Source organism: Mustela putorius, unplaced genomic scaffold (genome assembly GCF_011764305.1).
Source record: "Mustela putorius furo isolate JIRA1106 unplaced genomic scaffold, ASM1176430v1.1 tig00000107_pilon_pilon_pilon, whole genome shotgun sequence".
NCBI classification, from domain to species: domain Eukaryota; kingdom Metazoa; phylum Chordata; class Mammalia; order Carnivora; family Mustelidae; genus Mustela; species Mustela putorius.
Genome location: NW_025421284.1, coordinates 4,770,357 through 5,014,922, shown reverse-complemented (window position 1 = coordinate 5,014,922; position 244,566 = coordinate 4,770,357). Strand labels below are relative to the sequence as shown.

Genomic DNA, 244,566 nt, shown 5'->3' with positions numbered 1-244,566 from the left:
ACATGAGCTGCCACGTCTCCTGGAGCCTTTCCTCAGACTCGTCCCTGCTGTCGCGTGGGTCCGGAGACCCTGTGACCTTACCTGCGTCGTCCTCTTCCGGGGGAGTCTCTCCTCTGTCTCCTGAGGGCCGCTGCCGCTCCGCTCGGGCCTTCCTGTCCCCTCAGAGGCAGCTGGTGACCGAACAGCCTTCTCTCCCGTCACCACCGATGACTGAACGCTCCCTCACCAGCTTACTGAATGCTCCTTTCGGGAAACTTTTTCCCCTGTTTTCCAGAGTTGTCGTTTTTGGCTGACCATGTCCCCTCGGGATTGCTGGGTCAGAGTCCATGACTGGCTCCTTTCTGTCTGTACCCCGACTTATCCCTGGGGTCAGACGCCCTCCTTCCTCCGTGATTTCTCATTCGTGCCCGGGAGCCTTCCTTCTCTGTCACCTCCATGAGGCCAGGTCACTTGGTCACGCTGCAGAGTCCCCTGGTTCCCGGAGCACGGACTCAGTCTGCCCGCGACCCTAAAGGAAAGGAGGCTCTCTCGGCCCCTCGGGTCGGGGTTCGCCAGTGGCCTGGCACAGCTGGTGTTTTGTTTTCTTTCGAGATTTTCGGAGACTCGGGCCATTTCCTGGTTGTTGTCAGTTTGCCGGGTGGCGGAGCCCACAGCTGGCTCCGGCCACTCCAGCTGGCCTGGGTCCTGGCACGTGTGAGCCCCGCGCTCTCCCAGGGGCGGGGGGACAGGAGCCCAGCCTCACGTGCGCCCCGTTGCCAGGCTGCCTGCTCCCAGAGAGGCTGGTCGGGCCTCGTAGGGACAGAGACTCGCGATCGTGACCCCACGGACCCCTGGGGCTGGCCTCACTGCTCCCAGTCGCCCAGAGCAGCAGAGCCGCCCTGAGAATGGCCAACCAGTCTGCGTCGCCAGGCACCCTCTTGGCGGGCGTGACTTGAGAGCGCAGCCAGGACTCCGCGGCCCTCCCTGCCCTCAGGGCAAGGGAAGGGGAGGCTCTCTGCCTCTGTCCCGGCACCCCCATCACGGAGGCAGGAGCCCTCCCCAGGCCTCGGCCTTCCTGTAACCCTGGGTGTCCGGTCCCGAGTCTGCTTCTTGGACTTGGCCTCTTGCAGGAGCTCGGGGACAGGGGAGGCTGGTGCGGCTCTCTTTACCTTGTCCTGCCCTCACCCTGACTCTCCAGAAGGACCCCCTGAGGCCGCGTCTCATCCTTCCTTCCCTGTCCTCCGGGACCTGGGCCGCCTGGCCTCCTGCTGGCACTGCCCCACCGTCCGGCTCCACAGAGAAGCTCCTCTCCACACGCTCTGGTCTGCAGCCTGCAGTCTCCCTTGAAGGCCCCCAGCCCCCACCTGCTCCCAGCCCTCCACCTGCCCGGTCCCCACCTGCTCCCCCCGCCGACCTGCTCTTCCCTCCCCCGCTGGACAGACAGCCTCGGTACCGCAGTGCCTGGGGTGGGCCGGCCCAGGTGTCGTGAGAAAGTTTCAGGTAGCACTGACCTCTCTTCCAGACCAACAAGACGCTGCCCATAGGCTTACACTTGGCACATTCTAGCACATACTTGGTCTCCTCCAGGTGAGGTCAGGGTTTCATGCTCAGTGTCGGGGAGCAGGGTCACGACCACAGGTCCATCCTGGGCACCTAGCCTGTCTGACCAGCACCCTGTCCCCAGTCCCCATCCTCTCCTTGTGAACTCCTCTGGCCCCCTCAGTAGCCACACCAGACTCAGTGTCAGCCTCACACGACCAGGAGCGTCTTTCCAGCGGCCTTCTGGTCTTACCCACCACAGTCACGCAGGACGAAGCTCCTGAGCTGTCTCCTCGAGCCTGTGCCTGCACCCCGTTTGCCCAGGACAGCACTCTGGCCTCCCTGCCGTCGCCGATCGCTCAGCAGCCCCGCCGGCCCCCGGACCATCCGAGGAGGAGAACCTCTCGTCCCTCGTCCTTGGCCAAGCCATGCCTGTTGCCGCAGGTGCCCGCTTCTCGCTGGGCCTCTGCCCCTTGGCTGCCCGCATGGCCAGGAGAGTGTCTCCCTCCATCGGGAACCGCCATGCCGCCGCAGGAGTCCAGGGGTCGCCATCGACGCCCACAACTGGCCTCCCTTGTCCCTGCTGTCTCTCTCTGTGGGTTTCAGCTGTGGCTTCTGGCCCAGCCGTGCCCGTGGGTGTCAGCTGTCAAGGGGGCCCCAGGCTGCCGCCCAGACGGTCTCCCCCGTCTGTTTCAAACCCGTGCCCTGCCACCCACTCATGTCACCCATCTTCCCAACACCCAACTGGCTGCCTGCCCACCCCCGCCCAGCCAGAGCAGGAGGTCTGAGGTTCCGTGGCTCCGCGTCGCTCCCTGGTCTTCACCCCCGGCCGGCTCTGTGCTCACCAGGAGCCCCTCCTGGAGAGACGGGATCCCCCACCACTTATCCCGGGCCTCCTCAGACCTCCTTCTCTGCTCTTGGCCACAAGTCCCTGCGGGCAGGCTGGACGGCAGAACCTTCCAGGCCCCGCCCACTGCAGAGCCTTGCCCGGTGGAAGCACACCAGCACGGAGTGACCCTCTCTGCCCTGGGGGGGGACTTCAGGCTGGCCCTCCTTTGCACAGGAATCCTGGAGCCTGGTTTTCCAGAAATGGAATAGGGTTTTCAGAAACATCTTGATACAGCTGTGCTTGTTTTGAGAAACTTCCCGGAAAGTAAACTGTTTCCAGGTAGCCAACCCCCAGCCAGCCGAAGCCTTCCTGTGTGAGGTCTGGCAGGGTGTCGTGACCTCCTGTCCCCCCACACCCCCGTCCCTGCTCCGTGTCAGGGGGCGGGTGAAAGCCATCTCTCCACGAGGCAGGACCTTGACCGCCCAGGTTGCGCCCCAGCCAGCCTGTGTCCCTCCAGCGTGTCATCCACGCGCTTCCCGTGAGCGGCAGGACCCCCCTGGAGGGCAGTGTCCAGCTGGCGACCGCAAGCCCCCCACCGGCCTCGTCCTGCCGTGGGGCCGCCGAGGGCCGGGAGCATCGTTCTCTCTCTGTCATGTGGGGACGCGGCTGTGACGGGGACCATGGCAGGCCTCTGTTCCACGTCCCCCGAAGGCGGCGTGCATGGCCCACGTGAGGTTTCCGGGCGTTTCGGTAGCTGTACGTACGTCAGCAGAGCTGGCTCTTTGGCAATCTTGTGTGTTGTTCGCAGGCGAAACCTCTTTCCTCCGTGGGGCAGCCCGTGAGGCGGTCCGGCCTGCAGCACAGCATCCGCTCGCCGGGCACACCTGCTGGTGTACAGTGTCCATGGACGGGCAGCCTGGGCAGGCAGCACGGGGGGCCACCCCATGGACGCCCTCCCTACCCGCTGCGGCCCGTGCACTGACCTTCCCAGGGGCACCTGGGGTCCCTCTGTCCCCGGCACCTGCTGGCCCCTGCTTTCCTCAGGACGCACAGCCCGTACCACAGTGTGACTCGAAAACTCCAATGCTGTGGACCCAGGGTGGGCAGCACAGCTCAGGAGAGGTGTGGGCCAGGCACCTGCCTGCCGGGCATCGGGGAGGGTACCAGGCAGGCCGGGACAGCTGCCCTGCTGAGGGCACCGAGGTTGGGGTTTGTGTGCCACGGCCCATTGCAGTGGACTCCCAGCTACGTAGCAGGTCAGACATCAGGACTTCTAGGTGTAGAAGCATCCTGGGACTCACTATCCATGTGGCTGGGAGCTGGGGAGGTGGGGGCCACCCCGGCCCCAGCCTAGAGGAACTCACTGAGGCCGTTGCCACACACCGTCCCCTGGCCTGGAGTCTGACTGGCTCTCCCCGTGGCCCTGGCAAGTCAGGGCATGGCTTGAGGCCTCACTTCCCCATCTGTAGCTGGGGGCATGGGACCGGATGCCGTCCAGTAGAATAGGACATGCTGCCCAGGGGTCATTGCTGGCCACATCTGCACTTGAAATGTGGCCGATGCAACAGAGAAGCATATTTCTAGTTTAAATTTAAATAGTGGCACGTGGTCGTGGCGGCCTCGTGGACCGCTTGGGTCCATCTGAAGTGTAGCGAACCCCGTGTGTCCTTTCTGTGTTTCAGGAAACTGTCCACTCAGAGAACGTGTCGCCGGCGTCAACGAACCCCTCCTCACCTCCGCGTGTACGGGAAGCTTTGCTTTTTAAACTGCCGGGAGTCCCTGCAGACGCAAGAGCGATCAGACCGTTCACACCGGCGTTTCCTCTGCTCCTTGGAGCCGTGGGGACCACGCACACCTGTCTCCCAGAAGGAGGAAAAGCCCCGTGCAGGAGCGTGAACTAAGAGAGGAGCACGGATGTCCTCTGTCCCCAGCTGGCACCACCCGTGCGGCCCCGTCCAGAGAGAAATCCATCTTCTATCACAAGTGGAAAGCCAGGGGGGACCCCGGGCCATGGGCCATGGAGGAGCCCACCCACCGGAACACGGAGGGAATCTGGATCAACCTTCTGGGGTCAGGGCTCTTTCTTACAACACCTTCGTGAGAACGTGCCTCAGCGAGTGAGAAGGGCCTGAGCTTGTGGACAAGGAGGAGAGTCTCCTGGCGGGAGACCCCCAGGTCCACACCTGCAGGCATCGGGGTGCAGGGCCACGTGTGCCTGCCAACTGGGCCAGCCAGAGTGACTAACCCGGCCAAGATGGCGGGATGGGGTCTGCCCCCTGGTCTGGACAGTGTAGGGGACAATGGTGTTCAGACGATGATCCCGGAGAGGTCGAAGCCGGTGTCCAGGCCACAGCACAGAAGGAGGGACACCCGTTGGTCTCAGGAGCCACTGGAGCGGAGGGGCTGCCTAGAGAGTGGGGGGCAGAGCAGGGGTCCCCACAGGTCCACAGGGGGCTGAGCTGCAGGCAGGTGAGAAGTTGGGAAGGAGCCGCTCGAAACGCGTAGGGGTCCAGACGGGGGCGGGCACCGAGGGACCCGGCTGACTGCCTGGGCCAGAGCGGCCCCAGCCCTGTCCTCACAAAGCTTCAGGGCAGCCCCAGTGCGAACAACCACCACAAAACACAGGCTGTGTAGAACGCAACCAGCCGGACACCGGAAGACCGACCCGTCCAGCGTCCGGGCAGAACCGCAGGCATGTGCTGGGGAATCATGACGTGGGACCCAGACGGAACCCGTCAAAGCAGAACCTTGACAGGGAGGGTGGGACAAGCCCGCAGAGACGTCAAAACGGTGATTAGACACACGCTGCACATGCTCGAGCAGGTGAGGTCGCAGGGGGACACAAGTGCGAGAAGACGAAGACAACATAAACGCAAGCTCCAGATGTGAAAACCAGCGTCGGCTGAGCAGACCCAGGCAAGCCGGCGGATGCGCCGGGAGAGAGGTTAGGGACCTGGGAGCTGGTCGCGCAGGTGGCCCGGAGCGGAGCCGAGAGAGGACAAGGACCTGACCGTGTGCACGGGACAGCAGCAGCCCCTGTCGGCGTCTGAGAGGGTAGGGGGCGGCGAGCCACACGTGTGCGGGAACATCTGGCCCCACGTTTTCAAATGCGAATAAAGAGTCTACACCGCAGACCCAAGATTCTCCGTGCGTTCCAAGCACATACAGCAAAGCACGTCCGGGTGTGTGGACGACAATCAGATCGCTGGAACCTGTGTAGGAAGAGCAGCTCCCGGGCAGCCTGAGGAAGATGACGGTCCAGCCTCGTGCTGGGAGAGCGGGGCAGGAGGGCCCGGAGCAGCCGCAGTCCCGCGAGCGGGGCACTGGGCCGGCCAGGCAGATCAGTCCCGGGTCAGGGGGGCGAGGGACCTGGGGGATCCGCTGTCTTCACCCTGGAGTCACCGTCCTGTGTCGTCTCCCAAGTGACTGGGAGAGGCTGCAAGCGTGGGGCTCCTGCCCTCTGGGTTCGTCCTGGGCACCTGCCCTCTCTTTTCTGAGTCAAGATTTTTGCTTAAGGAAGACGTGTTGGGTGTCCTCCAAGTGTGGGAGGGGCAGGAAGGAGCGGAGGGGCGGGGGTGGGGGGCACAGTCTGCCGGGGCCACCCCTGGGGTTGGTTGTAAGCCGCTGTCCCCCCGGGACGCTAGGAAGGTGCTTTCATAGGAGGGAACAGTGCTCGTCGCCTCTCCCAGGGCAGTGCAGTCCTCAGGGTCCTGGGGCTGTGACGGGAGCGAGCCCCCCTCCGCTCCCGCACGCACCTTGCCTGACGCACGGAGCCTTCTGAATGAGGACAAGCAAAAAACCCCAACAAACGGACTTAAAACTCATGGGTTCTTTATCAGCGGAAACAGATACATCTGATAGAAACGAGAGGAAAGAGACGTCCAGGGGGAGATTCGGAGGGGGGGGCTGGATTCTGGGTCTGCACGTGACACCTGCTGGTTAAACCTTGTCTGCACAGGGTGGGGCGGGGCGGGGGGAGGGTCAGCAGGGGAGTCAGCGGGGGTGGGGGGCAACGGCCCAGGCCTTTGTTTGTGTTCTGGGCCCTCCGCGGCCAGCAAGGTGAGAGGACCCCAGTGGGGTGGGCAGGGTCGGCACCGCGAGCACCTGTCTCCAGGTGTGGGGGGTCCTGGCCCCCGGGTGTCTGTGCCGGCTTCTCACCCGCGGCTGCTGAGGACGTGGTCCCTGACGTCTCGGGGAGCGCACGCACTAACTCCATACGGCGCTCGTGGGAGGGCCGCCGGGCTGAGTCTCCCACGGGTGTCCCGGGTGGGCGCTTCCGACCCCCGTGTTGCAGGTTTTTGGCCATTCCCGGCGCACGCTGGGCAGCCACCCCCAGCAAGGTCCACGTGTGGGGTCCTTGGGGACTCTCTCGGGGGTCAGGGTGTTCTGGGGGTGGAGCGGGTGCTGCTAACCTCCCTGGACCAGGGTAAGAGGGGTTTGTAACACGCCCGTATCTTTCCTTAATAAAACAAGCCGAAGCATGGCGAATCCCACCGAGGGTGAGGCGGTGGGGCGGGGGCAGGGTCCTTTCTGTCGCCCGGCCTCATTCGGGAAGTAAGTTCTAGCAGAGCTCTGGTGTGTGGACAGATGGACATGTTTATTTCAAGAGACCCTTTGATCCCCAAATTACTGCGTTTCTAGACATAAATTCCAAACTGGGTGATTACACAGTCTGATGAAACAGCCCTAACGGAGAAGTACTGATGGACGGAACCCAGAAAGGCCCCTCTCGGAGCCTGCAGCCTGGTAATTCTGCAAGAAAGAGCCGGAAGGCATCTGCACCCACCGGGCAAGCCTGCCGCCCGCCTCCACGGTCTCGGGGTCTCAGACCGGATGGCCGCTTGCGGAGCCTGGGGGTCCTCGGGGCCGAGCGCACGGGTGTCGGGACCTTGAGCGGCTGCCGCTTCAGCACGTCTGAAACTGTCCAGCCGCGGAAACAGAGCCACACGCTTCCCGGCAGCCCTGGCGGTTCCTCCGAGCCGGACTCCATCCCATAGCGGCAGCCCCCCACCCCCGCCCGCCCGCCTCCGTCTGCCGGGTTCCTTGTCCAAACAGACCTCGCAAGGAGCCGGCCCGCGTCCTTCCTCCGTCCACGCATGCGGCAGAGGCGCCGTAGCCTCCCATCCGGTGGCTTTGGAAACGGCCTTGGGTGCCTGGCTGGTGGGGGCTGGGCTTCTTCTCACTGGAAGCGCCTTGGAAGCAGGGGCCCCTGCCCGTCCTGCGGTGGGGCTCCCATCTCTTCCCGGCAGTCCGCCTCCTGCCCCGCCCCTGCCCTGCCCTTGACCTTGACCCTGCTGGCCCTGGCGCTTGTGCTCACGCCTCTGGGGCGCCCCGGCCTTGCTCTTGGCCCTTCCCCATGAGGTCGAGTTCTGCCTGCTGCCCCCAAATCCCCACCTGTCACCCCACATCAACCCCACCCCATGTCCTGCACCCTGACAACCCAAGCAGGAGCCCAGGCACTCCCCAAACTGCCCCAAAGCGGCCTTGGCCACCTGCAGCACAAGCCTGCTGGGCGGCCGCCTGGGGGACCCCCACTCTGGGGCTCTCCTCTGCAGCCTCGGCCTCCTCTCTAAGACCCACAGGCCCTCACTTGCCCTGTACTCCACCATCTCCTACAGGCAGCCCCCAGCTACCTCCACCCAGCTCCCAGCTCCCAGCACCCAGCACCCTGCACCCGGCTCCCACGGCTGCCGCTGCCGGCAGGACGAGCCCCAGCAGAGCTTGTCCTCTGCTCCCCACACAGCAGCCCTTTGCTTCTGGGAGCTCCGAGGCTGGTCAGGCCGTTGTCGTGGCTCCTTGCCGCCCAGCCACGCGAGGCAGCCACACAGCCACCAGCTGCACCTCTTATGTCAGGGCAGCGAGGTTCGGCTACATGCCTGGAGTCAGAAAGCCTGCCGGGCCGTGGGAAGCCCCGACAGGGAGGGCTGACCTGACGGAGTGCCGGGCAGCAGCGGCACAGCCGTGGACAGGCGCTCCTCCGACTTCACGGGGACACTGGCCAAGGGCAGCTTCTAGGCGGCATCTGTGCTACAGGGCCACCCGCCCTGAGGTTCCGGGAGGCCCCAGTGGCTGTTAAGTCAAGAGCACTTGGTTCTGGAAAATGGCCAGCAACGCATGTGCCTGGGGTTGCTCCCCAGCTCCCCCACCTGAGCTCCCTGCCCCCCCCAGGAGGGTCCCTCCCTCCTCCCCTCCCCCACCTGGGTCTTCCCCTCCCTCCCTGCCCCCACCTTCTCCTCCCCTCCCCCATCTCTCCCTCCCTCCACCCCTGCTTGGACTCTGTGCCCCACCCCCAGCCCACCTCCTGTCCCAGGCCTGTCCCTTACATTCTAGTTCCTAGGGGTCCCAGGAGCTCTAGGTCGTGAGGGAGCCGTGGACCCCACTGAGTGGGCCACTCAGCAATTTTTAATGCAAAAGGAGGGGCAGCTCCCAGAGCAGCAGTGGGCAAGTGCGGCTCCCCAGTGATGGCAGGGGCTCCCCCCACGCCTGCAGCCCAGCTGTCCATGGGGACGGGACGGAGTGTCCTTGGGTCCTTGCTCCCGCCCCTGTGACTCCGCACACAGAGCAGGTTTTCGGGGCAGGAGTAAACATTTGCCCCAGGGAAAGCCGACTCTCCGGGGAGTCCCTTAGAGTCTCTGGGAACCATCTCCCGCTCAGGACTCTCTCACCATGGGGCCTCGCGTTACAACAGACGGGTCCAGTGTTGGTCTGCGGAGAGCGGGCTTCGATCCAGATGCTTTCACAGGCTGAGAAGGAAGAGGTCTTGGGCCTGTGCCACTCGGCTGTGCCGTTTCCCTCAGGGCTTCCCAGGAGTCCAGGAAATGGGTTTCCAAGGAAAACAGGCCGCTCTCAAAACCCAGGAGTTTGTTTCCTAAACCACAGGTGCAGGACTCACAAGTTTGAGAGGCTCACTCTCTCCGGCTGGGGTGGCTGGTGTCACGGATTGCTCTCTTTCCAGTGACCCCATCACCCCCACACCCACGTGGCCTTCAATAGGGCCGGTCCCCTGGATGGCCAGCATTGCCGCAGTTCTGGGGGTGTGGGGGTTCTCCAAGGGGCAGGGGGTGTGGCGTGGGGCCCACAGGAACGTGCAGCTGGACCTTCTGGCTTCTCAGGGCAGACCCAGAGCTGAGAGTTCCCTCCCAAACTCCCAGCACCTGTGCACCCACGGGCGGCTGTGAGAGCATCTGGCAGGGTCGCCGGGGCAATCCTGGCCCCTCCAGGCCGCGTGCCACTTGTAGGGAAGACGAGGACCTCAGGTTTGTACCGAGCTCAGTGCAGAGTCTCAGCCGATGTGGACGGTGGCCTCTGGGGCCTCCTCTGAGAGGCCCTGCGGGGTGAGAGGGACTGGGATGGCACCAGGGGGGATGGGTGGCCGAGGCCACAGCACCCACCTGTGACTTGTAAGGGACGAGCCGGGCAAGTGACACGTCAGGGTAGGCACTGATCCTGCCCCCGGTGGCCAGCGGTGCTGGACGATGCATGGTTGGAGCGAGAGGCAGGAGCGGAGTCTGGGAGAGAGCTTTCCTGGGGGTCAGCAGGAGATCAGCCGAGGGTCTGTGCTCCGGCCTTTGGATCCCACGACCCTCACCCACTGTGGGCTCCGGTGCAGCCGTGGAGGCAGCCTCGGGGCTCTGGCGGCCTCATGGGGGACGTTAGTGCCTTCTGCAGAGTCGCTGTGCGCCCTGGGTCCGTCCTGTCCACGGGGCACTGGTCCTGCTGTCCTCTTGACTTCCGGGATTGTAGCAGGATGAGCGGAGGCCTGGGTCGTGGCAGAAGCCTCTAGAATCCTGCCGGCTCTGAGCACGCAGACCCTTAGCCTGGGAGGGGCCCTGGGGGATGCGTGGAGCAGGGTGGTCAGAGCCCCGGGGACCTTCCCAGGGTCCTGGGATCGAGCCCCGCATTGGGCTCTCTGCGCAGCGGGGAGCCTGCTTCCTCCTCTCTGCCTGCCTCTCTGCCTACTTGTGATCTCTGTCAAATAAATTAAAAAAAAAAAAAACTTTAAAAAAATATGGCAAGCATCTCTCCACCTTAGCAACAAGACATTTAAAAAAAAAAAAAAAAAAAAGCGGGCAGGTTCCTGTCCACCCAGCCGGGTCCCGCGGGGGAAGTCTGATGGGGCCTCAGCCAACCACCCTTTGTGACATGATTTCTGTTGTCCTCACGCTCTGTGGACATAACCGTCCGGTGCCTAATCCTTCCCCGGGGGAGGCCAGGGTCCTGGGAAACCCCATGCCCCCTCGCTCGTCACAGAGGCGGGGCCTCAGCCTCATGGCTTGCTCTGTCCTACAGAAAAAGGTTAACCCCAAACCAGGTTTGGGGAAGCGGCAGCATCTGTCCTCACATCCACTGGGGCGGGAGCTCAGCCCCCTGCCACAGGTGAGGCCAGGCTGGGCTTCTCGGACCCCGGGACACCCTGGAGCGGCACAAGGGCCCCACACGCTCCTGGACTCCTCAGCACTGCAGCCAGAGCTCATCCTGCGGGATTGGCGGTCCTGCCGAGACCCTACACTTCAGGCACATGGATGCTGCCCGCAGCCTGTCAGCCCTGGGCAGGCTCCTCCCTGGCGGCCAGACGCGCCTGCTGTACACTTGCCCCTCAGCCTGCGGATGTCCCTCTGGGCTGCCCTCCCCGGAGACCCCTTTCTGCATGTGGAGGGGGCCGCCTGGGCTGGTCCTCCCCAAACCAGGGCCAGTGGGGACCCAGGGTGAAGGGGGTCTCTGTTTCCCTGGGCCCAAGTATTTTCGGTGCATTTCAAGTCTCTCTTCAGCACCTCCCGCTGAAGCCTGTACATGTGGGTGAACGTTCCAAGTTTTTTCATGATTTTTGCTTTGTTCTTTGTTGGGCCTCGAGCGCAGAACGCAGATGCTGCAGAAGCGTGACACCTGACGTATTGCAGCTTCGAAGACGGCCCGTGTCCCTTCTCCTGCTGGCAGACACAGGCCACCCACGACGGTGCGGGCGGGAGGGTGCTGGAAGGGCCTGGCTGGCGGCATCGGACCTCTTCCCGGGCGACCGGGGAGCGCGGCAGGGGCTGGGGACCCAGAACCCACGCAGAACCTGCGGAGCCTGGCGCCTCAGGCTGGCGCTTGTGGTTCCCCACGGGCCTGGACCAGTGTGAGGAGGCTGCCAGGCCACCCCTGGGGGCTCCAGATGCTTTGGCCACACCGTGAGGGACCGGGGACGAGGCTGCTCGGTGGCGGACAGTGGCCCCCAAGCTGCCCACACCCGATGTGCCCTGGCCAGCGGGTTGTCACCTGGAGTGCCCCGTGGAAAGGCTTCTCACCCCCGTCTGCCTGGGCACCAGGAGGAGAGCTGGAGCGGGGTCCCTCCCCCACCGCTGCGGTGCTGACCTCAGGCCCATTTGCAGATGGGAGCGGGGTCCTGTCCCGTCCCCGCCCATGGCCTGGGGGTGGCAATGGGTCCATCGGGGACCTTCCACCACCCCTTGCTAGGACCCTAACCAGGCTGTGGTAGACGGAGGCCCACTCCACCCGTTACTGCCGGGGCAGCCCGCACATCCAGGGGGGTCGGGTGCCCTTCTTGGGGGCTGTCCCTGGGTTCCTTGCCAACTTGGACCCCAGGCCGGAGTCTGCGGCCCCGGAGACATGGGGGCCCAGTGGCCCATCAGCAGAAATGGTACAGCCGTAAGTTCCCGAGGACCCCGCCGCGAGGCCAAGGGGCCCGTGTCCGCATGCAGACGTGGCTTCCCCTTCCTCCCTCTGCCGGCTCAGAGCCAGAGACGTCTGGGCAGCCCTGGGCACCCAGCCACCCGACAGCCACCCTGGGAAGGGCTCTGCTTCCTGGGGTGGCCAGCGTCCATGCCACCGGGGACCCTTCGATCCAAGGGGACCTCCCTGATCACACGGTTGCCACTTCCTTCTCCACGTCGTCCGGGTCTGTGCGGTCCAGGGACTGAACCTTCACTGTGAACCTTGACTCTGCGGCCGCCCTCCCTAAACTGCCCTCCGCGTGGGCAGGGAGCCCATCTTTCTGGAGCTGGTCTTGAGATGGGCCGAGGAGACCAAGGGGCTTCTGCCTGGCAGGCGCCCCCCAGCCCCTGCCCCTGTCCTCATAGGAGGTGCCATAAGCGGCTGGGGGGGGGTGGTGAACCCTCGTCAGCACCTGCTGAGCTGGGACAGGCCTGGGCTCCTGTCCCAGAGAATAAAAGGGCACTGGCCATCCACCCATCCCCAGAGCTTGGGCATGCGGTGCTACCCAGCGGACATGCACCGCACGGACATGCCCCTGGGTCCTAGCGTCCAGGGGAAACTGGACCGTGCGGGTGGGGAGGGCGAGCCAGAAGAGGCAGTCGCCCTCGCAGGGGCCCCTCAGCCTGGGACTGGCCTGCCGGGGACCTTCTCACTCTGTGTGCCCGCGCGGGGATGGCACACCTGGCCCGCACGCCTGGTCCTGGCTAGCCCGGCGGAGACTGCCATGCCCATGGCTCTGAAAGGTGGGCTCTCGGGTCAGGCCTCGGTGGAGGGGGTCAGAGGCTGGCGAGGCCTCTGTGGCTTTCCGGCCCCACCTACTGCACCTGCTGCCCGCGTCCCCATCTGGGCCCGGGAGGGATCCTTCCCAACCCTCCCCCCCTCCCGCGGCGCTCCCCGCTGGGAAGGCTGAGACCGCGGGGGTGCAGGGCAGATCTTCAGCTCGATGGAGAGAGAGCAAGCCGGGAGGGCCCACGAGAGGTGGACGAAAAGCACCTCAGCATCAACGTAGGCTTCGCTCCATCCGGCCCTCGGGAGGCCGCGGGCGGCGGGGGCGGGTATGTCACTGTGGATTCAGTCAAAACTGGGCACCATGGCAGCAGAGAAGGTGAGGTGCTTCCCAAGCATAAGAAGGATACAGAAACCCGCCTGGAGCTGGGGGAGGGACTGGTCTTCCGGGGTGGGGAGCAGGAAGGCCCTGGACCCCAGGGTGACCCCGCCCACCTCCGTGTCCCCATAGGCGCTGCAGTGTGACATCCCTGTGGAGGAGGACAGCCACCGGGAGTGGACATTCATGCTCTACAGCTTCCATCACAGTGGCCAGGCCACCAGGGAGTGACGTGCCCACCACCTATGGGCGGCCCCTAGTGCCCCGTCTCTGGAGGGAAGGACAGGCCGGGGCCTCTCCCGGGAGGCAGGCGGTTCCAGGAGCTACTGTCTGGGCTTCTGACAGACCCCTCCAGGCCTCTGGCTCAGGATGGATTCCCCGGGGCGGCGGGGAGGCCGGAGGGCACCAGCACACTGTCCCCTGCCGGCCTGTGCAGCACATGACCACTGACAGCTGAGGGCTCTGAACACAGATTTAGTGTCCAATTTAAGCATCCCGAGATGGGATCCCAGTAACAGCCCGGCTGTGCCCGGGAGGCCTGGGGCACGCACACAGCTGGGCTCAGGGGGAGGAAAGGTCGCGGAGACGGGTGTGTGTGGGGGCAGTCGACCGGAGGCCGCAGAGGGCCGCCTGCCAGTGACGTCATGGCCGTCCTCAGGACCTGTCCAGCCTGCTGGACGCCATGCACCAGGCCGTCGGTGCCCCCGTGAACCGCTCCTGTGGCAGCACCGAGACCCTCCGTGTGAAGCTGACCGTCAGCCCTGAGTCTTCCTGTAGGAGGAAGGAGTTGCCGCAGGCCAGGGTGAGGGGCTCCCCTGCTCAGACACCCTGGCAGCCCCACCCGCACACCCTGTGCCCACCACCTACGGGCGGCCCTGAGCCCATAGGGTGATGGGCACTCCCCGAGCCTCTGGTCACCGGTCCACGCCCCATCTCCCGAGGGCGGGATGTCCGTGTGGTCAGGGGTCGGTGAGTGGCGGAAACACCTGGTCCCTCCTTCCGACCGGGAGCCCCTTGCTGCGGGCTGGAGGCGGAGCTCCCAGGGAGCCCGGGGGCCGACAGGAGGCCGTGCGCACACGTCACGCGAGTGGCCGGGGTCCGGCTCCGTCCTCAGGCTTGTCCTCGGTGGGAGCAGCCCCGCCCACCGCTTGCTGCCTGCAAGGCCTCAGGGCTGTGCCCTCACGACAGAGCCCCAAGCTGGGCACCTGGGCACAGAGGTCGGGCTGCTGGCCAAGGGGTTGGGCACGGCCGGCCACCGGGGTGAGGGCACCACCTCGGGACCTCTCTGGCTGGAGCTGCGTGTCTTCGGTGTCTGAGAGGCGGGCGAGGTTCGAAGGGCAGTGGCGGACTGGCCCCGAGACCCTCCATCGCCACGCTCTGATACCCTGGGCATGTCACGGTGACTGGGCAGCCCCCTTCGCGCTGGCCCTCTCCCTGCCGCAGGCAGTGACGCTGCAGCTCTCCTGACCCTTGCAGGGCACCCCCGATGGCGGTGCTGGGTTTTGCCCGGGGCCGGCTGGAGGCTGTGCCATCCTGTGCCTTCCTCCTGTTCCCTCTGGGGCAGTGGGTGCTGGTTAAGGTCCCCGCCCAGGACCCTGAGACCGCCCACTGCAGGTGTCCCTTCCGCTCCGAGTGCCTGCTCTGGCCTCAGGCGGCAGCGAGAACTCATGCCCCCATCCCCGCGCGACACACAGGAGGCCGGGTGCCGACCCCCAGCCCTGCTGCCAGCAGGGCCCCTGCTGCGCAGGCGAGAATGTGGAGGGGAGAAATCACTACCCGACCTGGCCGGAGTCGAGAACTGCACGTCTAAGTTCAGCCCGGTAAGTGCTGGAGACCGGCCCCGGGTCTGAGGCCGTCGGGAGCTGAAGCCCTGTCTGTGGGTCCTCGGGTCCCAGCAATGAGCCCCGTCCAGGTGTGGGGGTCGTACCTGCCCTGAGGTGAGATGTCGGGAGCTGCGCAGGTCTCGCGGCACCCCATCTCTGCAGGGACCCGCCGGCAGGGCAAGCAGGAGCACCCGGTCAAGGCTGCGTGCCCCCAGGGCAGATCCTGCTGGTAGGAGTCTGACACACACCCTGCCCGGCAGCGCAGGTCGCAGGTGTTGGCCAACCACCTGCCGGCCACACCGAGCACTGCCGGAGCCCTGGACATTCAGCCCTGGCTGAAGGGTCAGGAGAAGTCACTCCTCAGGGCCCCCAGGGGCTCAGCATGGCCGCCGCGGGTACCCAGCAGAGAAGCTCCGGCTACTTCCCACCAGCTGCGCCACTCCGGGTCCCCTGGGACGGCCACCCCCCCACCCCAGCCTCCGCCACAGCCCCAGGGCCTCAAGCAGTCCCAGCAGAAGAGCAGGGAAGGCCACTGGGCACTCAAGGCGCTGCCCCGCCGGCCCATGGGGCTGGAGCACGAGGCGGTGCGGGACCTGCGGGCAGCGCTGGTCGGCGAGGACGAGCGGGCCCGTGGTCCACCACCACCCACCCCGCGCGGCCGCAGCTGCCAGGGGGAGGGCCTCCTCCATCCCCGTTCCCTTCTGTGCTCCACACAGACGTGGATCCAGAGGGACACAGGGACATACGTGTTCTGGAAAATACCCAGTGTCCGCGTTTGTCGGATTCAGACGAGGCTGCGGCAGCGTGGAGGGGCCCCGCTCAGACGCGCCGCGTGCTGGGGTGCTCGGGGTGGCAAGGGCTCCCTGTGATTTATTCATTATGAGGTCAGAGGAGCTGGGCTCCGGGCAGCTGTCCCCGGCGAGTTCAGAGGCCACGCGGCCCCCACACCCTGATGGACGGAAGGAGGGTGGCCCCGTGGGGCAGGGAGCTGTCAGGAAACGTGGTGGGAGGCAGCAGAGCAGGGCTGAGGGCCCGTGGGATGCCCCTGGCATCTTCAGGGACACAGATGTGACAGCATGCAGTCTTCTCATCTTGAGGGACACAGACACGGACATGGAGAAGCTAGGGCACAGCCTCGGTAAAGCTCCCCTTTGGGAGACCTGGATTTGCTCTGGGGCGGAGGAGAGGGGCAGCAGACCGGCGGGGACCCGCAGGGAGCCCCGGGGCACGTGCAGTGGCTGCTTCCCTGTTCCAGGGGTCACATCAACGGCCGGCAATGGGCGGGTCTGTGTGGACACTTCTGGAGCCCTTGTGAGGAAGAGCTGACGCACGAGCCCCCTGCCCCAGGCTTATGCAAATGCGTTCTGTGCTGTGTCGTGCCTGTGCCCCGACAGGCTGTCTGAAGCGTCTGGTCCCCTGTGCCGCCGCGGGTGGCCCAGCTGTGCAGAGGAGGCTGCCCCACGGGTGTCGACCCTCTGCACTCACACAGGCACTTGCACACTCCCTACTGAGGGGTGAGCGTTCCCCCCGCTGTGCTGCAGAAGCAGACAAGAAGCCCCAACACCCAACACCCACGCCCCAAACTGGGCTCATGGCAATGGGACACTGGGCGGCACATCTGGGGCCGCGCACACCGAGGCCGACAGGTAGACGGCGTTTCACATCATGAGACCCCGGCTGCGAAGCTGGAGTGGCACCTGCCGCGGGCCCCTCCTCCTGACATCCTGCGCCGGGCTCTTCCAGAAGTCCCCGGGATTTCTGAGTATCTGCTGTCTTCCCCAGGGCCTCCACACCCCTCACCCCACACCGCCCCCCCGAGACACCCCCACACCGTCCCCCGCCCCTGGGGCCCATCCTGTTTCCTCCTTCCTGTCCCACACCCACGTCTCCTCACTTGCGGAGATGCATGCCCGCGGCCGCGGCCAGCCTCACCCCTGCTGCCGGAACCTCGGTCCATCTGCCCCCGGGCCCGGCCTGTGAGCTTCGAGGCCACACGTCTTGTCCTCGGTCCCAGACACAGGGGGAGCCCAGAGGGCCCCAGAGCGCGTGCCTGCAAGAAGCCGCGCTCCGAGCCTCCGAGCCCCTCTGGCACCTGCGTGGGCTGCCGTGGGAAGGGTCCCCAGATGAGGACCCCCGAGGTTAGGACGGGGAGGATGGGCCCAGGGATCCAGGGGAGGTGGGAGGTGCAGGTGCTGCTCAAGTGTGTGGGCGGACGTCAGGGTGTCTCGCCTGCCCCGTCCCAGGGGGTTCGGGAACATGGGTGCCCCCGTCCCGCAGTGCTGGGCACAGGCTGAGGGTCCCAAGGGGGCTGTGGGCAGGGGCGGGTCGGGTGGACACGGGCCTGGAGTGTCAGGAAGGGTGTGGGGCGCTGGGTGGGGGTTTCAGCCAGAGGTTCTGGGAAGAGCTGTGGTTTTAGGAAGAAGGGGTCTCAGAGCACAAGAGGAGGGTAGGGGCAGGCAGCTGGGGAAGGCAGAGGAACCGCCCGGGGGAGCCCTAGATGCAGGACGGTGTCCTGGTCAGCCTGGGGGGGCGCTGCCCCAGTGGGCAGCTGGGAAGGGGCCTCTTGCTTCCTCAGATGTTGGCAGTGCCCACGCTGGGGCAGAGGACAGGACCTGGAGGGGCGGCCGGTGCCCGGGGAGGAGCACCGTGGACAGGCCAGTCCCCGCAGCACACCTCATCCCCAAGACCTGGGGTCATGGCCAGGCTGCGACCGGCTCCCAGGAACCTCGGTGCCATTGGTCCAGAACCACGACTCGGAACCACCGGAGACACTCCGCACATGGCGAGTGACAGTCCCCACTGCACACCAAGACCCTCCCCACACCTGCCTGGGAGCACCAGCGTCTGGGCTGGCGTCTGGGCGGGTATTTCTGACCCCGGCAGCCTTCCCCGCGCACAGGCTCCACCTGACACCCCCCCCCACCCCCCGCCCCAGAAAGGAACAAAACGGCCGAGGAGGGACGGACTGTCTCAGCTTGAGCTGCGGCGTCCCGGCTGCTCCCACGCACCCTGGAGCTCCTGGATCTCAGGACTCAGAGGTCACAGGACCCAGCTCCCGTGGGCCACAGCGTGTTTCTCCGCGGAACCAACACAAGAGCCGCAAACACCTACCCCCAAATGCCAAAGGAATGGAGATCCACACGGCCACCACGCCTGCCGGGGCCCCTCCCTCGGGACAGAGGCCCTGCGGCAGGCGGGGCCACTGGAGACCACCCACCAAGTACCCCGGAGCAGACATGTCTCCCAGCCACGTGACCCCACCCACCCGTCCGCGGCCACAGCGGTTGGGGTGGGGGGGCAGACTGGGACCTCTTGGCTTCTGTTCCTCTCACCTTCACCCCTGCCCCTCCCTCGGGGTAGAGGAGGTCACTGTAGGGGAAAAAAAAAACAAACTACAAAGAAAAGCCAGAGGAGCCGTCTCCTGCCCTGAACGTCTGTCAAGGTCCTGGTAAAGGCCTGGGACTGCCGGGCCCCCAGCCGCCCCGGGAGAGGCAGCGGCAGGGCCGGCCCCTGGCACCTGGGTGCAGGAGCTGAGGCATGAGGCCGGCAAGGACCACATGCAGGGTCAGGCCCGGGGAGGAAGGGGCCCCAGGAGAGCCGGGCATGGGTGATGCCCCCAGGCAGGCAGTGCCACCCAGCCCAGTCCTGCCAGGAGGGCACGCCTGTCCGCCTGGGGTCCCTGCAGCAGACAAGCGTGCATCCTGAGTTCATGTGGCCCGGGACTTCATGGTCTCCACTGAGGACACATGCTGCGCTGTGACTGTCTCCGCCTGGAGGAGCGCTGGAAACCAGCACCACAGAGCCCTCTGCTGACCACCCCTGCCCCGTGAACACACCACATTTCCAGTGCCACCAGCTGGGCCACATCCACTGTGCAGGCCAGCGTCCCCCAACCTGCCCTGGCCTCACATCCCTCGGGCCCCGCCAGCCCGGGACCACAGGTGAGGGGAGAGCCTGCAGCAAGAGCCCAAGGCCCAGGGCCCTCAAGCACCTCCAAGTTCCCCAGGCCCAGAGCCCCTCCGAGGCCTGTTGTGCCCCGACCTGACCTGTTCCCAGCAGGGCCCCTGCCTCCTGCCGTGGGCACCACAGCTTCCAGTGTCCCCCATAGCCTCCAACGTCCACACCGCAGGCACGGCTTCCTGCTGCCTGCTGAGTCCCGCCTCGGAGCCCCTCTCACCTCAGGCCGTGCCTGCTCAGGGCCTTTGCACCTACTCTTGCCTGTGCCTAGAGACTCTGACCCTCTCTCCTCCGCCATCTGTCCCAGCTTCCCCACACCCGGGGGCCGGCTGAGGCTGCATCCCCGAGCCACGGACAGAAGACTGAAGGCTCACAACTGTGCAGAAGCGTCTCGGTCACAACTTCAGGCCACAATGGCCACTCTGGCTCGTGGGGGCTGGGATCCCTCTTGGCAGGGACAGGGCTGGCCCACCTTCTCTGAGGCGCGGTCACACACGGTCTGAAGCCCCAGGGTAGTCGCTCTGCTGCCCATACTGTCCGGACTCCCGCAGCTACAGGGCTGCCCTGGGGGCACTGGGTACCGGAGGCGGAGTCAGGACCCCCGACTCCTCCAGGTCCTTCCCCTGCATCTCCACCAGCACCCCCCTACCCCGCCATCTCCCTGCCTGTGACATCTGAGTCCCCCGCCACAAAGGCCAGGCCTCCACTCCAGGTCACATGTGGGCGCCCTGGGCTGGGTCAGGGCTCCCGGTGGGAATGAGGGAGGGTCACTCCCCGGCGTGCCCGGCATCTTAGTTGTTCGGAACATGCAGATTTCACCCCTCCCCATGGCACACCTACGTCACCCCCTATGCAGCCCCGTGCCCGCGGTCACGGGTTCCCACTGCGCCCATGGGTTCCTACTGCGCCCACATGCCCCTCCCAGGGGTGGTCACCAGCACGCTCCCGGCCCTGTCCATTCAGGCGGGCATCACAAGTAAACGTTAGCACAGGACATGTGCCCCAACGGGCTCGTTCTGCGTGACCCCACGTCCTTGAGGCGGCTGGAACTTCGTTCCCTGGGACACACAGACCCCATGGTTTCCCCCTCACCAAGGGCTGATGCCGGCGTCTGCACCGTTTTGGCTGCTGTGAACACGTGGGGACACCAGGTCTCCCGGCTGCAGGGAGTGGGAAGGTGGGAGTCGAGAGTCTCTTGGGGTTCAGGAACAGCGGTGCCTGCACACGCCCCCAGCCACGAGGGCGGGCTCCGGGAGAGCACGGACAGCACCCATGCCTGGGCCTGGACGCTGGAACAAGGGGTCCCCTCCAGTGCCATGCGAGCCCACCTTCTGGGAGGTACGACCTCGGCACGTGGCTGCACCCCATTCTCTCGCTGAACGTCGACGTTCTCGGACTTTCCCGCGGTCCCAGCCTTGCTCTTCCCTCCTCTTGCACCAGCGACGCCGCCTGAGACAGCGGTGGTCAGACCAGGACACCCGCGGGCCAGGGACCCAGGCGCTGTCCCCGCCGGCCCGTCTACATGAGACCCGTCCACCAGTCCAGGTTTTGTACATTTATTCTTCTAATAACAAAACCATACAAAGCCAAGGCAGCTACAGAACCCCATGGGCCCTGACCAGAGGCTCACAGGCTTCCTCGAGGCTCAGTGTGGACAGGGGTGCATGCAGCCGAGTCCCCACCCCCACAGCCGCACAAGGTCTAGGTCATGGGTACAGGGTAGGGGTCCCAGGGGTCCCAGGGCCGTGCCTCCACCCCCGACACGAGCGGGACCAAGGGCCAGAGAGATGGGTTTCGCCACTGACCCTGGTGCAGACCTACGGCGGGCGAGTATGGACTCCCCGAGCCCGGTGTGTTGGTTTGGCACACGCTCTGGCCATGGTCACTCTGACGCAACAAGGACCCTCCGTGCCACACAACGGCGCCTCAGAAGCATCTGGACACACACACTCAGCCTCCACCCAACCTGAAATCTAGGGACCTGGCCGACTTCCCTGGGGGTCCAAGGAAGCCAGGAAGAGCCCAGGACGCAGCCATGGGCTTGTTCACAGAACCAGTCTCCTTACAGACATCCCGAATTATCACTGGAGAACCCCGAGGTGCTTTCATGAGTAAGTACACTGCGCAGTGAGGCCCGGGCACAATGACCACGACTGTCGACAGCCTCGGACCATCCCAACAGCCCCTAGTGCCCTGCACATGGCTGTCACATCCTGTGTGCTGGCCAGAGGGGACAGGCATGGGAAGACAGGCACACGGGCTCCGGTTCAAGTCCCCCAGGACCTCACGCAGCCCCGCAGCCCCGCAGCCCCTCCCTGGAGCCTGGTACGTGGCGATGGAGGGTGACGGGTGTGTGTATGCCGGTCGGGGAGCCGTGGGGTGACTGCGCAGAACCGGGCACGGTCGCCTGTGCAGGACGTGGCTCACACATCCCAGCTGCAAACCCAGCCTGGGCCTCTGTCCCTCAGGCAGCTTCCTGTACCCGGAACTCCCAGAACAGCCCATGCTTGAGGACCACCCGCGTCCTCCTGTAGACGCTCCTGCAACGGGCAGGCATGCTGACCAAGGCCACCCAGCTGAGCCCGAACGGACGGCTCTCCTCGGCCGTAACTTACAGGAACACAGACGGGCACTCACAGGGACAGGCACTGAGGAGGCTGACCGAGGGACTGAGGCCCTCCGCCACCTTCCTGAACAGACCCGTGGCCCAAGACGACCGTAAGTCTGAGCGGGATTTCTGGTGAACGTCCTGGGTGGGGCAGAACTTAACCGTAACCATAGCAACCAGGTAGGTCTGGCCACAGAAACCACTTTTGGAACCCACAGTCTGAGCGTGTGGCCAGTGTTACTGGTCCTGTTCCGCGTCATCGTGAGCCTCCCTCGGGGACGCACGGCATGCTGAGGGCATCCACGCCTCCCCTCCACACGAGGAAATCTCTGCAGCTGCGTGCTGGCTCTTGGCCTAGGGAGCAGAGCTGTGGGGCTAATCTGGAAACTTCTGCAGGAAGCCACATGTGGCGCGATCCCCAGCCTGCCCAGTGTGCTGCGGGGTGGGCTGAGGGTCAGGAGTAGATGGTGACCACCTCCCGGCCACTGCCCCGGACCAGAAGGACTCTGTCAAGCCCCTCGGTCAGGACCTCGAGGAACTCCATATCTGGGGTGACCCGAGTTAAGGACACAGCTGGCTGTGCCTATGGCACTCCCCGGCAGAGAGATCAGCACATGGGAACAGGGCCCCACCACGCAGCCTGCGACGCCAACCCCAACCCACCACGGGCCACAGCCAGGCGCCCCACAGATGCTCAGGGTCAGCGGCTCCCCCGCCCGCCCAACTGGGAGTGGGAGGCCGCTCGCACCCTGGGGCTCCGGGAGCAGACAGAAGAGTCTGCCAAGAACTCAACCAGCCTGCCAGTCCCAGTCTGGTCACCAACCAGGCGCAGAGTCCTCCAGCTTGTGGTCACATCAAGGCTCGAAGCCCAGGAGCCACCTGCTGGGCCCCTCCCCCACCTCCCGGTGTCCGAGGGGAGGGCAGGGGCGTTACCCCGGAGGACACACAGTTAAGGGCGGGAGCCCAGCCTCCGGGTAGAGCCAACCTGTGACCTCCAAGGTCAGGCCTGGCAGCCTCCACCCAACCAGGAGGGACCCCACCGGAGAGAGGCTGTGAGCTGGGGAACCACGGGTACTGGGACTTGTCTAGGACAAATGGGACCTGGGGCCCCACATCTCAAGGACGGCGTCCAGCATGGGAGCCGGCCAGACAGAGCTTGCAGCCAGCACTGAACCCGTCCCAGGCCCAGAGGTCCTCACTGTGCCGTGGCGGGTCGGGTCCGGGGTCAGGGATGTGGTGATGGGCCCCACGGTGGGCATTTCTGGCCAGGGCTCTGTGTCTGCGTTCTGCTCACTCGTGGTCTGAGGCCCTGCGTGTCCCAGGGTCTCCACTGAGGGTCTGAGTGGCCCAGGACACCCCACAGTTAACAGACACTCGAAACCAATCAAGAACCATTCACCTAGGGCCCCCAGATGCTGCTTTCTGGCACCCAGACCAGGGATGGGGGGCCAGTCTGCTCCCCATGACTCCGAGGTCACAGGTCCAGCCCACGCGTGGAAGCTCTGGGCCCCCTGCCCCTGCCCCCACCCAAGAACCCTCGAGCAAGAGAAGCTGCGCCCCACACGCCCCACCCATCCCCAGGCTGAGCACAAAGGATACAGTTCTCGTCCCCCTGACGGTTCCGGGGAGGCCCCGGCATGTTGAGCAGGACCAGCTGTGCACCCCGGGACCTGCTGAGGACAACCCCGTTGAGCTTCACGGCCGTGTGCATTCTCCGGACATTGGACTGGTTCCTGCAGGAGAGGGTCACCCAGGGCTCCAGCCCAGCCCCGGGGAAACACAGCAGTGCTGAGTCAAGTGGGGTCAGCTCCCCACAGAGACCCACGGGGGAGTAGCCTCCCCCGCCCAGGAGAGGGCTCTGGTCTCTCAATGTTCTTGGGGGGGCATCACCCAAACCCCAAGCTTCTGCAACTACGCATGTCCCCCATCGGACACTGCGTGTTGCTGGGCAGGAAGGGCTGTCACTCGTGCACCCCAGCCAGAAGGCCAGGCCCAGCCCTGCCGCGCACGTGGCCTTGAGCTAAGCTCCCCAACAGAGCACACAGGGGCTTCTCACTGGTCCCAACAGGGGCGGGAGTCCCAGGAGACCCCCAATGCATCACGCAAAAACAGGCCAGGGGTCCCGTCAGAAATGAAGCCATGAGGGTCCACACCGGGTCTTGGCCACCTGGACGCTGCTGCCCTCGGCAGGGGAGGGATGGACAAGCCTTCTAACCCCTTGTCACATGCTTCCTGCCCCTCGACCTCACCAACTGCGTGGTTCTGCGCACCTGGCCACGCAGGCCAAGTGCTCGCTGTGCACCAACGGTCCTCCAGGCGTGCCGGGCAGACTCCTGACGGCTGCCCGCACTCCCTGGCGCTCAGGCACCCAGGGGGCCTCGTCCTGGTCTATCCCACGTGCACCACACGGCTACGGCTCCCCGCGGTGCTGAGCGTGTCCCAGGAAGCACTCAGGAGACGCTGCCATGGGGGCCGACTGCCCCCTGAGCTGGAGAACCCTGGGAATTCTGCCGGTTCCCGGGGGAGCCGCACGACAGGATCCACGGGCCCAGCTGCAGCCCTGCCGAGAGCAGCTCACTGCGCCCGACTCCGGACGGGCGGACAGAGGCCACTGCACAGTGTTCGTCGGGGAGGCCACACCCGGTCACCGGCTCGGCCATACACACCCGTCACAACCACCAATTCCCAGGAGGAAAACAGGAAGCCGGACCCCCTCTGTCCAGTTTCTCCTGATAAAATTACAGACTGGGCACCTGTCCACGGCACAATCAGGGACCTTCCGTTACAAGAAGCACGAGTTAGCTGCCTGGATAGACCACAATTACCACTGTTTGGGGACAAGAGCCTCTCCAGAAATGAGCATCTGTGATACAGAAGGGTCCCTTACGGCCAAAAATCTGAGAACACATATAATCTTAAAATCAGGGGTTTGGGTCTGGCTCGAAGGGCCCTTGACTCCAGGATGACGTGCCCTGTTGAGGTCACAAGGGTGCGGAGATGGCCAGCATGGCCCTCGTGCTTCCAGAAGCCAGCAGGAACCTGCTTCCGCTCCTGGCAGCCGGCCGAGAAACCACCAAGTAAGGGGACTGGTCCCCCTCGCACTGAATGTGACATCGCAGCACTTTCAAAACAGCCTCCAAGTGGACTCTGGGGGTGCTGGGCCGCCTGGGGGGGGCCGGTGGGGGCCGCGGCGGATGAGCAGCTGTGTGCACAGAGGCCCCAGAGCACAGCCAACCACCCCGCCCATCAGTCCCGTGCCACCTTACAGGCCAACCTCTGCTCCTCCTGAAGCTTCCCCCAGCCGAGCCCTCAACCAGGAGCCCCCACGGACCCCGGCGACAGCGTCAGCAGGCCCCCAGCTCACACGGTGCTCTAGGGAAGAAACCCTGTGCTTTTGTTCCCTTGAGGGTTCACGCAGGGAGCGCGCCTGGCTTGCAGGCGACCAGAGCAGACGGGGAACCAGGCGCCCGCCCACCCTCCAGATCCCGCCACACGCACGGCTTCACGCGCTCCACGCCCACATGCGCCCATCTGCGGGGTGCGTGCTCCACGGGGGCTCCAAGGGCTACAGAAGGAAGGGCAGCCACCCACCGCCCCTCCGCAGGGGACACGACTGCAGGTGCTGGGGGCAGGGGCACGGCAGCCTCAGGCAGGTCCCCCGCGGGCCCGCCCAGCTGACCCCGCCGTCGAAGCGTGCACGCGGTCCGCCCACGCCCCTCCTCATGCCCCAGCCAGCAGCTTCCTGGGTGAAGAGGACCCAGGGCTGCAAGCAGGAGGTTCTGCCCCCCCAAAGCGGAGAGACTACCCACATGCTCCAGCTCTGGGGACACTCAGCACCCCAGATGCGGACGGAGCCGCCAAGCGCACCCACTCTCTGCTCCAGCGCCGGCTCAGGACCCGCCCTCCTCACGACACCGTCGGTGCCCTCCTGGCAGCGTGGAGCCCGGCTGTGCCCTGAGCCGTCGGGACAGACGGGAGCCAGCGACGGCCCAACTCCGCCCCAGGCACATGCACACATGCACACACGCACACACGGCTGCACACGCGTGCACACATGCTTCACAAGAGCCACGGGGGCTGAGCATGCGAGGGAGCAGGTCCGAGAAGCACCCTAAATAAGCGAGAGCACTTACAGGCTTCCCCATTCTCTAGGCAGGAGAGAAAACACAAAGAACTGGTCACTTCGGGAGTGGACGTGAGGAACGCTTGTGAACACCGGGCACATCCCCGCTGCCTCCCCCAGCCCTCCTGGTCCTTCTCCGGGAGGGGGCCTGACCCTCAGGGCCCTCCCCCTACCTGGGCCAGCCCTGGTGGTGCCACGGGCCGAACTCTGACCCCCATGGGCAGCTGCACAGATGGCGGGGTCACAGCTGGGAGTCCCCAGCCCCCATGAGCCCTGACCGCCAGCTGCTGGGACCCAGCAGAAGCAGACGCGGGGACCCCCGTGAATGCTGTCCCCGGGAAGTGCCTGCAGCCAGTGATCTTGAACCGTGAACCCTCCCATCCCCAGCCCCCGGGGCCCGTGGGCCAACACTCACGGCTTCAGGCTGAAGAGGTCCTTGAACCCGGAAACGCCCGGCTCCTTGTTCTTGTACTTCTCCGCAATCAGCTTCTCCTTGGTCCAGGTCATCTGCACCTTGTCTGGGGTGGACGGGGCCTGGGTTCTGGTGACCACCACGGCATGGGATGCGGTATTCCTGTCGTGGATGAGCTGAGCCTGGCGGGAAAGCAGGGCACGGGGACAGGACCCATCTGTGACCTCTGCGCTCTCACTCACTCCCAAGACGACACAGGAGGAGGCGATGCCAGGACCCAGGGAGCAGCCCTCCCTCGCAGGGGACACGATGCCACTCCCGCCACTGGTCCCCCTCCCCTGGGCACCAAACTCAGCCCTCTTCCTGCCTCAGCTTGGAGGGCCACGGAGAACAGCCCACGCCGCCGTGGCAACACGAGGGAACACCTGCCCCCGAAGTCTGTACTTTATACAGCGCCACACACACAACCGCCTGACCTGTCCATCTGTCCCTTGGTCCTTTGTTCCCGCTTTTCCGTCCACCCACCTCCCATCGCCCCCGCCCCCCACCCCCCACCCCCTCACTCGTCAACAGCACAGGCAAAGTCAGGGCGCCCCGGTCCCGGGTGGGGCAGGCGCGGGATGAGGACGCTGGCGTCGCCAGGACAGGCTGGACAGGCCACGTGCAAACAAGACCACGACCCAGAGGTGCACAGAGGCGGTTGGGGCCGAGGGGATGACAGGAACCAGGACAGAGAAACCGTGGGGTGACGTAAGGGAGGTCCAGGACGGCGCCCGGAGGAGGCCTCAGCAGGCTGGCGCTCGGGCTCACCGTGGCTCCCGGCCAGACGAGCGACAGGAGGGAGGAGGGAGGCCAAGTGGGGGCCGCTGCGGTTTGGGCAGGAGCAGGGCTGGGATGGCCAGAGGACACTGACTCCGAGCAGACCCGTGTTGAGTGGACAGGGGCCCCGACCCTAGCCTGGGTGTGGATCACAGGGGCCCGGGAGCACACGGGCAGGGAGAGGTGGCAGGGGCAGAACCGAGCCTACCAGACATTCAGAAAACCAGGTGCGGGGACAGACAGGTCCCGGGGCCCCCAAGACCTGGTCCTGTAGGTCAGGCCTACGCGGTACGGCTGGGCACTCCAAGGACGCGGCTGGGGGGGGCTTTCGCCGCCGTGTGTGCGTGGGGTACCAGGCGCCCATCCCCACCCTGCACGCACCTCTCTCTCCTGCTCCGTCTTGGACAGCTGCATCTGCTTCAGCATCTGGGACCGCTGCTCCATCAACAGCGTCTTCTCGTACGTGAACGCCGAAATGTCGCTTTCAACCTTGGCAGTGGGGGAAGCGCACAAGCGAACATGTGCTCGGGCTCCCGAGCGCTTCCGCAAACGTCCGAGCTGCACCCAGTGTCTCCCGCCCCCACCCATGTCCGCGGCTGCACCTGGTGCCTGTGCCGGCTGCCCCCCGCCCTCAGCCCCAGTGGCCCCTGAATGGTGCATGTGGGTGACCACCATAGCTGCACCCATGTCTGCTCCTTCGTCCACTCCCGACGTGCGTCACAGCCCGTGGGAACCCCACACCAATGTGCACCCCACCCCATCCCACATGCAGGAGGCACCACGACGGACAGACGCCGTCTTTTGCACAGGGCAACCAACGGCCTGCACAGGATATGCCTGGCGCTGGGTGTACCCGGGGACCACAGGGCCAGGATCCTCTCCAGCCCCTGGCCTGATCCTAGGCAGGTGGCCCTGAGTCCTCCTCCCTGTCCTGGGTGGGGTCGGTGTCGGGCGAGCACCACCTCAGCCCTCTTTGGCCCGAGGGCATGGAGTGCCCTGAGACCCTCCGCGGAGCTCCGAGCTCCGGTCCAGCAGGGCCACCCACCATGATCTGGCTCCCGTGCCACAAACGTGAGGGGAGGGGCTCTGACATGTCGTTCCTGCATCAGTCCACCTTACTGAACTCAGTATCTTCTCGGGTCTTCCAGAGAGTTGCGGGACATCGTCCGCACAAACATATCCTGCCTCCGACACTTGGGCTCCAGCACCAGCTTTCCAGAAAGGGAGATGGGCATGGGCAGCCGCCTACTGCCGACCTCTGGGGACATTCGCGGGGGCTGGTTGTGGCCCAGGAAACCAACTCTGCCGGCCAGAGAGCCACAGACCCGGACTCCCCAGGAGCTCCGTACGAGATCTGCGAACTCCGCTCGTTGGGAAGCAGGTGTTAACGAGAAGCCCAAACCCTTCCCTGCCCACACGCCCTGGTTCAGACGGGTTTTTCTAGTCACGCTGACCAGAGCCATCTCCCTCATTAGGGGCTCCGGCTGGCATTCGACACTGGCCTCCCCTTCACCAAGGGGCTCCCTGCCTCCCAAGAACAGCGCCCTGGGCCCCCGCTATCCACGGAGGTGGGCGGGCTGTGCAGGTGAGCAGGGCCCGGGGTGGAGGCTGGTCCAGAAGCAGCGCAGGGACCCTGCCCGCCTCCCAGTGGAAGGACCTGGAGAGGCAGGTTCCAGCCACGGTTTGCTCACGGCTCCCACAGCCATGTGTGGCCTCGTGCGGCAGGACAATGGCCCCGACTCACGAAAATAATTAACCCGCAAATAATTAACGCACCAAGTACAACTTGGGAACCTGAGTGAAACCAGCAGCTTTAAAACCCAACTACAGGGCGCCCGGGGGGCTGCAGGGAAGCGTCTGCCTTCGGCTCGGGTCCCGGTCCCGGGGTCCTGGGGTCGGGCCCTGCATCAAGGAGTCTGCCTCTCTCTCTTCTCCCTGCCCGTGCTGCCTCGCCATCTCCCTGCCCGTGCTGCCTCGCCAACTGTCTCTCAAGTAAAAAAAATCTAAGTCTTAAAAATTAAAAGAACAACCACCGTTACTGTAAAATCACGCGAGTTCATGCCCCACGCGATCCGGTCACACCCACCCCACGACTGCCTCCACCTCGGTCCTATCCAGCTCCCAGGACCCAACGTCACGAAAGACACTGAACACAGACAGGAAGGGCTGGCAAAGTGACAGCAAGGGGCAGAGGGGCATGGAGCCACCTCGAAGACGCCTATGAGATCCCGGCAGCACAGCGCAACAGAACTACCACATGGTCCAGTGTAAGGCCTGGTGTGGGGAGGTCGCGTGAGTGCACGTGGACATGACCAGGGGAGACACCCTGAGAGACGCTGCTGGCAGGAGAGCACGCCCCTGCCCCAGGGGGCCCGCTCCAGGGCACCGTCTACAGGCGGGGACACTGGGAATTTGCAGACCAAGAGCCAGGACCACAGGTTCACGACCTGCGATGGGCTGGCTGCCACGGCTGCCACGGTTGCCCGCAGGACACGCTGAGGAGGGTGCGTCCCTTCAGGATCCCTCTGCCCTAAACCCGTCAGCCCAGGGCAGCCCTGAGCCCGGCCAGGGTACACAAGGCGCCACAGCTCTGCAAACTGGCCCAGAGGAGCCGGGGAGCGTGGGTCGCGGCCAGCGCATGAGGGCAGCGGGCTTGGAACCCCTGGGAACCCCGCAGACCGCCTCACCATCTCCACCACCTCCACCTCCGCGCTGATCCTCAGGTGGTACAGGAACATCTGCAGGTCCTTCTTCATCTGGATGCTGTTGTCGTCCACCTGGGCCACCGTGAAGATGCGCATGCGGCACTTCCTCCACACCTGCGGGCGGGGCGGGGCGGGGCGGGGCGGGGCGGGGCGGGGGGGGGCGGGGGCGGGGGCGGGGTTGGCATCCACGCGGCTGGCGAGCCCCGCCCCCCGCCGCAGACCCCGCCCCCAACCAGTCCCGCCCCCTGCAGACCCCGCCCCCAACCAGTCCCGCCCCCGCAGACCCTGCCCCCAACCAGTCCCGCCCCCCGCAGACCCCGCCCCCAATCAGTCCCGCCCCCCACAGACCCCGCCCCCGGCCTGCCGTGGGACCCCGCCCCCGTCCGCCCCGGCCCCGCCCACCTTGTGCTGCCGCAGCAGGAAGGGCAGCAGCATGAGCAGGCCCCCGTCGTGCACGACCCACCACACGTCGATGTCCCCGTCGCTGAAGCGCTCCTGGTTTTGCGGAAACAGGTCCACGTTTTTGGCCACGAGCAGGGCCTGCTGGGCCGCCGTCGTGTCTCGGACGGTTTCTGTGGAGAGGCAGGTCGCCCATGGACTGGCGGGCTCCGGCCGGCAGGGGAGGCCGGCGAGGCCACCGGGTCCCCGTGAAGCCCCAACTGGCCGCACGCTGAAGGCAGCCCACCCCGGCCGGCCACGGTGCCCCCGGCCCGAGAGCGGCGGGACCCCCGGGGATCCGCACACCGCAGGGCTGGCCCAAACCACGGGGCGCTCTCGCTCGGGACCCCACGTGGCCCACGGGCCTGAGCGCAGTACCCACCCACGAAGTTCTTCCAGGAGAAGGTGTTGTCCTCCTGCTTCCAGGACTCGGGCCAGGCCATGAGCACCGTGTTGTGCCTCATGCCCCCCAGGCCGGCCGACTGAATCAAGTGGGACATGCCGTCCCTCAGGCTGGAGGACACCACCAGCTGGCAGAAGCCCTTGGTCTTCTCCACGCCCATCAGAGAGCGGATGTTCTGGGGAGACAAGCTGGGTGGGTGCCTTCTCGGGAAACTGGGGGGCCAACCGCATGTGGCCCCAGCCTCCGGAAGACCACCTCGCTCGTACCCCCAGGGGGCGGGACGAACTCCCCCTCCCCCACACGCTGGCTGGTCCATGAGCCAGCTCCACGGAGGCCACATCCTAGCAGGAACCAGCCTGGCCCTTCCCCGAGAAGCGCCCGCTCAGCCAGCAGGGACACCAAACAACAGAGGGCAAAGTGGGGAACAAGGTCAGGCCCGGCCAGAGGCTGCCACTTATACAGCGGAATGAATGCCATGTGCCCCCCCACCCAGCGGAGATGCTCCTGGTCAGTCCGGGAGTCGGGCCAGGTGGCAAGCCTGGGTCCTCGTCCCGAGACAGCCACTGCTCCAACAGGCTCACGGACGGGGCTCCCCTCCCCTCGGGGACACCGTATCTGGGGTGAAACCCAGCTGGACCACCTCACACATGCTCTCTAGACTCCCGACGCGGGGACAGGGCCAAGACACAGCAGAGCGGGGCCACAGGAGTCCCTCAGACGTGCTCACACAGACTGCCAGGTGCACCAGAAAATGGGAATCTGGCGCAGACTCCGGAGTCCACGCCACCACTGACCCCACAACGTCCCCCTACAAACAATCCCGTGGCAAACGCGACGAGTCCACGGGCTACTTACCACACCGCTCACACGCAGAGACCCCAGAAACCCTCCCAGCACAAGCGCAGGGGCCTCGAGGCACAGAAGCCCGGACATGCACACAACCCAGGCCGTGAAGCTGACGCCAATACACGCGGCCCTCACGGGGGAAACCGGCGTCTCACGGCAACGCCGCGGGAAACACGATTTTGTGGGCAAACCAGAGACGTCCGGGACTGTGCGTGTGCACGGACAGCAGTCCCTGGTCTCAGGGGGAACGGACAGGGAATGCAGCCACACCACAAGTGACCCAGGCCGCGGACTCGCCACACCCCCACAGCTGCCCAGAACAGCCCCCGCGTGGAGAGCTGCAGCCTGCGACCCCACGGCCCTCGTGCTCCGAACCGATGCCATGGCCTCTCGCACCCCGCGGCGGCTTGGGGCCGGCGCTCGTCGCCACACGCACGAGGCCATCCACGTGGCCAAGGCACCAAGTGAAGTGGCCATCCCGCCCAAGGACAATGTCTGAACCCACAGCTGTGGTCAGCAACCGCCAGGCCAGAGCCCACGGGCTTAGGGTCCCGCGGAGAACGCCAGAGCTTCGGGGACATGGAGCAGCACCGACCACCCGGGACCGGGCTAAACCCGCAAGCCGGCGGCGCAAGGAGCTGGCTGTCTGGCGGAGGGCGGTGTCAGGAGGGCTGCACACCACCGCCCTGCACACCCTGCTTAGACCCAAGGAGCTTCTGGCTGCAGCCTGATTGGACACACTGACGTGGGGACACAGCAGCCCACTCCGACACGGGGCAGCTCCACCATCCACCGACAGGGACGCACCCGAGAGCAAGAGACTGAGCTGCGCTGCCTGCACGGTGAGAGGGGAGTGCGGGCCAGCAGGGGACAGAGTGCAGGCCGGGCTGTGTGGGGGGACAGGGGAGCGGGCCGGTGGGCGGACGTCGCCAGGGCCAGGGCCTCGAGCCTGCGGACGCTCCGCCCCACGTCTCCACGGGGCAGTCCTGACAGAACCCAGAAACCACGGTCCTCCATGAACCCAGACGGCCAACACACAAGGCCGTGCTCAGCAGCGTAGAGCCTCAGACGTGCAGACCCTGCCGGTCCGACCTCCCTGCGCAGGGCAGGCAGAAGACGCCTCCCTCACCTGCTCACCGTCCCCTCCCTGCTGGCCGGCCCCACCGCGCCTGCCCACCTCCTCGGCCCGCTGGGCCTCCGTGTGCTTGTCCAGGTAGGTGCCCTCCAGCACGGAGCCCACGATGGTCAGGCCCTTGCCGGCCTTGAGCTGGGCGGTGAGCGACAGGAGGCGGGGGTGCTTCACGCGCTGCTCCTCGTCAAGGCTCAGCATGACCAGCACCTGGGGCCTGTGGTCGGGGCGACGGTCACCCCGTGCTCTCCAGCAGGGGACAGCCCAGCCCATCTCCGGGCGCCTCTCAGCACAGATCTCCCCCATCCTCCCAGAAGCACGGACACGCAGCTGGCGGCCCACACGCTTACTTCCTTCCTTGGCAGGACCCCAGGGAGGGCAACTCATCCCGTGCCCCACCTACCACACTACCTGGGTCTGGCCTGGTGCCCAGAGGCACGCTGACCACGCCCCGGCCCACCACTGTGAAGTGAAGGAAGGTGCTAGAAGCTCTCGAAATAACCACTCCCCAAAAAGCAGCAGCAATGACTTCTGTCTCTGAAGCGTAATGCTACTAGAGACGACACTCCGTGCCTTCACAGGGCGTGAGGCCGGTCGGGGAGACTGGGGCGCTCACCTCCAGTTCTTGGTGTGGGGGGGGCCATGCTCCACACGCAGCAGGGCATAGTGGGCTGCATTTAGGGACAGTCCCCTGATGCCATCACCCCACTCCTTCTCGGCCCTGTGAGGAAGGGGCAGCAGTGAGGTACTCGGGAAGGGACCCGAGGGCCAGGACCCAGAGCTTTACTGGACCACAGGCCTCCTGGGGCAGCCTCCCGGAGCAGCCAGCGTGGGGTCTGTGTGGACACGGGGACACTGACAAGCGCAGCTGGCTCGGTGGCCCTGGCCTCACCGGGAGTGGTCACATCGTGACACTCCTTGACCAGCCTGGGAAGAGCTGGAGGGGGCCTCCAGGCAGTGGCCAGGACCCCTCTGACCCCGCCCCCTGGAGAAATGCCCCAGGGATGGACCGGTGTGCTGGGATGTGCTCTGGGATGCACTTTTGGGAATCCTGAAATCCATCACACGCCCCTTCTCTCGATGGATGGATTTCGAAGTTCTCGGAAGTGTCACAAATACCAAGGAATCCATTCAAAGTAACAAACGTGGGTCTCCCCCGCTGGGACAGAAGCATGCGGCTGGACAGAGCGGCCCAGCTGGGCCCTGGGACAGGGGTCTGACTCCCATGGTGAGGGTCCCCAATCCCCTGGGCTATGCTGACCCCATGGGGACACCCCGCACCTGCCCCCCCACGCCAGGCGATGCACAGCCCACGCAGACACCCCGCAGGGAGCCTGGCCCCGGCCGCGGCGCTCACCCGCGGTACTCGATGTACTTGTAGATGCAGCCGGCGATGAGCATGGCGACGAGAGCGTAGTACCAAGAGCAGATGAACATGAGCGCGAGGCACAGGCTCATGCCCAGGAAAGACAGCGCCCTAGAAGGACAGAGTTGCACGCCTGCCACGCCCAGGACCCCTTGACGAGGACCCCACTCAGCTATGAAAAGGCGGCAGCAGTGACGGCGATGACCACGTGCCCCCTGCCCCCCTTCCCAGGGCGCTCGAGCACCCCACGGGCCACAACGCACAGCAGGCTTCCCACATCCGCTACGCACCCTGGTGGCACGGAGACCGAGCAGCCCACGGTAGCAGGTGCTGAGGCTGGCCCCCAGCGGGGACCTCGGCCCACTGGATGCTCAAGGGACCTGGGTGACCCACACGGGCCCTGGGTCCTCCCCAGCTTGGCTGCGGCCGGTTCTACAGAGACCATCAGGGCCCCCGTGGCCGGCGGACGTGCTCACCAGTGGTAGTATCTGAAGCGTGGGCGCCAGTTAGGCGTTCGCAGCAGGGTCTGCACGGCGCAGGCCAGGTTCACAAACATGTAGCACATGAGGAAAAACCTGGAGGCACAACGCCAGGACCACAGAAGCCAGGTCAGGTCCCACGGTCCCAGCCTGCAGGAACCATGTGGTCTTCCCAACCCCCACCACAGCACAACCCCTCTCATCCCCCTCCTGCCCCCCTCCCATCCACAGCACCGTTCCACGAGGGCCACGTGGCTCCCACGACCGTGTGCATCCCCTCTCCTCAGAGCAGGGCCACATACACCTCCTTGTGGACGAGCAGCAGCCCCACCTCCATGGCCCGTCCCCTCACACCTCCTGCTGGGCCCGCAGCCACTCACATGGACAGGATGGGGGCCACGCTGTCCAGGGAGGCGATCAGGACGCCCGTCTCGCAGATGAGAGCCGTGAGCAGCAGGGCCCACGTGGGCTCCCCATTGGCCTTCCCATGGCCAAACACCTGCAGAGAGAGAGCAGGTGGGCTGCGGGCACGGGACAGATGTCACGGGAGCAACAACCCGCATTCCCGAAGCCCAGCATCTCACGTGCAGCCAGCCCCAGCATGGCTTGGACAGGACGGAGCTTCCTGGACCCTCCCCAGCCCAGGCAGCAGGAAAACCCAGCATCTAGAACCACCACCAGGCCTCCCAGCGCTCAGACTGGGGGTGAAGGTGACCCCTGCATGTGCCGGAGGGCAGCTTCCCGGGCATCCTAAGGCCAGCCTCCCAAGGGGAGATGCAGGGTCCCCATGGCACAGGTACTCAGGAAAACTCCATGAGGCCCCCCCCCCTGCAAGGGGCCTGGACCCTTCTCCATGGCCACAGGGCAGGACCGTGTGGAGGCCACGCCTGTCTCTAGGACTCCAGCTTCCAACGCTTTTCTAGCACAGTCCCTGCTGCCTGGGGGCTTTGGGGAGGGGCCTGCAGAGCACACTGCAGACACACATGTAAGGGCCCCAGAAACAAACATGGGGGGTGGGGCACAGGGGACACCACAACTGCCACCTCCCCTCCTGAGAGCGATGCCCGATCCAGGGTCCCGGGGCAGCCAGCACGTGACCTTGTCTGCGCCCAAGCCCACGGATGGGAACTGTGGAGTCCGCTGGAACCTTCCCGGGAGCAGAGGCGAGGACTGCACCCCAGCGCGGGGAGACCGGCCCCACACCCAGATAACAACCCCAGAGCCCCCAGAGAAACCCCGGCCCCAGCCCCTCAAAAGGGACTCGACTTGTGTTTGCAGATGTGAGCTTTACAGTGACTCAGCCCGCTGGGGCAGCCCTAATCCAGATGACCGCGTCCTTGTGAGAAGAGGCAGAGATAGAAGCACAGGAAGGCCAGGTGCAGACCAGGGGCAGGTGGTGTCTATACACCAGAGACAAACTGGCCTTGCCCACACCTGCGTCTGGAACTTCCTGCTCCCAGAATGTGAGCAAATCCTGTGTTGTCTGAGCCCTACCTGTGGCCTTTGGGGCCCCAAGACACTAAGGCCTCGGCCCCTCGAGCTCATTCCAGAAGCCTCTGTCCTCAGGGGAGGACACTGCATCCCAGCAGGATGGACGCTGGCCCTGCAGGAGGCGGGGGCTCCCCGGGTTGCTCCCACAGCCCTGGGGGAGAAGGGCCATTCCCTGCCCCGCTCCCACACGCACCTGCACCCTCAGCCCGTGACCACCTGGGGCAGGGCTGCCGGGCGGGCAGTGGGGATGCAGGTCTGTCTGTTAACCGTGAAGCACGAGCTCGGCACACACTCAAGACCCGGAGACTCACCCCTTCCCGCGGGGCCCTGCTCACTGGCCGGCCGCCCGGCTCACCTGCAGGAAGGGGATGATGCCGTCACGGGCGATCGCTTGCAGCAGGCGCGGTGCCCCCGTGAGGCTCTGCAGGCCGGCCCCGCAGGTCGAGAAGAAGGAGCCGATGACGATGACCCAGGGGGACGGCCAGGCCAGCATGCCAATGACCAGCTTCCCCTGCAGGGCCTCCCCAAACCTACAGGCGGGCAGACTTTCAGATACCAGCCGAAAACATAAACGCCCTCCCACGTTTTGAGCCCGAATGAGGGCACTACCACCCTAACAGCCCTCTCTCACGAGCAGGGAACCACATCGCTCCCGAGAACAGGCGCCGGCACAGCCCTGTTGTCTGGGACAGCACAGAAGCCCCCAAGCTCTCAGGGAGAGCGCTCCCCCGCTCCAGGCTGAAGCAGGACAGGACACACACTGCGAGGCGAACAGAAGCCCCCAAGAGGGCCACAGGGCTTCCTGCTCCCCGCTCAAAGCCTCAAATCCTGGGGAAGGTCCCAAGGTCAACGCTACCACCCTCTACGAGAACCAGATGCTGACCCGAAGCTTGCAGACGTGGCAAACACAAACCAACATACTTATCTCGTAAGACCACGCCTTCGATGCAGGCCCCGAAGAGCACGATGCAGGACAGGTCTGCGGCGGGGGTCAAGGAAACAGCGGACCGACGTCACCCACAAAGCCCTGGCTGCAGACGCGCCCGGACCGGCCCATCCCCCTCCCGCCCCCGCCCAGCGCACCGCTGTGACCCCACAGCCCTCGGAGGGACTTCGTCACGGCCCCGCCCTGACTGCCGTGGGTCAGGCTGCACACAGCCCGTGGCATCACCGCCATGGGTGCCCAGAAGAGACAGCGCCAGCCGCATGCCACCACCGTGACCATGCACGGGCCCCACGCACCACGCCCGCAGTCACGGGTCACCGCCACATCAGCTTCGATGACACGGGGGCTATCCACGGTTTACAAAGAACGGCTCGTGCGCGGCCGGCCGAGACAGTGGCGTCCCCGTGGCGTCTTCGCTGTCCTCCAGCGGGCAGACGCCGGCCGGCTCCTCCCCCCGGCGACAGCGGGCAGAGGATGGGCTCCGGCCCCTTGGCCCCTCTGAGGATACAAATGAAGGATGTCGTCACGATGGCCAGGATGGTCCCTGTGGGGATCGACTTCTGGGCGTCCCTGAGGTCCCCAGACCGGTTCGAGCCCGCCATGATACCTACAGAAACCGCCGAAGGGCCTACAGTGACCACAAACCCGCCAAATACTGCCCGCCAAGCCACAACTCACGGGGAGGGTGCTGCGGGACTGAAGAGACGCACTGGGAACCTGCACCCGCCCCTGCGCCGTGGCGTTCAGGCTCGTGGAGGGGAAGCCCAGGCAGCGGCCAGAGGGCCCAGCAGAGGCCAGGCACGTGGATGGCTGCAGGCACCAGGCCACGCAGGGGCCGCTGAAGGGCATCCCGGTGGGGGTGAGGCACCAGGGAACGCCAAGGGTTGTCCCAGAACGTCAGCGGACTGTCGCGTAAGGATGACCCGAGGGTCCACGTGGAGCCACCACGGTCTGCGACTTTGAGTGACACCACTCCATGTGGGGTGCTCAGGACAAAGCTCCTTCCTGCACCCCAATCAGCATGCGGGGCGCAGAGACCCCAAGGCCCGCTGCCTATGGGACCGGGGCAGGTGTGCACCACAGAGGGACAGGGCGGGGCCTCACCGGTCACGGAGGGGAAGTAGATGCCGACCAGCATGGTGAAGTAGGTCATGATGTCAGTGAGGACGTAGGGCAGGCCGCTGGTCCTGCTCTCCTCCAGCACGGACACCGACGGCGAGCCCCTCCTCTCCACCAACGCTCCCTTGTCCGCGTACGTGCTCCACAGGTTATCTGCAAGCAACAGGCCAGTGGTAAGATTCCAGAAGGCGGCAGAGGCCAACAGCCGACCAGATCCCACGGGCTTCCACCCAACGGGAAGAGACACGACCTGTCCCAGAAGAACCAGACAAGCCCCGTCATCCCCACCACGACCCCGTGTGCACCCGGCAGCAAACCCTGAGGAAGGAAGGGTCGGCTGCCTGTGGCCCCACGCGGAACCCCAGGGCGCTCACCCAGCAGGACGCCACTGGCCACGCCAGGGATGCCCTGGATCTCCGTGAGGTTGTTCTGGACGAAGTACTCGTCACAGGTGGCGTTGGGCATGGAGGTGTTGCAGAAGAGGCCCCAGAGCGCGGTGGGCACTGTGCCGTTGTTGGCAACGTGGAACTTGGCACACACGTCGAAGCCGCGTCTGGACAAGGTACGGTTCCCCAGCAGACAGACCCTAAGCGGGGGGGTCTGGTGTGAGGGGCGCACGGGCCCTTCTCGGGCCACTGGCATTGGGCGCAGCAAAGCCACTTCTGTCACTCCGCCCTGGGCGCCGGGAAGGCCCCGTGGGCTGTGCGGGGCAGGGGCCGCAGCAGGACCCCAGTGTTCCCTCACAACCCTGCTCCTGTGCCAGGCTCGGCCCAGTGCGGTGCAGAGCTCGGCGCAAGCTGGGGCGTCTGATGCCAGCATTTCCCTCCGCACAAGGAGCCCGGGGGATCGGCGCTGACCACCACCCAGCTGGCCAGTCCCCTGCAGCGTCAGCCCTGTGTCTGTGGGACCCACATGCCAGCCTGACAGACCACAGCCCGCGCCCCTGCTCTGTGACCTTAGCCCCCTTCCTTGGGACTCGGGCTCCACCTCCAGAGGACAGACAGGAGAACCACCCATGGGGGTTCCTGGGAGGACCAGGGGGCACCCCACGAGGAGCTCAGGGCTGCCTGACTGCCCTTGGGGTCAGCAGCTCCCGGTCACCTTGACCGTCACCAGACCCACCCACCCGTGCACACAGCACAGCCACACAAGAAGCCTGTGGGCTCATCCCAGAGCCGGGCCAGAGCAGGGCCGTCCGCACCCCCAGCACTGCCGCCCAGACTGCCCACACGGTCATCGGCGCACAGGAGGCTGGAGAACTCGCTGCCCGAGCCCCAGACTCACGGGACGTCTGGTGGGTCGAAGGCGGACTTGATGACGCCGGCGTAGATGGAGAGAATGGACAGCACCACGCAGGCCAGGAACACCAGGGCCAGCTTATTGACGTACTTGACGCCCACGAAGACCACCATGGCCATGAGCGCCAGCGTGCATGTCCCGTACACACGCATGTTGTGGAGCATGGCTGCGGCCTCGCCTTCCGCGGTCTCCGCCTGGACGATGGCCGCACTGGGGGAGATGTAGGTCTGCGGAGCACGGAGGGCGTCATGGAGGGCTGCCAGCCACCCACACCTGGACGGTGGCCCCCAGGGCCGGTGCCTGTCTGCAGGGCTGGGCCCTCCCCGGCTGTGGGCCCACCTGCCCGGACGCATTGACAGTGGGCCCGGGACAGCGGAGAGACATGGACGGCTCAGAGACGCTGCCCCTGCCGCCCATGTTGTGGAGGCCAGCCCCTGGGCAGCACCCTCAGCTCACCTTGCAGGCCGGGGGCCACCACGACCTAACAACCTGAGAGTGAGCTCGTCTCTGCGGGGGCCCTACTGTGTGCGTGCCACAGGACGGACGGATTCCTTGCTGAGGAGCCGTCTCCTGGCCGGCCCTCCACTCGGGCCTGCAGCCCATCACACACCCGGATGTCAGCCTGGCAAGAGCCCTGGCAGCCGAACCGAAGGGCAGCGGGGGGGCCCTGGGTCACTGCTACCAGCCATGGCCCAGCATGGAGAGTGAGGCAGCCAAGGGACTGACCTTGGGTCAGTGCCATCATCCATGGCCCGACCAAGAGAGGGACGCAGCCAGGCCCCCTGAGAGCCCAAAGAGGCAGGTGTCAGAGTGAGGGGACCGGCTGTGGGGGCCCGTGTGCCTCAGGAGGGACCCCTCGGGTCCGGAAAACTACCCCAAAACAAGAACTTACCAAAAAAATCTCAATGGTCCCCAAAATATACATGGCCCCGGCGAAGGTCGTGCCCAGGTAGAAGCAGAGGCCCACGGCGCCCCCGAACTCAGGCCCCAAAGACCGCGATATCATGTAGTATGAGCCGCCGGCTGCCAACGGGACAGGGAGCAGCGGTTGGCGTCACCCCCTCTACCGTGATGCCCGCCCTGAGCCCCACACCGCGGTTCTGTGTGCTCTGCCTCATAAAGGCCACGAGGTTTGTGGCTGCTGGGCACCATCTGCACCAGAGCACGGCTGAGCCCAGACCCCCAAGGCCAGGCAGCTTGGCCAGTGGACGGGGACACGGCCACTGTGGATCCACACCGGCCACACGGGTGGCCTCCCCAGAACCTGGAGGCACAGCACAGTCCCCGCACCATCTGCACCAGAGCACGGCTGAGCCCAGACCCCCAAGGCCAGGCAGCTTGGCCAGTGGACGGGGACACGGCCACTGTGGATCCACACCGGCCACACGGGTGGCCTCCCCAGAACCTGGAGGCACAGCACAGTCCCTCCCTGTCCTGGCCTGCAGCTCCCGCTCACCCAAGCCCCCGCAGTCCCTACAGGCAGCCGGGCCTCCAGGGCTCCGAAGCCAAGACAGCAACCCACAGACCGAAAGCTGTCCCTGCCCACAGTGGCACTTTGGCTGGTTTCTAAATAACAAGGGTCTGGGAGAAATTAACGCCAGGACCAGGAGCAGGAAGCACCTCCGACCACGGAGCTGATGCGAGATTTCAGAAGGAAGCGCCGTCCCCACGGGGGCAGAGTCCCACCATCATAGCAGCTCTGAGCGCGAGGTCAGGCACCGGGGACAAGGGTGCGCCTTGGTCTTAGGATGGCCCATAGTGCCCTTGGGGAAGACACCCAGCACCCAAAGCACCAGCTCTCGGTGTGTCTGTGCGCCGCTGAGAGCTGGGGACCCAAGAGCACCTCCGCCTGGGTGCAGGGTCCCTGAGGACGGGGCATCCGGGAGAGCTGGCTGTGCTGAGGGTGTCCCCAGCCCACCTGCCTCTCCACAACTCTGCCAGCCAGACGTGAGGTCTGTGCTCCGGGCTGGCTGGCAGGCGGGTGAGGGCACGGGCTCACTGGGGCTCACTGGGGCAGAATGCCGGCCGCCTCAGCAGAGGCCACCGGTCGGGTTCCCAGCAGGGCTCAACTCGGGACCCCACGCAGCCTGCCCTAGCGCCCTTACCTGGGACCACGCCGTTGGTGGCGATGGCACTCATGGAGATGGCAGTCAGCATCGTCTGCAAAGACACAGGGGATCCTCTCAGAAGAGAGGCCACTTTGGGACCACACCTGGCCCCATCACAGATGGGCTGTCCCACAGGCAGGAAGACGGGCTCCAGGACGCTCAGGGCTAGCCTTGTTTCCCCTCGGCCCCCAAAGCTGAGCTCCTACAGGACACCCAGGAGTACCTCACTCGGGACCCCACCTGGAATCAAGGCTGGGCACCCGTCCGCCGCAAGTACAGGGGACCGTGTCTGGGCACTGTGGGGTATGGGGAACCTGTCTGCGTGCTTACCCACCGTGGGGTATGTGGGGGACCCCATCTGGGTGCCCGCTGCCCGGGAGTGCATGGGGGACCTCATCAGAGCACCTGCTCTGAACAATGGATGCAGAACATCCGAGCTGTCCCGGGGGGCTGCCTCTAGCTCCCAGCCCGGCTCAGGAAGTGGCCCCAGCACAGGCTGGTGGGCAGTTTGCAACCGAAAGGCTGGAAGGAACGGCCTCGGGAAAGCTCAGGGCCTCAGTGATCTCTGCGGTCCTGCCGGATACAGCCTTGGCCGCGGGTCCTAGCGGGCGTGCCTGCTCTCTTAAGACGTCCCTGGTCTCCCCCACCCCTCTGGTTTTATGGCAATTTCTCCAGACACGTCCAGAGTACTGCCAGGGGACGCAACTGAGACGGCCCCACCCGCGAAGACGGCCCGGGAAGCTGCATGGGGACGGGCCGTGGGGCCTAAACCCTTGGGCCGGAGCCCTCCAGGGGACGCCTGGAGGACGAGATCCGCTCCCCACAGTGAGAGCGAGGCAGGAGAGCCCGGGACGTGCGGGAGCCACAGCCAACCCAGGAGCGGTGGGGGGGGCGGGGAGCCGGTCCCGGGGCCTCGGGTCGGGCAGGTGGGCGGGGGCCGGGGTCTCTGGCGACTCACACAGATGCAGCACATGGAGACGATGAGGAAGGACTCGAGCACGCCGGCCGCACCCACGATCCACGTGAGTCGCAGGAATAGGATCACCCCCAGGATGTTCTGCAGGCACGGCAGGTAGACGCCGATGCAGGTGCCCATGCGCGGGCTCTGGAAGAGAGCATGGCGGTGCCCGGGAGCCCAGGGGCTGCGGCTGGGGACGCGGGCCACACGCTCCGGCTGCGCTGGAGGAAGCCAGGCCACCCCAAAGGGAGGCTTTGGGAGAAATCCTCCAGAGCGTGGGTTCTGGAAAGACCGGAGACCACGACACTGCCGGGGAGCGGGACAGGGTGCCACGAGGGCAGCCACGGCAACGTCAGGGAAGCAGAGAGCAGGACGAGCCAGGCCCAGGGCTGCGGAGGCCCAGGCGGGCAATGACACAGGAGGAAGACGGGCAGCTGCTCCCCACCTGCGTCAAGGGCCCCGCAGAGCCTGCCCCACCCTGAACCCGTGGGGGAGAGCTCAGATGGGACATGCAGCTGTGTGAGCTGGGGGACTTCGGACGCGGTGCTGGGAGATGCCCAATGGGGTTGTCCCGAGATCCTGGAGGCCCCAAGGCTCGGCACACCAGCTGGGTGGGCGGCAACCAGGCCAGAAGCCAGCACGAGGGCAGACGGTGCCGGGTCCCAGCCTCTCCTGCCCTGCAGCAGGCGAGACACCACAGGCAGGGGGCACACCAGAGATCTCAGGCCGACGAGGGACCAGAAACTGGCGAAGACGATGCTCCACAGGAAGGAGAACAGAGCCTGCACAACTGGGGGTTTGCTTTGGGGACATTTGCTGCCAGCGAAGAGCTGCAGAAGGCATGGGGCGTGAAGGGTGCGGGACATGGCTCTGTGGGCTCGCCAGCCCCAGCAGGCTGCACCCACGCTCAGGGAAGCAGGCGGGGCTCCCGGGGCCAAGGACTGGGAACACCTGTCCCCACGCACCGGGACAGGGAAGGGCCACCGAGCACCGAGGGATCCCCCGTGTGGCGCTCCCAGGCCACACCTGCCCCCCCCCATGGGGCACCGGTTTCTGTGTGAGCTCCTGGAGTGGTCCCAGGGGAGACCAAAGTCACCAGGCAGGCCAGGCCCCCCGTTCTCTCCTACAGGCAACTCTCATGGATCAGCCTGGCTGATGTGAGGAGCCCTGGAAATGGTACCTTGCAGTGCGGGCTGGTCTCTGGGCACAAGCTCCTGTGTCCGGGGGGCACCGCAGAAAGGAAGGGCAGTCCCCACGCCCGAGGACCTAGTCAGCCCCAAGTGCGGCGGCTGATTCTTCCTACCCAGAACCCATGTGCCTGTCTCCAGGATAGCTGTGCGGCACCGCTCTGTGACGGCAGCCCTGCCCCTGCGCCCCCAGGGAACAGAGACCAGACAGGACCCCTGCCCCAGGGACAGGACCTCCCAGTCCCAATGTGGCCATGGCGCCAAGCCACGTGCTCCGCAGATTCACCTGGGCGGACGCTTAGTAGGGGTGCACTTCTGAACACGGTGCTGGGCTGCGCCAGGCAACAAGGGACAGCAGGGGACAGCAGGGGGGCAGTTGGGGACAGCAGGGCGCAGCTGCAGGGTAGCGGGGGGGACGGCGGGGGAAGATGGCAGGCGCCACAGGAGGTTCCAAGGAGCAGGAAGACCCATTCCTCAAGCAGTGGACAGCGCCCCGGGACACAAGCTCCAGCACAGAGGGACCAACGTGTGCCCACTGCATGGGAAAGGCCTACGCCTTCCAACATCTGGGCCCGAGAAGAGCCCAAGAAGCTGCAGGCCGTGCCCCGGACGGGGCAAAACCCCAGAAACACACCAGTGGGCATCTCAGCTGCGAACACGGTGCCCAATGCCACAGCACCCACAGCTGTCAGCTCCCCACATGGGGTCACCTGGACCCAGCGTCCCCACAGCCTCTGCCCCAGGAAGGCGGCCAGGGCGAAGCTGTACCGAAGTCTCCACGGCCCAGGTCTACCGCTCAGTGCCGAATGCAGAGCAAACACCCCCAGTGTCGGGAAACCCAGCGTCTGTCCTGCTGCATTTACAGTAAGAAATCCCTTCTACGGCCGACTTCCTAATGGTCAAGGTTAGGCTCAGGGAGCAGGCGGACCCCTGTGTGCGCCGAGGGCCCGGCGCCTCGGGCACGAGGCTGGCATCCCAGGCAGGGTTGACCGAGGAGGCAGAGGCAGGCAGGGAAGCAGCATCAGACACCCAGGCCTTCACCAGCTCCCACGCTACCCCAGACAGCTGGTGGGGACCCCGCAGAGACACGGACCCCTCAAGGCCAGCCATGCAGACCTCCGCTCCCCACGCTGCCTCTGCCTGTCCCTGCTCGTGGAAAGGAGTCACTGGGACTCTGGACGGCCCCAGGGATGGAACAGAGCTATGGGGGAGGGTGAGGACAGGGGGAGTGGGGAAGGCGGGGCGGAGCGGAAGGGATGGGGTGGGGCCTGGGGGGATGGGGGGAGGATGGGGGAGGGGGGAGGCCAGGGGCAGGACCGGCGGGGGCAGGGCGCACCTTGACCTCGCGCCTCTTGCTGTCCTCCTCGTGCTCCTCGTGCTCCACGACGCCCTGGCTCAGGTTGGTGTAGTTGGCCAGCTTGTTGAGCAGCGAGGACACCATGGGGTTGCTGTCCATTTCCTCCTGTTCGGGGCCGAGGCAGGGCTAGTCCCCCGGGGCCCCACACCCACTGGGGCTCCCATGGGGCTCTTGGTGCTTCCAGCTCCAGAGCCGTGATCCACGGGGCTGAGGTGGGCCCACGTGGATCCACACCAGGCCCCAAGCCAGGGGTCCAGGGCTCCCCAGACGGCCCATCCATGCAGGTGGTGGCCGCAGAGGCTCCCACGGTGTGCAGCGTCCGGTCAGGCGAGCGCCCCCGCCCCACCCCAGCTCCTCAGCAGACCACAAGGTCCTGCGTGTCCCATAGGAGGAAGTGCAAGTCACCTCAAAAAGCGCCATGTTCTTTCCCTCCAAGAAGCTCTCCTGGTCCACGTCCGTGTGGCTGATGAACGGGCTGTTCTCTCGTGGGTTTCCATCTCCTGGAGGAATGACCACTCAGATCAGTCTTACAAGCCCAAGGGCCTGAGGGGGGCCTGAGGAGACACTAGGACCCTTGGCTCCCCCAAGCCAGGTGCGGGGCAACGGGGATGGCCGCTGAGCCCCGAGAACAGACGCGCTGTCACCTGCAGACATCACCCCGTGCCTGGGACCCCGCCACCAGCGACGCTCCTCGGGGTCATGGCCCCGGCTGCTGGGACAGCTGCTTGTGCCCGAGCAACGCAGCCCTCCCTGCCTCAGTTTCCCCACCTATGAGACACGACTCAAAAACAGGGAAGAGTGAGAGCAAGTGACAGAAAGGTCACCCTGTCCCAGGTGGGGTGGGACGGGGCGGGGCAGGCTGCTGTGCCCAGGGCAAGAGGCGGCCGGCCGTGGATATGAGCCCAGGCCCACGTAGGAGCAGAACAGGCTCAACAAACGCAGAGCTCAGGGGCCCATCCCTGCCAACCGGTGGCCCAGGTGGGACAGATGGTGACAGCAAGTCAGGCCCCATGTCCCTGCCCCCAACATGAGAGCCCCACAGGGGAAAGTCACATCATCCTATAAGGTCTGGTACATTCATGCCCTGGCAAGACCCCCAACCCCAGCAGGACCTCCTGACCCCTGAACTGTGCTTCCCCATCCAAGGTGAGCCCCCACTGATTCTCCTGGAGACCCACGCCGGATGCCAGGGCCGGGGGTCGGGACGTTACCACCACACCCAGGACCCCCAGTGGGACAGCAGCCTGACCGCAGGGGGACAGCCTACCTTGTGGCCGTGGCGCCCACACAGAGCCGTCCACCAGGTCAGTAGCCCACACATGGGCACATGGGGCACCTCCCCGTGAGAGACAAGCCTGCAGTCTGCAGGAGCCCCACTGCCCAGGGCTGGTGACTGCTGACCCTTGTTCCCGAAGCTGGGGTCCTGGCCCCACCCCCCGGTGCCCTGCCAACAGGCACAGCCTCCCCCTCAGGATCCTGCATCCCCTCAACCCTCCACCAAGAGCCTGCCCACAGCACGGCCATCACCCTGTCTCTCTGAGCCCGTCAGGACGGAGGGGGTGACCTCAGTGTGGGCACGCATGGGTCATGCCCAGCCCCGAGGCATGGCCGCAGATTCTCCCATTTCTGTGAGGTGGTTCCAGGCCAGCACGGGCTTGTAGCCGCCACAGCCTTGTCTGCGGACCCCAGAGGTGACCAGACACCTCCAGCCCGAGACACCCTGTGCTCATCAGAACAGGAACACCCTGGCACCTCGTGACCCATTAGTGGGCACTTGGGTTCTAATGTGGCTCGAGACACAGTAAGGCTCTGTGCTTATCTCTGACACAGGCCACGGTGGACACAGCTGTCAGGGTTTACAGCAGCAACAGGATGTGGTCCATCACGGGGGATCAGCCTCCGAGAAGCACAGGGCGCCCACTCCCGGGTGCCAGGCTCCCAGGCAGTGCCGGCATTATCCTAAGAGGGTCGGAGAGAGGGCCCCGGGAGCACCGCCCCCTCAGGAACGTCAAGTCCTGAGATGTCCCCTTGGGTCCCACGGTGCCCCCTTACTCCTGGGGACTCACGGTCGCAGCCTGGCCAGAACCACTCCCAACAGGAAAGCAAGCGTGCTCACACAGGGCCCTGAGGAGGAGTGACGCCGGCCAGGCGCACAGGAACGCGGAGTGCTCAGGTCCCGAACCAGGCCGTGGGCTCCCGACCCAGACCCTGAGACCAGGCCCCGCATCATGGGGTCCAAATGCAAGCAGAGGGCCAAGCTACAACCCCTGGGTGACAGGAGCCCCATCGCAGCCGCCCCGTGTCACCCGGGACGGCGATGCTGCTCCACATCCAGAAGCCTCGGTCGGGGGCCGGTGGTGTGAGCAACCCGGGGACCACACACTCTCGCTGGGACCCTCTGCGTCCCCAACACCGTACTGTCTAGGAGTCACCACCCCCAAGGAGAGGGGGCTCATGCCGGATGTCCAGAGTTCAAGGAGGCCACCCTACGCAAGGCCGGACACCCGCATGCAGCAGGACCCCCCGGGGTCCAGTCCTCAGTGAGGCAAGAGACCCTCAAACCCACAGCACCTGCTCGGGCCACCTGGGGCTCTGACCTGTGACCACTGATGCCAACTGGACGGCTCCCCAGCGAGGAGGGACAAGTCTCCACAACCAGCGTTCTCAGGCCCCGCGGCCCCCCGCGCTGCACGGACTCATGGCAGGTCCCCACTCCAGCTTCCCGGCAGAATTCCCACAAGGCCTCACAAGCGTGAGCGTGTAGGCCGGCGTCAGCGGTCCTGCGAGGGCCGGCCGTGGGGACGGCAGGTCCTCGAGGGTCACGTGTGGGCACTGTGCTTGAGTCTGGGCTGCACGGTCTCCGAGCTCAACCGAGCTCAAGGGTCACTTGAGTCACCGTCGGGTCACCGCCGGGATCTGGTCACCGTCCTCCCCGACACTCAGGGGTGGGGCTGGGGAGGTCCCCAGTGCATCCCCACAGCAGCTCAAGGTGACAAGGGTGAGCGAGAGCAGACGGCCATGCTGGGCACAGGAGAGAACCCCCCACCCTCCCCAGCCGAGCGGCCCCCGAAATCCAGGCACACCCCGTCCCTGACAGCACACCCAGCCGCCCAAGGCCCCCCCAGACCCTCAAGGTGGCAGCCGTGACACCCGCCCCCCAAACCCCACACCCGTGGCTGCCGGCCTGGTCAGCGCCACACAGCCTCTTCCCGACCTCAGCCCCTGCACTTGTCAGGACAGCGGCTCCCTGCCCGGCTCCCTGCCCGGCTCCCTGCCCGGCTCCCTGCCCGGCTCCCTGCCCGGCTCCTGGAACCGCACCCGTCTCCCACACCCAGAAGAGACCAGGAGCACAGACAAAACAGCGAGCGCAGTACAAACGACCCCATCCCAACGGATGGCCGTCATCACCGCACGCGGGGGGTCAAGGAAGCGGCCCCAGCCCTGAGCGCAGGCGAAACCCTGCAGTAACCGCCCCGGAACAGCGGGGCCCGGCGGGGGTGCCCCTTACAGAGACTCAGGTGAGCTCCCCCAAGACCGGCCCGTGTGCGAGCGAGTGCCCCAGGCGTGGCCGTGGCTCCCTGCCTGGCCAGAGGCCCTTCTGCCGCCCACACCCCCTGCCAAGAAGAGGCCGGCGTCTCCCAAACCCCCTGCGTCAGAGTGGAAGGTCACAGCACACACCCAAACCCCCGCCGCAGGACAGGGGCAGGCACAGCCCCCGAGGACCGCAGTGCAGCAGGACGCCAGACGACCGCAGCGCTGCGTGCGCCACCCACAAGCAGACAGGAGGCCCAGGCCGTGGCACCTGCTGCTCGTCAGCAGGCAAGCACACCCATCTAACCAAGGTCACCACCAGGGTCACAGGCCAGCCAACACCCAGAAGCGAAAATGTGCGACAGCAAAGACTTCAGGAAGCTTGAGGCGACCCAGACAGGAACCCACAGAAAAGCTGCACCTCAGGTACGCCGCACCCTGGCGGACAAAGACAGGTGCGGAAGGTTCTGGAAGCTGGAGACCAGCGTCGGGAAGGGGGAGAGCAGCTTGTGCCCGGGGTTCCTCTGATAAAGGACACCGCTGGGCCAGCTGGTGAAGCCGGAGGAAGCGTGGTCTCGCCTCCCGGCGGCTCAGGGAGGCCCTGCAGGGCAGAAGGGGGCAGAGAGATGCCGTAAATGTCAGCCTTCGGGCAACTCGGGCCAACAGGTGCACGGGGATCCTCTGAGCGCTCCCGCCTCCCAACTCATGTTCGAGGCCAAAGTCAAGCTTAAAAACAACTGCTCAAACAGAAAGGAAACTGCCTCTAGAAAGGCCCTTCCCAAAGGGGAAAGCCCAGGCCAGCCATTCGGGCCAACGGCTCAAGGCTCCTGAACTGCCAACTGCGCGGGGCCCACCGCCCCCTCAGCAACCCCGTAGGCGCGGCCTGAGTATGCGGCATCGTTCCTGGGCGTCGGGTGCGCCGAAGATCGTGTGCCCAACGACAGGGGCCCGGGGACAAGCCTGGGCAGACAGCAGCCCAGGCCCACGTCCTGCCAGGACCACGCAGAGGGACAGCGGCACATGCAGCCCACTGGGCCCGCCGCCGCACGAGGTCACAGGGCCGGTCCCCCGCACCGCCCGCGGCAGGCTCCTCTCCCTTCCTGCCGCGGGGAGCCCGCATGGGGCTCGCCTACACCCTTAGGACTGAATCCGGTTCACGGAAACCCGCGGAGAACCTGCTTGTTGTACCCACCCGCTCGCTGCACTGAACTCCCAACACTGCTGAGCCCTGAGATCCCCTCAGAGCGAGGCACAGCGCCCCCGAGCACCACGAAGCCAGAGCAGGGCACGGTCCTCCGTGGAGCACAGTCTCGGGACGGGAGGGCGAGCCCCAGGGCCATTCCCCGAGCCCTCCCCTGCCGCTCCTCTGCTCACTGGGGACAGAGTGGGTTTACAGGTCACTTGGCCCACACCTCCCATGGGGAACAAATGCACCCGGCCCGCGCGGGCTGCTCCCCACAAGCTCGACCGCAGACTGGGATGATGGGGGAACAGGGCGGTGTGGCGGAGCTGTGGGAACGGCGCACAGGAGGTGCCCAGGACACTGGCAGAACAGAGGGCGCTCCCTTTAAGAGGGCAAGAAGTGGGGAGCCACCCACGGAACCGGGCCAGGGAGCGCGTGCCCGCATCGGCGGCACCACGAGGGGCAGGGCTCATGTGCCAGAATTTCAGAAACGCCAGCTCCCGCCCCGGTGGGCAGTGGGTTTGCGGCTGCGGGAGCTCCTGCTGCAGGGACTTGGAGGTGGTCCCACGTCAGACCTGCTTTCCCACGACCCGGCAGTGCCTTCCCAGAGGGGACACTGTAGAGCCCCACAGCAGCCCCAGCCCACATTCCTCCACTGCCCCACGGCCACCGCCCTCTGAGCACTTGGGTCCCGAACCCGCAGCCTCATGAGAAAGAAACGGGCACAGGCCGGATCGCCCTGGGGACCCCTGGGGCAGGACAGACACGGGGATGGACTCGGGGCACTGGCCACGCGGGACCAGGGAACGTGGCATCTGACCAGTGCATGTGCAGGTCCAGAGCCGTGCCAGACATAAAACTCAGCAAACAAAGAGGTAATTTTTATCCCAAAGAAACAAAGAGAACACTTACAAACAGGCCTGGAGAACACGACAGGCAGGCGCCGTTCATGAACACGGAACACGCGCGTCCAACGACCACGTGTCACCAACACGTGGAGGGACTGGGGCAAAAATCCACAAGATCCTACAGCCCCTGGGGGAGAGGCAGAGGGGACGGGTCCCCAGGTTGTCAGTGCGAAAGGGAGGGATCCAGTACCAGGGTCGCCTGAGATCACCTGGGCAGGAAGACCATGAGAGCCTCCCCCCCCACCCCGTGTTCCTGCCACAAAGCGTTTCTCCTGCAATTTATACATGACCACAAAAACGGCCACGTATAAATTCTATGGCAGTCTACGAGGCTCCTGACCCACACTGCTCAAGAGTGCTGACGGCAGGACAGCACGTGGAGCACCAAGCACTGCGAACACGTCCAACGGCGAGGCCGGGTGCCGACAAAACTTCACTGACACACAGACAGCCAAGCCTTGGCTTGCAGAGCCCAGGAGCAGAGCAGGTTCTCAACACACAGCTGTTTCCGCGTGGCCACAGAGCAGGGAAGCGGCCATCCTCTCTCTGCCCGCCCCGCCACGTCCCCAGCCTTGGTAGCGGTCTCTGCCCACCTCACAGCGTGTAGGACAGGCCTTTCAAAGCTCCTCAGCCCGGAGACCTCTGTGGAGAGCCAGTGCCTCCCGCAGCACGCCTCTCTGAACCCTGAAGAGACCGCAGGGGCCGGGCCTGGCTGCCGGCCTCCCCGGGTTCTCAGGGAAGGCCGGCGGCACACCTTCTGCACCTGCTCCACGCCCCCCACCTCCAGGACCGGGACCCAGAGGCCATAGACGGGCCCTCCCAGGAACAGACCAGACATGATGTCTGCTGGGTCCAAAACAAGGTTTCAGGAAGGAAATGGAGCCCAGAGGGGGCACCAGGGGGCTTCGGGTGCGAGGGCCTGGATGAACCACCAAGGCTTTACCTTGCTCTGTTACAAAACGTGCACCACACATTCCGTGAAAGCCCCAGCATCCGGAGCGTGGACACACATCGTGATGCCTGTCTGCACTCATGGCAGTGTCCTGTGTCTCTGACGCCGGGGAGCCGCCCATCAGTTCTGATGCCCATCTCTGACTCCACGAAATGTGAACTTCACCGTGAGGGCCGTGACCAGGGGCGAGGTCATCCTGGCCAACCGCACCCCCCTTCCCCAAACCTGACTCTGGGCACGCCCCAGACTCCAGACTTGCTCTCTGCACAGCCCAGCGGGGCCGTCTCTGAAAGCAGCGTGTGCATCCCTGCCATTCCCAAGCAAACACAGCAAGTCCGATGCCAGGAGGGAGGCAAGGCCCCGGGCAGAGCGGGGGGCCCGCAGAGGCCGGGAAGCAGCCGTGACCCTGGCGGTCTGCTCCTGAGGCCCATGCAAAGCCCACATTCCCGCAGAGGGCTGCGGCCCCATGCAGCCCCAATCGCCCCCATCTCGGGCCGTGCTCAGGTTACAGCCTCCGTCTGCCCGTCCGGCCACGCCGCCTCCTCCGGAGCGAGCCAGACATCACTCCCCGGCTCCTTCCGCTTCTGCGTGTGAAACTGGACGTCCCCTACCTCTCCCTCAGGCAGCGGCAGAAGAGACCTCAATAGGACAGCATCCACCCGCCGTCCTGCCCCCGCAGGATGGAATCCCATCAGGTGACCCCCTGGTGCATCTAATGGCCAGACCCCGGGGCAGCCCTCGTGGCCGATGTCTCTGAAGTGGTTCCAGCCGGAATCAAGCGTTTCTAGGTTCCACGGCCCGAACAGTGGACTTGTGCACCCCCACCCCACTAGGCTCCACATCCAGGACCACTGCTGGAGTCTGAAATGCGGGCCAGCGGGATCCCCCGTGCCCCTGTGGTGCAGAACGGCGCCTGCCTTCAGGCCGGGAAACCACTGCCAGGCTCAAGGTCAGAGTCCCCATGGCTTTCAGGGCACATTTCTGGCTAAAACAAATACTGTGTCAAAATCAGAGCAAGTACCATGAGGACAAGAGCCTTCAGAGGGCCCACGGCAGAGACGGCGCTGACACCGTGCAGCCCCTCTTCAGGGAGGAGGGACGAGCCTTTCCCGTCCCGGGGCTCCGGGACAGCAGAAGGACGGCCGCCTCCGGAGCGTGCCTGGCCAGTGAGGAAGCAGAGAGGAGCTGGGCTGACGGGAAAGGGGACCCTTTCCTGCCGGCCGAGCACCAGCCCATCCCAAGGCCTCCTCAGTGCCCAGGACCTGCAGGGCCACCCCTGGGGCCACAGGGAAGGGCAGGACGCCAGAGTCACTCTTCCCCAAGTTCCATGCAACGGTCTCAGGTCAGCATGTTAAACCTGGTCTCCTCTGCCCCACACCCCACACGCTCCCCCGACACGAGGCCCTTTACTTAAAGGCCACGTCAAGCTTCTGCCCTGGGGTCCCTGATGCGGAAGGACACACGGCTTGCCCTAACGCCAGGGTCCACCCACGCGTGAGGGATGTCCATGTGTGCACGGCATCTCCCGAAGCCCAGCACCCCGCACGGGCGCATCCAGCCCGCAGGGGCAGCTGGGCCTGCATGCTGCTCCGAGAAGCCTCCCCGCAGGGACACAACCTCACCTGCAAAGCATCAAGCGCTTCCTGACCCAGCACGCTTGGGACGGCAAAAGTGACCTGAAACCACCACCCGCCAGCAGCCTCACGGCCATAGGGCAGCGCAGCCTCCGGCTCCAGGCCCGCCGCGTCCAGGGGCCCCCCGGTTCTCCACCTTCTCCCACGCGCCCCCCACTCCAGAGGGGAGGCTCCCTCAGGAAAACAGCTTGGGGACCTCTAGGAGAAGGGGTCAGGCAGGTTCCAGACACTGGAGGAACACAGCCACCGGCCAACAGAAACCAAAGCCACCACGGCAATGCACTACTGCCATGTACAGGGCTCTCGGTCCCCAAGACCAGCCAGTGGCCCCATGTGCAGCACATTTCCTTTATATCGGACTCGGTCCAGAGAAGAAGGGGCATCCCAGGACAGGCTCGGTTACTGAGAGGCGGCAGCGCAGAAACACCGGGCCCGGAAGATCTCACGGGCTGGACACACGCGCGTACGTTCACACAGCAGACACACATACACTCGCACACGTGTTCTCATACACGTGGACATGGGGCCTCTCTGGGGACCCGCACCCTGAAGGCTTCACCAGACTCTCCCCCAAAGGGTGTGCCCCCAGCGCCGGGAACGGGGACCCCACCCCCCAGTCAGTCCCTCATCTGCACCGGTTCTGGTCCAACCTCTCCCATGACCTCTCCCGAGACTTCTCCTGCATCGGGACCCACTGCTGGCACACTGAGCCCCAAGGAGGGGGTGGTGAGTCTGCCATGGGCACCGAGCCCTCCCCTGCCTCCTGGGGCAGCTCCTGTTCCGCAGGCCGGCTCCCGTCTGGCGGCCACCAAGCCGGGCCCCTGCGGCAGAGGGAGGAGGAAACCCGAGACCGGCCTGCAGCTCCTCCTGGTCTCCGCCCCACTTGATCCCTCCCCAGTGACCGTCCGGGCTCCCTGGGAAGCAGCAGGCCCGCGGGCGCCACAGACAGAGGGAGCGGAGAGGTCACAGCCACCTCGGGGACAGACCTGCTCCTGGACGGGAAAACTGAGGCACAGGCGCACTCCTCAGGGCCCCCGGGAGCACCGGCTAGTGCACGTGAGGCGCACGTGGGGCACGGGACTGCCAGTGCCCGTAAGGGAAGTCCCCACTCTGCCAGTGCCCGGCTACCCCTACCTCGCAGGTGGTGCCAGGCCACGGCCACCAAGCGGACACAGGCTCAGCTCCCAGCTGTGCACACGGCCCACAGCAGCCCCCGCTTCGCGGAAGCGAAAGCAGCTCTGAGTGGCGAACATGCCGCAATGGCCGTGTGCTCTCTTCCCCTCCCCCAGAGCCGCCAGCCATGAGCCACTTGGCTGAAGGGGGCCACACCCCGGGACGACGCTGCTCGGTTACCCAGCCCAGACCACACAGGGCTCAGGACAGCACCTCCGCCGCCTCCAACTGTTCCTCAAGAAACCACCCAAGGGCAGAGAAGGAAACAAGCCCCAGGCACGCCAGAGACCAGGGCCAAGGTTCCAGCCCGCACACCTCCCCGCCCAGCGCGGACGCAGCCTCCCAGGAGGTCGCCCCCCAGGACACAGGGCCACCTGCTCACCGGGACTCCTGACAGGAGGTTCAAGGACCCACATCATGGCAGCAGCGGGGGTGCCAACAGGACAGGTGCCAGGGGACCCGGGTTCGTCTGTCCCCGATCTTGGTCCCGCCGAAGCTGCCTGTCTTATCTGCACAGTCCAGACCTCTGCTCCGAACAGAGGGAACTTCCCTCTTTCTCCTAAGGGGATGACATTAACCCTCTGTGCTCTGCTGTTTCAGCGACAACACTGGCCTCGAGTCCCCCCGGGTGCCCCCAGGTTGCTGCCTGACAGCCTGGACGGCCCCAGGCCCGAACTCCCATGGCTCGGGACACGCGTCCCACTGGGCTCTGGTCAAAGGCTCCCCCACCCAGGCTCGTGCTCCCGGAGCCGCGTGGACACAGCTGCCCTGCCCAGCTCCGCTGTGGCTACAGCAGCAGTGGACATAACTCGAGGAGGGCTCGGCTCGCAAAGCCAGCGGAGACAGAAAGCGCCTGGCCCTGGGATCAGGAATTAACGCCCAACATCAAACACTGCTCTCTGGGCACGTGTCTGCAGCGGCTGGTGGCAGAACTCATGTCCCAACATGGGGGACACAGGAGACCCCGACACGGGCCGGCACACACACACCAACAGAACACGGCCCCATGTCCCGCGTCCTCCCCGCCCGCCGAGCCCGGCCCGGCTGCTGCCCCCGCGGGTGCCGTGGTGAGGATGGCGGCCCTGGAGGTGTCCCTGGCCCAAGGTCACCCGTCCCTGATGCAGGAGCCTGGGTCAACCCAGGAGCCACCCTGCCAGTGACCCTGCCAGAGGGGACTGCACTGGGCTGGGACGGAGGATGGCCGCCTGCAGGTCCCACCTGGCACTGCACCACCGGACCCGGCGCCGCCACCCTGTGCCTCACTGACCGGCAGCAAAGACCCCTGAGCCGGCCGCCTTGCCCGCGCCCAGTGGCTTCAGCCCTGACCAGCTCCACGCTCACATGAGGCAGCACCCTCTGCAGCGCCCCCAAGAACCCGTCCGCACCCCCGAGGTGCACCTGCCCCACGCCTCTACGAAGGAAACGTCTGGGGCCGTTTACTTGAAAGAAATCCCCGGAAACCCACAAACCCACCATGGAGAGAGGCGCGGGCCACGCCACGTGGCTCCCAGACCCTCAGTAAGGGCGAGGAGGGGCTCCTGCCCCCCAACAAGACCCAAGGCACCCACCACGGAGGCACTGTGGCGAGTTCCCCAGTTCCCGACCCGCGCAGGGGAGGGCGTGTGAGGACGCACAGCACGGCAGCCCCTCCGCACGCAAGTCCTGCCGCTTCAGAGCCTGCTCCGCTCTGGAAACGGGCATGAGGGGGGCCCCAGAGGCCTGGGAGCTGCACACCCCATGCCCCTCACGAGGCAGTGAGGCCCCACCCCCGCTGGCCCCTCCGCGGAATTCCCCTGGGCCACCTCAGCGTCCCGTGGCTGCAGAGCCTGACTCATGGCGCCTGTCCGGGGCAGGCTCACCCCACCGACCAGCGCTCGGGGGCTGCTGGTCCCCGTCACCACCCCACAGTCTGACTCCTGAATGCGGGGACAGCCACCCCCGCCCCGTGCCCACGTCACCACTGCTGAGGGAGCAGAGGCTCCGTCTGTGGGGTCAGCTGCTCCCCGCTCCTGGCCACAGCTCCCCTTACTGAGAGCAGCAACTGGTGGGTGGTGGGGTCCCCAGGACAGCCCAGTTCCCGGCTCCGGAACATCCCCACCCTACGGGCAGGCTGCAGCTTAGAGACGTCCCCGAAGTCTGGAAGCCACATAGCCAGGTGCCACAGAGGCCCCAGAGCGCAGGGTCTCCAGAGGGGCCTTGCCCTGCCTCCTGGCCACCCTCACTGCTGGCACCCCCGTGCGCAGCACCTCATGGCTCCCCGTCTTCCCCAGTGCACCACAAATCACGTGCCGGTCCCTGCAGCCTCTGTGCCCCCAGGAGAGCACGGACTGCTCAGCTCACTGATAAACCCAAGGCCATGAGGGACCTGCCAGGCTGCAGACTCCACAGGCCCGAAGAACAAACAGCCGTGGCCAGTAACCAGCACCCAGCAGACCCCAAGGAGCCGGCCCCCGGAGGCGTCCCTCATGCCAGACACCGCACCGTCCCCCCGGCAGTGACCAGCACCACTGGTGTCCACAGCTCAGCTATCTATGTGCTCCAGCACAGAGGGGGTGAAACTCAGAAGGTCTGGAGAACTTTCCAGAACAACACAGACCTGATCTATATAGCAAGTCTCCTCGTCCACGTCCTGGGAACAGATCGCAGATCAGAAGCACAGACGCTGTCTCACCACTGCTTCCGAAGCCTGACCCGAGCCCCTGGAGGCGCACCTCCAGCCACTGCGTGGGACGGGTCCACCGCGCACAACAGCCGGACACCGTGTGACCATCAAGCCCCCGTACCCACCTCCATGGGCCCACACAGGCCCACGCGCGCGCGCGCGCGCACACACACAGGCCTGCGTGTGTACACAGCAAACATACGTGCGCCCCAAAATCTGGTGTGTGACACAGGTAAACACACAGGCACACGTGTGCACACGCACACACCCGTAGGCTCTGAGGAGGATGTTCAAGAGGAGCGCCTGCCCCCAAGGGACCACCTGGTGCTTAAGGACAGGGGAGCCAGCGCCTGGCCGCACGCTCGGCTTGGTGTTTCCGCCCCCTGCTCCTCTGCCTCTGACAACCGTGTCTGGTACCCGGGACGCTGCTGTGCGGCCCCGACCCTCCCCCGCGGCCATCACAGACATCTCCCCACACAGCCCGGGGACCACCGCAGCTCGTCCCCGCAGCCGGGCGGCCTTCCCTCCAGCACCCAAGGCTCTGTCAATGGAACGGCAGGAGCCAGTGCCTTCTGCTCCCAGGGCCGCTGCGGCACCTCCCGCCCTTCCCGAAACCTGCGTCTCGCCCAGCGGACCTCACTGCTCCACCGCGTCCTTCGCACAAGCCCTGCCCAGCCCGTCAGCGGCCACCCACTCACAGAACCAGAGCGTGAGGTCTGGGGCCGTGACCTCCGAGTGGCCCGCACTGCCCGATGGCCGGCCTGCCACACACCCTGGCAGTGCACGGGCAACGCTCCCCGGGACCGTCTGGGTCGGTGCCTCCGGGAAGCACGGGCCCACTTCAGAGGGTGAGGGAGAGACCCCTGGGTGCCCAAGGGGAGCCGAGTCACAGAAAAGTCACCAACAGGACAAGGAGGCTAGAGTCTCAGCCGGGGACAGGGGACACAGGGCGGTCAGTCCAGCCTCCACGGGCTGAGCCCCCCACCTCCACCCGGACACACAGCCTGTGGCCACGCCTCACTGCACACCTGCCCGCTCCAGGGCCCACCCACAAGGCTCAGAAGGGCCTCCACCCAGGCCCACCAGTCACACGGCTCAAAACCCCACGCGTGGGACTCAGGAAGACAACCTACTCCTCACCACTCCTGCTCCAAAAGGCGTTTCTCCGACAAACACAGCACAGAGGGACGCAGAGCCCCTCCCACTTGGTATCACTAATCACCAGCAAACGCAGGACGAATGTCCCGGACGACCCACGGGACCCCAAGGAAGGCCAACCTGTCACTGCAGAACACACCCCACCCCACCGGCCCAGGGTGGGGAAGCCGCTGCGGACGCCGCATCCACCCCCGTGCGCGCCCGGCCTCCCTCTGCACAGGTCTGCACCGAGCACCACTGGCTGCTGCTTCCCATCTTCCCGGCTCTGAAGCACCAGCCTTGGGCCTGCGGAGGCCAGTCAGGGTCAGTGCTAGGCTTCCTCCGGCCTCGGCACTGAAGGCCTGTAGCTGTGGGGGGCCTCCCACGGCCAGGACCCGGCCTCACCCTGCGCCTGACACACCGCGCTGGCCTGGGGTGCGTGGAGGAGGAGCCTGGGGATGGGGGCAGCGTTTGGGCTCCTTCCAGCTCTGGTCCACGGTTCACCAGTCCTCACTGAGGCCGGGCAGACCCCACGGTCCCGCGCAGCTCTGCCAGGCTCCGAGGACAGCGGCGCTCCTGCCAACCGGTCAGTCACTCTCCGCACACCCTGCGCCCTCACCTCCACTGTCAGGACTCCTCTTTCCAGACAACTCAGGGCTTCCAGAAACACCCCAGGAGGGCCTCCTGAACCTTACTTCACTGTCACCAACTCCAGGAAGCCCATCCGGAGAGCCAGGACCTTCCCCTGGGTACTGGCCGAACCTGCGACGGGGCCAGATGTGACCGCTGTGGAGACCCTAGGGTGCACAGAGGGGTTCCAGCCTGGCCTCCCCAGGCCCCTAGTCATGCCGGGGACTCGGTGCCAGTCACAGGGTCCCTCTGAGCCCCAAATGCACTCCGGGACCTTAGAGGAACGGCGATGCCCACCCTAGCAGAGGCCCCAAAACACAGGACACCACACCCCCCAACCCCCGTCCGGGGGACAAGAAAGAGCGCAGCACACAAAATGTCAGACCCAGATGACCTCTATGCAGGCTTCATGGGGGGCGGGGGGAGCATGAAGCCGCCGTCCGCATGTGCCCTCGCTCTGGGCCACACATCACGCGGGGCCGTGAGATCCCAGGAGAGCCCTTGGCAGGAAGGGAAGGGGCGAAAGCCGAGAGCGCAGGCGGCACTCAGTGGGGCCAGCCGGGGGCTCAGGAGCCCGGCCGCCCACCAGCCCAGATGGGCAAGCCGCCCAGCCCTCCTGGCAGCCGCAGCGCCTGGCTGCAGGCCCACAGGCCCCAGAGCCCAACCTAGAGCTCCTAAGTGCAGAGACAAGGAAAGGAGCAGAAAGAAAATTACCCCGGCTTCAAAACAAGACCCACTCCAAGTCTGGAGAGAAAGGACCCCAGTCGCCCGAGGAGGAGCCAGCGGACGGGGAGCGGGGCAGGCAACAGGGAGCCTCCTCTGGAAACACGAGGCACGTCTAGAGGCTGCTGGAACACAGCGCATCGCAGGACGAAGCCAGAGCGGGCCCAGAAGCAAGGAGAGGCCGTGGGCACAGACCCTGCTTCTTCGCCTGCCTCCTGTCAGCAGCCCTCAAGCCAGTCCGCGGCCGCCACCTGTCCCAGGCCCCAGGACACACACAGAGAGCTGGATGGAGGCCTCACCCCACAGGCGGGAAGAGACACCTGGGGGGGGGGGGGTGCGCCTGACGGTGGGTGCTCTCAGAAGGGCCGGCCTCGACAGCCAGGGCAGGGGACCTGCAGGGGTCTGGGCCATGGGAATGGGGAGCCTCTGACCAGGCACAGTGGAGACCCGCGGCTGTGGCCTGCTCTCCCACGACCCCCAGTTCTAGAGAGTAGCTACCGGAGGTGGCCCAACGGTTTGGAGCCCAGATAGCAGAAGAAGCGGGCCTGGGGGATCCCCCCAAGAGAAAGTGAAAGCGCTGGGCACCTCCCCAGTCCAGAAACAAAGGCGCGGGGGAGAAGGACCCTTGGCCAGAGCACGGCTCCGCTGGGATGGGCGGCCCCTCCCCCAGCCCCGCCGGGACCGGCCGACCTTCCCGCGATGACCCCGCGGAAGAGCGGGTCCGAGGGCAGTCAGGCGGTGCCCACAGCTGGGCGCTCGGCCGGAGCTTATCGGCCGGAGGCCTTTGCCCCAGCGCGCAAGAGCAGAGCAAAGGCAACAGGAAGGAAGCAGGAAGGCACTGGGGCCGCCCTGGCCGCGGCCGCCCGGGACCCGGGGGGCCCGGACGTTCTCACGCAGGGGGAGGCCACTCCCCGTCTCCATAGCTACCCCGGGCGTCCCGGCCCCGCTCGCGTCCCACCCGGCGGGCGGGGAGGAAGGAGCCGGCGGCGGCCCCGCGGGAGCGGCGCTCGGACCCGCAGCCCCGGGAGCCCCGGGCGCGGCAGAAGCCCTGCGCCCCCGGGACTAGCCTGGGGACGCGGCTCTGCAGGCCGCTGCAGGGGTGCGGGGGTCGAGAGGGGGTCGTGCGGGTGAGACGTCGTGCGCAGGGACAGGGGCCGCTGGGGGGACCCCGAGGGAAGGGGGTGCGGACGGTGCGTGGAAAGTAGCCCTCCCGGGCCGCCCTCTCCCCAGACCCCGCCCGGGCCGCCCCTCCTCCCGGCCGTCCCCGGGCCCCGCGCAGCCCGGCCCCGCCTTTGTCCCGCGGGCAGGTGCGGCCGCGCTCACCCGGGCTCTGGCAGTCGGGCTCGCCCTCGGGGGGGCCCGGCGTCTCGCTCCCCTCGGCCCCCTCGGCCCCCTCGGCCCCCTCGGCCCCCTCGGCCCCTTCGGCCGCCGCGGCCGCCTCGTCCGGGCCGCCGTCCGCCCTCGCGTCCACCGGCACCACCGTGAAGTTGGTGGGCATGGCGCCCCGCTGCCCGCGCGCTCCCCGCTCGCTCCGCGCTCCGGCCCGCGCTCCGCCGACGCGCCGCGGGACTTGGGCGCAGGGGCGGGGTCCGCGCGGTCCGCCCCCGGCCCGGCTCGCTCCGCCCCCGGCCACGTGACCTCACCTGCCTGCCCCTCGGCCGCCGGAAAAGTTTGCGCGCCGCGGGGCGGGGCGGGCGCCTCCCGCAGAGGTCCCCTCCCCCCGCCTGCGCTCCGGGACCGCCCGCGCCCCCAGGGTGCCCCCGCCCCCGGCGTCGCTCCGCCCGGGCCAGGCCCGCGCCCGCCCTGTCCTCTCCAGCACCGGCCCCCCACCCCAGCTGGCCCCTGTCCGCAGGGTACCCCCCACCCAACCAAGCGGGGATCGCCTGGCTCCCGCGCCCCGACGCGGGGGTTTCCAACCCGAGGGAGCCGTGCTTCGGGGGGCGGGCCGAGGGCGGGGAGCGGAGGCCACTGTGCAGGCGGCCGTCGGGGCTGCTGTGGGGGTTCCGTCCTCACGAGACATAACTCAGACAAGTTACCAAGGGTCTGAGACGGGTCCTGGCCCACAGAGGACCCCAGGCCTTTCCCCTCCCCAGCCTCTCTCCTGGGGAGCCCTCCCTTTCCTTCTTCGGGGCCAGGCTGGGGCAGCCATGGAAGGGAAGGGAGGCCAGGTGAGGGAGGGCTCCGGACCCCAGCCCCCCCCCCCAAACACCTGGCGCGCTCCTGAGCACAGGACACATGGAAAGGAGGGAATCATAATAGCAGGTCCATTCAAGTGGAAGTCAGTTCCGGCGTCCGAGCTGTGACGAGCCCAGGCGCAGTGAAGCCAAACGCAGGTCAGGGGTAGGGTTTCCCAGCCAGAAGCAGAGACAGGGGAGGGCAGCAAGGCCACAACACACCAGTAAGCAGATGACCAGGAGGAGCCGATCCCTAGGCAAATGTGCCGAGGCCAGCCAGCAGGAAGGCCCACGGCTCTGGGCCTCGGCGTTACAGAGGCCTGGGTCCACAACAAACGCTCTAAAGCCAAACTCACAAAGTCCATCCTCAATCAAAGACCAAAGAAGCCGGTCGGGTGGCCGGGCTCCCCGTCTGTCCCAGGCTCCCGCCCCAGCTGCACCAGAGCCCCAGCCGGCACCAGCACCAGCTTCCCCAGGGTCCCAAGCCAGCGGGACTGCTCTCGGGAACCCTCCTGCCCCAGCCTCCACGGAGAGATACGGTCCCGTGGCAGGGGTTGGGAGTGTCAGATGGCAGCGGTGCCCTCAGCTGCCCTCCTGGGGCAGCAGCAAGAAAGGTGGGGAGAAGGCCACCCCCCAAAGTACAGAAGGTTTCCAGGTGTCCTGCTCAGGGAAGGTCAGCTTCGTTGAAGAAGTCTGGGGTCCGTCCGCAAGACTGCAGAGCGTGGTGCTTAAGGGCGGGCGTGTGCGAATGGAGGTTTGCCTGGCCCTGAGCCCTGGTGACTGCAGGAGTGTCCCAGAGGGGCCCAGCCTTCACTTTAGGATGAAGACGTGAGCCCCAGAGGTGCAGGGTCATTCTCAGGGGGCTGGGGGGCTCTCTTCTCTTTTTCCTAGCCTATGGCAGAGCCTCCGACTTTCATGGCCCCAGAGTTCCACTCATCCTTCCCGCTGGGAGCTGGGAGCTGCCCCGGGGTCCAGGAGGCTGAGACCACCTCTCCAGGAAGTGTGGGCCTGGGCCAGTCCTGAGGAAAAGGCTACCTCTTGCCCCAAAGGGAGAAGATGCCCCAGGACACTCCTGTACTGATAGCGAAGCCCACCAGGAGGGCGGGGGTGGGGGGAGGGGGAGGGGGAGGGGAGGCAGGAGGAAAGAGGGAGACCCTTCACTTAAAACCCAGTGTCTTCTTCCAGCCAACGCGTGCTGAGCCGTCCCTGGCCGGGGCAGTATAAGGACAGCAGGGTACAGAGTCCGGGACGGGAGAGGTCACTTCAGGAGCCCTTCATGGCTCTGTGGCTACTGGACTCTCCTGGCTGGCAGGGCGGGCTGCGTTCTCTCTGTGACGCCACCCAGGGCCAGCGGGGCCTCTGAAGGTCCTCAGTCGGCCCCCCTGCTGAGGAAGGCGGCGGCCAGCAGTGCGGCCGTGGGAGTGGACGGGGGGGGGGCGGGGGGGGGGCAGGCCAGAGCCCAAGCCGCACCCTGTGTGTGACCAGCCCTGTGACCACCCGCATCTGGGTGGCTTCCTGGCTCAGAAGCCCTGCGGCCTGCCCTGGGGACTCGACTCGGCCCTGAGGGGGGCGGGGCAGGCTCTTTGTCCCAAGCACGGAACTGGTCTGGGGTTCTGCAAACAATGGCCCGAATCCTCCAACACGTCATTGTCACCTGAGGACACAGAAGCTAGAACCGGCCAGGCCAGTGAAGGACGTATTGGGACGTCTAGGTGGTGTGATGGCCCTCACACTAGGCTTGCACTTTTCTGAGGCTTGGAAATCTTTCAAAATAAGATAACTTTAGGGGCACCTGGGTGCCTCAGTGGGTTAGGCCTCTGCCTTCGGCTCAGGTCATGATCTCAGGGTCCTGGGATCGAGCCCCGCATTGGGCTCTCTGCTCAGCGGGAAGTCTGCTTCTCCCTCTCTCTGCCTGCCTCTCTGCCTACTTGTGGTCTTTGTCAAATAAATAAAATCTTTTAAAAAAAATAAGGTAATTTTACAGCTCTAGGAAAATCTCCTGGTTTTTAAGAGACAAATGGCTGTATGTTAGAAACACTAAGCTATGCATGACCTCCACTACCCCCTGGAAGGTTCTCATGGCCACTGCCAGCTGTCCCCACCTCAGGACGTCCTGCGGGGGACTCTGGGGCCACAGGCCCAGGCGGTGCTGAGGGAGGGCCTGCAGCCTGGAATGGGAAGCCAGGAAGCCGCCGTCCCACTCCTGAGCTCCGGAGACCGTGCTGGGCTGTGTTTTGTGAGATAAGCCAGTAGCGGTAAGAGGCCCTGGAAGTTAGAAAGCGCTAACCAGGCTTTATAAACCTTTCACAGAGCACGATTCCCCCTCAGCCACGGCCGAGCACCCCACCATGGCTGGCTGGCGGGGCCTTGCTACTGCCCCCAGGGCTCCCCCCCAGGGCTCCCCTCTGCTGGGAGCCGGTGGGAAACCTCTGCCCCTCTTCCCACCTCGCTGGTTACAGAACAAAGGCTTCCTTCCCACTCTCTTCAGAGCGAGAGACGCCAAAACACGTCTTTGGCCTCACACCCTGTTCTGGTTTCACACGTCACTTCTTTTCAAATAAATGTCACTTCTTTTCAGATAAATCTTGGTGGAAACTCGAGAAGCCTCTTGTAACACAGGTGGGGTGTGAGAGCCTGTGGACAACCGAGCTGCGATGCTGGCCCCTGATGGCCGCGGCCACCTCCTCCCACACCCCGCCACCGCAGCCTGGGCACAGGGCACTCCCCAGGCCCCCGGGGGCCGTCGCTGGGCCGTGCAGGGATCCCACCCCCACCCCAGAAATGTCTGAAGCCGCGTAGCCTCAGCGTGACCTCTGTATCCATTCCTGCCCGTCTCCCCACAACAAATGTCCTGGGAACCACGACGGCCAATGTGCTCGCCTCAGCCCCTCCCGCGGACCAGGACTCTCTTGTCCGCCCCTCCCCCAGACCCTGCTCCCCGGGGCCCTTCACCCACGCTCCTGGGCACTGCCATGTGGCTCCCGCATGGCTCCTGCTTTGGGGACTGTCAGGGAGCCAGGAGAGCCCCGTTGCCCTGGACGTCCCCCAGGGAGTTCCTGGGAATGGGCAACATGGGGACGAGAGTGTCTGGCTTTGGACTTTTGGGCACTCCTGACTTCCCTTAAGGCACAGACGCCTCGTTGTCACCCCAAGGTCCACATGCAGGGGACACTGCTCCCTCTGAAGACCTCCCACGTGACTCCCAGGTTCCGGAGTGACTCCCAGATCCGTCAGGACCCGATGAGGCTGGCCGGGGTTCACCCCTCAGCCTGCCACAGAGCCCCCTGCAGACCCGCAGGACACGCCAAGGGACCCCTGCGCTGGACTGGGCCTGGGTATGTGGGGTCGCCACCAGGGAAACCCCAAGCTTGCGGGAGCACAGCCTACAGTCAGGGGCCGCGGGACAGATCTACCCTAAAAATGGTGGCTGAGACGTTCCCTCATGGCCTCGAAGGCCTTCCTGAAGAAAGTGCCAAAGTGGTTTCTGACCCTCACAGAGCGGAAACGTGGGCCCCGCGGCGCCCAGACTGCTGTCCTCCAGGTGGCTGGCCGGGCGTGTCCAGATCCCGCAAGGACACCCCACAGACCAGTAAAAGGCGCAGAGGGCAGCCACTGCTGCGTGCAGGGACATCGGCCCACGGCCGCCCGGCCCGAGTGTGCACATGGAATAGTGCAGCCGTGTTGGGAGACCCCCACACGCCTTGGCGAGGACCCCCAGTCCTCCTCCCCGCAGGGAGCTACAGGCACCAAGGACACGTGCTGGGACGCTCGGGGCAGCTCCTGTCGGCCACGGTGGAGGCGGACCACGAGCCCATCCACACGGTGGGAGGAGGGACAAGAGTGTCCATACGGGGGCCGAGCACGTGTCGGTGGGAGGAGGCTGCGTGACCTACGCCGTCAGCTCAGGGCAGGCAGGGCCCGTCCAGACCTGCGTCAGGACGACAGCCCCGGGGCGGCTGCTGGGGCGTGGGGCACAGAGCTCGCCAGTGCAGCCCCAGGAGCGCCCTGCCGTGCAGGCCACGCCTCGTGGGAGAGAGAACTGCTCTTCCTGATGCCCGGGGACACGGCTGCACTCCATGAGGGCAGGGGCAGCAGCACCTGGCCCCGGGCCCCCCGGCGCACCCTCATCGGCCCGAGTCCCTCAACTCCCCATGCAGGGGTCCGCCCAGGCCAGGCCTCCTGCACCTCTGCCAGCGTGGGCCAGCGGAAACAACTGTCCAACCACAGCACGTCTCCGAAGAGCTCCATCTGGCCCCACATGGTCCCAAGGCGTGGAGATCCCCGGTGGGAATCCTGCAGGCACAGGCAATGGGCTCAGACCCCCACGGATGGTCGGCCCGGACGGGGGCCAGCACCGAGGCCAACGGGACAGCCAGGCACCTGCCCCCTCAAGTGGCTTAGAGCCTCGTGGGGGAGGGGAGGCCGACGTCCGGCCTCCAGGTGCTCATCTCCCTCATCCTGACCCGAACCCCGCGTGGGGACTCGCCCAATACTCACCATACATCAGGCACCACTTTTTCTGTGTGGCCCCAATTAGTCACAGAGACAGAAAAAGACGGCCCTTTGTGGGCATGATAATGACCTCCGCTCCGGGGGTCCCAGAGAAGCCCCTCAGCATGCTAGACATCACCCAGCACCTGGCGGCGCCGGGACCAGGGGAGGCAGCAAAAGCTGGTGTATCCACAGCCCCGCAGGTGTGAGCGCAGGCCCAGACGGAGCGCTGCCTTTCCTGGGACGCGAGCCCCTGCCCACCCACGCCCAGCCTGGGTCCCGAGGCAGGGAGCCCCAGACAGCCGTCCACAGGCCGCCCTTAGAAGCCGGGCGGGCTCTCCCAGGAAAGGGTGGTGGTGTCCCGACAGGCGGAAGAGGGTAGGCCCCCAGGGCAGGCCAACTCCTTGGCCGACCAGTCCCTCCATGGGCTCGAGGCTCCATCCCTGAGAACCGCCGTGCCAGGCCCTGTGGCCATCCCCGGACACCCACAAAGTGGGCGAGTGGGCCCGCATCCCAGGCTCTGTCTGCGCAGGCCTCAAGGAGGGAGGTGGACAGTATCTAGGGCTTCGGAGGGCGGCCCCATGGGGGAAAGATGCCCTGGCCACGGGCCTGCAGGGGTGCCGGCTTGGAGACCAGGCCCAGGTGGAGCCGACTTCAGGGTCCCCCTGACCAGACAGTGGCATAAGGAGCTGCACAGGAGGCCGCCGGGGGTGCAGGGGGGCGGGGCACACCAGGCCCTAGAGGAGGTCCTAAAGGACCTGATCCCTCGGGGGTCTGTTCCGGGGACCCTCATCCCAGGGAGGCTGAGTACGGCCGGAAGTCCTCACAGAGCCACCCCTAGGGAGCTGTCCAAGGCCCGCCCCCCCCCATGACCAGCCACAGGAGGAACCCTGCCGCCCGACCCCCAGCCCGTTCCTTCTTCAGGCTCGCTGTACACCGGGAGGGCCAAACTGCCCTGGGGTCTCCAGGCAGCCCCGGGCAGGGGCCATCACTTCGGAGACTGCTTTGGCACCGCACCTCGGCCGTCAGGCCCACGGTGAGAGCACCCTGTTGCCACGAGCCCAGCCCTCCCGAGGCTCCCAAAGGGTCTTCGGGGAGGCCAAGGGTGGGGCAGCACTGCCAAGGAAGGGCCTGGGCAGGCCTTGCCAGCCTCCGGCTATCGCCCCTAGGAGCCCATGCTGACCCCTGCGGTCCCCAAGTCCCACGGGGGAAGGTCACTAGGTCATCCTGGAGTCCCCGGGACCACACCAACGTCCCCTCTGAGGACAGGATCCCGACGCACTGTGGTGACGATGGGGTGAAGTGTTCTCGGGAAGGGAGCGGCCTCGCACCACGCCTGGCATCGGAGCCTCAGACAATGTAGTCAGGGGGGGTGGAAGCCATCCCCGTGGCACCGAGACCGTGTGTGGGACACCCAGCCCCGTGGTCACAGGGTTTCTGAGTCCTGGCGCCATGGGGCTGCTGGGGCTCCACTCAATCTCGGGTCCTTGACAAAAATGTCACTGTTTTTGACTTTTCTTTCCTTTTCTAGAAAAAAATCTGTTTTTGTGGGGCACCTGGGTGGCTCAGGGTTAAGCCTCTGCCTTCGGCTCTGGTCATGATCTCAGGGTCCTGGGATCGAGTCCCGCATGGGGCTCTCTGCTCCTCAGGGAGCCTGCTTCCCTCTCTCTCTCTCTGCCTGCCTCTCTGCCTACTTGGAATCTCTGTCAAATAACAAAAAATAAAACTGTTTTTGTTTAATTGTGGTAAAACGTACAGAATGGTAAATTGGCCATTTTAGCCGTATTTAGCTGTGTAGTTGGGTGGCATTAGGGAGGCTCACAAGTGTTAGCACAACCGAGGAAGCTGCTGGCCGGTGTGGCCCTGAAGCTCGGAGGGGACAGGATCTGTGAGCAGCCTGCGGCCTTCCTAGACCTGCCAGCCGCTCAGGCTGCGGCCAGTGAGGCCCTCTCCTTGCGCTGTCGTTTCTAAAAACCCATCTCTCGCTCCTGGGGAAACTCCTAAGCACTTCTGCTCAATCAGGGTTTGCTCAGATGAACTCCTAAAACAGTTTAAAAAATAGGAATGTGCCTCAGTTTACCTTTGAACACACGGTTGTGCAAACTGTCACCATGGTCCGTCTCTAGAATGTTCCCTGTCTTGCAAGACAGACTCTGTCCCCAGGGACACTAAGCCCCGGCCCCGGCCCGTGGAAGCCACCACTTGCTTCTGTCTGACCGCGGTGACTGAGCACGTCATAGACACGAAACCGCCTGGTGTTTGTCACGGTGACCACCGGTTTCACTGAGGCCCGGCCACGCCACAGCGGGTGTCCGTGTCCTTCTCCCTAAGGATGAAGGACAGTCCAGCCTGGGCCGGGCCGGGTTTTGTTCACCCCGTCGTCCCGGGTGGGCTCTGGGGCTGTTTCCACCTCTCCGCCGCGTGCACACTTCTGGGACGCCTGCGTGGAGCGGGGCGGAAAGCGTCGGGGCCACAGCAGACACATCGGGGGGACGGGTCCCACCCCACGCCAGCCGGCCAGGAGGAGACGGACAGACATGCTCACTGGACCTTCTGCGGCCACAGCAGACACATCGGGGGGACGGGTCCCGCCCCACGCCAGCCGGCCAGGAGGAGACGGACAGACATGCTCACTGGACCTTCTGCTTCGGTGGCCAAAGCCCCCCGCCTGGACAGAAATACTTCACCATCATTTCAATTAAACAGCTGCTGCCCAGAGATAAGCAGGTCACACTCCTGCGCCCCGGGCAGTGATTTCTATCCTATTATTATCCACAGCACAGATAAGGGGACCTACAGCCTCTCTCAAGGTCACGGCAAGCGGCCCAGGAAGGTGGGGACCTGCCCAGGGCTTCTGCAGTCCCTGTGGGGGAGGGGGGACTCTAGGACGCCAGCCCCAGGAGAGGGGAGGGATCCCCCCCCCCCGCCCTCAGGCTAGGCCCTGGCCACCCCCCACACCAGCCGCCACGCCCCTGGCAGCTGACCTTGGGAACCGAGGCAGAAGCACCCTCCACGTAAATGATTAAAGCTTCATGGCCCGTGCGCCCCTCTGACCCGGCACAGCAAGGCCATGGGGCTGAAGGCCGAGGCCACCCCCAACCAGGGACTGAGAGACGTCTCCGGCCTGGACGTCAGGGGCCTGCAGAGCCCCTCCCCCCACTGGCATCTAGCTGGACACGGCGGGTTCTGCTCCGCAACTGGAACCCAAATCCGAGTGGTGCTCTGGACTTTCTTCCACTCCGCCCTGAGGAGAGGGGAGGGGCCGCGCGTGTGAGCCGAGCTGCGGAGCGAGATAACCATCTCCGGGCTGAAGTGCCTCGTTCCAACGCTAAATATTTGGCCTGAACTGCGGGAAAGCCACGGAGGAACGCGCTCACGAGCCTGGCCGCCGTCTACACAGAACTGTTTGTGTAAATACCGCAATCGTTAATTTCTGCTTTCTCGGGGCAATGAGTTAAAAATACATTTTAAAAATAAGCTTGAAGGCTGCAGAAATATACCAAGGTCACTTGGGCCTTACAGCTCAAAACTGCAGCGTCCGTGGCCCTGGCGCCACGTCCTCCTGGAGGCAGCCGTCCCCGGCCCCAAACGTGTGCAAGTGTGATGGGCACAGAAAAAAGCCACAAAACATGGGCTGACGCGATCGTGGGGCGCAGCGCTCTGCTTCTGGGAACGAAGGACTCGCACATCCAAAGGGCAGAACCAGGAAAGTCTGCCACTCTGGCAAAGCGTGCGAGGAAATGACTGCCCGCCTTGACGCCCAGGCCAGCAAACACAGTCCTGGCACACGGGGCGGCGGAACAGCCTTTCCAGGGGACAGAACCTCGCCTGAGCGGCCGGCGGACGGCCCTGGGAGACGCCCAGAGACGCGGCACCGGCAGGCCGGTGAGGAGGTCGGCGGGGTTCTGCCGCCTGCCGGGCCGTGGCCCTGAGGCGCGGCCCGCTCGTGCGCCAGATGTGGGGGGGTCCTGTGTTGAGTGGAGCTCCCCGGCGGCAGCGGCCTGAGGGGCTCCCCGGCGGCCACACAGCGCCGAGAGAACAGGGAGCCGGCGGGCGGGGAGAGCCGGGGCCACGAACACGTGCCGCGCCCCAGAGGGCGGGAGGAGGAGGCCCGGACTCGCTGAGCCGCCCACGGACCGGCCCTCCTGCAGGCACGGGCTCCACGCCGTCGCCCCGCACGGCCACAGCGGACACCACGGCCTCGCCGGCAGGGGCTCAGCCGTGCCTCTCAGGAACCGACGGGACAAGTGCACAAGGGAAAGGAGCCTGTGGAGGTAAAGGAGCGGCGCGCACCTGTCACGAGACTGACCAGACTGACGGCTGCTGGGGACGCCCAGCCTGCCGCCTCCACAGCCCTGCGCCGACCCAGGGCCTTCACAGAAGTGACCGAGGCATGGTCACGCCAGGTACGTGGGCCCTGCGCCACTACGGCTGGTGGCATCGGAAGGAGAGACGTTTGAAAATGCACAGGGGACGGGGGCAGGCTTGTGGTGGCCGCACAGCCATTGCCTGGGGACGCCCGGGGGCCCTGGGAGCTGGAAGAATCCAGGCAAGACGCCCTCGAGCCTCTGGAGGGAACGCCCGCCCCTTAACGCAGGCCCTGTTGCTTCTGGAAGGCCGGAGGGGAACTTGCTGTCGTATGAAGCCACGGGTGTGCGGGGACTGGGGACAGCAGGCCTTGACGGAGGTGCGGGTGCCAGGAGACGCTGGGAAATCACACTTTTAAGTTGTATGCGACAGAGACCAGCTCCTGGGGGGAGCCGGGCACATGTTCCCAGGGCACAGCCCACCCAGGTTTTCAAAAGAACGAGGCGTTCTGAAAAACGCGCTGTCCCCCTGGGAGACCGAGACCTACCCCCGCGCCCTCGCTCGACCCAGACGGCTGGCCGTGCTGGCCTGACTTCCCAAACACGAGAGGATCACAGTCAACTCCTCCAGACGGCGGGAAGAGAAGAAGGAATGTTGCCCAACTCGCTTTCTCAAATCAACATTTGTCATCAAGGAACCGAAAGATGCAACCAGAGCGAGTCGTCCTACACCGTCCTACACCGGGAAGACAGCCGCAGTGCCGCCGCCCGGGGCCACGCGGCCCTTTTGTCCTGGGGCTGGTTTCCCAAGAGATCACCTTGTGCTCATTCACGAAGAAGGGAAAGCAGGATTTGTGCGCTTCTGATCACCTGTGTTACCTGTCCGTGCACGTTCACTGAGAAACGGATGTGTCCAGGGACACGCGCGTGGCTCTCTGTCAGTTAAGCCTCCGTCTCTCGGTTTTTGGCTCTGGCCATGATCTCTGGGTCGTGGATTCGAGCCCGGCATCAAGCTCCACGCTCACTGGACGCGGCTTGTCCCCTCCCTCTGCTCCCCCAACTCATGCTCATTCTTTCCAAAATAAAATCTTAAACAAAATGGATGCGTCCCGGGGGCAGGACAGATGGGGACAGTGGTCTCGCCACTGCAGAGCTGAGCACGGCTGACAACCTGTCCCCATGCCAACCAGCTGCGCCGGGGCAGGAGGTCAGCGGCCCCAGGCCCGCGAGTCAAGGTCCAGCAGGTCCTGGCTGCCTGGATAAAGCTGTCCCGCAGCAGGAGGATACCCACAGGTCCACACCGCTCTCGCGCAGAAGCCCCCGGGTTTGGGGGCCGTGGAGACCTGCCCCAGCTGAGGAATCTCACGACTGCCCGCCGATCCGGGGCCTGCGCCCGCGGCCAGTCCCCAGCGACAGGGTCTCCCGATGCCAAGGTGCACCCACGTGTGGGCGCCTGGGACAGTGGTTTCCTTTCTCCTCAGCCTGCTGATGGAAGGTTCTAGAATTAATTCTCAGATGCAGGAATGTGTGCTGCCCTCCATCACCCCACGCGGCCCCTGGCAGTGCTCAATAGTTATCCACTAACCGATGAGCCTGGCTCTCCAAGACGGGTTCTGCCGGAGGTGGCGGGGGCAGCCCACCCAGCTCTCACCGATCCCCACCTGGTGTGTGCGCGGTGTGTGTGCGCGCGGGAGCGTGTGTGAGCACGTGACTGAGCCCACCCGGGCTCTGCCCTTCCCGGTGCACAGCCGCATCTTCTGGACATCAGGCACCATCCCGGGGCCTCCAGGCACCTCGAGCCACCCGCTCCCCACCACTCTCCTTGCTGGGGTGCCGGCGGCGGCTGGTGTGGAATCCACTGGATGCCTCACGGCCGCGGGAGAGCCCTGCCTCTTGCCTCCCAGGTGGAGACCCTGCACCTGGCTTGGACACACCCAGGTGGCCCCAGGTGCTGCTGCTGGAGGTGTTTGGAGAGTCAACAGCTCTGTCTGAGCTAACACGGCTACGGCTGGGCTCTGTGGCCACTACACCAGCTGCCGGGCAGGGACGCTGGGTCCCGGGACAAGGAGCAGCCGCAGCTGTGGGTGGGGGAGGGACACAGGGGGACGGTGAGGTAGGACGGGGCCATGGAGAAGTGATGCCGAGCGGGGGTGTTTCGTGTCTTTTGCCACGATTCCCTGTAGCTCCAGCTAAGCGGGTCTGAGCATCGGGAGGGCCGCCCGGCTGGGCAGAGGCCCTGCAGTGAACGGCAGAGCGCACCGGCACGCGTGCCCTCTCCTCCCCAAGGAGGGAGGAGCCCCCACCCCCGCCAGAGGCCATCAGGAGGCACCTGGGGACCAAGCGAGGTCAGCGGGAGACCCCAGGGATTTCTGGGGCTTCCCATGTGCCCTCCACCCCCTGGGGAACGCAGGTCCCACCAGCCCAGGAGAAACCGAAGCGCCCTCAGGGTCCCACCGGCCTTGACCAGGGGCCTGGCCAGAGCTGCCAGGCCCCACAGGGGTACACCTGCAGGCCCCCAGTAGCCCACGACAGGGACGCTGGCCTGGGGCAGAGCTCCAGCCTGGCCCCTGGTGGGTGTTCTGCGGGAACAGGAGGGCCTGGGGGTGCCTCAAAGACCCCGTGGAGCCCTGCCTGGGCCGGGGCTGCCAAAGGAAACCCCACTGGCTCGGAGGCAGGAGGCCCCGTGCCGCCCGTGGTCACCCGATCCTCAGCGCCCTGGGCTCCCGCCGCGGGGCCCACAGTACGGGGGTCGGATGCCCAGGGAGGGGCCGCCACGCAGGGGCAGAACCCTGGCCGGGGAGGGTGTTCTGGGGGTGGCACAGGCCCAGTACCCTGGGGTGGGGGTCGGAGAGACACCCAAGCACAGTGTGGGGGGCGGGGGGAGGGGAGGCTGGCCCGGAACTTTCTGGACCTCCTCTTCGGACCCCCGGACCCCAGCAAGATCTGAGACAAGCAAGGGCACAGTGGGGTCCGGCATGCCGACAAAGTCTCAGAGGTGACCCAAGGACAAGGAGGCCTCCGGGGAGAGCAGGCCCCTAGCGCAGCGGGCGGGGAACACGGTCTGACGCTGACCCCACCTCCCGCAGTCTGTGCCTGCCCCCTCCTGGCCGCCCTGCTCCTCGCCGGCACGGCCGGGGCACTGCCCTCCGCTTCCCCAGGAGCCCGCAGGACAGGCAGAAGACTCTGGAAACCCAGCCTGGGCTACACACAGACCCGCCCGGCCCCGTGCCGGTGTGGACCGGCACCACAGACCCTGAGGGCCGCAGAGGGGGCCAGGCCCACGGTCTCCACTCTGCAGAGCCCCGACGTCTGGGGAGACGGGCAGCGTGACCCCCACGGCACCAGCTCCTGCCCCTCTCTTGCAGTTCTGCGGTGACACCGGGAGGAGTCCCTGCGGGCTCTGTGGCCGGGCCCTGCTGCCCACGCTCGCTGGGCTGAGGCTGTTCCAACACCCCCGCACGTCCCTCACTTGTCCAGCTAGCTTCCGCCGCGTGGGCTCCGGCCTCCTTCCCTTCAGGACCTAGGGGCATCACCAGCCCTAAAGCCAGGTCGACAGGAGCCCTGAGGTCGGAGGGTGCCCGGTGGGGGGTGTGCGGCCAGCACAGGGCACTCGGTCAAGTTGGGATTTCAGATTGACACTGCACTTTGCTTTGGTGAGGTGGCACCTCTTGCTTATGCCAAACATTACTCGTGCCTGCCGAGATGGCGACACCACAGCGTCCCGTGCCGGCTGCCGAGTCGGGCCGCGCCGTGCTCGGGGCATGAGGTGGGCAGGCTTGGCCTTCGGAGGTGGCCTCAGGTACCCGCCAGCCTGCCTCTCCCAGCGAGTGGAAGATTTTTCAGGTGCTCCCTGGACACTCTGCCCTGCAGGTCCCCTGGGGAGGGAATCAGGCAAGAGCCCTGCGCGGCCCGACTGGCAATTACGCTCCTGTTTTCCTCATGGTTTAGAGTCAACAGAATCTCCCATAAGACGGGCAAAGCTGCCCCAGCAAATGCTTCCCGGGCGGCTCCGGGTGCGAAGGACGGGCCGCAGCCGTTGCCGTGGTGCTGCCTGGCCAGTCACCTCGCCCGTGACTCAGCATCCAAGCAACCTTTCCTCAGAAGAGAACCCCTTCCCACGTCCGGCGATCTGAGAGAGGCCATCGGGGCCCGGAGAGGGCAAGGGAGCAGGAGGCCCCTGTCTGTCTGCGTGTTTTTTGTTCAGACAGAGCACGGGTGGGGAGAGCGAGCCCCTGCCAGTTTCTCCTGCTCAGCAGGTGTTTGCCTCCTGCAAACCGTGCCCCGCACTGGCGGCCACAGGGCCTTTGCTCTTGGAGAAGGTACTTCTCTGGGACGACCATGGGCGTGCTCCCTGGCGCGCGGCCGGCCGCTCTCCACCATGTCCCCTGCATTGCAGGCTCTGTCCACCGGCTCTCAGGAGCCTGAAAACAAACCAGCAAACAGAAGTCCGTGTCCAGGAACGACCCAGAGCCTGCGCCCCTCACCACACCGTCCTGGACAACAGGACGGTGCCTACAATCTTGACAGCAATCAGCCCAGATAATCAAGACTTGGTCAGTGACCGCCCCACCTCCGACTTAGGACCAACCACAGAAGCCAACTCAAGCCCTAACCAACCGCACACCTGACCAGACCCAGTCTCTACACCATGCTCTGCCAGAACCCACCCCAGGCTGTCTGCACACCCTGGTCCCATCCTGACAACCACACTGCCCCGGGGCCTTTGCATGGCTGCCCTTGGGCCGGACATCTGGGGAGCTTCGGACACATCTTCCTGGAAGTGGCCTTTGCACTCAGGGCCTTTCCTGGCGCTCCAGCCCATCATCTGAGCTCACGGTCGGGGCTGAGAGGGAGGGGCTCCCCCCATACGGATCGAAGCCAGGCCTGCCCCCTGGCACCGGGTTCAGGGCCTGACCCTTGGTAGGAGATACACACATCTGAGACCATCGAAGGGATTCTGCGGGGCCGTTTCCTGTGGCCACTAAAGCCACACGTCCTTCATTTGGGGTAGGCGATGGTTGCCGCCTGAGGCTGAGAAAACCTGTCCAGAAGGCGACTTGGAGAGAGAAGCCCCGGCCCCATTCTCCAGGCGGCGCCCCACACCCGACGCTGTGACCCAGACCCACCAACCCTGGGGTGATGGGCGCCCGCGAGGGCCTCAGCCATCCCCAGGGCCCTGTGCTGTGCCCTCCTCACCTGGCCCTGCTCGGACTCCTCAGACCACCTGCCGCCTGCGGGGGCCTCCCCTCCCCCGCCTCTCAGCCTGGGAGGCCCGTCCAGGTGCCACCCTCTGCAAAGTGGGCCAGAGCCCCTCGTGGGTGTGCGGGCCCCTCCCAAGACAACCGCACACAGGGCCCCTTGTCCCCGGAGCTGGGCGAGTTCACACCTCGACGGGGGTGCCCTTGCTCTGCCGATGGTCCTGGCTCTCCCCCAAAGAGCCCCCGAGCCAGGCAAGGAGGGAAGAGCGCCCACCGCCGCAAACACGTACGTCGGTGCGCCGAACCCACAGACACCCTTGGCTCCGAATACAGCAAGAGACGCGCACAAGGTGTGCCGTGCCCTGTCTGCCCGAAACCACCACAGGACTCTGGGCGGAGCTCGTGTTCTCCAGTGCCGGCACGCGAACCGGGCTGGGCGTACAAGGCTGCGAGGGACAGGTGGCCTGCGGCACGGCCCCGTGGGCTGCCGGCACCCTGCATCCTTGGTCCTGCTCGGGTTCTGCCACGGACTCCACGCCAGCGTCCCCACCGGGCGCTCCATGGGGGCTCGACGCCGCGGTCCCAGCCAGACCGTCCTCGGGGGAGCATGGGGGGAGGAGTTGACTCTGCTGCGGGGAAGGCGGTGGCTGACGGGCCGACCCATGGTGGCCCCCATTCTGGAGCACGTCCGTGCAGGTGCCCGTGAGGGGCAGGCGGGGCCAGCCACGTTGCTTGTGCAGGGAACCCCATCGCGGGTCCTGTGAGGTCTGCATGGGGAGGGGACTTTGGTTGAGCCGGTGGGGGTGTCTCCGCGGTGGCTGCAGACCCGACACGGGTTCCCGGGCTTCCCAGGAGGCTGGAGGGCAGCCTGCACTCTGGGGCCGGGTCCCAGCCTCTACAGTCCCCCTGGCCCCTCGCCCCATTCTTCGCCGGCCACTTGCTGCAGGACACAGTTGTCACCGCTCCTCCGGCTGGGGCCCAGCCTGCCCCTCCAGGGGCTGCCGGCCACAGCCCTGCGAAGCCCAAGAAAAGGTGTCTCCACGGGCCTGGGTGCTCGCGGGGACAGCCCGGCTCCCGGGCTGAGGGTAGACGCTCCAGGACGGGCTGGGGGCGTTCGCCGTTCCCTCCCTGCGGATGTGGACAGTGGGGCCGCCGGGACCGGGGCACACTGGGGGTCCGGAGAGGGAGGGGTGGGGCTTTCTTCTGCTCTCCTTCCTTGCCCGCAGCCCCAGGGCCCAGGGAGCATTCCAGAAACCGCTCCCAGGTGAGCCCAGCCAGCCCTGCCAGCACCACAGAGAACCTGGACCTGTACCCTGGGGCGGCCGTAACCCAGAACCACAGACCGTGAGGCTCTGAGGGCCCTGGGGCCCTGAGTCTGACAGTCAGGTGTCACAGGGCCCCACTCCCCCTGGAGGCCACAGGCCCCTGCCTCTGCCTGGTGGCCCCACTCTCTGCCCTCTGTCCCCCATGCATCTGTGCCTTCCTCGGTGTCTCTTAGAAGGACATCTGTTGTTGGACTTGGGACCACTGGGTAACCCAGGATGACCTCTTCACCTCCATGTCCCTAACCTAGTCACGTCGGGAAGGACACCTGTTCCAGACCAGGTCCCCTCTGCGGGAGCCGGGAGTCAGGACGGGTGCGTCCCTTCTGAAGGTCACCATTCAGTCCACCGGCAGCCTCCACGCTTGCGCAGTGGAGATTAAGGTCCAAACCTGGAAAGACCTGGTTCCCAGGGAGGGGGCTCGAGGAGGGTCACACCCCAAAGTCCCTCCGCGCCTTCTGCACACAGTGGGGCCATCTTGGACAGTGATACAGGCTGGCAAGACCCCCCGCTGCTGTTGCCTTCCGAATAACTCGCCCGGAACGCAGGGCTCACGGCCACATCCTCATGGTTCTCGGTCATAAAACATGTGTCCTCAAGGGACCAGCTCCCAGGCAGGAGGTCCGCGGTGTCCTGTCCCCAGTGGGCCCCCACCCACCATTGGGCCCTCTGGAGGGGCACAGCCAGGAACCCGAGTTGGTCAGGGCTGCCGGGGTGGACGGCCTCAGGCCATGGCAGGTGCATTCCGGGACCACAGATGGTCCTACAAGCCGGGCTCCACCCCCTCCCTCATGGGCCAGTCCCGTCTCACACATGCACAGTCCGTGGCAGGAAGAGCAGGAGGAGCACCTTCCTGGGCTGCGGCCGGAGCCTGGAGAGTCTTCCCATAGCGGGGGAGCCAGGCTGGTGACACCACCGTCCCGGGGACAGTGACCCGTGGGCCCACACACAGAGCAAGGGCCGAAGGCAGAACATGGGGAGGGAGGAGGGGCAGGGTAGAAAGGCAGCCTCATTCTCAGGAGGTCCCAGCCCCCGGCCATGAGCGGGGAGAGCAAGGCTTGGCCCACGCGGGACAGTGGCTTGCTCCGAGGTGGTCCGCAGAGGCTGGGCACGGAGAAACGGGGGTCGAGAAAGCTCCAACGCCTCTCGGCAGGCGTCCACTCAGCCCCTCGGCAGACGGCACGGCCCCTGCCCCTCGGGCAGCTGTTTGCGCAACCCCGCCCCTCCCACCGGTGGGCCTGCCTGGGAGGGAGAGCGTCCCGTGAGCTCCCCCAGCTCTGTCCTGAGATGCATCTCATTCCGGCCTTCTGGAATACCCGGCTGGGCTCTGAAGCCTCCAGAGCGCCTTCTCCATGACCCAGAGCCGCTTCTGATGCGCATGGCTCAGGCCACCCGTCTTGGGAAGGGCTCAGCACGGATGACCTCCGGCCGCAGGTGCCTGGAGGCCACTGTGTGCCTGAAGACGCCCGCCTCTGCCTCTGCCTCCACCTCCCAGGATGACCCTGAGTCCTAGCATGTCCAAGGCACGGGGCAGGATTAATGCCCACGGAGCAGTTTCAGCCCAGGGGGCTCGGGGTGGTCGGCCAGGGGGTCCTGCTTCTCTGCCCCTGTCAGCACCCCCGAGGGAGCCATCCTCACAGGCCCTCAGGAACAGAGTTCTGGACCAGCGTCTGGTCGCACGGACCTGAGGCCTACATCTGTGGTGGGCGGGCGAGCTCCCAGGGCTCACTGGGCCCAGGCCGGATTCACAGGCGCCTCAGAACCCTAAAGAGACGTGTGCACGTGGGAGCAGGTCCACACTTCCTGTGGGCCAGTGTGCGGGTCTGGGATGTGACCGCGAGATGGCTCCAGGGGACACCCAGACCCACAGGACCGTACGCCCCGTCCCCCCGGAGTAGGGAGCCACAGGCCGGCGTCAGCGCAGGCAGGTGGCTCTCCCAAGGAGGCAGCCCCTGATCTCAGCCAGCTTTCCCTAGGTGGTGGCACGGGGTGGGGGGGACGGGGGGTAGCCTCTGAGGGGGGATCCTGACCACGAATCTGCCTCCCCAGGCCCCTCTGTGTCTGGTCACGCCTCAGGTCATTTGCACCCCCAAGCCTGGGGGACAGGCCCAGGGAAGGAGGCCGGCGGCTGGCATCACCTGCTCCCTTCAAGCCCCTCCCAGCAGCCCCCCAGGGAGGCAGAGGAGGGGGCTGACCAGTGTGTGTAGGGGGCTCACCGCGCTCTCCGCTCCGTAATCCAGGGGGACGAGAACAGTCAGGTCTCCAGGCAACAAGAGGCAGCGAGCAGGAGCCCGGGGCCCTGGGGAAGGCTCAGGTGGCCGGCGGGGGGAGGGCCAGGGGAGCCAGACACAGGCGGCTGTGGGGGTGGGGCCTTGGTCCAGGTGAGGCAGGTGAGGAGCCCCTGGCCAGGGATGGCCCAGGGACGTGCCAGGGTCCCCGCACAGGCGCCGATGGACCGCGGTGGGGAGGCTGCCGCCGGAGCGTCGTCGCCGGGGAGGCTGAGCTGACGTGGGTCCCCCTGTTGGGACGGGGGCTGGCGTGCCCTGACTGCAAGAGCCCAGAGGCTTATCTCAGCCGCAGCGGAACAGCAAGCACCCGCTGGAGCACAGACAACACGCATGCATGGTCTCAGGTCCTGCTTCTCCCGAGGCCTCTATCCGTCGCCTGTGTCCTCCGGGGCTCTGTTCATCACCTCTTACAAGACCATCTCCAAGTGGTCTCGTTCCGAGATGCTGGGGTCAGGACCCCCAGAGCCTTCAGCTGTCTGGACCGCCCCACCTCCCCACACCCCTGCTCACAGGCCGTGGCCTGGAGCACGAGCTTGGGGGCGTGCTCCCCTCTGCCCGCAGCATGGGGCCTGCCGTGCACAATTCAGCAGCCACTGAGCACATGTGGTGTGGTGGAGTTTAAATTCAAATCAGTTAAAAATTCAAAAAAATCTAAACCCACTTCTTCGTGGCACCGGCCACATTTCACGTGCTCCACAGCCCCCGTGGCCGGCACCTGCCGTGGGAGGGGTGTGGGACTGCTCAGGCCCCCGGGCAGCAGCACCACACAGCGAGAAAAAAGAGCTTAGCTCCAAGTCACGGTCACTTTGGGTGCCATGGGGAGACCACGTGGGTCTGGCCGGAGTACGTGGCAGCCAAGGACTGTGTCGCCCCAGAGAGACCGCCGTTCCTCCCGCCCACGTAAGCATACCTGTCGCGTCCCTCCTGAGCCACACCCGCGCTGGCCTGCCAGCCCACGGCCCCACTGGCCCCCAAGGACGGGCCACCCCACGCTGCCGACCCGCATGACTCCACACGCTCCCCAGTCAGGGGTGACTCTGTCTGTCTCCCCCTCACTGAGCTCATGGCCCACAGCCCCTCCACGCCCCCGGCCCTTCTGGGCGCTCCTGCTCGCTGGGGTACGTGTGCTGAGTCCAGAACACAGACGATCGGACTTCACAGGCCCATTCTCCGCCTTGGCGGGTGGGTCCCGTGGGTGAGCCCGGCGAGGCGAGGAAGGTCCCCTGCCCGATGCGGGGCGCGGGGTGCAGGCAGGAGACAGCCGCGGTGGGACACGTGCACCCCCAGAAGCGATTCCTGGATGGCAGGGTCTTCCCCCGCCCGGGAAGGTGAGGCTCTGGGGAACACCCCACAGCACAGCACTCGACGGAAAACAGGAGACGCACGGAGTGAGGACGCCCGCGTGAGCTCCGCTGCCCTTCTCTGGTTCTCGCTGGCACCAGGCCTGCATGCCCACAGGGCGTTTCCCGAGCTCGGGCAGCGTGGCCAGCCCCTGCACACCAGGTCTTCACAGAAGGCACCAAAAAGGACCTGCCCACCACCCCCGAGGGCAGTGGAGGGGTGCTGGCGGAGGAAGCCGGACATGCCCAGTCCCACCTGCTCACCGTCACCTCGGCCCCCAGGCCAGCCCAGGGCCGTCTTCAGGCATCCGGCCGCTGGGACCCACGAACGTCCCCCATTCCCACCTGACTTTGAATGGCCTCCCAGCCAGGCCCTCCGCAGCCCAGCCCGCCGGCGTGCGAGCACGGGTGTCCCGGGGACTGAACCAGAGAGGGGTGTGTCCAGCCTCCGCTGCGCAGGGGTGGAGGGCAGGCGGACTTCCCACGGGCACCTGCCGAATGTCGCCCAGGGAGCAGGCACCACAGCCCCGCGTGGCTGATTAAGCGCAAAGGCTCACCGTCCGGCGTATGCCCGGGTCACGGCAGCGGGGGCCGACAGCTCATGGCGAAGACACGTGGCAAGTTGCCCAGTGGTGCTTCCGAAAAGACCGTCTGAGTAAACAGGAAAACAGGCCCTCGTCCCGGCCTCCCCCCGGCAGCCCGTGCCTGTTCTGCCACGTGTGCGGCCCCCCGGGCCGGTCTCCTCGCTCAGCCTCTGAAGGCAGCAGGCGTCCCGAAGCTCAGCCACTTCAAACAGACTCCACGAGACTAGGGTCAGCCGCAAACAGGTCAGGGATGCAGGACAGGTTGGGGATGCCCAGGCCCAGGGCACAGCGAATGTGCCACCACCGCTGGGGCACACCTGCCAGGGCCGGGGGTGGCCCCGGTCCCACGCGGCCTGCTATGCTGTCTCCGAGGTGCCACAGGTCTCAGCCGTAGCCAGGGACACGTGGGAGCGCCCTCGGCAGGATTCACGGGGCGGAAGCTGATCCCTCCCGCCCGGCAGCCGGGGAGACACAAACATGGGTTTCTGTTTCTCCACGGGAACAGCCAGCAGCACGGTGTGTGGGGAGAACCAAAAACACCTGGCAGGGCTGGTAGAGAAGCCGGCTCGGCCGTGGGCGCACTGGAAGCCGGACGTCTTCCTGCCTCAAGCTTTGCGTTCTGCTGGTTTTCTAACACCTTCCTTTAAAAGCCAGAGCCGGAGAATAGAAATAAAGGCATTTTTACCCAGAAAAAGCACTTCCAATACCCTAAGAAATAAGGCTGGAGATAGCACGGACACCGGGAGACAAAGCCACGCGTGTCCACATGCATGTGGACAGGCAGGACAGGCAGAGACAGCGGAAGAGGCTTTTTCACGGGGCCTATTTCTTTCCATCATTGTGACGGTTCATGGTACGGGCCGGCTCCCCTGGGCCTCGGTGCCCAGGTATGAGGTCAAACATCATCCTGGCTGTTTCCGTGAAGACGCTTCTTAGAGGCGATACCCACCGAAAGTGACAAGCTCTGAGTCCCCCTGACGTGGGTGGACCTTATCCAATCAGATGAAGGAGCAGGGGCTGACCTCCCCGGGCAGGAAGGAATCCTGCCGGCAGGAGGCCAGTAGCCACAGCAGCCCTCCCAAGGGCTGGCCCAGCCCGCAGACTTTGGACTCACTAAGCCACAGGCGTGAACTAAGAAGCCAATCCTTGGAGTCTCTCTGTCTCTCTCGGCACACGTCTCAGTGGCTCCACTCCTCTGGGTCTCCCCTAAATACAGCACTTCCTCCATTTTCTCAGACTCACATCACGACTCCATCACGGCTTCCGGGGAACTTCCTACAGCCCCTGACGCCCTGAGGCACCCGCTCAGCCCCCCCAGGGAAGCACCGGGCCTGGGCCCGCTGCAGAAGGAAGGGCTCCCTGTGCCCAGCGAGGACAGGGGCCCTTGTCTGCCAGAGAGAGGCAGAAGGGCAGAGAGCGCGAGCAGGGGCAGGGGCCGCGACGGCGAGAGACAGTCCCAAGCAGGCTTCATGCCCAGCGCGGAGCCTGATGTGGGGTTTGATCTCACCACCCTGAGATCACGACCTGAGCTGAAATCAGGGGTTGGACTGTAGCACCCAGGGTACCCTGTCTGACTCTTTGGACACCGTGCAGGAGCAGGCTCCCCCGGGAAGCAAGCCCTGTCCCCTGGCTCAGCCAGTGGGGGACACGCACACATGTGCACACACACTCCCGGCTATGGCTGAGTCGCAGCAGGACCACCTACGAGGCCGTCTGGGGCCCCTGCTGGCCTCGCCCCCTGTGCGGGACTCAGGTCCCTCCAGGGGCAGGAAGCTGGGTCCCCAATCCCCACTAAGGCCAACTCAGGCAAGAAGCCACTCCGTGCTGCGTCTGGAAGGGGGAAGTGTGGCCAGTGGCACCGTTCCCACGTCTAGGGACTGGACAGCACACTGAGCAGAGGGCCGACCCAGAAGCCCTCGTTGGGGAGGACCCAGTGGCTGCGGGGTCACCCTGCTGCCCTGCATTCGACCCTCCTTCTGACCAGAGGGCTCAGCCTCCCATCCTTCAGGAGGGGATAGCAAGTGACGAAGGTGAGAAGGGCCACGGGCCCAGCAGCCAGGACAGGTTGTCCCCGGGATGTCCAGGGAGAAGCCGGGGGTGTGTGTGTGTGGGAGGCGGGCTTGGAGTCCCAACCCCAGCGCGGCAAGCCCGGCCCACAGCCCCTCTCCTGCTCCAGGACCGGCCTGGAAGGGCCACACCAGGGCTGCCTGAAACACAAGATCCCCGGACAAACGTATCTCCCACGAAAGGCCGGAACTCACACCTTGCGGAGAGTGATTAGACGGAAAGAACCCTGCGAGGGGCCGTGTGGCAAGAATGGACTGAATCGAAGTGGCCTCCTCGTCCTCGGGAAAACTGGACCCAGGTCGCCTGCTGGCCGGAAGGGACAAATTCGCTTTCCTCGCACGCTCCTCTCCTGTTAGCTCTTCTGATTGCCGTAAAATCCATGTAACCTAAAACTTGAAACTTTCAGCCACTCTGTGTATACAGTGGCACTCAGCACGTGCACAGCATTGTGCAGCCGTCCCCTTCACCCCTCTCTGGGACTTCCATGCTCATGAAAGCCTCTCTCCCAGCTGGTCTGCAGCCCCTGGCACCCACGTCCCCCCTGTGTCTCTGTGAACAGGATGCCTCCCGGGACCTCCTGTGAGCGTTCCTGGTCCCCCGTGACGGCCCCTGTCCCCAAGCACAGTGTCTGCAGGTCCATCTCTGCTGGATGGCCATCCGTCCTTTGGAAGGCGGGACAACACTCCAGTGCGTGGAGAGACCACGTCTTCCGTCCACTGCCGCGTCCCCCCACAGCCACACGGTAGCCAACACCTGTGCACGCACGCCGGGAACCCCCAGCCCAATCCCACGCTGGCATGGGGCAGCCCCCGCTCCTGAGGATGGAGGCCGGGGTGGGAGGAGGCACAAGCAGGGTGACTGGGGGCCCCGGGCAGGCCTCGCACATGAGGCGGTCCCACCGGGGACCTGGGTCTGCCGCGCAAAGCCCCGTGGGTCCCGGACGGCTGTGTGGATCGCTGGACACAGACTCACCGTGTAACTGTTTATGGGCATTTGGGGCCTCCACTGTGGCTTTACCCCATGGAAAAGCTGCCAGCGAGGGACGTGAGGGATGCGCCCTCGAGGGTTTTTGTCCCGGAGCGAGGACCAGCAAGGGAGAGCTCCCTAGCCGAGGGTCGGGGCCCAGGAGTGAGCGCTGAACAGAGTGGCTCCGTGAGAGCCAACACGAGAGTCACGCTCCATGAAATATTTAAGTAAAAGGAAAACCAAGTCTGCCCAGCCAGGTGGCGGCTTCTCTGACACCAGAGCTGGGCAACCTGCACCCTGGACACCGGCCTTCCTGGGCAGCTGGGAGCTGTGCGGAGCCTCCCTCCAAGCAACATCGGCCAGGGGAATGGGACTTGGCCCTGACGTGTGAGGGGAGCAGGAGTGTCCGAGCGGGGAGGGGGCCACTCCCAGGGTTCACAGACCCAGAGGCTGAGCCCGGGAGCCAGTTCCCCGGGGACAGCAGTGTCGGGGGCCAGCGGCATGCCTGACCACGGCTCCCGGGCTCGTCCCTCATTCCCAGGCCCTGAGGTCCTGGCTTGTGAAGGGGTTTCCCGCGTCAGAGACACGATTCCCCTCTGCCCGAGCAGGTACTCAGGCTCGGTGGCCAGCCCTCCCCTCCCCCCGAGCCATGAAGAGCCAGACATGCAGCGACACACAGACAGACAGGAGACACTCACAGGCACGCGGCTGTGGACACACACACACACACACACACACACAGTAGTGTTCTGAACAACAGGTCTGTGTGACCGGCCTCCCAGGTGTCCTCTGTCCTCTGAGCATCTGTGGCACTCTCACGTCCCCGCCACGTCGGCTCTAGAGAAAGAGACGTCCCACCACGGGGGCTGGAAACAGGCCTCTTCCCCAGTGCCGGGCAGGATCCAGGGGCCACGGGAGGGCCCGCCTGGCTCGGTGCTAGGCTGCCCCGGCCTCCCCGGGAGCCTGGGCTCACAGCGCCCGTGGACACAGGGGTGGGTGTGAGGTCCCGTCCGGGGTCAGACCTCTGTCTGATTCCGCGGACCCGCCCAGACCTAACACAGGGAGGGGCTGAGGGGAGTCTGGCCTCTGGGGAGCTCCTGAGGAGTGTGGCCCTGAGGGGAGGAGAGGGGGCAGGTGTGACCTCCCCGATGGTCACTGTCCTCACATCAGCCTCCTCAGGGTGGTGGGGTGGGTTCTCTGGGGTCCCTTTGTGAGCCCACACAGTACTGGCACCAGGACCCTGCACCAGCACCTTCTTGGGAAGAGGGGGACAGCCACGGCTCAGCCCCTCACCTTCTGGGACCTCCCAGGCTGGGGGCAGTGCAGCTGCCCACCCAGCCCCGTCGGCCCAGGCTTGTCACCCTTCCGCCAGGCACCGCCGCAGCCAGGAGGGGCAGGCAGGAGGCCGGGGACAGCACCCCGCCTCCTCTGGGCCAAGAAGCCTTCCCCTCCCCCCAGCACAATCCCGCCACCCTCGAAGAAGGATCTGGCGCAGCACAGAGTGCCCTGCAGACGGGCGTGTGCCAGGGAAATGCAGGCTCCCGGGGACACTGTGACTGGGACCGGAGCTAGGGTCAACACCGGTCCCTCTGCAGAGAGAAGGGACGTCCCACTCCGAGCACTCGTCATGCACAAACGCACAGCAAGCAGACTCCCGGAAGGGCAGCTGGTCTGAGGGCAAAATCAGCGCTCAGCCTGGCTGGTCCCCCCACCCGCCCCCCGGCCGCGACCCCGGGGGGCGGGGGGACCCTGACGCAGCCTGAGGAGCCTCTGTGCCAAGGGGCTACACGTTCCCCGGCTTCGAGAGCCCCCTCATTCGCACACAGGCAGGACAGCCAGGCAGAACGGGGCCCCACCACGCAAAGGCCACAAACCCGAGCTGCTAAACTTAATGCACGTTGTCTTGTCTCATCACAGAATCACATAATCGGACTTTTGTTCTGCAGCGGGCGCGGCACACAACCCGTTGACTGATTGCTGGCTGGAACCGTGCCCCCCTCCCCCGGTAAGTGCAGCCCCACTGGGTCAGCCTGGGGCGAGGGCACAGCCTCGGCCCTGGCTCAGGACGGTCCCACTCCCGAGGGCTGGGGCAGCCCGAGGTGGGGGGAAGGGGGAGGGAGGGAGGTGTGACGCCCCCGGGCCACCAGCCCACGGGAGGAGGTGAAGGTGGGAGGGGGCGGCTGCAGGGTCAGGCGGGCTTCCCTGGCCCCAACAGCCCCCGCCCCCCATGCACCACCTCGAGGACCCTGGGGCAAGGCCCTTCTCCCGCATCAGCATGAGCTCGGAGGGCAGAGGACAAGCAGAGACCTGAGCGTGTCTCCTGGCACCAGACCCTTTCCCAGGGGCACGGGCTAACATGCTGGAGGCCCAGGACAAGCAGGGCAGACGGGGCCAGAAGGGGGGGATGAGGTTCAGGGAGGACCTGGAGGAGCGGGACGCTGCGCCCCGCTGCGGAGAACAGCTCCACGCCGGACAGGGCCCGCTGAGAGCCCGCGTTCCTGCAGGGGAGACCATGGCGGGGCCGCGGGGTCCCCCGGAGCGGGGAGAGGAGAGGCCGCTCTCTCACTGCTGCGGGCCCCATGTCGGGAGGACCAGGGGCTCTTGCTCATCCACGCTCCCCGGAAATCTCCACTGACCTCTTCCGCCACAGCCACTTCCCTCACAGCAGAGGGGCCGGCGGTCCCAGAAATAATTAGTTGCTTTGACTCATGTAATCGATTAACAGCAGAATCACTGCTCACAGAGCAAAACAAGAGGACGGCACGCCCAGGGAAGGGGGCAGCGGCGGGAAGGTGTCCCTCAGCCTTGCCCGCGGCCACACACAGCCCTCCCGGAGCGCGACAATGGCTCCCAAGGTCAGGAGGGCGATGGAGAGGGGGCAGGACCTGGGAACCAGGTGCCGGCAGGTGACAGGTGCCATGTCCACACCAGCCTGAGGCTCAGAGACACTCCCCCCAGTGCCCACCACGTGTCTGGACCAACGCAGTCCTTGAGAGAGGGTGTGTGCGGTGCGTGTGCACGTGCACACACACATGCACCCCCAGTGCCCCAGAAGGTCTGCTGCTCGGAAACCTCGGCTCAGAGTTCATCCCCACGTTAAAGAATTTCCCAAGTAAGTCAACAAAAGCCTTGTTAGAGTCTGAAACCCCTGGAGCTCTCAGCTCTTCGTTTACAGCAGGTCCTCACTGCCCGCACTGGGGCCCCTTCGTCGGGGCTGGGGGGCGGAAGGACAGCCACCGACCTCGCTGACCTGAAGGAAACAACAGGGCTCCTGAGAAGCTGCGGGTGGTTGAGACATCAGCCCAGCGGGGAGGGCTCTGGCCCCCAAAGGCGCCGGCCGTCCACAGACCAGGGCAGCTGCAGGACCGGCTGCCCCAGGAGTGGCCCGAGGCTGGAGGACAAGGGCCACTCAGAATCCAGTCAAACCCGGAGCTGCTGGAAACCTGTCGTCGCCTGTCCTCCTGTTTGCACCTCCCCCACCCACGCTGCGGGGCGCAGACCTGTGAGGGGCCAGGTCCTGCACCCCCAACCACTCCCAGCACACGGGCTGAGGGCAGGGGTCCCCGAGGTGCTGGCGGGCACTTCTTAGTGCCTTTGGACTACAGTCCTCAAAACCAAAGGAAAGTCGGAGTGAAGGTTTGGCGATGAAAGGCGTGGGTGTGGGAAGTGCACCGGGGGCACAGAGGGCTGTCGGGGTCCCACCGCCTCACTGAGCCCTGGGCGTCTCCCCAGACTGGAGGAGCACCAGCGTTTGGGGGGGGTCTCCCGCACACTGGCAACGTGACTCGCACTGGACACCCGGGCTCCAGGGGCGATGAGGTCAGACGGTGCCCGGGAGCTTTCCCAAGGGCCCAGGAAGTCGAATCCCGCTCCAGGGCGCAGGGCAGGGCAGAAAGCGGGCCAGGGTCCGTCGGGGCCGAGGCCGCGGTCCCCAGAGGAGCCCCCAGGACACGCCCCCCACCAGCTCGACCCAGCGCTGACGACGCAGCCACCGCCGCGGTCCGCAAGGCCAGGGACCCGGGCAGCGCTCGCACCAACGCCCCTGCGCGCCCGCCCCGCTCCGCCGCACCGACGGGGAGGCCGCGCGCCCTCGATGGGCGCCCCGCGTGGCCCGCACCTACCGTAACGGCTCGGCTCGCGGCAGTAGCGCAGGATGGGCAGCGCGTCCACCCTCGGCGTCTCGGGGGCGCCCGCGGGGTCGGGGCCCGGGGCTCGGCCGGGGCCGGGGTACTGGCTGCCGCCGCCCTCGGTGATGGGCCCCGCGTCCCCCGCCCCGCTCGCCGCGGGGGTCACCACGAAGCGCTGGGACATGGTGGCCCGAGCGCCAGCCCCAGCCGCCAGGTTCCCGGGCGCCAGCAGAGCTGCAAGGCTCGGGCTGGGCGGGCAGGGGCGGGGCCGGGGCCGGGGCGGGGCCAGCGGCGGGGGACGAGCCTGCCCCTGGGACCCGGCGGCGTCAAGCACGGAGGGGCCAAGGCGCGCGAGAGAAGGGGAGCCGGCGGGGACCACTAGGAGAGCGGTTGGGGTCAGTCACTGGGGAATGGGGCACATTCCCTCCGTGAGGCAGGAAGCCTCCCTCTCCAGGCCAGAGTGTCCCTTCAGAAGAGCAGGGTCTTGGGGGCCTCGCTCTAAGACCTTGGAGACACCCCTCCCCCAACCCAGGCAGCCGGGGTCAGTACCGGGGCCTGGGACACCATGCCAGCGGATGCTGGAGACCTCTCTGGTCTGGGACAGTGACCACCCCCAGCGGCAGAACGGCAGCCAGGGACCCGTTACAAGGAGGCAGGTGCCAGAGTTTCAGGGAGTGAGTGAGGGCAGCGGCCTCCTGGACCATGGGGTCTGGGCTATACGCACCCTCTGCCGGGCATGTTCCCATTCCCCCGACTCTGGCCTCTTGACCGTTAGGTGTTCAGCAGTTGGCCCCAGAGGTCAGGCAGCTGGCCTCAGACTTCTACCGGATGGAGGAGCGGTCGGGAAGGAGTGGGTGAGACCAGGAGGTCCGGGAACGACGCGCCAGACAGGAAATGTGGCCAAGAACTAGCCTACTCTGTCTATGGGCACTACAACACAAGTCCCAGCCCCAGGCTAGCTTTGTGTTAATATTGCTACTCCTTCATGATTTCGGTGTAGCAAGCACTTTACAATATTCAACATTTTTGCGCATTCACTTGCTCAACAAATATTTACTAGTGCTACTAGTGCTACGCCAGACCCTGCCGGTATCCGAGAAGACAGAAAGCCCTGCCTCCATGAAGCATGCATTCTGGGAAGAGCGAGAGACAAGAGCTGTGAGGGCGAAGCAGACAAAGAAGGGGTTTACCGAGGAGAAACTGTGAGTGGGGTGTCCAGGGTGCTCCCAGGAGAAGATGATCTTTGAGCAATGACTTCAAGAAGGTCAGTAATCAGCTGTGTGACTTTCTACTCATTTGCCTCATGGTGCCTGAGGGCTGCTCCTAGTCCAGCCGTCACAGTCACACTCTGGCCGTAGAGAGAGGAGACCGGAGAAAGGCAGTTAGGCCCCACTTTCAAGAGTGCAGCCCAGAAGCCACACACAATACTTTCGCTTGACCCATTAGCCAGAACTTAGTCACATGGCCATGCGGGCCCATGAAGAAGGCTGGGAAATGTGCCTGCTGACGTGTGGGGGCTCTGTTGATGAGGAGCACGAGAGGTGGGGCATTAGGCCTCCTGGAGCACAGGAGGAAAGGAAGACCCAGGGTGCCGGATGCCGAGGACTCCTTTCGGCATGGCACGCCCCTTGCGTACCCCACCCCCACTCCCACAGCGCAGAGAGAACAGCCAGGGACCAAGCGCTCACGCACACCTGGGCACCTGGCAGCCCCCATCTCGCTCCTGGACAGCCTCCTTGGGTTCTTCTGGGGGCTCTGGAGGCCGTCCAGGCCCGGGGCGCTCTCCAGGACGGATGGGGACGGCGGCCCTGCATCTCCCCTGCCCATTCACATACAGTGCTTTCTCTGCCCTTCCGCCCAGTGCATGTTTGCCCAGGATGACATGTGAGTTATTTTGGGAAGGTTCCCCCACCCGTGCATTTAGCCTTTTCTTGGAAGGGCCCGGACCAGTACAGAGCTCCGCTGAGAGCCGGCAGCTCCCGGTGCCGCTTCGACCCAGGCCGCAGACAGGTTGTTGGTGGACTTCGTGTGCACGTGCTCCCGTCTCACTGCTGTTGTAAGGGATCTGGCGACTCTGCTGGTGTGTAAAACCAGAGCACACAGCGAGGACGCAGGTGCTTGGAGCCTGGCGCGGGGCAGAGCCCCGTTCTGCCGTCCAGCTGGCTCTCAGTCCAGCCCCTGAGTTCCGCGGGGACCCTGCCCGCCTGGAAATCACCAGTCGTGTCCACCCTTGCTCCGCCTGCTCTGCTTTCTCTCCCTGGTTTTGGTCTTGCCTTGGAATTTTCTGGACATTCCCGGACCACATGGCTGGAGCCGCCTGTTCGGTCTGAGCTGAGACAGGAGCAGCCCGGAGCCTCCCGGCGAGGCAGGGTGCCGGCCAGCGGTGTGGAACAGGGTCTCTTGCTCCCCTCCGCTGGGGCAGGGCTGGGACCAACAGCACTGGTGGCCCTCGGTCGTCAGAGGCCCCCGGGGTTCACAGAGCAGGGGGAGGGCCCGAAGCTCCAGTCTGTCCCCACGAGACCCTGCGGTAGCAGCGGACGGGCCTGAAGGACAGCCCGGAGCAGAGCTGCGGCCGAGGCTCCTGCTGCTGGGTTCTCAGCCCCTGACACGGGTCTCGCCGTGCCCGTGCGGCCACTAGGGGAGTCCCCCCCAGACAGCCCTGGCCTCGCCCTGACGGGCAGCCTCTTCTGGGGACTTTTTCAAAATCACCATCTTCTACCGAGTCTCTGATCTTAATGTCTTCGGCTAATAAAGCGTTCACAGTCTGTAAGTTTCACATTGATGTGCGTGTGTGTGTATGTGTGTGCGCGCACGTATGTGTGCATGTGTCTGTCTCTGTGTGAGTGTGTAACGTGTGTGTGTATCTCCACGTCCGTCCGTGTGTGTTTCCATGTGCGTGCGTGTGTTTATTTGGTGGGTTGACTGTTGGTTGAGGTCTCGGGCAAACCGTCAGACTCACCATGTCTGGGCAGAGTTCTGTGGTCCTGCCCAACAGCACAGCGGGACGGCGCACTGTCTGCCCCGGCCCTGCCCCCCCGCAGCACCGGCCACTTGGTTGGTCACGGAGGGGAGGGCCACGGCTAGGAGGACACGGAGCAGAGACAGAGGTGGGGGCAGACAGAGAGGGGGAGGCAGGGCCCCAGTGGCCTCTCCGCCTCTTCCCGGAGCCAGGCGCGCACGACGGCCAGACGCCTCTCCGCCTGTGCTGGGCCGGGCTGTGCCGGCGCCTCGGGTCAGCTTGGGCCCTGGCGGGACTGAGATGTGGGCAGCCACGTGCGGCCGGAAGCTGCCCGGCGGGGCGTGAGGCTGTGCCTGAAAGCTCCACAGCAGCATCTGCGCGGCCAGTCTGGGTGGTGGGCTCCCATGGCCCTTGTCTTCCTCGGACGGACTGATTGCGGAGCACAGTGGCCCCTGCCTGTGCCCAGGTCGTTGCAGCGGCAACACTTCTCTTGTGGACTATCGCGTCGCGTCCAGACCGCATCTTCGTCCGTTCACGTCGATGGGACTGCGGCTCCTTCCGCATCTTGGCTACTGTCGAAAATGTGGCTGTAAACATCGGGGCATGTGCATTCCTTCAAACTAATGTTTTTGTGTCTTTGGGTGAATAGTGGGTGTGGAATTGCTGGTCGTAGGGTAGCGCTAGTTTCAACTTTATGAGGAACCTCTGTGCTGTTTCCCAGAGCGGCCGCACCAGCTTGCATTCCCACCACCAGTGCAGGAGGGTCCCCTTTCTCCGCATCCTCGCCAGCGTCTGTCGTTTCCTGACTGGTTAGTTTTAGCCATTCTGACTGGTGTGAGATGGTATTTTATTTTATTTTTTTTTAGATTTTATTTATTTGTCAGAGATAGAGAGAGGGACAGACAGACAGAGGCGGAGGGGGAAGCAGATTCCCCGCTGAGCAGAGAGCCCGATGCGGGGCTCGATCCCAGGACCCTGAGATCACGACGGAGCCGAAGGCAGACGCTTCGCCGACGGAGCCCCCCAGGCGCCCCTCACTGTGGTGTTGATCTGCATTTCCCTGACAATGAGAGATGAGGAACATCTTTCCATGCGTCTGCTTGTCGGTCATCTGGATGTCTTCTTTGGAGAAATGTCTCTGGTCTGACCATTTTTAACCAGATTATTTGTTTTTTGGGATGTTGATAAATTCTTTGTATATATTGAACACTAACACTTTATAATACGGGAGGGGAGGGGTGGGGGACGGACGGCGGGGGCGTGGGGAAGTGTCGGCAGCTCTCCTTTTGGAAGGATCGGCCGTCAGTGAGTGCGAATTCTCACTATTATTGGGTCTGGCAAGTGTCGGAACGGCTGCCGGCTCATGGCTACTGCCTTAGCTTCTGCATGTCTCACGTGAATTGTGTGCCGAGGTAGATTAAACCCTCACGGAGTCTGGTCTAGACGAGGAGAGGGAGAGAGGCGAGGAGCCAGGCACACGGGAGGGTCCGTGCGGAGGGGGTGTGCCGGGGAAGACGCAGGGACGGGCTGCAGACACGGCAGCTGGCCCCGGGGGCTGGGATCGTGCAGTGCGGTGGACAGAAGCAGGGCCGTGGAAAGCACCGCGCGGGGTGTGTGTGGCGGCTGTGGGCCCCCAGCCTGCGGGCCCCCCACCCCGCGCCGGCGCAGCGGGACGCAGCCCCGCCCTCGTTTGGGCTCACTCCGCGGTGGTCTGCTGCTGTGGGGCAGGTCGGGCAGGTCACTGCAGACTCTGAGATAGTCTCAGAGGATCCCTCGCTCGGAAAGCCCAGACGCCCCGAGACGGCACCTCGTGCCTTTCCTACCCGCAGGCCCCAGTCCCGTCCTTGTCCGTGTGGCTCCCAAATCCCTGGGCCGACCTGTCGCCACGGGCCCCTCCCTACGGCGAGACCTGCCCCACTTTGGACATGTAAACACGGAAACTTGGGCCACCGGAGCCGCTGCCTTCCTTGGTACAGTGACCTGACCCTTCGAGTTCTCTTGGCCCCTCAGTCCCCTGGGAGCTCAGGTTTCCTGGGCTGGGCATCTCAGTCTACTCAAACGAGGCGTGCCCAGGGTGATTCTGGCCCTGAGTCTCTCTGGGCCACCTCCCAAGGCTTGGGGGCACAGAGTGTATCAGACTCAAAAGGCGGCAGCCCCCAGCTGGGTCTGCTTCCCGTTCTCGGTGGCCTGGGTGCTGTCCGTGGGCAGCTAGCCCGCATCGCAAAGACCCCTTGTGTCCTAGACAGACTGCTCGTGGAGCACGGCTGCGACAGAACGTTCAGTGCCGTCCCCACGCGCCCGTCGCCACGCGCCCGTCGCCACGCGCCCGTCAGCGGTCTGTCCGCTACTTCCCTCCCTCCCTCCTTCCGCCCAGCGCCCGCCCAGCGCCCACCCAGCGCCCAACCGCCCAGCGCCCAGCGCCCTCCCGCGGCTCTGTCGTCCTTCCCCACGCAGCCCGCGTCCCTCCACTCCGCAGGATCCTTTGCTGCACAGCTGGGGACACAGTTGGGAGCCCTGTGGTGCCGGTGAGGAGCCCAGAGAAGGGCCGAGTCACGGTGGGCGGTCCAGCGGGGAGGGAGCATGGCCCGTCCTGCCCACCAGGAGAACGACGGGGTCGGAGCCGGAGCCGTTAGGAAGAGACAGAAGCTGCAGGCGGCTTGCAGTGAAGGGAAGACAAGAGACAGGTCCGGCTCCCCCTTCCCAGCCGCACTCTGCCTGTGAGGCTCCGGAGCTCGCTCTTCTGCTGTTGAGAAAGGGTCGGTCTGCGCGTCGGCCGCGTAGGTCCCGAGGGTGTTAATGAGAGCGAGTGAAATGACTTCCTCGCTCCAGGGTCTCCTTTTCCTCCGTCAGGCCGCCCACCACCTGGAAACGTCAGGGGCTCCCATTTTCCAAGTCGAACCGCTGTGCGGCTGTCAGGGCTCCCTGCGGCTCCTCCTCACTCGGCACACTCACCCCCCACCTCACGCCCCCCTGAGAATGCCCTGGACTGCCAGCCTTGCCCCTGAGGCCCGCTCTAACCCCCGTTCGCCGCCCGCGCTGCGGCGCTTCCTCCTCCAGGGTTGGCTCATGCCCAGCTTCCCCTCACTCCTCCGCAACATCTGCTGTTGCTCCGGCAGCCCTGCCTTGTCCCTGTGCTCTCTCGGGACGTCCGACCCCTCCGTCGGCTCCGACACGCCGGGCTCCTGCCTGCATGGACCCCGCCTCCTGCACAGACAACCCACGGGGAGCAGCACAAACGGTGCCGCCGCAGACTGACACGCCCGGGCTCGTGGGTGCTCCGAGGAAGGGCCGGCGCTGCCAGGGGACAGTTCCAGGCAAGAGCAGGGATTTCTGCCCGAGACACCTGCCTCCCCGCAACACCTGCCTCCCCGCAGCCCCGGCGACACCAGGGTGCATGCGGCCGCCAGGGGGGCTCCGAGGCCAGGGCTCCTCTCTGGCTGCGGTTTACGCGAGATGATGCACACAGATGTGTCACTGAGCTCAGAGCTCGGAGGGTCCCGTGCCTGTGCGGCTGCCACGGGCATGGGGCAGAGACGCACCGCCGCCTGGAAAGTTCTCTTGACCCCAGGTCAGTGCTGCCCGGTTCCAAACTCCATGGGAGCCGGGTCGCGCCGTGTGTCACCAGACGCGTCTCCTTGCTTCCTGTCTCCGAGCGAGGCGCTGCGCTGACGCACCACAGCGGGTTCACCGGTTCTCCCGTTGATGGAGGCTGGGCTGTGGCCCCGGGGGGCTGCCGGGACAAGGTCGCTTCAGGACTGTGTGGGCCAGCGTCCAGGGGCCCTTTACCGGGTCCGTCTCTGCTGGCGGACGCCTCGGAACGGAGCCCGCGGACTCCACGTCTGTTTGATCTCCCGAGAGGGGCCAGTTTCCCGGAGTGCTGGTCTCCCTTCACAGCTTGGGCCCCCCGCCCCCGTTCTAGGAGGCGGCTCGTCGTCCACACCCGCCGTTGGCCACTTCCCGGTGTTGGCACTGGGTCGATGCCGTCGATCAGGAGCCCCACTCAGCAGTCTGGCCGGACAGGAGCTTGCCGCACACTGTGCCGCTCTCACGGAACGTCTTGATTCGCAGACGGGGAGACTGAGGCATGGGGGGTGGGTACCTCGCCCGTTCCCAGCCGGTCGGCACGGAGCAGGCTTGTCCCGACCGTCTGACCTCAGAGCCCGACTGGGAGGGGTTTGTTCTCCTCAGCCTGGGATCGGGCCTTGGCTCTGCTGCTTGCTTTGTCCTCGAGGGCTTGGAGCCCCTCGCCATGGACCCGTGCAGTCCCTCTGGTTCGTCTCCCTTAGGAAAAGCACCTCGTGTGGTCCTGGGCTTGCTGGCGGTTGTTTGGGCGACGAGCGCATCAGCCCGGGGCAGCCACCTGCGGCCACAGTTCTCCCTCCTGTCTGTGGGGAGGGGTCCGCTCCGCACGCACACACCGAGGGAGGCCACAGGCAGAGTATGGGCCACAGCTGCTGGCTGAGGTTTTCTGTCCTCTTGCTTTTGTCCAAGGACCCCAAATGGCACTGTGAGCCCGCAGCCCCGGGGCCTGGAGGAAGGCTCGGGAGTGGCTGGGGTCGCCCAAACCAGGAGAAACGGCAGGGATGGGCGTGGCGGCCAAGAGACCCTGCCCAGGTAGGGTCTGGCTGGAGGGGTCAGTCCACCTTCCAGGGGACCAGCAGGGCCTCCGGCAGCCCTCAGAGCCCTGGGCGTGCGTGCCGAGCCCCTGGGATGCTGTCTCCCCTCCTCCCAGGTGGGGAGGAATTGGGGGCACCAGCCTCCATGCAGCCACGAGCGTGGTCCAGCCCCTGAAGAAAGGCGCCATTGGTGGCCTCAGGCAGGTGGCAGGTTCTCTACCTCGTGCCCCCTCCATTCAGCCCTAACACCGACGGGGGCACAGCAAACTCCGTACCTATCCCCCCATGAGAGGCCCCAGGCAGGGCAGCTCCCACAGAATGTCCGGACCCCGCCACAGGGCCTCAGTGGCCCCATAAGCCCTGCCACCCGCCTCCCACCCCGACCGCAGGGCCCCTCCCGGAGCCGAGACCGGCAGGAGCCCCACGTCCAGCCCAGGGTCGAGCACCCGGGCCCACGGAGGTTCTGGCTTCCCCTGTAGGGCCTGGGGGGCCGCACGTGGCCGGCACTCGCCCTCCCGCCGCCCCTCTACAGAGCCCGGCTCTCTCTCCCCTGCGTCAGCCCAGGGCTCTGGCCTTGCTGGCTTCAGGGGTGGGCTGGCACCCAGCCTGAAAACAGGGATGGACGGACGGACAGGGGTGCGGCAGCTGGGGCTGAGAGGCCCGCCCAGCCCTCTGAGGAGGGGTCAGCTCCCCGGGATGAACCCGTGGGACCTGGTGAGCCGACCGATGACGTTTTGCGAAGGTGACTTCTTGTTTGCAGTTTTTCAACTTGAAGGAGTCCTTCCCCCGTCCAGCCGCAGACGCTGAGCGGAGGCCGCGTCGTGTTCAGGACAAGGGGCCTCTTCTCGCCTTCTTGCCCTGGTCCGCTGCATCCCGCGCACACCTGTCCGTCACCTCCAGTCCGCCTGGGAACAGAGAGGGATCTAGAAGCTGCCAACCCCCTCCTGGCCCCTGGCAGACGCGACGTGGCGGTGGTCAGCACTCACCAGCCTCCGGCCTGGCCGCCAGGGCGTCTCGGCGAATTCGGGGGCCCAGACGGTAGCTCTGCAAAGCCGCCTGGGCAGAAGGTCCTGTGGGACATCTTGGCCGAGCCCCGCAGGAAGCGGACGACAGACGCTCCTTACGTGGTGACAGAGGCGAACGCATTCAGTTCTTGCCGGAGAGCGGGGGCTGAGAGGAGCCCCCAGTGCGGGAGGGTCGCCTGACAGGGCCATCCACCCGAGAAGCCAAACCCTCGCAGGTCGGCCGGCCGGTCTGGTGGGGAGGATGGGCCGTATCCCCGCCTGCCGCAGCCCAGGCAGAACCAGACAAGCCCAGCGCGCCCCACCCCACACCGCGGCCAGTCCAAGGGCAGGGACCTGGGGCTGGTGCAGTCCCCTTGGTCGGTAGGGCAGGGGTCCCCGTCCCAGGATGGGTATTGGGTTACCTGGCATCATCTGAGGGCTTGTGAGAACTCTTGCTCCCAAGAGGGGATGGAGGGCTTGGGCCCGGGACATGAGGGGCCCCCCGGGAACTTGGAAGGACACCCAGGAGACCAGAACATGTGCACTGGCCCACAGTCGCCCGACGGAGAGCTCCCACGCAGGCGCGGCAGCCGTGGGAACCGTCACGCTGCACGTGCTGGGGCGTCTGCGAGGTCGGAGTAGTCGGGCACGAGCACCGGGCGCTTGAGACATCTCAGCCCCAAGCAGGGGGTCTTGCCAGTGGGCGGGACCCAGAGCCCCGGGCGTCCCTCCAGCGGCTCTGAGCAGGTCCGGGAGCCGCGGGTGCTGGGTGCGGTCACTGCCCTCACCCTGGGGAGGCACCAGTGCCCAATGGGATCACAGGTCTTCCGTGGAGTGAGTCGGAGCTGCAGATTAACTGGCGGCGAGAAACCTGTCTCACAGGCATCACCGCCCAACAGCTGCTCCCCCAGTCCACAGGCTGTTTGGGGAGGGGTCTTGACGGAGATCACTGGGCCACAGCGGGGTCTTTGGGTGGGTCTACTCCAACGTGGAAGAGGCCGGGGGCAAGACCAGCGCCGGGGATTGCGCAGGGAGGGAGGCGGGGAGCCGAGGAGAGACGGGGCACAGGCCCCTCCTTCTCCCAGCCGGCTCTGCACGGGTCTGGGGGGCTGAGTTACCCGTGCCACAGGCGGGGCAGGCACACAGCGGACGCCGTCCCCAGGGCCCTGCACAGTGGGCGCCGCACTGGAGGTGCCCCAGCCTCCGGGGAGCGCTGTGGGGGTTCTTCTGCCGGGACGGTCGGCCGTCCGCATTGCGGGGCCTTCACGCCCATCCCCAGGACCTACTGATGCCCGGCCCCCGACCAGCGGGGCCGCCCACTGGGTACTTGGGCTGGGCTAGCGTACGCTCCCTCCCCCCTGACCCGGGCGCACCTCCGCCACCCGCAGGCTCCTGACTCTGCCCGCACCCAAGCCCCCACACCCGGCCTTCCCCGGACGGTCCTGCCTGCAGCCTTCCTTCCTCCGGGCTTCGCTCAGTGTCTTCGGTCCAAGGCCTCAGCCCTGGTCTCCTGGTCTCCTGGTCTCCAGGCCGGGGGGACAGCAGTTGGCCTGAGCCTCGTCCCACCAGCCCGGGGTGGACCCGGGCCTGGTGGGGGGGGTTCCCAGCCTCCCCATCTGCACGTTTGTTACTGAGGAACCTGCGTCCATGGCACACACCGTGTCCCACCAGCGGGTCACTGCCCTCCGTCCCCTCTGTCCCAAGGGATCTGACTCCCTTCAAGCTCAGACTTTGTGGGAGGCTGTGGATGCTCTCTAGAGCTCGGGACACCTTCCTTAAGGTGGAATAGTCCAGAATGCAAGGATCCTCAGAAGGAACTGTGACCCCTGGGAGCGGAGGGCGGAGCAGACAGGCACGGGGAGCCGGCACCTTCAGGCGCCACCGGCTGTGGACGCTGCGCCCCCCGTGGCCCCCTCCCCCAGGCTGGGGAGGCCAGGGCAGCCCCCACCGCAGGGCTCTTGCAGCAGGCCTGGCTGGTCTTGGACATGAGCCCCGAGGCACAGGAGCGTACCCGGAAGGCGGACGGAGAGGTCACAGGAATGTCCCTGATGGCCAAGGCCACATGTGCAAAGGAGGTGGTGTCTGTCTTCTGGCCCTCGATCAGTGGCTCATGCCGTGTTGGAAGCAGGAGGGACAGGCTGAGGGCCGGCTGCCTCGCAGTGACTTGTGCCCAGACTCCCTCCCACCGCCCCCCGCCGGCCCACCCTCAGGGGCCGCCCTGGCTGACCTGCTTCCTGAGAAGGGCCCTGGGTGTGTGCTCAGCTCCGGGCTCCCCTGTCCGCCGACCACCCCTCCCGTCTCCGGGGGCTTCGGACGGCGGAGGACAAGGTTCGGTAGCAGCTCCCTACACTTGGTCGCCCTCCGGAGCCTTCTCTGCAGCCCCTGACACGTGGCTCTGGAGGGCGCGGGGGTCTCTCGAAGACGCACAGCCTGTGCAGGGCCAGCGCCCTCTCCCAGGACACGCGGAAGCCACCCTGGGATGAGTGGGGACAAACCCTGGAAGCATGGGCCGCCGCCCCGTTCTGGAGAAGGACCTGACCAGGCCCTTCCAGGTCTGTAGGCCCTGGGTCCTGCCCTGTCTCTGTGACGTCCTGGGGGAGGCAGTGAACACAGGCTCCCTCCCGTGCCATCAGTCCCCACCGGCCGTCCCCACAGCAGCTGCTCGAGGCCCCCTCCCCGTCCCATTTCGGGGAGTCTGCAACATATCGCTGCCTGTGGTCCACCCGCCCCGCCCTGCCTCCAGCACCCACCGTTGCACCGGCACGGGAGGGAACGGCAGGGGCCCTCAGAGCCCCTACGTGGACAGAGAGAGGCACCCCATGCAGAAAGTGGGCCCGTCAGGGACGGGCCCGTCACCCCATGCAGCCTCCCCAGGTGCCGGGCCCGTCCCAGAGAGCCTGGGAGTGGAAAGGGACCAGAGCGGGGCGAGGGGGAGCCCGTGGGCCGCAGACAGGGGGCTTCACCCCTGCAGGAGCTCCCGGAGCCCACCCTCTCCTGCCTCAGCCCCTGCTTTCCCTCCCTGTCTCCCCAGGGCCCGATGCCTGAGCCTTCCCTCCGCGGGGACCCTGTCCGGTCCATTGCAGCACCCCCAATCTCTTCCCAGGAGGGCTGGTTGTGAGAGAGGCAGAGACAGGGACAGAGACGTAGGGAGACAGAGACAAAGATAGGTGTAGAGGGACAAAGAGAGACAGAGACGTAGGGAGACAGAGAGAGACACGGAGACAGAGATGTAGAGAGACAGTGAGGCAAAGAGACAGAGACGCAGAGAGACGGAGAGACAGAGACAGAGACAGAAGCTGAGTATCATTTCATAACGATCTTCAGAAATACTGGAACAAGGGGCGCCTGGGTGGCTCAGCGGGTTAAGCCTCTGCCTTCGGCTCAGGTCGTGATCTCAGGGTCCTGGGACCGAGCCCCGCATCGGGCTCTCTGCTCAGCAGCCCGTCTGCGCACTTGAATGTGGGGGGGTCGTGGGGACGCGTCAGCGCGCGTGTGCCTGTGGGATCTGCCGGCGCGGGCCAGCGTGACCTTGTTTTCTCTGCCCGCTTGTGCCCTCTGCTGGTGTGTCCGGACATAGCTGTCGGCGAGGTGACCTTGTTCCCGGGGAGCAGAGGCTCACACAACACCTTCCTGCCCCCCCCCCCAGCGGATTTCTCTCCTGCTCCCCGTGAAGCCACAGAGGGGCCCAGGGCTGGGGCAGGGCTGCGGGGTCAGGGACTCGGGCCCCTCCTGAACCACAGACTCACTGTCCACCCACAGCAGCGTCCCCGTGGCCCAGGATGGCAGCTGAGGCTCCATTCATCCCACTTGCCGTTCCATGGGGGTGCGGCGTGGGCGCTGGGGGCCCAGAGTCAGGGTCAGAGTCAAGGTGCTTCCCTGCTCCCCGGGAAGCCACAGAGTGGGTCAAGGCCCTCCCTCCCGGGCTGCTTCCCTCCTCCCGGCAATAGTTTAAGAACCAGCCAGCCAGGGGTCCAGAAGGGAGCGGGAAGCCAGCCCTCCCTCCCCACACCCCCAGGCAGAGGACCTGAATGAGACCAGGCTTATTTCGTCCAAGTCTCTTTTTTCCACTCTGGGGATCTGGTCACCTGCGTCACACACATCTTGTTCTAGGTGTGGCTGGGCTGGGGTGGGGGTTTCTGTCCCCACGGGGTCTTCCTGACGAGCCCTCTCCGCCCCCCCCCTGGAGGGGGCAGCCCCTCTGTGTCCGCAGAGGTCTAGGACTGCCTCTCCCTGGGGACAGGGCCCAGGACCCAAGGCCGATCTCCAGGACCTCTATAAGCACTCTCTCCCGAGTGTCACCGCTGTGACTGACACGGGACTCCCTCGGGAGCTGGGACTGGACGTCCGCAGACTCGTGACTCCAGCAACGCCGACTCTCTCTGCAGACTTGGAACCACAGCAGTGTCGCTGGGGTTGAGACTCTCACCCGTGGGACTGTCCCCCGTGGGCCTCCATTTGCCTATCTCCTGCTAGGGACTCCAGGGTGGCCCCCCGGACCTGCCTGGGCGGTGAGGTCACCGGCAGCTGCCCACTCGCCTGGGGGCTTCTGGTTCTGCTTGTTCTCCTGGGACCACCTCCAGACCCTCCCATCACTTATCTCTGCCAAACAAACCATCCCAAGCTGGAGGAAAACAGCTCAGAGCTGTTATTCCTTCTGACTCAGTGGTAAGGAATTTGGGCGGCCACAGCCCTGCACCCCCCCACCCGTGGGGGTCACCCACTGGGAGGCGTCGTTAGCATGTATGGCACCTGGGTTCCTCGGGACCCCTTCCCCTCCTCGGGACCCCCTCTCCTGGCTGGGCTCCCCTCCCCCTCCTCAGGACCCCCTTCCCCATCCTGGGGCCCCTCCCCCTCCTCGGGTCCCTCTCCGTTCCACGGCTCATCACGTGGTCCCTGCAGGTTGCTGGGATTTGTCGGTGATAAGCCCGAGACCCTCCCTCGGTGGGGGTGTGTGGAAGCCGTGTCCTCTGTCTCCACGGTCCCGGGTTCCACCAGCGGGGAGCTGGAGGCCGCGGGAGCCCCCTGGGGCCCCTGTGGGAGGTTCGTGCCCGTCACCGCGCAGGCCGTCCCTGCGTGCTCGGGGTTTCACCCGCTGGCTCTGGCATCGCAGCTGGGCCTCCCGGGGCCAGGGCTCCGAGCTGTGCCCACAGGAACCCCCGCGTCCAGGGCGCAGGCAGGAGTGATGGCCAGAAGTGCGGCCCAGCGGCCCGTGCCTGGACCCGAGCGAGACTTGTGTCCCCAGGCTCCCAGCCAGTGCTGGGCCTGAGGACCTGGGCGGCGGAGACCAACCGGAGTGACGCCTGCCCACACCAGCCACGGTGCTTCGGCCACGACGGTGCTTCGGCCTGCGGTTCTGGCCTTGGTACCCCCCCCTCCCCGCTCAGAGGGCTGGTCCCTGTTTGCACGTCAGCCCATCGATGTCTCCCGAACGAACGGCAAGCACCAACGCCCGGCTGAAGCTGGTCCTTGCTTTGCTTTACGGTTTGGGCTGGGTTTTGGCTGAAGTGACTTAGCGTCTCCTGTGGGATCAGGCCTTGCCTTGCGGCCAAGGTGAGGCAGCGAGTCCAGCTTGGACAGCCGACCCCAGACAGAGCCGGGGCCAGACCGCTCGGAAGGGGAGGCCGCACCCGTCTCTGGGCGGCGGAGGGCCCGGGGGCCGCTCTGGCACCTCTCACCTGAGGCGAGGCCAGCTTGGAGCCTTGTGGCTGCACCTGGGGACAGGGCTGGGGCTGCTGACCATGCAGAGAGCTGGGGCGCGCCCGCTCAGGGCAGCGTGGCTGAGAGCGTGAGGAAGCTGTGTCCCCGGAAGCTGTGTCCCCGGAAGCTGTGTCCCCAGACACTGTTGCCCTCCAGCTGCTTGGACTTGAGGATGGAGCCTCTGCCTTGCTCCCCCGGCCGTCACTGACCCTGTCTTCCCAAACCATGGCCCACGAACCCCTCTTCCTTCCTCTGACCTCCGACCCCTGAGTCAGGTCCCTCCTCAGGAGACGGTGGCCAGGCCCTCGGACTAAGGGACAACTGTCCCAGCTCCTCCCATGGCCACGGAGCGGACTCGGGCCCACCCCACCCTCTGAGCCCCCTGGCCAGTGACCTTGCCCTCTGAACCTTGGCCACCCTCCAAGGCCACACCCGACACTGGTCCCGCCCCAAGTCCAGCCTCCGCTCCTGTGTCCAATCTGACCCCCAGCCCAGGTCCCACCCGGAGTCCAGGACCAAGTCAGCCTGGCCCGCTCATGGCTTCAGTGCCCTTGGCCTGTCCCCAGCTGGACCCCAGCCAGCCTGCCTCAGGGCCTGACAGCCCGGATAGACTCTTCTCCATCTCTGACCTCCCGCCGATGCCCTCCCCTGTCCTCGTGCTCTAGAAACTTCTCCCAAGCCCCAACCTTCGATCCAGACTGGCAGAAGACTAACCCCCTCCTGCCTCCCTCCTCCGAACTTCCTGAACATGCCGGGCCGGTCCCATGGGTCCCCCAGGGGCGCTCCCTGACCCTTGGCCTTGCACGAGGGTCCCCAGGAGCCCTGCTTCATTTCCCTTCCCCTCCTCTGCCTCAGCCTTTCCGTGGAAGACACGCTCACGCCCTGCGAATGTCCCACGCAGCCCGGCTCCTGCCTCGGCACCTTGGGGTTTTTCCTTGGGGACACTGGGTGGGGCCCAGCGTCCGGGCCTGTTGGAAAAGTACCGGCCAGCAGTCCACTGAGACATCGCTTTCTCAGGTTGATGGTTAATCCCGGGCGTCCCTGGACAACAATCTGGCTGGTTTCTGGGAATGCCCTGAGTGGGAGGGGTTCGTGGCCGCAGGCTGGGGCCGAGCATGGAGGCTGCCGCTACCCCCGAAGGCCCTGGGGGCGGGTGGACGGATGTGAGGACCCCCCCCACACACAGGTCAGGGTTCCCTGGACCCCGGTACTGCTGTCTGCTGCCTTTCCTTGGGCTGCAGGGGACGGCTTGGAGCCCCCGGTTTGGGGTCTGGGCCCTTTCTCCAAGCAGCATCCCCGCCCCCCGCGGGTCCGTGATGGGCCCTGAAGGCCCTCAGGGGGGAGAGGCGGAGCCTCTGGGAGCATGGCTGGACGTCCTTGTCAGGACAGCAGGGCCTCATGGCAGCCACGGGGAGGGAGGAAACCAGAGCTTGGTCCCAGCTCTGCCTCCTGCCTGGAGGCTCCACATCCCCAGGACTCAGTTTCCTCAGGTGCAGGGGAGGGGCTGACCCTGCCACCCTCCTGCAGGGGCTCTGTGTGAGGGGAGCAGCGGGTGCAGGGGGCCGACGTCCCTGCCCCTCTCCTCACAGCATCCCAGGCTTTGGAGACTGAATATCCTAACTAAGCCTCATTTGAAATCCCAGAGGAGGACGAGCTGCCGAGAAGCTCCTCCCTGAGATCTGGGCTCCGTCATCCGTGGCATCCCCACTGCCCTGCACGGGGCGCCCCAGGCAGACCCTGCCTTTGCTGGCGGTGTCCAGTCTTTCTGAGCCTCCGCGCAAGGCCCAGTGGCCACACGGGGCAGCCCCGGGCTCTGCCTTCTCCACGGTCCCCATCTCTGCTGCCCGCTGCCTCTGGGTCCGAATTTCCCAGCCCCCAGGGGCAGGTGCCGCTCCAGGCTAGCCGGGGGTCTCACCGAGGGTCTCATCCCTCCCTGGGGCCTGGGGCCCTGAGCAGCTCTCACAGCTCGCTGCGTGCTGTCGCCGGACCGTGCTGCTCTCCCGCGGTCCTCCCATCTGGCTGGGCCTCCCCTCCGTCTGGGTCTCCCGCCGTCCTCAGACCCAGACTCCCCCCGTTCTGGGCCTTGTTCAAGGGGCCGATCAAGCTGAGCTCCAGCGGGGACGAGGACTTCCATGTCCACAGCTGAGAGTCCCACTTTTCCAGCCTCGGGGTGCTTTCCCGCCGAGCAACGGTGTCTCCCCCGAGAGGCTGGCCGGGCGAGTTGAACCGCAGCTCAGGGAAACCCGCCACAGAGGACTCGTGGGCTCATCGTGATGTGCCGCGAGGTCGGGAGAGGCTCCTCCCAGAATCCAAGCCCGCGGAGGAGAGATTGAGGCTCAGAATACTGCCCAGGGACCCCCACCTGGAAGAAGGGGTTTCTGCGATGTGTGACGGAAGCACTCGAGTTACCAAGGTCCCCGAGAAAATTAGGGTCAGCAGGAGCCAGATGCACACCCGACGCCAGTAGCGTACCGATCCTACTGCTACACCGGCGAAAGCTAAGACGATGCCCGGCCCTGCCAGGCGCTAGCGAAAGAGCTGCTCCTGCTTCAAGATCTTCTCAGAACGCGGCTTCCACACTCTAATCTAGTAAGTTCCTTCTAAGAAACTCCGTCCACAAGTTCAGAGACGGGGACCGCGGCAGCATCGACAGAACCAGCCCGACGCCAGGACGGCCGACTGGAGGAAAACGGGTGACGGTCCCCGTGCGGCCCCTCTCCAGGGCTTGTGAGTCTGACGGGCTGGGACGCGCTTGTACACGAGGTGCACTGTGCCCACCGACCCCGCTGGGAGTGGGGGTCACCACAGATCTGGGGTCCCTGGGTGCACATGCGGGTGTCCGAAGAAAATGCCTTTTTCTCAGCTCCTGTGCCTTTTCCAACTATGTTCCAAAAACGTGTTACTTTCATAATCACGATAGTTCTCAGAGTACACACGCGTGTCCTGTCACCTGACAACAGGACCTCGGTCGTCCAGCGAAGGCCTCCTCCGCTGTTTCCCACTCAACAAAGGGGAGGGTCTCTGCAGGGTGGACCCTGGGCTCCTCCCCCTCTCCTGGAGGTCCTGGAAGCTCATGCCCTGCCCACTGCCCCGCCCAGCTCCTGTCACAACAAAGGCCCACTCACCACCCCCCTAGCCGATCCCCCTGACAGGTCGGTGAAGACTCAGCAGTAAACAGGCAGGCGGGGAGGGGGCTTCAGGGTCACTGTGCTGGCCGCCTCCATGGGGAGCTGCCCTGTGGTGGGGGCGGAGCTGGGCGTCCCTGCTCGCGTGAGTGTGGCATTCGGAACATGGGGCCTTTTGCCAGTGGCGGCAGGTGCGAGGGACAGGACAGCTGGGCACCCAGACTCTGTCTCTCAGTCTCTCTCCCCGGCACCCCAGCTCCCCGTGGCCGCCTGTCCCCACAGAGAGTGCCCTGCTCCCCCTTCCCCCTGGGAAGACAGGGGCAGAGGAGACACGGAATATCAGAGTGGGGGGTGGGTGGCTCTTAGAGCTTAACTCCAGGCCCAGACGTCCATGAATGCAGGCTTGGGGGCGGGGGTGGGGACAGGAGGACATCAAACATCTCCTCCCGTGACTTCTGACTACTCAGTAACTCTGCTCCTTCAGGAAAACAAACAGCCCCAGCCCCTTGAAGACAAAGGTTAATGACTTCGGAGATCACGGGACAGCCCAGCGCCTGCCCTGATGTGCCCTCCCACACCTGCTCCCTCCTGAGCCCGCCCCACCTGCTCACCTGCTGGGCCCGCCCTCACCTGCCGCCTGCCCTGAGGACTTCAGCCTGGGGGGGGGTGTCACTGATAACCAATCCCCAGGCTATGCATGCTGTCCCCGGGCTTTGGGGTGCTGTCCTGTGCCCTGGGGGATACCCAGGAGCAGGGCTTCTTACTTTGGCTCCCTGCCCCACACATGAGGAGGCCTGAGCCGTTCTCCAGGGATCTGGAAGGTGGGGCAGCCTCTCCTAAAACTGATGTGAAAAATACTTAATGCGGAACGTGTTCCCTGCTGAAATAAAACCTGGACAGACAGCCCCCAACTCTGAGGAAGGACGGAGTCCGTGGTGCAGGGCCCACGTGGGCTGCACGTGTTTAACCCCAGCACAGTAGCAGAAGGTGAGGCAGAGTCTCCGCTGTCAGCGTCGGCGCCGTGAGAAGGTTCTTCTTCCTGCGGGCACATGCGACGCTCGGCCGTCTGTGGAGCCACGTGCGGCCCGTGTCGTGTCTGTGCCGGGGACCCGCGCCCCGGCCGCCTCACTCCAGCACCGCCATCCGCCCGAGATGTGGAGTCGGACCGCGGATGGACTCACGTGGCCAAGGACGAGACAGAAACGCACCCGGTTCGTCTCTGAGAACCGAATCAGGGGTACGGAGGATCACGCGGGACGGACAGCTCCAAGGAGCAGGATCCTCCCATTTTTAAAATGTACTGTCGGGAGTCTGGGGCTCCGTCGGTTAAGCGTCTGCCTTCGGCTCAGGTCATGATCCAGGGTCCGGGGATGGAGCCCCGTGTCCGGCTCCCAGCTCGGCGGGAAGCCTGCTTCTCCCTCTCCACTCCAGAATGCAGGAGAGCACGTCCGCGAGTGCACACCTGATCCTCACAGACAAAGGACCCCAAAGGCCGCGGCCTGGCTCGCGTCGGAAAGAAGTGGGGGTTCCGCGGGGAGACCGACGTCCGGGGTTCGCTGCCGCGCACTGAGAGCTCCCTGGACAGGAAGCGTGTCCTGGGCTGTGGCGCTCATCCCTCGGGGATGCCGTTTTAGGGAACAGAAAGGGCCCCTCGGTCCCGGGAGGGCAGGAGCCATGTGCACGGACGTCTGTGCGCCCTCAAGGGCCACGGGGACGCACCGGAAGCTCCTCCCGGCACGAGGGGCACCGGACCAAAACCCGCGCTCCCGGGGTCACCTTGTACTGAGGCTCTCTGTAGAACTCAACCCCTGAGAGGGTGAGAAACGGCTGTTGCCATAAGGTCAGGACTCGGAAGCTGTCGGGAGGCTCTGCCGCTGCGCAGGAGCCACGGGAGGGCGACCGTGACCACCGCGGCCCCGAAGGGAAGGCACAGGCCTCAGGAGCGGAATGGGGAGCGTCCGCACTGCGGGGACCTTGCCGTGAGGCCGCAGGACGCAGACCCCTGCCCGTGCCCCATGGGCTCAAGCGGCTGACGGACCAGCGCGGGAGGCAGAGAACGAGCAGCTTTGTGGCGACAGTGGCCCGAGGACGGTGGGGACAGCAGCGTTCAGAGCAAACAGCCCCACGTCCTCATGCGACTGGCGAGCTGCCTCGTTAGCGAGCTGCGTGAGGGCGTCTTCGAGACCTGGCAGCCGACGGGGCCGTGCGAGGGCAGGAAGCAGGTGCAGCTGTTAGTGGCAGATGCCGGGGAAGGCCCGTGGCTGCGAGGAGCAAGATGCTTGTGACGCCCACGTTCTGGAGGCTTCCGAGGCATCCTGAAGATTGACAGGAAGGGTCAGCCTCCGGATAGAGGCGATATCTGAAGGGGTGTTTTGAGGGAGGTTTAGCCAAGGCCCATAAAGGTGGGGTCGGAGCTCTGTGTCAGGCCACCAGGGAAACGCAGGCACCAGGCGAGTCCCCAGGAGAAGGGCTGCGGGCCGGGGGCAGTGGGCGCCTCTGCGGGCTGGAGGCACAGACCTTCCCACCCTGGTGTGCGGTGCGGTTTCTCTGGGGAGGGCGAGAGTGCCTGGGAAGGGACAGACGCGGGAGGGTGTGTGTTTCCGGAATGTTCTGTGTGCCCGCTTTCCGGAAGTTCATTAACCTGGAAAACAGTGATAGATGTGCCTACAGGTACGTTCGTCAGGGACAAAGGGAGCCGAGAGGAGCCGCGTGGAAATTGTCTACAGCGTTACCGTCTCCCCAGCGCACTGCATACTCGTGTGTTCCACAGAAAAGGTGCTGTTTAAAAGGCAAATTTAATACAAAGTAATAAAAAATGAAATAAATAAAATTGCAAATTTAGTTTAAAATCTTAATTTTTTTTTAAAGATTTTATTTATTTATTTGACAGACAGAGATCACAAGTAGGCAGAGAGGCAGGCAGAGAGAGAGAGGGAAGCAGGTTCCCGCTGAGCAGAGAGCCCGATGCGGGGCTCGATCCCAGGACCCTGAGATCATGACCTGAGCCGAAGGCAGCGGCTTAACCCACTGAGCCACCCAGGCGCCCCAAAATTTTAATTTTTTTTAAAGACCTGCACTTGTCTAGATGGTTGTAGACAACTTTTTTTTTTTTTTTTTAAGATTTTATTCATTCACTTGAGATAGAATGAGAGAGAGAGTGAGCACGAGCAGGGGAGCTGCAGAGGGAAGCAGACCCCTCGCCAAGCAGGGAGCCTGATGCGGGGCCCGATCCCAGGCCCCTGGGACCATGACCTGAGCCGAAGGCTGATGCTCAACAGACTGAGCCACCCGGGTGCCCCTAAAATTTTAAATTTAATAAAATGCTCAAAAGATAATATTAGGTAAAAGTCATGCACAGTTCAACTTCAAGCAGGGAGCGAGTGTGCCGGGGTCGCTCGTACGCACACGCACACTCTGGTGACCCGGACACAACCTGGGGGTTAGGGGCACGGTCCCCGCATGGCAGAAATCCCGCCTCAACTTTTGACTGAACCGCAGTCGCCCGCAGGTGACCGGAAGCCGCCCCGATGGCCTGAAGCGGATGACGACGCCCTCCGTGGACGCACGCCTCCTACCTGGTGTCCCTCGGAGCCACGAGGCAGAGAACAAGCCCCACGGCGTCGTGTGTGTCGCACGCTCTGTGCCAGCTGGCCCGGCCGTCCCCCGTCAGTGGGAAAACCGTGCGGACCCTCGGAGCCACGTGCGCGTCTCTGCAGGCGCGGCACAGAGTCGGGCCTCGCGAGCACCCCTTCTCTAGTGGGAAGTGTTGCTACGGCGGGCGCGGGAGAGCAGGCTGCCACGGAGGACGGGCTGCGGGGACGGGCCTCTGACCTGGCGCTGGGGAGGCCGGGTGCCATCCCCGTCACTGGTGGGGACTCTGTCCCAGGGTCCTCGCCGGCCACAGGACACGTGCCCACAACATCCCCCATCCCCCGTCCACTGGGAGGGAGGCACGTGGGCCCTAGGACCTGGACGGGGCTGGGGGGGAGGCGGCCTCGGCCATCCTGACTGCTTCCAGTCACCACTGTACTGAATGCAAAGGCTCCTTGAGTCTCTCCACCTGAGCCACCGGGCCCTTTGGTCACCAAGACTGTGGAGCGTGGTCCCGGGGGAGCTTCCCCCGTGAGTGGAGTGCGGGGAGGCCCCAGCCTCCGTCCCGCTGCCTCCCTGGACAGGACCCTCTTGGGGTGGCGCCGCAGGGACCCCTCGCTGGGTCGATGCTGAGCGTCCCGGGGCCTTGGGTGCGGTGGGTAAGCAGGAGGCGACGTCCTGCCCGTGGATGTCCCCTCCACTGCGAGGATAGAATGGAAGCAACGAGAGAGCAAATAAACTGCGTGTTCGAAGGAAATGATGCTACGGAACAGGGGAAGGAAAGTAGAAAGGGCACAGAGGTGGGGCAGGGACAGGCCGGCCGGCCGCGGTGCTGGGAGGGCCGAGGCCCCCGTGACAGGAGGTCGGGGAGAGCAGCCTGGTGGATGCTGCAGGAGGACGGGTAGGAGGTGCATGCCGCGCAAAGGTCCTGGGGCAGATGTGGGCCTGGTGGTCAGGGGTGACCAAGGGGAACCTCGGGCTGGAGTTGAGGGGTCAAGGTCAGAGTCCAGGCAGGTCAGGTGGGACCTTACGGCCACTGAGGCCTTTGCTTCTAGACAAGCAGGAGCTGACATGAGGGCACAGGCGGGAGCAGGGGGGCAAGAGCCCGCCACCTCAATGGGGCTGTGGGAGCCCTGCCTGCACCCCGCATCTGCCCCCCAGGTACACGGAGCATGAAGGTCACCCAGGGACTGTGGCGCCGTCACCAGGCACCCAGCCTTGTTGGCACTCCGCTAGGACCTCGTCCCCCACGCGTGAGTGGGGGCCCTCCGCAAGGTCCAGGGCCAGGGAGCCTGGGGGCCCACAGTAGCCCCTGTTCCTGCTTCTGAGACCCTGGTCCGGTCAGGCTCAGCCCCAGGCACCTGGCCTTCCGGACGTGCTCCCAGCAAGGAGCCGCGGAGCTGCGGGGGACGACTGTGCTTGCGGAGGACAAGCCCCTTCACTCCCGCCCTTCACCAGCCCTCGGGGTCCAGGCCACACCTCCCTGCTTCCGGAGTGTGCCTGCCCCCCCCACAACCCTCCCCGGGGCCTGGGCCAGCCTGGGACACCTCTCTCCTCTCTCTCCTTCTGTCTGTCTTGGCGTCTCTCCCTCCGTCTCTGTCTCTGCGGTGGCCTCTGCCTGCCCGGCCTGCATTGTTATCTCGGAACGAGACGCCCCTAAATTCTGACCTGATCGCTCCCTTGCGGTCTCCACCCCTCCCTAGTCCCCTGTCCTGGGGCAAAGGTCAGATTCCCGAGCTCACCCCTCTCTGAGTGGCCCTCGCCCGTCCTCACCGTCCTCACGCGAAGAACCCTCGGATGTCAGTGTGAACGGTCTCACGGGGTGGGGTCGGGGTCAGGGCATCCCGTGCCCAGCCTTGGGGATGTTATTATCCGGTGGCACAGGTCCCCAGGGAGCCTGACAAGCAGACAGTCGCCGTGACGGAGCCCGTCCCCCTGGGAAGGACCAGGTGGCAGGGAGAGCTTGGTGCCCCGCTGACCCCAAAAGCTGGTCGGAGGCCGGGGACGGGCGTTGCCGGGGAAAGTCCTGTGGGCGGGCCGGGCGCTGCGTGGCCACTCACCAGAGGCGCGGCGGCCGGCAGCAGCCAGGACTGCGGTGGGGTTTCGGGAACTGAGTCGGGAGGGGCCCCCGTCATCCCTGCACACAACCTTCACCCCGAGGTCCCTGCTCTGCCTCAGTCTCTGCTCAGACGCCAAACCCTGGGCGGGGTTCTCTTCTGGCCCCCCAGCCTTGCCCCCGAGGGCACCGAGTAGAGGCCACGCTGCCGTCTGCACATGCAGCTGGCTTCTGTGTGTCTCCCTGCCTGACCGTTCTGGGGGCCAAGACCCCACTTCCCACTGCAGGCCTCGCCCCCCAGCTCAGGGGTGTGGGGGGCTGCCCCACGCAAGGCACTGGACGCAAGGGACTCCAGCTGCCCCAGGGAGAGGCTGGGTGGCGGACGAGTGATGCCTCGGGGAAGTCCGTGGGCCAGAGAGCCCTGGAGCCCAGTCTGGGTCCCCGAGTCCTAGAGGCCCTGAGTCCACAATAGCTCTGGGTCCCCATATGCCAGAGCTTGGCCCAGGAGGGGTCTGGGCAGCCCCAAGCTTGGTGTGAACAGGGCAGTGGGCTGCTCCCAGGGCCCAGGGTCCCCCTCATGTCCTGGACTGGGATGGAGGCTCAGGGATGCCCCAGCACTCAGCCTGCTGGCAGAGAGCTGGGGAGACAGGGCCGCTCAGGGCTGCGCTCTGCTTCGGGGTGGGGGGTGTGGCCACGAGAGAGCATCCCGGGGTCGGGGAGGAGCAGCGTCCCGCCGAGTCCGCCAGGCTATTGAGCTGGGGGTGTGGGTCTGGCCCAGGAGCACCCTGGGGGGTGGGGGACGGCAGACTCGGGCGTTTACACAGCGGGAGGGGCTGGCTGGCACCTGCAGAGCTGCTTCCGAGGGTCTGCGGAGCCTCCGCAGATAAGGCATTAACAGCTGGGGCGGACTGGCCGTCAGATCTGCTGACGCCAGGCGCCTGGGGCAAGGTGCCAAAGGTTCCCTATAAAGTGCCGGGGCTCTGGGCCACTGGCCACTCACCCTCCGGCTGCTGGCCTGCCTCTGTGGGGAGGGACCTGCCTGGCGACCACCATGGTGAGGCTCGTGCTGCCCAACCCGGGCCTGGAGGCCCGGATACCCTCCCTCGGCCAGCTGGAGACCATCGAGGCGGAGGAGGCCAGCTCCCGGCCCAAGTGGGACAACAAGGCCCAGTACATGCTCACGTGCGTGGGCTTCTGCGTGGGCCTGGGCAATGTGTGGCGTTTCCCTTACCTGTGCCAGAGCCACGGCGGAGGTAGGCCACGGGGCTGGGGGGACGGGGGACGGCAGACAGGGGCCTGGGTGTGAGTGGCGCCACGTTCCCCTGGGACGCCAGCACCCCTGGGCCGCGGGCAGGACGGCACGCATTTGTGCCTTCCCTCGGAGCGCCACGTGCCTCCACGCGTGTGCCGGGGGCCGGGCCGGGCCGGGCAGGGCTGGGCTGGGTGGCCCGTGGTCCGGGGCCGTCTGTTCCCAGCTCATGGCAGGAAGTGAGGGATGTCCACGGCCCTGACCCTGCGCGCCCAAGTGTCCGGGTGTGGGGAGCCCTGCCCTGTTCTCGAACACATCTGACCTGCATGTGGGGGTCTAAGAGGAGCCGGCCACTGCTCCGGATGGAGCCCGCCCCCCCGAGTCTGGCAGGGCAACGAGCCCAGCTGTCTTCGTGTCCACCATGGGGCCCCATCTCAGCTCTCCCTGTGCTTGGTGCGTGTCCTAAGGCCAGAGCTGGTGCCACCTTCCTGGAGGGACGGGGGCAGGCGACCCGCACAAGGCCACCCTGGCCTCGACCCCTCCTGCCCCCTCCAGAGGCCTCCGGGGGCCTTGCCTGCAGCCTAGGGGTCTCTTTCCACAGGTTGAGGCTGCCCCTCCCCCACCCACAGGTCCCCCAGGGATGCTGGGTCAGTGTCCTCATGACCTTGTCCCCTTGCCCACCCTCCCAGTGTCCGTGGGCTCCGGGATGTCCGTGTGTCCATGGCTCCTGCCTGCCAGCCCTGACAGGGGTGAAGGCAGAGGGGTCTGGCTCTGTGAGCCGGCTGGCGGCTGCTCTGCGGACACAGGTGCTCCGGGGACGGGGGTCAGCAGGGGCTGTCTTCCTTCTGTCTCTGAAGGACCTACAGGCTCTTGCCTGGGCTTTGGGATGTGGAAGTTTGCTCAGGAAAAGCAGAAGTGGTTCCAGGTCAAGCCCAGCAGCCCTGAGTTCCCGCGCTTTGTCTTTCCCTCCTGTGCTTCTGGGAGGCGGGGACCGTGGCGCTGGGGGCAGGGGGTGAGAGACGGGTCCCCAGGAACAGAGCCCCTGATGTCAGCGCCGCTTCCTTCTGAGACTGCCCGGTAACCTGCCCCCCGGGGTGAGAGCGGGCACTGGGCCGTGTCAGGAAAGGTCCTCCGACTGGGAGCAATTCTTGTGTGTGGCCCCAGGCGGGGGATGTCGGGGATGTCGGACCAGAGGACTGCAGAGCCGGAGTCCGTGTGGCCTCTCGGCCCCTCCCCTGAACTCCCCGCCCTGGGCCGCTGGCTCTCTGGGCACGGGCTCCCCTCGCCGAACACATCTCGGGCTGGGCTTTGCTTCAGGAGATCCCCATGAGCTCAAAGAGCACGGTCCTTCTAGGCCTTGGCCAAGGGGAGCCCGCGCTGGCCCTCCCGGGCCCTTCCCTTCGCAGCCGGCAAGCTCTGGAGGGCTGGGCCTGGGCTGTACCCTTGCAGCCTTAAGTCACACTGGCCACCCTGACCAGGAGGCCCTCGGGCTGGAGGCCACTGCGCTTCCGTCTCTGGCCCCCAGCCCCATCCTGGCTGCCGGGAGCAGTGCTCATGGGTGCGGGACCCCCAGCCTCCTCCCCAAGCTCTGTCTGTAGTGACCTCACGGCTCCCTGCCGACCGGGGGTGCACCGGGGCTTGGTGGGCCCAGGGGACGGGGAAGGGGTGGCAAGGCCCCTTTGGGCAGAGCCTTCTGGGCCTAGGAGGGCCGCGTTGTGAGCTCCAGGGTGCAGGCCCCAGGGGAGGAGGGCCCCAGGAGTCAACCCAAGGTGGCGCCCCTCCCAGGGTCACGACCTCCAGGTCCCGGACAAGCTGCCGCCCCTGGGTGCCCTCCCCAAGGCCGGCTGAGAGCGGGGCCGCGTCCCGGGGCACTCTAGGTGCCGACTGGGACCCCCAGAGCAGGCAGGCAGCTGGAAGGGAGGCCAGGGGTGGGCCAGACCCAGGGAGTGAGGAGCTCACGGCCGCGGCATCTTCCCCGCACAGGACGGCCGTCTGGCCCGCGGGTCTGTGACTGGCGCCGGCTGCTCAGAGCTGCGGGCAGGGGGCCAGAAGGCCAGGAAGGCCCTGGGGGAGGGGCCGAGAGGCCATCCTCAGCTGCCTTTAGGGACCCGGTGAGAGACACGTGAGAGAGGGGCCGTGCTGGTCTGTGGGCCCCTGGGGGAGGCGGCCGGTGCCCCCAGCACACCTGCTGCTCAGCCCATCCGCAAGGATGCCATGTTTCCCGGACCGCTGCGGGTGATCGGGAAAAGCCCAAGTGCGACCCGCACCACGGGCGGCCTGTCGAGGGTTTGCGATCAACCCTCCAGCCTCCCGGGCGCCTCCACAGCCCAGCACGTGTCTGCCGGCCGTGACCCTGCACCTGGCTGGGGGCTCACAGGGCTCCTCTCTGGCAGACCTGCTCAGCGCCCCCCTGCCCCAGTCTCCCCGCCAGGGTTATGTGCTGGCAGGTGCGTCTCCTGCGGGCACCAGCCGCTCCTCCTGCCCCGCCCGCCGCCTCCACCTGTCCACCCACCCAGCGGGCGCCGGGCCGCACCAGGAGGCCCGTCTCCCAGGACCTTTGGAAGCACATCTGGGCGCCACGGTGCCCGCCTCTGCTCCCTGCTTCCCCACCTCGCCCCACGGCGCTGGTTCTGAAAGGAAAGCCGTGTGTCCCTGGGGCTTTCTCTGGACCAGGTATTGCTGGAGAACATGCTTGTCCTGGGGACGAGCAAGGGGCCGAGGTCCCGGGGCTGGGGGCGCCAGGGGGGGCGGGCCTCAGGGGACCCAGAGGGCTCCGCTGGGGGGTGGTGTGGACGCGTCCCCCAGGCTCCCACTCTCTCCCTCCACGGCCGTGCCCGCTGCAAGCCGAGCCTGAGGCACAGGGATCCACTGGTCTGTGGGCCCGGAGGGGCTCCTGTGAGGGAGGGTGCCGGGAGCGCAGGCCGTGGCAGACGCGCCCTGGATAAGGGGGTCTCCCAGTGAGGTTTCCAAGCATGAATAGGAGTTTCCTGCCGGCGATTGAGGGGCGGGGAGACCGGTGCACGAGACAAGCCACGGGATGGAAGGGCGTTTGCAGACTTGGTGTGCTGCCGTGTGCGTGTTTTCTTGGTACTTTTGCTCCAAGGTTTTCAGATCAAGCCCCTAAGGAGACGTTGGAGAGGAAAGTCTTTTCTTTTTGTAACTAGACCCTCACTGACACGGGGACCCAGCGAGCAGGTCCTGCTGGGCTCTGAGTGGCCCGGGCTGTGCCCCCATACCCAGGGGGCATCTAGCTGGTGGCTCTTCCTCTCCTGGTACCTGTCCTTGGATTTGCTTTTATGTCATTGTCAAGCCCACACCCGTGAGTTCCTGGAACTTGGACCCCTGCCTCTGACGCAGCCCCAGCTTCTGAAGGAGCCTGGTTCTGGAGCCCCGGCTAGGGATTGAGGCCACTCGGGCAGTCCTATGTGTAGGACAAGGACCCACGGCAGGAGGCCTGGCGCTCCCAGCACGAGGACCCCACAGACAGAAGGACGGAGACATGTGAGAGCGAGGAGAGAGAGGGCTGTGGCTCTGTCCCCCTCACACACCCATGCAGGCACCGACACACGCACACATGTGGACACGCCCACCCACTCGCGCACCTGCACACAAGGACACTCACGCCCGCAGGCACGTACGTGTGGACACACAGTGCCCCCGCCTGCCTCCCCCGGGGCCCTCTAGGTCAGGGTCTGAGCCCCACCCTGACCAGGAGAGCAGCACCCGAGGTGGAGGCGGCTGGCGCAGGCGTGGGTGTGGGAGGAGTGGGGTTGGGGTGACGGGCATGACAGATTCGAGGAGCAGGACAAGCAGAACGAGCAAGTTGGGCAAGGAGCAGGGGGTGGTGTGGCTTCGGGCCAGGGGCTGGAGAACACGGGAGAAAGGACGCGGGGGCGGGGGGGGGGAGGAGAGCGGCCTGAGGCTGTCCCAGATGCCCCTGCTCTTGGGACGGGACCCCAGGCCGGGCAGGGGCCAGTACCGTCCCTCAGCAGGTCATGGCCGGCCCCCATCAGCGCAGACCGAGAGCCATCCCGGCGAGAAAACAGCCCAGTTCAAGGGTCTCGGTCCACAGGGGTCTAGGGAGTCCAGCGCCTGTGGCTACCAGGCAGGGACCCAAATCCCCTGTCAGTCCTGAAGCAGGAAGCGTCCGGTCTCCGCCACAGAGCCGCATCCTGGCCCGCGTCCAGGCCGGGGGGGGACCACGGCTGCGCTCATCACTGCTGGGCCACACTCAGCACCGTCCCCCGCCGTGGTTGCACCTGGAAAGCCTCCTGGGCTCCCGGGCAGTCTGGGGACCCCAGTGGTCACCTTTACAATTTCCCTCCTCGACCTGCTCTCCGGCACCAAAGCTGGGGGTTTTGTGAGATGCCGGGGGTCCTGGTGACTCCACGAGGGCGGTGAGGCCCCTGCTCGCGCGCGTCCATGCTGGCTTCCCGAGGCTCAGAATGACTCCCTCTGGTGCGCGACCTCCGGGTCAGCCTCGGAACCCTGGGCTCGCGGGACCTGTGCCCTCTGACCCTTCCCCACCGCCCAGCGGAGGCTGCCGAGCCCCCCCACGCTCCGTCTAGCACAGCGACCCCGGCGCTCATTCCCAGGGGCCGCCGTGGGCTGCGGACAGACGCTACCGCGGGGCAACGGTGCAAGGCAGCTCCGTGGCAAATGGTGCTTGTGGCCGTGAGGTCCCAGGCCGGTGTTTGTGCTGCCATTCTGAGGCGCCGTCAACAAGCACAGTGTCCCCAGGGGCCCCCCCGTGCTGCCCCCGGCCCCCACTGCCGCCTTCTCCCTACGCAGGCGCCTTTATGATTCCGTTCCTCATCCTGCTGGTCCTGGAGGGCATCCCCCTGCTGCACCTGGAGTTCGCCATCGGGCAGAGGCTGCGGAAGGGGAGTGTGGGCGTCTGGAGCTCCATCCACCCGGCCCTGAAGGGCGTCGGTGCGTGTCCGGGGCCCTGCCCAGAGCCAGGGTTCACAGCGGCACCCCCTCTTCCTTCTCTGCCTAATTTCAGGGACAGGAGGGGCCCAGGGCTCCACGCCCAGGCCTGTGCAAACCCATCCTTGGGATCTCAGGGGACCGTGGGCCACAGGTCCAGGCCCCATCACTCCTGGCTACCAGGGACCAGCCGGGCAGCTGAGGCCATCCTGAGACCCAGGTGCCCAGGGCATGAGGGTACAGACACGCATGGAGTGTAGAGCCCCTCCTCCCCGCCCAGATCAGGGCTCAGCAATGGCCAGACTGACCAGGAGGGGCGCTGACCACGGAGTTCCTTCCTAGCACTGACCCCTCCCCCAGTGCCGGCCCCTCCCCCACAGAGCAGACCACCACCCCGCGCTGACCCCTCTCCCCCAGAGCGGACCCCTCCCAGTGCTGACCTCCCCGTCCAGCCCTGACCCCTCATCCCCGCAACGCCCCCCACTCCTGAGCAGTGACGGTCTCGTCCCCCAGGCATTGCGTCCATGTTCGTGTCCTTCATGGTGGGCTACTACTACAACACCATCATCGCCTGGGTCATGTGGTACTTCTTCAACTCCTTCCAGGACCCCCTGCCCTGGAGCGAGTGCCCACTCAACGCCAACCGGACAGGTGAGACTTGGCGGGGCCGCGGTGGGGGCGGGGCCCCGGCGCTGGCGGTGGGGGGAGCCGCGCCCTGGGACAGGCGGCCCACGGCCCACGAAGAGCTGTGATTTCCAAGTTCCGGAGCCGCCGTAGCTCAGGTCTTGCAAAACCAGAGCCCGTTTAAGGCTTCCCTCTTGGGGGGGTGGCAGCACCTGTGTTGTTACGGAGGAGACGGGACACCTGCCCACCTGTCCCCGCCAAGCAGGCAGTGGATGTGGAGTTCCAGGTGCCCCAGAGAGCTGCTCCCCAACATCTGCAGGGCAGTGTCCCGCTTCCCACTGGCCTTTCCTGCGCAGTCCCCAGAGGCTCTGCAGAGCGCTCTCGCCCCTCACTGTCTGCTCCTTCTGGGGGTCGAGGGCCCTCAGGGAAAGGGGGAGCGGGCCCTAGGCTGTGGCCCGTGAGGGCCTGGGGACGCGTGAGAGCAGGGGCGGGGCTATGGGCACACACGCCCATGGGGACGTGGGCAGCCTGTGTTGTGAGCGTGGGTTGGACAAGCAGATGTGGCCAGTGTGGTTTGCTGCACGGATCCCTCCGGATGTGCTGGGGCGGGAGCCGGCAGGGCAGGCCCCTCGGAGTCGAGAAAGGACGAGACCCACCCCCATGGCCTCTCTTGCTGCTTTCAGGGACCTTTCAGGTCACGGTCCCTATCTCAGGAGATGGGGTCGGGGTCCTCCAGGACTGATGGCTTCCCTCTTCTCGGGGTGTCAGGCTGGCCTGGAAGGACACCCAGGACCCTGGAGGCCAAAGGGATGAGACCGTGTGAGATTGAACACTGTGGCCCGGGGTGGGCCTCAGCCCGGGAACCGGAGAGACCTGTGACCCGTGCGCGGCAGAGCCCCTGGCCGAGGGCCGACTCCCAGCTCAGCCTGTGGGTCTCTCATGTGCCTGTAGCGGGGCAAGAGGGAGAAGGGAGGCAGCAGAGGCCTCGTGTGCACAGGCGCGTGGGTGTGCGTGTGTGCACACTCGTGCTGCGAGTCGTGTCTGCGTGAGGTGCACGTGTTTGTGCGAATGTGCACGTGTGCGGGCGTGTCTGTGTGCACGTGTGCGGGCGTGCACAGGCATGCTTGTGTGCACAGAGGAGTGTGTACGTTGTCCCTACTGTCACTGTCCCGAGGCACAGCTCGGGGCTGGGCTCCTGTCCTCTGCGGCGGCTCGCACTCCCTGACCCGCTCTGACTGGTGGGGACGCCCGCCCCAGGCTACGTGGACGAGTGTGCCCGCAGCTCCTCCGTGGACTATTTCTGGTACCGGGAGACCCTCAACATCTCCACCTCCATCAGCGACTCCGGCTCCATCCAGTGGTGGGTCCTGCTCTGCCTGACCTGTGCCTGGAGCGTCCTCTACGTCTGCACCATCCGCGGGATCGAGACCACCGGGAAGGTACTGGAGGGGGTCACGCTCAGCCGCTGCGAGGGCCCCACGTGTCCACTGTCGGGGAGGGGCCTCTGCTGCCCCTGAGCTCAAAGGGCTGCAGGCAAGTGGCTGCGAGAGCTCGGACCGGGGAGCCGGACCACCGCAGTTTCAGGACGTGGGTAGCGTGGGGAGTGGGCGCCTCTTCCTGCTTGCAGCCTGGGGCCGGGCACACAGGGAGGGGCGGGCCGCAGGTCCCACACTGTCACCCCTTCTCCTCGGGAGCCTGCTTGGCTCCACCAGCCCGTTGGCCCACACCTGCCCTGTCCGCAGGCCGTGTATATCACCTCTACGCTGCCCTACGTCGTCCTAACCATCTTCCTCATCCGCGGCCTGACGCTGAAGGGAGCCACCAACGGCATCGTGTTCCTCTTCACGCCCAACGTGAGTCTCCCACGGTCGGCCCAGGCCCAGAGGGCCCAGCAGAGGCCAGGCTGGGGGACGGCCAGCTCTGGGCCCCTCGTGGCATCCAGGCAGGGCCTGTCTGCTCGATGGTGACCATGTGGACTGAGGGCGGCCACCACGGGCTGTGCACCAGCTGTCCCCTCCAGGAGCCCTGCGTCCCCGTCCCCAGACCTTCCACGCATGACTGAGGGTCTCTGTCCGGCTGTAGGTCACGGAGCTGGCCAACCCCGTCACCTGGCTGGATGCAGGGGCTCAGGTCTTCTATTCCTTCTCACTGGCCTTTGGGGGCCTCATCTCCTTCTCCAGCTACAACTCTGTGCAGTGAGTGTCGGGGGCTCTGCCTGCCCGCCCTGTGCCTTGGCTCCCCAGCCCCAGGGCGGGTGAGTGGAGGAAGGCGTAAGGGTGGCCCCGCTGACCCCGGGTCCCTGTAGGGCTGTGCCCGTGGGTGCAAAGAGGTGTGCTGCGGCCTCAGGAGGGCTTTCAGGAGTGAGGAACCCCAGGGAGACCCGTTTACGACCCGACCTCCCCTGGTGTCTTTGCCCCAGCGATCACGAGCGCTGGTGTTCACCACCCCTACGCCCCGTTGTGCCTCAGCACCCAGAACCCCAGGAGGGCTGGCCCCTGCTGTCCACCACGGCCTGACACCTTTGTGGAAGGGGTCCAAACTGCAAGGGCCCTTCACCTCCACAAGCATTATGGGGCACCTCCCTGTGCCCCACCTGGTGCACCAGGACCGTCCTGCTGGGACCCGTGGTCCAGCAGAGAGACAGACAAGCCACGGGAGTAGACGGGACGGGCGTAGGGCCAGGTGGGCTCACCCGCTGGCTGTGGTGTTGGCGGGACGGGGGCAGCCGAGGGGACGGACCTGACAGCAGGTGCTTCTCAGCCGGGGCCGTTTGCCAACTCAGTGCTCACCAGCGACTAGTGCAGTCACATTCCCGGCTCTGCCAGCCCCGGCACCAGCCCCAGAGCACGCCCTCGCCCCAAGGGAGACCTGCGCCCGTGTGCCCTCGCACCCACCCCTGCCCCCCGCCCGCTCCCTTGCTGGGCAGACTGGCCTGTTCCCAGCCTTTCACCATATGGACGGCCAGGAGCCGTCCTCCGTGCTGGCTTCCGTCCCTGAGCAGGACTTCCTCGGCGTCCACCCCTGCCGCAGCCTGTGTCACGCCTCCTGCCCTTCGCGCCGAGGATGCCCAGGCGTGGACGGGCCACACGGTTGCCCTCCCCCTCCCACGATGGACACAGGAGCTGTTTCCACCTTCTGGCGATGGCGAACATTCGTGTCCGAGCTCGGGGGCTGACGTGCCTTCGCTGCCCGTGGGGCGCCGGGGCGGGGCTGCTCTGGAGTTAAGGGCTCAGGGAGTGGTTTCCACGAGCCCACCCCACCTCCCGCCCCCAGCCATGCAGCAGCACCCGATCCCTGCTCGCCCTTGCCAGTGCCGGTCATCGGCCCCCGACGCCGGCGGCCAGAAGCATCCGAAAGGGTGTGGGTCCTGGCGGGTGGGGCTGCGGCGTCGGGGCTGTGTTCTCGAAGTGCTGAGCCAGGGTATGGGCTTCAGGTGTCCAGTGCAGGGGGCAGGGCCCAGCCCGTCTCCTCGAGGTCCCATGACCCGGGGCAGGTCTCCAGGGCCAGCGTGGCGGCGGCCTAGGGACACGGTGGGAAGGGAAGCGCGGGGTGGGCTGCGTCCCTCGTGGCTGCACCCTCCCCACTGGGCACCCCGTGCCTGTGCCGATTGGGTGCTGACTCCGGCGGGCGGGCGTCCCCGTGGGCCGTGACCAGACGCCATTCTCACACAGCAACAACTGCGAGATGGACGCTGTGATCGTGTCAGTCATCAACGGCTTCACGTCCGTGTACGCGGCCACCGTGGTCTACTCCATCATCGGCTTCCGCGCCACGGAGCGCTTTGACGACTGTTTCAACACGTACGTGGTGGCCCCCTGCCCCGGAGCTCGCGTATGGTCTCCGGGGAGCCGCCAGCCTGCAGCCAGCCCCCTGTCTTCCCAGGAACATCCTGACGCTCATGAATGGGTTCGACCTGCCCGAGGGCAACGTGACGCAGGAGAACTTCGAGGAGATGAAGCTTTGGTGCAACAGCTCAGATCCCGAGGCCTTCGCAAGGCTGCGCTTCCAGACCTGTGACATGAACAGCTTCCTCTCAGAGGTTGGGCCCCTGGGGGGTGCTCCGGGGATCCCCGGGCTGGGGCAGGGGGTGAAGGCGCCACGCTTCCCCCTGAGCCGAGATCTGACAGGCCCGGAGTCCCAGCTGCCACAGAGCCTGTGCCCCAGGCCTAAGGCCAAGGCTGGGCCCTGGGGCCCCAGCGGCCTGGCCCCCTGCAGTGCCCAGCGTCAAACACGCCAATACCCCCAGGTCCACAAGTGCTGGAACTCCACCGACAAACACACAGACGTGCGCTGACCGAGCCCCCGCCCAGCTCTCCTCGCGGGCGTGGCTGACTCCGGGCTGGCTGACCCTGCCCCTGTCCCAGGGCAGAGCCGTGCTCTGCAAGCCGTCCTCTGAGGCACAGATGGCTCTAAACGCCAGGCTCGATGAGCAGCAAAGCTGGCACGCGGTCAGGATTTATGGGCCAATGTGACTTAAATTTTGAATTTTCTACTTTGGACTCATGCGCTATCTGGGGACATGTCACACATGTTCAGGGCCTGGCATGGAGTCCAGTGGCCGGGGGGCGACAGGCTCCACAGGAGCAAGGTGTGCCAGAGAGAGCACAGCCAGCAGAGCAGGGGGGCGACCGGAGGGTCCCCTCACCAAGTCTGTCCCCCGATACATGCTGGACAAGGGGTGGCGTTGTCCGAGGGCACCGGAGCCTCTGAATTCCTTCTCCTCTGAAAGCCGAGGGAGGAGTCAGTGCTCGGGGCTGTGCACGGAGCATCCCCGGGGCGCTGAGTCCCAGCCCCACCACCCCGCACCCTGCCCAGGGTCCAGCCGGTGCTTCTGCCCTGGTTTTGCCTTCTCACGAAGTTCTGCAGGGAGAATGGAGAGTTTGTGTCCCGGGGCTGGCTGGCCTCTCACTCCCGTCCACCCACGGGGGTCGAGCTGCTCCCCTGTGCGACGCACGGATGCTGGCCACTCCCCTTTCCTCCTAAACTCCCCGCGCGGCCCCGGGGACGATCCGTGCGTGGAAGGCAGCAGCCGTGTCCTCTGAACTTGCAAATGCTGTGAAGTCGCTTTGGGAGCCCTGACTTGGGAGCGAGTCCCGGGGACAGGGGCAGCCCGGCAGGGAGCGCTGGGTCCAGGGCGCCTCACTCAGCCGCCAACCCCGCCGGACACACCTCGGGGGAGGAGCTGAAACAGGGGTCTCGGGACGTCTGCTCTGGGCACTGGCTCAGGCCTCGTGGAGGTCACCCCACACCCTGAGCCCAGCTGTGCGGCGTGCGTCTCAGCGAGCAGATGGTCTCTGCAGGAGCAAGGGTCTGTCTGGGCAGCCCGGGGCCCTGACGGCCGCTGAGCAGGGCAGCCCTTTCCTGGTCGTCAGACTAGTTCAGCTTTAAAAATACAGCGGGGCCTAGAACACAGGTTCTGGTTTTTTCTCCGAACGGCTCGGCTCAGCCCTCTGCTCGCCCGGCAGGGCTCTGCGGCTGCGGCGCTGTCTGGGGAGGATGGGGCCTGGGAGGGTCCCTGGGGGACCTCGTTCCTCTGTGACACTGCCCCACCCCTGCAGGGCGTGGAGGGCACCGGGCTGGCCTTCATCGTCTTCACAGAGGCCATCACCAAGATGCCCTTGTCCCCGCTGTGGTCCGTGCTGTTCTTCATCATGCTGTTCTGCCTGGGCCTGTCGTCCATGTTCGGGAACATGGAGGGCGTGGTCGTGCCCCTGCAGGACCTCAGGATCATCCCGAAGAAGTGGCCCAAGGAGCTGCTCACGGGTGCGTGGGGCCGGGGCGGCGAGCTCGGCTCCCGGGGCACGGCCAGGGCACGGGGCCTCCGTCCGCAGCGGCCTTATTCTCTGCCCCACAGGCCTCATCTGCCTGGGGACGTACCTGCTGGCCTTAATCTTCACGCTGAACTCCGGCCAGTACTGGCTCTCCCTGCTGGACGGCTACGCAGGCTCCATCCCCCTGCTCGTCATCGCCTTCTGCGAGATGTTCGCCGTCGTGTACGTGTACGGCGTGGACAGGTAGGAGGGAGACCGTGGTGGCGGGCGGTTTCCAGCGGGGGTAAGCGGGTCAGGTTTTGGGGGGGGCGGGACAGCCCCGCCGGGACTCGGGGCCGAACGTGCACGGGCCTGACGCCCGTGTGGCCGAGGGCAGAGGGGCTGGGCCACGGACGGATGTCCCCCGGAGCAGTCCGCACAGTGTGCCCTCCAGCTTCCAGACGCTTCCGGACCCGGCAGACGGGGCACTCGCCGGCATGTCGGGGGCGGAAGGAAAGCAAAGCGCTCCCGTGGAGGGAAGTCGAGACCGTGTGGCCAGAGCCGCAGGGTAGGAAAGGTCGTCACTGAACCACCAGTTGAAAGTGAAGCACTACCACGTCCCGTGCAGGCGGCCGGAGTCCCACACAGGCCGCCCGAGACGCGGGCGCTGACGGGCCGGATGGGCCGACCAGCCCCGGGGCTAGGGTACGGGCAGCAGACGTGAGGGCCAGGTGTGGGCAGCAGGGGCTCCCACAGCAGAGATCCAGGCTGCCCCATGGGGTCCCAAGGAGGCCACCAGGCCCAAGGGGAGGGGGCTCCAGGCCTTTCTAGACAGAGAGAAGAACAGTGGGTGAGCAGGCTCGTCTGAGGTCTATGTGGCCAGACACTTAGGACATCAGGCCCTGATCAGAAAGGACCCCAGGCCCAGAACATGGCACCTGGGCTCCCGCTGGGAGATGGGCTCCCCAGGGCCTCAGAGACCACCTGCCTGCGTCTGTTACTATAAAGCACGTACAAGCCGTTGGAGGGCCTCCTCCACCCACAAGAGCTCCCCGCGCGAATGCGGATTTCCACAACACACTGTGAACCCGCCTGGGAGCCAGGGAGTGGGGGGGGCTGCGGCCACGACACCTCCAGACGCTGCGGGGGAAGGCTGCTGTGCCCGCCGCAGGTTGTGACGCAGACCTGTGACAGCCTGCACGAGGGCACGGCCGTCTGGGACCGTCTGAGGACAGTCTGAAGCCGGACGCTGGCAGAGCTCCGTTCAACACGCCATAGGGAGGACATCCCTGTGCACAGGAGAGTCCTGCTGGGTCCCACCTGGGGACGAGGCCTGGGCAGCAGTGTCCCTTGGACTCTCTGTGGCCCTGGACAGCGCGTGGCCACGTTCTGCGTGCTCCATGCCAACATCTAGAGACAGTGGACTCTGGTGCAGAAGAGTCCAGCCCGGACAGGCGGGAGACGGTGCAGGGCCACAGCCCTGGTGGGAGTCTGGGACCGGGCTGCTGGCCGGGCCACCCTCCACCCTAGATGCACGGGCTGCAGCTCTGCATGAGTCCACGCGGCGAGTTTACAGTCTGGAGCTCCGGGCAGCGGCACTGCGGACAGTGGAGCGTCCCGCTGGCCTCCTAAGGCGGCTTCTGACGCAGGAACTGGGCTCTCCTGGAGGGGCGGGTCTCTGGGCAGAGGAAGACCGGGCTGCGGCACCGGAGATGGCGACGCCGTCAGGGTTGCACGGCCGGCTGCCCTCTGCTGCGCCAGGGTCACTGGCCTGTGGAGAAACCCCTGATGGCTTCCTTCCCGCCTTGTGTCCAGGTTTAACAGGGACATCGAGTTCATGATCGGCCACAAGCCCAACATCTTCTGGCAAGTCGCGTGGAGAGTGGCCAGCCCGCTGCTCATGCTGGTCATCTTCCTGTTCTTCCTCGTGGTCAAGGTCAACGAGGAGCTGGTCTACAGCGTCTGGGACCCTGCCTACGTGAGTCGCTGGGCTGCCGGGAGGGGCAGGGGGGTCTTGCTCCTGCAGGGTGGGGAGCCTGGGGTGTACCTCCCCTCCCCCACAAGGGCCAGGAGCTGACCCGCGGGGGCGGGGGCGCCTGCCCCGAGGGAGACCCTGCGGGCTGCTCACTGCCGCTCTCTCCGCAGGAGGAATTCCCCAAATCCCAGAAGGTCACATACCCCGGCTGGGTGTACGCTGTGGTTGTCATTGTGGCTGGGGTGCCCTGCCTGGTCATCCCCGGCTTTGCCGTCTACAAGCTGCTCCGGGACCGCTGCCAGAGGCCAGGGGACCGCCAGGGGCTGGTCAGTGGACTGTCCACGGCCTCCATCAATGGGGACCTGAAGTCCTGAGTGGCCCAGCCCGGCGTGTGCGGCCGTTGGTGTTGGGGAGGTTCCAGGCCACACACGTGAGAGTGCTTGCACATGTGAGTGTTTGTGTGTTTATGTACACTGCAGGATCACACATGTGTGAGTGTGCACAAGTGTGTGTGTGAGTGTGTGTGAGTGTGCTCGTGCTGCCCAGGTATGTGGGGGTGTGCGTGTGTGCGTGTGCAGAAGTTCGTGTACACGTGTGAGAGTGTGACATATAGACGGTGCATGGGGAGCTGTAGGGAAGCGTGTGTGATGCGTGTGTGTGCACATGCGTTTGAGGACGTGGTGGGTGTGTGCATACATGTGCCGTGTGCATGACTGTGGTACATGGGTGTGTTGTATAAACATGTTTGTGCACACATGGCCATGTGTGCATGTGTGCGTGTACACACACACACACCTGCTGCACACACACACACACACCTGCTGCACACACACACACACACCTGCTGCACAACCCTAGGGCCCTTGCACCTGCTTTGTCACGGGTGTGGTGGGCCAGGTGCCGCTGCCGGGTCCCGCTACGTCGGCGCCGATGGAGAGTCCCGGCTGGGGTGCCGTGGGGAGGCCGTGCCTGCCAAGCGGCCAGCGGGAAACGGAGCGGGTGCTCCCTCGGCCGCTCAGCTCCAGTCCTATCGACCCTGGACCCAGGAGCTCACAGCGAGGTTGGGGTACTGGTCCCCCGCGATGAGAATGGCCCTTCTCGAGCCCCTAGCTGTGAGCTCTGGAAGACTCTGCGGAGTCCCTCGGAGGCCTGGCCGCCCGCCTGCCGGCCTTGGCAGGATACGGGCTCCGAGACCGCCAACCCCATTAATCACTGCTCCTGGCGGCCGCGGATGGGTGAGCGCTCGACAAAACTCAACTCGGCCTAAGTGAAGGCGGAAACCAGCCTTTGAGTTTTCGTAAGAGGGCATATTCCCTGCATGAATTTTTAGCTAGGTGCTGGAAAAGGCGAGTTACAGGGTAACTGGGCCATAGCCACCAAGGTCGAGGACCGTCCGTGTGTCCCGAACTCGGCAGGGACCGGGAAGCCCACGTCCTCAGCGTCCCTCGGTGAGGCTGGTGCCGGCTCTCCCCTCCCCGTCATGGGAAGGGTTGTTTTCTGGGATTCGACAGCCTGTCTCAGCCAGAGTCACTGGGCACCTAGGGTGGCCGTGTTAATGAGCTCACCTCCGCTCTCCTTGGAAAAATCTCAGTTTATGTAGCTGGGTTTTCTGATCATCCGCTAGGCCGGGGTGGGGACCTGGGCGGAGCATGGATCCCTAAGCCATGTCCCCCCTACTCGGTTGCCCCAGGGCCCTGTCCCTGTCCCCCTGCCTCCCGCTCCTCGGTGACACAGAGTTCAGACCTGCAGCCCCGCTGTGAACCTCCAAACACCGGCGTCTGCTATCCTCTTACGCTGCTGGTCGCCTGGCTGCCTACAGAATCCTCAGGGGCTAACGGCCCGCCGTGCAGGGTCCCCCGTCCCGCCACACTCCAGCCTCCGCCTTCTCCCAAAGCCCCCCCAGCGGAGAGACCAGCAAGCAGCCCCCCAGGGGTACACCACCCGCCCAGGGCGTGTGAGGAGGAGACGGGCGGGGGTGGCCCCGGGAGCCCATCCAGTCATTCTGTCCCCTGAAGAGCGCCTTGTTTTGCAGACCTGGCGTATTTGCAAGTTGTTGGAAATGCGGGATTTGTGGGCATAACATGCACCTGTCTAAGTAAATCACTATTTCATAGTCTCAGCCTAAGTGTTGTCTAGATGCAGAGGGTTGAGTGCACAGCAGGGCCCCGTCACTCAGGGGAGCGCAGGACCGCGGTTCTGGGGGGGTCGTTTTCTCTGGAGAAGTCATGACACAAAACTGCTGCGTCTACGGGGCCCTGGGCGTGGCGTGTGGCCCTGCAGAGGCAGGAGGAGCGTGGGCGGTGGACTCGGTCGTGGTGAGGTCAGGATCCCTAAGTGAGGTCAGGTCCGCGGGGCTGGGGGCTGTACTCCTGCCCTCCCCATGCTTCTCTTCTCTTTCTCCCATTCCTCTCCCACCCAAGAGTCAGCGGAAATGTGTCCACCACGGCCCACACCTCTGTGACCCACATATTCAGGCCCATGTGAGACCAGCGTCCTGGGAGGTGGGAATTTTACATCCGGGCCCCAGGCTGTCCCGCAGGCATCCACTGGGGGTCCATGGGTCCAGGAGACCCCGCGGGAGGCCCAGGCTGAGTCTACTGCGTCAGCCCATCATGGGCCATCCCACTGCAGGAGGACCCCATGCGGAGGGGACGATTTGGATGTCCCCCCGCCTGGCTGAGCCCCTGTGGCCACAGGTGCCTTGCTGTCCCACCGCTGCCTGAGGGCACCCTTGGCCACGGGGGGCAAGAAAAGAAGCCCCTCCTGCCCCACCCTTGCCCCTGCCCCATCAGGGGAGCCCCCCTTCTCCCCCAACCTGTGTCCCTGCACGTGGTGGGTGCCTGTGGGGGCCTGGGACTCGTGCCGTCACGGCTCTGCGCCACCCCTCACGGTGACAAGTGAGGCTACAGTCGTCCCGGAATCAGAGGGTTGATTAGGAAGTCAGTGGTTTTTATGAAACAACTGAATGAGCCAGTTTGGGGAGTTCTGGCACGTCCCCGACGGGGAACAGGAGGCCCTCACTGGATGCGGGCTGGCCGTCAGCCTCGGGCACCAAAGGAGGCACAGGCCGAGGGCGTGGGGTCAGGAAGGGACCACCTGGGTGAGAGCCGGAGCCCAGTCCAGGTTACCAATTAACTGGCTCCACTGGTTTTCCTTTAAATCGTGAGACCACACACGGAGGTCTGGGAGGGTTCCACAGAGCCAGGGCAGGAGCGAGCAGCGGGCATGGCGTGGGCCGGGGGAGCAGAGCCACATGGGGACGGTCGCGGGGACAAGAGGCCGGCGTGGGACAACAAGAGCCAGTACCTGCTGAGCTGCCTCGGCTTCGCCGTGGGCCTCGGCAACATCTGGAGGTTCCCATACCTGTGCCAGACCCATGGTGGAGGTGAGCCGTCCCCGCGAGCCCCGCGCCGGGAGCCCGTGCAGTGGAGGTCTGGCCCCTGGCCGCCCCTTCCGGGGCTCGGGGAGCTGCCCCAATACCGCTCTTCACAAGGCTCCCTGCGGCTCCATGGGGTGCGCACGGGCCAGGCCGCCCACCCCCCCCACATCGGTGCCCAGGCCATGGCACCCCCTCCCTGCACCAGAGTCCGTGGCTGTCACCCACAGCCCCGGGGAGTGGACCCTGAATGGCCCCCAGGCCAGGCCGGTCCTTTTCTGGGGTGCGACCTTGGGGCCCACGGGGTCTCAGTGTCAGGTCAGCTTGCTGCCAAGCTCTCCTCTGCACGCGTAAGGCCTGAGGCCTCCAAAAGCCCTCTAGGGCCGTCTTCCCGTATCCACCAGGCCCCCGGGTGGAAATGGGGGTGCTGTTCCCTTCGGGGGCAATCCCCTGGCCCCCACCAGGAACAGGTCGGTCAGAAGCGAAGGTCTGTGTGTGGCTGGTGGGGAGTCATCCTGGCCCCTTGGCCCCCCGGCCGTGCTGGGTACACAGGGGTCAGGCCGCGCTGGGGGAGTGTGGGCTGGGGGTCTGTGGGAGCCGCCACGGAACAGAGCGGGCGGGAGGCAGGGCCGGGGGGGAGTCCCTGGTTTATGAGGAAGCTGTTTCCTGGAAGTCTATTCGGTTTTCCTGCTTATGAGAAGTTAGAGGAGACATCTCTGCAGGAGCCACTGCCCCGGAGGTGTCAGAGCTTCCACGGAGGGGTGGGGCCGGGCGGGCACGTGTGCCTTGGGTCGTGCCCCGGGCCTCCGAGCTGCCGTGTGCATCGGGAGAGGCACATGCAGACGCCCAGAAGTGACCTGCACACTGGCGGTCACTCCCGGTCAATAAATGTTGCTCTGACTGGAACCGGTTGGCCGTCACTGTGCTGCATCGTGCAGGGACTGTCCTGGGAACGTGGCTTCCGGAACCCGTGTGCTGGCGTGGCCTGGCTTGAGGGCTACGACCCGGGCACGGGGCACCAGGACCAGCCCATCACCACCTGCACTCGCAGGCCGGGGGAGGGAGGACCTGCTGTTGAAATACTTCTTTTAGACCCTATTTCCGGGTGTGAAGCCCTTCGTGAAATGTCATAGAATAGTCAAGTTTCAAAGCTCCCCTTTTTCCTAAACAAGCACTCTCCCGCGCAAACGACCTTTTCGCCTCACGTGGGTCACTGCTGATAACCTCGACCAAGAGATGAGCGGAAACCCTGTTGCATTTTCATTCCGCGCAAACTCATGACCCGTGGGTGAATATTTTCTCTTCTCAGTGATTACTCAGATCTCTAGGCTTCTCTTTAGTGATGAGACTTAAAAGGCAACATTGTAGCAGAATTGGGGGAAACACTCAGCACACCTGCAGGGCGTCCTGTTCTGTCTCCGCAGTTCCTGGGTGCACGTCGGCACCCACCGTGCAGGTGGGGATCCCACCAGTGGCCGGCGCAAGGCACCTGCCAGGGCCCAAGGTACCATCCCAGGAGTCATTCATGACCCTGTCCATGGCAACGCGCTTGGGGCACCCAGTAAGTGGCCTGCGATCTCCGCACGGCTGTGTTGCGACCTCGGCACCCATGGGTTCCATGGAGCTGGTGGAGTCGCTACGTGATGAGCCCAGTGTGACGGTCCGTGCAGCTGCCCAGCGGGGTGCCCGCCCTGGTTCTGCAGTGGCCGTCGCCACCCCCCGCAGGCTTCCCAGGCAGGCTGTCAGTTCCACGGAAGACGCCCAGGTGTCACGGGCATAGCGTGACATTTCCAGATTGTCTGGGGCCCAATGTCCATCTTGGCATCACCGAGTCGTCCCGGCCACAGAGACAATCCCGTGCCCGCCCTGGTCTCCGTCCTTCGTCTCCTGTCCGGGCGGTCTTGGGGGCCTCGCTCCGCGGATCGTCAGCTGTGACAGGCTCCGTCCCAATCAGACAGATCTTCTCCACGTCTTCTCAGTGGACGGGGCTGGGTGTCTCCCGCTCAGCTCTGCTCGGGCTGGCCGTGCTCGGGGCTCTCCCTGACCCGCAGCCATTTCGCCAGCCGCCCTCCCGCCCGGGAGAAACTCCTTTTCTCTCTTCCTCTGACACCACCGCATGAAGGTTGGGCCCACACCGCCCAATTCTCCCAATCCTAGCTGCATTTAACCTGTTTCTGCAGCAAGCGCGGCTGGACGAGGAAGGGCTCGGCCCGCGGTGCTGTCGCACGGCAGAACAGTGTGTCAAGACCCGGGTCCCAGGTCGCCCACGGCATCCGCCCAACCTGCAGTCAGTTGGGAGCGCCGACAGCCCTCTTTGGGTCAGAATCTTGTGGAAGGGCTCACAGAACCCATGAAGCAGTCCACTCGCTGTGCCGGGTTTTTGTAGCGAGCACGGCCTGGAGCAGCCACGGGCAGGGACGCACAGAGTGAGGCGTCGGAGCTCCCCGCCCCCCCTCCAGCACCTCCCGGGCTCCCCTGCCTGGAGCGGTCCGAGCCCCGTGGCCTACGGTTTTCACGGAGGTTCCATTCTGCAGGCGCCGGTGATGGAGTCACCAGCCCGGGTGATGAGCTGTCTCCGGCCCTCCAGCCTGGCCTGGAAGCCGAAGCGGGGCTCCACATCCTGCCTCTCCAATCGCGTGGCTGGGTTGTCCGGGGACCGGCCGCCTCCTCCAGAGGTTTTTATCCAGGTGGCGGTTCGCTTGGGTTTCAGACGGGGCCACAGTGCCCGGAGAAAGCAGTAGTCTCCATCTGTGGCCGCAGAGCCGCTCTCTTCTCTTCTCCCGGAAGCAGGGCTGATTCGGCTGCGAAGAGGAAGGCCCCTCCCTTCCCCGGCACTGCTCCTCCGGGTGTTCCGCCTGGGCCCACGGACTGCGACCCTCCCCGCAGAGCTGGGTCCGTAGGTCCTGGCCGGCCTGAGCCTGCAGGGCCCTTCCAGGCAGCAAGTCACACGCCTGGGACCCAGAGCCCCTGTCTGATGCCCAGACACCCACTCCCAGGCTCCGGGCAGCTGGTCCCCTGTCCCTACCATGTTGCAGGTGTTTGCGTGAGGCCCAAGGGGGGCTGGGAGGTGCACACACCTGCGCGGGACCCCACAGAGCGAGGTATAGGTGGGGTGGGTGGGAAGAGCGCAGCCTGGGGAGGGGTCCCGCATCTGGACCCTATCTCCCTGGCTCGTGGCTGGCCTCTCTCCCAGCCAGGGGCTCCGTGAAGCGGTCTGGGCTATATTCACAGCCCAGCACCAAGCCCCTGCCCGCAGGTGCCCTGCTCATCCCTGGGGCTATGGCAGCCCTTGAGGCCGCCTCCCAGAATGCCATGTCGTTCTCTTACACTTCTTACAGTCTGGCCACGACATGCATGACACCAGCAAGCACTGTTTGTCCCAAACACCGGCGTCCTATGCAGAAGCTGATGCGGGCTGAGGGACTACCTGTCCTCTCCCGGGCCCTGGCTCAGGGTCAAAACCTCTGAGCGAGATGCAAAATCCCAGGGAGACCCTGGCCTCATGGAGGCCGGGCTGGCACCGGGCCGGTGCAGGGAGACTTGGGGAGCACAGTTGCTGATGTGGTCCGCCCTGTGTGTGCGGGGGGGGGCGTGGGCAGTGGACCCACACTCAGCAGTTAACTGGGAGAAAACGCAGCTCCTGACCGCACAGCTCTCCCTTCCCCCAGCAGTAAGGGAACACGCACCTTCCTGTAGGGTGCGGGAGCCGGCACCCCACACACGCCCCTCGGTGGGCCCCTCGGGGCTGTGGACTCCTGGGGAGGCCGGGCCCTTCCCTCCTCATACCTGTGGCCTTTCTCCCGATCCGGCCACTGCTGGCTCCCTTGGGGACCACAGAGCCTCCCGCCACCATGGCTACAGGTGCCCACCTCCCAGCCTGGACGCTGGCTCAGGGCTGCAGCCCATGCCCAGGCACGGAGAGACGGGTCCCAGCCTCCGTGCAGGCACAGAGCTCCAGACACCGTTTCAAATGTCCTCCCTCTCCGACATTCTGCCAGGAGCACAGACCAGCCCCACATTAGAGCAGGGTCCATAATCGGGGTGCGGGGTGTCCCTCTAAGAACACTGCCCCCAGAGGCTCACGGGTGGGATGCTGCCGAGGGACTGGAAACAGCCACAGACCAGGTGCCTGACGCGCAGGCCTGTCTCCCCCAGCCCAATGCCGCACCGGGCCGTCGCCCACTGTCCACTGACCACGGTATCTTATTTATTTATTTGACAGAGAGAGATCACAAGTAGGCAGGCAGAGAAAGAGAGAGGAGGAAGCAGGCTCCCTGCTGAGCAGAGAGCCCGATCCCAGGACCCCGAGATCATGACCTGAGCCGAAGGCAGCGGCTTAACCCACTGAGCCACCCAGGCGCCCCTGACCACGGTATCTTTGCAGGGGCCTTCCTCATCCCCTACCTCATCGCGCTGGTCCTGGAGGGGATCCCCATCTTCTACATCGAGCTGGCCATTGGCCAGTGCCTGCGGAGAGGGAGCATTGGGGTGTGGACGGCCGTCTCGCCCTACCTGGGCGGAGTGGGTAGGCTGCCCGCCTCGGGCCTGGAGCTGCTGGGAGGGCGGGGCTGGGGGCCCCGTGGCTACCTTGCATCAGCTTGTCACTCCAGTGCACAGTCAGTGGCTTTGACCCTGCCGGAGAGGGTCCTGGACCTAACAGGGTGGGGAGGTGCATGTGGCCGCGTTCCCGTGGGAGCTGAGTCTGCTCATGCTCTCAGCACACCTCTTCCAGGAGGCCCGCTTTGGTTCCCCCAAAGCCCCAGGAGGTGCAGGGTGCTGGTGGGGTGAGCTCAGGGCACAGGAGGGGGAGGCGGCAGACCCAGCCCCATGGAGCAGCATGTGTGTGCGGGGGGGGGGGGTGGGCAGTGGACACGCCCTGGGAGCCTGAGAGTGTCCGGCGAGGCCTGGACAGAGGGAGGGAGCCTGTGACACGCACCGCACGGGGGCTGCAGCACTGTGTGCGAGGCCCGCTGGGAAGCCCATGAAGAGGCAGACCCCAGCCCAGCTGTGGATGGAGCCACACAGCCGTGGAGCAGACATGTTGCCCCTGTGTGCACGTAGCCAGCTGTGGGCCACCAGCGGGGCGGGCGGCCTCGGGGGGACAGGGAGCAGGGTGGGGTGCCATGTCTGGAGCCTGGCAGCCGGGGCAGGGGGAGGCGCTGACCGCCGCCTCCCGCAGGGCTGGGCTGCCTCACCGTCTCCTTCCTGGTCAGCCTGTACTACAACACGGTCCTCTCGTGGGTGCTGTGGTACCTGCTCAACTCCTTCCAGGACCCGCTGCCCTGGAGCTCCTGCCCACTGGACATCAACCGCACAGGTGGCACGGGTCGGGGGGTGGCACCCTGCCTCATGCGGGCCCTGCAAGGGCTCCCTGGATGGCATACCCGGAACCCTGCTCTCCCTACCCTGCTGCACCTGACCGTGGGTGGGCCCAGGGCCCCCAGGGACCCCGTGTATTCACAGCCCGGCCACGTGCATGCCTGCCCAGCAGCGAAAGGCTGAGTGGGCGGGACCTCGGCTCCTGCTGGATGGGTCCAACCCTCAGCCATGGTCTCAGCAGAGGATGGTCTCACATTCCGGGAAAAGCCACTATTTTGTGCTGCTTCACGAAGCTGTGTTAACCCTACTTCCCTTCCTGCCTCTGCTGACAATAACTTGGCCGTCCTGCACGAGGCCAGCCCAGGGGCAAGTCTGGGCCTGGAAGCTCCCTATACCCACCCTCTGGCCCTAGTTGTGCGCCCTGGGCAGTGGGGGGCACAGGTCCTGCCTGGTGTGCCCAGTGCTCAGGCAGCAGCCCTGGGCTGGGTTACTGCAGACTGCACTCCTGGGCAGAGGCCTTCAGAGCCCACAGCCAGGCCTGAGCTCTGTGGCCAGCCCCTGAAAGGAGCCTCCTGGTTCCAGCGTTCGAGGCCGAGTGCCAAGCCAGCAGCACTGTGAGCTACTTCTGGTACCGGCAGACGCTGAACATCACGGCCGACATCAGCGACAACGGCTCCATCCAGTGGAGGCTGCTGGCCTGCCTGGCTGCGTCCTGGGCAGTGGTGTACCTGTGTGTCATCAGAGGCATCGAAACCACAGGGAAGGTGCAGCTCCTCGGGTGGACCCCATTGCCCACTCCCTCCAGCTCGGCGTTCAAGCATGGGTTTAGAAGCTGTGCTGGGAGGGTGCAGATGTGAGGCTGGTGCACTCCCTGGGGATGGGTGCCTGTACCCGGCCACACAGTGCAGACACCGATGGGGGCGGGGGGAGGTTAAAAGAAATTTAACCTGTTTGGGTCTCTAGGTTTTAAGTGTGTTTCTCTTGATGTGCACAGAGGATCCTGAGTTTCTGGCGATCCCTGCCCTTGTTTGGCTGTTTAGACCGTTTACGTTTAGTGTGACAATCAGTGCAGGTTCTGCCGGCTGTCCTGTGATTGTTTCCTGCTGGTCCCTTTGGTTCTCCACTCTGGCTGCTCCCATTTCCTGGGTGGTTCTTGTGACCCCGCTCTGTCCATCTGTTGGCTCGTCAGTGGTAACGGTTCTCCCCTCAGGGCTGGATGAGGGGCTTGGCCATCGGTCCTTCTGGGAGCAATGCCGTCCATGGGCTGAGGCAGGAGACCCTCACTCAGACTACACTGTCTTCCTTGGCTTTCCTGCCACCGGCTCACATTTCACGACGACGGTCTGCGAGCAGCCAGTGTGTCCTGGCATGCTTGTCTGAAACAGTTTACTGTCTCTTGAAGAGACATCAGTGACAGGGAGAAATGTGTCAATGGCTCCTCGCGTAGTTTCTGTGCAGGCCTGGGCCTCCGTCTCGCACACCTGCCTTCACCGTGCACCCTCCCCTCTCCTGGGGCTCAGACAAGTCCCTCGCTATGCGTGTCCTCCCGTTCGACGTGGGTGACATCACCCCTTACCTTCCCCACCTGTGGCCCCGACACACGATTGTGGCCCTTCTGCCCATGTCCGGGCGTGGGCGTGTGCCTGCTCATCTCGGCTGGCATGTTACAGTTACTGTCCCGTGAGCGTCTTTGTGCTTGGGAGGACCAGAATTACTGCATGAGACCAAAGCAACCATTAGGCCCGACAACCCACCAGAAACTCCAGAGACCCCTGAGATGGAAGTCCCTGCAGGGCGCCGGGATGGCGGTCAGTCTGTGCTCAGGGACTGGGGTGGCAGCGAGGAAAGAGTGTTGTCCTGGGTTTATTCTGAGCAGACCCCACGTGTGCAGACCTGTGGCCACACCTGACGGCAGAGGGGACTCTGGTCCTATGCTGGGGAGATGGGTGTGGGTGTGGGTGTGGCCCCAGGGCCCCTGTGAAGTGGCCGGCTGTGGGCACTGGGGTGGAGAGGAGGGCTGGCGCCTGGGAGAGGTGCAGTGTGGGTCAGAGGGAGGCTCGCCCGCCTGGGACGGTCAGTGCCTGCCCCACAGACACAAGTGTGCACGTGACTCCACTCGTGCCCATCCCCAGGAGTGCCAGACCCTCGGGGCCTGACTGGGGCCCACACACCCCATGGCACCCTTGGCCCCCACTGGGCTGGAATCCCCGATGACGGATGGGGGGCCAGCCACAGAGGCACCTACCACACAGCTGCCTCTTGCGGGTTTTCTGCGGAGTGGATACCCCTGAAAAGTCTAATAATTTGGTCTTTTTTAAAGGCGATTTATTTCACAGCCCTGTTCCCTTATCTGGTCCTGACGATCTTCCTTATCCGAGGACTCACCCTGCCTGGGGCGGTCAGAGGCTTAATCTACCTGTTCACTCCGAATGTAAGTTGGTTTGAATGGAGTCCAGGCTCCAGGCTCCAGGAAACAAACGTGTCAGAGGCAGAGCCCAAACCAGCTCCCTCCATCCCCTGGCTGTGGGAATGGCCACTAGGCAGAGGCCAGGCCGCCCAGGGCCGTGTGCAGGTGAGGGCAAGGACGTGGGTGGTACGGGGACCCAGGAAGAAGGTCAGGGTCAGGGGGAGCGAGCAGGAGGACTTGACTTGTGACATGGATCCCGAGGGATGTTGCTGGTGGAGTTCAGGAAAGAAGCCATCTGGAGGCCCAGATGTCCCACCCCAGTGCCCTGCACCCCAGACCTCCGAGGACCTTGCGAGCTGCTCGCGCTACACCCAGCAAGCTGTCACAGGACCTGGGGGCCCACACCCCTCTTAGACCTTCACACGCTCTCTAGGACCCCAGCATTCTGCAGGAGCTTCCAGGGGCTGCACAGCAGCAGGAAGGGGGCACTGGCTGTGCACATGGGTCTGCCTGGGTCCGTCCCCAGCAGCAGAGACTCCAGGCGCTTCGAGTCCCTCAGAACCCCCAGGTCTGAGAGGAGCAGAATAAACACAGCAAGTCAGGCTGCTCAGACCCATTTCTCAGCCCTGAGCGGTCTGTTGGCCGCACTCCAAGCCCACGTGGACAGGAGCTGTGGCCCGTCACAGAACAGCGCGGCTGCGCTTGCCGAGGGAGCTGCCCTCTCGGCGGGGGTCCTCGGCTGCCCACACACCTTCGGGGGAGTCGCCGCACGGGAAGCCGGGGCGGGGGGTTTCCGGGGCCGGTGGGTTCTGTCAGCGGCACAACCCTTCCCAGGTGCAGACTCTCGGGAACCCGCGGGTGTGGCTGGACGCGGCCACGCAGATTTTCTTCTCCTTGTCCCTGGCCTTCGGGGGACACATCGCTTTTGCGAGTTACAACCCGCCCAGGTAGGGACCAGGCTCGGGGTGGGCTCCCTCCGACATGGGGCCGGGCCTCCCGTCCCGAATCTCTGGGAGAGCCGCGAGCCCGTGGGGCATAACGTCCCATGTGGCCTGCTGTGAACCTGTGCTAAGAGAAGGCTCACGGGGCTCCTACTGCCGGGCCCCCACGGCGGCCACGCATGTTCCGCGGAAAGAGCCTGTAGAGTCAGTCCCAGGAATAAGGTCTCACCAGGGGTGACACCAGCACAGGCAGCACAGTGTCACGCTCGAGGCCAGAGAAGTAGAGACACAGGGTCCATCAGCTCCCTGGTCACTTGAGATGGATGCGGGGCCCACACGGGGCCGCCTGTGGTGAGGACCCCGGGTGCTGGGCCCCGAAGCACCACCCACCGCCTCACAAGCCCCCGGGGCCGTCTGAACAAGCGGCGTTCTATGTGGCAGCCAGAGCTTCTCCCCTGCCAACATGCAGGGGTGGGATGGGGGCACGGGGGGCTTCCCAGGCCTGCACCAGACAAGGGACCACCTCAGCCCCCTCCACATAACTCGTGTGGAGCTCGTGTCAGCAAAGCCCACTCCAGGCTCCATGAGGCCCCACATTGTCCTTAGCTCCTGGTCTCCAGGCCTGGGGGACAGGGTGGAGGCTGAGGCTTTTAGACCACCCAACTTCTTCAGCTGGGGGGGCGGGACAGGCCTGGTGGGGAGGGGGTCGGCCGGCAGGGAGGGGTCCACGGGGAGCGGCCATGGAAAGGGGTCTGAGACCATCCTGAGACGTGCAGGGACAAACCCAGAGCTGGGGGTCGTGGGCATGTAGGCTCTGTGGGGGGGGGGGTCCTAGGTGGGGATGTGGGGATGGCCCTAAGCACAATGTGCCATGCGTATGTGTCTGCCAGGAACAACTGTGAGAAGGACGCGGTGACCATCGCCCTGGTCAACAGCATGACTTCCCTGTACGCGTCCATTGCCGTGTTCTCGGTTTTGGGATTCAAGGCAGCCAACGACCATGGGCGCTGCCTGGACAGGTGAGCATGGCGCCCTTGGCTCTGAGGGCAGGGTGTCCACGGAGCACGGACCTCAGACGCTGGCTGCCGCTCTGGGGCCACTCAAGCACCGTCTTCTCCCCAGGAGTGGGGTGGAACAGCTCCAGAGGCCCACGCCCCCCGCAGCCTGGAGCCTGACCCCATATGCAAGTGGGGTCTCTGGCCAACACTGGCTAAGAGGAGGTCGTACCGATCCCACACCTGTGTCCTTACGAGAGACAGGGAGGGACACACAGACACACATGGGGGAGGCCGCATGAGGAGGCAGAGGCTGGAGAGACACAGCCACGGGCCTGGGGACACTGGGGCACCAGAATCTGTTTGCTCAAAGGCTTTCAGTCTGTAGCTCCACCACGAATGCACAGGACACAGAGGCTGTCAGCATCTCGGAACGGCTAAGGCCGGCAATTCTGGTTTGCAAGCAGCCCTCCAAAGGTGGTTGAGCAGGCCCTGTGAGGCACAGGCTCGGCCCTCTGTGACGGTGCCCAGGGCAGCCCCCTATCAGCCGTGACACCTGTGCGAACACACTCAGGCCATGCTCAGGCCACGCTCGGGGGTGTGAGGGGAGAGCCTGAGCAGATGCACAGCCTGAGCTCGGGCCCTGTGGGCCATGTGCACCCGTTGGAATGTTCTGGAGAGGCTGCGGGGCCCACATGCTGAACGGCGTGGTCCCCACTGGGGAACGGCAGGGGCGGCTCTTCCAGCTCTTTCCACCGAGCACCGTGCAAGAGTCTGTGCTCACCAGGACAGCCGGTACTCGGGCCTGCACGGGCTCCCCGGCCCAAGCCAACGGAACAGATGCTTGTGACCGCACAAGGAGAAACCAGAGGGCCCCAGACCCGGGCCCCGGGCAACTTCCCAAGGCCACGAACAGCCCCAGAAGCGCCACGAGTACTCATGTCAAGGTCACAGGAGATTTCAGCAAGTAGGCAAAGGAAGAAGTCCAGGGTACCCCGGGCTTGTGTGAGCCGCGAGCCTTGAAGCTGAGGAACACCCGCTGGGGGCGGCAGGCGGGGGCTATCCGGGGACGCTACTCCGACCCGCTGCGCCCTCGGGGGAGCGTCCCCTCCAGGCCAGGCTCTGTCCCTGCAGCGAGTGCAGCCCGGCCCTCCCGAGGCGCCGGTGTCCTTCCGGGTGTTTCCGGGCTGCAGCGCCCGGCCTAGCGTGCCCTCGCCCGCCCGTGTCTCTGCAGAAACCTCCTTCGCCTCCTCAACGCGTTTGATCTCCCCGACCAGAGCATCTCCAGGGACGACTACGCCGCCGTCCTCGCACACCTGAACGCCACTCAGCCCGAAAGCGTGGCCAGGCTCCCCCTGGAAGTCTGCCAGCTGGAGGACTTCCTGGATAAGGTACCCGCAGGGCCCAGCCTTGTTCCAGAAGGCTGCAAACCTTGTCCACAGAGCTGGCCTGGGCTGGCGTGGCACCTGTGAACAGAGACTGCAGACCAGCCATGTGCCTGTGTGGGGCTGAGCTTCCAGAAAGCCCGTGGCCGCAAACACAGTGTGTCTGACGGGGACCTGCCCGGGGGGCTGGGGGCCAGGCCGACCCAGGACAGTGGGTGTTGCTGGTGCAGAGCTGGGCTGTGGCCAGTCAGGCAGCTGCGCCCAAGGAGGGGCAGCCGTGAACCCCTGGATGTGGGCGTGATACCCCTGAGACCCGCACCCCAGGCCTGCGCTCCCCCCCCCCCCCGCGCGCGCTGCATGGCGATAGGGGGACGGGTTCCTTCCCTCAGAAGCACACCTGGGCTTGCCGTGTAGCCAGAAAAGGGCAGGGCCACCACCTTGCCCCGGCGCTGGGGGCGAGGGGTCCCTTGTGGGGTCAAGCACGAGGCCCCATGCGCATGTTGCAGAGCGCCTCGGGCACTGGCCTGGCCTTCGTCGTCTTCACGGAGGCTGTCCTCCACATGCCGGGCGCCCCCGGCTGGGCCGTGCTCTTCTTTGGGATGCTGTTCACCTTGGGCTTGTCGTCCATGTTCGGGAACATGGAGAGCATCATCACACCCTTGCTGGACATGGGAGTCGTGCGCAGATCTGTCCCCAAGGAGGTCCTGACCGGTGAGCAGCCAGCCAGCCTGCCCTGTGGGCCTGTCCCCATGTCCTGCAGTCTGTCCACTGCTGCCTGCTGTCCAGATGTCGCCCCTCCGTGACCGTCCCAGCGGGAGCCCAGGTCTGGCCTTGCTACCCCTCAGGGCCGGTCCCCACGGCTCTGCACTCACTCAGCATCTCACAAGGGGCTGAGACCATCCTGAGACCAGCAGGGACAGACCCAGGGCTGGAGGTCTGGGCATGTACTGTGTCCTGCCCACGGGCACGGCGCTGGGGGAGCCAGGGGCAGGGCAGTGGGCTGAGCCGCGGAGGTGCCACTGTCCATCCAGGCCTGGTCTGCCTGCTCTGCTTCCTCTCGGCGACTTGCTTCGCGCTGCAGTCGGGCAGCTACTGGCTGCAGGTGTTCGACAGCTACGCCGCTCCCCTGAACCTCATCATCTTCGCCTTCTTCGAGGTGGTCGGTGTCGCTTACGTGTACGGAATGCCCCGGTGAGTACGTGTCCCCTGGGGCTGCCCTCCCACTCCTGGCGCTCCCCCCAAACCCGGCCTGTGCACGAGGCTCCCGCACCCCGGCAGCTGCCTGCCCGGGCTGCACAGGACAGGGCAGGACCATCTGAGTCCTCCCCCCACCAAACAGACACGGGGGGGGGGGTGTCCCCATGGTCCAAAGCAGCTGTGTGGGGACCCGGCCCCACCTCGTTGCTTGGGCCTCCAGCCCGTCGGGGTGGGCGGCAGACCGGCCCGTCTCCAGCCTCGCACGGCAGACCCCTGCGGCCAAGGATGGGGCAACTCTAGGGCACTGGGGGGCCTCTTGTCCTGACCCTCTGAGGAGGCCCCGCTCATGCCCCGCCCATCCCCACCTGGGCTCACAAGTGCACCACACCTGCCCCCTCTGTCCCTCACCTGTCACACCTGTCCTCACACCAGTCTCACTTCTCACACCTGCTACTCCTGTGCCCCTGCTCAGACAGTCCTAGATGTCTGACCCTTTTCCTTGTCCCCTCGGGGGTCCCGGGCAGTCCCAGATGCCAGGGCATTCACCGCTGCTCTGTGGGCATCGGGGCCATGGGCTTGTCCTCTGGAGAGGGAGGGGTAAGAGGCAGCCGTCCAGTGGGGACTCGCCCAGCAGTGAGGACAGAAACAGTGAGCCCTGGGCACAACCAGCCCCGGGGCGTCAGACGGAGGCGCTTAGGAGAGGAGCTGAGGAAGGGCTGTGAGCTCCTGCCGGCTCCTGGGCATAGTGGGCATAGCTCACGCCATGGCCCAGGGTGGCTGCCGTGGCCCCCGCGTGTCCTGGCCTCTTCTACCCCCAGACCCTAGCAGAGACTGGACACCCCAGGAGCTTCCCTGCCCAGCCCTGTGTCCCAGCAGGATGACCTTTCCACATCATGACCCAGGAAAGGTGTCGGGCAACAGAGTGCTGGGGACAGCCCCTGTGGGCCCTAGCTCAGTGACACCGGCTGAGGCTGTGGCAGAGCAGGTTGGTGGGTGAGCTCAAGCCCAGTGTCTCTGTGACAGGTTCAGCAATGACATAGCCTGCATGACTGGGAGGCAACCTGGGCTCTACTGGCGGGTGACCTGGAAGGTCGTCAGCCCGCTGCTGCTGCTGACCATCTTCGTGGCCTACATTGCTGTCCTGGCCTGGACGCCGCTGAGCTACAGGGCCTGGGATCCCCAATACGTAGGTCCTCTGGGGGGCACTGGGAGCCACTTTGGGCCTGCCCTGGCCCTTCCCTGGTGCCGTCTAGGACCCAGATATCACCCTAAGTGACCTCGTGGGCCGCCAGATGTCCAGGGTCCCCTGGGGGCATCAGAGCCGACCCTGGCAGGGACTTGGGCGAGGCTCAGTGGCAGGAGGACTGAGCAGCCTCCAGGTCCCCGGGGCAGCTCAGCCGGGGACGAGGCCTCAAGACGCGCTGCTCAGGGGCTGCGGGGCCGCCCGTGCGCACCTGCTCTGGTCTGAGTGGAGGGAAGGTGTGTGTGTCACCGGGCTGCCGCTGGTGTGCTCCGAAGAAAGGGAGCGCAGGGCAGTCTGCTGCCAGCCCTTCCCTGTCCCCTGGGCGGCACCCTGAGCTGCGGGCACCCCACCGACCTGCCACCCGTCCCATCCCTCCAAACCTCACTGAGCTGTCCCTTCTCGGGAGCACAGAAGTCACTCGTTCCAAGCCTCTTTACACAAGTGGTCCCCACGTCGCCAGCGGTGGGCGAGGGAGGAACAGCACCATGGTTTTCAAGAATTTTCATGACAATCGTCCCGTCAGATTCCCACACTCAGGCCTCACAGTGACCTCAGAAGAGACACCTCACGTTGGGGGAAGATGCCACCGTCTCTTATGGAGCGGGACACGGGGTCCAGCGCCGCCCCGAGGCTGTGCAGCCCCTCAGGGTGGTGGGGGGCGCTCCACAGACAGCCCGATATCAGGCCTGGGTCTCAGGGACCCCGTCCCCACGAGAGGCTCAGCCCCAAACCTGAGCCTTTGGGTCCCCACCTCCTCGCTGCCACCGCGCCCACCCCCACCCCAGACGGAGCCTCAGTCAGGAAGAGGCCGGGGGAGGCGGCCGACATGACTCAGGGCCTGCGGCCGAGAGTCAGCCTCGCCTGTCCCTTCCCCAGAGGCTCACCTATGGCCTCGTGTCCCCACAGGCATGGTTCCCGTCACGGCAGGAGAAGTTGTACCCGGGCTGGGTGCAGGCCGCCTGCGTCCTCCTGTGCTTCCTGCCTGCACTGTGGGTCCCGGCTGTGGCACTTGTCCAGCAGCTCGCCAAGCGCAGACAGAAGCAGGACACCTGGCAGGACGGGTGCCCAAAGCTGCAGGAGGGAGGGGCCAGCTGAGGGTCGGGCTGGGGGTAGCAGGGGGGACTGGCCTATGAGCCTCCTGCTGGCAGAGAGCTGGACCCCATTACACACTTGCCCAGACCTTGACCTGTGGCTGCTGTTTCCCAACCCCCTGCGTTCCGCCGACCCTGCTCACCGCACAGCCCAGATCAGTGACCACAGTCCACGCTGTCCCTCTAGCCCCTAGGGCCCTGCCCTCTGGGGTGACACACGGAGCTATCTGTGGGGCCGCATATTGTGCCCAGTGAGGCCACATAAGGGCTGAAGGGCAGGCGGGCCCCGAGGCCACGCGGCTGGCAGAGCAGCCCGAAGAGGCGCACGTCACAGCTCTGCAGTGGGGCGCATGGAGGCTGTCCCCGCGGCGGACGGAAGGGCAGCCCCTTTCTGTGCCAAGACCATTTGGGGCATGGGCGGGTCTGTTGGGACCTGTACGGACCCTCTCGGTCAGCCGGAGCCCGGGTCTGTGTCGAGACCCAGGCCTCCTGTGTGCAGGGAACCCTCACTGCGTCCACGGCCTGGCTCCTCCCGCCCCAGGACGGGGCCTCCCCGCACGAGCACAGGCAGGTGCTAGACGCTCTCCTGACCTTATTGCCGAGAAACACCACTGTTCTTTAAAGATTTCCTCAGAGACTCAAATGTGGGTCAAGAAAGTCCAAAAAGGCGGATTCTCTCTCATCCGTGAAGCAGAGATCAGGTCTCAGGGGCTGGCCCAGACACACAGGCTTGGTCTTGACTTGCCACAGCCCGAGTGCACGCTTCATGCTGCGGGGGTGAAACCGTGGCTCGACGGAGGACGGAGCGCGGCGCTGTCCAGGGTGCTGAAAGGCCGCCGTGAGCCTGGTCCAGACGTGCTTGCTGGGGCTGCCCTTGTCCAGGCCACCCAGACCCCGGGAAACAGAAGCTCCTGCTCCAATGTCCCTCTCAGAGGAGCTGAGTATTAAAATGAAGCGAGCCCAAGAACACCCCCTGAAGTGTGCCCCGAGCCCCGTGGGTAGGGTGAGCCATGCTATGACCCTTGGCTTGTGGCTCCTTCCTCCAGCAAAAATCCAGCAAGGCCGGTGAGTCCTCGCCGTGTCTTTCCAACACCGTCTCCTCATGCTGGGGTTTCCCTGCGCGCAGCTGGATAATTTAGGATGATCTCCCCATCCCGAGGTCAACTGATTGGCTCCCTAACCCCACTGCACCCACAGTCCCCTGTGCCACATCAGGGAGCACTCCCAGGCTCTGCGGTCAGGGCAGAGGCACCTTTGGGGCGTCATTGTTCCACTTCCCACGGTGCCTGGGGGATTCTGGGCCCTTCACGGCGTCCTCACAGGTGAGCAAGGTGTCCAGGTTCACGCACACACCTGGGGGGTGGCAGGTGAGGTCCTGGGAGCACCAGCACTCAAGCCACTCTTCCTCCCGCCGCGGAACACAGCAGTCAGCAAGCCTTCCAACGCGCAGCGCAGACCCAGGAAACACCAGAAAACTGGGGTCTTTTCCTTTGCTTTAAAAATCTCATTTTCACTCTTCACCTAAGGAGGTTTAGCCGTGTGCATACTGATTTTAAGGAGATGAACCAGAAAGGGTTCTCAGCGAGCTGAGCCCGACCAAGCACCAGTCCTCTCGGGGCTTTGACACATCAGCAAGAAGGCGCGATCCTGAGTAAGACGCTGACAGAACGTCTGTACCCGAGAAACGGGACTCAAGCTGGGGACAGATGGACGGCTGACCTCTAGGGTCTGGTCCGTGACACGAATGCCAGAAATGGGCCCCTGGGGCCTGGGAGCAGGTGGGGGCCAGTGGCCGGTCAGCTCGGGAGCCTGGTGTGGGGTCCCGGCGGTGTCCCCATGGGCTCTGTCCGCGCCAGCAGGGCAGGTCAGCCCTCCCTGCTTCTGACAGTGGAGGCACCACCGCGGCCAGGCTGGCGTGCACGCTGGGTGGGGCCCGGTTCCGCTCGGCTCATCTCCGCTGCATTTTCCACCCACTGCATTTACGACCGCTGCGTGGACTTGGGTCCTCCATAAATGTGTCTGTGCAGCCCCTGGGACGCGGTGCCCTTCCCCAGATCTGCTGAAGCAGAAATATATTTGGGGTGGAGGAACACCTGTGCAGTTCAAGCCCCCAGGACGGCTCGGGCTGACACCCACCTCACCGCCCAGGTCAACCATGAACACCTGCCTTTTCCAGAAAGTTCTGTCTGGGTCACCCCACTGCTGCCTGGTCAGGCTGACCCTCTCTTGCCACAACCTGTGGGGCCGCTCACTCCCCCCAAGATCCTCCACCTAGGCCCCCACCAGAGCCGTGACCTGGGACCCTGAGCAGAGCACCACCCCCCAAACCTGGCCCTTCCTGCAGGCCCTCACTGTCCCTCAGCCTGGGGGCTCCCCGGTGCGTTAGCAGGAGCCCCACTCCTGCTGGCTCGAACAGCCGCTCCTGCAGAGCCCGCCCCATGACACCTGTTTCCCGGCCCGAGCCCTGCTGGTCGATGTGTCCAGATGCAAACACGGCCTCTGGGCTGAGGTGATGAAGGGGGCACACAGGCACGATTGCCTGCACACGTCTGAGGCACGGGAGCGGAAGACCAGCAGCCCGGGCGGGGCCAGGGCTGGACGCGGGGCAGTGGGCTACCATCTACCTCCCAAACCCTCATGTTGCGCCCCCACCGCCCATTCCAAGGAAGCCGCCAGGAGAGCCCCGGACATGGAGAAGCCAGAGAAATGTGATCACTAGGAGACCCAGGGTTCTGGGCTTCAGGCCCTGGCTGCCCAACCCCTCCCAGGGTCCACAGTAAGGCCAGAGTTCGCCGTAGACGGGGCGGGTGCTGGGCGGGGTCCTTCTGACTCATGGTCTGGCTGCACCTGCCCCAGGAAGACCCCTGGGAACCCCAGCAGACCAAGGACCCCTCTCATGATGTGTAGACACAGGCACAGGTGTCTGTAATTATGGAAAACAGGACAGACGCCCACGCAGGCTGTGTTTAATACGAACGCGGAAAATGGAAGCCTCTAAGAGCAAAGCCTTGGCGTGTTCTTTCTGTGGCTCCCAGGAATAACCGGGAGCGGCAGGTCCAGGGGGAGGAGGCCACACGGAGGAGCACCACCAAGATGACACAGGGCCACCGTGTGTGGAGCAAGAGCTGGAGGGGAGGAGTTGGAAGTGGGGGTGGTGGCAGGCGCAGCGGGCCAGACACTCAGGCTCCAGGAGGCCGTGGGGGGCAGGGCAAGGTCACAAGGATGGGCGGGGTGGGTCCAGCCCAGAACAGCTGACTGGGCCCTTGGCTTCTGGGCAAAGCTGAGCAGGCACAGACTTTGGACGCCGTGCGGGGACGGCTCGGGGCACAGACCGTATGGGCCTGGGTGCTGGACAGGCAGCGGTAAGGAACCACACCCACCACCAGGCGCCCTCAGGGACATGTGTGCAGACTCGGGGAGTCCCCAGCCAGGGGCAGGGCAGGGTGACAAAGGTCCAGACAGGCCCGGCTTGCCAGCCCAGTGCTCCCGCCTGCCCTCTCCTGGTGGTCTGTGCCCGAAGAACACAAGGAAACCACCTGGATGGGGAGAGGGTGCTGGGTAGGCTCTCCTCCCCAAGGACGTGGGGGCAGACCTCTACAGGGGGCGCCGGCCAGCAGCTCAAGTGTCAGGGACTCAGGGGAGAAAAGGTCCAGACCTGAAGGTGAGCCGGCAGCTCCCACCGCGTGAAGTCCCAAGGCCCGGGCTTGGGGGTCTTAGAGGTCACTCTGGGCTGCGCGGACAGGTGGTCAGTCCAAGATGGTCTTGAAGTCTGCAGTCAGGCTAGGGTCAGCCGCTGCCTCCAAGGCGGCCAGTGTCGCCCTCGGGAGCTGTCGGCACAAATGCCCTTGGGCTGGAAGGGGACAAGTGACGTGAGAATGCCCTGGAAGAAGCTGACCTTTGCGCAAGGCCAAGGTTGGGCAGGTGTGGTCCATCCCTGTGCAGGCCAAGCTCGGGGGGCTGGGTGGGCTGGGGTGTGCAGGACACACTTCCTGCTGGGGCACCCCCTGCCCATGTTGGGGCAGCCAGGGCAGAGGCCTAGGGACACAGGTTGCGAGTGTAGATGACAGCCAGGCCAGTGGGGCTGGAGGGAGTGATGTGGCCTTGGCCTCTCCCCAGACCAGGGTCGAGGTGTGGGGAGGTCGAGTGAGCAGGGGGGCATGCGAGGCCCCAGGGTGAGAGCCTGCGACCCAGGGCACCTGCACCCACCATGGGGGCTCCTGGACCCACCCACCGCCACGCAGACGTGGGCGACGTTGCTTGCGCACACACAGCAGAGGGGGCGCCTCCACTTACCTGCCCGGAGTGCCCCCAAGAGACATCGGTAGGTACCACTGTGACGAGCGAGCTTGAGCCAGAAGGCCTGGAGGCAGAGCCACCGCGCAGCCTCGGAGGGAAACAGGCCGGAGGCGCCCTTGGCCCCCAGGGACATCCCTGCGTGGGGGCGTGGCGGGGGGATGTGACATAGACAGACAGGCTAAGACCACGCCCGGAAAGACCATGTGCTCCGAGGTGCCCGATGCTGCCTAGGGTCCCTGCAGCCCCGTCCATGAGCCGGGGAGCAGGGGCAGAGGTCGGGGGTCAAACGGGTAACGTCAATTCAAGATCAACCCCGAAACAGGCCCCAGGGAACCCTGACTCCGGGCGCTTTGGTCCTGTTCTCAAAAGCAACCCACACCAAATGAAGTAAAACGGGCCCGAGGGTCGTGGCGCGGCCTGAGCTACAGACCGGCCAGCGGCTTCCGGGATGAAGCAGAGCAGGCCAGGGATGGTCCTCGGGGCGCCTGGAGGAGGCCGGGCTGCAGACCGGCCGGAGCCTCGCCTCCTCTCCACTGTGGGCCTGGATCTGTGCATGAGGTCGAGGGCACCAAGGGGGGGCAGGGGGTGCCGACACCCCCAGGCCCGACAGGCGAGCTCCCGGAGCCCGCAGCTGCGCCGCGCCGTAACCGTAAGCGTGCCGGGGCCCATACACTGCCGGGGCCCATACACTGCCGGGGCCCATACACTGCCAGCGCCACAGCCGACCCCACAAAACCCATCAGCCCGCACCCAATAACCCCGGCCCTCCGCGCACACCTGTGTTCCTGGCTTTCAGGAGGGAGTAGCAGCGGGACGCGGTGTCCGAGATGATGCGGAGGAAGAAGGCGGGGTTCTTCCTCACCGGCTGGTCAAATGGAAACTGGAGCACACACGCGTGGAACCTGACGAAGGGACGCCTCGTGGCAGGAAAGCCCTGGGGCTGGGACGCGTGCGTGCTCATGCCTGCGTCCGTGTGCACGTGTGTCTGTGCGTGTGCGCATGTGTCTATGTGTGCATGTGCTCCTGTGTGTCTGCGCGTGCCCGGGGCCACAGGACAAGCCCCTCCCCAGGTGGCTCCTGCTCTCGCTGACCACCCGGGCCCCTTCTGGAGTAACGGGCTTGTGCTTTGCTCGCCCAGCACCTGACTTCACACGCACGGGAACCCGCTGAGGTGGGAGCCCTGTCCTGCCAGTGGGAGACCACAGCCAGCTTTGGAAACAAGAGGGCACGACTTTAGGTCACACAGACTCGCCCAGGCTTGACACGGATGCCCGGCCCCTTGTCCATCTGTCCTGACTGTGGCTGGAAGTTAGCGGCTCTCTGAGCAGCCAGAGGCAGGTCTCCCTTGCAAACCAGACCAAAGCCTGGCTTTGTGTCTGAGGCGACGGCAGCCACTGTGACACCTGGGTCAACAGGGTCCGAGGTGGCAGTGTCTCCCAAAGAGCTACAGGAAGGCACGAGCAGGGCAGGGCCCCACAACTGCCCAGCCACGCCCCACTTCTCAGCAAGATGACCTGGAGCCATCCAGGGACCAGGAATGTTCCAGAAGCACATGGGGCCTGAGATGTTCTCATTACAGGGACAGGAATGACAGCTGGGCTGTTTGGGGGCCACAACCCTTTCTGTGGGGACATCAGAGGCTACGGGCCCTCCCGTCCCTGCCTAATCACCTCCACGACCTGAGCCCTGTGGCGTCTGCCTTCCCCTCTGCACGCGGACTGCCTGCACCTGCCTCGCACCCCAGGCCCCTGCAAGGGTCCTGGTCAGTGCATAAGAGTGGGGACACCCAGGCCACACTGGCCACCCACTGCTGCCTGGTGACGGGACCGACGCGTCCAACCACGCGCGGTGCACACACACACACACACACAGCTGCAAGTCTGCAGTGAAAACCCGGCAAATACCGCATCCTTCAATCCTGGGACAGCAGAGGGCAGGGCGCACGGCCAGGCTGAGGGAGGGCCGGGGCCGCCGCAGTCCTGTGGTGTGGCCGTGTGGCCGGGGAACCCACCTGTAGGCCTGCAGCAGGAATATCTTGTACATGTTTGCATAAACCGTGCGGACGCTGTTCACCTGGTCACAAAGACAGACACGTTGCGACGTCTGGAATTTAGATGTGGGTCTCGCGCTTTATCACCAGGTCAAAGCCAGGCCGTGGGTGGCAGGGGCGGCGGGAAGGGCCCGCAGGCAGGGATGGGGAGGGGAGGGCTGAGCGGTCGTCAAGCCGGGGCCCCAAGCCTTGGAAGCCCACCACGGGGAGGGGCCCAACGCCCGGAATGCCCACCGCCCAGAAGGAGGGGCCGTGGTGTGGGGCCTGAGGACATCTGCACCTGGGTGCCCAGGTACAGGCTTGCACACACACGCGCACACACGCCCCGCACCGGGCACGCGCACCTGCAGGTCCAGGAACAGGGCGCAGCACTTGAGCCGCAGGAGCGCAAACAGCTTGTGCCGCAGGCTCCTCCCGGGCCGGGTGCCCTGGCTGAAGGTCAGGCTCGAGCGGATGGACGTGCGGGCGTAGCTGTGGGACAGAGCGGCCCGCACTGAGCTGCGCGACCTTGAGGCCCGCCCACCCTCGCTGTCCGGTGCGTGGGGACAGCCCTGCACACGACGCCCGGTGCCACCCTCGGGGGAGGCCTGGGCTGCGGGGTCGCAGACGGGCAGGGCCCCCCACCCCCACACCGCACACACCGGGCCACAGTCCGGGTCACGAACGAGTTCACCCTTAATGGCCTATGGCACAGAGCCAGTAAAGTCCACGAGACTCACGCACACGTGCCCGTCACGCGCGAACACACGCCTCCCCGTGCGGCTTCCCAGGCGAGGGTCTGAGTGGGGCGCGGGTCCCAGCGGGGCGGGGGCCTCCCCAGCTCGGAGGCAGCTCCGGCTGCGCAGGGCCTTGAAGCCACAGCCCTGTGCCTTTCGCCTGCCTGGAGGACTTCTCGCAGGAGGACAGCGTCCCCCGCACGGCCTGGCCCCGAGGGTGAGGCTCACGCGTGCACACGGGGAGTGGGACGAAAGTCGCCCGCTCACACCGCGACACGGGGCCCAACCACAGGGCATTCCTGCAGCCGTCCGCGGAGGTGCCCCAGTGCCCTGTGTCGTCTGCGCGGGGGGAGGCCGTCCTCAGAGCTGCCTTCGAGCACCGAAGCTCTAGGGCCACCTTCTGTCTCACTAAGCGTGTCCACCGCAACCTCAGCCATATGAGAGCTTAAAACAAGGTTAAGTCAGCCGCGCCGCCACCACGCTGCCTTAGCTCGGTGACTCTCGCTGCCCAGCTGAGCAAATCTCTGATGACGTCCGTGACTTTTGCTTCTGGAGGACAGATTTCTGGAAGTGCACTTACCGGCAAAATGTATGAATGTCTCAAGGACTTTAATACCAAATTACTGCTTTCCAGAGAAGTCACTGGTGTTTGTCCTCAGCGACGTGCCCACGTGCCCGGGCCTGACGGGAGCACCGCCGAGGGACGGTGGGCGCCTGGGAAGGAAGCTTCTCTGGTGGTGGGCAGAGCCGGGCGGAAGCGCCTCCACACGCCGCCCCCTCTCCTCCGTGACCGCGTCCATCGCGACCTTGCTGCAAGCCTCCGTGTCTGACCTCTGCAGAGCTCGGGGCCACGAGGGAGGCCCCATTGCCAGGCCCGGGTTTGAATCCTGCACTGTGCTGCTGGGTGACGGGGGCAGGTCCCTTGTCTGTGCCGAAAGGACACATCTGAGAAGCCGCAGCGGGCCCCACAGCCCGCGCTCGGCGAGGCCACTCGCGCTCAGAGGTACGGCGACGGTCTCTGCCCCAGGCGGGCTGCGTCCTGCTCGCTCATCCCCGCGCCACAGGGGAGGACCTTCCTGTCTTCTGAGTCCCTCTGCGCGGTCTCTGCTGCTTTGCTTCCTGTGCCCGCCCAGAACTTGCTCCCGGGCGTGCTGAGACGCACCGGCGCGTCCTCGTGGGTCTTCTCAGAAAACCAGCCGTCTTCCCCTCGCCCCCCCCGCAGCACCGCGGCAGACTCACTCGTGCTCGTGCACCGGGCCCGTGGCTCTGGCCGCCTCACCCTCGCCCGGGCTGGGATGTGGGGAAGACTTGGAGTCTGCGAGACCAGCCCGCCTCGTCGCGGTCCCTTCCAGGACGCTTTCCACCCTTCCGAGTCCCCCCCACCCCGCCCGGCCCCCGCGGCCGAGGCTTCAGGGCGGCATCCGTGAGCAGGCACGCCCCGAGAGGCCCTGCGCAAGCATGGCGGCCGCCGACACCCACTTGCTCTCGGGCACTGTCACCAAATGGGACGCCAGGCTGGCGTGGCAGTGCCTGACCCCCAGATGGCCCGCGCTTCTTGGGGAGCAGAGAGCTGGTCAGGGCCGGATGGCAAGGGAGGGCTGGAGGCCGGGGCATCGGAGCCGCGTCCCAGGGATGAGGAGAGACCCAGCGAAGATGGGGGTGGACAGAGCGGGAAGAGGGGGCTGGGCTTCACACACAGCAGCAGAGACGTGGGTCCACCCGGGGAGGTGGGGCCGGCAGAGCAGGCTGGGAAGAGCACCGTGGGAACAAGCAGGACAGCGGCGGCGCCGACCAGAGAGGGGAGCCCTCCGCCGCCCCCCGCAAGGCCGCGGAGTCAGGACTCGGCGCTCACACAGGAGCGCGTTCCCGCACCCACGCCCATCCCGAGTCTGCGTCCGCGCCAAGCCTGGGGTCGCGCTGGGAGTGCTCGGGCTCAGGGAAGACTGGCCATGAGGGGCTGACCTGGGTCCCCAAATCCACATCACAGCCCCAACCCACACGACACGTGGGTCACATGGGAACTGATTAAAGCTTAGGTCGTAGGTGGGCCCTGACCCTGACAGGCCTCCTTGGAGAAAGACAGACACGAGAGATGCCAGAGCGGAGATGGACAAGAGAACACGGGGAGCCCACGGCAGAGACCACGAGCAGAAACAACCCTGCCCCGCAGCCCGAGCTCACTGGGACAGGATCCCACATGCTATGTACACGGCAGGCCGCATGCACCTCAGCCGTGCTCCCCGGGGAGGCCACGCTGCGCGTTACGGGGTGTCCTCAGGAGCTTGTGCCCAGCAGGTCCCCAAACCTCTGTACTCAGATTTACAGTGTCCCTGCAGAACACACCGGTGACCCCGTCTCCTGCACAAATTCTTCTTACCAATAAATGCCCAGAACACCCCTCATCTAGTGAGGGCGCTCAGTCCCAAAGAGGATGTGTTGCTGCCCCATCTGCGCGGGACGCTGGGCACCCCGGCCCGTGACCCACCCATCCCACACGGAGGCAGAAACGGGGGCATGCCACGCTGCACCCCCTCTGTGGGCGCGCTCACCTGGAGTAGTCACAGGACACCTCCAGGGTCTGGGTGTCCAGCAGCAAGCCACACCAGGGGAACAGGCAGTGGGCCGGCAGCTGGAGGGGAGCCGTGCTGCCCAGGGCCATGTCCTCCACGGGGAAGTTCACGGCCGTCTTCTGCAAGTTGGCTGAGCAGCCATACTCGGGAATGCCCCTGACCAGGGTCCTGAAGCAGAGCGGCCAGGTCAGCGCCTGGGAGGAGGGGGCACCGCCAGGGGCGCTGGAGCACTCATTCGGGGGGACGGCCACGGTGCTGAGCCGGAGGGAGCCGGAGCCAAGGACGTGGCGGCGGGTGCGGGTGCTGCCCTGGGGAGTGGGGCTGCTTCCCCGGAGCCCCTTAGAAGTTGGGGTGCGCAGCACACTGGGCGGATGGCAGAGGGGGCTGTGCTGCACGCACAGGAAAAGAAGTGAGGCCGCGACTATGCTCGTGGGGCCTCCCTTTTTCCCTGTAGCCACGTGGGGGACACGGTCTGTCTGGACTTGCTAAACAGGGTTGCTACAAGGCCTGGGCCCATGTGGGGGTTGGATATTTTGCCAGAATTAAATCGGGCACATGGGGCCCTCAGTGCCGTCCTGCTCAAGGCCTGGCGTCCAGGGGCTTCCTTTCAAGCGTGGTTTTCCAGGGGAAGAGAAAGTGCGAAACCAAGGGGGCTTTGCTCTGGTTGCTGGCTGTGTGGACAAACCTGTCACCGCGAGCCTGGCCACGGGGGAGTCCCCAGGCTCTGAGGGAGCACGAGTCCCACAGACGCACCCCAGCGCCACCCTCCACCTGGCAGCCTGCACGGGGCGCCTGGCAAATGTAAATCTGCCTCGCGACGGGGGCTCTTGCTCCGGGAGCCAGGTCAGCGGCCCCCCAGCATCGGGAGTGCCACGGGGACACGTGTGGGGGACTCACCTGAGGAAGGCCTGCGCTCGCTTCAGGTGGGGCGTGATAAGCAGGAAGTCGTCCACCAGACGCAGGAGCAGGCTGCAGGGCATGGGAGAGCCGGGCTGCGGCGGCGTCCCCGTTCACGAGGACAGGTGCAAAGTCACTTCCCCCAAAGGACTGAGCCAAAGGCTGACCTCGCAGGTCGTGGGAGTGCCGGGGGCGCACGGGCAGGGACACAGCTGCGGGTCACAGCCGGTGGAAACACCCAGGCCCCGACAGTGCTCAAAGCCACCACTAAGCCTACACTCGAGACCCACTCATGACCCCCCACGTGACTGAACATAGAGCCACAGGCCCCTGTCCACACCCAGCGGACCCGAAACGCAAGGCGGAGGTGAAAGCAAGTCGCCGCACGCGCACCGAGGGTCCGTACCCGTCCTGCTGGATGCCAGGAAACAGCCTGCGCTCCATGTCCCCGTAACACAGGCTGCACAGCAGGGTGGACAGGACGGAGCCCTGGGGGATCCCCTGACACTGGAGGTACGACCTGGGGGACAGGACGCAGGTAGGAGGAGGCCCCCCGGGTCTCGCACTCATTGCAGACACACGTGCCGCAGCCCACAGACACGCAAACCACACGCACATGGAGACCCACCACACGCAGACCAGCACGCGTGTGGACCATGTACGCAGACTGCAGACACACACGCAGACCAGACAGACACACAGACCACACTTGGATGCAAACCACATACGCAGACACACAAGCAGACCACACACGCTGGTCAGGCGCCGGCGCACACCCCAGAGTGCACGTGGATCAAGGGCCACTGTGCACCCCATGGAGCCCTGACAAATGTCTGTCCACACGTGCAACGGTCCACATGGGTCTGACCTTTTCTATAAAGGTCCCCGCAAGCAGAGAAGCAGGTGGGGCGCCTCTGAGGGAGCCCCGGGGGGTGGACACAGCAATGACCTTTGCCCCAGAGCAAGTTCCCCTCCGGTCCGGGTGCTGCGGACAAGCCCGCGGCCTCTGGGAAGGCGGCCCGCGGTACACCCGTCAGCAGTGTTTCTCAGGACGCACTTCAGATGTAATTACAGGTAACAAGTGCCACAATCAGTCATAACATGAGAATAACGAAACATTCTCTAACTAAAAAGCTTCTGATTCCCAGAGCACAGGGAAGGATCCCCGGGAAGGTGCCCACATCTCCAGCTGACCTCTAACGACCTTCACCGTGAGCCGGAACCCTCAGGACCGGTGCTCTCACCCTACCCCGGGGGCCCCCGTGGGCACTCACCCAGGAAAGTCTGCTTCTGTTTCTATAAATAAAAAAATTATCTGCTGACATTTAAATGCCAAAGGACTCCCCAAGCCCCAGGAGCCGCACGGCCGCAGGGTCTGCAGGCGACCGCAGGAAGACGGCAAGGACCCTTACTCACTTGCCCCCGATCCTTATGACGTGGCTGTACACCAAGCTCAGGAAAAGCTGGAAAAGGCCGCTGCTGGCTTCGTTCAGAGAGTAGCTCTGCGAGAACAGACGGACGTGTGGGCGGGCGGGCCATGACTCTGGCCGGGATCCAGCCTGGGGATGCCGGCCCGAGGGCACGTCGCAGTGTGTGTCCCGCAGCGGCGGGCAGGAGCCCGGCAGCCAGTGAGCACAGGTCTGCGAGCCGCGGTGGCCAGCCCATCCCTGGTTCTGCAAAAGGCCACAGAGCCACGGGGCTGAGCTGTCCCCTGCCCTTGGAGGCAGCGCCTGCTCACAAGCAGGAGGAAGGCGTTTCCCCCAGAGGGTCCGTTTCAGGCGGGGACACAGGGTGAATCCAACTTGTCCTCCTAAGGGGAGGGAGCGTGTTGTCGTTCAGCCTCATGATCAAAACCGAGGGAGAAGAGGTCTCAAGCTTCCCACGAGAACTGCTGCTGCCCCGCGGCAGACAACCTGGCGGCGTAGAGCCCTAAGGGGCTGCCCCGGGGCATCTCCAGCGGCAACCGGGGGCCACCGCCGTGTCCACACCCCGCCCCGGCACACATTGTGGCTGCCTCGCCCACCTGCTCGATGACCACGGAGTCCCTGAGCGAGGTCGTCTCCTGCAGACGCTCCACAAACTGTCTCATGTACGGCGGGAGGTCTGTGAAGGTGGACACCTGCCGGCAAAGAGGAGGGGGTGAGACAGCTGCGCACCCTGGCCCGGCGGGCGGGGGTCATGTCGCAGGAGACCTCATCCACGCCGGGGACGAGCAGGTGCCATCTGGGAACAGGAAGCCGCAGCGCTGGGAACAGGTACGGACCGCGGAGCTCGGGAACCACCCACCTGGTCAGTCCCCTGTCTTTGTCTTTGGGGGGGGTCCTGTCTTCCCAAGACCCCCCCCTGATGCCTGAACCTTCACCGTGGGAGGTGGAGCCCAAGCAGGAGGCAGTGGGGGTCCCGGCCACCCAAGCAACCAGGATGGAGGAGCTGGTCTGGGGCGGAGGAGACTGCAGAGAAAGGAGCCAAACCGCCATTTCTTCCCTAGGCCCACTGCCTCTGGGCACTGGGAGCGCCGGGGGCTGCTGGGAAGGGCCGCTGAGGCAGGGAGAGGCCGTGGAGGGGACCCAGGCGCTCTCTGGTGAGCACAGGGGCCACGGCGGGGAGGGGGGAAGGGGGCCAGCGGCCAGCGCCATCCGAATACAGCGCTCACCACTCCCTCACTGTGGGGGGAGTCAGTCTCCTCCGCAGAGAAAACCAGTATTCTGTGAAACCTATGGTTCACTGGCTTCGTTCAAGGCTGGCCGCTCACGGACACCAGCGGCAGGCGTGACCACGAGGGAGACCACAGCGGACGTGCCGGGAACCTGCCTGCGGCTGAGGCCGCTACGGAGTGGCCGGGGTTTGAAGATCAGTCCAGACCGACAACGAACAACACAGCGAAACAAGGAGAAAGGAAAGAGGAGCCAGAGACAGAGTCCGAGAAAGCCACCCGCGGCGCTGGGAGCTGAGGGCAGGGTCGGCGGGGCGGAGAGCCCGAGGAATGGGCGAGCCAGCCGGGGGTCCCACGGAGAGAAGCCGCAAACAAGCCCCCACAGGCGTCCCGGAAACCGGCTCCCGTGCACGGAGCACTGAGTGCAGGAGCTGCGCCCACGGAAATGCCCACGGAAATGCCCACGGAAACGCCCGACGGCATCGCCACCGCGAGACACAGACAGCGGACCAGAAAGGAAGTGGAGTCAGCCACCCAACCCTGCCAACCTGGCTCCGTCGACGTGAAACACTTCTGCTCGTGCAAACATCCCGCTTGTGACCAAAAGGGCAGAGACAGATGGAGAAGGCACCTGGACCAGGGGCTGGCACCAGACACGGGAAGAACCCCGAGAAGTCCCTGACAAGTGGCTCACAGCTTGTCGCAAGCAGGAGCTGACCTCACGGGCCTCTCACACACGGGGACACGCAAGTGGCTTCCGCAGGGCGCTGGGCAGGCACGTCGTGGGGAGGCTGGACCCGGCACAGTGCGGCCGCCCTGATAGCGTGGCCGCGGGCTCAGCCGGCCCCCATGGCGCACATAGCAGTGTGGTCAGGCACCGTCCGCCGACGTGCAAGGCTCTGCCTCAGCAACGCCCCAACAGCAACGCGAGCTCTCGCCAATGGATGCCCCATCGGGGGAACGTCTACCCCACCGTGGGCGCCCGCTGATGCCCACCCAGCAGGAGGCAGAGCCCTGCCAGGCAGCATCGGGGCAACCCCGCCACGACCGGAGAGGGAAGGACCGCCACCCATGTTCGGGCTCGCCTTGGAGCAGAGGGAACCAGACAGGAAGGGCATGTCCCGCCCCACGTCACATTTGTGGACTTCGAGACGGGTCCCTGAGTCCACATGGCTGACGTCAGAGCAGGGGACACTCTGGAGAGGGGTAGGGGGTCCGGTGGGCACCTGTGACGTTCTGCGTCTCAACCCCATGGTGGCTGCCACCTGCGCCACACGTGTCAACCCCCCACTCCTTGTGGCTCAGGGCTTGCGACCCACACTTAGCCTCACGCCGCAGGTGCTCCCGGGGGCTCTCCCCAGACTTCCCGGGTCAGCGCCTTTCCCTTGGCAGCCTTCTAGCGCCCCCATCACGGTGCGCTCCGCAGGCCTGGCTGCTCTGACGGGTGGCGGGAAACTGCCACAGGCTGACCGGGCCGCTTGTCCTTCCCCAGGCCCGGGGAAGGGGGGAGGGGCACCCAGACCCTCAGCTCTGCTGTGTGGCAGGGGCAGCGAGTGAGGCCCAGGCGTCCACGCAGTGCTCTCCTCTCCCGCAGCACTGGCCCATGGGGCTCACTCTGCCCTCAGCATGGCCTCGGGCCAGGCCAGGCTCCCACGGGGCGTCGGCAGGGACATCAGCCCCGCCGCAGCTGGCATCCCGGGGGCCCGGCTTCTGGAAAGGTACAGCAGGAGGCAGCGGCCCACGGGGTGAGACTCAGACGTAGCAGCAGTGAGAGCGTGGGACCACTTCTGGGGCTGGGGGAGGGTGGGCAGACCCACGGCACGGACACGTCCACACGAGACACCCTCATCAGGGAGCACACGCCCCATGGCTCTTACATGTCTCTTGAAGGACCTGCGGACGTGCCCCTGGGCGGTTCTCCGGACCACGGCGTAGCGACGCAAGCAGTAGGTGTTTTCATGAGGCCTGAGCACGTTGGCGACGACCTCGGCCAGCCTGTCCTGGGGGAGGGCGTCGTACGCCCCCGTCACGTCCACCTGTGCGGGACGGACGTGCTGTTTACGCGCTGTGCCCGGGGGGCCCCACGGATGCAGGAGGACTGAGACACCCTGACTCCCAGCGTCTCCCGTCTCCGGGGCACACATCTGTGCCACGGCCCCCAGACCCAGCTGCAGGGCAGGCCTGCGACCCTGTCTACACCCGGAAATGTGACGGGGCTTCCCCAGGGGATGCTCTGTTAGTGCAAACTCAGGGAATGAAGGCCAGCCACAGCCCATGACGCAGGGCCAGCTGGTCGGGGGGACCACTCCCACAGGCCAGACGTGCCCAGCTGGCTCACTCGGGCATGGGCTCGGGATGGAACCGGGCACCCACCTTGACGAAGTACAGGCGGGGCGCTGGGTCCTGGGCCCGCACGCGCAGCACAAAGTCGTGCCAGGCCCTGTGGATGTCGTCCATGCCCAGCACGGAGGCCCCCAGGAGTCTGGGGCGCCGGGCCCGCTCGTAGTTCAGCACACTGAAGAGCGTCTTCACTTGCGAGGTGAGATGCTGGATCTGTGGGGCCGGCCCGGGGCAGAGGCAGCACCCCCAGAAGACGCCCATCACACAGGGGCCACGTCAGACCTCCCTGCCTCGGCCTGCTGGGCCCCACAGGCCCCCCAGCATCCCCCAGACTCGACTCCAGAAGGGCCAGAGGACCGATCGCCCCACACATCCTCGAACCCTGGCTTCTCCCTAGGGACCCGCTGCAGGGTCTGGAAACTGCGGAAAGAGCAGCTGCAGGCGTCTCTCTCCTCCTCCTGCTGAGCGTCCACCAGACGAGGCAGGGACCCCACAGCCCACCATGGAGGAGCGCCCCTTCATGCAGACCCAACCCGGTGTCCGGTCAACATCAACAGCCTGGCTTTCTCATCCGGGGACACACACGACAAAATCACCCCCGCTCTGTGGAACCACTCAGAAAGGGTCAGAGCTCTGGTGACAGAGATGCCGTTGGCGGGGACCACGGAGTGTGCCAGGCACGGGGTGACACCTGCGGGGGAGGCGTGTGCTAGGCACGGGAGTGAGATCCCGCCGGGGGTGCTAGACATGGGGGTGAGACCCATGGGGAGGGGTGTAAGGCACAGGGGTGAGATCCTGCGGGGGAGGCGTGTGCTAGGCACGGAGAGGAGGCCCTGTGTGGGTCACTGGAACCCCAGCAGGCTGGTGGCAGGTGAACGACCCAGTTCTGTCGTTGGCTCATGGCGAGTACCGAGGACCCTGCTGCTGCAGAGGTCCAGAAGCCCCAGAAGCCAGGGGCTCGGCGTGGCCAGCTTGTGTCACAAGAACCTGTGGGTCCCCGGGGTCTGCCTAGCATCCTGCAGGCCTGGCATTCCTACAGGCTCCTTGTCTAACTGTGGGCACACGTCCCATCAACGCAGCCTGACCGCCACAGACCTCCTCCTGGCCTCCTGTCTACCTGCACACCGAGCCGGGGTTCCTGGGCTCCTGACTTAGAAACGAAACAGCAGCGCTGACCTTCTTGTCTCGGCACAAGGCTCTGGCTCCCGCCACATAGTCCATGTTCACGATCGGCCGCAGCCCACCGGGCTTGGGGAGGAAGCGGAGTCTGGACGTCAGGAGAGTCGCCCTGGCTTCGTGCTGTCTTCGCACCTCTGCGGCGGACAGCTCTCGAAGGCGCACGCTGGTGCAGTGCTGCCTGAAACACAGAGCCTCGTGGGCCATGGCTGGGCGGGTGCGCGGGAAGCGCAGGGTGGGCGGGCCTGCCTGAGAGCCGCCGGGCTCCTGAAGCGCCCGTGCCAGACACCAGTCACCCAGGATGCCGAGGCCGGCCACCTGCAGGAGCCCCTCCCACAGCAGGTGCCGGACACCAGGGTCCCTCCAGGCAGAGCCCTGGGAGGCCCAGGCGGGAGCAGCTGTGACCCTTGGACAAGGGTGGGTGAGGGGGTGACCGATGCGGCCCCCCAGAGGAATGGAGCCATCTCTGCGTGGGCCTGTCAGCTCCCGGCAGCCTCTCCCCCACCACAGCCCACAGGCCGGCCCCAGCAAGGAAGCGCGGTAGGCGAGCCCAACCCCCCGGGGCCTCTGATGCCCACCAGACAGAGGGACAGTTTCCATAGTCCCCACAAGGACTCTCGGGAGCCATGAGATAGCTGAATCATTACACAGGCCACACTGTTACCTCGAACCCACAACAGAGGTTGCCCGACCCTCTCCCAGGTGCCGGAGGACACAGCCCAGCTCCCTCGGCGGAGATGCGCTGAGTCAGGGCACGGGCTTGGCCCAAGTGTGAGACGCAGCCCAGGAGCACCCATGTCGCCACTTTGGGGCCTTGCCAAGCCCTGTGAGGACACAGCCTCCTAGCCAGGGCTTGTCCTTCAGACTGGCAGACTATCCCCGACGGGACCCCGAGCCAGCCTGTGGCCAACACGCTCCTTCAGCGGACAGGACACAGCCCTGCAGACAAGCCGAGCAGCCACTCCGGCAAGGCAAGCTGGAAGGTTCTGCCTCAGGGGCCCCTGCCCGAAGCACACCTGTGCCGGATCCTGCCTGCACACCACCCACGGCCCAGACCGTCCTGCTCGTTCTGCGTGAATTCGAGGAGCATTTGACCCACATACCAGGGTCAAGCCAACGACCTGCCTGCGAGCTTGTTTCCATTCAGTACAAACTTCTCCCCTTTCGAGAGCCTGGACCCCAGGTGGCACAGACTCTGACATCTCCAGTGAATGAAAGGGGCCCCAGAAGTCCGTGCTCAGGGTGGGACTCCCAGTGAGGGGTACCCGGAGGCATGGAGCCAGCTGGAGGGTCAGGACAGGGGGCTGTCATCTGTGCACACGGGGGGTGCAAGACAGGGAGCTGTCATGTGCACACACAGGGGGATGGGACACAGGGCCGTCATGTGCACACACGGAGACAATTGTGAGCGCGCGGCACTGGCAGAGACACCTGACTCCCAGGGTCTGTAACGGGCTCCAGACGCTCTTCCGGTAGAAAAAGAGCCGGTTCTTCTGAAACGTGGTTTCCGTGACGTAGAAAAATGACCTGAGCAGCTCAACCACGTAGGTGCCCATCAACCAGCACAGAAGCCTGGCCAGGACCCCTTCTCTGCGGCGGTGCTCGGCGGCCGGCACACTGCAAGCCCCTGGAATGGAAAAGGCACAGACCACAGTGTCCGCTCTGCCCGTCGCAGCCACACTGGCCGCTCAAAACGGGCAGGCGGGGACTGAGGCTCAGGGAACACGATCCTCGGCCCGAGGGGGGACACATGCCATTATCACATGTCTGCTGACCGCAGGACGAGAACGCTTTGGACTTGTGGCGGAATAAGACATTACTGGTTTCATGTTTCCTTTGCTACTTTATAACGTGGCTACCAGAGTTTCAATGACGCAGGCAGTCCCGTCACATTTCTACTAGACAGAGAGGGGCTTCGTCATCCGTCCTGGCTTCCGAGCAGGATGGAGAAGCAGAGACCCGCTCTCCCTGGGGGGACCTGGCCATTCAGCAGCATCGCCGCTAGGCAGCAGGGTCCAGACGTACCTGGGGCTTCCCAGACCAAACCACATAGGGGCTAAGGGCCGCCAGACACTGTGCAGCTGGGAACAGGCACCAGAGAGCCGCGAGAACTTAACACAGGACCGTAGACACGCACCACGGGAATGCGACGTCACTCCGTGCGGCCGGGGACACGTGCCACGGACCCAAACTGTCCTCTGTACTCTACTCTGTGCACTTGGCAGGAAGGGGACCCAGAATCTGGTCTGGGGGAGAGGACAGAACAGTGAGAGAGGGGCGGGGACACAAGGCAGGGACAGACATCAACGACCACTGACCAGAACATAGCATGACCTCTAACCGGGGGCATGACTAAGTGGGAGATCACATCAGGCCCTCGTGCTGCTCAGGACAAGGAACCCCGAGAGGACAGCAGAGCTCGCGGCTCCCAGCCGCCACCGGCGCAAACCGGGAAGGAGGGCGGAGTGGGAGAGGCACATGGCTCCCTGCAAACGCGGACTCGGGCGCAGGAAAGGCAGACCAACTGGGAAGAAAGATGAGGGGCGTCGGGCACGTCTAGAGTCAAGGAAAGAAGTCCGATTCTCCAGGTTAGTGGAAAAGATCGCCGGACTGGACGAAAGCCAAAACAGCAGCTGCTGACCAGCAGGGCCCAAACCGCGAGGCTCCAGGAAGGCTGGACGCCGACGCCCGCCAGGAGAGAGCTGGCGAGCCACTCGGGGGCATCAGGACAGAAGTTAACGTAATGGGCGTGTCCCCAGACTGCCCCACATCTGCAATGCTCACACCTGGTATAACCTGACCAATACCATCGGAACAGAGAGGAACGGACAAACCCGCCCCAGAGGAAGACAGCACTGCCCCCAGCATCTCACCCTCAGCACAGCGATGGGGGTCTCGGGTGGCGTGAATGTGATGGCCGGCCGCAGGCCTGCAGACACACGAGGACAGGCACGTCTGCCCACCTCGAGCAGCCCGGACCCCGCAGACAGGCCCCGCACAACCGAGTCACGAGTCAACAGAAAAGATCACTCAGAGCCCAGCAGCTCGCCGACCAAAGACGACATCGAACAAGAAACGGAAACTTCTCAGAAGCGACTGAAACCGGACACGGGCAGCAAACAGAAGCTGGCGCACAGCTAAGACACAGCCAGGAAGGGAGCACGGCCGATCACCGGCCGGGCACTCAGACAGGCACACTGGCGACCCTGATGGCAGGGCGGGGGGCAGGGACACGGCTCTCCTCCCAGTGAGGACCCTACGGAGACACCAGACTCCACTCCGAAGGTCAAGGCCCCTGTTCAGACCATGGTGGGCACGCGTAAGCCCACGGGACGGGATGACAGAGCACAGCCACACAGACCCCCCGTGCCCAGGGTCAGGGAACAAGAGCTGCCACCAGCCCAACACGGGCCGGAGGGGGACAGGCTGTGGGGGCGGGGGGCACCTCCCCAGGTTTCCTCAGGAACCCATTCTGTGATGTCTAGTGACACTGGGCAGCAGATGGGGACAGCCCAGCAGTCTGGCCTCTGGGGATGGGGACAGGAATAAGAGGGCATAGTGGCAAGCAGGATGCTGGTCGAGGCTGGCGTGACAGAAACCGAGCCCTGCCCAGATGACGGTCTGCCCGGGGAAGAGGCGTTCCAGCCGGGTAGGGTGGAAACGGTGGCCCGAGGGCCATGCCTAGAGAACCCTGGTCTCATCTGTTCAGCCCCGTGGGCAATGTGCGTGGCCACAGTCGCGGGAAGGACCAGTCCACCAGGGCCACGGCTCCAGTGTTCAAGGACACAGGGAGGTCCAGGGGCTGGGCCCATCACTCGGGAAAGCACCAGGTCCTTCCTGTGTGCGGTGCACGGGGCACGGCAGACCTCGTATGAAGCTGGGGACGGGGCCACGGAACTCAACACTTTCCACCAGGTGAGTGGTAGCCTGAGAACACCGGTGCTGTGCTGGACACCTTGGAGGGTCAACCATGCCGCGCCAGGAAGGGAGTGGCTGGTTATGGGCACACAGGCATGTCCAGTGCGAAAGTTCTAGAAACATGCTGTGCAACACGGCCCTTACGCTCTGCAACGTGTCCTGTAGACTAAACCATTCATTAGGAGGGTGGATCTCAGGCGGCATGCTGTTTTCCCACGATTAAAACACAAAACTTACATGCCCAAGTTATTGGAAAGATGCTCAGAGCCTCTCGGGGAAGCGGAAAGGGTGTCCCCTTGGAGGCCATCACAATCCCGATCTTTGGAGATGAGACGGGTGCACTTTAAGCCCTGCCGTGGGAGACTGAGATGGATACCCCAGGAGGTGACCCTGGTTCGGAGAGGGCTCGCCAATCTTCTCATCTAGGAGTCTCAGATGTCTTGCAAGCTTGGCGGGGGGGTAGATCAAATGGCAAAACCCCAGGGTCTCTCCTTGTTGCCACTCCCCACCAGGGACCGTGGTCGGTGGCTGGACCTGCATCCCCACATCTGCTCCCCGCGCGTGTCCCCAGGGCCTGCCTCAGTTCATGTAAAGCGGGCAGGAGGGGTCAGAGGCGGAGGGAGGGGCCTGGTCCTGCAGGTCCAAGCAGGCACCTGCGGCCTCTGCTGCTCACCTGGGCTCCCCCGCAGCCAGGCGCAGTCCTGCACTTTCATCTTCCACGTCAGCTCCTGCGGCGAGAGCTTGGCGTGCTTCCCCAGAGAGATGAACTTCTTCACGTTCCTCAAGAAGCGGCGCTGGTTGTGCCTGGAGCCCCAGAGCGCGGGGGGCACCAGCCGGCACAAGCAGGCCCGCAGGAAAGTGTACACCTGCCAGGGGCTGCTGTGCTGCCGCAGAAGCCGGACCAGGCGCCGAGGGTCCGTGTTCTCCTCGGGAGCTGCCACTGGCCTCTCCAAAGGGCAGACGCCCACTCCTCCGTGTGCCTGCTTGCTAGACGCCTCTCCAGGGGCCTGCGCCCGAAGGGGGCAGTGCGTCCTGAGGAGCGCGCGGTATGGGCACCGCGCGTGGTTCCCAAGCAGCTCCTGGAACAGAGGCCTCATCCGCCAGTAGCGCGCGGGAAGGCGGCGCGTCCTGTGGGAAGCCCCTGCTCTCTGGGGCCCGGAGCCCAGAAAGACCGTCTCCACGAGTTTCCGGGCCCCAGTCAGGCTAGGCGGCAGGGCGCTGAGCAGGAAGGAGGGGCGCAGTCGCTCCCTGCCTCCCGAGCAGTAGAGGAAGTGCTTGGTTTCGGGGTGCGCTGGCTGATGGGGTACTCCCTGGGGTCCCTGAGATGGCTGTGCCGTGGTGGAGCTGAGACGAGTCCCAAGGGGCCCTCCCTCCCAAGAGGCGGCTTCTGCAGCGACCCTGGCAGGTGTCACTGCGTGGGGTTTGCTGTCACCCCGGTGGGCCTGGTTAGACGGCCTGTGGGTCCCCTGCTCCGGCTCCGGGGTCACGCTGCGCCTGGGCCTCTTGGCTAGAGGCGGACTGCTCCCGGATCTGCCCTGCCGCCGCCGCCTTGCGCCAGACTTCCAGGCCTGGCGCGTGGGTCTGAGGTCCTTCCAGGTCCCAGGACTGTGGCCCGGGGACCCGAGGGGCCGAGCCACGGCGGCGGGGACGCAGAGGTCGTAGAGCGGAGGCCCACACACCTGGTAGGCGCAGCTCGGGGCCACCAGCACGTAGAGCGCGCAGCACGTGAGCAGGTGCGCGAGCACATCGTCGCCCACGCGGCGCAGCAGCAGCCCCCACGCGCCGCTGCCGCGCAGAGTCTCCGTCACGGTGTTGGGCAGGTAGCTGCGCACGCTGGTGGTGAAGGCCAGGGGCGGCCCGCCGCGGGCCCCGTCTAGCAGGGCGAAGCCGAAAGCCAGCACGTTCCTGGCGCCGCGCTCGCACAGCCTCTGCACCACCCGGGCCACCAGCTCCTTCAGGCAGGACACCTGCGGGGCGTGGGGGGCGGGTCCTGAGGGGCTGGGGACCGAGGCGTCCGGGGGCCCGGGGGCCCGAGCGTGCGGCCCTCCCCCTCCCACCCCGGCAGGCCCGAGCCGGGTTCCCGGGGCAGCCCACCTGGCGGAAGGACGGGGCGACGGGGGGTGGCCGCGCGTCCCAGGGCACGCACACCAGGCACTGGGCCACCAGCGCGCGGAAGGCCGCCGGGTCCCCGCGCCGCACCAGCCGCCGGCCCTGGGGCCCCAGGCGCCGCAGGAAGGAGGCCAGGGGCAGCACCTCCCGGTAACGGCTCCGCAGCAGGGCGCGCACGGCGCGGCACCGGGGCGCGCGCGGCATGGCCGGAGAGGGGCGGGTCCGCGGGAGGAAGGGGCGGACCCGGGGGGGGGGTCCGCACGAGGAGGCGGGGCTTCGGGGAGGAAGGGGCGGGGCCTGGGCGGGGTCGCGGCGTTCTGGGGTGTTGGCGCGCAGGTGCCCCGAGGCCCCTGCGGGCTGTGGCGGCGGGACCGCTTCCACCCACGCCCCGCGACCCCGTGCAGGGAGCCGCCGTTGCAGGGGGGGTCGCACAGCGGGGAGGGGTGGAGGCGACCGCGGCTCTGGGGTACCCGCGGGGGGACCCATCGGGGAGCACCTGGTGCGCCCTGCACCGCCTGGGAGAGGGTCCCCTGATTTGTCCCATGGGCCGGGCCCCAGGCGCTGAGGACTGCCGGGGAGTGCGGGTGGAGGGGCCGGGTAGCAAATAGGCGAGAGAAGGGTCCCCTGCGCTCCGCCCACGTGCGCCTGGGGGCAACGGAGGGCCCTGGTTCTTTGTGGCCATCTGGGTCTCCTAGACCCTGGGTTGTACTTTCCACTTTCAGGTCCTTAGGCTTCTGTTGTCTGCGCCAGAAAGGGAAAACCCAAATCCGTTTCCTACCAACTGGGGTCCATGAAAGATGGGGAGAAACCGGAGCCCCAGGGCCCGTGTGGCGGAGGGCAGGGCCCTCACACCCGCTCCAGCTGCGGGCTTACTCCCAGCCGCCCGCGGAGGGCAGGGCTGGGCAGGTGGAGGGACCTGCCTTGGCCTGGGAGCCCCTTCCAGCCCAGCCCAGACCCAGTGTTGACGGCGCTAGTCATGAGGCTGGAACAAGACAGTTCGGAATGGCCGCCCTAATGAGAGGACCCCAACGCGGCCCATTCAAGCTGGAATCGCTGAGGATTAGGCAAACTCGGGGGGCTCCGGGGGTAACAGACCGAGCTCAGCACACTGCATGGCTGGGTGCGTGTTGACCTTGAACAGTGTAAGAAACATTTTCAGGAAATTGCTTTTATTCACAGCCTTGCATTTAAACAGGCCTCCCCACGGGCCGCGGTGTGCGGGTGAAGGGCCCTGACTGTGTCCCGCCCTGGAGGGTTCCACGGAGTCCACGGAGGGTTCCATGGAGTCCGCGGCCTCCAGGGCCGTGTTGGAGACCCGCTGACTTCTCACGTTGCCACTGGTACGTTTGCCGCTGCAGGGGGCAATCTGTTCTTTTCCAACAAAGTTCCTCTGCTTCCCCGGGAGAAACCTGCTTAGGAGACAGATGTTTTTAGAAAAAGCAGAGTAGGAAAACCGAGGCAGAAAAGGACACGTGGGGTTGATACTGTGTTGATGGTGAGGAAGGGTGCCCCAGCCCGAATGGAGACCCTTCATCTCCGGGGTGGTGGGTGCGTTAACCTGCCCCGGAAAGCGGGTGCTGGTCTGAAATCATTGCATCGTAAATGTGAGAGTTTGTTCCAAGGAAAGCGCTGATGCTGTTGGCTTCAGGAAGAATACAACAGAAGCTTCATTCTGAGACTTCTGGGAGGCCACGGGTGGGCTTCAACTTGACACCCGGAAGTTTCTAAACCAAGTGCGTTGGGCACCAGGAGCCAAAGAATGCTGCGGTGCTGCTGGTTCAGTGCAGCAGAAGGAGTCCCCCCACCGCCCTGTGTGTGGGCCTCCATGTGGGCTGGACAGACTGACCCAAGAGACGTCTAACAGCATGTACACTGAGCGTGGGGGGCCCCCCAGGCGGTTCAGGGGGCCGGATGGATGTCAACAGCCCACTTCTCCCCGGTCCACGAGGAACCACGGAAATGACAAGAGCAGATCTCAGGAAGCCCCAGCCCTGCCCAAGTAAGCTGAGCTTGGCCATTGTCGGTGCCCAGGCAGGGCTCGCTGCCCGCAGTCACTGGGCTGCCGGCTGGCGTGGGCAGACTGCCCTGGGGGAGGGCTAGCCCTGGGTGGCAGCGTGGGGAGGAGCTTGTGCGGGGATGGCATGTCCAGGGCTGGGCTGCTGGCCGGGCACCCTCCCAGGCGAACACACACCTCAGCTCCAAATAGGTGTCCCCAGCTAGGCCACTGCCCAAACGAACACAGGGCGGTCGGCTGCACACAGGCTTCTGTCCGGGCAGAAGCTGCCCACAAAGGGAGCATGAAAAAGAAATGACATCGTCACTGTGGCCTCGCCGACAGAGGGCCCACACGATCCAAGCCCCCAGGGCGCCTGCTTCTGGGAAGGGCCCACCGTGGGCCACCGTCCAAGCTGCTGTGACACCAGCATCTGCCTCTATCTGTGTCTCTCTGACTCTGACCCCCTCGAATCCCAGCCACAGAGTCCCTCATGCCAGCCAAGGCCGCATCCCTGGGTTCTGGGACTAGGACGTGGCCTCCTCCCCTTGATGCTCAGCTTGACAGAGAATACAACCGTTGCTTTGTTCTGCCTCTGAGTGCTTCTCCTGGTGTCCCCAGCAGGTGACCTCCCGGAACACAGGAACCCTTGGCCAGAGCCAGTCTGGTACTGAGCCTGGTCCGGTGTGTGTACGGAGCTGGATGTCCTCTCACTGCCCATGTGGATTTGTGTGACCAGCGCGGCTCTCACCATGCTGAATGGTACCACGGGCTCCAGGGTCCCCGTGCTGCCCTCCCCCTGCACTGTCCCCCGGCCTCTGACCACCAGCCTCCTCAGCAGGGAAACTGTCCTTTTGAGGCTAGAAACGGAAACACAGTATATGTGACGCACAGAGACGGGTGCTGTGCTCTGTGTCCTTCCCATGGGGCCAGCGGTCTGCTGCTTTCCATCTCAAAGCAGTGTCTGGGCTGTGGGGCACAGGGGACGTGACCACATGCTGCTGAAGGCCGCCTGGGACTCTCCCACTTTGGAGCTGTTACCTGTAAAGCTGTGCGGACTATTCGTAGACAGTGTTTTGTGCCTGATCACACGACTTGTTATTCCTGGACAGAGGTCCAGGAGGGTGGCAGGGTCACGCTGTAAGGGGGAGGCGTGCCGCCTCTGTTCCGTGGGCACTCTGTGGGCTCCTGCTTCCCTGGGGCCCTGCCAGCACTTGCTGGCCTCACTGGCTCTTCCTTTCGCCTCTCTGATGGTGTGGGCGGTCCGCAGGCTGCCCGGGAGAGGGCCGCGATGGGGCGCCTGGGCAGTCGTGACCACAGGGTCCGCCTTGGGCCCCGTGGAAGGTTCCAGCTTAGGGAGCGTAGAAGGGTCACGGGAGGAGCCCTGTCCTTCCGACCACACATGGGGGAAGGGAGGGGGTGTGGAGGGCAGGTTCAGGGACCCGGGCTTTAGGGGGTGATTTCTGGAAGCAAAGAGGGGGCATAGGGAGACATCTGTGTGTGGCACCCCAGGAGCCTGAAAGCCACCCCAGGTCCCGCTGGTAGGAGGATTGTTTTGTTTGAGGGAAACATTCTCAGAGCCTGACACCATCTTTGCCGATAAGTGAACACAGGCTCGCTGTGGGAGTTACAGTAACACTTCACTCAGCAAACGAGGGAAGTCCTGGCGAGCCAGTAAGGGAACGGCACAGCCGACCCACCAGCAGACCGGTCACTGCCGTTCTAGGCAAGGCGCGGGGCCCATGGCGTCCGACTCCCAGGGCACACCTTCCCCTCAGGAGGCGGCAGAGCTCAGCGCGGGGTCCCCGGTGCTGGGTCGTGGGAGGAGACTTCGCGGCGGTCCTGCCGAGAGCCCCTCGGGGCAGCCCAGCCGGGCCCTGCCAGACCCAGGGTCTCACTGCGGCCCCACGGACTCTCCCTGTGAAGGGTTGACGTGGCCGCGCTTCCCCATTCTGGCCCACACGACCCGACCATGCTGAGCGGCCGAGTGCGTGTCAGCCGCAGGCGTTAGTGGCAGCATCCCCACGCAGCCTCCCCGGCGCAAACACTTCACCGAGCTCAGAACACTGAAGTCACAGACAAGCGGAATCCTAGCCGACCACACACAGCAGGGTCGGAGCAGGGGACACGGGCTGTGTCCCTGGCAGCGGGGACCACCCACGTGGGCGGCAGCGGCTGGCCCATCAGGCCCTGGGACCGCCAGGCTCAGAGCCGCCGGGGTGGAGAACACCCTAGCGGTCCTCGGGGTCCGTGCCCCAGCCTCCGGGTGCTCCGGGGCCAGGGAGCTTGGGGGCCCAGCTGCCCTGTCCTCCCGGCCTGTGGGGAAAGCAGCCTCCACCTGATTTTCTGTGCCTCATTCCATTGGGCAGGTCTCGGGGGGCAGCAGCAGAGAGCGGCTGCCCGGCGCCCATGCCGCCCCCCCACTGCACCCCGCAGGCTTGCGGCTGGGGCTCCTCGCGGTGACGCTACAGCGCAGCGGAATGACGGCCCTTGTCGGCAACTGTCCCCATATTAGCTTGTTGTCCCTGCGCAACCGGGAAGCAGGAGGCAGGCGTCACTTCTCTCTTCCAGGCTCACGGGTGGGGGCTTCCTGAAAGCCCGATCACTGGGGACAGAGCCGGGACACAAACCCAGGTTCTCCAGGTTCCAGGCTGGTGTCCCCGGTGAGTGGGCCTGGTGCCGGCCAGACCAGCGTGGTCAGGAGGAAAGGCAGCAAGCCGGGGTGGGGAGGAAACGGCCCCTCAGGTCGGGAAGGTCGGCGGGTCCGGGGAGAGTGGGGTGCGCCCCCTCCCCCAGCGGGCGCGGCGGCTGCATTCAGCCCTCCTGACCCATTCGCGGCTCTCCGTGTCCGTTCGCAGCCCAGCCACCTGACGGACACTCAGCAGGTGCTCACGGTCAGAATCCCTGCGGGTGCGGGAGTAGGTCCCCGCGTCGTGGCCAGCGCGGCTGGGTTCCGGTGTGTGTGCGCCTCTGGATTCTGCGTCCTTGGACATTACTTGACGAAATTTAAGAAAATGGTGCAATAAACTGACCCACTCGGAGGCGGAGAGGTAGAATTTACTTAGAGAATTAAGTCCTTAATCTCTCCTTTTGTGAACAGCACGTGCCCCAGGCCGAATCCTGGCTCCCTGGGGCAGCAAGGGGGTGACTGGGTGTGTCTCTGGGGACGCTCAGGGCCCGGCTCCGGTGGCCATCAGTGGGAGTGAGGGTGGGGAAGGAGGTGAGGACAGCGGAGCCCGGGCGTGTGTGTCTCACAGAAGGAGCCACTCAGCCCCAACCCCGTGCAGACACCCAGATGTGCCCGACTCTTCCCCTCTGTTGCGTGCTGGACGCTGCCCGTCACCTGCTACCTGGACCTGTTGCCCAGGCTTCCTGTGGGCCGGCCCCTCCCCCGGCGGCACGGGGCGCACCCTGCCGACACCCGCGAAGACCTGCCCACGCCTCCAGAGTACACTTGTCACGCTGGCCTCTCCCAGCCCCCAGGCCCGCAGACTTGTGCAGCATGGAGGCCCCGGAAGACCAACCAGCCTCACGTCCGCAGGGACCCTGGCTCCCCACAGGTGCCGAGGGCACGAGCTCCAGGTCCTCCCGGGAGGAGGCGTCAGCATCCCGGGTTTCAGGATTCCTGTTGTTCCGAACTGACTGAGGGCGAGCAGGGGCGGTGCCGGCAGAGCGGGGAGTCAGAGACGCAAACTCTGCGGCCGCCGGGCGCGTCGTGGCCGAGTGCCGGTTGGGTTCTGCACTTGGGACGCACAGTGGGAGAGACGGTGTGCGTGCAGAACAGCCAACACGGGGACGCGCGAGTCCGGGGCGTGTGGCGTGGGTCTCGGGAGCAGGGACGGCCGGAGTCCGCGACCAGCCGGCCCGCGGGGAGTCCTGCGCATCTCTGAGTGCTGACGGTAAATGCGGAGGAGAAAGTTCCGGAGGGGAGAGAGCCACGCGCAGAGACAGACGGGGAGGCAGCCTGACTGCAGCCCAGGGCCCAGGGACTGAACGCAGGAGGGGGAGGGGTGCGGACAGACCAGAACAACGCGAGGGGGAGAGGGGCAGCGTGGCAGAGGCACTCTGGGGGAGACAGCTGCTGGACTTCCCGATTGTTGGAGGATGACCTGAGCGTCCCAGCGGGAGGGTCAGAGGAACCAGCTATGGTGTGGCCACAGCGCGGCGACGCCTTACCAGCCGTGTGGGGCTGGACCCCCAGGGAATGTGTGTCCCACAAGAATGAGGGGCACTGGGCCATTTTTATCTGGACAGACCTGGAAGAATTTTCCAACAGCTGAATTTCTGCAGAGCAGACTCAAGAGGGAAGGTCTGTGGCCCACGAGAACCCAGAGGCAGGTGCTGGAGGACAGCCCAGGAGGGAAGCTGGTGGCCCAGCGCTGAGGGTGCCTGAGGCAGGCGGCGGGTGGCCAGAGGTGGCGTCTCTGTAGTCCTCAAGGCCGCTGTTCCCCGGCAACATCTTTGACGCCAGGGCCAGGCCGGCCGCCTGTGACCAGACGGGAGGCCCTCTGTCCTCTGCAGGGTTCCGGAAGACTCTGTGGCATTGTTATCTTCCCCTCCTGCAGTGTTAACATCAGTCCGCCCACCACGCCATCCGGTCCTTCCTTCCTGGGAAGATTTTAACTATGGATTCAATGTTTTCCAGAAACAGAGGGCTGTCCGGGGCACCTGCTCCTCCGGCGTGAACGGCAGTTGGCGCATCTGTCCCGAATGCCAATGGCACGAGGGCCAAGTTGCCCGGACACGGTCATTCTGTTTGCACGTGTGGCATCTGTGCTCCTGCGTGGTCTCCATGCTCCCACCTGGCCTGGCTACATGTTCCCTCGCTGGATCCATTTCCCCAAAGAACAGGGTTTGGTTCTTCGATTTCGTTGATACTTGTCACATTCTACTTTCTCTGGGTTTGACTCGCTCTCCAGCTTACCGGAGGTGGTGGCTCACCTCACTACCACAATGTCACGACCTTCGTCCTCCGTCTCCGATCGGTTCCAAATAGTCTCTAATTTCCCTCTTGCGTTCTGGAGGCCCCCGGCCCCCCGGGGTCTTTCTGCTTCTGCTGCTCACCTGGCCCCACGGAGGCTGAAGACACGGTGTGTCTGCCTAGAACCACTGCCCTTCGTTTGGGCCTATTTTGTGTCTTTCTCAGTAAACAGGCTCTTTGCTCCTGGGAAGAGTGTGTGCTCTGCCGTGGGGTGGGGTGTCCCACGGGTCACTGAGGCTCACGGTGCCCAGGCTTCCATGTCCTTGCTGGTCTGCCGCTGCCATGGGGCCATCAGTCACCGGGCAAGGCAGGGCTTCCACGTCTTCCTGCGCGTCTGACATCTTCTGCCTCACGATTAGTCTGCCAACTTCAACGCTCAGGATTATGTCCTTTTCGTGGACTTAGTTTACCTTCATTTGGATGAAAAGACTGTATCGCCTGCTAATACCCTTTCCTAAAATCGACTTTCCCGATATTGTCAGTCCAGCTTTCTTTTTTTGAGCATCCACAGGCGAGTCTTCGCTCGGGGCTTTCCTCTGACCCTTCCGTGTCCCACTGTTTCCAGGGGCGGCTTCTGTGCAGCGTCTAGCTGGGCCTCGCCTCTGCACTCAGCCGGCGGCCTCTGCCGCTTAGTCCCGTGTCTGCCTCACTGACGTTTACTGTGTCCGTTGCTGTGACAGCGGAGATTCCACTTTGCTGCCGGCTTCTGCGGTCTCATCTGTTGCGCTCCTCGGCTCACGTCTTCCCGCCTTCTCTTGCAATCGAATATTTCTTAATGTGTTTTGTCTCCTTCGTTGGCTCAAGAGCCATAACGGCTTACGCTGGAGGTTGCTGCAGGATGTATAGAACCCGTGTTTGCCTCCAGCACCCTGAGACCAACACCAGCCCCCACCCCAGCGTGAGAACCGGCGAGAGCAGCCCGGTGCACCTCCCCTCCTGATGCTGCGCTGGGGTCGCAGATACGCCTCAGGGACCCGAAAAATATGGTCATTATTCCAGGTTTGAGTGGCTTCTTGTCCTTTAGGATCATCTAGGATAATTCTTATGAAAACAATCTCTATATTCACCCTCAAATTTCCTGTTTCTGGTGCTCCTCGCTCCCACGCATAGGTCCCATTTCCACGTGCTGCTGGAACGGCCCCTCCTAACCCTCGTTACAGAGCAGATGTGCTGTGACTCGCCCAGCTTAGCATGTCTATAAAAACACTTATCTCTAAAATATATTCTAAAATATATTTTCTTTAGAAAGGATTCAGTTAGATTTTTTCCTTTCAGTATTTTTTTTTTATAGGTTTAATTTGTTTATTTGAGACGGCACACAGGCAGGTGGAGGGGCAGAGGGGGAAGCAGGCTTCCTGCCGAGCAGAGAGCCCGATGCGGGGCTCAGTCCCAAGACCCTGAGATCATGATGTGAGCCGAAGGCAGAGGCTGCCACCCACTGAGCCACCCAGGCGCCCCTTCAAGACATCTTCCAACTTGAGTTGTTGCTGGTGAGAAGTCTCCTCTGTCATTTTGTTATTCCTTTGGATGGCATGCATGGTTCTTCTCTGGCCACTTTATCGATTTTTCTCTTTGCTACAAATCAGCGATATGGTTCTGCACACCTTTTGGTTTTCTTCTTGTTTCTTGTGCTTGGTTCTTGTTGCACTTCTCAAATCTGTGGTTTTATATCTATTTTAAGCAAATCTGACAAGTCAGCAGACATTTCTTCAAAGGCCTCCCTGGCCCTGCCCGCCCCCCCCCACCAGGCCGCCACCGCCCCCCCCCCCCGGGCCCCTGCGGGTCCTGGATGTTTCCTTGTTTCCCTCAGTTTCATTCGCACCCGTCACACCGCTGTCTTCCGCTCGTTCCTGTTACTGTCTTCTTCTGCAAGATCAGATCTCCCAGGGCCCCCCCCACATGGTAGCCTCCCCTCCAACTGCTAGGACTTGGAATCGATTTGACAACTGTTTCCGCATCATGGGCTCGGCCGCAGCTTGCCGGTGTCTCCGCTGCGGACTGTAATCGGATGCAGACGCTGTGAATTTCACCTTCTTGGGTGAAGGGGATCTGTTAGCTGCTCACCGGGGAACAGAATCTTCGAGACTTGCTCCTTTCAGATCTTGTCTTTAAGCTTTGTTGTAAGGAGTGACAGACCTGCTTGGTCTGTGACTGAGTTTTTCCCCAACTGTTGAGCCGGCCCCGGAACAGTGGGGCTTCCACTCCGGCTGCCGGCAATGGGCAGGACCACTCTTTGCGTGCAGGGTTGCCCCTTCAGATCCTTTCTGGTGGCTCCCACTTGAAAGGGTATCGCCTCCTGACGCACAGGCACTGGTCTGCAACCTGTGGGATCCCGGGGACCTGGTGCTGGGCTCCAGGCTTCTCCTGCCCAGCTCCCTCCTCTCAAATGCCGGCTCCCCTGCTCCCCAGAGGCCCAGCCCCATCCTGTCGCCGGGACACCCGGGGTCCAGTGTGCGCCTCCCTCTGTGCCTGGTCCTCAGCGTCTTCATGATGGACATTTCACACGTGGTGTCCAGTTGTCATCCTTTTGGACCGGAGAGTAAACCCTGCTGCATCTCCTCGTCCAGAAGGAGAAGCTCCTAAAACAGAACTTTAAAGTCTTGTTTGAAAAAGAGAGGCTGAAAGTTAACGAGCCACGTAACTACCTGCAAAGTAGGAAAGGGGATATGAAAATAGACGCACAAGGAGTGACAGACCTGAGCGGAAGTCAGTGAAGGAGAAAACAACACATAGAGAATGAGCAGAGCTGAGCAGTTTCTGAAAAGATCAAAGATGCTGAAGCTGACAAAAGCCGCTGGAGCAAGAAGAAAAGGAATCACAGGGGCCCCTGGGCGGCTCAGTCGGAGAACTGCCTGCCTGCAGCTCCAGTCTTGGTCCTGGGGTCCCGGGATCGAGTCCCCACTCAGTGAGGAGCCCACGCTCCCTCTGCCTGCCGCACCCCCTGCTTGTGCGCACACACTTTCTCTGACGAAGAAATAATATCTTTTTATTAGAAAAAAGAAGAAAGGAATTACAAGTAACTAAGCAATTGTTAGGCACTAAAAGCATTTTCCCCAGACCTCCAGGGCCGGCAGTTGGGGGCTTTTTGGAAACGGGGTCTCTGCAGAGGGTCGAGCCCAGGTGAGGTCTTTATGGTGGGTCTGGAGCCAACAGGACTGTATCCTTGTCAACGGGGGATCTGGGGGTGTGAGCTCAGGGAGCAGGTCGCGTGAGGACAGCAGTGGCTGCCTCAGCCTCGGTAGGAGCCAGGCCTCGGCACCCTCAACCCCGGGCCTCCGGCCTCCGGGACGGAACAAATGCTGATTTCCAGAAGATGCCCTGGCAGCTCGCATTTCTGCCTAAAGGCTGCAGGCGTGCCCGCATGCCGCCCTGGGGATGCGGCCAAGAGGCCCTGAGAACCGGAGAATGCTACGGGCAGGTTTAAGCCGAATGCACCAGTTCTTTAAGAGAAACAATGGAACTTCGAGAATCTCCACGAAAACGACACAAATTCTGGCAGCAGCAAAAGTGAAAGTCCCAGCAATGCCCAGCTGCGCCAGAGGCCACATCAGGAATGTTCTCAAGAACAGAACACAGGACAGGCTCTCCGCCCACCTTGTGTGGTCCGTCCCGTCAGCCGGGGAGCCCAACACAGCTGCTACCAGAAACAGGACTACAAGGGAAATAGAGAAAAACAGGCCTGTTATCCAAATAGGAGGTCCGAATGGGCAGGAAGAACAGAAGATATCCAGCCCCGTTAGACGTCGGGGGCAAATCCAGGCCTCAGGAAGGTCCCCTGCGTGCCCACCGGATGGCAACACAAGCATGGGGTGGGTGTGACACGGGCCCTGGAGGGGCGGGTGTGACGCCGGAAGGCCCTGGGGGGTCGAGGCAGGTGTGACATGGGGGCCCCGGGATGGCGCTGGACCAAGCCTGGGGACATCGGCTCCCCTGATGCCAAGCATGCATGCGCTCCACCCGGGCGGGGCCCCAGAGAGCTGACCACTGCGCCCACTGAAGACACACACGTGCGTGCTGGGTGACTTTATCCTGGCCCCAAACTGGACAAAACCCTGACATCTGCCCACGATCCCCAAAGTGTGGCTGTTTCCACAGTGGGGTGCCACACAGCAGGGCAAGGGAGGGCCACGGGCGAAGAGAGAATTCGGAGCCACGGAAGCCAGACGAGTCCGGTGAGGGGCTCTGGGTGGGGAGGGACAAGCTGGGGCCGCTGTGCATGAGGGCCGCCGAGTGGTCTCTGCAGGCGGCCAGCCAGGAGGCCGAGGGGGATGCGGGAACCCGTCACTGGGAGCTGCCCACTCTGCTCCCACGGGGCTGTGTGAAAATTCCCCACAGGGTGCTCCCCACGCAGGGGTCGGGCTGTGTCTGCACGGGCACAGAAGCCTGTCTGGACCGTAGGACGAGATAAGGTGAATGAGCAGCCTGGGGAGCCACAGAGGTACCCTGGGCCCTGGGCCTGGCAGCTGGGACTATGGGAAGGCCTCGAGAGGGGGCACGACTCTGCATCGCCCTGTGGCTAACCCCCCCCCCCCGCCCCGAGGCGCCCCCAACAGGCAGCAGGAGGCCAGAACGTGGAGAGGCAGTTATGCAGGGAGGGGCCGGGGGCCCCCCAGAGGCTGGGAGAGGCAGGGCCTCTGGCCAGGAGCATCTGGTGGGACCCACCTGCCCACATGGAAGCTGGAGACTGGCGGAGGATGAGATGCGTCTGTATCGTAAGCCAGTCAGCAGTGCTGCCCCGGGACCCCTGCCGCTGCCCCTCCCAGGGTGGAAATGAATGAGGGTCACTTGAACAGCCCGTCCTGCTCAGCTCACATGCCCGGCTGGGAGCTGCAGGCTCCTGAGAGGCACACACATGCGGTTTCCGCTGTGAACGGACTGCGGCGACAGCGTGCTCAGCGTGCGTGGGGACAGGTGGGGGGCACGTGTGCTCCTGAGCCTGGGCCTCCTGCAGACAGCGATTGGCTCCGCCTTCTGCCCTGGGACGAGCTCAGCATCGCCGGTGTGGACACGGCAGGACCACAGCAAAAGTCGGAATTCGAAGCCAGCCCTATGGCAGATGCTGGGCACCAGCCCCAAACAGTGACAGCAGCAGTTTGCCCGTTGCCAGGGCAGAGCCTCAAGGGTAACCGCGCAGAGCACACGCCTGCCTTCGCCTCCTGCCCTGTCACACCGCTCCGCTCAGCTCGCCCCGACCTGGGGCGTTCCTGAAAAACGCCACCTGTCAGGCCAGTGGCGGCCATGTGACAAATTCAACACCGGGTACATAGAAAAAAGTTTGTGATGTCAGAGCTCGAGAGGTGGCCTTCAAATTTGCCGTGTGAACCCCCACCGCACGCACGTTTCTGAGAACAGGAGTGAAGCCACTTAGATGCCCCCACCCCCGTCATCCCAGGCCCAGCAAACGTTACAGCCAGAGAAATTTATTTTAAAATAGAAACATACGTACATGAAGCTTTTAAAATAGTCAATTTTAAACAAAAAGAAAGAAAGCCATTGGATCCCAGTCTCTAAGGAATGGATCTGAAGAGCCGCTGGAGTGCTCACAGGTCCCACGCGCGGCCCCTGGCCCCCCGGCGCTGTGCTGCCCACGGTCAGAGCCTGGTGCGGGACGGGCGTCCCCGCCGGGGCCCTTCTCCGTGACAACATGAAACGACTCGGGAGGTGACGGGACACGTTCGGGTTTTGGCAATGCAGAAGATGGAACGTCCGGGGATTTCACCAGAAGCCTCCACAATTCTCAGCCGACAACCCAGCTCTGCCGCCCGGTGGCCGACCCCACGTGGCCTGGGCGGTGACTCATTCGGCGTGGGCCTTCCGCGAAGGCTTCTCCTCATATGACTCCCCGAACTCGTTCACCCTGCTCTTATCCACGGGATAAAGCCTACAAGGACAAGATGCCCTCGGGCTCTGCCATCTGGAGGCGCCCAATCCCAGCAAGGAGGACCCAGTGAGCCCCGCTGCCACAGGAGGAGGATTCAGGGGTTCCCTCATGCCCACTTGTCATGTGTGCGTTTTTACAATCAGGACCAAGCTCTGTGCTCGAGGACCATCAGGGGCCCAGGGTGGCGTCCCCCTCTGTGCTCAGCCGCGCACGGCAGGTGTCCGGGAGAGGTGCTGTTACACCGTGGGACGCGCGGCCGGCCGGACCCACATGGCGGCACGTAGACCAGCTCGTCTCAGCCCGGAAATAAGGGTGGTCTCCCCGCGCACGCGGTCTCCTGCCCCGGGGGCCAGCAGCACGGGCGCCCCTGCACTCCCCTGCACTCACCATCGCTGGTAAAGGTACACGAGGAACACCACGTCGTCTCTGAAGCACGCCAGCCGGTGGGACGTGGGCATGGTGATGATGAAGGCGAAGACGTCGTCAATGAAGGTGTTGAAGGCCTGCAGGCCGGACGGGGAAGGAAGGAGCGCGGCTGTCGGTTGCTCCCGAAGACACCCGCCCCACGCACGGCCCCGTTCACCCCCGTCAAAGACGGCAGAGCGCTGCTCTGCAGGCACCAGGTGTGACCGCAGGTCTCCCAGCGACACCAAAAGGCAGAGAATGGGCAAGTGCAGGAGGACACTGGACGCCGGGGGAGCCGACCCTGTGGCCCGGGGTGCCCAGGTCTCCCCAGACGGCGAGGCCTGCAAGGGCTGCCCCGCAAACACGGGCTGGGAACGTGGCCGAGTCCCCGCTCCTCACAACTGGTTGTAGTCCTCCAGCATCTGGAGCCGCAGAGGTGAAGCCCGCCTCCCCTGAAAACCACACGACACGCTCGGGAGGCCACATGGTCCCAAGCGCCACCACGTGGGACGCACCCTGCCAGGACGACCCCATGGCAGCCGGATGCATCTGGGGACGGGGCCCCTGGGGGCAGGTGGGGTCTGCACTCTGATGCATATTGCCAACAGAAACGTGGCTTTGATTAGAGATAACGGCTTCGGCTGGGTGGACGCTCAGAGAACCACTGTCCTCGAGTCACTGCCACGGCCCACAGGTGCAAAGGACTGCCTCCCCACCCCCCACCACCGTGAAGTGCCACCCAGCAGGACACTGACCTTGTAGGTGAAGGCCTTCCAGGGCAGGTGCGCCACTGACTTCATCTGGGGACAAGACAGACGCGGCAAGTCAGCGGCCGGCCGCACAGGAGGCGCGGGGTGCTCACGGGCCGCGGCTTACCTTGTAGTTCACAAACAGCTGAGGCAGCATGAACAGGAAGCCGAATGCGTACACCCCTGCGAGACAGATGCGGGCTGCGACGGCGTGGCGTCCGGGCAGGAGAGCCGATGCCCTATGGCCCAGCTACGGTCCCCGCCCATGGGCCGTGCGCCGGCAGCCCGGCCTGCTGCCCTCCACAGCCCGCCACAGGCCCTGCCCACAAGGCAGGAGCCCATTATGGGCTCTGTGCAGACAGGCTCTGGCCCTCCACCGTCCACACAGAGCCCAGGCCAGGCAGGGCCGGCCTACCCCCCCCCAAGGTGTGGACCCAGCCCGGGCACGGGGCTCAAGGGCCAGCCCTCGGGCAACGGGTGCACACTGGGCTGTTCCCCGCGGCCTGCAGCTGTTCTCACACGAAGGAAAGGTACGGCTTGGGGCTCTGCGGCTGGAGCAGCCCAAGTGGGGCTCCCGCAAACACATCAGGGATCTGGGGGCCTCCAAACAGAGCCCGGGCAGCAGCAAAGGTCCTGCCCGCACGACCTCGAACCGCATGGGCACGTGCAGAGCCAAAAGGAGCTGCTGAAATGCCACCGGCAGGGCTGAGGCCCACGACTCACCGTTAACGAAGCTGTTGATGAGCCAAGAGTACCAGCTGGAAGGGGAGGAGCGCCGTCAGTCCGCGCCCCGCCTCTGCCTGCCCCCGGCCTGCGCCCCCCCCCCCCGCCGTGCACGCCTTGCCGCCGTGCACGCCCTGCCGGCTGGCAGCACCGTTGTGGAAACAACGGGCGGGAAATGGTGCAGGCACCCGCGGCTAGTCCTACCCCTGGAACACAAGTGCCAGGTGGCGGCCGGAGACCCGCACTGGCGGGGTTCTCTGTCAGAGCTCCCGGCAGCACAGAGACCACCAGGGGTCCAGCCGTCAGGGCTGCGTCTGCGCACGGGGCTGCCTGGCCTGGCTTCCCCTTGTCCAGACGCATCCACCCTTGTCCCAGACACCAGGGCCACGGACACCCGGGGCCCTGCACGACGGCCTCGGCGCCCTCACTGCAGACTAAGGTCCCCTGGGTGAGGCCCTGCCCACACGGCAGGGGGCACAGGGCACAGAGGTGACCGGGTTGGGCCAGAGGCCAAGGGGTGTCCCAGGCAGATGTGCAGCAGCGGGGGCTGGGCAGTGTCCTACCTCTTGTACTTGACGTTGAGCAGGGAGTAGGCGGCGCCCCCAATGCACAGAGGGTAGAGCAGGTAAGACAAGTACTTCATGGCCTGCCGGGAACAGGCTACCTCGTGAGCTTCCCCCGTGTGCCAGGGAAAGACAAGCACGAAGAGCGAGCGCCCCCGGCTTCAGGCAGCGAGCCGGCACGGTGCTGGGACGGCGGGTGCCGGGAACACACCACCAGGAGTGAGGCCGGACGGGACTCGGGCGATAGGCAGCCCACCAGCCCCCGGAGGCCAACGGAACAGCTGCCGGAGACGAAGACGCAGCCCCCCCCCCCCGCGAGCTGTGTAGGTGCACCCTGGGGCGCCTCCCGGGGTGTGTCTGGAGCTACACTGGGATCCCAGCAGAGCCCGAGGGCAAACACACACCAAGGAAGCAGAGCGGGCCATGGTCCCCAAGCAGGAAGCATGTCCACAGCAATGCGGGGGCCACCGGCCTCAGGACAGGGGCCCCCATGTGCAGGGCTCACCAGCGTCCTGGCGACACACCGTGGGATCACGGCCCCCACACGAACCACTGGGGACACCTCAGCACAGGTTCCCTACCAGACCCGGGACGCGGAGAAGCCCCAAGCCTCCCTCCCCAAGTCAGAAAGCCTAAGCCGCAGGTGTGTCCCCCTCGGGCTCCAGAGTGCCCCAGCCCCACCCTCGCTGCCTACCTGAGTGTCATACTCCTCCGTCTTCCTCTCCGACTCACTGTAAGTGCCAAACTGTCAGAAAATCCAACACGGTCCCGTCAGTCACCTGACTCCAGGCAAGTGCGAGCCGCATGGGGATGGCCACAGACAGATGGGCAGGTACGCCCGGACGGCGACCCCCAGCGACGGCGACCCCAGCCGGATGTCTCTAGGCTCCAGTCACATCGCCCATGCCCCAGAGCCACCCAGGACCCAAAGAGGTCCCCAAGGGCCATAGCGAGTGCTATGTGTGGCAGGGGCACGCCCACTAGCACGTCCCCTCACGGAGGGAACAGGACGGACCTCGTTCTCCTGCCCAGTTCCCTGTCCTTGATAGTTCACGCCTCAGAACTGGGGAGCTGTGAACCCCGAGTTCTCCTGAACGGGTCCATCATGGCAGCAAAAGCAGAGTGTGTTGAAAGACCCTCAGACCAACCCCAACCCCCAGCCCCCATCAGGCCCATCAGGCTGTCAGCGCTGTCGCGCTCCGTCCCCAACAGGGACGTCCACATGGGTCCAGCCCCGCCCAGGGATCCGCACGCTGCGGCCACTCTGGCCTCCACGAGCTGCTCCATGTACTCATCTGCTGGGGGCTACCTGGAGCCACGCACCCATAGGATCCCCAGCCCGAGGGGGGCATCTAACCGGAGCGCCGCCGGGAGACGCGGGGGGAGGCGCTCTAGGCCAGGCGAGCGGCTGACTGGTGTGTGGCGGGAGGGGGCGGCCGAGGGGGAGCGGCGCGGTCCCAAAGGCAGAAGCCCCCACCTGGAGTCTGGGTATCAGGCCTCTCCAGAGCACGGTCATCTTCAAGGCTTTCTTCACCTTCCACAGCTGACGGCGGAGAGGAGCAGACATTCAGCCTCTGGGACGAAGGAGTCCCCAGAACGCACTGCGGGAAGCTGAGGGCCCACGGTGACTGCCTGCTTGGCCCCTCCAGCCCAGCCCGACGGAACTCCCGGCCCGCACGCCCAACCATCAGTCCGTCTGCCCACGCGGACACCCCCACTTCCTCTCTGCACCCAGGGAAGCGGCCCTCTGCGCGGCCGAGCCCCGTCCCTGCCCACCTGCCTGCCCCCTGCTTCCCCGGCACCTTTCTCCTGGTTCGCCCTGGGAGGCCCCGAGCCTCTGCCCCAAGTCCTGCCGTTTCCGGTCTCCGGGGGACCCAACCCTTCTCACCACCTCACCGAGGGGCGACCAGCGCAGCACAGCGGCTCCTGAGCTGGGCTCCACACGGTGACAGGTGGCCACGGGAGGGTCCCCACCCTCGCTCCCTGATGGGCAGACCAAGTGCCGTCTCTGACCTGACCAGCACGTGGGCCAGCGCCCGCGGGCAGGGGCACGGGAGCACGGCCGGGACAGGGCGGTAACCGGAGGCCAGAGGAGGACGTCCTGGCCTGTAACCGTCCCTCAGGACCACACCCTGCTTACAACACAGGCCACGAAAAACCACACCAGCCGGCAAGCAAGTTTCCGTAGAGCCTTAAGAAAAACGTGCACTGGCAACAGGCCTCTGGGGGAGGGGACGACGCGTCCTCGAAGCCGCCCGTGGCACTGCTCCGCCGCCTCCCCTTCCCGCCAGAGCCCCGCAGGAAGGCGCGCAGCCCCGTTCGGGCTCACTATGGGCCGCGCACTGCGGCACGCGCTGCTCTTTCCTCCCAGGCGCCCACAAGACGCGTGCTCAGCGCGTAACCTACTCCGGCTGCTCTGCCGGCGCTCCCCTACTTCCGCCAGACACGAGACTGAGGAGCCGGCAGGGCGCTGGTCTGCTCTCCTGCGGCGGCCGAGTCCGTGCCTCGTTCTTCTCCCGTGCGCCATCGGGAAGCGGCATGGGCCTACCACCCCCTCTGCTGACCCCATGTCCCAGCCCCATCACCGTCCTCACGGCCTGGCCCCAAGGCGCCCACCCCACAGGACCCCTCTCCTGAGCCCCACACCTCCGGGCTGCCACAGGGCGCTGTGCTCCTAGATGCCTCGTCCCCCACTTGGCTTCTCCTCAAGCCAGCACAGTGCAAGCTGGTGGCTCTGCACCCAATGGGTCAAACACGCCCGGCAGACGGCTGTGATGGGCAGGTGCTTATTGGGGCCCACAGCGGCTGCTCTGCCCTGCCCCGCCCATGGAGGGCACCCCCTCCCGACCCCTGGGTATCAGACTCAGTGCGGAGCCGAGAGCAGGGCCAAGCACTGCCGCACAACTCACCTCGATGGCAGCGCCGATGCCCGCGGGGACCAGCACCAGCAGGCTCGTCTGCTCGTCCAGCAGGAACAGGAAGATGACCACCGTGCTGAAGCAGCGCCAGAGCACTGGGGACGGGGGGCAGGCCATGCTGAGGGGCTGTCCCTGCCCCATTCACACCGCGCCTCCCGGGTTCCCGCAGTCCCCACGTCAGCCCCACACACCCCTGACCCACACCCAACCCTGCCTACCAGCCCCCCGTGCCCTTCCCCTGCCCGAACCCAGCCCCACACCTCAAATCCCCCCCTCATGGGTACGACCCCCACAAGCACACAGCTGAGGCCTCACGGGACACCTCCTTCCCTCCGCTAAGCCGCAGTGGGGCGCGAGGCCGTGCAAACGTCCTGCACGTGGAACACCAGGTCCCCACAGATACAGGAGTGCGCGCAGGGCCCTCGTAGACACCCCGAGGCACAGAGAGCGCGCGGGCAGGCCGGCTCTGGGCATGGACCAGGACTCGCTTCCTGGGGCTCTCAGGCCACCCTGCCCCACCTCTCCGCTGACCACGCGATAAACCCCTCTCTCTCGAGAACCCCGCCTTCTCCTTTTAAGGCCCTGCTTTGTGCCCCACGGTGCTCACGGACAACACTCTGCGGCTTCCTCTGCTCTGCCCACCGAAGCAGCAGAGCCACGCCCGCTGGGGTGCCACCAGGGGGACGCAGGCATGACCTGGGGACCTGGGGTCCCACAGCACCTGCTGTCTGCCCCCCGCTCCCCAGGAAGGGCCAGAGGGGCAGGAGGACTCAGTGGGGACCCCCGTCCACTCTGAGGACACCAGAGAACAGAACAATCTGAGACATGGACGACACGGGGTCCCCCAGCGGCCGAGCCCAGCCCTAGGCATGCTGTCGCCGCCGGAGAAATGAGTTGTCTCCTGTTTGAAGCCCATGCCCCACGGCCACACAACAGCACACTCTGAGACCCAGCGTGTATCACAGCCGAGGCGGGCCCCGGCGTGTAGCCTCCATCACCCAAGGTCACAGGCCTACCAGATGCGCTGTGTGATCCCGACACGTCCCTCCCCCAGCACCGCTAGCGCGTAGGGGCCCCAGCTGTCGCTGTCAGAGACAACCCCACACCTCATGTTCCCAGACGAGCCTTCAACGCCCGTCTTTACCAACCGCAGGACGGGCCCCGGCAGCGGCCAGAAGCCCAAGAGCACCCACCTGCTTTGGTGGACATTCCTATCATACTCTTCTTTTTCTTCCAGAAGCTGATGTCGTTTTTAAATGCCAGGAAATCAAACAGAAGCTGCAAAGAAAGGAGCACGGCAGTGCACACCTCACCCCGCTCCCAGGCCGCCCTCCACCCAGGGACTGCGGGTACGAGCCAACCCGGGTCCCAAGGACACAGCTAGACGCATGCCAGGCACCACAGAAGCCCGGGGCCTCGTGTCCTGTCCAGCCCACCAGAACTGCGGGCGTATGACCGCAACTGTGAGCCGCATGCCCGCGGGGATGTCTCCCTACTGCCCTCGCCGGGTCCCGTGGCTCTGACCTGGAGCACAGGGGTGGGCAGTGCCCACCTCGGAAGCACACGCGCGCTCACAGACCCTGACCAGCCCAGCCGTTGGGACTGGCTGCGGTAGGGCTCCCATGCCGGCCGGCTCCGGCCTCGCCCACCCTGGCCCTGCCTGCTCTCCAGTCCAGCACTGCCGGCACGTGGGGGTCAGCTCCCTCCACCAGCTGGGAGGCTCCTTGCGTGAAAAGGGATTCTGTGCAAGGATTAGTGCTCGGACGTTAAAATCACGGCGCCAGAGCGACGTAACAGAGCACTCGTATCGTAGAGTCCTCCGCGAGCCTCAGATTTTGGGTTCCCTTCTGCCTAAAATGGCTTCAAGACCCGCAGACAAAACCCCAGTCCTTCCGGGGGTCAGGGACCCGGGTCCAGACACCCGCCCCCTGGCCCCAGGCAGGGCGGCCTCCAATTCTCAGGCCCACAGGCCGCACAGAGCCTGGCCGGAGGCCGACGGCACCTGCAAAGCCAGCAGCCCCGTGACCGCTCACGTGAAATGCCGCGACGAAGAAGGTCAGCGCTAGGAAGTACAAGTTGGTGTCGACGAAAATGCCTTTGACTTCATCTGCGTCTTTCTCCGAAAACCCTGAGAGGAAAGAGGGAACGCGCTGTAGGCTGAGCAAGTTGGCGCGTGAGGTCGGGGACACCCCGGCCACAGGGACACGCCCTGAGCTTGAATGCCGCAGGCAAGGCCAGTGCTCTGCCCCCGGGCCAAGTGCACGGCGGGACGCGCCAGTGCTCTCCAAGCAGAGGGCCGCGTCGCGGGCCGGACAGAAGGGCGCCCCCGCCCCGGGCGGCGCTCACCGAACTGCTGCAGGGAGTACACGGCGTCCTGCATGTGGATCCAGAAGCGCAGCCGCCCCAGCGAGATCTTGTCGTAGGCCACGGTGAGCGGCAGCTCCGTGCTGGAGCGGTTGATGACCTGCAGGAGCGCGGCCGTGAGTGCGTGTCCCTCCGGCTGCCGGAGCCCGCCCACCGCCGCGCATCCGTCCCATGCGGCGGAAGCCCCCGCTTCGCGCCCGGCCCCAAGCAGCAACGGTCTGCTCTCTGAGGCGGTGGCTCCCACCTTGTCCTCACTAAGCGGAGCTTCTCTGAGTGACAAGTCCTCGTCCTCTGAGCTACGCAAACCCCACGTGTGCCTCGGAACCCAGGCCTGCTCATCCCTCCGCCCCGCCACCTCGACGCGAGGGGGCATCAAGATGTACCAGGAACGCGCTCTTGCCGATGAGCCGGGCGCGGGCCGGCAGGGTCCCCACGCCTCCCCACAGAGACTGGGGTGCGGGCTGCACAGCCGGGCAGGCCTGCCGGTCCAGGGGACAACAGAGCCTCAGAACGCGGCGCCCCAAGCCCGCAGCGTGCAGGTGTGACGAGCTGCCGGGGGGGGGGGGCGCCCCGCCCCAGGGAGGAGAGCGCGCTCTGTCTGGAGGCGTGTGGGCTGCTCTACTGCCCTGGGGCAGGGAGGCGCCCCAGCACACGGGGCACTGACCCCCACTCCTCTGGGGCTCTGGCGAGTATGTGAGCACCACGAACCACAACATCACGTGAACGCGATCCTTGCTCACTGAGCAAAGCCCTGGCGGTGAGCGCGAGGTCAGTAGCCCGGGAACCAGGTGCCGGCCCACCCCACCCCGAGACAGCGCCCCACGTGAGGGCAGGTGGGTGCAGGCCAGGGCCAAACCCTGGGGGACAACTGCCCAAGCCCCGGTGGGCTGGCTGCTCCGCAAAGATGGTGTTCTCTCCGGCGGGCAGCTGCGTGAGACGAAGCACTAACGCCGCAGGACGGCGAAGCGAGAAGCACTGGTGGCCCGTGTACATGTTTTCGACTCCGAGGGGCAGCTCTGCATCCCATGAGGCCACTAAGGCCCCAGGACGACGGGGATAGCGCAGATGCCCGCGAATGCTGCTGCACAGCCCCCCCCCCCCCGCTGCCCTCCCACCTGTCGGAATAGCACCTGGGCCTGGGCCAGCCCGGAGCACTGCAGCCCCGGAGCCAGGGAGCACCAACTGCGCGCTCCCGCGGGGCCGGCGTCGCCCAGGTTTGCACAGAGTGCACAGCACACTCTGGGAGGCAGCGGGCGGGCGGGGGGTGGGCAATGACTGCCCGCTCTGGCCCACGGGCCCCGAAGATGCGGTCGGCCACCAGAGGGAAGTGCGGGCCCCAAGGGTCAGGGTTAACAGTGCAGAGCGAAGGCCACGTCTAAGCTCTTTGGCCAGCAAGTGGAGGTAGAGCTGGGGCAGGGGGCCAGAGAGGGGGAGCCCCAGGTCAGGTGCCTCTTTTCCTGCTCCCCGCCGTGCACCCCCGAGCACCTGAGCTCTCCACGCCCCAGTCTCATCTGCTAGCAAGGAGCACGGACTCCAGCGGGGCCACGCACACAGCCCCTGCTGTTGCACGTCCACAAGTAATGCTGATGTGTCCACGAGCCACAGGACAGGGCGGCCAGTCCAGCTGTACCCAGTGAGACTGGAGAGGCCACCTGTGACCTCAATAACCCCGAAGACACAGACAACAGACACACCTCCACAGGCCTGGGAGAAAGTGTCAGACCGTCTGGGCAGCGGTCCGCACCGAGCCTGGTGCAGTGATCTTCCACGATACCCGTCACGCGGTCACTATTGCTCCCAGTTCAGCTCTGTTTCACGGAACCCCCGATCTGCCCCGGCCGACAGGGTGTGAGTTCCCTTCTGCCTGCGAGCTCAGCCCTGCCCAGAGCTGTCCTGGGGGCCAGGGGCAGACCAAAGGCTCCACGGTGGACGGTGACAACACGTGGGCCAGCCCTGAAGGGAGCAGCTGGCTCAGGACCCACCCTAAGCCACTCTGCACCTGCGAGCTGAATAGAACCGCCACACAGAACCTTCCCAGTTCCTTTCAACTGAAGGAGGGCACGGGGACCCCAGAGCAGCCCCCGCCAAGTCAGGGACCCGCGGATGAGTTCTGGCAGGGCCGGTGGGGGGGTAAGTGCTTACCATGAGGTCCTTCACCCGGTTGCTAAGCTGGTCGATGAACAGGATGGGCAGGTAGTGCACCGTCTTCCCCAGCTGGATCCTGGGGGAGCAGTTTCCAGAGTCACCGTCAGAGGAACGAGAGATAGCGCAGATGCTGGATGTACCCCAGAGAAACCCCGCCACGGCTCCATGGGCCTCTGGTCACACGACCCCCAGACACACCTTCCCCATGGAAGCAGGGGGGGTCTAACCAGACCTCTAACCAGAGGGAAACTCCAGGGGCCACGGAGAGCGACAAGCCCATGTATGCCCGGACTGGGAGGGCCCAGGGACGCAGTGGGAAAATGGAAATAAAATCCAGCTGCTGTCTGCACCTGGTGGGGGAGGCAGGAGGCTTTTCATGACCCTTTTATACCTTCTACGTGTCTAATAACGCAACTGTTTTGTACATTCAATAATAAAATTTAATTTTTAAAAAACAGAAAAGTCCTGTGACAACACCACAGTTACTCCTGACACGTGAATCAGGAAAACCAGTCTCGCCACAGCTGTTCCTCGGAGCAGCATGGCCATCGGTATCAGATCTTAGTTAACATGCAAGACAGTCTAAGTTGGTCAAGTGATTTCAACACTCGTGCTCACCTCGTGATGGCTCCAGGACGACCTAAAGACCGATTCTCAGTTCACATAAACGAGTCCGGTCAAAGCGACAAACAGTACTAACGAGGGGTACCAAGGCCGCAGACAAAAGTCTCCAGGGGCTGTGGCATGACACAGCCTCATGCTCTGGTGGCCGTCTCGATCAGCAAGACTCCAAAGTGGGGGGACAGGGCCTGGGGCGCTCCAGGCAGCACTGTAGACCCCTGTGGGCTCTTATCGCGGGGTGGCTCAGGGAGGCTGGTGTGGTCCATCTGTTTCTGGGGTCTGCGGGACCACACTCCACAGGCGTCCGCCACCCTCCACCCCAGCCCCCAGAGAGCTGCTCCCCCTCCCCGACGGGACCAGCGGCACTTACATCTTCATGTACCGATGCACATCAGCAGGCAAGGAGGCACCGTCGAAGACGAAGTCCTCCACCATCACATTCAGGGTCAGTCTCGGTCGCCAGTGAGAAACAGGCTCGTCCAGGGCACTCGGTGGCTTCTTCTCAGCTTCCAGCTGCTGCTACACGAAAAGAATGACTCAGCAGGAAAAGCCCGGTGCTGGGGGGGTGAGGAGGGGCCATCCCTGGGCCCGGTCTGGGGACCCAGGACCACATCCTGACACAGCACAAGCAGGGAGCAGTGCCTGGCAGAGTGTGGGGGCCCCACAGCCGCCAGCTCCGCCACAGTGACAGCCTCTCTCCCATCTCCCGACACAAGCCAAAGGGGCCCTACTGTGCACCACCGACCCCTGCGTCAAGCCTTCGGCCTGGCCCGCTCCCCGGGGGTTCTGAGAAGGGTGAGTCCCAGGCCAGCTGCAGGGGGCGTGGGCGCTCGGAACTCGCAGCCCTGCTGCCGGCACCGAGACTCTGCTCCCTGATCACGTCTGTCAAGTCGTCTGGAGCACAGATGCGGGGACTGGGCGGCAGTCCTAGACAGCTATATTCAGCGCAGTGGCTAGGACTGCCAGGAAAATCTTCCAGATCTAACTGACACATTCTGTGTTCCAGGATCATCTCGTGAACCTCCCACCTAAACAGACAGAGTGGTTCAGCTACAGTAACTTCTTTTATAAACCATTTTCAAGTAGCACTAACAGCAAATGCTTATTTAGCTCTTGTACACCCCACAGACTCCTTCACACCCCTAAGATCCACCAACTCACTGATGCCCCAGGAAAGCCCTGAGAAGCCGGGCCAAACTGTCCCCCCGAGAAAGGAGCTGAAGGGGTCTTTCCAAGGGGACCCCACACGGGGCGGGCTCACAGATGCTTCCTGGAAAGCTACGTGTCCGTGTACAAATGATCCCATGTTCTGTTCCAAACACACTCAAATACCAACATGCCTTTGCTTTACCTCGTAAGTCACCTAAGAGAATTCCAGTTTCCTCGTATGCAAACTTCTACAAAAACGAATCCCACACGAGGTCCCATTTCCCGACTGTGAACAAAGTAAAGACTGAAGAGCCGTCCTGCCCGACAGCGGGTGGGGAGCCTCCCAGCTGCCAGGGAAGCCTGTGGGTGAGCTTCACAGAAGACACGCCCCCACACCCGGCTGGGGAGCACAGACGCTCCCCAGAGCTTGAGAGGGTCTACGGCCTGAGAAGGAACCTATCCCTCGATCACCTGAACCACATGCAACCAACTCGGGATGAAAACCGTCTGCAAACCCACGTCACGTCCGTTACATCAGTCTGCTTCACTTTCCAGGGGTCGGGGCAGCTCCGGATAGAAGCCACACAGGTAGCAACACATGAACGTGTGTTCCCAGGGAACAGCACAGGCTTCGGCAGGCCAGTGACGTCACGCACTCACCTGGGCAGCAGATTCCCCGGTGAGCAGATGGACCTCTTCCGGTTTGGGGACCATGTAGGTAGTCAGAGGGCTCACCAGGTGCACCTGCTTCCCGTCATGCCACGGCAGGACGCCGGCGTGGTGCAGGAATATGTAGGCGTACAGAGTCCCGTTGTTCCTCGTCTTCTTTGGTACAGAGACATTCACTGTTCTAAACCAAAAGAGAAGAGTCTTCCAATGGTGTCCACGTTCGCTTACCCACATACACACACCGGACAGGCTACCGCAAGTGTCCTCACAAGTTCTGCCGCTTCGAACTAACTTCAGCTCAGAGGCGCTGGAAGGAAACCCACCTGCCGGCTTACTGAAACCCCAAGTGCCGGCCTTCCCAGGCCGGTCCCTCCAGACGCCTGCGGCCGGCAACGCTGGACGCACCTGCCGTTCCTGCCTCCGTCTCCTGGCGCTCAGAGAAGGTAGTTCCTGGCCTTGGTCACGCCGAGGGCGGCCAGGCAAGCTGAGGCCGACCCCAGGCTCATCGCTTCCCCCGCCCCTTGCACGGCCTCCCAGGGCTCTTGCCCGGGCGGGCTGACCCGAGGACTGTCCCTCCAGCGCGTCCCAGGGCCCCGCTGCCCTGTGTGACGGCCCGGGCACCTCCGAAGAAGGAAACGGACTCCTGACCAGCAGCTGCTTTCCTAGTTACAGCTGCCCGCATCTTCACCGGAGCTGCGGGGCCACGCGCTTCCTGACCGCGCGGAGGCCTGTGCACGTCCACGTCAGCTCCGCCTGGATGTTCCGCGAAGCCGTCTTCCCCGCACCGGGACCCCGCAGCTGCGAAGGCACGCGCTGCCTCCGCCCGCCCCGCCGGCCCCCCCCAGAAGCCCCCGCTCCGGAGCCACGGCGGGCTGAGGCGCAAGAGGCGCCCTCGGCCGGCCGCGGCGCCCCCTCGGCCCGCGTCCCGCCCGCAACGGCCGCCGCGCCGCCCGCGCCCACCTCTCGAACTTGGAGTCCACGTCGAAGTCCTCCACGTTGAGGACCAGGTCCACGTTGTTCTCGGCCCCGAGGCTGGACCGGGTGGCGGTGTAGACGCTGAGCTGCGGGCACACGCGGGCCGTCGGGCGGCGGAGCCCCGGGGGGCAGCACGCGCCCAGCCGCGACCCCGGGGACGCCCCGCCGCCCCCGCGAGCAGCCCCCCCCCCGGCCTCCGCCCGCGGCCCGGCGGCTCCGGCGGGAAGGGCCGCGCCCGCGGGGCCGCGCTCACCTGCAGCTTCGGCCGCCGCGCCAGGTAGGGCCGGATGCAGCCGCCGCCGCCGGCGCACGGCCGCGTGTGCACGATGCCGTACAGCACCCAGCAGGTGTGCGCCACGTACGCCGCGAACACGCCCACCACCAGCCCGGTGAACGAGCCGCGGCCGCGCCACATGGCGCCGCCGGGCCCCGGGCCGAGCGCGCCGCCCGCCTCGGCCCCGCCCGGCCCCGCCTCGCAGCCGCGGGCCCCGCCGCCCGCCCGGCGCGCCGCCGGCCGCTCCGGCCGCCGCCGCTCACGCGAGAGCCGCCGCGCGCCGCCGCCACCACCGCCGCGGGGGAACGAACGCGCCGCGCGCCGCGGGCCGCCGGCCGCCCCGCATACTCCCGCCGCCCCGGGATTCGCCGTCCGGCGGCCGCTTCCGGGTCCCGGGCCGCCCGCCGGAAGCGCGCCTGCCGCGCGGCCCCCTGGGAAGCGCCGTCCAGCCGACGCCCATCACGCACGCACGCTCCCGTCCGGGCGCGTCGCACGCTGCTGACGTCCCCTGCCCGCGCCGGCCTCCCGGCGTACCTCGCGGTGTCCGGGTGCGGGGGCCTCGGCCGGAGGGGGGCGGGGTTTTCTCGAGGGGAGGGGCACGGGGCGGGACCGTGGCTGGTGACGCGGTCGCGAGGGGGCGGTGGGGGTCGGAGGGCGGAGCGAGGCGCGGCTTGGGGGCGGGGTGGGTCGTGGGGCGGGGCCATGGGGGAGGCGGGCAGAGACACGAGTGGAGGCGGTGGAGGGCATGAGGGCGGGGACAGGAGGGGCGGTCGGGCGGGGGGCGGGCGATGGGCGGGGGCGGCCGTGGGAGGGCGCGGGGGGGCGGGGGCCGCGGGGCGGGGTCGTTGGGCGCGGGGCGGGGGGACATAGGGGATGGGGGGCGGGGGCGGGGTCTTGGGGCGTGGGGGGGGCGGGGACATAGGGGGGTGGGGGGGCGCGGGCGGGGGGCAGGGCCGCGGAGCGGGGTCGTGGGTCCTGGGTCGAGGACATAGCGGGTGGGGGGGCGCGGGGCGAGGCCCAGCCGTGGGGGGGGGGCCGCGGGCGGGCGGGCGGCGGGGGGGGAGGGGGGGGGTCGTGGGGACGGCGGGGGTCGCGGGGCGGGGTCTTGGGGCGTGGGACGGGGACATAGGGGGTGGGGGGCGCGGGCGGGGGGGCAGGGCCGCGGGGCGGGGCCGGGCCGTGGGGGCGGCCGTGGGGGGGCGGGGGCGTGGGCCCTGGGGGGCGCGGGGCGGGGACATAAGGGGTGGGGGGCGCGGCCGCGCGGCGGGGAGGCCCCACGGGGGGGGGCGCGGGCCGCGGCGCCTCGGAGCGCGGCGGGAGGCGGTGCGAGGGCTGCGAGCGGCCGGGGCGCCCCCTGCTCCCCGAGCTGCGGCGGAGTGCGGGGAAGGGGCGGGCAGCGAGCCCACGGCCGTCCGGGGCCGGGCTTCGCTGCTCCGGTGGCGGATCCGTCACCCCGCGGGCGCGAGGCTGAGGCCGCAGCGGTCCCGGAACAGGCTTCCCGGGGGGGCGCGGGCCGAACCCCCCGCCGGGGGCCGCTGTGCCGGGGCCGGGCAGCTGCGGGGGCGGGCGGGCGCGGGGCCTTCCTGGGGGAGCGGCCGGTGCGCCTCGCGGGGCGCGGGGCCAGAGCCCAGCCGATCTGCTCCTCCGCGGCCCGGGTCGGGAGCGCGTCCGGCGCTCACACGGGCCGTCCACGCTGCTCCCGGTGCGGGGGACAGCGACCTCAGCCGGGGCGGCGGAGCGTGTGAGGGAGCGAGGCTGATCGCAGGGCCCCGCGGGGCCGCGCGCTCCCTGGATCTGAGCCGGAGGTTGGGGCCATTAGGGGCTTTCCCTGCTCCTCACACCGTCGTGCGCTTGGCTTTTCTGCCCCGCAGACCCCACTCACGGCCCCGTGGGCTCAACCACTGGAAGCGTGTGTCGCGGCAGCGCTTCTCGCGTTCGCACTGTGCCTGGCAAACCTGCCTCCTGTCCCCCTGCGCGGGAACTCCAGCCTCCGCAGGGGGACCGAGAGTCACAGAGCCCCTCTGACCCCTGGGCTGTCCTGCGTTGCGCTCCTGCCACGCCTGAGGAGCCCCCAGAGCCAGGCCGGTCCGCCCCCGGCTCCGGTGTTCGCCATGCGGGAAGGAGTGCGGCGGGCCGCGGGGAACAGAGACCAGCTCCAACCGCAGAACCAGAAGGGGGGTTGCGGGGTGTACGGGACGGCGGTCTCCCGGAGTCCAAAGGCCCCACACAGCCGAGCCTCGGGAAGGAGCTGCAGAGGCCTGGGAACTCTGAGGTTCTGACCCCTGTCCCTCTTCCTCAGACTGGGTTTTGGCCCAGCTCGAACTCTGCCCACGCGCAGAGATCTGTCGGCAAGCAGGGACCAAGGCCACACCACCGAACAGGGGTCCTGCTGCTCCTGCATCTAGAAGCTGATGCAGGCGAGTCGGGTCCAAGGATCCCGAGGGAGTCCTGCAGGACCAGCCCAGTGTGTCCCTGGGTCTGCACGGGACCGAGACGGAGCGCCAGCCAGCCCGAGATGGAAGCAGAGCTTATGGCGTGAGAGGGCGCGGGTTCCAGGAGAGTCTGGGAGACTCAGATAGGAAAGGAGGGAGTCTCCTCTTTGGGACCTGGGGTTTTTCTGGGGATGGTGGTCGGTGTAAGCTCTCTCAGACATCCAGAGGTCTTTCGTGGGTCACTTATCCATTGGAGCCTGGGGTCATGGCATTAAGATGTTTAGTGCCCGTAGCCGGGAACACACATACGATGATTTCATCTTGTCGGTCTCGCCTGGTCCTTCCTTAGGTGTTGTCTGTTCTAGAGAAATCACTAACTCCTTATCCTCTACAAGGAGGACATGCACTATTTATAGTATGAGGCTTGTGTAAAGCGGGAGAGCAGGTCCTAGCAAGAGAAGAAGCAGGAAAAGGAAGGAAAACAACAACAAAAAATTTTTATATGGAGTCAGTTTCCTTATCTCAAAGTTGTAGAAAGGTCTTGCATGGCATTCTGGAAGGTTGGATCCAAACCCCATGCTGTGCAGGGACTTGGGACCGACCCGGCTTCTAGGCGGCTTCCTCTCTTGACTATGGTAGCGGAGGCTGCTGTAAGCAGAGGAGTGCATGCACGTAGCCCTTTGCATCGGTATTTTTGTATCCTTTGGAGCAAATACTGAGTATTGCAGTTGTTGGGTTGTAGGGTAGCTCTATTTTCAACTTCTTGAGGAACCTCTACACTGTTCCAGAGCGGCCGCACCAGCTGGCATTCCCACCGACATGCAGGAGGGCCCCCTTTCTCCGCATCCGCGCCAACACCTGTCGCTTCCCGAGTTGTTCATTTCAACCGTTCTGACAGGTGTGGCATCTCGCTGTGGCTTCCGTGTGCATTTCCCTGGTGACGAGTGATGCTGAGCATCTTTTCACGTGCCTGTTGGTCATATGTATGTCTTTGCAGAAATCTCTGTTCATGTCTTCTGTCCGTTTTTTAAAACAGATTTTGTTTATTAATTTGACGGAGAGTCACAACCAGAGAGGAAACACAAGCAGGGGGAGTGGGTGAGGGAGAAGCAGGCTTCCTGCTGAGCAGGGAGCCCGATGCTGGGCCCGATCTCAGGCTTGGGATCCTGACCTGAGCCGAAGGCAGACGCTTAATGACTGAGCACCCAGGTGCCCCTCTTCTGCACATTTTTAATTGGATTATTTGTTTTTTGGGTGTTCAGTTTTATGAGTTCTTTATATATTTTACATACTAACTTTTTATAGGTTACGACCTTTGCAAATATCTTCTCTCCTTCATAGGTTACTTTTTAGTTTTGTTGATTATTTCCTTCCCTGTGCAGAAGTTTTTATTTTGATGAAGTTCCAACAGTTTATTTTTGCTTTGGTTTCCTTCGCCTGAGGAGGTGTAGCTAGGCAAAGTGTGCTGCGGAAGGTTGTAACAACTGTAAACAATAAAGTTCCTTTCTGCTCTCCTATTGCTTCTTTGTAAGCTGTCATGTGTGTCACTTCTGTGTACGCCTCAAGCCCATGATACATAGTTACTTTTATTTTAAACAATTACGTGTTGACTAAGTTAAAGGCCGGCCCCAATGCACTTTGTAGGATGTTTCTCTCTCTGCTCCTCTGTACCTATCCCGGCTTCCGGCTGCGGTTGCTCCTTTACCCTCCATTGCTTCCTTTTGTCCTTCTGATACAGATCTGGTGGGGGGGGGGATCCTGTCCATCACTATTTGTGCGAAATGCTTTTAATTTGTTTTCATTTTCTTGAGAGAGATTTTTAGTAATTATAGAGTCCTTGGTCGATGGGCATGTTTTCTCCAGCATGTCAAAGCACACTGTTTTATTTTTTTTGCTTACACTGTTTCTGACGAGAAATGAGCAGTGATTCCCATTCCTGTCCCTCTGTACATGCTGTGTCTGTTTCCTCTGATTGTTTTTAGAATTTTTTTTTTTTTAAGATTTTATTTATTTATTTGACAGACAGAGATCACAGGTCGGCAGAGAGGCAGGCAGAGAGAGAGGAGGAAGCAGGCTCCCTGCTGAGCGGAGAGCCCGATGCGGGGCTCGATCCCAGGACTCTGGGATCACGACCTGAGCCGAAAGCAGAGGCTTTAACCCACTGAGCCACCCAGGCGCCCCTGTTTTTAGAATTTTTTTAAAAGAAACCATTATTTTTTCAGCAATGTGTTGGTGGTAGCTGTAGGTGGTTCATCTTGTTTGTCCTGCTAGAGGCTTAGCAAACTGATTTGTGAATTTCATCAAATTTGAAAATGTTGTAGCTAAGAAGTCTTTACACATTGTCTGCCTTCTCTTCTGTGACTCTGGTGGTATGAATGGCTGGACGCTGCCCTGCTGTCGGTGAGGGTCTTCTTACTTCTTCAGCTTAGGTTTGAGCACTTTCTAAGGTTGTATATTTTGGTTCACTGATTTTCTTGTTTCCCCCTGAAGTTTCCAAACTGCTGTTCAGCTCATCTTGTGAATTTTTCATTTCAGATGTTTCATTCTTCATTTCTAGAAGTTCCACTGGGTTTTAAAATTTTTGTGTATCCTGGAGAAAACACCCTATGGTAAATGGAGATAGTCCCTCTGTCCTTGTACAGGGGCACCTCTCTCCATGTTGTGGGTACGTCCATGCGTTCAACTGTCTCCGTGTTTGTAGATATTTGAGTTGTTTCCAGCTTTTAGCTGTTAAATGAGGACTGTAGTGCATAACCTTGAACATAAGTCTTTTCCTTCTTTCCTTTCCTTTTCATTTTCCTCCTCCTCCTCCTCCTCGCCAGCGTGTCTTTGGGATAGATCCTCAGAAGTGGAATTGTTGGCTGAAATGATAAATGCCTGTGTAGTTTTCCAGCTATCACCAAATGCCTTCTCTTGGGTGGTGTAGGGCTCACATCCAGCCCGGGAAGTAGGAGGATGTCTGTTTATCCACAGCGCTGCCGTCAGAGGGCAGTGTCGGACCTCTGGGGTTTGGCCAATTTGTTAGCGAGATGTTGTCATTTCAAGTTGTTTTCATTTATGTTTCTCTGATCATGAAAAAGAAGGGGCCGTGTTTGGAGCAGGAGCCGTAGATATTCTGGGCGCATTCTGAGCTGTGCCCAGGCTGTTTGATGAGCTCAAGGACTAGCCACCACCACCATCCCTCCTCTCAGTGCCGAGACGGGACGAGCTCTGCAGGATTCATTCAGTGAAAATAAAATCCCATTGAGTGAGTTTATGGGTTTGGGAAACTGAAAAGTGCAGCTGTGGTGCAACCAGGTACACACACTAGAATCTGGTGGCTGCCAGAGTTAGCAGGGCTGAGCGCCCAACTCTGTGCGTCTTCTCTGCTGGAACCAAGCCAACTCTGTGTCTCTAGAGGTTGTCTCAGCAAGTGAAGGAAGCCACCACTGGCGGGCCCCGGAAGCTGGACAGTGTCGTCGGATGAAGCGCATCACCTCCTCTTTGCGACAGCAGGATAACGTGCTGGTGGGCAGCATGCTTTAAGAAGGAGGGTTGGAAACCCACGGAGTGGGATTAAGAGGACCGGCTGCCTCCTGTGAGCCGCCGGCTGCATCTTCGTGGGTCGTTCGATCGCGGGCGTGTGGGCGGCCTCGGCTGGCCCCGGGCTCTGTGCAAGGCTTGCGCTTCTGTGGCCAGGTCCATGGAGAGGCGGCTTCGCCATCACACATTATGCACCCTTGGTTCCAGAGGCTGGAAGTCTGAGATCAGGCTCGGGCAGGCTGGTTTCTCCTGAATCTCTGTGCTTGAGACACCGACTTCTCTCTGCGTCCTCGCACAGTCGTCCCTGTGTGTGTCTGTGTCCTGCTCCCCTCTCCCTGTAAGGACACTGGTCCTATTGGGTCAGGACGCACCTGAATGACCTCCTTTAGCTTGATCGCCTCTGTAAGGACTTCATGTACACGTGCGGTCACGGGCTGAGGTGCTGGGGGTCAGGGTTTCAATAGATGACTTTGCAGAAGACAATTCATGCTGTAATGGTCCCTCCCTCCCCACTCGTGTTTCACTGCAAACTCTGCCAATGTGTCGCTATAATCCCTGCTGTTTTCAGGGTCGGGGGGAAATGCCAGGGGAGCATGAGGTCCTGGGAAGGGGAGACACAGACCATTCCAGGGTATTCAGTGCTCCCCTGTGTCTCTGACACTTGGCCCACACTGGTCCCTGGAGATGCCCCCCACCTGCTGGGGAGAAAGGAGGCAGGCACCTCTGTCATTGTTTGAGGGGGCTGGTGTCGCATCAGGCGTGGGGTCACGGACAGGGAAGTTTGGCCGGTACAGGCATTGGGACTGGGTTTCTTGGGTTCCACTGCCCTCGGGAGGCGCTGATGGTCCCCCAGGGTCCTGCCCTCATTGACAGTCCCATTTCCCGGGAGGAAAATCAATGAGCTCACAGGTTGCAGCCTTAGAACACACGAGCCCTATTATTATCTTACGAAAAGGCAGGCTAGCCTTCCCCCAGAGCTTTTATTAAGACTTCGTGTCAATACTGTGGTTTGCAGTTACCTTAGGAAACCCATTTCGAACAGATAGTAGATTCTGTTCTCTGGAACACAGGCACACAGGCTTTCTGGACACCAGCATGCGGACCGAAGCAGCTCTTCACGCGGCAGGAGGGAGTCATCTCACGGCCCCTGGGTCTGACCAGGCTTCCTTGTCCCCCCTGCCGCCATTTCCCCCGACTCCCAGGCCTGCGCTCCGACGGCTGACCACGAGTAGGAATGACAGCCGTGGCCCTGCCTCGTGGACGCCCATGTGCCTCGGCCCTCCTGGGAGCACAACCACACCGAGGTCCCCAATCAGCCCCGACAACAGACTCCTCAGGCCCCCGTCAGGCACGCGCTGACAGCAGGGGCCACACGTGCGGCTCTGACATGAGGTGTGGCCCCGTGGTGCCGACAGTCCTGTGTTTGAAAAGCACAAAGGCTGTCCGTCCTGACAAAGACAGCAGCCACCCGCTCTCTCCGCGACCTACCTCACACGAGCTATTTGCAGATAAGGAAACTGAGGCAGGAAGCATCTGGGGCTGGGTTCCAGGCCGCCGACCACCCCTTGGCCAGTTCTCATGCTGTGCCCGGCTGTGGGAGGGGCTGGATGATGGACACCTGAGGGTCTGAGAGGGAGGGCCAAGGATTGGTGACGTGTGGGGTCTCCCTGGGCAGGAAAGCAGGGCTGGGGGTGCCCTGGGCCCTGCCTCTCTGGAGCCTGAGCCACCTCGATGGGTTGGATGTGCCTGTGGCTGCAGGGGCCCAGGAGCTCCAGCAGGTGGAAAGCTCCAACATGGGGCATGTCTCAGACCTGGGAGCCGCAGAGGCCGGGGGAGCTGCTGGGGGGGGTCAGCAGCACCCTGCCGCACCTCCACACTCGGGATCCAGTTGGTGGGGAGGAGGGTGTCCTAGCCGTGCCCATGTGAAGGTGGCCACGCACATGCCACAGACTGGGCACACGGGATGAAGCCGCTGACGCTGAAAGGGAGCTTCTCCCTCAGCCGACTGTGCTCACTGTGGACTTGGGGCTCTTGTTCTAGGACTGAATGCTCGTGTCCGTGAATTCCCAGGCCAAAGCCCCAGCTCCTGCTGTGATGGTGTCAGGAGGCTGGACTTTGGGGGGCCCTTAGGCTAGATGGGGTCACAGGGCTAGGGCCCACAGGGTGCATCAGCAGCCTTGTAAGTAGAGATGCCAGTGCGCTTGCCCCCGCCCCACTGTCATCTCCATGTCCCCGCCGCTGCCCCTGCTGTCCCCCCACCCCACGCCCCCTGCAATCCCCATGCCCCCCCCCGCCCCTCGCCATCCCCCGCCCCACCCCCACCTGCTGTCCCCATGCTCCTCCCTGTCTCTGTGGCTCCTTTCTCCCCAGGTGACACCCTGCCGTCCCCAGGGCCTCATGTTCGTGGGGGGCACTCAGAGCCCCATAGCCGCCATCCTGAACGGCTTCATGAGCTTGAACAGGACTCTGGGTTCTCGTCTCTTGCCGGCCCGGCAGTCACGCAGCGGCTTTGGGCCGTCAGCAGCATGTTGGCGGCTTGCTCCGTCCTAGAATATAGACATGGTAATTTCAGGTTTGCTAACTCGCCTCTTTGAGCAAAAGAGATTTCCTAACTAGGGCACAGTGTCCAAGCACAGTCACAACGCAGGCTTCCAAAGACCTGGGCCAGGCCAGGAGGGGCTGGGGGAGGCACCGAGGGACGGGGGCAGGGGAGGGGCCCCCAGGCCCCCAGGAGGTGGGCAACTGCTCCCAGGGCCCTCTGGCTGCACGGAGAGGAGCTGGCCTCAGGCGTGCCTGCGGACTCAGGCCCTCCGGTTTCAACTCAGCAGACCTCAGCAGGCAGGCAGTGGTGGTGTGTCATCCCCGGGGAAGGAACCGCAGGGGACGGATGGAAGCAGGGTGAGCACAGGCTCCGCCACTCCCCACGGCACAGCAGCCCCGTCAGAGGCGGCCACCAGCAGGGGCCAGCTTCTTGAAGAAGCCCCTCACCTCCAGGACCCAGAGAGATCAGCAGCCACTGGCCGTGGCCAGCAGCGTGGGCCAGCATGTTGCACATACATTTGCATTTCTTGTTAAAAAGTCCATTGGAGCCGTAAGAAAACCCGCTTTTCTGTGCACTCGCCGTGATCAGCGACTGCTGCCATGGGGAGCCAATGAACCAGCACCCATCGCACAGCCGCCCTCCGCCGCCGGCTCAGCAGGTCCTGTGCCCGACCCTACCAGGTGTCAGCTCCTTCCACACTTTGGACCTTTGCTGGTCAAAGGGGGCTGGGGGCGCGGTGCAGGGGAGGAGACACCCACCTCTCCACTGGGCCTTCCTCCTCCGGCCAGCCCCCCCCCCCACACCCAGCTGCAGGCAAATCCAGGCCCCTGAGACGGCCCCTGGCGTGGGGAAGATGGAAGCGGGCAGCATTCACTTGCCGCCTGGTGGAACAGACCTGTAGGCGACGGTCCGCTTCGCCTTCTCAGCTTTTAAAATGATCATTTGTGGTATCATAAAACGTTCTAGAATTCTAGATTTAGTTTTTCAGTGTGAAGAAGACTCAGCGGATATCACAACATTTAACAGCTGGTGGGTTGTAACCCACCTTTTAAAGTGTTTGTCACAAGGCACTCCAAATATTAGCCTGAGATCCAGATAGGGAGTGAGGTCGCCGTGAGGCCGTGGGAGCTTTGTGGGGCACCTGCGGCCAAGCCCGGGCTCGGCTGGGACCTTCAGCCTCTGACACAAGGAAATGTGTCTGATGGACCCTTCATCGACACAACAAATAACTTTAAGAAAGAGGAGCTTAGCTCCTGGAATAAGTGAAATGACTTAAATTCTACATAAATACATTTGGTGCATAAGTCAATATGGGCTTGGTTTTTAAAGTTCAGCTATAGAAACGGAAGGTTTTTGCCTTCAAGCTGGAGCAGAAAGATGTCTAAGCAAATGGTGGCTTCTATTTGCGCTGTGCGCTCAGGGACCCTGGGAGGGCTGTGGCCCTCGGGGGGGCAGCCTCCCCAGAAAACGCCCCCTCCTCAAGGAGGGCGTTCTGCTGCTCGCGGTGGGATTCCCTGGTGTCACGAGGGTCTCCTGTTCATCGAAGGCCCCTGGGACCGTGAGGGGAGTTGGGCAGGGGAAGGGAAGACGGTCCTTGTCCCTCGGATGTCAGCGGAGGCCGGTCGCCGGAGTGAGTCCGCGTCTGAGCCCCTGGGGTCTCTGTATCACACCATCCTCCCAAGGGAAGACGCCAGAAAGGGCCCTACCTGGGACCCTGCTTGGGACCAGGTAGGCTACAGGGCAGCCAGCTTGGGGTGGGAACGGGGGTGTTCCTGTCCCCATGTGGCTTTCTGCAGAGTGCCTGGGACCTGCAGGATGGTCTCCCAGCCTCCCCTGCAGTCTCAGCTCTGGGGGTGCGCAGGGGTGGTGAGGAGACCTGCCCCCAGGCCGGCTCCCCGTGTCCCCTGCACAGCCTCCCAGCCATTCCCGGGGCGTCTTGTGAGTGACCACAGGTCCTCGAGTTGGGCGGAGGTGGCCAGCGATCCTGGCACAGAGGCCTCTACACTTGAGCGTGAGTCCACGTTTCGGGCTCAGAGGTCCTGTCCAACACTGGGCTTCCACGTCCTTGTGACTCAGCAGTCCCATCCACAGCGGGCTGGCCTGCGCTGGTGTCTGTGACCTGTGTCCCTGCCCCCCGGGGCACTTGATTCCTGCTGCAGACAGGCAGACGCGTTCCAGCACTAAAGGTCATGAGGCGTCCTGCCCTGGGACCTGCGGATAACTCAGCTCCCACCCTGTCCGCTGGGGCGCCATGGCCTCTCCCAGCCCCCTCCCAGACCCTCTCCCTCAGGACAGGGCCCCCTCTCAGACCTGCCTGCCCTGGGCCTCTCTTCCCCACCTGCCGGCTTAGGCAGACGGGCAGTGCCGGGCCGGAGGGACCTGCAGCGGGGGGGGACCAACCCAGAGGGCGGGGCCCCGAGTCTGCGCCCCGGCAGATGCGAGCTCCCGTCCCCCTCCTGCTGCCTCCCCGCCTCCGTGGCCTCCGGGCCTCTGTCTCTCTTGCTCGCACGTGCTCACGTCTGAGGCACACGTTCTACAAGACAGACCCTGCCCTTCTCAGGGGCACCTGACTCTGACATTTTCTATTTTGTTAAACTAAAAAGAAAGCGGAGCCGGCCTCACTAATGGATGTATCCTGACGTTCCCGTTCTACGTCAGGATACCAGCCAGGGCAGCAGCAGACGCGAGGGTCTCCGGCTTGGCTGAAGGGGTCTCTGGGGTCCACCCAGCAGGTGGAGAGGGAGGTCGCCACTGGCTTTTGCTTTGTTTTCCCGGCTCCGGGGTGAGACTGCCTTGAGCAGCCCGGTGAGCTGGGTTGAAGGACCGTGCTCTGCTGGGCGGGCACAACGCCCCAGGCTCTGTGCTGAGTTCAGGACCCGGGACCTTTGGGAGGAGGAGGGCAGCAGGCAGTGTCTCCCGTGGGGGACAAGAGCATAAGACTTTGCTCATAAACTCATCTCAAACAAGGCGACCTCTTGTTCTGCTGTCGGTAGTCGGGAGGCAGGTAAAGGCCATGAGGTTGCTGGTCAGATGCATGCACGAGATTAGAGGGGATTGTGGAATCAAAACAAGAAAAGCCAAGCAGGGAGAATCCACTTACCCTGTAAATCACCTATTTCCCTGATGCGGAGCCTTTATTAAAATGCTTCTCTCAAAGGAAAAATCTCACGGCTTTTCTGGGCTTTAACACCCAGACTTTGCATCTAAAGGTCATTTGGCAAAGAGCGTAAATCCGATGGTAAAGTGCAGTGTGGACGGGGGACTCAGACGCGGCACATACAGAAGCAGGGGGAGAGCAGACTCTCCCCTCTCAGGGAGCTTGCTTTCTGCAGCGGGTTAGTGTGGAAGGAAAACAGGCCTTTAGGTGTTTCTGAAATTAGTCCCACTTGTATCAAAAGCCTGCCGTCTCCTTGGAGAATAAATATAGCACTCGTGAGTCAAGCCCCATGGGGGGATTTACCAAAAGGATAGATTTCCAGGTGTAATACAGGACCTTCCGCTCACTCACGCACCATCCACTGTCTATGCTTGTCCTACTCACCCGTCTATGCGGCCATCCATCCAGATACGCCTCCACCCATCCGTCCACATCCGTCCCTCCGTCCGTCCCTCCGTCCATCCACATCCGTCCCCACCCATGCGTCTGTCCATCCACTGCCATCAGCCCAAGCACCATCCATCCATGTACCCCTCCGCCCGCCCCGATAGCATCCACCCCCCAGGCAGCACCCATCCATCCACCCAAGCGCTGTGCATCAACCTTCCGTCCACGGCTTCATCCCCGTCCTGCGCCGTCTCTCATTCCTCACCCGTCATCCACGCAACCACTCTGCCCTCCGTTCTCCTATCCCTCCTCTGCCTAGCCAGCTAATCGCCATCTGTCCGTTCACCGAATCCTCACCCGTGTTCCTGTAAACGTCCGCCCATTCACTCATTTATGTGTAAATAGATACCGAGTGCCACGGTCAGCCATGCAGCAGGCCTACTCAAGACACTGGCAGGAGCCAATAAGACCAGTTCAGTCTTCGCTCACGGGGGAGCTCCCAGCCCCCTGAGAAGGGAGACGAGGAGTATCTCCCTGGGAGACACGGGGCCCCTGCTGGGTATGGCTGGAGAGGGGGTTCAAGGAGCACTGACCAGGGCGGACCCCAGAAGCAGGGGTTACAGCAAACCTCCAGATGTGATGTCCAAGAGAAGCTGGGGTGGTGTGAGGAGTCAGCAGTGGACAGCAGATTGTTCTGGAGAGAGGGACAGGCAGAGAAGACTGGAGAGGTGTCTGACGAGGCCGGACCCAGCCTGTGGCCTCAGGGAACCTGAATTCCCATGCTGGGTGGACCCACCTCTGGTAGTTTCCTGGGGCCGCTGAACAAGTCCCCAAGGCTGGGTGGCCGAGCATAGCAGAAATGTGCTCTCACGTTCTGGAGTTCGTGTCTGGCTTGGGGCAAGGCTGCTTCCTTCCATCCCCCCAAGACGGATGCGGTTTCAGGTGAAGTCGAGCCCAGCCTGACCCACGGGGCCTGGGGAGCGCACTTCTACCCCAGACCGCGGTGCCCGGCGCCTTTGCGCTCAAATCTATCGGCCTCTGTCAGCAGGCCGCCGCGGGCTGGGCTCGAGTCCCAGGCATCTCACGGGGAGGCTGTCCTGGGTGTTGTGGGGGTGAGAGTCACACCCCGGGCAGGTGGGGAACGGTCACACCCGGCGGCGGGAGGACATCCATGTGTGGGGGGCCCAAACCTGGGTCTGCTACTGGACGGTCAGCTTCATGGGCAACGCAAACCCTTTCCCAAGTGCATGCGCTAATTTCCTCTCCTACCCGGAATGTAGCTGGGTCGCGGCTCCCGTCTGCTCACCGCCGTGGGTGACGCGGCTCAGATCCAGCTGCTGGGGCGGGTGGCAGGTGGCCTCGCCTCCCATCTGCCTCACACCCCTCATTCCTAACGCGGCTGAGTGTCTTTTCACGAGGGCGTCCACCCCTGGGACACGCCACCTTTGCTGTGAGCCCGCCCGCTTTCCTAACGGGTTTAGTGGCGGCCGAACTCGTCACACATATGTGTTTGTGTTTTGCCCACCGGGACCAGATGCGCGTCTTGTCGTTCACAAACCCCTTCACGCCACAGCTGGGTTTGTGCTCTTGGGGAGACTTGGGCAAATGCCTGAAGGAGAAGGACCGGTTGCCAAGGGAACCAGCCCTGAACTGAGGGAACTCTCAGTTCCGCCCCCTGATGTCCAGGGGAGCCCCCGGGGGAGGCTGGATCGATCAGCAGTGGCCAAGCACACCTGTGTAGAGAAGCCTCCTGAAACTGGGAAGGACGGGGATCGGCAAGCGTCCAGGCCGGTGAACCAGACCGCCTCCCTGCGCCAGCACGCTGGCCCCAAACTGCAGGGGACGGAAGTTCTCTGCTACAGACCTCGCCCTGTGATCTCCTCCGGAGGCTGGTCCGCACCCTTCACCGTCCTTGGGAAGAAACCAGTAATTCAGTGAGTGGACTGGTCTCCCGGAGTTCTGTGAGCCACTCCCGCAAATGAGCTGAACCCGAGGAAGGGACTGTGGGAGCCTCTGACTCATGGCCATTTGGTCAGAAGCACAGGTGATGCCCGGACCTGTGACCGATGTCTGCAGTGGCAGTGGGGTGCTCACATGGGACAGAGCCCTTAGCCTGTGGCATCGGACGCTGAGTCCAGGCCGACAGCGTCGGGGGTGAGTCCAAGTGCAGGACACCCTGCTGGGCTGCACAGACTTGCTTGGGGTAGGGAACCCTGTCTCGTGTCGGAACCGGATTCAGAATCAACACTGACCACAGACTGACGATGTCCCCCAGTTTTTATTGACTTGTAGGAGTTCTTTATATATTGAGATCACTTCCATATGTGGCTCAGTTCTGGGCAGCGTATGGCTGTCTGTCCGTGGGCCGCCTAGGCAGGAACCCAGCCCAGGCCCCTGGGGCCAGGATGCCAGTGGGACTCCTGTCACAACCCCAGGGGTGTGGAGACAAGACCTCTCAGCCATGCGGGGTGGCCAGGCTCCACGGAAGCAGGTCTCTGGGATAGGCGGAGAAGTGCTCACACCCGAGCCGTGCCTGCCTTTCCACGAGGACCTCTGCCGATTGCTGCAGACTGTGTGTGTCTGTGGGTGTCCATGTACACATGCCATGAGTGTCCATGTGCACATCAGTGTGTGTCCACGCGCCGTGTGTACAGGTCCACGTGCATGTACATGTGTGTCTGTGTGCACAATGTGTGCGTCGACGTGTGCATGCGTGTGTGCAGCCCGTGTGTCTGCGTGTTCACGTGGGGCAGATGTAGCTTGCGTGCTGTGTGCACACAAGTGCGTCCCTGTGTGTCTGGGGATACGGAGGAAGGACAAGCTGACCCCCAGGAGTTCGGGGGCGTCTTTCTCAGTCCGAGACGTCTGGCCCCACAGCTCTCCCAGGTACGTGACTCCTGTGAGGTTTCCTGCGGCACCGCGGCCACCATCAGGCTGTTGTACTAGCTTCTTCCCGGGACCGGCAGGGGCCCACACTGCCCCTGGGGTGAGGGCACAGTGGGGACAGAGTGGGCCACGGTCCGACCTGTGCTGCAGGAGGCTGCCGGCAGGAGTCTGCGTGGACCTTGTCTGCTCCTGAGGCCCCTTGGTGACTGGTGGCGGGGGGCATGAGGACGCTGTGGCCCATATGGCTCATCCCCTTGGGGCAGGGGTCTTGTCCCCCTCCCCGGGTCTGTCATGATGGCGCATCTTCCCCTTCACATCCAGGGGCGGGCAGAGGTGGAGACCCCGTGGGGACAGGGCCCTAGGGAAGCCACGTGGGCAGCTCTGGGTGGTTGAGGCGTGGCTCACTGGCACGTGGCTGGGGATGGAGCTGACCCGAGGGTTTCATGTGTGTCCTGTGGTCCCTGAGGAAGAGACACCTGAAGGAAGCACGGCGCTCGTCGGGGGGTCCAAAAGAAGAGCGATCGCACGGGGGGTGGCACAGAGCCCTCGTGTGAGTGAGCCGTCAGGATCCTCCGTCGGGGGCCAGTGTCCTAGGAAGTGGGTCAGGGCCTATGGGACAGACCCGCTGCCCGAGTACTTAGGTCCTGGAGGGGCACTGGTGTCTATTCCAAACTTAGTGAGAAGCCATACATGCTTCCTCTGGGCTGTGGCCAGAGCTGACTGGCATCTAGATCGACCCTTTTGGCCCCAGAGTGGACAAGAGATCCTCTGGGGGCCAAGGGTAGGGAACCATTCAGGACCCTGGTGTCCTGTCCCCAGAAGGCGGGCTTGGGTGGGGTGGCGGCAGTGGTCCGAATGGTCGGAATGCAGGGCAGGAGTGTGGACACGTGAGGCGCCTGCAGGGAACTGATGGCAGAGGAAGGCTCGGGAGCGGAGGGCTGGGGTGGCGGGGCTGGTGGGTGTGAGGGGAGTCTGCAGGCTGAGGTCCCGGGCCCGGGTCAAGCCCAGCGGTGCTCCCTCCGGGTGGGGGCAGCGGGGGAACCACAGCTTGAGCCAAGAAAGGCGCCCACACAGCTACGGTCCGTTTTCCCACATGGATTTATTGTTGCGGACGACTCACGTGAGGTGCCGGCCACGGATATAGACAAACGGACAGACAGACGCTGACGACACCGCTATCTACACAGAGCACTCAGGGTGCCGGCCCCCGCTGTCCACGTGCCGTCCACGAGCGGCCAGCTCCTCAGCCCTGGGCACCAAGGACCCCTCGCAGGCGATGGCCACACGGGGGCCCACAGCATGACCTCTCGGGGCCCAGGGCACAGGCTGCATGTGGCCTCCGGGTTCTGGCGGCCAGGTCCCCTTCAGGGCGACGCCAGCATGCAGGAGCAGCGTGGCTGCCGTCGGTTTGTGGTGCTGCCACTGTGCGCACAAATGGCAACTGGGACGTCACAGACGGGTCTTCAGAGCCAGCCCTGCCTCCTGAGGATGGGTCTCGGTTCACAGGTAGACACGATGTGAGACGGCCGTTCCCCAACACGGATGGTGCTGCTGCGGGGGGAACGCGAACCGAGGAACGGAAGCCCCAGCGGCGGCTTCCTCCCCAGGTCCCGGGACCCCAGGCCACCCACCGCGGGCACCCGGCAGGGTCAGGGCCTGGGGGTGAGGGGCACACACCCCTGCCTCCTGGGGCCGGGGATCTGCAGCGAGGTGGCCGTGACTGTGCGCGGCCCACGATGGGCAGGGCTGGCGGCAGCGTGCGCAGGTTCCCGTTGTGTTTCTGTCCGCTAGAAGGAAGTACAGAGCGTCCCCGTCACATACACTGGGACCCTGGGCAGGTTCTGCGCACACGAGGCGCATGGTGTGGGGACACGTGGTGGCCCCACTTTATTGCCTTTTGTGGTTTCCCCAGGGCACCTTCTACACAATTAGGCAACATAAGACATGTGGCTCTTCTAGTTGGAGCAAAATAAAATACCCAGGAAGTCATGAGCCCTGGGCTGTCCGCTGCCGCGATCACCACTTGTCTTCTCAGCACGCGGGTGACAGCAAGACCCGCACTCAGGGGCAGCCGGCGGGGGAGGCAGTGGGCTCGGCACAAACAGAACACGGACGGACGGACGGCATCTACCTGCAGGAAGGGGCACGGATCTATGTTACGTGGTCACAGAGACAAGCACGACGGCCAGTCCTCTCCTGGTGGCAAAGGAAGGGCGCACGGAGCCGGGAGGCAGAGGCTCCGTGCGGTTCTCGGAGACAGGAGTCCCGCAGCCGGCGGCCCCGCCGTTCCCTCTCAGCTCGGGGTCTCTTCTCTGCGGGTGTCTCTCCTTCGCTGCGGCGGCCGTCCGGGCCCCCTGCCCACCGGCTACACCAGGAGCCAGTGGCGAAGCTAGGAAGGAAACAGGTTTCTTCAGAAGCAAAGCAGGGGGCTACCTGGTTCCAGGCGGCTCCCGCTGCCGACCCGACAAGTTCCCGGAGACGCCGTGCAGCCCAGGAAGCTCAGGTCTGATGCCCATGTGAACCTTCCAGAAACCCGCCTCACGCACACACCCTTAAGTTAAATACGTAGACGCGAACGACTGTCAGCCTGTGCAGATGCCTACGAGCAGGTCTGCGGGCACAGAGCAGAGAGCACTGCTGCTGCGAGGGCCGGCCGGGAGCAGCTACCACGGCCTGGGGACAGGGGCATATCTGAGGCAGGACAGACGGGGGCGTGGGGGGGTGCCGGCAGACCAGGGTGGCCCGAGGCCCCTTTCTGCTGCCTCCCTGGGGCCTCTGCTCCCACCTCAGGGCAAGGCTTGTGTCTCACTTGGCATGAGCTCCCAGGCACGCCAGGGAGGCCATGCTCACCGCTCGGGGAGGTGAGCGACCAACGCGGGTGTGGAGGTCGCCGGCACCTGTGGCTGCCCCCATCTGCCACTGCCGTGCGGCTGTCGCTTCTATGGGGCTCTGAGCGCGAGCCCTATGGTCACACCAAACAGTGAGAACCAAGGGTGAACGCTTCAGACCGAGCGCCACAGGCCCTGCCCCGAAACAGCTACGCCCGGGGTGGAAGCGGTCCGATCCCCTGCGGCCAGCCTACGGCTGCCCCGGTCTCCAGGAGACCCGGGGCTGGGCTCCCCAGGGGCCGCAGCGGGCGGGCAGCCCCCGCCCAGCAGGGCCATGTAGGGCACGCAGGTGGGCCGGAGCTCCATGGGGACGCCCCACTGCAGACCGATCGAATTTCGGGAACACAGAAGTATCTCCGGACGCAAGGAGACGAGGGGGCAGGGGGCACGCGGAAGACCCGGACCAGAGCAGGAGAGCGTTTGCCTTGGGGGTGGGTGGGGGAGCCTCAGGTCCGGCACGGGATCAGCGTGAACTTCTGCGCGGGCAGTGGGAACGGTGTGATTTTTAGATAAAGGACTCAAAGCGGCTGTGTGTGCACTGACAAGAAGCTGTTGCACAACGGTGCACCCAAGTCACCACATTCACCCAACTCCTGAGAGAGTGCGAGAACCCAAGGGCAGGGCAAGTGTCGCACAGCAGAGCCCCGAGGGGAGCTGCGCAGGAGACAAGGTTGCGAGGCACGACTGCCACGTTCTCCAGACAGACAAAACACGTGGACGTGCAGACCCCGGACACAGGCATGGTCTCCAAGCGGCAGCCGAGGAGCCAGCAAAAACACACGAGAGCGTGCGGTCTCACGGCGCCAGAGACAGCGGTTGAGACTCTCCTTCCTGAGAGGGACCAAATGAAGACATTTCTGGACACACAAGAGTGGGGAAGTCGATCGAGAGATCTCCTTAAAGGAAAGTCTGAAGGATGTTTGATGTTAAAGCCAGAAAACGATGCTCAGAGACGTAGATGTCAGAAAGTCGGGTGGAGAACTAAGCAGTCTCGTGCACGTTAACCCAGGGACAGAGCATAATTGTAACAGTGCCTAGTTTGTGGGTTAGAAAGGAGAAATGGAGCACTGGGCACTAACAGCGTGATCACCTGCGGGAGGAGTCCTAAGCCCTTGTGACATTCAGGACGGGGTTGAGATACGGTGTCACTTCATGCATGCAAAGGGAGGCACGTATGTCACAATTCCAAAGATAACTGTAAAGGAGTGACGTACAGGTCTGTAAGCCAGTACATGAGTCTGTAAACTCCAAACAGAGAGAAAACGTTTACAAAGTGGGGAGAAGCAAATCCCCCAAAGAGCAATCCGTAAAAAGGTAAGGAAGGAGAAAAGTACACATTAAAAATGGGGCAAACAGAGTTAAAAAGCATAGAATCAAGCTGAAAATAGCAATAATCACAACAGACGTAAAGGGACTCATCTTTGTCAGTACAAAGTCCCAGGCGTGTACCAGCTCTGCCGAAGAGGGCTGCGTTCTGAGATCGTGGCAAAGGCGAACACGGAAACACTGTAGAAGGTGCTTCTGGCAAACTCAGGGGACACCTGCTGCAAGTACCGTGCCAGACCAGAGGACTGCCAGCGCAAGAGCAGCGCGAGGGAGAGCGGCTGTGTGAGGTCCCAGGGGAGACGCGGCCATCCCAGACGCGTGGTCATCCCGGAAAGCAGCCGCACCATATATAAAGCAAAAAACTGGGGGGGTGATGGGGGAGTACCTGGACAAGTTCGCGACAGCCTGCAAACCCCTCCCAGTTCTCACCGGAAGCAGAGCTGAAGTCAGTGACGTGCTGCTCCATCTGAGCGGCAAGGCCACCAGCGCAACGTGACAGGCGCATGGAGGAGCGTGTCACCAAGTACAGGACACACGCGCGTCCACAGAAGTGCGTCCCGTCTGCCATGGTGGGTCAGGGGCTCTGCCACTCTGAAGTCCTCATGTGCCCCCAAGAGCAGGTGACCCGATGCAATCATATCAGACACTGATCCTCCAAACATCCACGAAACATCCCCATAGATTTCGGGATTTGCAAGCAAACTTCAAGCAACTCACGGGTGGATGAAATCACATGAAAACTAAAATACCCTTAACACCAAAGCATAAGGACAAGGCTGTGCTAAGTGTGGCCACTGCGCCCCAGACAAGGCCTTGAGAGCTTCTACTGGGAAAGAAGAGAGCTTGAGAACGAGAGGCCTAAGCTCTCATTTGGGCAGTTAGCGTAAGTACAAGCGAGGAGATCCAAGGAAGGCTCGGACCCAATCCCGCCACAGGCCTGGTGAGACCTGCACCCTCTCCCACTGGAGGTCCCTGGCCTCCCGGCTCTCTGCAGCCCCCACCCCAACAGTCTGCAGCAGCCTGAGTGACCCCTGGGGCCGGGGTCTGACAGAGCACCCCAGCACCCCAACCCCGTGAGGGCAAGGCGCAGAGCTGTTTCGGGCCTCTCCTCTGCCTCAAGCCTCTCCCCCTTCTGCTTCCTCTTTCTCCCAAGCTTTCTCATTCTGCCTACTGTGTGCCCCCCATCCGTTCAGGGGGCCCCGGAGGGTGGCCCCAGGCGGCCCCTGGGACAGGCGCACAACCATTCTCCTGCCTTCCCCAGCGCAGCCATGTGGCCCGCAGGGGCCCACGGCCTAGGGGCTTGGGTCAGGCCTCTGAGTCCTGCCTGCGCAGGGCGGCAGGGCGGTCGGTCCGCACTCACCCTGAACTGACGCACCTCCCCGCTGTCCACCAGCTCCCGCTCCTGCTCCGGGGTGATGGCGTAGGCCAGTTTCTGGAAGAGAAGGACAGGCCGCGGGCAGCAGTGCGCTCCGCGAGGCCGGGCCCCTGCGGACGGCGGTCAGAAGCTGGGGGCAGGGCTGGGCCTCCCCAAACCTTGCGGCCGAGCTCAGCGCAGGGAGGACAAGCCGCTGTCCCTGCGGCGCGCTTGCCCCGGCTCCGAGCAAGGGTGCCCGGCGCGCAGGCCCCCGGGAGTCTCGAGGCCAGGGGACCCTGGGGCGGGGGGCTGGCTCAGAGTCCGGCCCCTCGGGCTGCAGGCCGCGCCTCCTGTCCCCCCACCCCAGGGGCCTCGGCTGGGCCCTGCGGCCATGGAGAGGCGTGGGAGGGGGGTCCCCACTGCGTGGTGCGGCCTGCTTTGCGGGGGCTCCCCCCGTCCCGCCTTCCCTGGAGCCCCTGGGACCCCGCCGGCCCAGGCCCGGCCTGACCGCCGAGCACCGCGGGGTGCGGGGGAGCCGCGGGTGCCGCCCGGGACCAGGGTGCGGTCCCGGGAAACACGGGGGTGTGCGGGGCGCTCCTTCCAGGGAGGCCGGTGCGGGGGGGGGAGAAGCGGTGTCCTGGGGACCGGCCCCCGCCGCCCCCGTCCACGCGGCCTCGCCCGCCGCAGCCGGAGGAGCACGCGTGAGCGCAGACGGGCAGGCGCGCACGGCCACGCACGGGAGGACGCGCACGCACGGGAGGACGCGCACGCAGGCCCCGCCCGGCCCGGCCCGGCCCGCCCCTGCCGCCGGCCCCTGCTCCCCCGCGGCCGCTGCCCCCGCCGGCCCTCCCCGCCGGTCCGAGCCGCGTGGGCGCCCGCCCGCCTGCGCTGCGGGGTCCCGGCCGGGGCGGGGCAGGCCCGCGCACGCACCTCCCGCAGGGAGCCGGGCAGGCTGCAGAACTTGTAGGCGGCGTAGATGGGCACCATGGACATGGACGACGTGGCGATGGCCCAGCCCAGCGCGTTGGCCCACTCGGGGAAGACGTAGGCTCCGTAGTGCGGGGGCCTGAAGGTCACGATGCTCACCACGACCACAAACTGTAACCGAGGGCGGAGGGCGGCTCTCAGCGGCGGGCAGATGGGACCCGGCGCCCGGTTCGCCCGGAGGGTCTCCCCGACGCGGCCCGCTCTGGGCTCCGCGTCCTGCAGGCGGGGCCGGGGATGCCCATGGCCCACGCCCAGCCCCGTGTACGGTGCCTCCCGGGAGGTCATCCCGGGGAGACCCCGCCTGGCTTCTCCGACGTCCACACCAGCCCCTCATCCCTCCGAGCACAGCGGGCCTGGACGTGCTGGAGGCAGGCCCCAGGCGTGGGGTGGGCCTCGGGAGCACCCGAGTGTCCGGGCTCAGCTCAGGGAGACACTGCGGGTCATGGCAGCCGCCGGGCTCCGGCTCCCTCCCCCCCCTGCCTGCCTGCCTCTCTGTCTCTGTGTCTGCTTCTCCATCTGTCTCTGTCTCTCCGTCTCTCTGTCTCGTTGGTCTCCATCTCTGTCTGTCTCCATCTCTGTCTCTGTCTCTGTCTCTGCCTCTCACTAGCTGGCAGGCGTAGGACAGCAAACCCCTCATCTGTTGCTGGTCCCAGACATGCCGGGGGTCAGGGAGACGTGCATCTCTGTGAGTAGCTCCTGCAGCTCTCTGCTCAGAGCAGGACAGTCCTTGAACGGCCCCTGGGGTCACCTGTCCAGATTGGGCAGGACACATCAGGCTCTGTGAGCCACACGAGGACGGTGTCTGCTGATGTCGGCGGGAAGCAGCTGTGGGCCATGGTAAGGGGATCTGAGTGGCCCTGTTCTAATGAGGCCGGTGGCCGGCAGCCTTGGCCCAGGGGAGAAGCCCATGGCCCCAAGGAGAAGCGCCAGGTGGCTAGCAGACGGGCTCTCAGTGGCTGTGCTGTGACAGCATCTGAGTCACTCCTGTTTTTGTCATTCTAGTCCTCAAGCCCCCCTGCCCCTAGAAGTCTCAATTCCATGACTGTCCTCAGGGGAGGAGCCAGCCACTGGCCGCTGGCCATGCTCAGCTCTGGCCTCCCTCCGTGGCAGAGCTGTGAGGCATGGGGTAGAATCCCCGCGGGTCCCCTGTGAGGTTTCTCAGCAGGTCCAGAGGGTGGGGGCCACCTTCCCGGGACCACGGAGGATTGTAAGGGACAGCCCCCTCCCCAGCCGCACAGGAGCAGAGAGCCCGGTGTGTGCGGCCTCGGGGGACCTGGGTGGTCGGGAGGTACTTACCAGGAGGAAGCAGGGGCTGACAAACTTCCAGCACAGCCTCCAGTACAGGCTGGGCCGCTGCCCGGTCATCTGCTTGATGTCCTCGCTGAACTGCCTCACGCCTGCGGTGCAGGAGCCGCGCGGCCAGTCAGGACGGTGCCCAGCCCACCCCGGGTCCTCCCCTACTTCCTGTAGCTCCTCCCCGCCAGACCTCCCTGGGGGCCTGCTGGCCGGGTCCCCATGCGTGTTCACTGCGGCCACACCTCAACTGTCATGTGCCCCCAGTGCCCTGCCCTCTCTCCCTCCTCCTCCTCCCACAGCCCTTCCTGTCATGCCCTGGGCTGTCCTGTCTCCCCTCCGCCGGAACTACTGTTTTTTCTCTTTAAAAAAATTCTGGTGAAATGCACATGACATACAAAGTTACCATTTGAGCCATTTTTACGTGTGGTGCTCAGAGGCACCGACTCATACTGCTGTACGACCGTCACCACCATGGGCCGGTCCTGGCTAGAACCGTACAGAAGCGTCATCACTGGGCAGCGCTGACGCACCCCTCCCCCGCCCCGCTGCGGCCGCAGTCACACCAGCACACCACACTGTCACATTCTGTCTCCCGGGCGTGCAGTCCTATGGGGTTTGTCCTGTTACGACTGGCTTATCTCACTCAGCATGGTGTTCTCAAGACTCCCCTGTGTCCTGGCAGGTGTCAGAGTGTCCTTCCTTTCAAGGCTGGACAGTGTTCCAGGCTGGACTTGGCATTGGTACTTCTGAAGGAGAGCTACTTCTAGAAGCTCAGTGTACTGGCCCTTGCTCTAGGACATCTCACCGGTGATTTCTCCCACCACAAGTCTGGCCTGGCTTCGGCTCAGACGACTACAGCTGGTCCACTGAGCCCTGGGTGAGTCTTGCGGGTGTCACACTGGGGACCCGTCAGGAAGACCCTTCTATTCAGGATTCCCTCTGTGCACATCAACCCCATCATCGGAACCCTGGACATGGAGATGGACCAGGGGCGCACTAGAAGGGAGAAGGGTGAACCCAAGGCCAGCCCCTGGACCCCTCTGGACTCGGCCCCACGAGCAGTCAGGGCAGTCCACGGCCCCTCTGGGCGCTGGGCTGTTGGCTCGAAGACCATCAGGGACCCTTGGTGCACAGGGAGCCTGACACACTCTGATGCATCGTGCAAGAAACACAGACTGCGTTTGGGTCAGGGATGGGAATGGCCATTTGGGGAAATGATGTGGCCTCCGTCCCCCGAGGGTCTGGGGAGCGGCGGTCGCCGGCGTCTCCCACCAGCGCCAGGCTCATGACCGAGGGACGCATTTGGGGCACGTCCTCTCTTTCACTGGGGGGTTTCCTTTGGGGACAGGGGAGAGAGCCCCATTCTAAAGGATCAAGTATTAATTCCAGGTGCTAATAAAAGCACAGAATGCAATATCTCCCTTTCCTGTACAAAAGAAACTAGAATTGAAAATCTGTTCCAAAAACACGAGCTGTATGTCAGGGCAGCCTCTCGAAGCTGACATGCTTCTTCAGGCCACGTTGCCCATGGCCCCGAGGCAGAGGCCGTGCGTCCGGCATGACACTAGGGTTCCCACGGGGGGGTGGGGGACCCGGCACAGCACAGCAGGCTGTGAGCTCTGGGCCGGGGCTCCCAGCCAGGGAGGGGTGCGCCCGTTCCCAGAGCTGTCCCTGCCGGCTGTCCGGAGGGGCCGGGGCCGGTGCTCTCTCCTTGCGGCGCAGCGGGTCAGCACGCGGGGAAGGAACAGGGCCTTCTCCAGCTCAGGGGCCCACGGCAGTCACAGTACCCAGGACGACTTGGGGGCACAGAATGGCCCCCAAGTGGCCCCTAGTGGCGGCAGGCGGCCCCGTCTAGCCTGGGAGCTGGCCACCCGCCAGAGGAGTTCCGCGTTCTAACTCAGGAGCCAGCGGTGGCGGAGACAGCAGAGGCTCTGCCCCTGTGAGGAGCTGGCGTGTGAGCCGAGGCGCCGTGAAGTGTGCCAATCCGCCTCCGCCTTGTGAACTGCGTTGCTGGTCCTGGTCCCCAATGAGGAACAGGCCTGTTTCCGGGTGGACGGCAGGGACCTCCCCTCCACTGGCCTCCATGAGCCCTTCTCCCACAGCGACCACGAGGCCGTGGGCCCGGCACAATCGGGTGGCTACACGGAACAGTGCTGACCAGGGTAAGCATCTTGGCATGCCCTGGCTAACTGTGCTCATTGACGCGGTGAAGCAGACCCTTTCCAGCCTCCTGTCCTTGCGGTGCCGTGGCAGCCACCGCTCGAAGCTTCCCAGAGCCGACGCGTCAGGAAGGAGACAGCACAGGGACCGCGCAAGGACGCTACCGATTGGTCACAGCGACGGCACCGCGGCTGGGTCTGCTCCCTGTGGACGCACCCCGGCCCCAGAGAGCCACTTCGCCCTTACCGTAGAACCAGGCCACCCCGATGGCCTCGACGAGCACTCCGAAGAGGATGGACGTGCCGGCCGCAAAGTGGTCCAGCAGCGTGAAGACATAGATGCCGCCCTGGAAGAGGGGGTGCCCGCTGAACTCGGGGTGCCGGGCACAGCATGCCTCCCTGGGGAGCCCAGAGAGATGCTCTCCCCAAGGAGACGCCAGGCCCAGTTTAAACTGGACCCAGTTCACAGACATAGTCTATCTTACTCCCCATAGAGTCCGATAGGAGCCGCCGGAATTCAGTCCACACCCAGCTTCTCACAGATGTGCCTTTTGCACGGGAATGGGAAGGGCCTCTCCTGTCCCCCCCCACCCCCGCACTCCGGCTGCAACCAGAGGTGAAAGCAATAAAAATTGGAGCAGCCAAACTTGGGAGTGACTCTGTGGGAGGGAAGGTGGCCCAGCCCCTCTCCTCATGGTCAGGGGCTGGCCCCACAGACCCAACAGGGAGGTGCTCAGCCCAGGCTGCTTCCAAGGGGGCTGTCCGGGAGCAAAAGGACCATGGACCATGGCTATGCCACATGTGGCCACAGCTGCTCCTGGTGACCACGGCCACCCTGTGCGACCACACAGTCCCACACGCGACCACGGCGACCCACACAGCATTAGCATATCACTGGCATATCATTAGCATATCATTAGCATGTCATTACAAGTCACAGTCCCCTGCGCTCAGTGCCGGCCAGGCTGCCCGACCCAAATGCTGCCGCGACCTCGCCCGGCGCAGCGAGTGCTGGTACGTACGTTGGTGACGCAGAAGAGCGAGAGGAGGAAGGTGGCCAGGACGACGAAGAGGGTGAAGAGCTCCCGGTGCCGGCGCAGCAGCTGGAACTCGTCGACCAGCCCGGTGATCACCGACTCCATTCCGCCCATCTGCGGCCAACAGAGCAGGGGCGCTGCGGGGCGGGGCGCGCTTTGTGTCCGGCCCAGTGGCCTGACAGCCTGGGCATGGACGCGAGTGGGGGCCGCACGGCGTCTGGGGCATAGGGGCCCTGCGTGCAAGCCCTCGGCCACTGGAGCAGGGACCCGGGGTGGATGCCATCCCCGACAGGATGTGCTCAGCAGCCCTGCAGCCCACGTCAGTAACGTGGCACAAAACCCCGGCCCGCCACCCCCAAACGCAGCAGCGCCTTTGTCTGCTCTTGGGGAGGACCTGGCAGGGCCCTGGGCGCAGCCTTCCTGACTCTGAGTGTTGCCGCGAGGGGTCCTCCACGCCTCCTGCCCTGCGTGGTGACTCTCCTTGCCCTCCTCCTCTAGGACGTGCTGTTCGTGGGACTCATCCCAGGCAGATGTGTGGTCCAGGGCCGCGCTCCCCAGCAGCCGTTGACCAGGCTGCCTGGGAGATGAGAGCCAAGGACCAGGGCGTGGGATGTGTGGTTCTCTACACCTTCCGGGAAGCTCCGGGGGACAGGGTACCCATGGACACTCACGGGGGCCCTGAGGTCTCAGCTGTTGGTCCTGAGCAGGCGGTGGGGGCCCAGGAGTCCGAGGAAGCCCGCATTCTGCTTCCCGAGCTCACTGCCCCACAGTCAGGCACATGCGCCGGGAGCACACGCACACCCAGAGGGCCGCGCCCGGGATACTCAGTGGGCGGGGCTTGGGCTGCGGCCAGAGCCCTTGCTGGCCTGCTGTGGGTGCAGCCGTCCCTCCTGGGGGCTCTGGGGTCAAGGAAAGCCGGAGGGACTGGCCCTGGCTCTGGGCAGTCCTCACCACGTTCCCTGCGCTGCCCTCCCACTACTGGCCTGTGTGCGCATGTCAGGGTCTGTGGTGACCTGGGCAGAGGGCACGGTGGCTGCCCCGAGGGAAGAAAGAGGGTTTGGTCCAACACCCCACCCAGGGAGGGCCCCGAGCACTCATGGGGCCCCTCCTCCCACCATGCGGGCCCCCCCCCCTTGGGGTCGCCTGGGTTTGCCTGCCCCGTGAGGATGGTGGGGAGGGGCGAGGCCATTCTGCACAGGCCCCCTGGTGTGCGAGGTGCCAAGGTCACTCACGGCGCTGTCGATCCCCAGGGTGAGCAGCATGATGAAGAAAATGACGGCCCAGGCCGAGGACAGCGGGAGCGTGGCCAGCGCCTCTGGGTAGATGATGAAGATCAGCCCGGGCCCTGCAGACGGGTCGTCCTGTTACCGCCGCCCACAGCCTCCACTCCCCGCACTCCCCGTGGGGAGGTGACCATCCCCTGCCGGCGCCTGCCCTCCTGGAGGAGTCCTCTCTCCGGGGAGCGCAGGGGACACCGGGCCCGGGACTCCAGGTAATGGAAAGCTGACGTCAGCTGGAGGCCCGCACCTTGTTTCTCTGGGCTCTTCTGGTCTGTGTAGGGCTGTGGGGGCCGGGCTGGTGGGGGTGGGGGTGGGGCCAACCCAGAGGAGGGCGGTGGGGGGGGCACCTGCCCGCCACCCTGGACAACCTCCCGCAGACCTCCTGGTCTGTTCTCTGCACGTGATAGACACACGCGTGCGCCCACACACGTACACACGCGCGCACACAGGCTGACACGTGTGCACATCTGTGCGGACACACGCACGCACACACGCACTGAGGTGCACTTAGCAATCCGTGAATATTTTTCCGTGCCAGTAATTACTCTGCGTCTGATCTTTAAGAACCACGTGAAGAACACGGAAATGCTCGGCTCCGCGAGTGCGGGAAAGGGTTTCTGTGCATGCGGCCGCTCCCTGGGACCATTTCCTGCTGGGACACGGGGAACAGGGCCGCTGCGTGGAAGACAGGCACGCTGAAAGGTGCGCCGCCCCTCGCCCTGCTGTGGGGTCTGGGTGGGCTCGGGGGCCGTGGGCCGGAGGGGGCGAGGGGGTGGGGCTGAAGGCCGTGCGGGCCTCCGCCGGACTCGCGGCCATTTGGCTGTGATGACCCCAAAGCAAAAACATTCCCACCGGAAGCTGGAATCCGTCTCAGGGTCACTTTTAAAAGATGGGCCTGCGTAAGTCACTCGCACGGCCTCCCCCGCCGTTACGCACGAGGACGGAGCTTCCCCAACCTCTCTGCACTCAGTGGGGCCGCGGCGGGAGCCAGTCAGTGGGATCGGGGCTTTGAGGGATCTTTGCAGAGAGCAGAGCAGAGCCCCGGGGCCGAGCTCAGGCCTGGGCTCTCCGCAGTTCCCGCCCACAGGCGAGGGGCACCGTCCCCGCACGTGCCGGACGGCCCGAAGCCTCGCTGCCACGAGCCGCAGACCCGGGGAAGAGGCGGGTCGGCTCCCTGGAACGTGAGGTCAGTGTCCTCGCCCTTCAGTTCCGTACCTGAGCTAACATTTCACCCTGTTTTCTTGAGAATTAGAGCTGTAAATGACATTTACTTTACTGGTCGCGGAAATGCACAGAAGACGCTCACTCCACTTCCAGGGCTAACCGAGTCTTCGTAAGCCGCCGCTATTTATCGTAAAAAAGGGCAGAAGCAGGGGAAATGCATAAATGCAGCAGCGAGTAAATTTCACTGCTCTGTATTTATTTGCTTTATGTTCCCATTCTCCTGCTTTTATTGGATTTTTTTCCTGGAGGCAAGAATGCGGACTTAGGAAGCACACGCGCCCAGCCCCTGCTTTCCCCACCAGTCCCGGGGGGCCGGACCTCTGCTTCCTACTTCCAAAGTGGGGTCCAAAGGCTCAGCGCACAAGAGCCAAGAGTCACATGGAGGCTACGGGCGGTGCGCACGGGCCGGGCGGCCCGCTCCTCCCCTCGGCCCCTCGCTGAGCAGCCGGCTGGCCCCCACTCAGAAGTAAAAAGACTCAGGAGGAGATGAGTCAGTGACACCCACGTGGGCTCTCCTGAGCCTGAGGCAGCCCCAGGAGACGAGGGGCCTTTTCAGCGAGAGTGGGGGATCGAGGACAGACTCAGGGGAAGAGCCCTCCCTGCCCACCCCCAGAAGGATCTGACGCAGGCCGGGGCTTGCGGTGATCCCAGGAGACCCCGGGGTCCCGGACTGGCCCAGTGCCACGGCGTTCCTCCCACGCACGAGGACCGAGCAGCCCCACGAGCACCCAAGGGGCCCCTTCCGCAGCCCACGCCTACACCTGGCCTCCTCCCAGGGCCCAGCCTGCTCGCTGGGTCTCCTGTGCCCACTACCCCCTGCCCGCTTCTGCACGCAGACAGCTGGTGTGTGCGGCTGGCTGGGCGAGCGGGCTGGGAACAAGGGTCTCTGTTGTCCGCGTGCCCATGATGCTGTGATTCCTCTGGTTATTACCAAAGCCCACCTATGTATGTTGTGATCCTGGGGGTTTGGAGGGAAAAGCTTTGGCGCTGATGAAGGGCTTGGGAGCGAATCCACCGGGTTCCTCCCCGGCCTGCCGGCTGCGCGGCTCGGAAGTGGTCAGGGCTCCCACCCCTGAGCTCTGTGGGCCCCTTCCCCAGTGTATACAAAGACAAGGCCTACCCTGAGGCCGCGAACCACAGCCGGTTCTGCAGCCCCAGGGTCTCTGCACGGAGCTGGTGGCTAGCGGGGCAGGGGTGCGGTGTGGTGGGTCTGTCGCTGCCCTGGGGGCTGTGTCCTTCTGCGCACCCCTGCCCCGAACATGTGTGACTCGGACTCAGGGCCCGCACGCCTCCCTCCTGCTGTGTGGGGAGAACACTCGGGGGGACCGGGTGCACATGGCTGGGCGGGCGGCGGCCTGCCGGGGGGACTCACCGTCCTTGGCCACGTCTCCGACGGGCACGCTGTGCTTCTGGGCCATGTACCCCAGGAAGGAGAAGACCACGAAGCCGGAGGAGAAGCTCGTCAGGGAGTTGACAGACGTGGTGATGACCGCGTCTCTGGGAAACAAGACACACGTCCCAGCCCCGGGCTGCAGGAGGGGTCACTCCCTCCCTTTGTGCTAGATGCACCCCGTCCAGGGTCTGGCGGGCTTTGGAGGGGGCTCTTCCGGGGGCTCCCTGGCCCCTCCCGTGGGCGGCACTGTAGACAGGCCGGTGCCCAGGGTGGCAGGGCCCCCATCAGAGTGGCTCTAGGCTCTGGGTGTGTGCAGGCTTTGGCCCAGGCGGACCCCATGGTGGCCAACCACGCGCGTCTGCCCAGGAGCCAAGAAGCTTCTGACACCAGGACTCGGTGCAAAGGTGAGATGGTCCGCGGCGGCTGCATGAGGGCCCTGGGCAGGCGAACAGAAACCAACGGGGCCCCCACCCACGCTCAGCCTGGGATGTCTGGCAGGGTGTCTAGATGGCTTGTGCGGACCTGGGAGAAATGAGGTTTTGGGGATGTCTGGTGGGTCCCCGATGCTATGGGTCTGTGTGTTCCTGGCCTGGGGGACCCCACGCGGAAGGCTGAGAACTCAGAGGGCCAGAGGGAAGTCGAGGTGGGGGAGCAGGGCTGCTGGAGTGGAAGGACATCTGCCGAGCGCCCAGACCCTGGGGGGACTCAGGCAGAGGCCGCCCCCCGCATGGGGTGCCCACTCTGCTACGCATGCTTTGTATTTTTACTGCATTTTCTGTCCTCGTGATGTGAAGGAAATAAACACAAGACCATAAAGGTCAGAGAAAGCGGGTCTCAGATGGACTCACTTTTGTTTTTAGATGGACTTTGGCTGCAGGTCAGCCTGCCGTGGAGCCCAGTGCTTTAGGCACCAGGACGCAGCAGCAGCTGGGGCCTGGCAGCGGTTGGAGGAGGGGGCAGAGGCCGGGGCCCTTGGTGGTGACTCTGGGAGCTGGTGAACACCTTCATCTGTTCTAGTACTTTCCTTAGGGCAAGTTGCCTGTAGCTTCCACGGTCCGGCTCAGAGGCCCCATGAGCACGGCGTGTCCCCCTCCCTGTCTCTGGGGACATGTCTTGTCAGAAGTCAGTGGCCTGGCAGACCCTGCGATGGGACTTACCGGTAGCAGTTGTTGGTGAATTTATTGTAGCTGGAGAAGGCGATGAGCACCCCGAACCCAACGCCCAGCGAGAAGCACACCTGGGTGGCGGCGTCTATCCACACCTGTGCGGAACCAGACAAGAGAGGTGACTGCGGGGGTGCGCGGGGCCTGGGACACCAGCTGTCGCAGGGCCACCGAGAGCTCCACGGGACAGAGGGGAGCTGACACACAAGATAGTCATCAACGAGCCGTCTCAGCCACGCGATCGGGGCAAATGCCGTCTCGGGGATGCGCCCGCCGCGTCCCCAGCCCGAGAAAGGCTCACGGAGGGGCGCTGTCTGGGTGCTTCATGGGGATTTCTCCTGAACGGCAGCACCGCTCTGCGCACGGCCAGACCTGTAGGTCACGTATGATGATGCTATGGACGTGGCCGCCTTGGCCAGACGTGCCCACGGATGTCTGCATCTTTCCCATGGTGTTTAAAGCCACGGGCTCATGGTACGCACACGGTGACACCCACGGAGAGGCCGTGAAGCCCAGACAGCACGTGTGCTCGCCCAGGGCAGCGCAGCTGGGGCGCACGCCTGCCGAGTGTAAGCCCGAGGCTCCTAGTGGCACCAACGTGGTATTTTTTAAAAGCCACAACTGTTCCCGTCAGGGTGATGCAGAGACCACCCGGGGATGGGGGCACTGCCTCGCCCCTACACAGCCCCCGGTCAGGGTGGAAAGCAGCTGAACCCCCCTCACCCCCGGCATCACCCCCAGGAGGACCACACCTGCTATCTGAGGGCTCTGGGAGCTGGCTGGCCCTGGGGACTGCCCCCGAGCGTCCAGACAGCCCACGGTGCAGGCCTGTGGGTGAGAGCCCTCAGGCCGTGACAGCAGAGCTCGGCGGGGAATGCCCCAGGGTGACTGGCCTCAGTATGACCTCACGAGGGAGCCCGACAGGATGCAGCAGAGGAGGTGGAGCCCAGGGCTGCTGGGCGGTGCCACCTGCCCACAGACCAGGGCCAGCCGAGCCTCTGTCCTTCAGGCAGCCTGCCCGGGGTCTCGGGATCACCCCGCTGTCAGGGACAGTGTGTTCCAGGCAGCGGGCTAGGACTCGGCGTGCAGCCTCGAGTCGCTGAGGGGCGAGTGGGCCAAGGGGCCTCGGCTCTGCCGTCCCGCTTGCGCTGGCCATCAGTCGGCTCGCTTGGCCAACGCAGGCAGGGGCCGTAGTCCTGGGAGAGCCCTGCCCCTGCTTTGTGCCTGGCCCTCGCCAAGTCAGTGCCCACCCCTGAGACTTTGCACATGTGACGCCCCCTCTGAGATGTGCCTCCCGGACAAGTGTCTGGGCCGTTGCTCACTGCTGCCCTGAGGACCCAGCTCTGGACCCGGTCTGGGGCCCATCCTGGAACCTACCTGGTAGCCTCTCTGGGCCCACCTGGAACCGCCTTCCTCCACCCCTGGACCCATCCTCTCCTGCTGGAACGGGAGCTCTCCAGGATGGGACTCTGTCCCACCCTGTGCGACTGCCCCAAGGGCTGCAGAACCAGGGTCTGGATGCCATCTAAGGAGGCTGACCCCTGGGGGGAACCCTTGTCCATACAGGGGTCCAGAAATGGATCCCCAGGACGCAGGGCAGCCTCTGTGTCAGAACAGAGCAAGGTCCAGAGTGCCAGGAATGTGGGAAGAGATGCAGCAGATGTCCCTTCTGTCCTGTCTGCTCTGGAAGGGCCCCTGTGTGGCACCTCTGCTCCTGACCTGTCCTAGACCAGTGGGGATGAAGGCCAGGCGTCCTGCCTGCAGCAGGCTCCATCAGGTCACTCCAGACTGAACCCCAGGGGATGGGTGAGGGTCAGGCCTGGGATAGGGCTGGGGAGCCCTTGATTTGATCAGGGCCAGCTCCTGCAGCTGTGTCCCTGGGGGCATCTGGGGTGCCTTCCTCCAACAGTTAAGCCCCAGAGAAGGATGCCTAGGGCCACTTGATCTCTGAATGGGGCCACCAAGAGTCTGCAGGGTGGAAGTATGGGCAGCACCTGGGCCAGGAGGAACCCCGGGGGGACACCCCAGGATGACCACCAAGCCAGTGAGGCCCCACCCCTGCCCTATCCAAAGGTCAGCCAGGACCCTGCAGCAGGACAAGGAATGGCTCCACCCTCTGGACGGGGGGTCACATGGGCCTGTCCCTTTGGGACCTCAGGCTCACTGGAGCCCAGGGGTTGTAGGCCTGCTCTGTCCTGGTCTATGCCCCTTCCTAGCCCCGAGCTAACAGGTGGTTGGAGAGGACGAGACACACTGGTTTGTCGAAGATATCCGTCATCAGCCTCCCATTGGCCATGGGTTCATCCATCACCTACCTATGCACATAGTTATCCAACTGTCTGTCATCTGTCCATCCGTCTATCATCTATGCATCTGTCTGTCCATCCGTCATCTGTCTGTCCACCCGTCTATCATCTATGCATCTGTCTGTCCATCTGTCATCCACCCACACATCCATCCATCATCTGTGTATGCAGCCATCTATCCATCCGTCCATCCATCATCTATCCATCACCCATCTGTCTGTCCATCTGTCCATCCATCCATCATCTGTCTATCCATCATCATCTATGTATTCACCCATCTATCGTCTATCTGTCCATCTGTCTGTCCATCCATCCATTATCTATCTCTGTGCACCTATTGTCTTCCACCTTCTACCTACCCTCTATCGTCTGTCTAATGTCCAACAACCTCTCGTCTGTCATTTACTCTTCTCTGCTTCACACGTGAGCATCTTTGCGCACACACGGGCACCGGTCTAGCTTCCTCCTGTGCGCTGCCTGGTTTTCCTGCCCAAGCACTAGCTTCCTTATGTTGCCCTCCTGTTATTTTCTTTGATTTCCTCACCACGGCCTCTGGCCACTGACCCCACAGCCACTCCCCCTGCAGGCATATCTGCGGCAGCCCTTGGCTTCCTGGCGCATGGCCACTGTCTTCCCTTGCTGATGCAGAGCATGCATCTGCTGCTCTCTTGGCCTCATTGCCTGTCCTTGCAGGGACTACCCAGTGTCATTTCCCTGTCTTTGTCCATGGGTGCCTACTTCTGCTGCTCCCCGACTCCTGGGGACTTCCTGGGGGTTACAAGCCACACCTGTCTCCCCTTCTATCTGTTCCTACTCATTTCCACTTCAGGGCGGTGCCTTCCTGCGTCCTGGCGGGTGCCACAACTGACTCCCCCACACCTAGTGGCACCGGGTAATGATCCTGCAAACATCCCCCTGCCCCCAGCTTTGTGCCCCCCACACCCCAGCTACCCTTCCCCATTATGTCCCATGGCCCTGCCACAGTGAGTCCCCTGGGTAGCCCACCATCCGCCAAAATCGAGGGCACCTGCGTTTTCCGTGACCTCCTGAGAATGCTACTTTTTCCATCATCCCTGCTGCTTCCGGCCAACGGTCACTCACATTTCTGGGCTGTTTCCCTAAAATGCTGCTGCCCCTTCTCTCCCCCTCTCTTGGGAGACCTCTGTCTGTCCCATGGCCTGGCCAAGCCCCCTCTCTTCCATAGGCTGTCTCTGAGAATTGTGGTACAGAGTGATTGTTCTTTGTCGAAGCAGCGTGTGGCCCACCTGCAGACGGAGTGTTTGCTGTGAGTGAGTTAACTCCCTCCCTCGCGCCATGGGCGCCATGAGCGTCTCACCAGCGAGCTTTGGCTTCCTGGGGAGGGAGCCCTGGTTCACGCAACCACGATGAACCAGACCTGCGCTTAGACCTGCGCTCCGGGTGAGCGGCCACACTTCCTGGCACAGGCCAGGCAGCCCAACGGCGCTCATCAGAGGAAGCTGAGACGGTTCCTCCGGGAAGAGGGATGGGCGGAGGGAAAGACGCCCACTGGACGCAGCCTTCCGGTCTGCTCTCACGGGAACAGAGCAGGGCTCTCCTGCCTTAACTTTCTCATTTGGTCCACTCAGCGCCCGGCTATGCCCACGTCACCCGACGGTGAGCCCTGCTTGGTGGGGTCCCGCGTGCAGCCGCTCTGGCCGGGCCACCTACATGTGCCACATCTACAGGCTGAGTCAGAAATTCCGGCCCCGCTCCTGCCTCCGGGATCTCCTGAGCCTGCCCCAGAACACAGCAGTCCCATGGTGTGGAGCCTGCCCGTGTGTGTGGCCCGGTGGGCTGTGGGCGGAGGGCATACTCACAGAAGACTCGCAGAGCCGACGGAAGTCTACGCTCAGGTACGCTCTGATGCCATCGATGGCCCCAGGGAGAGTGATTCCTCGCAGAAGCAGGGCGAAGAGGACCACGTACGGCATGGTGGCCGTGACCCACACAACCTGGGAGAGCACAGCATCATCAGGCGGCACCAGCCACCTGCCGGCAGGGCGGCTTCACGGTCACCCTGGTGGGTGGCCTTTTGCCGGGAAGCCCATCATCCCAAACATTTGCAGGGTGCTGGCTCAGCAAAGTCCCTGCAGAGGGTGTTGCTGCTCTCCATCCTGAAACTTTCCCAGGGACTGAAATGGGACAGATAATCTGGCAAAGAAGGGACATTCTTCTGCATTTGGTCTGCAGCAGTGGGCGGGGAAGGCGGTGCTGAGCTCCTGAGGAGTGAGACGGACTGAATTTCACGGGTTGTGCAAATACACACCCATGTGGTGTGTAAACGGTGGGCCCTGGGCTGGGGCAGGGCGTAGCCTGTCCTTACCGAGGCTCTGGGTGCTGGCCCTTCACTACCCGTATAGAGCAAGCAAGGGGCACATTTTGGTCAGAATTGCTTTGGGTGCCCAGATAAAAACCAAAATATTTTCATCAGTAAAAAACAATTTATGTTGTGCTTGTGGTCGTGCTGGAAACACCCTGCTGTGAGTGCCTTCCCTTGACACCATCATTAACCACGGCCAGTGGTCGCTCCTCAGCCTACCACGGCCCAACTCTCCACTCCCCAACCTATGACGGCGCCCGGTCCACTGCCCAACCTACCACGGTCCCCGGTCCACTCCCCAAGCTACCACGGCGCCCGGTCCACTCCGCAGCTGGCATGGTCCACAGCCCAGCTTACCACGGTCCCCGGTCCACTCCCCAGCCTACCACGGCGCCCGGTCCACTCCGCAGCTGGCACGGTCCACAGCCTCACCTTCCCAGAAGTCTTCACTCCCTTCCACAAGCTGAAGTAGAGCAGGATGATGACCAGCACCAGGCAGGACGTGAGCTGCCACCGGGGGGGACCCAGGTCATCGATGCCACGGCTCTCGTGGAGGTGCAGCACGCCGCGCCTGCGGAGGAGAGGGTGGGGGAGGCGGGCCTGTCAGGAGTGCCCCCCCCCGCACCCGCCGAGAGCTGTTTGCCCAGGGCCCTTCCCTCCCCCCCACCTCGGCCAAAACCCAAAGAAGTGTGTCCCAGCCTGATGGGACTGGAGACCCCCACTCCGGAGGGTCAGGCCCACCAGCCCCAGCTGAGAGGCGGGGTCTGCACGCTCGAGGGAGCCCTCCCCTCTCACCCTTAGCACCCCTGAACTCTGGAGCTGGGAGAGGAAGGGGTGCTTCCCGTCCGAAGGAAAGGAGCTTCAGGGACCGGATGCAAGGTGCCCAGGGATGCGGGCACCGTGGGGTGGGCCAGGGTCCCATGTGCAGGGCCGAGGCTGAGCAGACTCAGAGCAATAACGCAGGATGTGCCGATGCCTCTGAGGCGAAGAGCTGACGGCGCTGGCCCCCGGCCCCCGCTGCCTCAAGGCGGGTCCGCGGGTAACAGACCCAGGAGGAGTCTGCTCTGGGCTCGCTCAAGACCCGCCTCCCGGAGGGCATCCATCACGAAGACAGAACATGAGGCCATGAAGACGGAGCAGGGCGGCGGGCTGGTGGAGCACGGCCTGTGCACCCGTATCCCCGGAGATCCCTGCGACCACCTGGGGGGGCCTGGGTGCCTCCCCACATGGTGTCCCCTCGGACCCCCGACCACCTGCGGGACAGGTGGCGGCACCATCACCTGCTGCCTCACCTCCACAGTTGGGTTCTGAGTCGAAGCGGACGCCGGCTTGTGCTGCTACTCCAGGAGGTGGACGGCCCCATTATGATAGGAGCCGTCACGGCCCAGATTTGTGAGGTAAAGAAAATAATCCTGACACCCAGGTCAGAAAGCTCCAGATCCCAGAGCTCCCCACTGGCTCTAGGCATCACGGGACCATGTTGGAGGGATTCGGGTTTTCAGACTCCAGAATCAGGCTTGTGGCAGGGGAGGCGGTGACGGGCGTGAACAGAGCCAACGGCACTGTCCGAACTGTCACATCAACCTCCCTCCTTTCTAGAGTGTGGGTCACCCCCCGAGGCGACGAGAGCCCCCGCCCCCACTAGACACACGCATGCGGTGTGAGGTCAGGGACCTGGAGCCCCCAGGGCAGGAGGAGGAGGAGGCTCCTGCTGGGACAACACTCAGGCGGCTGTGCCTTGACTGTCCCGTCCAGGGCTTCACCGCCCCGCGCCTGTCCGCCCCGGGCCTGATCCCCATGGCCTGTCCTGCCCAGATCTGTCCTCCTCGGCGCTTTGTCCGCCCCGTGCCTGTCCTCCCCGGGCCCTCCTCCGGCAGCAGACTTCCCAAAGCCTCTGAGCCCCGTCTCTGTGGGGGGGTCCTCCCCTTCCATGTCCTGGTTCCCCAGCCAGACCTCGTCCCCAGCCTCCTGTCACTGACAGAAATCTCCTCAGGACGACCGTGCTGGGTGAGGCCACATGCCCAAAGGCCCTGCCACACCTTGGCCTCCTCACAAGGCCTCACACACGCGTGTGGGTCACACACCTCAGCCTGGCGGCAGGTGGCCACTTACTCATTTGTCCAGGAAAGGAGCCCAGCGGCCCGTGTAGCCTCCTAGCCGGGGGCTTTGCTCGGGCTCCACAACCCCACACACACTGCGTTCACTTGTAAACATTTCAGATCGACTCTGGGATCAGCGTGTCTGCACAGGTTCAATTCCCTCCCGAAGACGAAAACTCATCTGGCTCTGAACTTACTTGAACCTCCTCAGACAGTTTAGGGGACAGGATGCTGCAGAGGGCCACTGGCGGGGCACAGGAGCCAGCATATACCGACCCTGCCTGGGGACCGCCCCCAGGGACTACAGACAGTCACGGGCACAGAGCGGGAACTACCCAAATTAACTCAGAATGGGCAGAGGACTTAAACTTAAAAACTTATAATTGCAGGTTCTTGGAAGAAACAATAGGGGTAAACCTTTGTGACCTTGGGTTTTTCAATGGATTTTCTGATATGACAAAACAGGTAAATTGACTTCATCAAAATAAAAAAAAATTTTTGTGCATCAAAGACACTATCAGCAGAGTAAAGAGGAAACTCACAGAATGAGAGAAAACATTTGCACATCATATATTAGACACGAGACGAATATCCAGGATAGACAGAGTTAAGACTCTCGAACAGAAAACCCCTCCAGAAAGCTCAGCTTGAAGACAGACAAAGCGGGTGCATCTGACCGGGGAGCTTCTGCACGGGGAGGGGAGCCCCCACCCAGAGGAAGTCGGCCTGCCGATGGAAGGAAACACCGGCAAGTCAGTGTCAGTATATACGAGGTTAGTATATACGAAGTTAGTATATACGAGAAACACATACAACTCCACAGCAGAAAACAAACAATCTGATTAAAAAAGGGGGGGGGCAGATCTGAGCAGACAGTTCTCCAGAGAAGACATGCAGCTGGCCAACAGACACAGGGCGAGAGGCTCAGTGCCCCTCACCGCCCGGGAAACGCAGCTCAAACCGCAGTGAGTTAGCCTCTCACACCTGTCAGGACAGTTTTTATAAGAAAGTCAAGAAACGACACGTGTTAGCAACAAGGTGGAGACAAGAGGCCTCCATGCACAGTAGCTGGGAATGCACACTGGTGCAGCCACCCGGGAAAACAGTATGGAATTTCCTCTAAAAATTAAAAATAGAACTGCCCCATGACCCACAATCCCACTTCTAGGTATTTATCTGAAGAAAATGAAAACACTAATTTGGATACACATTTGCACCCCGTGCTCACTGCGGCACCGTTTACCACACCAAGATGCCGAAACAGCCTGTGTCCAGGAACGGATGAACAAAATGTCCGTCCGTCCGTGGAATGTTGTTCCGCCTTAAAAGGAAGAAAACAGACCTGCTACACACCTGGAGGACATCAGGCTCAGTGACATAAGCAGACACAGAGGACAAAGGCTGGACGACTGCTCTTATACGAAGTCCCTAGAGTTATCAAACTCATCGAGTCAGAAAGTAGGACACTGGGTGCCAGGGGCCAGGCTTGGAAGGGGCGGAGAGGGAGTCAGTGCTGCACGGGAGCAGAGTTTCCATCTGGGCCACGGGAAAGTCCTGGAGACGGATGGTGGTGACGGCTGCGCAGCACCGGGAGCGTGCTTAGTGCTGCTGAACACACGTAAAAACGGTCCAAATGATACGTTTCATGTTGTGTATAATTTATCACAATTTAAAGAAATTCCCCCAAATGAAAGCAAAATATGTTTCAGGAAAACGAAAGCAGAGAAAATTCGTTGCCAGCAAGCCTACGCTGTAAGGCGTGTTAAAGGAAATTCCTCCGATGGAAGGAAATGAAGCCAAAATGGCAATCTGGGTCCACGTAAGGATGGGAGATCACCAGAAATAGCAGCCACGCAGGTAAATACACAAGTTACTCTTGTATTTCAAATTTATTTAAAATGTACCTATTTAAAGCAAGAAGAGGAGCAACATAGCACGGAGTTTATAACATCCTGGAGGGAGAAAACCCAGCCAGGGACGGGCTGGGAAAACGGAACTGTGTTGCAAGGCTCCTAAATTACATGAGCAGTGGGATGATGCCACCTGACAGTGGACGATGAGAAATTAAAGATGTGTGTTGTAAACCCTATAAATAACCACAAAAGTTACAATAAAGCTTATTAGCTAATAGCATAGTTAAAACGGGGGCCTAAAAATTACTTAATTCAAAAGGGGGGATACAGAGAGGGACAAGAAACAAAGAGATGGGACAAATAGAAAAAAGTAAGGATGAAAGACTTAAACCCGACCATCGGGTTAATTCCCGACTGGGAGCCCCAAGAACTAGCCAGACATTGTTCTGCCGAATGACGAAGCAGGGCACAGCTCCACACGGTCTACAGGAAATGCACTCACGAGACAAGCCTCACGGGTTAAAAGCACGAGGACGGGAAAGGTACCAATGCAAACACGATCCATTGGGAGACAAGGGTGATCACTCTGCTGCCAGGCAGAGCAGTTTCAGGGTGAGGAATGTGACCAGGAGCAACATTTGGAACTGCAAAGGGGTCCGTTCAAAGATGTGAAATCCGTAAACACACACACACTCTGTAACACCACCCCAACATGCATGAATGAAGTCGACACTGATAGAGTCGGGAAGACAGAGAGGCAGATGCACAATCACAGTTGAGAGTCAATACTCCTTCTCCGCAGCGGGGGGGACAGTGGACAGTAAGGTGCGCCCACCATCCTGCACACGGGGCAGCTGCTTCCCCGTGACAGCAGAACACCTGTTCTTTGTAAGTGCGCCTGCCGTACTCCCCAGGATTAAACACAGGCCGGGCACCAAAGGTCTCAGGATGTTTTGGGGATAATGAAGCTTTACAAGTATAGTATGTCACTCAGTCTGAATTAAATCAGAAATCAATAATAGAAGCATATCTAGAAAACCTCCAAAGATTTCAAAATTAAGTGGGAAGCTCCCCAAGTCTCCCATGAGTCAAAGAGGGAATCACAAGGCAGATCAGAGAGTACCTTGAATTGAATGGAAGTGGAAACAGCACATGGAGCTTTGTGGAGGCAGCTAAAGCTGTCTCTTGGAGGCAAACGTGTAGCTTTCTAGTTTACCTTAGAAAGTAGGCAAAGGTGTGCTAAATGTCTATAGAACTGGGGGACATTTGAATTGGTTGGAGTTACATGGCCTGTTTTGGGATTTCCAAGCCCACAGGTCCTGTCCTGACTCAGCTTCACATCCGTCCAGCAAGTTCCCTGCACCATCTCTCAGCCCTGGAGCGACAGCCATGAGCCTCTGGTTTCGGCTCTGAGCCTGCCGTGTCTCCTTGTGCATGCCCACTAGGGACTGAAGTTGGGGGTGTGGGCAGGAACTGGGGCTGAGGACAGCACTTCTGCGGCAAACACCAAAGGCCCCACTTTCTCGGGTAAGACGTAACGAAAGTAGCAGTGACATCGTGCTTCTCCGTGGAACCCTTTCCAGACCTCCAAACAAAGACAGGTGGTCCCAGTGGTGTCACATGGTGCCTTTCAACCTCTCTGTGAGATTTTCATCTCAGAACTGTGAGACGTCCTCGCTGGAAACCTGAGTCCTCATTTTGTTGGTGTAATGACGGACGGAACCCAAGCCAGCCCTGAGCACCTCTGAGTTCCCCTTGGTGCGGGGGCCCTGAGCACGGACCCCCAGGCGCTTATCTGCCACTGCGTCTGCCTCTCCACTTTCTGGGACGGAGGGTCCCCGCAGACCCCTTCCCTCTGATCACAGCCAGGCTGAGTGCAGCCCAGGCCCGGTCCGGCAAGGAGGCGCCTTACACCTGGTCAACAGCAGAGCAGTGTTCTCCACCAAGAAGAGCAAACGGCTTTCTCTTCCTCCATTGTCACCTGCTCCGCACAGCAATTCCCATCCACACCCTTGAGAGCTTCCCCGAGTCTCCCTTTCTCGCAGCTGCTGTCTTTCGGGCAAATCGAGAGGGACAGATGGCAGGCGGGCTCTGCTGGCCTCTGAAACCAGCCTGTCCCTCCCGAGCGCTCCGTCTGGCTCGCGGCCCCTCCCTTCCCCTTCCCTGTCCCTCGCACACGTGCGCTCTCCTCCAGTCCCAAACCAACAACCACATCTTCCTAAACACCCCAGCACGTCCGGTGGCATGTGACCATCACCCTGCCCTGGCCACACTCTTTCTGACCACGACTCAAGGAAACCACCCGTGCTCCCGGCTGCAGCTCCAGACCCGGCAAACCTGCCTCCCACGTTCCTGCCTCTTGATGCCACTTCCCAGCACGGAGACACGGCGCCCACACAGGGCACAGAAACCAAGCATTCGGATTCTCAGAGTCTGAAACATAGTGTCATTCCAGGTGCTGAGTGTCTACCGGTCCCGTGAACACCCACCACCCAACACCGAACCCCCTGCCGGCAGCGCATTGCCGGATGCTGTGACCGGGTTCGGCATCGTTTCAGGAGGGCTCCTGGGCAAGTGTCCGGATTCTGAGGGGAAACTACGCACCCACAGGGGCATCAACAGCCTTCTAGCCTCAGCCACCCAGATGGGGACAAGGGGAGGGGGCCAGGAGCCAGTTCCGAGAGGACCCAGAGAAGAATGGACTTGGGGAGAGCCACGCACCCGCAGGTCATGGAGGCCACGTGCTGTGGAGCCTGGGGGACGGGAGGGCCCCGGGAAGGCCCCTGGATGTGGGGGCCGAGGAGGGACTCGGGCAAGAACTGATGCTGGTTTGTAAAGAAAGAGGAACTTGTCAGGAAAAGCAACAGCGGGGGCCCCTGTAGGGCCGGTCTGTTTGGCAAGGCTGGAGGGTGTTTTCTGTGCGCAGGCCCGGTAGGAGTACAGTGGCCGGGGACTCCGGGCGCAGGCGGGGGGCGGCCCTGCGGACTCCGGGCGGGCTCGCCTTCCTGCCCCAGGCAGCCTAACAGCGGCTGGGGCTGTGCCACGTGTTGTTCCAGTGGACCCGCGCAGGTGCATGGGGAAGGACGGTCCCGGTGGCACTGAGCTGCCGTGGCCTGTTCTGCTTCCCCCGGCACTGAGGCGTCCCCCTCCAAGGGCGCCTCCGGGCCGCTGGAAGCAGGATTTGGGAACGCGCCTCCAAGAGCCCAGAGGACCACAGTGCGGGCGCGGGACAGGGGGACGGGGGGGTGGGGGGACAGGGGGACAGGGGTCCTCACCGCACCCTCGTGGGGCAGCAGGGGGAGCGCGGCGCCGCCCCGTGTCCCTCCCTCCCTGGGGCCGCCGACACGGTGAGCACCGCGGCCCCGGTCCCCCACTCACTCGAAATACTCGGTGGCAGGCGTGGTCCTGAAGGTGTCGTTGGGGCCGGAGCTGGAGTTGCCGGCGTGGGCGTCCGAGCAGTTGGGGCTGTTCCACGTGTTGTTACAGTGGACCCACGGCAGGTCCACGGAGAAGGACGAGAAGAAGTAGTGCAGCGCCCAGGCGATGATGACGTTGTAGAAGAAGCCAACGTACAGCGAGATGAGGATGACGGTGAAGCCCACGCCTGCGGCGGGAGAGCAGAGCCGTCAGCCGCGCGCCCGCCCGCCCTCCTTCAGCCCTGCTGGCTGTGCTCCCGCACCAGAAACTGAGCCATGTCTCTGCACACCCAGAGACAGCTCGCAAGAGCAAGGGTGCCAGGCTTCATGCTGTGATCCCAGACAAGGGGCTGCACCCCAACCTCCAAACCTACCGCGGCCATCTGTGTGCACACAGATCATCTAGCATCACCCTGGTAGAAGCAGGTCACCCACAGACATACAGGGTGACTATTGGCCACATGTGGCCCTCCACCACCACTCACAGCCACTCGGCATCAACCAAGGCCATCCAGGGCCACCAGGCCATGCAAAACCATCAGAATCATTTATGGCCACCAAGAGTCAGCAAAGATCACCCCAAACCATTCAGGGTCACTCAGGGACATCCAGAGCCACCAAGGAAGACCCAGATCTCCCAGAGCCATCCAGGGCCACCAACGGTCCTTAGAAATGCAGGTCCTCAATGGCCACTGACAGCTACCCAGAGCCATTCAGAGACATTTATGAACACTCATGGCTGCTCATACCCCCTCAAGACTACCCAGGGCAAACAGTCACCAGGGTTCATTTCACAGCTACCCAGAGCCACCTGGAGTCACACAAAACCATCCCTGACCACTAGGGGCCACCCAGAGGCATGCATGACTGACCAGGGTCACACAGGGCCAAGCATGACCGTCCAGGGTCAGCCAGAGCCATGCATGACCGGGACCATACATGACTGTCCAGAGTCACCCAAAGCATGCATGACTGTTCAGGGTCAGCCAGGGCCATGCATGAACATCCAGGGTCAGCCAGAGCCATATGTGACTGTCCAGGGTCAGCTGGGGCCATCCCTGACCATTCAGTCTCCTAAAGCAGGCCAGGGCCTTGCATGGCGACCTTTCTAGGATCACAAAACCTGAGATTTAGGATCAGTTATCGAGGGGCTCCTGGCTCCCGGGGAACTAGAGCAGAGTGGCAAGCACTCTTCGGGGCTGTGCCATCCTGCCTGGTGGCAGGTGGCTCTGGCCCCTCCCACTGGCCAGGACTCTCTTGCTCAGTGCTTGGTAAGCCGCACTCCGTTGCCCGCTCCGGGCCCACCAGGCTCCACACGCAGCTCTTTGCATTTCAGCTTCCTTCACGGCTTTGCAGACACGGCTCGATTGGCCTGGAGCTTTGATTTGCTCTTTCAAAGCCTGGTTAGGTGCTCTGCCCGGTCTTGCTCGCTCCTGGCTGAGGCCGTGGCTAGGGGAGAACCACGCCTTCAAGGCGATGTTTATAGGAAGTGGTTCAGGTGTCTTTCCTGGATGTCCCCCCGAGGAGAAGCGATCCTCGCGCTCGGGACATCACTACAGATCTCTCCCTGCTCTGGAATCAAGAAGAGAAGCCTGACATTTACTCGTGCGTATCCATCAGACAGATCCTGCGTCAGGAACGTGCTAGAAATGAGAGCGTTCTGGTACGTAAACCCTCTCGGAAAACATGTGTTGTAAGCGGCGATGATTCAAACAGCAGTTTTCTTTGCAAGGGCCCCTCCGGAGTCGCAGTGGTCAGCTCTGAATAACGGGATGCTGTTCTGCTCCCTGAGTTCCTGAGGACAGAGGCTCGGTTGTGATTCACAGCAAACCCACCCAAGCAGCCGTGTTCCTGGGAGCCGTGCTGTCGGGGAGCCGTGTTGTCAGACAGCTGTGTTCCTGGGAACCGTGTCGTTGGGGAGCCGTGCCATTGGGGAGCTGCGTCGTCGGGGAACCGTGATCCCGGGAGCCACGTTGTCGGGAAGAGCATCACGGAAGGTCTTCTTGGGCAGTGCCCGACTGTGCCTGCCTGACTTGAAATCGTTTTAAGGTTTAAACTTTGTGTGCAAGACCTCAGCTTGAACACGGGAAACTCAAAGCAGCCTGTGAACCAACAGCAAAGCCGATCGGAGTCCACTGTGTGACCCAAGAGCTAAGCCCTGCGCTGAGTGCACGGCCCTCCGTCTGCACTGGCCAGGGTTTTTTGACCTTCACTCCAGGGAGACAAGGTCGCCTCCAAGAACACATGGGCTCGCTCCCTGGCTGCCTGGCACCAGAGGCTCCTGCACACTAGCTGCTGCCCCCAGGGGCCCGTGCCTCAGGGGGAAGGGCATGGCTGCCCAGGACAGCGGCCATGAGTGGGGTGGACAGAGCCTCACGAGCTCCCCTGACGTGTCGTTCCTCACAGGCCGGCTCGGGACAGTGACCCGCCACCCCAGAGTAGCGGGCTCAGCCCTCCCCTGCGTTCCCATGGGGCCTGCTCCTGCCGGATGCCAGCGGAGCCCGGGCCCACGCGTGAGTTCCGGTCGTAGGTCTCATCACCAGTTCCCAGTTCCTCTTTTCCTTAGTATTTCTTTAGATTAACTGTAGAACCTTTAACCTTCACGTTAATCTGGGTGTATTTTGTCTTATTTTAAGCCACTTTAAATTCTTTTTAGAAAGAGGAGCTTGATATTTCACACTAAAATACCATTGAGTACAAAATATCAGCCTTATTTTATATTCATAAAACAGGGTGGCAGGGGCGCCTGGGTGGCTCAGCGGGTTACGCGTCTGCCTGCAGCTCAGGTCATGATCTCAGGGTCCTGGGATCGAGCCCCGCATCGGGCTCTCTGCTCAGTGGGGAGCCTGCTTCCCCTCCACCCTGAGTCTGCCTCTCTGCCTACTTGTGATCTCTCTCTCTCTGTCAAATAAGTAAATAAAATCTTAAACAAACAAACAAACAGGATGGCAGGGTTCCCATGGCACACGTCAGGGTCTGCATGGGGCACAGAAAGGGAGCACCCTGGGGAAGCAGGCACTCGGGCCTCGCAGGTGTGGCCACCCTGTCCCTCCGCACCACCCGCCAGAGCCGGGTCACACCAGCAGCAGCATGGACACCGGCTTCAGGAGCACATCAGGGACGCCCGCCACGGCAGATGGTCCTCACGGAGCAGCCCGGCCTTCCTGACAAGGGTCACTGCGTGTCACCGTGAGGAAGGCACAGACTCCTCTGTCAGGCTGGGCGTGCTTAGCCTCTGCTGGGTCTGCACGCATGCGCCCGTGCGGGAGGAGAGGGACAGAGACAGGGAGACAGGGAGAGAGAGACAGATAGGGAGAGACAGGGAGAGACAGATGGAGAGATAGAGATAGCGAGAGACAGGGAGAGAGAGAGAGCCCACCCACAGGGGCCGCGCGGGCTGGGGCACAGCCCTCCACGCGGACAGGTTTCCACAACTGGACAAAGCTGTCGGGCCGTGTGGAGCGTGGACGTGGCCCTGTGGCACAGGGTCGGTTTCTGAAGCAGCCAATGCTGGCCGCGGGAGCTCAGGAAAGAGGATTCGCTCCGGGTGGGGGTGCAGGCTCGGCCCCGGGGAAGCCTGGAAGCCCACGAAGCGGACGCCACGGCCCGCAGTCCGCCGGCAGCAGGGCCAGCGTCCCCCCACGCGTCCCCGGGGGTACCCGAGGATGGCGCACTTGATCTCGGTCTGGACGGAAATGCCTCCGCGGGGAAGGCGCCGAGCCCCCTGCAGGCTCGGGGCGGCCGGGGCGGGGGTCCCCCCGCGTGCCGTCCCTCGGGCCCGCGGCCTGTCGCGTCCCTCCAGTGGGGGTTTGCGGAGGACGAGGCCGGCATCGCGCACCTCATTTAAGCTTTGACTTCCGCGAGCGACCCCGTGAGAGGGACTCCCGGCCCCCGGCGCGCAGATGGGGTCGGCCGGTCCCGCTCCGGGGACGCGAATGGCGCAGAGGTGCGGAGGCCGCGCCTGGCTCCGACTCGGGGCCGCAAGCGGAGGGAAAGCGGCGGGGGCCGGGGTGGGCGAGCGGCTGCTCGGAGGAGGCGCGGGGCCCGGGAGGGGCCTCACGGCCCGTCTCGGCGTCTGCTGCAGGGGAGCCCCGGGGCCCCAGCCCGGGCACAGCCTCCGTGAGCGACGGCTGTCCTCTCTGACCTCGACATCCACCCCCCAACCGTGCGTCCTGGGAGACCGGGAGGGCTTCCGCCGGCTGCAAAACACACGGACCTTCCCGCTTCGGAGGAACTGCCACGACAGATCTTACAGGAAGTTTCCTCAGGAAGCCGGGGGGTGCAGACCACGCCATGCCCCCGGCCTCCCCCACGAGGCCTCCCTGGGCCACGGGCTCCTGCGACGCGGCGTGGCCTGGTGGGCAGGTGCACCCCGGAGGTGGATGTGGGGCTTGAGCCCGGTCTGGAGCCCGTGCCCTCTGACCCTGACGAAGGACAGGGTGAGCCCCTCAAGCCCACTAACCCTCGGTGCCCGGATGTCCAGAAGGGGGACAATGTGGTGTGGGTCCTCCCCGGGGCCCCCACAAGGATGGGGTGAGATGACCACGGAACGGCCGGCCACGGGGTAGCCCCTTGGCTCAACACGACGTGTGTCTGCTTCCTGGTGCCGCGACTTCGTGGCAGCAGACGGCGGGCTTGGTGAGTACCCAGAGAGCTGGCCCGCCGCTAGGAAGCCCCAAGAGAGCAGAGGCCTAGTCTATATGGCAGACAGACAGATGACCGCGGATACAGACAGACAGTGGTGGACAGAGGGACGGATGACAGGTGGACACCCGATACACGGACATGCTACGACCGCTGCGGTAACAGACAGCTGATGCCCCGCAGGTGACAGGGGGCCGGATGGATCCGGAGAGGACAGACAGACAGAGAGCACCACGGCTTGCACCGTGTCCCTCCAAAGCTCGTCTGCTGAAGCCGAAGCCCGGTGCTGTGTGGTGCGACCTCGCTGGGAGGCAGGTCTCCGTACAGCTAGGCAAACTAAGGCGCGGGTGTCGGGACGTGCCCTTGTCCAGGGTGATGGGTGTCCTTAGAGGACAGGGACATCTGGTTCCAGAGACACGCGCAGAGGAAAGGTCTGGAACGGAGCCTGTGCCCCAGCCCTCTGAAGGAGTCAGTCTTACCAACACACCTGGATTTTGCATCTCTAGTCTCTGGTCAAACAAATGTCCCCTGGTTAGACCACCCAGCCTGCGGCGGTCCTGCGGCAGCCGGACAGGCAGCGACAGATGCGTGGGGGAGCGCAGAGGACAGACTGACAGACGGACGGAGGGCTGGTCTATCTGCCTCATTGACAACGACACCACTGGCGACTAGCACGCCGGCCTCACCGGACAGCAGGGGCTCCCGAGGCCTCCGTCAGGCGGCCTCTTACAGTAGGACCCAAATGGAAACGGGTCTGAGCTCATGCCCTTGTATGGGGAGGAGAGGGACAGAGACAGGGAGACAGGGAGAGACACAGACACAGCGACAGAGGCAGAGAGACGGAGACAGAGAGACAGAGAGAGACACACAGAGAGACAGAGACAGAGATAGAGACAGAGTTAGGGACGTGGACGTCCAAGGGCACCGAGACCTAGCGAAGCAGGACCGAGCACACACAGCAGGTGGGGGCTCGCTCTGGGAGCCCTGAGCTGACGCAGCCTGTGCCACAGGAGGGTGTGAGGAGGGTCCGGGCCGTTACCTTTCAGGACGGGGCAGATCTTCCAGACGCCAGCAGCCCCCTCCCTGTTGAACTGCCCCAGGGCCAGCTCCATGTAGAAAAGGGGCATTCCGGCAATGACCATGAAGAGCAGATAGGGGACCAGGAAGGCACCTGTGGGTAGGACAGCTGGCTCAGCCCGGGGGCTGGGGAGGCCACCTGTGATCACCAGTGATCGCCACATCTTGGGCACGACCGTCTGCTTCTCCGGAAGCTCCCTGCACGGTCACCCTCCAAAGGGAAGTCCCGGGCTGTGTGGGGCAGCCTGTGACCACCTCGCCTGGGCCCCTCCAACATCAGTGCCCTGACACGTCCCTGCGGAACCCCAACCACCCCCTGTGCCAAGTCATGAGATCAGCCTCGGAGCAGGGCAGGCCCCCCGACAGCTCGGCTCCTGGGGCTGCCCACCCTGCCTGGCCCATACACCTGGGCCTCTGTCCCTCTCGAGCTGTCGGTCCTCTGGGCTCTGAGGTCCACGTCTGACCCTATGGGGGTTGTGCCACCCATCCCCAGTTCCCCGTCTTCAGCGTCCACCTCGGTCCGAGGCTGCAGTGGACAGGGGCGCTGGAGGAGCTGGAGTCCCCGCAGCATGCCACCCCGTCCTCCTGGAGCTGCACTTGCCCCAAGCATGAATCCAGGGCCCCACGGCTCTGCGTCGGGTGAGGGGTCTTTGCTGCACCTCCCTTCCTGGGACGGGGAGGGGGCGGAGGGAGGCCCCGCTGTTCTGCTCAGGCCTCGTGCTACCCCCTCAGGGCGGGTGTGCTGGAAGGCCCTCCCCGGGGGGCTCCTCCAGACCCTCCTCGCGCAGCCTCGAGGGACTGACAGGCCACAAGAGCCCACGGGGGAGCGAGCACCCGCTGAACTGGCTTCAACGTGTGGGTGACGCGGTCCCTTGTTTTCCTGCTCTGCCTGGAGCCTGGAGCCGGCTGGTGTGGTTCTCGGGCTGGGCGCGTTCGGGGAGCGAGATGAGGGCTCTGCTCCCAAGTCGAGGGCCTCCGTGCACGCTCATAACACGGACTGAAGTTGGCCCAAGACTAAGGGTGTTCGAGGACTTTCTTTCCAGAGCAACAGTCATCTTTGGAAACAGAGGGCAGAGCCCTAGTGCCTCCCAGCACCTCCTCCTGGGCTCAGCGTCCCGGCTGGGGAGGGCAGGTCCCGCAGGAGGCTGCGGGGCCTCTGCTCCTACGTCTGCGCGGCCCCCTACCCCAAATGCGGGCCCCGCCCGGGCGCAGGCAGGAGCCGCGGCCTCCCAGCGGCCGGGACTCACCGCCGCCGTTTTTGTAGCACAGGTAGGGGAACCGCCAGACGTTGGCCAGGTCCACCGCGAAGCCGATCACGGACAGGAGGAAGTCGATTTTCTTGCTCCAGGTCTCCCGCTCCTGGGTGCCCAGGGGCGTCTGCGTGGGGTTGGCGAGGGTGGAGTTCGTGAGCTGCACCCCATTTTGCTCCTTGACCAGGACGAGTTCCACCGCCTTGGGGCCCATGGCGTTGGGTTCCTTAGCAGGGGCCGCGGCGGACGACATCGGTGCCGCCGGCCGCTTGTTTTCGCTCATGGGTGGACGGAGCCTCGGGCTCCGCGCTCAGGGCCTGCAGTGGGAAAAGAAGCACACACAGAACCGCGATGGGTTAGGAGCCCGAACCACTGCGGCAGAGCTCGGAGGCAACTCTCTCCATGTCTTTGGGGCAGAATCCATTCTAAGCAGCTAGACTGACAGAGCCAAGGTGGAGGCAGCAGGAGACGGGCTAGATCTCGCGGGGGCTGGGCGGGGGTGGGTCCTGGAAACCTCACGACAGATGCCACCTTGCTCCCTCCTTCCCTGGCGGCCCTCTCTGTGCCAATTACAGTGCAAAGCTGTAGACCCTCCGGTTCTGCTTCAAGTAATGCTGCCGAACGTCACCTCCACCCTCCCCACATGGCCAGGGATTAGTTTCGCAATCTTCACCTAGCACCCAAATGTAAGTCTTTCGGGGCACCCGGGTGCCTCAGTCGGTTCAGTGTCTGCCTTCGGCTCAGGTCATGATCTCAGGGTCCTGGGATCGACACCCACGTTGAGTCCAGCTCCCTGCTCAGTGGGGAGACTGCTTCTGCCCCTCCCCCTGCCACACCCCACCCCACCTGCGGTGCTCTCTCTTCTGTCTCTGAAATAAATAAATAAAATCTTTAAAAAAAAAAGTTTTTACAACAGTGCGTATGTATTCTTTACACACAGCAGTAAAAGCAGAGAGCAAATCCTTATAACCCAAATCAGCCGCAATGATGCAAGTTTCAAGACAGCGATTCCAACAGCTTCTTCCAGGAATGCCCACAGGGTGCACTCCTGTGGCCCAGGGATGCCGTGCCTGCCTGGAGGAGGCGGGCACAGCAGAGCACTGACCCGCTTTACCTGCGGGCAGACGAGTTCCTAGGTAGTAACTCTACCAAGGAATTGCTTCCGGGCACCTTCATAAAGCCGCGTGTAACACAGTCCACGAGAGCAGTTACATGTGGACCGGCCCAGAGAGCTTCAAATAGCACTTCCGGTATGCGGACCCATCAGCACTGCCTCAGCTGCAAACACACGCATGTGCACAAGCGCACACACAGACACACACAGACACACACAGACACACACACAGAAATGCATGACCACCCCGCCCCCAGCCCGGCTGAAGGAAAGGAGTCATGGACCGCCGCTCTACTGGGGTCATTTTCTTCTGCATCCGAATTTGAACGACTCACCATAGAAGTGATTTTACCCACTGCTTCCCTGCGGCCCCTTCGCCTCCAGAGTGGGCTGGAGCTGCGGGCATGGGGAGACTTTCACTCCGGCGGGACCCCGTCATCCCCTGCCACGGAGGGACACTGGGATTGGCGGTGAGCCAACCCAACTCCTGAAACCACGGCCGCTGGGGCCATGTTTGGGTACAGAAAGCAAAAGGTCTCAGAAAGCTTCCTTCTGTGCCCCGCAGGACAAACGGAGCGGCTGATGAACTAGCCAGCGCTGCTCCTTCCCCGCACCCAGCCCGGGCGCACACGCAGC

The 244,566-nt window shown here is 64.4% G+C and overlaps 8 protein-coding genes and 2 long non-coding RNA genes across 22 annotated transcripts; 4 read left to right on the top strand and 6 right to left on the bottom strand.

The window, feature by feature from the left end:
* Nucleotides 1-6,698: 6,698 nt before the first annotated feature.
* On the bottom strand, nucleotides 6,699-20,350 carry LOC106007386 (translation initiation factor IF-2-like). Its single transcript, XM_013064476.2, has 2 exons — nucleotides 9,013-20,350; nucleotides 6,699-8,416 (listed from the first exon to the last, which is right to left on the bottom strand). The coding sequence occupies exon 2, from the start codon at nucleotides 7,954-7,956 to the stop codon at nucleotides 6,985-6,987; it is 972 nt and encodes a 323-aa protein (XP_012919930.1). The 5' UTR covers nucleotides 7,957-8,416; nucleotides 9,013-20,350; the 3' UTR covers nucleotides 6,699-6,984.
* A 133-nt stretch (nucleotides 20,351-20,483) lies between these two features.
* On the bottom strand, nucleotides 20,484-88,332 carry SLC12A7 (solute carrier family 12 member 7). Of its 6 annotated transcripts, none has more exons than XM_045089247.1 (25): nucleotides 88,128-88,332; nucleotides 45,142-45,236; nucleotides 44,716-44,841; nucleotides 42,193-42,339; nucleotides 41,232-41,286; nucleotides 40,019-40,149; nucleotides 39,112-39,353; nucleotides 38,202-38,413; nucleotides 37,813-37,980; nucleotides 37,217-37,315; nucleotides 36,684-36,741; nucleotides 36,118-36,292; nucleotides 34,652-34,770; nucleotides 34,269-34,367; nucleotides 33,784-33,903; nucleotides 33,043-33,147; nucleotides 32,475-32,643; nucleotides 30,431-30,626; nucleotides 30,013-30,182; nucleotides 29,593-29,724; nucleotides 27,287-27,394; nucleotides 26,090-26,268; nucleotides 25,685-25,699; nucleotides 23,151-23,284; nucleotides 20,484-22,097 (listed from the first exon to the last, which is right to left on the bottom strand). In XM_045089247.1, exons 1-25 carry the CDS (start codon nucleotides 88,315-88,317, stop codon nucleotides 22,006-22,008), a joined length of 3,336 nt encoding a protein of 1,111 aa, XP_044945182.1. In that variant the 5' UTR covers nucleotides 88,318-88,332; the 3' UTR covers nucleotides 20,484-22,005. The 6 variants fall into 6 exon arrangements, with proteins under 6 accessions (XP_044945182.1, XP_044945189.1, XP_044945200.1 ...); XM_045089254.1 differs by lacking the exon at nucleotides 88,128-88,332 and adding an exon at nucleotides 60,593-60,860; XM_045089265.1 differs by lacking the exon at nucleotides 88,128-88,332 and adding an exon at nucleotides 59,960-60,081.
* Nucleotides 88,333-92,102: 3,770 nt separating this feature from the next.
* LOC101691190 (translation initiation factor IF-2-like) lies at nucleotides 92,103-99,887 on the bottom strand. Its single transcript, XM_004768394.3, has 2 exons — nucleotides 96,695-99,887; nucleotides 92,103-96,613 (listed from the first exon to the last, which is right to left on the bottom strand). The coding sequence occupies exon 1, from the start codon at nucleotides 99,788-99,790 to the stop codon at nucleotides 98,813-98,815; it is 978 nt and encodes a 325-aa protein (XP_004768451.1). The 5' UTR covers nucleotides 99,791-99,887; the 3' UTR covers nucleotides 92,103-96,613; nucleotides 96,695-98,812.
* Nucleotides 99,888-112,165: 12,278 nt separating this feature from the next.
* On the top strand, nucleotides 112,166-127,827 carry SLC6A19 (solute carrier family 6 member 19). Its single transcript, XM_004768393.3, has 12 exons — nucleotides 112,166-112,434; nucleotides 117,222-117,362; nucleotides 117,873-118,010; nucleotides 119,241-119,422; nucleotides 119,726-119,836; nucleotides 120,066-120,178; nucleotides 121,655-121,783; nucleotides 121,866-122,022; nucleotides 123,542-123,746; nucleotides 123,838-123,997; nucleotides 125,549-125,711; nucleotides 125,879-127,827. The coding sequence occupies exons 1-12, from the start codon at nucleotides 112,233-112,235 to the stop codon at nucleotides 126,080-126,082; spliced, it is 1,905 nt and encodes a 634-aa protein (XP_004768450.1). The 5' UTR covers nucleotides 112,166-112,232; the 3' UTR covers nucleotides 126,083-127,827.
* A 1,075-nt stretch (nucleotides 127,828-128,902) lies between these two features.
* Nucleotides 128,903-146,667, top strand: SLC6A18 (solute carrier family 6 member 18). Its single transcript, XM_004768388.2, has 12 exons — nucleotides 128,903-129,093; nucleotides 133,469-133,609; nucleotides 134,264-134,401; nucleotides 134,986-135,167; nucleotides 136,724-136,834; nucleotides 137,645-137,757; nucleotides 138,642-138,770; nucleotides 139,981-140,137; nucleotides 140,638-140,842; nucleotides 141,163-141,322; nucleotides 142,352-142,514; nucleotides 143,478-146,667. Exons 1-12 carry the CDS (start codon nucleotides 128,934-128,936, stop codon nucleotides 143,664-143,666), a joined length of 1,848 nt encoding a protein of 615 aa, XP_004768445.1. The 5' UTR covers nucleotides 128,903-128,933; the 3' UTR covers nucleotides 143,667-146,667.
* Nucleotides 145,607-166,608, bottom strand: TERT (telomerase reverse transcriptase). Of its 6 annotated transcripts, none has more exons than XR_006609434.1 (17): nucleotides 166,373-166,608; nucleotides 164,952-166,245; nucleotides 161,792-161,987; nucleotides 160,361-160,541; nucleotides 159,218-159,397; nucleotides 158,722-158,880; nucleotides 156,215-156,310; nucleotides 155,608-155,693; nucleotides 154,598-154,711; nucleotides 154,192-154,263; nucleotides 153,274-153,462; nucleotides 150,353-150,479; nucleotides 149,970-150,061; nucleotides 148,736-148,860; nucleotides 147,956-148,093; nucleotides 147,318-147,512; nucleotides 145,607-145,718 (listed from the first exon to the last, which is right to left on the bottom strand). XR_006609434.1 is itself a non-coding variant. In XM_045089226.1 (16 exons), exons 1-16 carry the CDS (start codon nucleotides 166,589-166,591, stop codon nucleotides 147,409-147,411), a joined length of 3,372 nt encoding a protein of 1,123 aa, XP_044945161.1. In that variant the 5' UTR covers nucleotides 166,592-166,608; the 3' UTR covers nucleotides 146,592-147,408. The 6 variants fall into 6 exon arrangements, 4 of the variants coding, with proteins under 4 accessions (XP_044945161.1, XP_004768446.2, XP_044945166.1 ...); XR_006609433.1 differs by lacking the exon at nucleotides 145,607-145,718 and adding an exon at nucleotides 146,592-146,787; XM_045089226.1 differs by lacking the exon at nucleotides 145,607-145,718 and having other exon boundaries at nucleotides 146,592-147,512.
* A 63-nt stretch (nucleotides 166,609-166,671) lies between these two features.
* LOC123394711 lies at nucleotides 166,672-171,364 on the top strand. 2 transcript variants are annotated; one of them, XR_006609430.1, is made up of 4 exons: nucleotides 166,672-166,853; nucleotides 167,583-168,386; nucleotides 169,002-171,043; nucleotides 171,239-171,364. It is a non-coding gene; the product is annotated as an uncharacterized LOC123394711 (long non-coding RNA). The 2 variants fall into 2 exon arrangements; XR_006609429.1 differs by lacking the exon at nucleotides 166,672-166,853 and having other exon boundaries at nucleotides 167,635-167,727; nucleotides 168,010-168,386.
* Nucleotides 171,365-178,765: 7,401 nt separating this feature from the next.
* CLPTM1L (CLPTM1 like) lies at nucleotides 178,766-192,968 on the bottom strand. Of its 2 annotated transcripts, none has more exons than XM_045089208.1 (17): nucleotides 192,777-192,968; nucleotides 192,509-192,609; nucleotides 191,540-191,729; nucleotides 190,101-190,249; nucleotides 189,107-189,185; nucleotides 186,947-187,064; nucleotides 186,634-186,728; nucleotides 185,794-185,878; nucleotides 184,592-184,695; nucleotides 183,160-183,225; nucleotides 182,377-182,427; nucleotides 181,683-181,765; nucleotides 181,120-181,154; nucleotides 180,524-180,579; nucleotides 180,403-180,447; nucleotides 179,630-179,745; nucleotides 178,766-179,242 (listed from the first exon to the last, which is right to left on the bottom strand). In XM_045089208.1, exons 1-17 carry the CDS (start codon nucleotides 192,936-192,938, stop codon nucleotides 179,158-179,160), a joined length of 1,620 nt encoding a protein of 539 aa, XP_044945143.1. In that variant the 5' UTR covers nucleotides 192,939-192,968; the 3' UTR covers nucleotides 178,766-179,157. The 2 variants fall into 2 exon arrangements, with proteins under 2 accessions (XP_044945143.1, XP_044945150.1); XM_045089215.1 differs by having other exon boundaries at nucleotides 190,101-190,246; nucleotides 192,777-192,967.
* An 8,089-nt stretch (nucleotides 192,969-201,057) lies between these two features.
* Nucleotides 201,058-202,585, top strand: LOC123394835. Its single transcript, XR_006609557.1, has 2 exons — nucleotides 201,058-201,313; nucleotides 201,577-202,585. It is a non-coding gene; the product is annotated as an uncharacterized LOC123394835 (long non-coding RNA).
* A 6,217-nt stretch (nucleotides 202,586-208,802) lies between these two features.
* On the bottom strand, nucleotides 208,803-243,125 carry SLC6A3 (solute carrier family 6 member 3). Its single transcript, XM_004768387.3, has 14 exons — nucleotides 242,814-243,125; nucleotides 241,529-241,660; nucleotides 235,808-236,033; nucleotides 228,910-229,048; nucleotides 227,975-228,109; nucleotides 223,825-223,928; nucleotides 222,647-222,771; nucleotides 220,003-220,115; nucleotides 218,756-218,884; nucleotides 217,981-218,080; nucleotides 215,575-215,675; nucleotides 214,222-214,389; nucleotides 213,298-213,369; nucleotides 208,803-210,112 (listed from the first exon to the last, which is right to left on the bottom strand). The coding sequence occupies exons 1-14, from the start codon at nucleotides 243,097-243,099 to the stop codon at nucleotides 210,089-210,091; spliced, it is 1,854 nt and encodes a 617-aa protein (XP_004768444.1). The 5' UTR covers nucleotides 243,100-243,125; the 3' UTR covers nucleotides 208,803-210,088.
* Nucleotides 243,126-244,566: the final 1,441 nt, after the last annotated feature.

What these genes read in the sequence shown, in the direction of transcription:
- LOC106007386 (XM_013064476.2), bottom strand. Translation starts at nt 7,956, where the DNA reads ATGGTGGAGTACAGGGCAAGTGAGGGCCTGTGGGTCTTAGAGAGGAGG.
- SLC12A7 (XM_045089247.1), bottom strand. Translation starts at nt 88,317, where the DNA reads ATGTCCCAGCGCTTCGTGGTGACCCCCGCGGCGAGCGGGGCGGGGGAC. An exon ending in GTGGCCCCCATCCTGTCCAT is followed by an intron (nt 34,368 to 34,651) that starts GTGAGTGGCTGC and finishes TTGTGCCTCCAG; the next exon opens with GTTTTTCCTCATGTGCTACA. An exon ending in TCCTGCTGCGGCAGCACAAG is followed by an intron (nt 29,725 to 30,012) that starts GTGGGCGGGGCC and finishes CCCCGCCCGCAG; the next exon opens with GTGTGGAGGAAGTGCCGCAT.
- LOC101691190 (XM_004768394.3), bottom strand. Translation starts at nt 99,790, where the DNA reads ATGGACCGGACAGGGTCCCCGCGGAGGGAAGGCTCAGGCATCGGGCCC.
- SLC6A19 (XM_004768393.3), top strand. Translation starts at nt 112,233, where the DNA reads ATGGTGAGGCTCGTGCTGCCCAACCCGGGCCTGGAGGCCCGGATACCC. An exon ending in CCCGGCCCTGAAGGGCGTCG is followed by an intron (nt 117,363 to 117,872) that starts GTGCGTGTCCGG and finishes CTCGTCCCCCAG; the next exon opens with GCATTGCGTCCATGTTCGTG. An exon ending in TGTTCCTCTTCACGCCCAAC is followed by an intron (nt 119,837 to 120,065) that starts GTGAGTCTCCCA and finishes GTCCGGCTGTAG; the next exon opens with GTCACGGAGCTGGCCAACCC.
- SLC6A18 (XM_004768388.2), top strand. Translation starts at nt 128,934, where the DNA reads ATGGCGTGGGCCGGGGGAGCAGAGCCACATGGGGACGGTCGCGGGGAC. An exon ending in GCCCTACCTGGGCGGAGTGG is followed by an intron (nt 133,610 to 134,263) that starts GTAGGCTGCCCG and finishes CGCCTCCCGCAG; the next exon opens with GGCTGGGCTGCCTCACCGTC. An exon ending in TACGTGTACGGAATGCCCCG is followed by an intron (nt 141,323 to 142,351) that starts GTGAGTACGTGT and finishes TCTCTGTGACAG; the next exon opens with GTTCAGCAATGACATAGCCT.
- TERT (XM_045089226.1), bottom strand. Translation starts at nt 166,591, where the DNA reads ATGCCGCGCGCGCCCCGGTGCCGCGCCGTGCGCGCCCTGCTGCGGAGC. An exon ending in ACTCCGTGGTCATCGAGCAG is followed by an intron (nt 155,694 to 156,214) that starts GTGGGCGAGGCA and finishes CTGTTCTCGCAG; the next exon opens with AGCTACTCTCTGAACGAAGC. An exon ending in CGAGCGCAGGCCTTCCTCAG is followed by an intron (nt 153,463 to 154,191) that starts GTGAGTCCCCCA and finishes GCTCTGCTTCAG; the next exon opens with GACCCTGGTCAGGGGCATTC.
- CLPTM1L (XM_045089208.1), bottom strand. Translation starts at nt 192,938, where the DNA reads ATGTGGCGCGGCCGCGGCTCGTTCACCGGGCTGGTGGTGGGCGTGTTC. An exon ending in ACCGGGTGAAGGACCTCATG is followed by an intron (nt 187,065 to 189,106) that starts GTAAGCACTTAC and finishes GCGCTCCTGCAG; the next exon opens with GTCATCAACCGCTCCAGCAC. An exon ending in AGCTGTTTGTGAACTACAAG is followed by an intron (nt 180,448 to 180,523) that starts GTAAGCCGCGGC and finishes TCTTGTCCCCAG; the next exon opens with ATGAAGTCAGTGGCGCACCT.
- SLC6A3 (XM_004768387.3), bottom strand. Translation starts at nt 243,099, where the DNA reads ATGAGCGAAAACAAGCGGCCGGCGGCACCGATGTCGTCCGCCGCGGCC. An exon ending in TCAGCCCCTGCTTCCTCCTG is followed by an intron (nt 214,390 to 215,574) that starts GTAAGTACCTCC and finishes CCTCGGTTACAG; the next exon opens with TTTGTGGTCGTGGTGAGCAT. An exon ending in TGCCCGGCTCCCTGCGGGAG is followed by an intron (nt 213,370 to 214,221) that starts GTGCGTGCGCGG and finishes CTTCTCTTCCAG; the next exon opens with AAACTGGCCTACGCCATCAC.